Below are 288358 nucleotides of genomic sequence, written 5' to 3' on the forward strand. Positions count from 1 at the left end.
AGATAAACATAAATAAGCAGCCATGTCCTGCTTAGAGGCAAACCACACAGCCAGCCCACTCTTTGCCTTTTGATTTTCTTTTTGTGTTTATAATGAATAGCAGTATTACAAAACTTTTAAGTTCAGCATATGCAGATTTATTTATTTTTCTCCGAGACAGGGTTTCTCTGTGTAACAGCAGTGACTGTCCTGGAACTCACTTTGTAGACCAGGCTGGCCTTGAACTTGCAGAAATTTTCCTGCCTCTGCCTCCCGTGCGCTGCGATTAAAGGTATGTGCCACCACCACTTGCCAGAGTTAATTTCTTTAGTTCTTTTAAGAAATGCATCAGGCTAGAGAGATGACTCAGAGGTTAAGAGCACTGCCTGTTATTCCAGAGGTCCTGTAATGAGATCAGGTGCCCTATTCTGGCCTGCAGGCCTATATGCAGGCAGAACTGTATAATAAATAAATACATAAATAAATCTTTAAAAAAGAAAGAAATGCATCTTTGGGGCCCTACCCCTCACCACAGGTGTGGGAGAATTGGCTCTGCCCCTCACCTAAGCCGAGCAGTCCCAGTAGCTCAAACTAACAGCTCAGCTACCGTTCAGATCCATATCCTGGCACCTTGGGTTAGCCCGCCCAAACATCTCACTCATCTATGACCTACTCGTTGTAGGAGGTTCTGAAAAATGAACTTTGAAATCGCCATGATTCAGGGCAGCAGCAGGATACCTGAGAGGAGTTTCGGGGATGATGGTGTGCTGAAAACTAAAGGGGAATGAGATTGGGGTGCACCATATGAAATTCCCAAAGAATTAATAAAGAATTATTTAAAATGTTTTTTTTAAAAAAGAAAGAAAAGAAATTTATCTCTCAGTCAGTGGTGGTGGGGCACACTTTTAATCTCAGTACTCAGGGGGCAGAGGCAGGTGGATCTCTGAGTTTCAGGCCAGACAGTCTACAGAGCGAGTTCTGGAACAGCCAAGACTACAGAGAAAAACCCTGTCTAAAAAGAAAAAGAAAAAGACAAACGTAACTGCATTTCTCCCTAATATGCCACACACTAGAATAAACACACTCTGATGGAGTACGCTGTGGTGAAGGCACAGACTCCCAGTTCTATTTATCAAATGCTTCCAAAACATGCTTCTGACCTCATTGAGTTCATTCCTTACTGACCAGAGTTCAGTATCTCCCAGAAAGAACAAACCACATCACAGGCAAATGTGTCACCCTGCCTTGCAGCATCTCTAGTTGCATTTCCATTCCAAGAAAATGCTTTAGCCACCGTTAATGGCACAGGAACGCCATTGTGGAGGAAAGTCAATACTTCACAATGAAGCAAGCACCTGCCACCCCCTCACCCAGGAACCTCTGCCCTTTATGGAATATTCATGAAGCCTTTTTTTTTGTAATCTCTGCCTAAATTTTAAAAGAGACTCTAAAACACAAAGGCCTTTAACAGAAAGAACATGTCATAATGCAAACACAGGAATTCAGCAGGAGAAGGAGGCATTGGCATCTAAATAACGGTACTCTGTCCACAGTCAGACGCCACCTCACATTCCCCAGGCAATCAGAACGCTTTCTTCAGTTAGGTAGCTATGGCTGAGCATGTGACCCGAGGGAAAAAAGAGAGCAGGAGAAAACCAATTAGGCTTAAGGAAAATCCCACGAAACTCTATTTTGTTTTGTGTTTATGGAGGGAGTGAGGCCACCATTGAAAAATACTACTTACACAATTTACTTCCGACTTAGATACACGATGACCTGATATGGACAGAAGGAAAAGATAAGTAGAATCAAAACAGGTTATTTTAAAATTGCATCCTTATCTTTGAGATTAGTTTCTTTTTTCTGGAGTTGTGGGGTACTAGTCAATTCACATTTGTAGAGGTTTGAGCATGTATAAAAATGTATACTGAACATCATATACGATGAAAGCTGAAACGTGCTTGGTAATGACCTTTTTCTTTCAAATTTCATGAAATATCCTTATGTTGCCCATTGAATACTAATATTGGTCATTGAATACTAATATTGCTCATTGAATACTAATATTGGTCATTGGGAATTTCTGGCACATTTTACTAACAGGCTCAGAATTTCATTTTAACTATGTTGTTTCTGAAACCTTAGGAATGTTCTTTCTATATTAAACATGGAACAAACTTTTCTCAAGAATTTTTCCATTGCACTAAGCAACATTTCAGATTCTCCGGTCTCTTTGGGTCTAATTTCCAGTTCATCTTTATCCTTCTCATCATCTGCTTATAAGATCTTGCTGCATTTTTCTTCCCTACCCTTACCATTTCCCACTATTCAGAGTTCAGAGCAAGGCTAGTAAAATGGATCAGTGGGCATTTGCTTCTAAAGCCTGGCAGCTTGAGTTTGATCCCTGGAATTCATATAAAAGTAGAAGGAGAGCCCGGTGGTGGTGGTACATGCTTTTAATCCCAGCACTCAGGAGGCAGAGGTCGGTGGATCTCTGTGAGTTCGAAGCCAGCCTTGTCTACAAAGTGAGTTCTGGGACAGGCTCCAAAGCTACACAGAGAAACCCTGTCTTGCAACCCATTCCCCTCCCCTCAAATAAAAGTGAAAGGGGAAAAGCACCTTTACAAAGTTGTCCTCTCATCTCCACAAGCACACTGTGGCAGTACCCTGCTATAACGCACTCCCGTACTCACACACACACAACAACAACAGCCATTTTTAAAGTGAAAAAGAGGGCTGAAGAGATGGCTCTGCAGTTAAGAACACTTGCTGCTCTTCTAGAGGAACCCAGTTCTGTGTTCAGCACACACTCCAGGAGGCTTATAGCATTTGTAACTCTGAACCTCTGTGCTCTCTGAGCATCCACACTTGCACACACCGACATGCAGACACGCATAATTAAAAATAATAAAAATAGCCTGGTAGGGGTGGCGCATGTCTTTAATCCCAGCACCCAGAAGGCAGAGGCAGGAGGATCTCTGTGTGTTTGAGGCCAGCCTGATCTAAAGAGTGAGTTCCAGGAAAGACTCCAAAGCTATAGAGAAACCCTGTCTTAAAAAACAAACAAACAAAAACTTTTAAAACCAATTAGAAAACCCAGGCATAGTGGTGCACACCTTAAATCCTAACACTTGGAAGCAGAGCAGTTGGTTTTATGTGAGTTTAAGACCCAGCCTGGTCTATATAGCTGTCTCAGGACAGTCAGAGCTACATAAATGAAACTCTATCCTAAAGAAAAAGAAAAAAGGAAAAAAAAAAGGAGTAAAATTTCAGCACCGGCACCAAGAATTACCCTTCTATTATTTAGGATAAACTATTGGGTATGCCATTATGTTTTAACTATACTAGAGAAATGAATTAAGCTTCTGTAGCAGTTTATTGTTTATATATTGAGCATGCTCACTAATGTTCTGTGTTCCTTCTTCTTCTTCTCCTTCCTTCCTTCCTTCCTTCCTTCCTTCCTTCCTTCCTTCCTTCCTTCCTTCCTTCCTTCCTTCCTTCCTTCCTTCCTTGTTTTCTTGCTTTCTTTGGTTTTTTTGAGACAAGGTTTCTCTGTATAGCTTTGGAGCCTGTCCTGGAACTCACTCTGTAGAACAGGCTGGCCTTGAACTCACAGGGATCTGTCTGCCTCTGCTGGTGTTAAAGGAGTGCGCCACCACTGCCTGGCTGATCTTGTTTTATTATATATGGAATCGGGGGCTCTACAAGACTGAAAACACTAAAGTTTCCAAAATTACTCGTCAACATATTTTTCTTTTTTTATTTACTCTTCTCACATGCAATACATCCCTACCACAGCCTCCTTCCCTCCAACCCTCGCACCCCTCAATCTCTTCTCTCCCCCAAATTCACTGCTCCTCTATCTCCTTTCAGAGAAGAACAAGCCTCCCAGTGATAGCAACTGAACACAGCATAACAAGATGCAATAAGACTGGGCACAAACCCTCATATCAAGGTTTCAAGATGCAATCCAGTAGGAGGAAAAGGGTCCTGAGGGCAGACAAAAGAGTCGGAGATACCCCCACTCACACTGTTAGGAGTCCCACAAAAACATCAAGCTAAACCACCACAGTGTGTATGCAGAGGACCTAGGTCTCTGTGGGCCCTAAGAGTCCTGCTTATTTGATTCTGTGTGCTGTGTTCTCCTGGTGACCTTGATCCCTCTGGCTTCTACAATCCTTCCTCCCCTTCTTCTGATCTTCTGAGGGGTTCTCTGAGCTTGGCTTTATGTTTGGGTATAGATCTCTGATCTACTTCCATCAGCTGCCGGAGGAAGCCTCTCTGATTCTCTGACAACTATTGGGCTAGGCACAAATCTATGAGTATATAAGAATATTGTTAGGAATCATTTCATTGATTGATTGGCCAGTTGTGTGTTGGCTTCTATACTAGGTCTCTGAGACATCAAGCTTCTGGTCATCCAGGCAGTGAGGGGCGTGGGCTTCCTCTCACAGCTTGGGACTCAAGTTAGACAAGTCATTAGTTGGCTACTTCCACACGTTCTGAACCACCATTCCCCAGCACATCTTGCAGTCAGGACAGGTGTGGGTTGAAGGTTTTGTGGCTGGGTTGGTGTCCCATTCCCACTACTGGGAGTCTTGTTCTGTTCCACAACATCTTTATTTGTAAAATAACACTCATTAACAAAAAAAAAGAAAGAAAAAAAAGATAATGGTTTGTTTCATGTGTATGCCTGTATGCGTGTACGTGCCCCACATACATGTTTAGTGCCCTTAGAGGTCAGAAGACCATATCCGATCTAGAACTGGAGTTACAGATGGTTGTGAGACATCATTTGGGTGCTGGGAATGGAGCCTGGGTCTTCTCCAGGAGCAACAAGTGCTCTTAACCGCTGAGCCATTTCGCCAGCCTTATCATTTCCTAAACATTAATGGAGCAATTCTTCTTAGATCTGTACCAATAATCTGCAGTTTTATAAATCCACCCCCCCTCCCTCCCGGACTCGCTTTTTAACCCTTCTTCTGCTAAGTTCATTGACCAAGGTACCACTTGCAAGCCTTGAGCATCATTGCATCCATAGCAACCAGACTTGAGCTTCTTTGGTCACCATGGTGCCGGCTCGACCGGGCCGTGTGGTCGCTATGGTAACTGGAGGCGGATCGCCGGGTCCAAGTAGTCTGAGCGCATGCGCACAAGGCCAGTTTGCCGCTGCAAGCCTGAGCCCCTCACATTCCCCTCGACATGGCGCTGAGCCGGCGTCTGGGACTTCGGCTCTGCGCGAGGCTGCCCGACTTCTTTCTGCTGTTGCTCTTCAGGGGTGAGTTGATGCTTCTGTGCCCCTGGGAAGTGGGATCTGTGGCGATGGGAACTGAGCGGCCCGGGCCGCCGTGGAATAGCGGTTTCGGTGCCCGGGATTTCGGGTCCGGCCGAGGCACTGAGGGGTGGCCTCTGCGGGAGCGTGGCGGGCGCGGCTCAGCGGGCTGTCGGGTCGGGTCTCGGGCTGACCCGCGTGGATGCGGCTGGTCCTGGACAGGGACACGGCCCTCTAGATTCAAGAAGGACCATGGCAGCTGCCTGACGAGCTCGAAAACTTACTGGGAGAAAACACCCCATCGGCGGCGTGGTGCCCAGAAGTCGTGGACTAGGAGCGGTTTGGGAAGCTCCAGAGGCCTGTCTTCCTGGGTGCTGCTGGGGTCAACAAAGAAGCTGAACTGGGCAAGGCCGGCCATCCTTGCGCTGAGCTCCACAGGGATGAGCGCCTTTGTCGCAGAGTGGTGAAGGAGAGACCCTTACCCCCAAATAGCATCTGGGCCATCTTGATCCCGCCACACTGCTAAACTTGAAAGTTTTGTTCATTTTCTTTCCACTGAATTCCTGGGAGAGAGTATTTCCCTGGTCAGCTTAGCAGAAGCTCTTAAGTTTACTTTCTATAAATAACACAGGGCACTTTGAAACCGTTATCTCAGTCCTTAAAACAGTTCTGTGAAGTAGGTTTTTGAACCCATTTTCAGAGGCTACTTAATATAGCCTTTAAAAAAAAATCAAGACTGCATGCCAGACAAGTAGTGCCAAACTTACGGCTGCATAAAGCACCACTCCTTACTCACAGGTAACCCTACCCGTACCACTCACTCTTCAACCCTTGGATCATTTGTTTCTTGGGTTTGTTGCCGCCCATGATGTTTTCCAAAAAAAGTACAAATTAACACACCAAGGCACTGGCACTGTTGGGAGTGGGGGCGGGAGGTGGACAGACTTAGGAAAACAAAGCGTTTTTGTGTTTGGTGCTTATTCTCGTGGGGTGGTCAGAGTGGCTGTAGTAAAGAGAGGGAGTCTGGTTCAGGAGTGCTGGAAACAGGCCACTGTGATAAGGATGAGCATGTGCCCGGTGACCAGATAGTTTGCCTGAAAGTTCTTTCAGAACCAAGTGCGGGTGGGAGCTACAGATGACCAGAGGCTAGCCAGGAGACAGGAGTGTCAGGAATGTCCAGCTCCCACTGTGCTGGTCACACTGACAGTGTTCTATTCACAGCCTAGAACAGCTCCCTATTGTTGAGGAGGTTTGCTCACATGAAAGTCTGCAGTTTTCACTGGAGATACATTTGGCAGTTGACCTCAGGGATGGATTTCTACTTGGGGACTTGCTAGTAAAAGCGGAAAATGCGAAGGGTGTCATCTGCTCTTAGTCTCAGGTTTCACCCCGTCCTGTCTTGTGTAAAATCCGTTGGGTTTCTTGCTATCAAGAGATGGGATTCACTTGCATTGCCTAAGTACAATACGAATTTGTGATCTAGGATGGATGGCAAAGAGGAAGGCATAGGATGGCATTAGTCCTCTTGGAAAGCTGTGGCTTGCTTGTTCAAATGAAGGGTTTTCCATTATATGGCTTTCAGCTTACTGATACCCTAAAGCTGTACTCCTGGGGCTGGAGAGATGGCTCAGTGATTACCAAGGTGAATTCTGGCAGAGGACCCAAGTTCTGTTCACAGCACCCAGGTTGGGTGGCTCAAACAGCTTGCGACTCCAGCCCTGGGGATCTGACACACTCATGTGTGTCAGGACCAGGCACCTGTACTCATGCAATTCCTCCTTCACACATGAGTGAACAGAAAATAAATCTAAAACCTGCCATCTTCCCAGGTGAAAACTATCTTTTTAATGTTTAGCATAATGCTAGCCCCTGTCAGCTGTGACTCTTTGCCACGGTACTACGGAGGCTGAGGCTGAGGCAGGAGGATCACTGTGAGTTTTAAGCTATCCTGGGACGTACAGTAAGTTTCAAGTCATCCTGGGAAACAACAAATTACTAGTTCCAAACTGCATGTGATAGCATATTCCTGTAATCACAGTACTTAAGGGGCAGGGGCTGGGGGATCACTGTTCAGGTTCAGCCTGGGCTACAGGCCAAATTCAAGGCATGCCAGGGCTACACAGTGAGATTCTATTTCAAAAATTAAAAAAAAAAGCTTCCGACACAGCAGTAAATATTTATGTGATTATCCTTTGCTGGACTGTATTACGACAACCTAACACATACTAATTCATTTCATTTTGCTAACTTTAGAGTACGATACTGTTTTGTGTAAAACAGGAAAAACAGTAACACAAGCATGCAGAGGTGAGATGCTTGCGGCGGTACTTCAAACATCTTCAGGTTGGAAGTCTCTAGTCTGTGGTAATCCGGTCTTCGGTTACTTGTTTCTTCTATTTGACAGTGGAAATCTTATAATGGATGACTTAAGTAAAATTAACAAGTGTTCAAAGCCGTGCTATTTCTATCTAGAATATTCCTTTGTGGGCTTTATGACTGGTGTGATTCAGTTTGACAAATGTTATGGCTCATCTCCTTTTTGAGCGATTATGCGCAATTCAGTAACTTTCCAGAACTTTGTTGTTGTTGCTTTTTTTTTTTCCGACATAGGGTTTCTATGTGTCGTCTTGACTGACGCGAAATTCAATCTGTAGATCAGACTAGCCTCGAACTCATAAGAGATCCGCCTGTCTCTGCCTCTCGAGTGCTGGGATTAAAGGCGTGTGCCACCACCGTCTGGCTAACTTGCCAGAAGTTTTGATGTACCAGAGAGAGGCCTTCATTTAGAACTAGCATAACAGTTTGTAGTCTTGAAGACAGTTTGTGGGGTGGAATGCAGAGATTTCTAACCAAATATTCTAATTCTTTCACTTATTTGGACTCTTGAAGCATTAGAATGACCTACGTTCATTGGCTGATTGGGATTGAACTCAGGGCCCGGCAAGCACTTTGCTGCAGATGTAGGCTCAGCTCCTTTAAGATGTGTATTTTTTTCTTTTTTTTTCTCAGAGCTGAGGACCGACCCCAGGGCCTTGTGTTTGCTGGGCAAGCACTCTACCACTGAGCTAAATCCCTACCTCCCTTTATTGTGTTTTAAGTCCTTTTGATTACCTGATTGCTAGAATCATTGTCAGGGATGTAGGTGTACTTTAAGAAAAACAAAGGACACCTGGTCCCAAAACATGAACTACTTGGATCAGCTGCTCATCTCCGAATGATTAGTTTATGGCCATGCTACAGGCTGAGGGGACTGGATGGGTAGCTTCTAGAGATCTTAGCCGTTAAATAACGGCAGTGTTAAACTCTGAATCACAGAGGCCCGTCTCCTGGGCTCTGTGGACGGCGAGGGGTAGCTTTAAGTCAGTTTTCTGAAAGTGAGCAGATGCTCAGGCTTGCTTTCTGAGATGCTTATGTGTTGTAATAGAAGATGCTGTGGTTGTAGCGCACCCGGCTAGCAGCTGTTAGAGATGCAATATTAACAAATTCCTTCTTCATAAATCCTTTGAATTCTTCAGAGCACAAGTGGGGTGAAAGAAAAGAAAATATGTGTGAGTGTGAGTACAGTCGGCCGGGGGCATCCTAGTGATGGCAGAGTCTCTCTCTCTTGAGGTGTGTTTCCAATTAGGTCTCAGTGTGATGACATTAGGGATGAGTGCAAATTTGAAATCTTTACACGTGCCCATGAATTCTAGCACCATATGCAAATATCTCCACTGGCGTATGAAGAGATCTGGAAACCAAGTTGGGTAAGCACATTCTTTTACACTCAGGTTAGCAAGGACACTATGCACTGTATGGAACTAAAGCATCCATTGACTGCCTCTTTGCTGCTCGCCCTGGTGCACAGAAATCGTCCTGAGAAGCAGCCCTCTTTCTCATGCCCTGGGAAGCAGTGGTTCTTCATGTTGGGGTGCTTGGTTTTCCTGCCTCTCAATAGTATTTATCGTGTGCTCTGTATCGCATGTTCCCACAGCCACTGTGCGCAGCAGGATTGCAGGGCTGGGCTGCTTTAATCAAGCCACAGGGACGATTAAGGCTGTGTAAACTTCTTCCCTTTTGTCTTTTTCTTTTAAAAGTTTATTTTTCAAATAAATGTCTTACTTTATGTTGTCTTAGTTTCTTTTCAGTTGCTGTGAGAAAACACCGTGACCAAGGCAGGTGATAAAAAGAAGCATTTAATTTGGGATTCACCATTCTGGAGGGTTAGCGCTCATGACCATCCTGAGGGGGAGCATGGCAGCAGGCAGGTGGGCATGGCCCTGGAGCAGTAGCTGAGAACTTAATTTTAATCCCTAAGAAGGAGGGAGGAAAAAGAGAGAAGAAGTTGAGAACTAATCGCGAATAACATGGGCTTTTGAAATCTCAAAGCCAACACACTTCCTCCAACCAGGCCACCTTCTGATCCCGCCCAGTCAGACCAACTGGGAACCAAACATTCAAATACATGAGCCCTGGGGGCTATTCTCATTCAAACCGTCACACATATGTATGGGTGTTTGGCCTGCATGTTTGTTTGTGCACCGTGTGTGTGTAGTGCCTAAGGATGCCAGAAGAAGGCAACAGATTCCCCGAGACCGGAATTACAGATGTCTGTGAGCTGGAAGGTTGGTCTTGGGAATTGAACCCAGGTCTTTTGGAAGATAACCAGTGCTCCTAACCATTTAATCATCTCTCTAGTCCCCATAACTTTATTTATATGAATGTGCGCCTGTTTGCCTGTGTGCACATGACATGTATGCAGATGTCCAGGGAGGCCAGAAGAGGGTATCAGGTCCCCCAGAATTAGAATTAACAGGTGGTTGTGAGTCACTTTCTGTGGGTGCTGGGTTTAGAACCTGGGTCCTCTGCAAGAATAGCAAGTGTTTTTAACTGCTGAGTTTTCTTTGCAGCCTCTTTATGTCTCTTGTAGAGTATCCCAATACTTTGTTGGTTCACCTTGTTCCTACAATTATTGTTAAAATCAAATTCTACCAGACACATTGTTTGTTGTGTCTGGTAAGTTTAGCTTCCAGTAATCTTTCCTGTCTCTGAATAAACAAACATCTTAGTCTATAGCATCTCATTCCAACACACATTTTAAAACGTCTGTGTTGCCGGGCGGTGGTGGCGCACGCCTTTAATCCCAGCACTCGGGAGGCAGAGACAGGCGGATCTCTGTGAGTTCGAGGCCAGCCTGGTCTACAAGAGCTAGTTCCAGGACAGGAACCAAAAGCTACAGAGAAACCCTGTCTCGAAAAAATCCAAAAAAAAAAAAAAAATAAAAATAAAACGTCTGTGTTATGTCAGGTACTATTTATTCTCCATGGTAGGGGTACACAGGGAATAAGAAGCCCAGCTCGGGGAGAGCCAGCATGTCTTTATGCCCTCTCACACTGGGCTTTGGGTATTGGGTGTGAGTACACGGCATATTATTACTGATGTTAAAAAAGAAACTGACCCAGAACAGAGACGTCTCTAGTAAGTCTCGCCTGTCTGTCTTTGTCACTTGAAATCCAGTTAACATTTTTAACCACTTTGTGTGTCTAGGCATTTTTAGGATATCTTATTTTAGTTCAGTGGCTGCAGGAACGTCAGGGAAGCCTCAGTTTTTTTCTCTAGTAGTTGTCAAGGAAGGCAGTGGTATTTTCTGCCGTCTACTCTGCGTAGCTGCAAAGTTAGGAAGACAAATGTGGAGAGATGCTTATGGTGCACTTTAAAGGACACGGGCTGCGAGTACTACAGTTTGTGATTGCAGTTATGTAAAACACCGGGGGGGGGAAATGTTCAAAACATTGATGGGCTGCGTCTCCAAGTAGCGGAGCCCGGGGCTGGCTCTTCACTGCTCTTGTGCCTTTTTGTCTGAGGTTTCTGCTTTACTTTCAAAGTCTTCTTTAATGAGGGCTTTTTTTTTTGTATAATTATAAAAAAAATAGTATGTTTGTTTTGATAGCTCACGGCTCCAGTTCTGGAATTTTAGATTTGACATTAGTAAAGGGAAAATGTAATTTGTTTAAACACATGTAATTGTGTTTTTTTCTAGTTTCTTCTTGACAGCCAAATTGGATGAAGGAGGAATGTCCTTGAAGTTCAGTGGTTTGCATATGTATTCTTTGCGACATATTTGAAAGATTAATTGCCATTGGTTTGGGCAGAACAGCTGTGGCTTCAACAAATGGTTAAGGGGAACTGAAAGCCGCTCGGAGTACCTGCCCTGCCCCCCATTCATTAGGAACAAACAAAAGCACCCGGGGCATTGCTTGGGCTGCTGCTACCCTCTGATCGAGCACTGCTCTGTGCCAGGCGCTGATTCTCTTGGGCAATGGGAACGACGGCAGGTTGACTTCAGGGGAAGCAGACAGTTGTCCACTGGTGTGCCCCAGGGTGGACATCCCTGTTTTTAGCATTAGGTGCAGCTGTCTTGAGGCTCACCGAGTATGTAGCAAATCCTCAGACAGCTGCTTCTCTTTCTTTGGCCAAGGTTTTCACTAAAGCATCTCTATTGGGGTATTATTATGATTTTCCTTTTTGGGTCAGGACTTGTGTAGCTCAAGCTTGCTTGGAACTGTGTGTGTGTGTGTGTGTGTGTGCTCCCATAATGCCAGAGGTTGATGTCACGTAATTGCTTTTGATCTTATTTTTTGAGACAGTCTCTCACTGAGCCTGGACCTCTTCAGGCTCCACTAGGCAGGGTGGACAGCAAGCCCCAGGGCCTTCCCGTCACTACAGCTCCAGCACTGGGGTTGTGGCTCGTTGCTGCCCTGCCTGGGCCTTTATGTGGGTTCTGGGAAATCCACTCAGGTCCTCATGACTGTAGTGACTGATTGTTCTGCCTCAGCCTGTGGTATTCCAGGGTTATAGGAATGTGACACCACACTTGGCTTTCTTAGGGATAATTGTGATTTCCATGAGTGTAGATTTAGGTGAATGGAGATGTTGAAAGAGATGAGGTGGAGGACATAGTGTATACAGGGATGTGCTTGCGAGTTTGTAAACAGTGTCTGTTGAGACTGTGGGTTATGACAACAAATAAGTAATAACAGCTGTTGACTTGCTGTGTGCCAGGCATTGTATATCACAGGGCATCAGACTGCCGTGTGCCAGGCATTGTATATCACAGGGCGTCAGACTGCTGTGTGCCAGGCATTGTATATCACAGGGAGTTCAGACTACTCTGACATAATATCATAAACAGAGTGCCTTAAACCATAGACATTGTGTCTTGCTGTTGTGGAGTCTCGGATGTCTGAGATTAAGGTTGCTGGCAGGTCCAGGTCCTAGTGAGGCCGTCTTCCTGGCTTGTAGATGACATGGTGGAGGAGTGAGAGCTTTGGCGCCTCTTAGAGTGGCCACTATCCCTTGATGGGGTCCTACCCTCATGACCTCATCTAAGCCTAGTTACTGTTTTTTTCTTCGAGACATGGTTTTTCTGTGTAATAGCTCTAGCTATCCTGGAACTAGCTCTGTAGACCAGGCTGTTCTTAAAACTCAGAGATCCGCCTGCCTCTGCCTCTCGAATGTTGGGATTACAGGCATGTGCCACCACCTCTGGCTGCTTAGTTCCTTCTTAAAGCGTGTACCTAATATCATCTTATTAGCAATGAAGGCTTCAACATGAACTTCAGGGGGATTTAAACTTGATCTGTCTCAGCTGGTCTTAGCAGTTGTTTTTATCTGCAGGTACCGAATTTGTAGGTGTGGAATGTGAGGCCTGGCCCAAGGTCACAATAAATAAAAGAGCCAAATCCTAACTGAGGCAACTATAGTGCCTTTTCCAAGGCTCAGAGGCCAGTGCACAAGAGGAGGCAGAAAGAAAGGATGAAAACACCTGAAGAAGGGTTGGCAATGTGTGATACATAGCCATTGTGACTACCTGCACAGGATTGGACTTGTCAGCATTCTGTTACAGAGGGGGAAGAGCTCATGAGGCCCCACCTTTCGGAGGGCTAATAGTTGCTGGGTGGTGGGACTTAACAAAGCTTTTCTGTGGACCTATAAAAAAATAGAGAAGCCATTGTCCCTTGGAGATCATTGGCAATAGTTATAAAGCATCTAAACACAGCACCTGGTTAAGAACATTTGGCTTTACAGTATAGAAATTCATTTGTCAGGTAGATTCTCAACTTGTGGGTCTCGACCCCTTTGGGTGGGAATGACTCTTTCACAGGGGTTTCCTAGGGCCAACAGAAAACTCAGATATTAACATTATGATTCATAACAGTAGCAAAATTTTAGTTATAAAGTAGCAATGAAAATAATTTTATGGTTTGGGGGTCACCAGAATGTGAGGAACTGTATTAAAGGGTTGCAGCTCTAAGGAAGGTGGAGAACCACTGGCCTAGAAAGCATTGTTGGTAGTTTCAGTAATATGCTGCAGTATGGGCACCCTGGTTCTAGCCTAGCTTCTCTTTATATTCTAGACCCTCCTCTTAGCTGCAGGGAGGCTGTTCCAAGACCCCCAGTGGATTCCCAAGACTGGACAGAACAGAACCCTGTGTGTCCTGTGGTGCTTCTGGTCCACAGGATGACCTTGATGCCTTCCCCATAGTTACGTACTTACTGTGGACTGTGACTGAGATGCCTGCAGTCTGAGGACCGGGAAATACAATGTATTTCTTTTTCTGTCATGATTTCATAGTTAGAAGATCCATTCTTACCATATCTTAGCAGCTTCCAATGACTTCTTTTTCTTTGCTTATCAAGGCAAACATTTTCACCTTTTCACTCAAGAGTAGCATTGTCTGTGCCATGTCTGAATTGCCAGTGTTGGTTGGCATTTGGGGCCCTTAAGTAAAATCAGGGTTACGTGGCTACGGTGTGACATTGTGATGGTTGATCCAGTTGTCGTCAGATGCTCCTAAAGTGAACCGTCATATATGTGGTGTAGATGTGAAGGATGGGGGAGGTCCATGCCCTAGGAGGGATGGAGCAGGGTCACCTAAGATTTCACCTTACCACTCAGAGAGGCAGTTTCTCACTCGGAACTCCTGCTTTTGGGATTTCCATTTACCATTTCAGACTGCAGCTGACCCCAGGTAACTAAAACTGCTGCCAGGGGCTCCTGTGTCTCAAACTATACTGGCTTTAGTGTTGTTCTTGAAATAATCATTTACTGGATACATTATTTTAGATTGTCAGTCATTTTATCTTGGGAGAATAGAGGGAGGTTGAGGGAGAGTGTATGTGAACTCTCTGTGCCCTCTGTTTAAGATGTCTAAATTTTATCTGTTGTCTCCTCCATATTGCTTATCTTTCTTTTCCCTAGCTACATGAAAGGCCACCCCCCTTCCTTTCTTTTGGGGGGGCATTTTGAAATGTTGCTGCAGTGTGTCACTAAGGCGAATTTCCTTTTAGTTTTCTACTTACATTTTATAATTTGTGTATCTATGATTTTTTTCCCTATTGATTCTTAAGTATTTAAGTGTCATCTTTTGTTTACTTATTCTTTCCCTTAGGGGCTCTGCTTAAATGTATTCAGTTACTGTGCCCTCCACAACGGCTAGTTTTCCTCTCATATTTTTATATTCCTGCCGTGTAAGCTGTTCTGAGTTCCGCAACTCGCGACTTCTGCTTCCAGCCCTATCACATCTGTGTTGACCCATGCCTGGGGGCTTCCCCCTACTGATTATTTTGTTCATTTCTAAAATTTTGCTTGGTTTTTCTCGGGACTTTTTGTTTACATTTTTGAGTTTTGAAAAGCTTTAGACTGGACATAGTGATATGTGTCTATAATCAGTCTTGGCACTCAGGACACTCACACGGGAGGGACTTGAGTATGAGCCCAGTTTTGGCTGTAGATTGAGAGCCTGTCTCAATCAACACACAAAGTTTAACATTTATGCATAGCTATCTTATTTTCCATATCTGACATCCCAAATATCTAAAGGCATGTGAGACTATTTCTTGCTTCTTTTGGCTTTTGCATGAGGTTTGTTTCCATGCTTAAAAGAAGCATGGTTAATGTCTGAGAACTGAACCTAATTCAGGGGTGCTTTTTCTGAGAGCAGGGTTCCATTCAGTGGCTGCTGCCACCCTCCAGGGTGACTGTTCCCCCTCACATGATCCCTGGAATAATTTAAAATGTCAAGCTCTGCTTCCCTTTGTTCCCTTTGGCTTAAGGACACGGTGAACCCTGAAATGTTCAGATAGAGACGGTGCTCTCGGTGCCCCCATCCTGCTTTCTAGTTTAGCTCAAGCCATTTCTGTTTGTCCTTTTACTACCCCGTGCTGCCTGTGCGTCCAGGGGTGCAGCCAAGGCCTTGCTGTTGGGGTGCCCTGCATTTCTGCAAAGCTCTGTTTTGCTTGTTTTCTCTTTGGATTAACACAAGAGCTGCCCACCGTTCTTTTAATGCTTGTTTTGAAAGTAACACTTTTGTCATTCAAATGTCATCTGCTCTATTTCATACCCTTCCAGGATGGTGTGATGTCTCTGGGGAGAGAGAGTGCGCATAACACTGCTTCAAGGTTGAGGCTCTGGCGTTTTAGTCACGTGCCTAGTCCTGAGATTGTAATCTCTGACCATCTGTCATCCAAGAAACAGCAACATAGATGGGAGAATTATAATCATCCGGTGTCCGTCATTTTAATAACAGCTGGACAAATGTGACCTGGAGCTTCCAGCTGAAATCTGAGATTCTTGCTTGTACAGGATGAATGCTGGCTTTAAAGGACAGATGCCACCCACTGTACCCTGTTCATGTGCACTCTCTTCTTGGGTGATAGAAAGCGCACTGCATTATGGGTGTTGGACATCCTAGATTCTTTCCAGATGTTCATGTGATTCATATTTGCATCTTGGGGAAATAATAGTGGTTTTAATCCAGATAATTTGAAAGTAATTAAAATCACACCTCCTCTTTTACACTACCACCAAAATATGCATGGTTCTCTCCCTGTGGAATTAGATAATGACTTCGAATTTTGAATGTTAGATCCTAAGAAGTGACTTTCCAGGAATACAGCAAAGTTTTTAAGTGGCTAACTGAACCAGTACACATTTATTCTTTATTATTGCACTTGCTAGTTTTGAAAACTTCCAACAGAAAATTCTTCTTCCAAAAGTTTAGATGTGGCCCAGAGCCAGGTAAGTGTCAGTTGAAGGCCTGCTGTGAAAGTTTGGAAAAGCTCATGGTTGGAGCCATAGCATTTGTTTAAATTGCTCCCCAACCCCATTTAAACCTCTCTTCTTTAACAGACTAGTATCTCAAGAGTTCCTGCATTTATTTACCAAGAACCAAAAAGGCATAGATAATTGGTTGGGTTAGCATTTTTTGCTTTTTGTTTTTGTTTGTTTGTGTTTATTTGTTTTTTGAGACAAGTTTATTGTTTCTAGAAGACACAGACAGTCTCACAGCAAATTCCCTGCTCCTCTGGCTCTTACAGCCTTTACCCCTCCTCTTCTGAAATGTTCCCTAGGCCTTAGGTGTATCACTGGTACTGGATTTTCAACTCTGCTTCATGACTGTGTTTTGTGGTGGTCTCAGCTGTTGCAGATCCTTGATGAGGGTGAGAGCTAAGATTTGTCCCTAGGTGCCTCTGATGGTTTTTTATTTTGTTTTGTTTTTCGAGATGGGGGTTTCTCTGTGTATCCCTGGCTGTCCTGGAATTCCCTTTGTAGACCACATGCACACAGTGCCCATGGGAGCCAGAAGAGTGCATTGGATCCCCTGGGAATAAAACCCTGCTCCTATTGAAGGAAAGCCAGGGGTCTTAACCACTGAGCCATCTCTCCAGTCCCTAATTTTTGCCTTTATTAAAAACTGGCCAGGTGGTGGTGGTGTCACTTGCCTTTAATCCCAACACTTCGGAGGCAGAGGCAGGCGGATCTTTGTGAGTTTGAGGCCAGCCTGGTCTACAGAGTAAGTTCCAGGACAGCCAGGGCTACACAGAGGAACCCTCGAAAAACAAAAAAAAAAAAAGCGTAGACTAGAAAGTACAAATGGAAAATACCAAAGAGTTGAGCATAAACCCTACGACAATTAATTCTGTCTGGTGAATGGTGGCAAATAGACACTGGATTCCTGAGACGCATTCTCCTGCACTTGTCACTAGACTGGAATTCCCTGGTTGTCTTACAACCCACAGGGTTGAGAACCACTGTTTTGGGATGGATGGCAAGGGGTTCAGAGGTGGTAATGTACATCAGAGAAATACAGCACATTTGTCAAGTGCATTCATGAAGCTGGATATTCAGTTCTACCATTTAATAGTCAGGGTCTATAGCTTGTTCCGCAGTGCTGTAGGCCTCCGCTGCCTCCCACCACAGAGTCTTAGAGCATGGTACTCAGTGGGGATACTGACATGCATGCACAGCTGGAAATATCTGGGTCATTTTAAGTGGCCCTGGCGTGCAGTGAGCAGATACACGTATCAACACTGCAGCCCGTGAGCAGATTCCCCATCGGAAGTGGAAAGGCTCTGCCTTACAGCATCTCTCCACTCTAAAATTCAGTATCCCGCGTTTCTAAGTGAGCAGATAGGTAAGGATTTGCCTGTAGGTAAAAAAACAGCAGAAAAGGGGGAACCAACAAGTTGGGACAACAGTGGACCAGCAGCAAGGTCCCGACCTCCTGATCCTCAGCCCAGTTGCTAAGTAACAAGATTGTTATAAAACAACTTCTTGTACAGAAGTCCAATGCAAGAACATTGTATAGACAAAGGAAAATTAGTCTTGTCTAGCTAGGTCTACAACAAGGCAGATTCTAAGATTTGCTGTCCAGTATACGCCTCTAACTTAAGCAGCAAGCCACACTTCCAGACTCTAAAGACTTCAACTAAAGAGCTGAAATGAATACAAGAGAGAGATTGGAGAGGCCAGAACTTAATCAATCCCACATTGCTCTGGTTTAATGCTCCTGCATGCAGCTCATTGTATCTTTGGGTCTTGAACTTTGCTGGGTTGGGTGTTTCTTTTTCTCTACTTGCCCCTACTTTTTTTCTGGTTTACAAAAGAAAAAAGAATGTCCTTCACCTAAAACCTGTACAACACAGTAATCTCAAAAGGTGAAACCCAGGTTTCACTGAAAAATTCTAGGAACCAACTAGAATTCCCGCTATCAGCACATTAGAGTGTGGAGGCTGAGTTAGTCACGTGCCCCTTTCTGACCTGGATTCCTCTGTCATTTGTCTCTTCTAAGACCTGGTCTTGTTAGGCCAGCCTGGAACTCACATCCTCCTGCCTCAGTCTCCTGAGAACTGACTTGTACATATGCCGTATAGCTAGCATCATCCACTTAGGGTATTTATTTATTGAACCGGTTGTCTATTCTGAGTGTAAACTCAGCAAGTTACAGTGGTATCTCCTTTACTCCAAAACACGCTAGAATTTCCACTAAAATGTCTTGTGGTTCAGTGTTTTCTGGTTCAGGCAGGAAAATGTCCCCCAGGCATAAGAGGTCTAATCTTTTCTATAAATAATCAGAGAACCACTTTTGGGACTAATGATGTCCGAGAAATGTTTTTCTTCTTTACTCATGAATTTTAAAATTAGATTAATATTTTACAGAAGAATTTAGGACAACCAATTGTATCTTGAATAAAAATTTCCAACATAAGAATTTTTATTATTTTTTATAATTTGCAACCTCCCAAATCAACTCTTCTTAACTGGGAAAAATGCCTGTGGCTATTCTGATACCATTTTTATAAAAAGAAGTATAACAGGGAATAGGCAAAGTGAAGAAAAGAAATCTTAATTATAGCTAAAGTGTCTTTTGCAAAGCTGAGGGCACATTGGTAGATGGAATCCAGGGCCTTGGAAGGGCTTCCTCCAGAGGGGAGGGCAGGAAGCCTAGGGAGCTTCACATTGTCTTTAGATAACTAGGAGTTAAATGAATTGCAGCTTATGTATGTAGCCCACATATGTAGCTGCAGGAAAGGATAATCCCAGCACTCGGGAGGCAGAGGCAGGCGGATCTCTTGGAGTTCAAGGCCAGCCTGGTCTACGAGAGCTAGTTCCGGGACAGGCACCAAAGCTACAGAGAAACTTTGTCTTGAAAAAAAAAAAAGATAACAGTAAATCTCTAACATTTAGTGCTAAAAAGCAAACCTAACAGAGCACTTAAGGTTGTGCCAGGGGCTCTGCTGAATGTGTTCCACATGAACTATTAATGTGTTAAGTCATTTACTTTTGATTTTTCTTTTCTTTTCTTTCTTTCTTTCTTTCTTTCTTTCTTTCTTTCTTTCTTTCTTTCTTTCTTTTCTTTTTTTTGAGCTAGGACCTTGCAACGCAGCCCAGATGGGTCTAGTACTCACCATGTAGCCCAGGCTTGGATATGGGCCATCATCAACTGAATTTGTCCATCTTAACTCTAACACACTCATAGATTATTTTTGTTACTGTTAGGTACTTTGATGGGAGCTTTATACACCCAGTATTTTGTAAAATAACCCCACAGAGGTATGTGTTACTCCTGGCTTCTAGATAAGGAAACTAACTTATAGTACGCAGCAGAAGAGAGGTTCAAAGTCACATTCAGCTCCTGTTTGCTGTGATGAATAGGACTGTAGAAGGGAAAGAGATTGCCTCAGAAGCGGATGTTGTGAAGAGAGATGAAAAGGAACGGGTAGAAAGGTAGTGCCTTGCATGTGCACCAGGTCGGCTGGAGTAGCGGAACTAGAGGACAGGAATGCAGCGGTTACTCAGAAGACAGTGGGAGCTGTGGTGGCGCACACTTGGGAGGCAGAGGCAGGCAGATCTCTGTGAATTCGAGGCCAGCCTGGTCTACAGAGCAAGTTCCAAAGCTTCAGAGAAACAAAACAAAAACAAACAAAAAGAGAAGGTAGACTCCACAGAGCGTGACAGCATACTGCTAACCTCGGGATCTTCCAGCAGAGAACCAACACTTCAAGTTTTATTATCAGTTTCTCCAGATTACATAGCCATCCACTTAAAAATGAGGGAAAGCTGCAGTTCTCTAGAGCCCAGCTTCATCTCCCAGCTTCTCTTTGGAAAGAAGGGTACCAACCACACTGTCATCCAGAAAGCTAAACCCTTGGAGGTAAGGGGACTTACACTGGGCAAATCATGTGACCATGATTCTTCCATTACAAATAACAGAGAAAAGGGGATAAATAAGTCATAAGATTAAAAACTGGTAAAAAACAAAACAAAACAAAAACAAACAAAAAAAACCCCGGAGTAATAGCGTCCTGATGAGATCAGAAGCATGCTCCACAGAAGAGAATGTCTTGCCTTGGTACATAACCTAGTTCAACAACCCGTGACTGGGAAGATCACAGAACCTAGGGTAGAAGTCCAATAGGTTAATTTGTCAAATGTAACATTGTCAAGTTGGCTTTCAGTGTATGTGATTACACTCAGGCCTGGGTTTGTGCACAGGGCAGCAGTTGTTGGGGAGGTGCATGACTGTCCACATTCTGAGAGTAGGAAATCGAGTGCTCAGTCCTAAGTGGGATGTTGTTATCACATGCCATTCCCTGCTGCCACTGCCGCCGCCACCCCGAGTCTCGGGGAACACTGAGGAGAAGTAGAAAGGAATGGAAGAGCTAGAGGATGGGAGGGGACGGGAAATGCTTGACTCAGCTGTCACACACGTCAGCTCACAGTGCTCAGTTACCTGGGAAAGACGTATACAGAATCAGTCCAGCCAAAATGCCAGCATAATTGAAGTATTCCCTAGGAACCATCCCTTACTGAGGAGGTACCGGCAGGTGAGATGCTGAGAGAGGAGAATTGTTCTTGTACGAGTGTGTGGCCTCTGGCAGGTTTCCCATTCTCCAGTGCATGGTCCCAACCAACACGTGTCTGGGTAGCATCAACAGGACTTAGTGGCCTATCCAAAAGGAAGAAAGAAAAAGAGATACACAAGTTTTGAGGGGGTCTTGTTCGGGGAGGCTCAGAGGAAGCTGAGGATGAAATGGGAGTAGATATGATCATGTTTCACTGTATACATGTATGAAATTATTAAGAAATAATGATTATTTTTTAAATGGTATCTTCAAAACTGAGCTAATTTTCTTCCTCGAAGTCTCTTACGCCTTAAAAACGTGTGAGCTAAAAGGTGTTGTGCACAGGTAAGAATAGCAACCAAGTTTTAACAGATCTTATTTACTTCGCACATGGCAAACGTACTTGACAAGAGAAGCACCAAGAGTAAATTATGTGAGTTCACGAGAACCACACACCAGACAGACACCTCAGCAGCCCCAATTCTGAACTCACTCTGAGAAACTTGGCCTTAGTTTGCAAACAGCAGGTAAGACATTAGCCATGGGCCTTAACCTTGGCCTTAGTGGGGTCCAAACCTCTCATCCACTGCTAGGAAGCATCCTCTCAACATTAGTGTGGGGGTGGGGAGGGCTATGCTAATGGACGCCACAGGTGGAAGAGATGATGGAAGAGGAGTTCCAGCAACAAATTCATCCCTGTAGTTTATTTCTTCTGCTCTCTCCTGGGGCTGTGTTAGCACCAGGCTGTGCTGGGAAAATCACCAAATTAACCCCTCTGAAATGATACGCATATTGCTTTGATTTAATTTTTTTTAAAGATTTACTTTTTATTTATTTCTGAGCGTGTGCCAGGCCTGTAGGTACCACCCACAGAATCGAGAGGAAGGTGTCAGAGCCCCTGGAGCTGAAGCTGTGTGTCCTCATTAGCACCCTATGACGTTTCTGGGAACCCTTCAGTCCCAAGGGCCGAATTTATGTTACCAGGATGGGCAGCGGGCCATTTTACCTGCTGGTCCTACTTTTTCCATTGCAATTAATGTGAATGTTCATAAAAATAGTTTTGGAAGACATTTTAATTTCCTATGGAGTATCCAAAACACAAGCATGTGTTCCCTAGGGGTCTAAAACGCTGCTTCCAAATAAAAGTCATGGAAATAGTTGCTCTCATCATTTAAAGTCAGATGATCAGGGCTGGAAATGTGGCTCCATTGCTAAGAGCATTGGCTGCTCTGGCAGAGGAACAGGATTCAGTTCCCAGCACCCATCTGGCAGCGTACAACCATCTAGAACTCCAGTTCCAAGGGTCTGACATGCTCTTCTGGTCTTAGTAGCTACCAGGCACACGTGGAGTACACATACATAAATGCAGACAAGCACACACATACACAAGACATTTAAGTGGATAAATATAGCCAGACAGTTTATAGCCAAACCAAATACAGCAAAAAGAGAAAATGTCCTCTCTGATAGTGTAAGCACCTGGAGATTAGTAAGCACACCCGTGGGGCTGTCTGAGCGCTCCTGTCCTGACCACAAGATCTTGGTCTATCTCTCTCCCCCATTCCTTCCCTACTTCCTTCTCTTCCTTCTTTTCATGTAGATGTGCTTCCTGGTCTCCATGATCTTAGCTGAACTGCCATGCCACACGCCTCCATGGCATAGTGGACTGCAGGTTCTGAAAACATGAACTAAGCAAACTCTTTCCCCCTTTACAGTTTCAGCGCTGTCCCAGGAACAAACACTGATACACACAGAAATTAGGCCTAATTAAGAATGCCAACGCGCTGCAGGGCGGTGGTGATGCACACCTTTAATCCCAGCACTTGTGAGGCAGAGGCAGGAGGATCTCTGAATTTGAGGCCAGCCTGGTCTATGGAGAAAGTTCCAGGTTAGCCAGGGTTACACAGAGAAACCCTGTCTCTAATAAACAATCAAATAAAAATACAGGCAAAAGTCTACACAGAGTAATTCCTTAGTACATTTGATTTTTAATTCCAGACCTGATTTTTTTTTTTTATCATGTCCCGGGTCTTCAGTGTATAGAAATTCAGGATTCACTTGGATACATGCAAGGACGGTTGTAAAGGAGGTGGCAGAGCAATGAAAACAAGCTGTGTGGTGCCTGCCTGCTGTCACAGCTCTCAGAGATAGAGGAAGGAAGATCAGGAGTTCAGGGTCATCCTGGGCTACACAGAGCGTTTGAGGCCACGAGGTCCTTGGCGTGACTCCTATCAATCAAAAAGTTGAGCACAGCTGGTTCTCAGAAAGAAACAGTGTTAGTCAGGGGTGTTCAGAACCGTTCAGCAAACACTTCTTTAAGGTCAGGTCTCATCATCTGAACATTGATTCCAGGGTGCTTTCAAGCTCTTAGCTGAGGAATCTCTCGGCTGTGGGGCAGTCAAGAGTAGGATTTTTTTTCTCTGGCGGTGTATAACAGAGCCGTCTCTCTTTTGAAATCGCCTCAGCTACTTGCCGTGTTGAAGACCTCAAATGCTTTGCTTTGAAGATGCTTTTCTTCTGAAATCTGAGATTTCTGGATTTAGACATAATTGGATTGTTATATAATGGGATTCTAAAACTGAATTGACAACATGAAAGAGCTTTGTGTCCCGTGGTCAGTCTCCCAGAGTCAGGTCCTTAGGGTAAACTGACTCTGCACCCAGAAGCCATCACCTGTCAGCTCCTCAGGAGGGTGAGGAGTGTGGGAGTCCCTCCCTGCTCCCTGCTAGAAGGTTGACTGCAGTGAGTGCCCGAGTTCAGTGGTCCTGGCATGCACAAAGACGCTGTTTTACTCCAGACCTTCTGACCTCTGACTCTTCTATTCTTTCCTCTCTTCTGCTACAGATGTTGAGTCTTGGGAGGAGGAGATGTGATACAGTTGTCCTATTTGTGGCTGTCATTTTTTTTAATTTGATTTATTTTTATTTTATGTGCACTGGTATTTTGCTATGGGTGTCAGATCCCCTGGAATTTGAATTACAGACAGCTGTGAGCTGCCATGTGGATGCTGGGAATTGAACTCAGGTCTTCCGGAAGAGCAGGCAATGCTCTTAACCACTGAGCCATCTCTCCAGCCCCTGTCATTTTATTTTGCACTCTAATTGTGAGTTTCTATGTTAACCACTGTCCTTTATATCGAGACTGCTCTAATGTGGTCTGAGAGCTACACTAATGCGTGGGTACTATGCCATTTTATAAAGCATTTGAGAGGAGCTGGAGAGATGGCTAGTAGTAATATGGAGCGGCGAGGCTGTGTCCCCAATACCCCAGCCGCCGGCTTGGCTAGTTTATGCCCCGAAATAATTACACGGACATTGTATTCTTTTAAAGACTGCTTAACCCATCTCTATCTAGCCTCTTCTAGGCTAATTCTCACATATTAATTTAGCCCATTTCTAATCATCTGTGTAGCGCCCCTAGGTGCGCTTACCAGGAAGATTCTAGCCTAAGTCCATCCTGGGTCGGAGCTTCATAGCGTGCGTCTTCCCTGGAGCAGGTAGCATGGCGTCTCTGCTGAGGTGTCTGCTCCGGAGAGGAGAGCTGCGGAGTCTGACCTCACTTCCTCTTCCTCCCAGCGTTCTGTTCTGTTTACTCCACCCACCTAAGGGTGGGCCTATCCAATGGGCCTAGCAGTTTCTTTATTGCTTAGCCAATGAAATCAACAGATTGATATATGACACTCCCACATCACTTCCCCTTTTTCTGTTTAAACAAAAAAAAGGAAGGCTTTAACCTTAACATAGCAAAATTACATATAACAAAACAGTTATCAATTAAAAGTTACATCAGAAACATTTATACATATAACAAAATTGACCGTAAATCTCTATCAATAAAGCAAAATCTATACTAATGCAAATTATTCATGTCTATATCAGATCCCCCTTTAAATGTAAAAGAACATTTATAAACTATATTTGGGAACATGGGCGCAGTTTTTTCTCTCCAAACTGCTTCCTGCTGAATGGGGGCGTTGTTAATTAGGTCTTTCATGGTATAACCTGTGTGCTAGTTTCATCTCAGTTGGCAGTTGAGCGAAGCAATTTTCTGAAGATGTTCACAGCAACCCTTCAGGAGGACGTGGTCCATCATACCAAATCGGGATAAATGCAATCCACAAGGTCTGATCCTCTGTGAAAACAAAAGAAGACTCTCTCCAAAGCATCATATCCTTAGACCCAAATTCTGAAATCGTAATACCCTTATATCCATTCTGGTTTAGCTTGGCAGCCCATGTAATGAAATGTCTCTCTGTACTTAGCTCCTTCACAGTCAAAAATTTTAAAGAAAACACAATAATACAAAGAATCCAGACTCTCTGTGAATTTTTCATCTTTACGCGGCTTATTTTTACTCTATCACTTTACTTTATTCTGTCTCTTTAAAGACTTTACCTTTTTTTTTTTAAGCATTAACTTTATTCTCTATATTCTTTTTCTTCTCTCTCCCAAGCCTACGTACATTCATCCAACAGTGTGACTCGTTTAGCGGTCTGAATCTGTCCTACTGTGAATCTGCAATTTTTTACTATCCAGGAGCACTTTTGATTTGCACCTTTAAATCACTAGATGCTTAAGAATCTAAGCTGTGACATTCCTAGGTTAACTTTTTGCTTTTTGAGAGTACATCTTTGACCTGGAATAACCCTGTAGACCAGGCTGTCTTTGAACTCTCAGAGATCCGCCTGTCTCTGCCTCCCAGGCATTGGGATTAAAGGCGTACACTACTACACCTTGAACTCACAGAGATCTGTTTGTCTCTGCCTTCTAGGCACTGGGATTAAAGGCGTGTGCCACCACACCTTGAAGTCACAGAGGTTTACTTTAAGAATTTTAACTTTTAGTCTGACTATATTTTTAACACACAGTAAACCATTCAGAAATTTTCTCTGTCTTTGAATCTCTCTTTACTGTATATCTCTCTTTTTCTGACCACAAGAGCCTTTAATTTACCAAGCAATATCAGTAGGACTAAAGGCGTGGCTTTGCCAGCTAGATCCAGTCCATTCCTTAGCTTTCCAGCCTCATGGCGGAAATACAGGCTGCAGCCATGTTTATAGCATTTCAAGGTCCCTGCCAGCCAGCAAGCTACAACAGACGACACTCAAGTCCTCTCTCGGTAGCCGGCCCTCCTGCCTCAAACAGAGTTTGCCCTGGCAGGATGGCCCAGAAAGCCGGCATTTTTAAACAGCGCAGCTTTTTTCCTGCTACGGCTGAAAACCGAAAAGCATGCGTTCAGCTTTTCGTCAATACCGTTTAAGTGTTTCGTGGCAGGACCTCTTAATGAGCTGCAGGCTTTGCAGCTGAAGCTGAGTCAGGAAGCCTCTCTTAGATGAGGCAGCTTGCTTGCCTCTAGCAAGCAGAGCAGACCCAAGAAATTGCCATAAGAAACATGCTTTACTCTATTCTTTTCCAAGCTTTCTCAGGCTTTCTGTGGACTCAGTTAGCCACACGTCTGGGCGTCATTTGTAGTAATATGGAGCGGCGAGGCTGTGTCCCCAATACCCCAGCCGCCGGCTTGGCTAGTTTATGCCCCGAAATAATTACACGGACATTGTATTCTTTTAAAGACTGCTTAACCCATCTCTATCTAGCCTCTTCTAGGCTAATTCTCACATATTAATTTAGCCCATTTCTAATCATCTGTGTAGCGCCCCTAGGTGCGCTTACCGGGAAGATTCTAGCCTAAGTCCATCCTGGGTCGGAGCTTCATAGCGTGCGTCTTCCCTGGAGCAGGTAGCATGGCGTCTCTGCTGAGGTGTCTGCTCCGGAGAGGAGAGCTGCGGAGTCTGACCTCACTTCCTCTTCCTCCCAGCGTTCTGTTCTGTTTACTCCACCCACCTAAGGGTGGGCCTATCCAATGGGCCTAGCAGTTTCTTTATTGCTTAGCCAATGAAATCAACAGATTGATATATGACACTCCCACATCACTTCCCCTTTTTCTGTTTAAACAAAAAAAAGGAAGGCTTTAACCTTAACATAGCAAAATTACATATAACAAAACAGTTATCAATTAAAAGTTACATCAGAAACATTTATACATATAACAAAATTGACCGTAAATCTCTATCAATAAAGCAAAATCTATACTAATGCAAATTATTCATGTCTATATCAGATCCCCCTTTAAATGTAAAAGAACATTTATAAACTATATTTGGGAACATGGGCGCAGTTTTTTCTCTCCAAACTGCTTCCTGCTGAATGGGGGCGTTGTTAATTAGGTCTTTCATGGTATAACCTGTGTGCTAGTTTCATCTCAGTTGGCAGTTGAGCGAAGCAATTTTCTGAAGATGTTCACAGCAACCCTTCAGGAGGACGTGGTCCATCATACCAAATCGGGATAAATGCAATCCACAAGGTCTGATCCTCTGTGAAAACAAAAGAAGACTCTCTCCAAAGCATCATATCCTTAGACCCAAATTCTGAAATCGTAATACCCTTATATCCATTCTGGTTTAGCTTGGCAGCCCATGTAATGAAATGTCTCTCTGTACTTAGCTCCTTCACAGTCAAAAATTTTAAAGAAAACACAATAATACAAAGAATCCAGACTCTCTGTGAATTTTTCATCTTTACGCGGCTTATTTTTACTCTATCACTTTACTTTATTCTGTCTCTTTAAAGACTTTACCTTTTTTTTTTAAGCATTAACTTTATTCTCTATATTCTTTTTCTTCTCTCTCCCAAGCCTACGTACATTCATCCAACAGTGTGACTCGTTTAGCGGTCTGAATCTGTCCTACTGTGAATCTGCAATTTTTTACTATCCAGGAGCACTTTTGATTTGCACCTTTAAATCACTAGATGCTTAAGAATCTAAGCTGTGACATTCCTAGGTTAACTTTTTGCTTTTTGAGAGTACATCTTTGACCTGGAATAACCCTGTAGACCAGGCTGTCTTTGAACTCTCAGAGATCCGCCTGTCTCTGCCTCCCAGGCATTGGGATTAAAGGCGTACACTACTACACCTTGAACTCACAGAGATCTGTTTGTCTCTGCCTTCTAGGCACTGGGATTAAAGGCGTGTGCCACCACACCTTGAAGTCACAGAGGTTTACTTTAAGAATTTTAACTTTTAGTCTGACTATATTTTTAACACACAGTAAACCATTCAGAAATTTTCTCTGTCTTTGAATCTCTCTTTACTGTATATCTCTCTTTTTCTGACCACAAGAGCCTTTAATTTACCAAGCAATATCAGTAGGACTAAAGGCGTGGCTTTGCCAGCTAGATCCAGTCCATTCCTTAGCTTTCCAGCCTCATGGCGGAAATACAGGCTGCAGCCATGTTTATAGCATTTCAAGGTCCCTGCCAGCCAGCAAGCTACAACAGACGACACTCAAGTCCTCTCTCGGTAGCCGGCCCTCCTGCCTCAAACAGAGTTTGCCCTGGCAGGATGGCCCAGAAAGCCGGCATTTTTAAACAGCGCAGCTTTTTTCCTGCTACGGCTGAAAACCGAAAAGCATGCGTTCAGCTTTTCGTCAATACCGTTTAAGTGTTTCGTGGCAGGACCTCTTAATGAGCTGCAGGCTTTGCAGCTGAAGCTGAGTCAGGAAGCCTCTCTTAGATGAGGCAGCTTGCTTGCCTCTAGCAAGCAGAGCAGACCCAAGAAATTGCCATAAGAAACATGCTTTACTCTATTCTTTTCCAAGCTTTCTCAGGCTTTCTGTGGACTCAGTTAGCCACACGTCTGGGCGTCATTTGTAGTAATATGGAGCGGCGAGGCTGTGTCCCCAATACCCCAGCCGCCGGCTTGGCTAGTTTATGCCCCGAAATAATTACACGGACATTGTATTCTTTTAAAGACTGCTTAACCCATCTCTATCTAGCCTCTTCTAGGCTAATTCTCACATATTAATTTAGCCCATTTCTAATCATCTGTGTAGCGCCCCTAGGTGCGCTTACCGGGAAGATTCTAGCCTAAGTCCATCCTGGGTCGGAGCTTCATAGCGTGCGTCTTCCCTGGAGCAGGTAGCATGGCGTCTCTGCTGAGGTGTCTGCTCCGGAGAGGAGAGCTGCGGAGTCTGACCTCACTTCCTCTTCCTCCCAGCGTTCTGTTCTGTTTACTCCACCCACCTAAGGGTGGGCCTATCCAATGGGCCTAGCAGTTTCTTTATTGCTTAGCCAATGAAATCAACAGATTGATATATGACACTCCCACATCAATGGCTCAGTGGTTAAGAATACTGACTGCTTTCCTAGAGGACACAGGTTTGGTTTCCAGCACCTGCACAATGGCTCACAGCTATCCTATGGGATCCAGTGCTCCTGGCTTCTGCAGACACCAACCACACACTTGGTGTACCGATATAAATGTAGCCAAAACACTCATACACATCATACACATTAGATAGATAGATAGATAGATGATTGATAGATAGATAGATAGATAGATAGATAGATAGATAGATAGATAATAGATTGGACTTTGAGCGTCTCCAGGTTTTTTGCATGATGGGAGTTGCAGAACCAGTTTCCTAAGGACCAAGGGCAACCATCTGTGGTTGGTAGTCAGCATCTGAACTCTTATTTTGCAAAGCACTAATGACTTTATGAAATGCATTTCTTGGGTGCACTGGTGTTTTTGACCAGGATGACTAGGATTCAGGTTTATGTTGTCGGCATCAGGGCTAAGAGGTGGCTATGAAAGAGAGTGTTCACCTGCCACTTTGGAATAGTATTCTCTTTTTTTCATGTCTGGAAGGTCATCATTTTTATTTGGCATAGAAAATAGAAAATGTACGCCACTAAGACTTTTGCAGACATATGTATCATTTTTTTAAAAAAAGATTTATTTATTATTATGTATACAGTGCCTTCATATGACAGAAGAGGGTATCAGTTCTTATGAACCTCCTGTGTCCTTTCTGTGCCCCGTGGTTTGGTGCTAAGAGCAGGTAACCCATATGACAGAAACTTCTGCATCAGAATATCTATTTTAAAAAATTAAAATTCTGGGGCTGGAGAGATGGCTCAATGGTTAAGAGCACTGAATACTCTTTCAGAGGTCCTGAATTCAATTCCCAGCAACCACATGGTTGCTCCCAACCATCTGTAAAGAAATCTGGTGCCCTCTTCTGGCGGTGCAGGCATCATACATGCAGGCAGAACACTGTATGCATAATTAATAAGTCAATTTAAAAAATTAGCCCAGGTTTCCTTTAAAAAATTAAAATTACATTTTATTCATTTTGCATAAATGTGTGTATGTCGTAGCTTGTATATAAAGTTCCAGGACAACTTGGAAGAGTCGGTTCTTCTGTGTGCATGTGAGGACTGGATTTGACATAGTGGATTCACAAGGGCCGAGACTTGAGTCATCTCGCTGTCTTTATCTTCCCAGTCCAGGCAAGAGGTCCTCGGGTGAGGAAGGGAAGGCTTCCCTGCTCTCTGGTTGATTTTGTTATTAACAGATTCCCAATGTTGCTTTTTCATTCTCGGATGGCAGCCCCTTTAAGTCTCTTCATTCCTGATGTTCAAAACTCAGTTCAGTATTTACTCCAGGATGCTTTCCTTCAAGCAGAGAATGGTTTTTTGGGTGTTTCCAGCACCCTGCACTTCAGGCTGACAGCGTTGGTACATTGGCGTGTGCAGTAGGTCACTGATAAACATCTTGATTCATCTATCCTTTGGTAGACAGTGGCTAGATTTACTAATTAGACAAATAACTAACTCAATAAATCTTAACATATTTAGTTTGGCTTAATATTGTTAAACATTTGTTGGGTGCCCGTGTTCTTGGTACTTCCCAGAATGCTTTATAAATTACCCAAAAGGGCATGGGTGTCCTGGGGGTTGTTGAGAGTCACTGCCTTTGCAGGATGTTCTGCAGAAACCCTTAGTCCTCGAGGTTCATGCCTCACTGAGCTTGGGATGAGGGCTGACACCTTAAGATAGGAATGGCTCCATTTCCTTTTGCCGTCCTCCTCCTCAGTGGTTTGTACTGAGAGCAGTTTCTGAGAGGCAGAGCTGGCAGAGTGTAGCGACAGTTGTTAATGGCCGTGGTAGGTGCTCTGCACTACAGGGCCTCGGCTAATTGGATCGTCCCAGGTACTGGCCAGTCTGCATCATGCAGTCAGGAATAGAGCACATGAGTTCATTAAAACATTTTTAGATTGTTTTATGTGTATAAGTGTTTTTGTCTGCAAGTATGCATGTATAACACTTGTATTTCCAGTGCCCCCTGGAGGCCAGAACCGGGATGAACAGATAATTGTGAACCACCGTGTGGGTGCTGGGAATCAAGACTCCTCTGGAAGAGCAGCCAGCACTTTTAACTGCTGAGCCATCTCTCCAGCCACTGGCATTATTTTCTTAAAACCTTTTGTTGGATTTATTTTATTTTGTGTGTCTGAATGTATTGCCTACGTGCATATATGTACGTGCACCATGTGTGTTCCTGGTGCTTGAGGTCAGAAGAGGGCATTGGGTTCCCTAGAATTGGAATTATGGTTGGTTTCAAAACACCATGTGGGTGCTTGAAACTGAACCTTGCTCCTCTACAAGAGCAACAAGTGTTCTTAACCATTGAGCCATCTCTCCAGCCACGCTGGCTTCATTTTTGATCCCTGTGGAATCTTTTGGTAAACTTTTTTGGAGCATGTTGATACTAGTCAGCACCTTTCTGCAGAAGTGTTCCTTAAATCTTAGTGGCTGTTGCTGCTTGAAGGAGCAGGCTCATGTCTAGCTGTGGAGCTAGCTTTTGTTTAAGAACTGTGAAGAAGTCAAAACCGTTTTCTTTAACATTTGCTGGATTTCTGACTGGATAATCCTTATTTCAGGTTACTCGTTCTTTAATCAATCCCATAGATTATGGAAAATAGATTAGAATCAAGGTCTCTCTGTCAGGATGTTAGTTTGCCCTCCCTCCCCAGAAAGACAAGGTCTTGCTGTGCGTGGAGTCGGCCACAAAGCTGTACTTCCTCCATCTCGGCCTCCTAAGTGCTGAGATTACAGTTTTGCATCAGCATACCTGGCCTGTTTTTTTTTTTTTAAATTAAATGTAATCTTTTGTTGTTGTTTGTCTTTTTGAGAACAGCATTAATTTTTTTTCCTAATTATTTCACTGTGTAAAAACAAACTTTATGTAACACACAGGAAACATTTCCTTTCTCACTTAGTTTCCTTATAAATCTGGCTCAGATCCAGTCCTTGGGACTAGTCAGTATTTAGGGCAAGCCTGCTGCATACACAGGAATGAATGGCACTGGCTCTGCCTTCTAGAAGAAGAGCTACTCCTGTATTTTTCTTCTTTCTCTCCCTCCCTCCCTTTCTCTCGTTGTTCTCTCTTCTCTTCTTTCTTCCTCCTTTTCCCACCCCTTCTGTGGCAGTCTCTCTGTGTAGTTTTAACTGTCTTGGAACTCACAATGTAGATCAGGCTGGCCTTGAACTTACAGAGATCCTCCTGCTTCTGCCTCTGGAGGGCTGGCCTGCCAAGCCTGACTATGCATATCATCTCTACGTAGACACATAAGAAAAAGTAAGAACAGCCCCAAGGTATTGGAAATCTGTTTGGAAAGCTTTTTCTTAGTGAAACAAAAGTTGACGCCCCGTGGCCAATACCCCGTGGCCAATACCAGCAAAATTTAGAGAGTTCATGTGAGATATTTGGGATTTGCTAAATTAGCTTCAATTTTTGGGGCAAGAAAATTATTTTTTTATCTACCAAGGAGTTTTTTTCCTGCGTGTATGGTAAGAACTCTGATGTACAGGTGCCAGCCCAAGTCCACAAGTAAATGCCTCTTCTAGGTGGACAAGCTGTTTGCCTCTATGTTGGCTTTGTCAGCAACAAGATGGTTGAGGTGGTAGGGAGAACCCTTTGCTGCCGTGTACTCAGGACACTGTTGCCGTGCACAGAACTGTGCATTGAACTAATAGTGTTTTCTCTGTATCTTTCCTGGGAATTATTTAACATTATCGGAGCTCCCTGTCCATGCGATTTCCCTGCCATCTGGTGATGTTTAGCTTTCCACCTGCTGATGCTTTCAGGGACACTCAATAAACACTCTGTTCCTCGACTCTCCTCCTCGCTAATACCCATTGGTGTTTCGTCAGTAGAGCCAGAACTTAGGGAAAGTCCCTGTTTAAATGCATGCAGGTTGTGCAGCACAGGAGTGAGATGAGGTGTTGGGGAAAGCCCTAAGCATGTGGGTGTTGGAGTCAGAGTGGCAGGCTCAGATACAGGTGCCAGAGTAATAATAGTACATGATGTTGAAGTCTGTTTGCATTCCCTGAATTGTCTTCTGTTCCTCGCACTCTTCACTAACTAGAAGGGGATTTGAGGGTGCGCATATAAAGAATCTGGTTAGAGCCTTCTCTCTCTTTGTCCTGATCATCTCTGGTAGTAGTACTGGAGAAGACAGCATTTATTAGTCTCGGTTAACTATATTTGTGAGTTAAACTTCTGCCAGTTATTTGTGTACGTTAATTTCCTGATTTATGCCCTTTTACTTTTCTTTTTCCAGTAGAGATTTTTCAGTGTTTCCCCTAAATATATTTATAAATCATTGTGCTATTTTTTGCACTAGTGTCTATAAGATTATAATTCATTGATAAAAGTTAATCACATGATATGGAAAGTTGTTATTGAACTGGGCATTACAACCTGTGCCCCAAGTGAGGGCTGGCCATCATTCCTTGGTACATCAATTTAAAAAGCCAAAAAGTGGAGAACAGAATTGGATGATGGTGGCACAAGCCTTTAGTCCCAGCAATTGGGAAGCAGAGGCAGGTGGATATCTGTGAGTTAAAGGCCAACGTGGTCTACAAAGTGAGTTCTAAGATAGCCAGAGCTGTTATACAGAGAAATCCTGTCTTGAAAAAAAACCAAAATTAAAAAAAAGTTTGGGAACAGAAGAATATTTATTCAGTGTGGCCACATAGGAAGAGGGACTGTCTTAGTTGCTTTTCTAGCTGTAGAGAGACACCATGACTAAGGCAACTTATAAAAGAAAGCATTTAGTTGGGGGCTTGCTTGCAGTTTCATGATCATCATGGCAGGGAGCATGGTGCATGCAGACAGGCAGGCATGGTGCTGGAGCAGTAACTAAGAGCTCACATCTGATCCATAGGAACGTGGAAGAAAGAGAGCCAGACTGGGTCTGCCATGGGCTTTTGAAGACTCCAAAGCTCCCCCCGCCCAGTGACACACCTCCTCCAAGAAGGCCATACCTCCAACCCTTCCTAAAACAGTTATAGAAGGCCACACCTCTAATCCTTCCTAAAACAGTTACACCAACTAGGAACCAAACATTCCTGTGGGGGCCATTCTTATTAAAACCACCACAGGGACAAAAGGATCCAGCAAACTTTCCATGTGTGGCTTCAGGTCCTTAAGTGAGATCAATGTTTAAGTAGAGGGCGAAGGATGTGTCCATCTAAGCAGTCCTGGTCCAAGTGTGGTCCCTCCACCACTTGCCCATCGTTGTCTGGGCTTCAATCTTACACTGCAAGGTGGACTGTCATTTGTTAGAAAGGTGTGAAAACTGTTTTGGGGAGACAGGATCCCCCCTCTGGCTGGCACCTTTCCTTTCTCTCAGCATGAGGTTCTTGGGGAAATTTCTATTTCTTTGGGGGTCCTTTGCATCAATAGTCTGATAGTCAGATTAGAAGACACAGCGTCTCTTTAGAATTCCTTCATTTCTGCCGGAATTGTTAGAGTATCTTTATCAGAAGGCAGGTCAATGGATATAAAGATAGAAACGTGTTATTGTTTGTCGTCACGTGCATGTGGCAGCACAAGTGTGAAGGTATACTGTCACATTGTGGTGGCCAGAGGTTGACCTCCATTTTTTGGGAGACTTCCATTTTGATTGCTGAGACAGGGTTTCACTATATAGTCTTGGCTGGCCTGAACTCACTATGTAGACCAGGATGGCCGCAGACTGAGAGATCTACCGTCTCAGCCTCTGGAGGGCTAGATTTAAAGGCATGTACCCCTACACCTGGCTTTCCATCTTGGTTTTTTGAAACAGGTTCTTACTAGTGTCTGGGGTGTACCAATTTCACTAGGTAGACAGGTCAGGGAGCCTTGATGATCTCATATCCCCCTCCCCAGAGCTGATATTATAGATGTAAATCAGAATGCCTGGTTTGTTTAAATGGGTGCTGGGATTTGAACACAGGTCCTCATCCTTGCATGGCAAAGCACTTTGCTTATGGAACTATCTGACCAGCTTCCTTTTTTGTTTGTTTGAGAATGAGTCATAACTACTATGTAGCCCTGGCTGGCCTGGAACCTCTTATGTGGACCAGCTTGAAATTACACTGATCCTTGCACCTTGGTCTCTCCTGTGTGGGGATTACAGGCATGTGCTGCCATGGTTGACAGAAATACATTATTTAAAAATATCACTTTTATCTGTATGTGTGTGCATGTTGAGTTTCTCTGTGTCACATGCATGTAGGAGTCCACAGAGGCCAGAAGAGGGCATTGGATCCTCTGGAGCTGGAGTTAGAGATGTTTGTGAGCTGCCCTATGGGTTCTGGGAACCAAGCCCGGCTCCTTTGCAGAGCAGCCAGTGCTTCTCACTGCCGAGCCACTTTTCCAGCCCCAGAAATGTATTCTTATCACCTTAACTGTCTCATGAAAACTATTAGATAAATTCTTCAGATAAGGTTTTTTTTTCGTTTTTGAGGAACATGCACAGAAACAGATTCTATGGAACATTTTTATACTTCATGGGTTGATCCTACCCCATAGCTCCTTACCCCTATCCAGTCCTTGTGCCATTTCCCCCAGTAGTTCTCATTCTGCCTTTATTCCACATATATTATACTCCACACCTCTTTTTTAAAATAATTTTTTATTAAAATATAACTGCATTGTTTTCCTCCTTCCCTTTTCTGCCTCCAACCCCTCCTATTCCCCCAGTCCTCTCAAATTCATGGTTATTCATATGTGTGTGTGCATGCATGTGTTTATGTATATGCATTTATTTTTATGTATGTATGTATATAAATATTTAAATTCAACCTGCTGAGTCTATTTAGTGTTGCTAGTGTTTATAAGATTTCAGGGCTGTTCACTTGGTATTAAATAATCAGTTAGGGGCTCATCCCTGAAGATTTATTTGTGTGGGTCTTGACCAAAAGTCCTCAGAACTTCCTGAGGTTTAGCTTTCATAGTACCAGAAGGTGCAATGCAATCTGCCAAGGAAGGGAAGCAGTCAGCAGTCCTACCCAGCTGTGAACCACACTAATGACCAGCAAGGCAGGCTGTCCCTGAGGTGAAACAGTGATGCTTATATCTTGGCAGCAGCCAACAGTTCTCTAATTGGATTAAAGGCTTCCCTCCTTAACAAGAGGAAAATCATGCCTAGTACTGGAAACACAGGCAACTACCTGAAGCTAGTAAGTTTATACGTCTTATGGGAGAACCTACTACTGCCACCTTGCTAGACCAGCATAATTCTTAACTGTATGCTAAAACTTAACCTTATGCCCACAGGTGAGTGTAGCGCTCACCTTTCTTCAGAGAAACTTCTCTTTGCAGATGGAGCTCCTTAGAGAAAACTCAAACTGGTCAGCTGATTGTGGGGTGCCCACGCCCAGCAGGTACATCTGCAACTCAACTCCTGCACCTAAGGCTCAGGGACATTGGGAAGAGGGGACAGAAAGATTATAAGAGCCACAGGAACAAGAAGACTGTTGTTGAGATTTTTGTCTCTTAGAAATGAGAGGGAAGGTGCATTGATGACCCCTTAGTAATGTGAATGCCTGCCGGAAGAAGACCTGAACAATGACAGCACCAATATACATGCTAATGTGGAAGGGGAAATATCAAGGGGCCCCACCCCAGACAAAGAACTGCAGACAGCTCACCCCTCTTCGTTTCTTTTAAATCTCTCTCTCTCTCTCTCTCTCTCTCTCTCTCTCTCTCTCTCTCTCTCTCTCTCTTTCTCTCTCTCTCTCTGCCACTGTCTGCCTCTCTTTCTTTTTGAGACAGGATCTCACTATGTAGCCCTGGCTGTCCTGCTGTCCTGGAACTTTACCAGGCTAGAACTCAGAGATCCACCTGCCTCTGTCTCGTGTGCTGGAATTAAAGGCATGCACAGCACCACACTTGGTTTCCCTCTTTCTTAATACTCCTTCTCACTTCCCATCTCATAGTTCCTTCTCTAATTTCATGGCTTCTTCTCACACCCACTTCTACATAAATGCTTGTATAGAAAAATTAGAAGCTCATACTCATGTGTTTTGAGTTTGGGTCATTTCCCTTAATATAATCCTTCTCAGGTCTATTCATTTTCTTGAAAATTTCATTTCATTTTTCTTTTTGACTGAATAAAAGTCCATTGAATATATATACCACATTTTTTATTATCCAGTCACCTATTGATTGACATGTATGGTGAATATATTTTCTTAATGTTATGAACAGAGGAACAATAAGAATGAATGCCCTGTATCTTTGTGATAGGACATAGAAGCCTTTGGTACATGCCCAAACTAGTATAGTTGGGTCATGTGATAGTTCTATTATTATTTTTTGAAGAATTATGTGGGTGAGAGAATAGGTCTACTTTCACTCTTCTGAGGGTACATATCCAATTTTGCAAGCACTCTGTTGGATAGATTGCCTTTTGCCAGTGTATGATTAAAATTTTTAAAGTCTTTTGATTTTTTTTATGCATATGGTTATTTTGCCTTCATGTATGACTGTGCACCATGTGCAAACATGTGTGCCTGGTGCCCACAGGAACTGGAGTTAAAAATGGTTGTGAGCCATGTCTGTTCTAGGAAGTGAATCCAGGTCCTCTGGAAGATCAGCCAGTTCTCTTTACTGCGCTAAGCCTCCAAGCGTATGTTTTTGACAGTTTTGTTAAAATTAGGTTGCTGTAGCGGTGTAGGTTTATTTATAGGCTTGTATTTTGTTCTGATGTGTTTATCTAATTATTCTTTATCAATAAAATCTTGGGAGTCAAATATCATGGTAAGAATCTGAATGACCAGAGAAGTGGTGGAGAAGCCACCAGTGACCTCCTATCTCTTTGTCCCTCCATCCAAAAGACTGAGATCCTCCATTAGCCCTGTCCCACCACTTCCTGTGTTTGTGTGTCCTCAGTCTTCAAAAACCTCTATGGTTAATTTTGGTCAGCTAGTAGCTAGCTCCTCCCTCTAATTCAAAACAAACTTTATTGTCAGTCTTGGGAGGATCAGAATGCAATCTAAATATCACACAATATTGTTCCTTGGTCTTCATGTCTGTTTTTGTGGCCTACCATGCTACCTCTGTCCCTATAGTTCTGTAGTATAATTTGAGGTCAAGTGTTGTGATACTGTTCTTTATACTGAGGATTGTTTTGGCTTCCTGTGATCTTTTGTGTTTCCATATAAATTCTGGGATTTGTTTTTCTGGTTATGTGAGGAATCAGACACACTTCTGATAAAAGTACTTGAAGTTAATCCCTCTCCCCCACCTAAAAAAGTAGTTGTTATCCGTGCCCTAAAAAAAGGATCTTATGTTTTTATTCTGATGCAAACAAGTCTCTTGGCTCTCCTGGGAGGCCCATGTATCTTCTGGAGAGTGTTTGCTTTGTGCATGACGTACAGTGTTCTCTGTTGCTTTCCACCCACAGAGCTTCTCTTGGTGAGGAGGAGGTGTGATATAGGAAAATTATGAAGGTTTTTCAGACCTGCTTTAATTGATGGCCCAGATGGTGAGGAAAACCCTTTGGGGAGATAAAAATTAAATGAGTGATAGCAGATTTAAAAGTTCATAATTAGACATTCACGTTCATATTCTCTCTCCCCCTCCCCAACTATGTCCCCCCACCCCCCGGTGTGTGTGTGTGTGACTCTGTATGTGTGTGTTGTGTTTTAGACTGGGTCTCGTGCTGATGACGGTAACCTCTTACTGTATAGCTCTGGATGGCTTTGAACTCCTGACCCTTTTAATCCTGCCTCCACTTCCCACGTGGTGGGATTATAGACAGGGTGCTACCGTTTAGCTTGACTCACTTTCTGGTCAATACTTCTTACAAATGCCCAGACTTTTATTTATACACGAAGAATCCTATTTCCCAGATGATATAGTAAGTTCGTTGAGGTCAGTATTGAACTTGTACATTGTTGATATAAATCATCCTATAAAATCATCCTTCAGTATAGTAATAATGGCTAGCATAAGCCAAGTGCTCTCGGCACGCGGGGCACTGCACTCTGTATGTGTTATCTTATTTATTTGTTGGAGTACATTGTTGTCTGGTCAGAGATCGCAGCCTCCACGCGGCCTAGCAGCTTATCTCAATAGCTGGGTAGCATGGAGCTCCTTCCCCCAGTAAAGCTTCCTGCTCTCCACTTGGCCGTATCTGGAGGGCGTCCCTGGGCCTGGAGGACTGACCTTTTCTAGAAGCGGCCTCTAAACCAGCTGCCTGATTCATCTTCACCTTGACCCTTGGCACCGACCTCTGCTATGGGACCCTACCTCCTACCTCCACTGTACTAAGCCTTGTGATGGGAGCCTGCCATTTAATGCAAATTAGGTTTGTGTCCAGACTCTCCAGTCCTGTAGATTCCTTTTACTCTGGAATAAAATCAAGCTGATTCTCTGAAATCTGTCTTCTGGAGGGCTATCTCCGTTCATGCCCATCTGTCTCTTTCTGCTGTTCCATCTCTTTCCCCTCTTGACCTGCTGGCCTGAGTGGGAAAGAGGAGCCCCACAATTTTTTGTTGTCTGAGGAAAGGAAGCATTATAATCATTCAAGTCTTCCACATTAGGAGAGGTTAGGATCCAAGTCAGGACAGCTGGTAAGCAGAAGCCAAGCTCCACGATATCACACCACTTCCTTATCAAACACGTAGCTTTTAAGTAAATATCTTTTGAGCAAGACGGTGAATGAACTGAGCTTAACATTAATTTTCCAGAATCCCAGGGATGTTTGATGCCTCTGTACAATAAACTGTGCTCAGTGTGAGTGGTCAGCGTGCTGCTGTGCTTGGCGATGCTTGTAATTAAGGCCCATGATGCCCCTGACAGGCTGCAGTGTAAACACATTGCCGCTCCACACTTTTCCTTTAAAGTAGAACAGTCAAGAGCAGCTACCAGCATGCCTCAGTGTGGGCTTCACAAATACCGCTTCGTACAATGCTGAATTAATGTGGCCTCATCCTTTCAGTGCAAATTAAAATGTGGCTTTCATTTGGTTCTGTAGTAAGTGCCCTGCGCTGGGGAACACTGAGTATTCCATGGAGCATGGTTAAGTAGAATTCTTGACTGGCTAAGGGGAAGACCAGAGTGTTCGTTCAGCTATCGTGTCTTTGGTCAGGGTTCTGTTAGCTTGTGCTGAACTTGGCAGCTGCTCTGGAATCATGATGGCTGTGGCCACTCTCAGGAGACCCTCAAGAAGGCCTATTGACATTATTTTGTAGTTAGGGGAGGCTGGCTGCAGGGCTCACAAAATGCTCAAAAAACCTCCCTGAGGTTAGCCAAGAGGAAAACAGTTGGTACAGGGGAACTCTAGAGTAGTGTAGTCTGTGAGTGGGTGGGCGTTCTTAGGGGTATAGCTTTTATGCTATTTGTTCATGCAGAATTCTCCTGGTGGACTCTCAAGTCCTGAAGAGCTACCTTTGTGTCACCCATGAATGATCTCAACAGTCTGACTTGTGTGGGAGTATTTCTCTGACCCTCCCTCTATAGCGCAAATCGGTGCTCAGTGGTTTGCTGAGGTTCTAAAAGTGTTAAAATATTGGACAGTGTGTGTGTGTGTGTGTGTATGTGTGTGTGTCTGTGTGCATGTGTGTGTTTCTGTGTATGTATGTATATGTGTGTGTATGTGTGTGTGTGTGTGTGTGTGTATGATGGAGGGTTGTATACATGGGCATGAGCATAGTATCTGCAGAGGTCAGAGGAAGTGGAAATCCCATGGAACCTGGTTATGTGGGTGCTGGGAATTGAACTCTGATCCTCTGTGAGAGAATGTTGTGCTCTCAGTCACTGAGCCATCTCTTCATCCACTTGCTGATTTTTTTGTTTGTTTACCATTTCCCCATAAAATGATGAAATAACTTTATACTAAATGTTGAGAACATTGGGGTGTGACTCAAGAGGTCAGGAATTTAGGTTTGTCCCAGTTTGGATAAGCTGTTCCTTTTTCTGTGGAACCAGGCAGCATCCTGAGTAAACTAGAAAATAAGCGAGTTTCCTCATGCTTCTGTTGGGATACAGTGTTCTTTGGGTAAGATTTTCTGTTCGCTTCGGCAGCATTTCTCACTGGCTCAAGAAGAAGACTGATCATATTACTCTGCTGACTTTTTATTTCAGTTTTTATTGAGTACTTGCTACGTACCAGCAATTTTTATAAGTCGTTTATATGCGACACTTAATTATATCAATTACTTCATGAGCTAGGCCCTGCTTTCAGTATTTCACAAATAAGAAACAATAACACCCAAACAGTATGGTAAATTGCGGGACTCTTATCAGCCCAGACAGTACAGTTTCAGAACCACAGTGTCAGTTGCTGTTAGTGGAACATTTACTTCTCAAGATTCAACAGCAAAACAATTATGAGCCCCTATTATATGCTAATTTCTGTACTAGCTCTGATGGCTTAGAGGTGACCAGACAGAGTGCTCTCTTTCAAGTGCCCTTGGCTGGAGTGCTTTGCTAATGACCTTGTAAGTGGTTTATTCAGCAGCTCTGGGCCACTCCAGCTCCTGCCCGTTACACAGAAGGCAGCATATTAAGTTTTCTTTAGTACCAATCTGTTGCTGTGGTCCTTTCAGGAGACAGGGTTTTCATCCTCCGACCTTCCTTTCTCATGTTGAAGATGTCTGTTAACACCTTGTACTGTGTGCAGGCGGATTGTTGTAACTTTGTAGAACATGTGTTCTGCCTGCACATGACTGGAGGCCCTGTTAGGTTTCTCTCCTTCGCCTGCTGCACTCAGTGGCTACATGACCAGTTTCCTTGTCAGAAATTTGGGTGATCACAGCACCCATCTCTTAGGATAGTTGAGGGGAATATAAAAGTTGTTTAGGAAGCTGGGTGGTGGCACATACTTTAATCCCAGCACTTGGGAGGCAGAGGCAGGTGGATCTCCATGAGTTCGAGGCCAGCCTAGACAACAGAGTGAGTTCCAGGGCAGTCTCCAAAGCTACAGAGAGAAACCCTGACTTGGGGTGGGGAGGAGGAGAACAAAAGTTGTTTAGAATTGTTGTGGTTTGCACAGAACAAGCACTCCAGGGAATTCTATATGCGAATATGTAATTGATGTACACACATAAATATAGTAGCTTAGACTGTCTGATTTGAAGCAAGTTTCTATTCTGAGGCTGAACATGAAGCTTTTTTTGGGGGTGGGGCATTTGTGGTGGTTGTTTTTGGATTTTTTTTTGCTTTGCTGAGACATGGTCCTCCTGTGTTGCCCTGGTTGGCCAGGATCTCCCTATGTAGCCCAGGTTGACTTCAGAATTGTAGTGTCTTTCCTGCCTCAGCTTTACAGTGCTGGGCTTTGAGGCCTGTGTATCCGTGCTGATTTATACAGCTCATTTGAAATTGTTCTCCTGTGATGAGAATGTTGCCAGGAGATGGATTGCTTTCTCATAGAAGCTGTTTTCCCATTCTTCTCCTCCCCTCCCCTCCATTACTTTCTTTTGTGCTGCAGATCAAACTCAGGCCTCATGTATGCTAGGTTAATGCTACATCTCTGCCTGATTTTTAGAAACTGATTTTATTCACCCATTTCTTTTCCTTAGGATTGCCCAGAAGCATGATAAAAAGGAAAGTGTTTGACCTTTCATTGGTATCTTCTGTAGTTGACTTAAAAATAGGTATGTGTTGGATAGGAGGCCAACCTGGGGGGATACAGGAAGGATGTAAAGGGGACAAAGACATTTCTAGTCCCTAATTCTTTCCCAGGAGGACATGGTCATGTTCCTTCCGTACTTGTCTTCCAGTGACTGTTTTAATTGGTTTACAATCAGTGCTATCTTTTGGGTTTGGAGTTTGGTATAGTTGCTGTCTGATAAACTGTATTTTAAGTATCTAATTTAATAAACAACATATATGAAAGGCCTTGCAACCTCATTAAAAATAGTGACAATAGCCCCTGTCTCCTGATGTTTCCCAGTGGACATACCCCCGGTTAGCTGTCCCTATGGGTATTGTACCACCTGCAGTTGTCTCCTCAGGGACATATGCATCGCCCACGAGAGTCCCTTGTAATCCCAGTGCTGCCTTGTAATCCCACCCCTTCCTCACTGTGCCCTGTTCTGCTTTGGCACTGCACAAATACTTATTGTATGTATACTGGTTTGGATTTCCATAGTTTTTAAAAGGATTTTATTTCATTCCAGTTTTTAAATTATGTGTATATATGTGTCAGTGTCTGTGTATGGATTTGTGTCCATGAGTGCAGTGCTTACAGAAACCAGAAGAGGCCACCAGAGTTCCTGGAGCTAGAGTTACAGATGTCTGTGAGCCACCAGTGTGGGCACTGGGAATTGAACTCTAGTCCTCAGTAAGAACACTGTGTGCTCTTAACCACTGAGCCTTCTCTCCAGCCCTTGTTTTCTGCAATTTTACATAGCTGACTAAACCTGATGTGCTCTTGACCAGACTTTTTTCACCTACCATAATTATTTTGAGCTTCATCTGTGTGCCTCTGCGTTCACCCTTTCTTCTCGGTGCATAGCAGGATTGCGTGAAACAGTGGCAATTGTTTGCTCTTTAGATTGACGAGCATTTGCATCATTTCAGGTTCTTAGTGATACACACACACACACACACACACACACACACACACACACACACTTTGCTCTGGATATAATTTCCTTCTCTTTTGTATGTAAGAGTAGTATGGCTGGAAAAGTAGGAATATATTGCAGTTTTGCAGGACAGTTCTCCAAATTGCTTTATATTTTCACTGGTGAAATCAAATGTTTGATGCCTGTGTCAACAGTTGTGGTCAGTCTTTTTAGCTTTGGCCATTCTTGTCGGTGTCCAGTGGTGTCGTGCTGTGGCTTTCATTTACAGCTCAGTTGTTGAGCATCTTAGTCTTATTACCTGGGAGAAGTCTCACACTTCCTCATCACTGTTGCTTAGGAGTGAAGGCAGCCACAGATAATACACAAATGAAGAGTGCGTCTAGCTGGTTTGAATATTTTTCTTATTCACTGAGGAAAGAAAAATAAAAGTAAATTGCTTTATCTGTAAGAATATGAGTCAGTGGTCATGAGTTAGAAAAGATTTTCCTCTAATAGACTTGGTTGTATATATTCTTGTTCTATATTGGTGGAACTGACCTGAAGCTAAACTAACTTCTTTCTCCCTCTCCCTCCCCCCCTCTCTCTGTCTCTCTCTCTTTCTCTCTCCCTTCCTTCCCTTCTAATAAAGATCACTCTTAATTTTCCCCATCCTTTAACATTTCAGTTACACTGGATAACTTTATACCATGTTTCTTTTTCTTTTAACATGTTATGTTAAAAGAAAGCTGAAAGTCCTGCAGCTTGAATTTTTCTTGTTGCTATGACAATGGAATAAACTCTCATCCCTCTTTACAGTAGTCCGTGACTGGTTGAATTATCTTACCATGTTCATTCTGGGAGCCATGAAACGGCTATTCCATTCAAATTCTAAAGTAGGACCATGGTTCTCCACTGCCTTTGATTGCAACACGAAGGCTGTTTCCATACACCTCCTGAGGCTACCGAGACAGAGAGGGCCTGGAGAGTGTAAACAAAATTGAAGACCATTGTGGAATGTGTGCAGTTAAAATGGAAATATTAACTTTGAATTATTCTTTGTAGCACACAGAGCGCATATTTTTGTCTTGGAATTCTGATACCAGCACTTGTAATGAGATGCAAACAGTGTTTATAGGACTGGGCTCACACAGAGAGTGGCTTTGTGCCAAGGTCTCCACTCAGGGCAAATGTTAGGGCTGATGTATTTGCAGATGAGGTGTTTTACAGGATAAGAATGTGCCTTGACACATGTTGTGTATTTAGTCATAACTGCTTGTCATGCCTCAGCACCTCCAAGATGAGTCTCATGGAAAAAGATCAGAGAATTGTATGTGTCTAAGCTCTCGAGCCAAGAACAGTACTCGCTAGGTCTGATTAGGCTGCTTTTAGAAAGGTGACAGTGCTGGGTTTGTACGAACACAGTGACCAGCCAAGTCTCTCTACCAAGTGTGTTACGATTCCATTGCTATTTCAGAGCAAAGCTAAACTCATGGTAAGCAAAACAGGGATGCCGCCTAGCTCTCTTGGTTGTATACTTTTTGAATGATTAAGAAAAAAATAAATCAAAGCCGGGCGATGGTGGCGCACGCCTTTAATCCCAGCACTCGGGAGGCATAGGCAGGCGGATCTCTGTGAGTTCGAGACCAGCCTGGTCTACAGAGCTAGTTCCAGGACAGGCTCCAAAGCTACAGAGAAACCCTGTCTCGAAATCCCCCCCCCCCAAAAAAAAAAGAAAAGAAAAAACAAATCATTAACCAGTTAGACCAGGCTTAGAAAAAGATGTGATGCTGTTATTCTAGGTCACTCTTTCCCTTCCTCCTCTGTCCGCTCTGCCTTTCTCTCCATTCCTGCTCCTTTCCTGGATCTTCTTTGCTCTTCATCTCTCCTTCGTTCTTCCTGGAAGAGCCTGGGTGCAGATGGAGTGTGAAGGCCATCATGTTGCATGGCAGTTTGGAACTGAAGACTGTAGCCCGGCTGTCCCCTGTTCTATTGGTCTTTTCCCACAGCTTCTGTGCATACACTGCTTACTTCTCCTTCTACACATCTCAGACCTTCTTACAATGTGTAGAGCTACACGTTAGAGAAAGGAGAGGAGTGGGGCCACTTCTTCCAGGACAGTTATTTCTGACATGCTAAGTCTACCACAGGCATTGCTAGACAGAGTTTTACTATTTTCATATTAATCATGTTTTTCTTAAAAAAATCTTTGATGAAGCTGAGCAGTGGTGGTGTAAACTTTTAATCCCAACACTCAAGAGGTAGAGGCAGAGAGGCAGGTGGATCTCTGTGAGTTTGAGGCTAGCCTGGTCTACAGAACGAGTTCCAGGGGTTCACAGAGAAACCCTGTCTCTTTAAAAGAAAGAAAGGAAGGAAGGAAGAAATCAATCAGCCAGTCAACCAATATTTGATGGTGGGGCTGGAGAGATGGCTCAGCAATCAAGAATTCATCCTCCTCTTACAGAGGACCTGAGTTTGGCATTCAACATCCACATCAGGTGACTCACAGTCACCTGTAACTCTAGTGGCATCTTTTAGACTCTGAATGTATCCTGTATACCGTCCACCCCTCTCCATTCTGTGGTCCCTCCACCCTAACATAGGCACATAATTAAAAATAAATTTTTTTTTTCAAAAAACAAATCTTTGGTGACTTGAGATGGGAGACAGTGGAATCAAATAGAAGCAGCACCTCATCTAAAGGTTTCCTACTAACTTAACATGGAGGTGTCAGAAGCCGCTGCTCCGACTCGGCACTCTGAGTTTCCATTGAAGAATTCTTCTGAGCATAAGTACTGTGGAATCTCATACAGTGTTCTTTTTTAAGAAGTACCACAGCCAGAGCATTGGTATGGCAGCATTCTTCAGAGAACATATCTCAGGAGAAGAGGTATGCTAAGGGATTGTCTTGTGAGAATATGAAAGCTGACATATTCAGAATTTCTGATGTGGCCCTGCAGCCTGGTGACTCTGGAGAGACAGTGGTGCGTGCCACCAAGTCCAAAGACATTTTGCTGAAGAACTCCCTTTCCTATCGGGAGGACACTTTTTAATTCTATTTAGATCTGCAGCCGATTTTAGGATAAGATCTAATGATACCACAGAACCCAGAGTTCCACAGTTTAAATAGTAATGCTATACAAAAACACCCTCCAAGTTGACACATAAAATTAAATATCCAAGCCAGATTTATGGTTTATTTTTTAATCCCATCATGTTTGGCTTGGCCTTTTAAAATTTATTTATTTTTATTTATTATTTTTAAGACAGGGCATTGCTCTATAGCCCAAACTGACCTAAAACCCATTTTTGTCCTGCCCTGCGCTCCCATGTGCAGCACCAGCCAGGCTTATACTTTATCTCTCAGGGTCTGTTTGATTCTACTGACATTTAGCTTGGCCTTGATCACAGTGGGCGAGCACAGGCAGGAATTCATCCAGCTGTGCTGTGGCCAGCACCTGTTTTGAATGATTTATAGTCTGCTGTATGTAGGCGAATAGTTCTGGACAGTAGTGTTTTGTGTCCTTTCTCCCTCAATTCTTGTCCTTAAATTCCTTGAAAGTTGAAGAATAAGCTGTGAAATTGTTGAAAGGATGCTTTTTACTTAAAAAAATAACCCTAAAAAAATGAGAACAACAACAAGAAACCTTTTATATAAGGTGGATTTTGCTGAGCAAGTATAAGCAAGCATCCTGTTTTGGTCAGTAAACATGTAGTTAATGTTGACGGCAGAGCCTGTGCGACCGCTTTATATTTAGACTTGAGCCCCAGTGGGCCTGCAGTCCCACAGCGCTGTGCGCTTGAGTCCTGGTTAGGGCAAAGTTTCTTTTGAGCAGGAGACAAAGTGAACAGAATGTCAGAAGGCTAAATATAAATCCTTCGTGAGCTAGTCACACATAAACTAGTTTTTAGCCAACAACATACTGTAGATGGAAATATTTTTAAAAGAAAATTTTTTATCTTGGTTTATAGTACTGAATATAAATCCCAGTTAATGGAATTTACATGAAAAGCCAAGATTATTGATTTTTCTCTTTTGCTGGCCCTGTAGGTAAATAATAGCCGCTGTTAAAGATAGAACCCTTTTATCTCTTGTTATTGTAGCATTTTACTTGTGAGTCAGTCGATCTGGTCTACTGTTTATATGACTTTAACTTCAAAAAAGAAAAATAAAAAAAAGTGGACAAAAAGAGATGCATAGTTTCATTGGATTTTGAGCAGTGTTGAGTCTGGACCTTCGCTGCAGCTCCCGGGACACCCAGCCAGAGTCAGCCGCCCTCTGCTGCGCTGTGTGTGGGCTGAAGCTCAGTATCTCCCACTTCGCTTTAAGTCGACTTTTGTCATATCTTACATTGTTGGGTGGCTTTGCTTGAGGTCCTAGGAGTATTTTATAGCCAGCAACTCTCTGGGATGGTAAGAGGAAACATGGGCATCGCCATGCCGGGCAGCAGGCAGTTTCTGAGCGCAGCTGCGTGACTGCTCAAGGCTTTCCAGGTAGCACTGAGTGTAGTGGCTCCAGGCATGCTCCGTGAGACCTCAAGCTGTGTACATTCCAAGGAACCAGGGGCAGTTGGGCAATGGTTTTTTTAAAATCGCCTCGTAAAATCAACTATTTTAGTTAGCATAGCGGGTGTCACCATGATATTTTCATACGTGCAATGTCATTGTACCTTGCTCATATTTGCCCCTCCTCCTGCTTTCCCTCACCTCATCCCTTTCCATCCCCAATAGCCCTCCTGCTTCTGACATTTCCTCCTCTTATATATATATATATATATATATATATGAGAAAATATACACTATTTTCTTTTTCCTTTTACCCTGTTTTCTCTTCTCGCCTCTTTAGACTTCTTCCAATGTCGTGTGTGCACGCGCGTGCACACATGCGTTTGTGTAGCTGCATAAGAGAGAAAATGTGCTGTCTTTCTGAGTCTTGCTTAGACTTGATCAGAACTTTAAATGAGTAAAGAAGGGTCACCGTGTGTCTTGCCCCCCATTCTATCCCCAGACCCTGGCAGAATCTCTAAGTCTTCCAGCACCAAGGGAGGAAACTGCAGTTGTTGTCCACAGCTCTACGATTGTTCCAGATGAGGAAAGGGAAGGGGAAGCCAAGAACACGCAGCTTGAGGTGCTCTGGCAACGAGGAAGGGCGTTGTGAACGTCAGCGCACCCGCATTTCCTCCCTTCCCTTATCAGCGGTATCTTGTGGGCTCCCTGCGCTCCCCCTTGACTTAGTTCCATGTCTTCAGCAGGAGGAAGAGGTGTTGGGTTGAAGATGACAGTGCCAACTGCACATCATCCCAAAGCCTTTTTAAGGGCACTTCCCTGCAAAGTCATCTAAAAAAAGGTCTCAGTAAAACAATGGTCTATCAATTTAGACTTCAAGGTCTAATTTATGTTTTCCTTTTAGTATAAAATCTCTGTTTACATGTATCTGTTGCTGTCTATTTCCGAGTGGATTTTAACAGTATGTTTTCTACAAGAAAACATATGAAATAAATCAGGAAGTAGGAATGACAAGTCCAAAACTCCTGGCCTGTAGTCTTGACTGTCCTTGTTGTCACTAATGTCTCTAGGCTCTGTTCCCCTGCCTGGAAGTACGTGCTGTACCTTTAAACTCAAGGATACCAGGAGGTGGAGTCAGTATTGAGAACGTGTTGTTAGCTAGTCCCAGTGCTGCACAGATGTGCAGCTCATTAGAATCCCAGCAGCACTGTGTGCGTCCTTGCCCTGCTCCATCGCCTGTCAAAGTGTCTGCTCGTTCATTTCTTTACAGTAAGTTTCAGTCTGCAGCAGGATGGTAATTTCCCTTAGCAGAATAGTCACCTTATCTACAAGAAGCAAACCATCCTAGTTGGTGCCTGTCAAAATGCTGCTGTCTGTAAGTTTAGGTCTTATTCCTGCTCTGTCTGCTCTGCACACGGCTGACAGGCTCCTCATAGGTGGAATTTTAGACTCCATGGCTGGCAGATTTTCATGTGACATACCTTCCCCTGACTCTTTTCAAAAAAAAAAGCACAAATTCTGCTTGTGGGAATAATGTCCAGAAGGATGGAATGCTGGTGTTTTTTGGAGTTAGCTTCTTAACCAGAGGATATGAACACGAGGAAGTGACCCGAGGTCCGCTGACCTGCTCAGCTGCGTTTGCTCTGCTCAGACTTAAGGATGCCAACTTTTCTCTGGCTTGCTCTCATTGTGTTACCAGTTCCCTGTGTCTGGTGCATCTAGGATATCCTTGCCTCTGGACCATTGTAGCTTTTGGGAAATAAATAGATAGATTGTAGATAGGGGGTTTCCAGACGTTTATCATCCCTCCTTCACTCCTCTTTTTTGAGACAAGGTCTCATTCTGTAGCCCCAATTGGTCCCGAATTTTCCATGTATTATAGTCTTACCTCAAGTCCTTGATCCTCCAGCCTCACACCTCCTGGTGCTGAATCACAGGCCTGGTGCTTCATTGCTTTCTTTTTATTGAATTGTTTTAAGGTAATTTTTTATTTTTTGAAAATGTCACACATTTATACAAGGTATTTTGATTACATCCATATGTCACGGCCACCTTCCAACACCACACCCTGTTCCCCCCTACACTAGTTCTCTTGCAGCTTCATGTCCTCTTTTTGTTATTGTTGTTATTAATAACCGTGAGTCAAATTAGTGCTCTCCATATCCACACAAGGGTGTAGTCATCCCTTGGGACATGAGCAGCTGTATCCCCAAAGGAAGTTTGACTCTTTTTCTCTCAGGTGCCACCAACTGCCAACACTTCCTTTACTAAGAATGGGGCCTTGGGCCCTTCCTCGTCCAGATTGGAATGTTGACTGGCTTGATCTTGTACGGGTCTTGTGCCAGTAACCACAGCTGCTGTGACTCCGTGAATGCAAAGCCATGTCGTATCCAACGGTGAGCACTTCACATCTCTCTTCTCCAGCCGCTGGTGTTTATGGTCTTCCCACCCCAGTTTGTGAAGTTCCCTGAGCTTTGGATGGTGTGACGTTAATACAGATGATGCATGCATAGCTGAGCATTCATAATTCTTTGTACTTGGCACTTGGGCCAAGTACAAAGTCTATGCATTAACAACTGTCCACTGCAAGAAGAAGCTTCTCTGTCCAAGGTTGAGAGCAGTAGAAATCCATGGCCATGAACAAAAATCTATAGAAAGTAGTTTGACAACATGGTCATTTAGCAAAAGAACAGCTGTGGGATTTCCAAGTCATAAGCCTTTGACTAGGTGTATAGTATTAGCACGAAACACCTCCCGTGTAGCAGGTTACTCCCATAACAGTCATGCCATTGTCATACCAGTGGCCATATCTTACAGGAGGTCAGTATTGTAGCACACAGTGCCCAGCAACTTAGTCAAACTGTTCGTGTCTTTTCTCCTTAGCACCCTGCTTGGCACCTTCTGGTACAGTTTAAGCTAGTTTCCTGGTGAGTTTGAGTTGATAGTTTGAGTTGCTTTCTCTATATCCTGCATCCAGAGCTAGTGGTGTCTTTATCAAGTGTCTTACATCTAATTAGTGGACAGCTAAGAGCAATGGCAGTGGCTATGTTGATCTGAGTGTCTTTGAGGCCTCTATACCATTAACCATAGAGAGGCTTATATCAGGCCATAGTAGCAAGTCTGTGGGAGAATTTTCTTGATTAGTGATTGCTATGGGAGGGCCCAGCCCACTGTGGGACCCTGTGCAGGTGGTCCTGAGGCATATAAGAAGAACAGGCGAGCAAGCCATGAGGAAGAAGCCAGTAAACAGCATCCCTCCATGGCTTCTGCTTCAGTTTCTGCCTTGACTTCCCTCAATGACGATGTGTGAAAGGATTTGTAAGATGAAATAAACCCTTCCTTTCCCAAGTTGCTTTGGTCATAGGGTTTTATTATAGAAATGGTAAACCCAACCTAAGATACTAAGTGCCATTTAAAAATAAAATGTAGGCTAGAAGCCGGGCGGTGGTGGCACACGCCTTTAATCCCAGCACTTGGGAGGCAGAGGCAGGCAGATCTCTGTGAGTTTGAGGCCAGCCTGGTCTACAAGAGCTAGTTCCAAGACAGGAACCAAAAGCTACAGAGAAACCCTGTCTCGAAAAAAAAAATGTAGGCTAGAGAGGGAATCAGGTGCTTGTCTTGAAAGCATCGAGGATGCAAGTTAGCTCTCTAGAGTCATATACAGCTGATGGTTTCCACTTTCAAAACTCTTGCCTTATATTCTCTTAGATTATGAGAAATAGAGGTTTATGGTAGGCACACATATCTGTTGGCCTTTGTGAAAATCGACATTGTCAGCACTGTAGCCACCCCGGTGCCTAAAGAGCAGTCCTGGAGTTCATGCTGTTGTGTGCTCTGGTGTTTACACTACACTGATAAATCTCTCCATCTCATTATACTCTGCCTTTCTCTAGCTTCTTGTGACTCTCAGCGATCTACCTCACTTTCATACTTTAATTCATATTCATTATAAAAGGGACTGATTTAGTTGTGCAGGCTCTTAGAGTCACCTCAGGAGACTCTGTGGTCATCTTTAGGAGGTCTCAATCCCTCAAAACCAATTTTAGTTTGTCGTCTAAATCAGAGCAACCATACCAAAAGAACCATTAGTGGTGACTTCCATTAGAAGGAACTTGGGTGGGCTTGGCAGTGCATTACGTTACTCCCTACTCATGAGCCTTCAGATTGGAGGAGAAATAGTGTTATACTTGCAGTATTTTCTGCTGACCCTCAGAAAGGGCAGCTCGTGGTTACCCCAAACCAGGTTATCTTCAGGTGTCTTGGTTCTGCAGCCTTCCATAGAAGTAACAGCAGCTAAGGTATATTCTGATTCTGCTTTCCACCACCTTTTATTCAACCCTTCCAGACTTCTGCTAAAATGGGAGTGAATTCCCAGTAAATAAGGAAGCGAACACATATCAGAATCATTGTATAGGTCCAAGACTTGTAATTCTGCAGTCTAAACTCTTACCAGCTCATAGCACTGTCTTTAAGCCACAGAGTAAGCCAGTATCCTGAAGCATCAGTAAACATTTCTATGTCAAAACACTCTTGGGGAATGACAACTTTTCTTAGAGGCTAGCAGCTGAAGGACAGCATGTAGGTGGTTTATTATCTCCGCGAGATTGGTTGGAAAATGTTGAGACCATGGAGGCAGCGTATCTTCATTCCGTCAGATCTACAAACTCAGCTGCATGGAAACCACTGTACTGTTACCTCTCTCGCGTCACTGAAGTCTGGTGTGAACTTCTCCATGTACTAGATGCACTGGGCTAGATGAACATACAGTAAGGCAGACTCTGAGTTGGCTGATCACTGTGCCAAAGAGGGATGTGGCCATCCTGAAGCGGAGGCTTCAGGTCATGGTTTTTTTAACTGTGCTGTGCCATCAAGATTGCCTTTATAGGACTTGATACTTAGAGGAAAAGGAAAGGCAGGGAAGGAATGGTAGAGGCCCACAGTCTATGAGAGATGGCAAAGCATTGATAAATAAGTGCTTGGGAAGGCTTTAGCATTCTGAGGGCTTTGTCTGGGATGGAGAAGGAAAGCTGGCTTAAAGAGACTTCTCTTTCTCTTGGTTCCTCCAGAGGGCATACTGAAAGGAAAGCATCACTTCTGGTTGTCTCTAAGAGACTGGTTAGGATGTATTTTCCATCCCCTGTACGTTGTGGCAGACATCCACATCTACATGGAAGGAAAAGCTGTGGCCTCCACCCAGTGTTCCTTGCTGTGTTGGGGCTGTAGAGTATCTAATTTTACTTTTGCTTTCCCCTTCAGGCTGCTTGATAGAGGCAGTGGATCTCAAGTCCAGCAACCGAAACCCAGTGGTACATGAATTTGAAAGTAAGTACAAATAAACAGAGTGGAATGGGCCCCCTGGTGGACATTGTGTAGTTCTGCAGCCAATCCAATACCTGTTCCTCTATTATGATTATTTAGTTAAATTAATTTAATTTATTTATACATTTGTTTGTTTTAGACAGGATTTCACTGTTTAGCCCTGGCTGGCCTGGAACTCACAGAGACCTTTACCTGCCTCTGCCTTCCAAGTGCTAGGATTAAAAGTGTCCGCTATCATACCCAACCTATTATCATTTAAAAAGACATTTATTTTATTTGTGACTGTGTGTCTGTCTGTGCACATGTTGGGGGGAGGCTGCAGAGGCCAGAAGGGGGCCTTGGATCTCTAGGAGCTGGAGTTCCAGGTAGCTGTGTACTGGACATTGAACTGCTCTCTGCAAGAGCAGTAAGTGCTCTTAACCACTGGACCACCCCTCCAGCCCCTACTCCCCTACATGTTATGGTGAAGAATGCTCAGGATGGCTATTGTGTATGAGTAGATTAGTGTGTACTCCTCCGTTTATATTTGGTGCCATCTGTCTCCTGCCTATCACGGTGCCTGTACAACAAAGAAATCGCGTATCATAGATTCAGTGTCTTTAAAGGAAGCTGTATTCCCTATAGTGTAATCCTCACTAATTTTTACGGCAAAAAAAAACATCATCTCAGAATCTTGGGAAAATTAAGCTTATACTTTTCCTCCCACTGCTCACTAGGTGTGGAACTGTCTTGTATCATTACGGAATCACAGACAAATGACCCTAGGATTGAATGGAAGAAAATCCAAGGTGGTCAAACCTCATATGTGTATTTCAACAACAAGATTCAAGGTATGAACCCATCGTCCTCTGGGCTACTCACTTTGCTTTTGTCCACAGGCTTTGGAATTTATTCACAGCAGAGATTTGCCCAAGACTGCGAACCTGCACCCGTATTTAGGACTGTTTTGATTTTCTTGTGAAAATTTCAACTTTAGCATTGATATTTTGAGCCTCTCTGTACCTTTAAGATGCAGATTGAACAGTAGCAGCTCATTAGTAAAGGCATCTAATCTCTGCACAACCTACCTGTCTACCTGTCTGAGAAGTCACAGCGAACAGCTTCCTTAGCCTTGTTGTTATGGCCCATGGCAGATAAAGTGTGAGCAAGTGACAAAAGGGTCATCACAGAGCTGCACTGTCCGGTGTGGAGGGCCGGGGTCTCCCTCCATTGGCTGGCGGGACTAACATAAACTGCCATGGGATGTCGAGGAGGAGGAGGAGAATGAGGGCCAGGTATCTGGACAGTAGGCTGCAGAGTGCTGGGTAACGAGACAATGGTGGGAGATGTGGTGGCGGGAAAGGATGCTGCATATGGACACACAGAAGCCAGGAAGACCGTTGCCGATGAGAAGAGCTGCAGCCAGAGAGGGAAAAGAGGAAGACATGAGGTGTTCTGGCTGTCAGACAAACCAGGACAGTAGATAATACTCATCAAAGGTGCTAGGAGAAGCCACGTGCTCGTATGCTTTGAAGACTCAGGTGAAAAGAGATTGGAGATAACAAGACTGAGAACAGGACCGTAGTATATTAGGTTTCCTTTGCAGTCTGGTGGATGGGGTTGCTCACAGGGGCTGAGCTGAGCTACAGATGTGGCAAGGGTAGAATTGCTAGGACTTGGCAGTGCTGAAGGAGGTGGCGGTGGGGCAATGGGGAGCTTAAGTGTTACAGCTCTGAGAGGAAGGGGATTCTGGCAGTGAGGAGCCAGGGAATGCCATAAAGTCACACCGCACAACAAACTTCACATAAGAGATTTACTGGGAAAAGCACAGCGGGATTGTTAACTACCTTTGCTCTGAAGAGAAGTAGCAGAGAACTGGGCATTATGTAGGGTTTCTTGGTGGGTGGAGCTTTCCAGCGTGGCCTGGGATTGGGGGGATTTTGTGGACTGTCTGATCTTGGGACAAGCTCAGGGATTGGTGGGATTCTGTGTTCTGATGTTGGGCTTTTTTTCTGTAGGGTGGGGCCTGGCCACCTTCCTGCCTCAGGGGGCTGGAAAAGACCTGTTAAGGCACTTAGAGAAGTCTGGGAAACAGGCTTCTTGCACCTCTGATGGGCTTTATACAGAGGCAACACATAGTAGGATGTCATTTTTCTTCTCACACTGAGGGAAGAAATAAATAGGAGGTTCAGTGTGGGTCTGTTCAATTTTAGGGAAATCATAGTCTCTGTGATTTGAGTTTTACGTGTTATCAGGATTTAGATGCTCCTAGAAATAGTTTGTTGACTACAACTGTAGCTCAGTGGTGTAGTGTGTGCCCAGCATTCATAAACCCCGAATTCAATCTCTAGGATTGAAGGGCGGGGGGGGAGGCCAAAACCCAACAACATCCAAGGGCGGAATGTGTATCCCAGTAATAGTACCCTTTGAAGGTTCACAACTCCAGGGGATCTGATGCCTTCTTCTGGCCTCCAGAGGCCGTGCACGTGTGATGTAGACAAAACATCCATACATAAAGTATAAGTAAGTCTGAAAAACTCTAATCTTATTAAAAACATAAAAACCCAATGTATTCTGGGGGCTGGAGAGACGATTGAGTTGTTTTGAGTATGTACTGTTGCAGAGGACCTGAGCTTAGTGCTTAGCACCACTCAAGGCGGCCTTAGCTTCAGCTCCTGGGTATCCGACATCCTCTTCTGTACTCGGAAGACACTGCCCTCGTACCTGCACATACCCACACACATATACATACAATAACAAAGTAAATCTGAAAGAAGGAAAGAAAACTTCCTATTTCCCTAGAGCAAGGAGTGTGGGTGGGCAGAGTGATGGACCACTGATCAGCATGCACAAGGCCCTAAGCATCCCTTGCATCACAAACAATAGCAGCTTTCTTTCTATGGACTCTTAGTCATAGCAATGGCTACTACAATGAACATCTACCACAAAGAACCAGGTTGGAGGCAGGACTCATCTTATGCTTTGGTGTAGGACTGTGTCCAAAGCACAAGTTAGATCTGTCCCCCTTGAAGTTGTCATAGGCACATAGGTATGGAACCACCACCCTGTCCAATCCCAGAAACTTTCTGTAGCCAAGAAAGAAAGCCATGCCCGCGAACAGTCAGGACCCTTCCCTCACCCCTTAGCAGCCCTCTGTCTACTCTGTCTCTCTGCATCCCTTTTGGAGACTTCATATAAAGGGGACATTATCCTTTTGTTCTTGGCTTCTTTCACTTAGCATAGTACTTTCAGAACTCATCCACCTATAACGTGGATCAGAACTTGGTTCCCTTTGGTGGCTGAGTCAGTGTTCACTGTGTGGTTACTATGTTATTTTGTCCATTCGTCAGCAGATATGTGTGTAGTTGGCTACGTTCACATGTTGGCTGTCAGTATTCTGCACTCATGTACACCTGTGTACAGACATACATACATACAGATCATACGGTAGCTGCACGATGAGTTTTTGAAGAAACTATCAGACTGCTTTCCAAAGTGGTGTCTTTTTTTTTCTTTAAAGATTTTATTTTTGGTGTCTAAGTATTTTGTCTGCAAGCATATCTGTGTACGAGATCTGTGTGCTGGGTGCACAGAGGACAGAAGAGGGCATTGGCTCCCTTGGAACTAGAGTTGTGTGTGGATGGTTGTGAGCTACCATGTGGTTGCTGCGAACTAAACCTGGATCCTCTGCAAAAGTAACATGAATGTTCTTAGCCACCTAGCCATCTACCCAACCCTGGCTTCACCGTTTTACATTTTCACTAGCAATGTCAACCCCCACCCTACCCCTGGAGTCTTACCAACACTTGTGATCACCTGACCTTTGACCTTAATTGTCTTAGCGGATGCATGAAGATGTCTCTGTGAAGCTGCACCTTCATGTACCTTATTGGGCAGCTGTATATTTTCTTGGCAAAACAGCTAATCAACTGTTAGGTTCACTGGCAAAACTTGTATATTGTTATTGCATTGGAAATTTCTTTATTCCAGGGACTAGTCTGACGTGACGTGGAGAGTTTCTCCCATTCTGTAGATCGTCTGTTCACCTGCTTATGTCCTTTAAAGCACAAATGGTTTTTAACTTGAAGAAATCTAATATAACTCCATTTTTTGGTGCTTATGTCTTTGCTCTCATATTTAAGAAGCTATTATATAACTCGGGGTCATGAATATTATGCCTTCTGGAGAGATGGCTCAGTGGTTGAGAGTTCTGGCTTTTGCAGAGGACCTAGGTTTGATTCCTAGCACCCACATAGTGGCTGGCAACCATTTGTAACTTAGGCTCCAGGGCATTTGATTCTGATTTCTGTGAACACCAGGCACACACCTGGTGTGCAGGCATACATGCAGGCAAAAAATTCATACAGGAAAGTAAATAAATCTAAAAAAATATTCCTTTTTCTCCCTTAATACTGTTTTGGTTTTTGGGATAAAACTTTGCTGGCCTGGAGCTTGCTGTGTTGCCCAGGCTAGCCTCAGGTTCAAGTTCCTGTAAGTTTAGAGTCGCAAACAGATGTGCCATTAAGCCCAGCTCTCATTTAACATTTTTTCCCCTCAAGACAAGGTTTCCCTGTGTAGCCCTAGCTGTCCTGAAATTTGCTGTGGAGACCAGGCTGGCTTTAAACTCACAGAGATCTACCCGTCTCTGCCTCCTAAGTGCTCCACCACCTGGCATCTTACTAAATTCTTCTGTAGGTGTTTTTTGATTAGGAAGGGCAGCCTATGTTTAGCTTTCTTCTTTTGCATGTGGATAGCCACAACATCCTTTGTGGATTTTGATTTTTAATGTTTATTTGGTTCTCCTTTTAGTGGGAATTCTCTCTTGGAGATAATAAAGAAAAAACAAGGTTCCTGGCTTTATCTTAAATACCAGTTATTTTTTTTTATTTTTTTTATTTTTTTTTACTTTTTTTTTTTTTACCAGTTATTTTTGATGCTCATGTCGCATATGGGAAGAAGTTGGTGGCCCAGCGCTCACACACTTCTTTCATCTGGGGACAGGACAGAAAGCAGGCTGCAGTCTTTTTGCTCTGCCATCAAGTCCAGCCCCACAATATCTTCCAGTGCTTAGCAACTCGTGTCTTCTTTTTCACAGGGGACCTGGCAGGTCGTACAGATGTGTTTGGAAAATCTTCATTGAGGATCTGGAATGTGACACGGTCGGACTCAGCCATCTATCGCTGTGAGGTCGTTGCTGTACATGACCGAAAAGCCGTCGATGAGATTACCATTGAGTTAATTGTGCAAGGTGGGAACCCATCAATGTGAAGCACCTTACGAGTCCTTAGCTCTAGAATAAGAGAGCAGCTCATTTTTTGATTTCATTTTTCCAGAGCTGCATCCCTGGGCTATCTGCGGTTTGGAGAGGGGAGCTAGTGAGGCTGTCAGGAGGTGGTGGGAAGGGTTGGAAGTTGGAGACAGAGGCTGAGCACCTGGTGTGTTCCTTACCAGCCTAGGGCCCTGCCTTTGCATAATCTCCTTTTCAGTTTACTCCTGAAGGTGGAAGGACTGGAAACTGGGATTGGACACACGGGGTGGAATGAGCTCCAATAGCAGGCAGCCTGCAAATGGGCTGTGGTCTTTGGAGCTGGTTTACTACCCTGGGTTTTGTTATGAAGGGCTTCCACTGAAACTTAAACACCGACCTGTATTTTTACCTGCAGTGAAGCCTGTGACCCCTGTCTGCAGAGTACCGAAGGCTGTGCCCGTAGGCAAGATGGCGACACTGCAATGCCAGGAGAGCGAGGGCTATCCCCGGCCTCACTACAGCTGGTACCGCAATGATGTGCCACTGCCTACAGACTCCAGAGCCAACCCGAGGTTCCACAACTCCTCGTTCCGTGTGAACTCCGAGACGGGCACTCTGGTAAGAGCTCCTCGGAAGTGAGGACGCAGATGTGTTTGTTGCAGCCTTGGATGCTTTAAGGAAACCTGTACAGCTAGAAAAGTCGAAAGGGCAAGTAAACAAATGTGTGGGCAGTATTAGAATCCTAGTTTGATCAGTCGAACAGGCAAATCAGCATGTGAGGGAAATATGATTATTGGCAGATGCTTGATATTAAGCAATTATTAACAAAATTGTATTGTGATTATAATTCTTTAGTCCTTTATCATACACAGTAGTGTTTCTCAACTTGGGGGTTGAACGACCCTTTCACCGGGGTCACCTAAGACCACTGGAAAATACAGATATTTACATGAACATTTATAAATGTAACAAAATTACAGTTATAGAGTAGCAATGAAAACAGTTTTATGGTTGGAGGTCACCACAACAGGAGCAATGGGATTAAAAGGTCAAAGCATTAGGAAGGCTGAGAACCATTGATGTAGAGATAGATTCTTAGGGATAACACAGACCTGGAATTTACTTCAGAATAACCTACTGGTAGTGGGAGGCCACATGGGAGACAAAAAGAAAGAAAACAAAGGCTTGGTCAAGCAGCAGAGGACAAGCTGGCCTTGAGGCACTTCTCAGCAGGGGGTTGTCTTGGCTCCCGTACCCAGCAGCATGCAGTGATCAGGTGAATCGGGACAGGATATTTGGTACTGTCTAAGGAGAGTTATTAGGATTGCTTTGACTTCACAGTGAAAGTGAAGCTGGCTTCTCTGTATCCTGGAGAGAATTCCTTGTTGCAGGCTCTGAGGTGAGGATCACGTGCCAGGGAAGCCAGAGGAAGGCACAACAGATGAGCTGACTACTGTGTGGTCTCATCAGGCCTTTGCCAGCCTTGGCGTCTGTCTCTCTTTTGTCGTGTTGAGTGAAGTAATGCTTGTCATTTCTGAACAGGTTTTCAGTGCTGTCCACAAGGACGACTCTGGACAGTACTACTGCATTGCTTCCAATGACGCAGGCGCATCCAGGTGTGAGGGGCAGGACATGGAAGTCTGTGAGTCATTTGAGATCACACTGGAGTCTGGGGATTGAATAGGACATTTGGAGATGAATGCTAGATGTCAGGTTAGCTAATAATCATCCTGCCATGCGTCAGTTTTCCTCTGGCGCTGACAAGGGACTCGTCAGATCCAGTGGAGCCTGAGGATTGTGTGTATGAAAAAGCACAGGATCGAAATAAGTAAATCCTCAGACAAACTTCCGGGCAGCTTTGGGTGTTGGCGACACAGTCATGGAACTTTCACAGGGTACAATAAACTCTTTGGAAAATGATTGAGGTGTCAAAACCCAGTTGTTTGGGGAACCTGACAGGCTTCTAAGAATTTAGCCTGTCATAGTAGCTAGGTTTTCAGGAAAAGCACCATGCCTTTCCCTGTTCTGTGATGTCATCTCTTGGGAGTGGGCTAATGGGAGGAAGTGGATAGGCTGAGTTGAGCCACATGGGGAGCTTCTCAAATTCTCAGTTGTGGCCACCCCTAGGACAGTGGTTTCCATAGCCTGCTGGAGGACTGTTACACACAGGGCCCAGGGAGCATTTGCTGTTGTAGGAAGGTTTCCTGCATTCTTTGTGCATCTTTGTTTACATAAGAAATAAACTACTGGAGCCTCTGCCTGGAGGATGCAGGGATTCTAAGAGGGCCGAGGATAGGCGGCCAGTGAAGGGAAAGGGCAGGTTTGCACTTTTATGTCTAAGATTTGAAGCTTTCTTTTCCCCAAGTAACCCCAGGTAATCTACAGCAAAGGCAGGCCATGTAAATTAAGGTTACTTGCCTTAGGGCTCCTGGCTCTTAATTCTACAGAAATATAGCCATTTCTCCATGAGTAATATCTTAAAGCCTTTTCTACACTGGCAAACTTCTCAGTGGCTTTGAGTGACCATGTTTCACAATTGGGGATTACAGTAGCCTTTATCTTCTAAGCCAGAGAGATATTAAGAGTCACTTTCCTCTTTTGGATAAAGTAGGCATGAATGGACAGAGGGGTAAATGGGGTAGGGTGGCGGTAGGTGTTGGAAAGATGACCTAAGAAAGTCCAGGTCTTTTGAATGATCACACCATCTCTGCCCATAAACCCTTTCTGTAGATGATCTGAATATTGCTGGGATTATTGGGGGAGTCCTGGTTGTCCTTATTGTTCTTGCTCTGATCACGATGGGTATCTGCTGTGCATACAGACGTGGCTGCTTCATCAACAATAAACAAGATGGAGAAAGGTATGCCTGCCTTGTCTGAAGGTGAAGTTCAGGCTTGCATTAACAAATTGGCACACCACTGAATGGTCCTCTTCTGTTCACAGTTATAAGAGCCCAGGGAAGCATGATGGAGTTAACTACATTCGGACAAATGAAGAGGTAAGAGAGCAGAAAACCCATGCCAGGAGACCCAGCGATTTGCAAGGTACCTGGGAGTTATAGTGCACCCCCGAGCTCCTTGGCCATCATGGTAACTCCTTCCTTGTGGGTTTACAGTGCCAATGCGGTTTACTTTCCTCTGCTAGTGTTGCCCTGGTTTCCTCTTTGGGCGGCATGGTTAGCCTACGTTTGATTTGATCAGTGTCTCCTACACCACTCACCGAAGCCCCTGAACTGTTGGTTCTTTGTGCTGTCTTTCCAGGGTGACTTCAGACACAAATCGTCCTTTGTCATCTGAGACCCGATGGCTGGGAGAGCATTGCAAATACCTCTACTGGAGACTGGTCAAGGGTGCTGCGAGCCCAGGGCACCTGCAGAGCGCCATGCAGAAGCTTTTTGTTTTGGCCAAAGTCGACTCCTCCCTTGCTCTTTACCAAGCCACATGAATAAAGAAATCCTCCTGAAGATGGCATAGTAACTTAGATTGTTGCTAGCCTTTTCCCTTAGAGGGATTAGGATGATCTTCAAAGCTTTTCTGTTATCAGTTCTCTTGTGCAGGAAAACTTGGACTGTTTCTTGACCCCGGGTTGTTTAATAGCCAGGACGACACTGGCTATGAGAAGATGAGGGGCCGGGCTGCAGCAGCAGCTGTGTGAGCTCGCCTGTGATGGTGTCCCAGGAAGGTTTCAGGCAGTCAGTGCCTTGCTCTCTGGACCCTGACCCACCGTGTTGCCTCTGTTGATTGGCCAGTATTTTCATGTCCATCCTGGAGAATCTATTTGGATCAGCATTTTATAAAAACCCAAATCAGAAAGGTAAAATTGCTTGCTGGAAAGAGAGTTCTTATCCAGAGAACTCTTGTTCCCAAGAGCTGCCAGGATTTAGGAGAACCTGTCTTAAGCTAAGTCTGAAATGGTACTGAAGTCTGCTTTTCTATTGATCTTGCTTATTTTATAAAATTTTAACATTCTAAATTTTTGCTAAAGATGTATTTTGATTATTGAACATTTCTATATAAACTGTAAATATATTGCCACACAGTATTTCAAAACGTATTTTTTTAAGAGTTCAATTTAAGATTAGAAGGCTTGGGCTACTAGTGTTCAACTGGAAACTACCAGTAATAAAAGTCTTTTAAGGAATTCTCTTCGTTCATAAAACGTTTTAGCATTTTTCTTAAGAAAACCACTGTTGCTTAGGAAACCATTGAAGACTTTCAATCTAGTCATGTTTGTATCTTTCTGTATAAGGAAACCCTGGGAACTCCTGGGCTAGTTTTGAACGGCCTCTTCCTGAGATTTCCTATTCCCAGAGAGGTACAATGCAGACAAAGCTGGATGGTTCCTGGGGTTCGTTCACTGCTCATGGTCACTAACTTGTGTAGGATGGAACGTCCCTGACAGCCTGCACAGCCCTGGCCTCAGCTCTCTACCAGGATTCAGATGTTCACTGGTGGTATTCTGGGCTGTGCAGTGCGCTGGTCTTAGGTGGGAAGCCTAGGAAGGCTGGTGACCAGTGGCATCCCAGTCTTAGGGTGCGGGGACAGAGCTCAATCTGTTCTGGAGAGATCATAAGACAAAGGCAGTGTAGTTGTTTTTAAAATTCATTTTAATTATTTGTTTAGTTGATAAGTGCATCCAAGGCCAAAGGCAATTTGAAACCGAACCTGTCAACTCCAGTAATATTTAAAAAGATTCTACTGTTCTCTTTGTTGTGGTGAAAGTGGCCAACGCTGCAGGCTGTCTCCCCCAGGACAAGCCCTTGTGTCCAGCCCAGCTCTTTGAAGCCAGTCAGAAAGTACAGCCAAGGTACAGAGCCAGATGGGGAGCAAAGAGAAATACCCGACCAAAAGCAGTTTTCTAATTTTTATTTTAAATCTTTTATCTACCGGAGACACTACTCATTTTATGGAACATTAAAAACACCATTCAAAAGCCTTTATTCTTCAGGAACAGACGTCCTTCGTCTCAAACACTTTACCATGCTAGATCAGGATGTAAAGTGGTTTGAAGCCAGGGGCGTCTAAAGGAGTTCCTAATCCTACCTTGCACCCAGAGAGGTTTTTATGGAGGAGCTAGCCACTTTGTGATGTTAATATTTTTTTTATACTTCTACAGTCCCCCACCCCTTCCTTTTTTCACTGAATACTTGAAGCACACCGTTTTTTGTTTTTTTTTCTTATGTGGAAGGCTATATGCTAAGATACTGGCAGGAACAGTAGGGTGGTAATTCTGTGCCTGTCCAGCACACCCGGTTTCTCTTGCTCTGCATCCTGGATTATCTCATCCCTCCTCTACCCCTGCCCCTCTCTTGGTAGAGCAGGACAGCCGCAGCTCTGAAGGGGTGGGGTGGGAGAGTAATACACTGACCTTCCAGTGGCTGTCACAGCAATAGGGCAGCTCTGAAGGGGTGGGGTGGGAGAGTAATACACTGACCTTCCAGTGGCTGTCACAGCAATAGGGCAGCTCTGAAGGGGTGGGGTGGGAGAGTAATACACTGACCTTCCAGTGGCTGTCACAGCAATAGGGCAGCTCTGAAGGGGTGGGGTGGGAGAGTAATACACTGACCTTCCAGTGACTGTCACAGCAATAGGGCAGCTATGTTGCTCCCTCCTTTTCTCTTTAATGCCCTAAGCATTCTTTCACAGTGCCATGGGAACTAGTCTGACAAGGTAACACGTGAGCCTGGAAAGCAGTAGCCTGTGCCTGGACAGACGTGGCCTGAAGAAGCTCACTGACCCGTAAGATGTGAATGTGACTGAAGGAACCTGAAAGAGGCTGGTTTTTTGCTTGTTTGTTTTTGACTATTGATGTTGAAGTTGTTGTTCATAGACGTTACAGACTTATACTAACACAACTGCAATTTGGTTATTTGTTAAAACTTGCTCATTTATAAAAACTTAAAAAAAAAACCCATAAAATGAAACCACTTATTTCTTTGTGTTAGTTGATCCTGTATTCTTAGCATCTGGCTAGGCACATACTCTGCAAAGGCTCCACCACAATAAGAAAAGCCACATCGGTATCAGCCAAGTGTTCACTCAGGAGCAGCTATGACATGTATCCCACCAGCTGTCAGAGCTTCTTTACAGCGGAGAAGAGTAATTCTCCATTCCCGACTCTAGCTACCACATGCACACTACAAACGCCAGTTCCGGTGCTGGAGGCTTGCCTAGGCACACCTGCTCCTGGCTTATTGGGGGCAGGAAAAGGGTGGCACTAGCCAGGTATGGCAGAGCAGAGCGTGCCTGTGGTCCCTGCTACTCAGGAGGCTGAAACAAGGAAAGGACCAGACGAGTCCAGTTCAGCATGCTGAGCAACACAGTGAGACTCATGTTTCCAAAGAAGCAGAACACTGAATTCCATGTCTTGGGTTCCTGGAAGAGTACCAACACCAGAGACCCAGGTCCCTTGTCCCTTCGCGGTGTCACGTAGCAGTCCCACTGCCACTCTAAGGCCGGAAGCCGTTCTGTCATAAACAGGATTATACCCAATGTACTTATGGGATGTCTGTCGTTAGGGAGACAGAAAGTCTCTATCTGGGAACAAAGGCAGGTGGGCACATGACCCTAATGGGAAGGAGTTTATTCTATTTATATTTTAAGTATTTTTAAATCCTTAATGCAGTGTTAAGAAGACCACCAATAAAGCCCTGTCCCAAAAGCCAGAAAATTATATTAAATGCTAGGAGATTATATTTATATTTGACCTTTATTCCTTAATTTTAGAAAGACTGTACACCTCTTTTAATAAAATCTTCAATTATAAATAATAGAAAAATATTTCAATTCAGATTTTGCCATTAAGGAGAAATATCTGTCATAGTGAATTTGGAGAAGCTATAGACACTTGAGTTACACAGAGGAAAGCTGGTTTCTAAAATTGTGTTCCTTAAAAACCAGATTGTAACTTAACCACAGGTTTAACACTCAAACACATCACAATATTAAATAGCTTAATGTTATTGTAAAAAAAAAAAGTCTAGATATGCCATCTCTGTATATATTTACAAATCTCAACTGCAGTAAAATAAACAGAACTATGGAAGGTTGGTCAGCCAGCACAAGTTGAACAAAGTCATGTTGGCATCCTGGCATCCTACGAAAAGAACTGGCGGCACTGTATGGCAAGTCTCTGCGCATGTAGACCATGCCCACGCCATCCTTTTCCCTTCCACATGAGAAAGGCCAGTGTCCCGCAGGGTTCTGCCTTCAGTCACTGCTCACACACACTATTTCAGTTGGCTGTCTTCAGGGGGATCTTGCGGAGGGACCTCCTGCTGGATCTTGGGTTGCTGTTGTTTCTGGCTAGAGACTTTATGTTCCACTGTGGAGACTGTGGAGGCCTGAAGAAGAAAATGTACAGTCAATGAAAAGAAAAAAAACTCTACAAAAATGCCCACCCAAGAATACTTACGATTCAGATGAGGGAGGGTGACTTGATCGGGGGAGGGGGAGGGAAATGGGAGGCTGTTGCGGGGAGGAGGCAGAAATCCTTAATAAATAAATAAATTAAAAAAAAAAGAATACTTACGATTTATCAGGAAGTGATAAACATAAAATGTCATTTCCTTGCTCTTGAGCTTCCATTTTCTCTGAAAAGGAGTAAAAAACAAAGTAATATAGTTTTCCCAGAACTTCAGAGGCAGTGGATATCCTGATGAGATGAAACCCAGAACTTACCTTTGGTAAGAAACGGAGTTGCTGGTGTCCCTATGTAACTGACTCCCACTCCAAATGTGACGTCACTGATGGACCCTGGGAAAGGGGAAACTGTGTTAATAAAAATTGGGTACTACAGAGACATCAAGTGCAGGGAATTAAGTGCCTTAGCCAGTGAGGTCTCTGCTCTGGTTCTCATTCCTGACCTCTACCTCACACACAGGTGACGGCCACTCATCGAAAGCTTCCCTTTGCCTCAGGACTGCACCCAGACAGAGACACCCTCCGTCTCTACTGACTTCCTCTTTCCACCAGGGCCTTTCTAAGGTTACACTGTAGCCAGGCCTTCATTTGCACACACCTGTAGCTCCTCCCAGCTCACTCGTATTTTCCTTCAGTGACTGCCTGTATGGAGGGGACCCTCAATTCCCCTCCTGGTTCTCTCTCTCCATTTCCTATGTTCCTCACCTGTATCTCCTAAGGAGATGTCAAAGCACACTGCTTAAGCCCCATGGTGTTTCTTCCTTGTTCCTATATGTTGGAAGGATTGGTCCTCTAAAGCTTTAACTAGCCAGCACCACAGGCTATATCTCCACGTAGAATCAGTACCCACCTTGTCACTCTCTTCTTCCTTCTTCCTGTCTTGCCCTCCTTACTATCTCAGTTCGTCCCACCCTGTACTCTTAATCTTCCATGGTGTGTCCCTGTCGGCCTCCTCAGCCTCACTTAGAAACACACTTAGAAACACAGAGTAGCCTGGGATTGTGTTCTGTCTCTTTCACCAGCAGAAATTCAAGTCATTCACAGTCAGTTTATATGAGATGTAAAGTGTTTTAACACAGCATCTGCTACAAGGTAAGTGCCAAGGAAATAACTTATTAGCTATAATTCTCTATGTTACTAGAGTCACACTGACTTAAAGAACAGGTAAAGTTAGTGTCCTGGTTCGGTATCTTGAGGGGCTCTATCAGTTTGAGCTAGCCCAAGTCACCCTTATAAGCCCAGGAACTCCACAAACATGAATCTGCTTGTGTCCCCTGGGCATATGGATGACCATTCTTCACCAGGCCCAACTCTTCTGTCATCTCTACCTGCCCATGACACATTGCCCCATCCTGGAGTCCTATAGCTATAGCCTTGGTGCACTGCGGACCAGCCTAAGCTGCTAGAGACTCCATGAGGGAGTAGAGCCTGGGTCTACATGCTTCATTCCTATGGGCACAGGTGTGAGGCTTGCTCCAGAGCTTACATTTCCCACATTGTATCATCTCATAAGGAGCATACAATTCCACCTTCATGGGTGGAAACATGCTAACATCCACTGCAGTGCTGTACCACTGACAGCTACGCAGACTCTGCTAACTGGCAGAAAATCCCATCTTTTGTACTACCATCAAGCAGTATAGGGCTGCTTGTTTTGTTCCCTGGAAGATCTCTACCTGCAATGTCAAAGGAATCACGCGTGCATGCACCCCGCCCCCGCTCCTGCCTCACACACTGCCTATCCCAGCTGGATGCCTATAGGCACCCTGGGTAGTTCTCACAGCTCTAGTGCACTGCTCAGAATCAAAGGCAGAATGAGAACTCAGGACAACAATTCTATTCAGAATAGTAAAAACAGAACCTAGGAATGTCTAATGGGCTGGGTTGGGGGTGGGGGAAAAGGCACACCTCTACAAGGACAGTTATAAAATGCAGCAGAAGAAATATATATAAGATGAGAAAGAATTCTGTGTGGGATAAAGGGATGGCTGGATCAGCTATTAAAGGCTAGACTCATAACCAAGAAGATAGGACTTCCTATGTTTATGGATCACCAGAATTCACATCATGAAAAACGGATGTATAAAATAAATGCTGATCCAATGACTCTTTATCAAAATTCCATTGATGTTTGCAGAAATAGAAAAAAAATTCTAAAATTTACACAGAAGCACAAAAGACCCCCAAATAGCCCAAACAGAGATCAAGCAGAGAGAGAACAAGGCTGGTGTAGCACAGTACTGAGTTCACTCTGCCACTTACACTCAGGGCAGGGAGAGGGCTGTCACAATGACCTACACAGCTCCGGTCACTTGATTTTCAACAAAGGTGTCTTAAAATGAAGGAAAAAACCCACACTCTTCAACAAGTAAATGGAACAAGGAAAACAGGCTCTTCCTACAGAACTGCAAAATGAGATCTTTTCACACTTGGTAAAAATCATCTGGAAATGTGTCAAAGGTCTCAGTGTAAGACTTTCAAATTGCTAGAGGAAACACAGGGAAAATTTCAAGATACAATCATGGGGAATGACTTTCTAAATAGAATTCCAGAAACCCAACAAATGACAGCGAGACCTGAGAAATGGGATTGCATCAAATCAATCACAATGCTCTACACAGCCCAGGGAACAGCAGAGGGAAGAGACAACCTATGCACTGTGACGAAATCTTTGCTGGGACTCTGGTGAAGTTAATAGCTATAGTATAAGAATTAAAACAGTTTCCAAAGAACGAAATCCAATGGGTAAATGGGCACATTAACCCAAGTTCTCAAAGAGCAGGTGGCTAATAAATACATGAAAAAACTATCCTCAGGCATCAGGGAAATGTGAATCCTAACTGAAATGAGGCCAGATACCAAGCTCATCAGAATGGATGGCTACCATCAAAAAAAGTGCTGGGTAGGATCCCAGGCCAGGGTGGGAACGTATAAATCATCTGAAGGCAGCAGGGCTTCATGCTCTGAAAATTCTTCCAGGAAGGAGAGAACAGGGGCCTTCTTTAAGCATTCATTCTTTCCTGGCTCAGAATATAGATGTCCTGACCCACTGACATCCAAGTTTGATTTTCCATCACAGCTGAGTCCATACATGCAAATTAGAGCAACATGAATGTACCACGCCAGATTTCACTGCTAGGCAACACACATTGCCCGGAAACCAACTGAAGACTGACGCAGGGACTCACGGGTTACACAAACCTGAAATGAGGTCCATGTGCTGCTTCTACAGCATATGGTACCTAACCGCCAAAATAGAAGCACTTTGTTCCCCTGAGCAGAACACTGAACATAAAAACTTCGCTCTGTAAGAGGAGGACAATTTTGCATATCTAACGTCATACCTGCTGGTACCCAGCAAGTTAAAATTATGTCTTAATGTCAAAAACTGCCACAATCCAGTTGTTATCTAAGGAAAAGTAGGGCAGGAATTCTGATCATTTGTAGTAATCTCCCTTAAAAGGAGGTCCTGCATGACAATGACCTATCCCTCTTACAGATTTTAAGACACCAAAGCACCATGAGTTAACAGAATGCCAAGTCGCCAGAACCCAGCCTACCGGTATGCTGGGAAAGTCCGTGGGCTGCTGGCATGAGTGTCTCCTCATGCTGCACAGAAGGAGTGGAAGCTCTCTTCTTGTCTCACTGTATCAGGACCCAAACTGAGGGGGGGCACAGAGGTCACCATCTGGTGTGTTTGAGATCTCTGCAGTATCTACCCAGGGTAGTGGCTGGCCTCATACAGGCAGGAGTAAAACAGGTTCTAGCAAACAAGAATGAAGCTGAAGTGTAGGATGCCGTGTAGAGAGAGGTCTGAGGCCTCTCCATTTAGAATGAAGAGGCAAGGGAAGGGACGTTCTGGATGCGGACTTGGAGAGTGAGGCACTCCAGGCAGGCTCTCAGGAACTAGATAGAGTATGCATGTCAGACAGCAGTAGCTTGAACAACACCAACCTTCCCTCCTTTTTATATTTAAAAAATTTAAAATTTTATATACTAGTCCCAGTTTCTTGTCCCTCTCCGCCCCATGCCAATCTTAAAACGCGGAAATTGGAAATGACCTAAAATCTGGATTATTTTCAGTGTGACACAAAGTCAAAGTGGAAAATAACTGACCTCACATGACGCTGACAGTCAAAACACAGGCACACTAAATGTATTGTATAAAATTACTGCAGGCTATATGTTTGGGGTAAATAGGAGACATAAGTGAATTGTGTGTTTAAATCTGAGTCCTATTCCAAAGATATTTCATTAAATATATGCAAATATTCCAAAAATATTCTTGGAATTGGAAGTTTCACGCTATCTGAAATTGTAAACACTTGTGGTGCCAATCATTTAGGTAAGGGTCTGCTACCTGGAGTTTTTATTAGGTCTGGGAGAATAAGAAGCTAACTGTTCTGATTTAGGGCATTAGGAACACACACAATAGAGGTGAGGAGACACAGACTCTTGGTATAGGTGGAGTGTTAAGTGGCAGTCTTGGTGTATACCAGGGCACAACCCCAGCGCACACAAGATACATGCAGTACCAACTTCTGCCCATAGCCTACGGCAAACCAGACTGGCACCTCCCAGTGTACCCAGAGCAGCAGAGGGCTACCTCCATGTCACTTTTGGGATGTAACCTGACCAATCTGTCCCTCAGTTCACACAGGGCCCTCTCAGGTTGTTGTGAGGTTTAACTCAGTTAATGTGTGCACCGCTAGGATGAGTGCTTAATATTCAGTAAATTCTCCATCAAATAACAGCAATCACCATGAGACATGCAGTTTGGACAGTAATGCAGTGAGCCATCAGCCAAGTACAAGACTATCTTACAATGGAAGTTTTACCACTAGTGTTACTATGGCAACTGTAGGGAAGGCTCTCAATTAGTTACTCACGCTCTGGGGTGCTGATCGCCCGTTTAGTTACAGGTTTGCCAGCTTTACTGGATTCCTGTTCCATGCTTAAGGAAGTTGCTAAGATAGAACAGAAAAATCTATCAGTGCGAAATCCCAAAGCAGCATCATACAGAAAAATGAAAAAAAAAACAAAAATAAACAAGCTACGTGTGAAAAGTTAAAATTCCCAATGTTTTAAGTGACACACACACAAACAGGCCACAGAAATTAAGAAAGCAATGTAAAATAAATGTTAAAGCTTCAGGGCAGCGTCCACACTCAAAGCATTCAAGGAAGAAGAGAGTAAAACCATATTATTTTTATGTTTTTGACCGTTTGGCCAATAGTTTTATTTTAACATATTTATGTTTAAATTATTCATTACTGTTATTATTTTGGAGACAAATATCACTCTGTAGCCCAGGCTGGCCTGAAAATCATGACAGTCCTCCTGCTTCATCCTCCCAAGTGCTAGATTACAGATGCAGACTACCAAACCCAGTTGAAGGATTTTAAATATTTTGGCTTTTCCAATGGATATCTTTTCACATATAAGGCTCCTTATTAGGACGTTTTACTGTGCCATTTACATAACAGAAATCGAAAAGGATCAATTCTTTCAAGAATAGGGTAGTAAGAAGAGGCTCAGGACCTCTGGTGTAAGATGCTGTGCTGGAAAGCCAGCGCACAAGAGTGCTGAACCTCTCGTGGAAGCGTTTTCACTGGGTATCTTACAGGTGTGTAGATGAAGCAACACACAATAAGAACTCAGTCATAAATAAAACACATGTATTTTAGGAGAACAAAGGCTCTTTTAACACCCCATTTTCCAAATCCCTTAGCACAGCCTTAATCCTAAATCTCCAATTCATGCTATTTAAGGACAACAGGAAACATCTTCAGTTGGGCAGTGTGGCACACGCCTTTAATCCAGCATTTGGGAGGCAAGGACAAGCAAATATCTGGGAGTTTGAGGCCAGTCTGGATTATAGGTTAAATTCCAAGACAGAGAAACCCTGTTTCGGGGGTGAGGGGCCAGTACTGAGCAGCGGAGAAAAGAAAAAAAGATTTTAAAAGGACTGAGACATAGACTCGCATTTTTGAACTGCACACACACAATCTATCGGTGCCAACCTTAAGGCTTACCAGAGCTGTGGAACTTTTCTGGGCTTCCTGACTCTACATTGAAAGGCAATGCTCCTAAGCTGCGGCTGTGACTCCTGCTCTTCGCCTCGACGGCTTTCTTGACTGAGTTCAGGATTGCGATGGTACTCAGGGACATGGGCCTATGGAGACAAGATCCCAGGCACTGACTCCCAGCGCAGACCATCACGGAGGCAGCGCTCCCACCACTTCCTTTCTGACAGACTGCACCACCACCCTCTTTCCAGACTCTCGGGGAAGCATGTGGTGTGCGGTGTCAGCACAAACAGTGAAGAGACAGTTCTGGTTGAGGCCTGGTAGGAATGAAGATTTGGCTGTGAGAATACCGTGAGACTCAGGCTGCTGCTCCCTACCTGGCATTGGGCATCGTCTTCAGAGGCCCATTTTCGAATATGGGAGACAAAGTTGGGGTGAAGTTGGACCCAGGTACTGAAGGCTGGCTGTTGGCCAGAGACGCGTTACCATTTTCCTGGTCAGCAGCAGCAGGTAGGGCTTGTAAGTCAGGAGCACCCTATTCCAGGAGTGAACAAGAATACCATCATATGCTACGAGAAGGGCTCAGGGACTCCACTTCCACCCCAGACAAGGACAACTACAACTTTCCCTTTAAAACAGAACTCTGCAGACTGCCTCGCACAGATGCTGTGGCAGGGTTGTCTTTCTCTTTTAATAGAGCGTATCTGCTTGGACTTGTTAGAGAGGTATGTGAGCAACAGCTACACTGAGAAATGCCCTTGCACGTAAGAAGCTCTACAGGGCAGAGTCAACACAGAAGACATGGAAAGACAGAGGTGGAGATGGCTACAGAAACCACGGGTCATGTGTACTCTGCCAGTGAACCTGCTAGGAATTCACACATTCTAATGATTACCACAACTATGCAGGCAGGGTCCCCTGACAGGGCGCGGAGAAAGAGAACCCCTGAGCTGCTGGTTGGTGTATCTATCACATCAAACAAGCTGGCCAGCAGAGAAGACCCCCCAAAGCTCAGCGCCAACCCCCGATTACAGCTAGATTCTGAGGAATGCAAAGAAAAATGATGGCAAACAGCAGACTAGCGATGTGGTAAGTTTCAGGCGGCCTCTCGTACCTGCACAGCCTGTGCTCTGCCATCATCGTCTCCCATTCTGCTCGCATTAGCATGTTCTGTCAGAGCTTGTTCCTGGGCTAACTGTTCACTGTACTTCTTCATGTCATACTCAAGCTCAGCGGCCAGCTGTTTGTCAACTGCGAAGAAATCTTTGATTTCATCTCGGTAATCCTGCATCACCTCCTGAAACAGACCCAGGGCATCCTTTAGTACCTTCTTATTGGTGTGGTGCACACCTGCAATTCCAGCAGCAGGCCAGGTGAGACCAGAGGATGGAGAGTTCCAGGCAAGCTCAAGCTACATGGCAAACCTTCTCTCCACAGCAACAATAAACTATGAGCATCCCTATAACACCAACTAATACGTTACTCAGCACAATGGCATTTTCTGGGGAAACGGGGACCACGTAAGCAGGTGACCATGGTGTGTTATTAGCTAACAGTTGTGACCTCTTGGGAAGCTTTCTGTCTAGCTGCCATGTTCCTGACGGGAAAGGTGCCTGGGGAGGTCACAGACGTGCTGCAGCCTGGAAGCTGCTCATGTTGACATCAACTTGTGCCCAGGAGGGAGGGAAGGGGTATGTCACAACCACGAAAAGCAAATTCTCATGTTCTCCACCAAGTGAGCTTATCTTTCCCAGCTGATCTTCCCTAGGATGCAAAACTATCTGAAAAATTATGTTCAGTGTAATTTTGCTACAGCCCCATAAGGAGAGTTTTCCAATTTTTCAAAGAGATATTTCAAGTCAGAGGAAAACTTCCTGGTGTCAATCCTCCCACATGGGTCTGGGACTGAACTTGACAGTAAGCACCTTTGTCTACTGAGCCATCTTGCCATCCCAAGTTTGTTTGTTTGTTTTTTTAAATTAAGAATAACAAATATGAACAAAGGAAAAGTTGCTAAATTAAGGGAGAAAATGTTTCTTTCTTTCTTTTTTTTTGGGGGGGGTCAAAGGCCTGAGGCCATGCTTAGGTCTGTAGTGTAGATAAACACATTCCAGCTTTTCTTATGGTCCCTTGCTTTACAGACAGCCCAAGAACAGGAGTTGCCTCAAGGTAACACCCTATCCCTGTGTGTAACCCTGCCATAGGCCCATGACTTCCCGCCCACGAAAGCAAACACCCAATATTAAATGTGATGACCAATTTCCAGTTCATCCTTACAGGATGGAATAGGATAATGTCTTGTGCTTGGCTTTTGTTGAGAAAATCTTTAGATTGGGACTTATTGCCAAGGAAGGATCTATAGGTTCAGAACATGAAGATATTCTTTAAAGACTCAGCTGCCTGAGAAACAGAAGGAACAGCCTCAGTGGTGCCTCCGGCCGGACTCTTCAGTGCCTCAGTGGCCTCAGTAGTCACAGGCCAGCCAACATTTCTACCCAGAGTAGGTTTCATAGCATTCTGAGTGCTTCTCATCCACCATCTAGACTAAGCAGTGAACCTGGGGCAGAGGCAGGAGGAAAGCCCTCAGGGACGCTCCTCTTTACCCTGAGGTAGTTCATGAGTTCCCGCAAAGCAGGGATCTTGTTTTTCTCCAGCACAGTCTTCAGGGAGGTGATAATTGGAATAATATTCTCTATGAAATTCCTCTTTTGGACCTGCAGGAACACAAACAAAAGCATGTGTTAGATGCATACACGTCTGAAAATTAACTTCTCCTTGATCCACTTCTTTAAGTACACCAAAGCTAGCAGACTAGAGAGGGCTGTCTGCCATTTGACCAGGATACTGGGAATGAAGAGGGCGCATGTACAGCTTGTTCTCAGACTGCCAGCGCCGTAGCAATGCAGGTGTGTATAGCAGAATGCATATTCACCCCACTTCCCACTTCCATGTTCTAAATGAGAACAAGGAGAAAGAAACATGATGAGGAACTTGACAGAAAGTTCCAATCTCCACACAACCCTGATGGGCCCTTGGCCCTGACTCTACCACGCACCCTTCCTTTTGAAGGACAATCTGTTTAAGCTGACTACCAAAAAGACATATTATAATCTTACATGTAAAAAGACAATGATCTCTGGCTGAGTTGGCATTAAGATGACCAGTTGTTTGTTTGTGTTTGTGTGTGTGCACACACGCGCGCACACACCTTTTTATATGCATATGTAAGTGTCTGAGGAAGGAAGATCAAGAGTTTCAGACCAACCTGAGCTATACAGTAAGATCTTTTAAACAAACAGTATGTGATTTAAATAATCAGTAACCAACATACCAAGCAGTAAATCTTAGAATTAAAAACAACTCATTATATTGCCCTACACATGTAGATTTCTCTTTCTGACGCTAAAATGTACTCTTGTCTTTTCATTTAAAGCTAACAGTGTTTCCTGCTTATATACCACTGTGAAGCTTTGGGTCAGGGTCCCAAATTTGATAACAAGGAATACTCAAGCTAAGAACCATGCATCTGAACATACAGTAAGTGTAGGAACTGCCTTTAAATGTGGTCTAAATGCACCTAACAAGTATTGCCAAGCACAGTCTCTGTCCTAGACACGCGCTAACCTCTGGAGACACAGAAATAACATCAAGACTTCCGCACACTGCTTCCAAATCAGTATGTGGTGAGACAAATGCCAGGAGATGGCAAGTTGCAGGGAACTAGGGAACTGAGGTAGAGGAAGGATACCCAGGGAAGATGAGCAGGCAAGAATGTGTATAGGCTGATTCTTTATGATGATGCTTGAGCTGTGTAAGGACTGGGATGGACCAACAGTAGTTGTGTGCAGCCAGTGTCAAAGGCATAGAACAGAACACATCTCAGGTCCTGAGAAAGGGAAGGAATAAAGTGAGGGCAGACAGTTTTCCACATCTTTGAGAATAATCCAGATTTTATACAGAAGGTGACAGAATAACACCAAGGTAGCTTAACATCTGATGCATTTACTGATTTTTTTAAAAAAAGGAAATATTTATTTTGTGTATGTATGTGTGCCTGAGTTCATGTGTGTGTAGCACACACACACAGAAGCCCACAGAAATCAGAACCTGAGTTAAGGCCATTGTGAGTTACCAGCAAGTGCAGGGAATGAGCAGCAAGTACTTCTAACTGACGAGCCCTCTTTCCAACCCCCACGCTTACAATTTTAAGAGAAAAGTTCCACGAGCATTCACGAAGTGCTAAGTGTTCAATAGCACAGATCGTCTACAACCCACCCCGCCCTCAGAAGTTCCTTGCTGTATCAACAGTCATTTTCAATATATTTTTGCAGAGAATAATTATGCATAAGAAAGACTGTTTCGGCAGCAGAGCGGTACATGTCCTGCAAAGAGAAAAACCAGAGACAGGAAGGGTGCTGACAGCAAAAGGCACAGGCTTAAAGAAACAACACTGGACAAGCAAAAGAGACAGGCATGCAAGTAAAACAAACAAGATCTTCTGGAAAATTGGATGTAATATAAATCTTTGGGGATCAAAAGACTTCAGGGGTCAGGTGGGAAATACAAACTAGACATCAACCTAGGTACAAGACCATGGAGCCTGCTGAGGGCTGTGGCAACCCTGCCTTCCCGGTCACTGAATTTCTAATTTGACAATCTTGGTCAATCTAAACATATTCTTGACATGCTGAACTCCTGTTCTGCCTTTGGATATAGCAGATTCTCTAAAAAGGAACCTGTGGTATATAATTGTTCCATTCTCTACAAAAGACTGGGGGAAGAAACCAAGCAAGGAGAAATGATTAATTTAGTTCTGACAGTAAATCTGAGACACCATGGCACACACAGACAGGCAAGTAGGCACACATTCAGACCTACGGAAGGAGCAGTAGCTAGAGGTAGAGACTTCAGAATCACAACCACCCAGAAAGCCACCAATAAGAACGGCTCCAGGACTCAGGTACACAACCCACACTGGAGCAGCCGAGTGGGCACACACCTGTGAGATGATCTTCATCTGGGCTTCCTGCATGACCACATTTGCCAAAGCCATGTCATCTTCCTCCAGGAGGTCCTTGCATGCCTGAGCTCTCATTGCCAACAGCTTGATCTCCTTTGAGCTGAGGATGTCAAAGGTATCCGAGAGCAACTCGCTGGCCTCCATGTCCAGGGGCAAGATGCCATCAGTGAAACATGCTGAAGAGAGCACGGGGGACCAGTTTCAGAGAAACCCTTAGCCCAGAGGGGAAAGGGAATTCATAGAACTAGGGCAAGTCTGGGCTGACTGGTGCTGGGGAGTGGGAGGGGGTCCTGTGAGACAGAACTGATGCTAAGGAGGACAAAGAAGACGTGTCTTCCATACTGCTGTGCTAGCAGCATTCTAAGAACACACCAGACATACCCAAAATATTAAGGCAGATTTTGGAAGTGACATTGAATCGCTGCTCATCTGTGAAGTGCTCAAGAAGAAACTTGTAGATTCTCATTCGCTTCTCCTTGTTTGTCTTTCCCTTTAGCAAAAACAGCCTCTTCCCTCTGTGGCAGAACAGAGCAGTCATTACTGCAGTGCATAGGTACAGGTGACCAAGATTAAATACAGCACCCTCAAGGCTATGTGACACAGACACTGTAAGGTTCCAGTGTCATCACAGACATTATCCTTAGGAGGCCATCATTATGGTAAATTTTCTTTTGTCATTGTGCCAACGAAACTAATGACCAATGCGGCAGACATCAGGTCAGTGTCAGAGTCAACCTCTGCATGATACAGCCACCACCAGAGCTCCTGCCAGGACACGCAGGCATGAGCGCCTCAGCTTCTCACTCACCTCTCTGACTGGGAAAACTTGTTGTACTGCCCATGTTTCTCATAGCTGTTGAAGTGGAATATACACTCAATGAAGTGCTGGAAAAACATGGTGGGGTTCCTCTTCAGCAACAGGTGAGCAAGGCAAAACTCCCCAAGGCTGCAAAAGAGAGACGAAAGGAGACCCACTTAGTACTCACTATCACTCTACAGATAGACGAAGAACTTGGCCAAACAAAAAAGCCCAGAATCTGAAACACATCCAACAAACAGCCTCATCGGCTCCAAGAGAGCCAGGAATGCTGCTTGTTTTGTCCATCCTGCTCAATAGTTCATTTCAAAGTTAAGGGCTGCATAAATGCTTTCTCTATCAGATTTTATTTATTGCTAAGATTTATTACTTTTAATTATGTATATTACAGTGTGTGTAGGGTATGTGTATGTCCATATGTTGCAGGCGCCCAGTTTGTGAAGGCCAGAAAAGGGTTTCGAATCCTCTGGAGCTGGAGTTTCAGGTTGTGAGGCAGCTGATGAGGACCAGAACTGTGGCCTCTGCAAGAGCCGTACTCTTAATGGCTGAACCATCTCTCCACTCTGCTGTATCAGCTTTTACTTCAAATCTCAAAGCAAGAGGCAATACCCAGCTATTCTTCTAATACAAAAAACAACCAACTTTCCTAAAACTCCTTTAGGCAGAGGCCTCAGTCCTCATGCCTAACGTAATGACAACGATTACCTGGAAATGAACATGTTTCCTTCAGACAGCATCTTCAAGTTGTTGGCCACGATAATGAGCAAAACCCCATTTTAACACCTCAAACTATTCATAAGAATGGTGAGAATAAGAGCTTCCACATTTGCTAGGAAGGCAAGTAGTCTCCAGAGAGTGAATGACTGCCACCGGGCTTTGGAATCACCAAGAAGTCCAGGGCACCCACAGCTCCAAACTTGGAAGCCTTTCGGCATACCTGTATACAATGCTACTCATTTCACAAATACCACTTAGACCACACCAAAACAAAATACAAACTTCTAGTGTTTCCCAAATGTAGCCCACCTGACTCTCTCTATGTTATCACCACAGCGAGTGAGCAAACACCAAGACTTGCCAAGGGGCCAACCCGGGTGAGGTGAGGTTTGCTAAGATTCACTTCATCAAGAACCAAGCTTTCATTTCACTGTATATAGCTCAGTCATGACTCCCACCTACCCAGGAGCACCAGCCAGCTCCCTCCTGGAGAGCAGAGACAAGGATGATTGCCATGTTTGGCTTTGGAAAGCATCAGGACTTTGCTGGAGATTGACTTCTCCTAGTGTATTTCTCAGGCTGAGAAGCAAGCTAGTTTAAATTGTGCATATCAATTGAAATTCAGAACAGGGAGTTCAGAAACCATGATGTTAAAGAGTGTAGTCTTTAAAAGTTCTGCAGAGGACAACCATGCACTGCCTAGGAAATAAGGGATCAGGATAACCTTTATTATTAATTTTTTTTAAATTGTGCCAAGTACAACATATTTCTTTTCAAACAATATATTTTGATCAGTTATTCCCCTCTCCCAGTTCCTCCAGATCCTCCTTACATCCTGGCCAACCAAAAATCAAACTTCAAGTTACTTCTCCCGCCCCTCTAAAAAACAGTAAGACAGTAAGTACAACAATAATGAAGAGAAAGCCAGACCCAAAAAGAGGAACATGGGATGTACTCACTCATATTTGGTTTCTAGCCATAAATAAAGAACATTGAGCCTATAATTCGTGATCCTAGATAAGCTAAATAAGGAGAACCCAAAGAAAAACATATAGGAGCCGGGCGGTGGTGGCGCACGCCTTTAATCCCAGCACTCGGGAGGCAGAGGCAGGCGGATCTCTGTGAGTTCGAGACCAGCCTGGTCTACAAGAGCTAGTTCCAGGACAGGCTCCAAAACCACAGAGAAACCCTGTCTCGAAAAAACAAAAAAACAACAAAAAAAAAGAAAAACATATAGGCATCCTCCTGAATATTAACCTTCATCAGGCGATGAAAGGAGACAGAGACAGAGACCCCCATTGGAGCACCGGACTGAAATCTCAAGGTCCAAATCAGGAGGAGAAGGAGAGAGAACATGAGCAAGGAACTCAGGACCGCGAGGGGTGCACCCACACACTGAGACAATGGGGATGTTCTATTGGGAATTCACCAAGGCCAGCTGGCCTGGGTCTGAAAAAGCATGGGATAAAACCGGACTCGCTGAACATAGCGGACAATGAGGACTACTGAGAACTCAAGAACAATGGCAATGGGTTTTTGATCCTACTGCACGTACTGGATTTGTGGGAGTCTATGCAGTTTGGATGCTCACCTTACTAGACCTGGATGGAGGTGGGTGGTCCTTGGACTTCCTACAGGGCAGGGAACCCTGATTGCTCTTTGGGCTGACGAGGGAGGGGGACTTGATCGGAGGAGGGGGAGAGAGATGGGAGGTGGTGGCGGGGAGGAGGCAGAAATCTTTAATAAATAAATTAAAAAACAAAACAAAACATAGAATTTCTTTTCTATAGGCCAACTATTCCTGACCATGGGCTGCCCTGGAGTGCAGCTGATACACCCAGTGACACCCCACTGGAGAAAACAGTTTCCCTCTCCCAGCAGGTGTCAATTGCCAAGAGACAATGGTTAGGCCTGGGACTTTGTGTCCACTTCCCCTTCTCAGTGCTCGGATTCTGACAGACTTGAAGCTAGGCAGTTCTTGTGCACGTGGTTAGTGTCTGTGAGTTCAGATGTGTATTAGTCCTGTGACTGTGTCCTTGACGTCATCCACGACCTCTGGCTCCTGCAATCTCTCTCCCTCCTCTTCCACATAGTGCCCTGAGCCTTGAGGGGACCGGGATGCGATGACGCTATCTCAATTAGCACTGAGTATTCCAAACTCTCTAACTCTCTGCACATGTCTAGTTGTGGGCCTCTGTGTTAATCACCATCTACTTGCCCTCTGATGAGGGCATTGTGAGGCCTAATCAATCCATGGGTATAGCACTACGTACAGTCACCTTATTCCTGTCTTGCTTTAGCAGAATAACAGCATTAGGTTTTCCGTTAAGCTCATTACCTAACTAGTCTCAGGTTCTTGGCTACCTTAGCAGTGTCAGGTATGGGGTCCATCTCATGCAGTGGGCCTTAAATATAGTTGGTTTGTTTGTTTGTTTGTTTTTAAAGTGGATAGCTACTCCCAAAACATTTGTGCCATTACCGCACCAGGATATCCTGCAGGCAGGTTGCTGTAGGTTGTAGAGTTCATAGCTGAATAATACTGATCACTTCTCTCCTCTGGTACATGCAAAGTCCTTCCAGTACCATGAATGTGGGCCGGCAGAAGTGAAGCTTCTAGTTTGGTACCAGCTGGATTCTTCCATGCTCAGTGCCAATGCTAAGTGTCCTCACCAGTAGGGTCTTACCATTAAAATGTGAAGAGCAACCAACAGCCTTGGCAATAGTTTGTGATGCTTGAGGAAGCTCAAAGGATCCCTTTAAGCCAATGACTCAACAAGATATAATCCATTCCTGGAACTGGAGGTTTTACTATGCACAAGGTATCTAGTTTGGGCATTGTCTCCCCCATAAGGTGGTGACTCCATTTCCTTTCCTATATAAATATATTTTAGGAAGCTTCTACAATAGTAGGTTTCCATATAGCTTTTCAAAAGGCCTTTAGTGTTAGCTGTCCCCCCTCACATTCCTTCCTTTATCCCTACTCGCTCATGCCCCTCCCCACTTAATCTTGCTATTCTAATTTGCAAGAGTCAGAACTCACAGATAACTTCAAGGCAACAATAAGACTGACACACACTCTCTCCATAATACTACACTCTATTCCCCCATTCTCTGGAAATGCCCTCATCCCCACTCCCTTGCCATCCTAACCTCTGTGCCTCTTCAGGTGGTAGCAAACATACTGAAAGCTCAAAAGTTAACAACTGTATGTAAGAGGTAACATGCTATATTTGTCTTTCTGGGTTCGAGTTACCTCACTCAGGATGATTGCTTCTAGCACCCACTTACCTGTCAAATTCATAATTTTATTTTTCTCAAGAGCTGAATAATATTCCATTGTGAAAATGTACCAGTTTCATTACTGAGTCATCACTTGATGGACATCTAGGGTGTTTCCAATTTCTGGCTATTAGAAACAGAGCAGCAATGAACATGGGTGAGTAAGTATCTCCATAGCCTTTTAGGTATATGTCTAAGGAAGGTCTTGCTGGATCCTGAAGTAAGACAATTCTCAGTTTCCCGAGGAACCTCCATATTGATTTTCATAGTGGTTACACCAGTTGGCACTCCCATCAGCAATGAGTAAGTATCCCCCCCTCCCCATCCTCAATAGCATGAGCTGTCATTTGATCTTGGCCATTCTGACTGGGGAAAGATGAAATCGTAAAGCAATTCTAACTTGCATTTCTCTGATGGCTAAGAATTTCGAACAGTTCTTCAAGTGTTTCTCCGCCCATTTGTGTTTTATCTTTTGATAACTTTCTTGATTTATTTGTACTCCATTTTAAACGTGAGATTTTTGGAGATGTTCAATTTCTTTGGTTCTTTGTATATTCTAGACACTAACTGTCAAATGTATAATTTGTAAAGACTTCCTCCCATTCTTTAGGCTGTCATTTTGCTTGAATGATGTATCCTTTCCCATGAGAAAGCTTTTCAGCTTCAAAGGGTCACATTTATTGTTAGTCTTAATGCTTATGTCCTGTTCAGAAAGTCCTTTCCTGTGTCAATGAGTTCAAGTCCATTACCCACTTTTTCATCTATCAGATTTGGGGCATTTGGTTTTGTGTTGAGACCTTGATGCATTCGGAGTTGACTTTTTTTGTGCAAGGTTAGACACACATGATCTACTTCATTCTTCTATATGAAGCCATGCAGGTTCAATGGCACCATATGTTGATTATAGTCTTTTCCAGTTTGTATTTCTGGCTTCTTGATAAAAAAATCAGGTATTTAACTAAGTGTGTGGAATTTTGTCTTCAATTCAGTTCCACTGACTGATGTGTTTGTTTTTAAGCCAACACCACATTCTCTTCATTCATTCATTCATTCATTCATTCATTCATTCATTCCTATAGCTCTGTGATACAATTTGAAATCTGGAATGGAGATACCACCACAGTTCTTTCATTATTCAAGGTTGAGCCTGTCCTAGGTTTCTTGTGTTTCCATATGATGGTGAAGGTTTTTTTGTTTGTTTTGTTTTAATTTCTCTGAAGACTTGTGTTGGAATTTTGAAGGGGATTTCATTGAATCTGTAGACTGATTTTAGTAAGATGGCCATTTTCACATTAATATTACTGATTCATCAAAGCACGTGAGACCCTTCCACCTTCTGATGTCTTCTCCAATTTTTTTCTTCAATGTCTTATAAAGTTTTTTTAAAGATTTATTATGTATACAGTGTTCTGTCTGCATATATGTCACCAGATCTCATTATAGATGGTTGTGAGCCACCATGTGGTTGCTGGGAATTGAACTCAGGACCTCTGGAAGAGCAGGCAGTGCTTTTAACCTCTGAGCCATCTCTCCAGCCCCCTCTGATAAAGTTTTGATTATGCAAGTTTTTAACTTGTTTGGTTGAGGCTATTATAAAAGATACTACTTCCTTGCTTTCTTTTTCAGTCTGTTTATCATTCGTAAATAGGGCGGCTACTGATTCTTGTATGTTAATTTTATATCCTAATACTTCGTGGAAGGTGTTTATCAGCTGTAGATGTTTCCCAGGGGAGCCTGAGGACTTTTATGTAAAAAATCATATCTGTAAGTAAGGATACTTTGACTTCTTCCTTTCCTATTTGTATCCCTTGATCTCCTACAGCTGTTTTATTGCTCTAGCTAAGATCTCCAATACTATATTGAATAGGAATGGAGAGAACAGACAACCTCTTCTATTGTTCCTGACTTTACTGGAAATGTTCAGTTTCTCTCTGTTTAGGATGATGCTGGCTGTTGCTTGCTATAAACTGTCTTGATTATGTTAGTTCCCTAGTATTCCTAGTCTCTCCTGGAGTTTTATCATGAAGGGATATTGGACTTTATCAAGGTTTTTTTCTTTAGCAAATGAGATCATCATATGGATTTGTCTTTCAGACTGTTTATGTGGTGGGTTATGTTGATTGACATATATTTTGAACCCTGCATCTCTGGGTTGAAGCCAACTTGATCATGGTAAATTGTTTTTACATCTTCTTGAATTTGGTTTGCAAGTATTTTATTGATACTTTATGCATCTATGTTCATAAGAGATACACACACACATACATACACAAGTATCAGGGTAATAGTAACTAAAATTAGGCAGTGTTCTTTCAGTTTCTATTTTGTAGAGTAAATTGAGGAGTACTGGCATTAGTTGTTCTTTGATGGTCTGGTGAATTCTGAACGGAATCCAGCTGGCCCTGGGCTTATTTTTGTTGGGGGATTTTTAAATTACTGCTATATCACTAGGGCTCATGGGTTTATTATTTCATCTTGATTTAGACCATACATATCAAGAAACCGATTCATTTCTTTTAGATTTTCCAGTGTGGTGGAAAGGTTGTTAAAATATGTCCTTGTTCTCTGGCTTTCTTCGGTGTCTGCTGTCATACTTTCCGGTTCATTTCTAATTTTACTCATGTGGATCTCTTACCGCCATCTTTTAGTTAATTTGGCTAAGGGTATATCAGTCTTGCTATTTTCTCAAAGAACCAACTCTCCATTTCACTGATTTTGTTGCTGCTATATTTTGTTTCTATTTTATTGATTCTGCCCTGAAACTCAGGACTGTGTTTAATCATTTCTCCCCATTCACTTGTTTTTGGGTATTTCTTTTTTCTTTCTTTCTTTGTTCCCCTAGAGTTTTCAGGTTTGTTGTCAAGTTAGTAAATCTCTCCAGTTTTATGCAGGCACTTAGTGCTATGCACTTGCCTTTTAGAACTGCCTCCATTATGTGCCATAGGTTTGGGTGTATTGTGTTCTCATTTTCACTCAGTTCCAAAGGTTTATAATTTCCTTCCTGATTTCTTGGTCCAATTTTCAGTATCCTTCAGTTTGTATATTTTCTGCTATTTCTGTTGTTGATGTCAAGTTTTGATCCTTGGTGGTCAGAGAGGAGTGGGGTGTTATTCCACTTTTCTATCTGTTGAGACAGACTTGCTCTGTATCCTAATGTGTGGTCAATTTTGGAGAAAGTTGCGTGAGCTGCTGAAAAAGAAGCCTATTTTTTAGTATTTCGGTGAAATGCTTTGTAAATATCTGCCAGGTCACTTTGACTTATGATGTTGTGTAACTCCAGTGTTACTCTTCCCTTTAGTTTTTATCTGGATGACCTATTTCTTGAAGAGAATGGGTATTAAAGTCATCCATGATCACTGTGTTAAGGTCAATATGTAATTTTCATTGTAGTAGTAGTGTTTCTTTTATGAGCTTGGGTGCTCTTACATGTGGTATACAGATGTTTAGAATTGCAATATTCTCTTGGTGGATTTTTCTTTTGATGACCTATGTAGTATCCTTCCCTATCTCTTCTAATTAGTTTTAATTGAAGTCTATTTAGTCAGATATTAAAATAGCCATACTAGTTTGCTTCTTGGTTCCATTTACTTGAAATAATCTTTTCCATTTTTTTTACCCTGAGGCGATGTTTGTTTTTGATGATGAGGTGTGCTTTTTAGATGCAGCAGAAAGATGGATCCATCCTGTTTGTCTGTGCCTTTTTATCTGGGGAACTGAGACCACTACCAGAGTTGCCGATGAACAGTGTTTACTGATTTCTGTTCATTGTTGTTGCAGCATGGGTTTCCCCACCCCCCTTCTGATTTACTGTTCTGGGATTATTTATTTGTTGATTGATTGTGTCCTCTGGGGTGTACCTCTCTTCAGACTGAAGTTTTCCTTCTAGTGCCTTCTGTAGACTGGACTGGTGGACATAAACTTCTTAATTTTTTTTTCTTATTGTGGAATGTTTTCTTTCCCTGTTTGTTGTGACTAGTGGTTTTCAGAGTACTGCAGTCTGGACTGGAGTCTGGGGTCTCTTGGTTTGTGGAATAGCCACCCAGGCCCTTCGGGCCATTAGAGTTTCCATTGAAAAGCCAGGTGTTATTCTAATATGACCATCTTTATATATGTGACTTGGCCTTTCCCCTTGAACTTACATAATTTCTTGTTCTATACATTTAGTGTTTTATCATGTGTTGGGGAGAATTTCTTTTCTGGTACAATCTATTCGGCATTCTGTATGCTTCTTGTACCTGGACAGGCACCTCCTTCTTTAGGCTGGAGAAATTTCGTTTTTAATTTTGTTAAAAATATTTTCTGTGCCTTTGATTTGAGTTTCTTCAACTGCCTCTATCCCCAGTATTCACAGATTTTGTCTTTTTGTAACTTCCTGGACTTCCTGGATGTTTTGTACCTGGATTTTTTTTTTTCCAGATATAACATTTTCTTTGACTGACCTATCAATTTCTTCTACCTTGTCTTTAAGACCTGAGATTCTCTCTTTCATGTCTTTTAATCTGTTGGTGAGGCTTACCTCTGAAGCTTTTGTTTGACATCCTGAGGTTTTCATTTCCAGTTCTGTTTCACTTTGGGTTTTCTTTAGTGATTCTATTTCTTTGTTAAATTCTATTTCCACGACTTGAATTGTTTTCACTATTTCATTCAACTGTATGTGTTTTCATGGTATTCACTGAGGCAGTTATTCAGATCCTCTTTATTGCTTTTCTCAGGGCTTACTGCAACAGGGCTGCTGGCTTCTGGAGGAGGCACACTGTCTTGTTCATGTTTATGCTTCTGCGCTGGGATCTAGGCATCTGGAGACAGACTGAAGTGTTTGCTGTGTAGACATCTGGTCTTGTCTTTGTAGGGTGTGGGCGGGTGTTTTATTCTTTGGTTGCTGTTGCCTACTCTGTGTCCTAGCTAAGGGGGGTGGCTGTGGGGTCCCTGGTAGAGTGCTTCTACAGGTTGGTGGGCATCACAAAAGAGTGGAGATGGGTTAGAAGCTAAGGCTATAGAGGGATCCTGGTTCTGTCTAGGATGATTTTCAAATACAGAAACAAACACAATTTTATATAATAAAAGAAGCTCCTGAGGAAATTTCATTTTAGACCTACTTGTTTTACTTATGAGTTCCCAATAGGACAGGGTCTCAAGTAGGCCAGGTTCACCATGGTCTTGCCACACTGTTGAACTCCTAATCTTATTTTACCTCCTGAGTGCCAGGATTATAAATCTAAGCCACCATGTCCGGCATGGCTGCATATATTCTTTACATACTGCATTGTTTAGAAATCTACATTTGAAAGGCAAAGTTGACAACATCAGAGTGAGTTCTTTCAGAACAAAAGTTACTGTGGTAAACTATCTGTGACCAGAATGGGATAAATCCTTAAATAAACAATGAATCTCCAAAGGAAATAAAGACTAGGAATTTGTGGTCTGCTCTATGGTCAATCCACTATAGCACAGTAGTTCTCATATTTACCCACTCCTCCTTAGACCTGAACTCACCAGGAGAGAGGGGCTGCTTTAACCTGATCCCAGGACAGATTTAGGCTAGAAACGCACATCGCAGAGGTAACTGATGATGAACCCTAGTCTGTACCTGACTAGAAGCTATGCACATATATTTCACTGCCACATAAACCCTCGCAGGACTGCATGTTCAGCAATGAAAGCTGCCATTGAGATTTTCATTAGGAGAAGCTGAAATCATGTCATAGTTAATGCATAGCATCCAATCCCGATGCTGCATCTACAGGGCTTTATTAGAGCACCAAGTTTCAGCCTTGGTATACAGGAAAAAAGGATCTAACTTTCTTGTTGGTCTAATGAAAAGTTAAAAAAAATTTAAATGTAGACTCAAGGAAGGTGAAGGCAAGGACTGGGAGAGGAGGCAACTGGTTATAGCAACAGATACACCACTCTACTGTCTACCTGTTTTTTGATAGTAGAGCAGGGCAGCCTCTACTATCTGTCTATTTTCTGCTAGCTTGGAATCTTATTTTTTTTCTCCATCTCAAATCACGACGCAGTGTCTTCTTGTTCATATAGTCATCCGCACCTGCCATTTTCCAGCCGTCTTTATCCACAGTTCCCCCACATTCCATGTCCCCACTCTGTAGCCTTGCTATGGGCTGTGTCACTGCACTGAATCAAAGAGCTTTTTCTGTACGCCCCTTCCTCCTTCCAGCTGTTTGGACTCCCTACCCCGGTTCATTTGTTCTGCAACTTCACCGAGCTCTCTGCACAGTGAAATTTCTTTTTCACCCAATCCAAGTCACATTTGTTTTTCCTCTCTTTTCTTTCTCAGTGGTACTTTGTTTGAATTTATTTTTGCAGCAATTGGCTGCTTATTACTTGGGTATCGCCCTGTGACTATGGGATGACAAGGATGCCACCTAGTGGTGAGAGAAGAGAATATACCATATAATTTTGGATCCCCAAAATAATGGTTTTATATGACCCTGTTAAAGAAGTGCGAGGATGTAGCTCAGTGGTAGAACATTCACATAACATATACAAGGCCCTGGACTCAAAGTCCATTTTCTATTTTCCTTCCTCACGCCAAAATCTTCAGGAAATCCAACTGGACCAAAAATACATTCAATAGGCCCTGCCTCTGTAACTTCTGACTCGGCAGAAACATATGGAGAAACGAATCCACTTCCTATCAGCCAATAGGCTGCTGGCACTGACCTAGCAGCAACATATGGAGAAACGAATCCACTTCCTATCAGCCAATAGGCTGCTGGCACTGGCCTAGCAGAAACATATGGAGAAACGAATCCACTTCCTATCAGCCAATAGGCTGCTGGCACTGGCCTAGCAGAAACATATGGAGAAACGAATCCACTTCCTATCAGCCAATAGGCTGCTGGCACTGGCCTAGCTGAAACATATGGAGAAATGAATCCACTTCCTATCAGCCAATAGGCTGCTGGCTCTGGCCTAGCTGTGTAGTTATCAACTTTTCTGAAAAAAGAAACTCCTGTCCACATTTGGATGACGGTTTGAATAAATCCAGAAAGTAGAGATAAAACCAGAAGATTTAGGGTTGGTGAGATGGCCAGCAGGTAAGAGGGCAACCTGATGACCTGAGGCTGATCACTGGAGCTGACTCGTGCAGACTGTGTGACCTCCACAAGCGTGCCGTGGCATATACATGCCCAAACACAGACACGTATAATAAGTAAATAAATAAGATGTAATAAAAATATTTTAGTGACAGATTTAAAGACAGAATATCAAAATGTCAAATGCTGACCGTCTTACCACAGTGTACAGCAGCATCTCTTTATCTCCCAGACTTCCTTCTTAGGATCTGGATTTACACCTTCTATGTAAATGGTATGCACTGACTAATGCTCTTCTTTATTCTTTTCAACTTATTTTTAACCAATAAACATACATTGTACATATTTATGGGGTACCATGTGATATTTTAAAATGTGTATACTGTGAAATGTTTAAATTGGGTTAAATTCATCTATTGCTTCTTTTTTTTTCTTTTTTGGTTTTTCTTGACAGGGTTTCTCTGTGTAACAGCTCTGGCTATTCTGGAACTCTCTTTATAGATCAGGCTGACCTCGAACTCACAGATCTGCCTGCCTCTGCCTCTCAAGTGCTGGGACTAAAGGTGTGTATCACCCCTGCCCTGCATCTATTGCTTCTTTTAAACATGCTTATATAGGAGCTGATAAAAATGAGAAAAAAGATGGAAATACACTTAAACAGATACCACTGTGTCTCAGGTTCATTACCTGAAAGCATTCCGAGCACTTTTGCCAGCCCTGGTGTGACTATGCTCCTGCTGGTCACAAGGGTCCAGTCCGGGTGAGACTATGGGCCTGCTGGTCACAAGGGTCCAGGCCTGGTGTAACTATGCAACTGCTGGTCACAAGGGTCCAGGCCTGGTGTAACTATGCAACTGCTGGTAACAAGGGCCCTTAGGGAACACACTGAGATCAGGTAGGAGTGGCACAGTCATCTCATCCCTTTCGCAACTATAAAAGAAGAAGCTGGTGGCTCCGTCTTTTTTGCTTCTGGATCTAGACAACAGTAATTAGAAGGTTAACCTTCTGCTATTTTGTTATGTGAAATGTTCCCCCTTTGAAAATTAAACCCAAAGAACTCAACAGAAATTCTTCTAATGAGAGCAGACTAAATTATTGGTGACCAAATTTAGAAGCAGAGCGAGCCACTACCACAAGCTATTTATAGTTCATGAACTCCGGAAAGACCTTCTACGACCGTGGTGGCTTTTGTTGTAGCATTCAGCATCTTGTTTTCCAAATGAAGATTTGCTTTAAAAATAATTATTCATACAACACAATCTGGAGCAACAACTCCTATCAGAGCATTTCCAAAGCCCTTGAAAATAAGTCTTTACAAAATAAAAAAATACAAGGTTAAAGATTAAGGAATGGCAAAGCCACACTCTTCCTTCCAATTCTCAAGAAACCAAACACCATTTCCAAGGCACCTTTGCAATCTGTACAGTGCATTGTACACTGTGCTTTTACTCTTAATTCCTAGACTCTCTTCCGTACAGAAGAGATAAAGCTGGATCTCTTTGTCAAAATAAACCTTTCTTTTGGTCTAGAAACCACTACAGAGTCAGTAGCCAAGGCCTTCGCTACCACACAGTTTAATGACAAGGCGGAGTGTTCTTTACCACTCCTTAGTGAAAGCAGGCAATGTCAGCACGTGGTGGAGTCAGCTGAGATTAGTTACCAGTATGCTCAGTTCCCGTTTGTTTTGCTTTTAAAGCATGCACATATAAGGTCTGTGCTATCATCTAGTACTTTAAGGTTTTCCGGTAATTATTAAAAGCCTACTAAGTCCCAAACAACTGCTGACCACCCTGAAAAGACAGTGCACACCAGAAATTCGGGAAATTGTCGAGCGGTCTGACATGCGAAGGCAAGGTTACCTGGCAATGTCCGGTTGTGGATCCACCAGAGTGCTGACGAATCGAAAGAAGAGACAGCCCTTCCATTTCACATATTCTTCCTGCACAAGGATAAAGAGAGTGTATTTCACATGAATTTTAATATGTAAACATCAGACACAGCAAGGTGCAGACATTTGCTGACTTTTCTTTAGGCTGGCTACTGGTCCATCGGGGACCTGGGACCTGAAATTAGTTTGATAATGTTTACTACCTAACGTCTTTGAAAGCACATAGCATTTGTTCATTCAAAGAGATATAGAGGAGTATTTGGTCAAAAACATACCAAACCTATGGTGTGAGGAAAATAACACAAAGAACATAGTTTTAATGGGCAAATTCACTGGTGCCTCTGTAAGGTATATAATGCATGAGAAGAAAAGCTTATGACTGTATAGAAAAGATGTAAAACTTAGTGAATACCTCGTTTTTAAAAATTAAATATTCCCTTCTCATTACAGGCTAATACCAAATGCTCTATTCAGCACTACAGCTCAAGATATTTGATAGACTGGAAACAGTGCACTGGACTTTTGTAGCAATGCTGTAAGACAGTGCATCCCAAATAAGATCTACATTCTAAAGCAAGAGCCATCATGACTGAAACACATGGACTTGGCTGGAGCCGCCTACCCCCAAGCACTTCTCTCTGTAGGTCTACAGACAGAATGGCCCTGCTTCACAGGATTGCTGTACAAATATGCCAGTAGCACTAAACACTATAAGATATTCTAAACCAGAAATGAGAATAATTGTCTTTGATTCTACGACAAAGCAAGCATATCACTGTTAACTGAATATTCCCTAAGCTAGCATGGTAAGCAGAAAAGGGCAGCTCGACTCCTACACATACCTGTAAGAGGTTGGTAAGCAAGATCAGTGTCTGCTTTCGGATAAATGGATCTGAATCCTTGAGACAAATGGAAATATTGGGAATATAATTGTCCACCATGACAGTGTACCGGATACAAAGATCACACATTACAATGATGACATTGTTGCGGACGGGCACATCCTCACACACTTCAAGTTCTCGCACAAGGGCTGGGATGCTTTTCTTTGCAAGGTCTTCATGCTGTAAACACAGTTTACCTATGGCAGGAAAGAGTCCACACTATGGGTTACAGAGTAAACAGATGCCCCAAATCACAAACAACAACAAACTCACAGACAAATATTAGAAGGTTTAAAAATAGCATTTAGAAAAATAAACTCCAACACAAGTTTCTTGAGATACATGATTTTCCTTCTGCAAAAATCGTCTTCTACTTAAAGTCACTCTTTGAATTTTATAGTTACCCACTTATTCACAAAATTATCAGTAAAACCTAACACATTTTAATTTTGATTATACACATGCTCTAAAAAAAACTTTACTGAATTAAAAATACAGACTAGATAACAGGAAAGAATGTTGTCTGATTTATTTGATTTTTTTTATTCATAGTTAGAAGGAGGCTGCTAAATTATTTTCCCTGGTGTGTTGCTTTGTGGCCTGGGGAATGTTTTGTTCCTACTTGTAATTCCTAGCTATTTTTAAAGTAACCAATACCACAAAAACAAAAAGCCCCAAACCAAACCACAGCCATGACAAATATCTACTATAAAATACACAATCACTTTTAAAGACAGAGTATTTTAATGACAGCCACAGGTCAGTGTTTTCATGATGAGCTATTTGAGCTGATGGAGAAATGAGCTTGCAGCTCATCTGTCAGTTCTGGAAAACATTAAACAAGCCATCTTGCTATATAAACTGGACTTCAAACTTTCCCCTCCTGAGACCCAGTGTAGTACCTACAGCACAGTTCTTTGCATTTGTGCACGCATGTGTATCCATAAGTCCCAGAGAAGACCAGAAGACAGCCTTGAGTGTTCTCAGGCACCATCTTTCTTTCCCTCGAGATGGGGCTTTTCACTGGCCTGGAGTTTGCCAAGCAGGCTAGGCAGGTGGCCGGGGAGCACCAGGGATCTGCTGGTCTCTGCATGCTCAGGACTGGGATTAGGGGCATGGACCAGGGGATTTAGCTTTCTTAATTATTTTTTATTCTAATGTATTTTAGGTCAATGAGTATTTTGCCTGCATGTATATCACTCATGTGCCTGGTGCCTGCAGAGGCCAAAAGAGGGCATCAGATCTCCTAGAACTGGAGTTACTAGCAGTTGTGAGCTGTGGGTACTGAGAATTGAACCTGGGTTCTCTGGAAAAGTGCTCATAACTACGGAGCCAACTCTCCAGCCCCCTGGCCTTTTTAAAATGTGGCTTCTGGGGATCACAATCAGGCCCTTGTGTTTATGAGCACTTTATAAACTGAGCCATCTCTTCAGCCTCTGAAATACACTTCTTGATAGGTTTCACGAGCTATGCTGTGATTATTCAAAAAACAAAACAAAGCAAAACAAAAGCTCTATAGAAACAGAAAGAGGTATAATAGTAATTAATTACCATAATCCTACAAAAAACTCCATGTGTATTATAATGGTTTATATGTAAAACGTCCCATTTAGGTCATGTGATTCAACACTTGGTTCCCAGTTGATAACACTGTTTTTGTGAGGTTAGGTTAGAAGGCTGGAGGCATAGGTCAGTGCGGGAGGGATTTTGAGGATGCTATCTCAGCCTGGCTTCTGAGGAACCTCACTTCCTGTCCTCTGCGTTGAAATGACCAGCCAGTGCTACCTTGCTTTCACTCTGTAAGATGCACGCACTAGAGTTCCCCTCTGTCAGCTATTTCATCACAGCAATGAGTGACAGCCTCCAGGGCTCTCATTGAGTGCTGTTATATCTGCAGTGCGGGTCCCTCACTTTTATGACTCTTAAAGTCATAAAAGCTGGAGTAGGCGCAGCCTCAACAGGGCATAGCACATTACTGTGGTTAAGCTGATTTGAGACAAAAGCTACACAGACTACGGTCACATTTCCACCATGGCACCCTTACCTAAAGTGATGATGGCATGTGCTCTAATCACGGAAGGCATGGCAGAGCTGACCTGGAAAGGCAGCTGACCGTCTAGGACATCTGCGGTCTCTTGAGATGATGGTACTGTGGGGAAGGGAGAGGAAACGATTATTATTGAGACAGTTAATGAGGCTCAGGACAGAATGGTGCAGGGGTGACTTCAAAGGCCTTACAGTGATCCACATGAGAAGAAGAAGCCAGAATAGACTGGATTAGAAGGAAGATTCGTTTCTCCACTATAGCTGGACATAACTGGCCTATATCTCCTATGGTAAAAATACATTTCACCTGCAAAAAGAATTGATATTGCAGTAAAAGCAAGGCAAAAAGAACATAAACTCTAGCTTAGTAACATGGGAAACGAGCATCATTTTGTTTCACAAATTACAAAAAGATCACTACTTTTTCAGAAAATATACATGACTATTAATAAAATTTGGTTGCTACTTAATAAAATTCATTCCAAATTAGAATGACCATATCATTTTATCATCTAAATCTAGACATTTCTGTGAATAATTGGAACTTCTATTAATAATTATGTTGTGATAGAAGGTGTCATCCCATCATATTAACATATACAGCAAGTGTTTAAAGAATATGAAGATGCCATGTGAAAGCTATGGGTTTCATAGTAATTTTGCTGAGTATTCTACAGTTAGTGGGTAATTCTTTCTTTCTTTTCTTTTCTTTTTTGGGGGGGGGGATTTGAGTTTCTCTGTGTAATAGCATTGGCTGTTCTGGAACTAGCTTTGTAGACCAGGCTGACCTCAAATTCACAGAGATCCACCTGTCTCTGCCTCCTGAGTGTTGGGATTAAAGGCATGCACAACCATGTTTGGTGTGGGTATTTATTTATTCCTACAACAGCCTGGTGAATACCTCATGAAACCAGTTGTTTAATTCTCCTAGAAGTGAAATCCAGACCAATAGTGTACATAAACAGTCTGGGGGTCTAGCTCAGTGGTAGAAATCACTGGCCTAGCATGCTCAAGGTCCTGTGTTTGAATCCTAGCACTTCAAACTAAATTTGTTTTTAGATGTATGTAAGCTCACTCTATACTGTAAAACGTAATTCCAATCTGTCCTCCAGATTAGTGTTTCCTGCTTAGAACACACACAAAGTCCTACTTCCTCATAGCCAGCTACCACTATTTATGTTTTCTAGTGACATCCTGTTTTAATAAATAATATCGTCTTTCTTTACCCGGAAGATAAATGAGCATTATTGAAGTCAAATGTCAGGTGACAGCTTGTTTTAGAGCTAGAAACAGCCGTACCTGCATCATGCCTACAATCTTAGTTACTGGGGACGGGGTGTGGTGGCAAGGTCACTTGGGTCCAGAAGTTTAAGGTCAGCCCAAGCAACATAGCAAGATCTTGTCTCAACTAAACAAAACCAATTACTTGGCTGGGTGGTGGTGGCACACTTGGGAAGCAGAGGCAGGCAGATGCCTGTGAGTTTGAGGCCAGCCTGGTCTACAGAGCGAGTTTCAGGACAGCTCCAAAGCTACACAGAGAAACCTTGTCTTGAAGAAAAAAAATCCAAACAACTCCTTAACCTAATAGTACATGCAATTGAGTTTTTAAAAAAACTTGAACAAAGATACAGTGTTTTGTTTTGTAATATTGGTGTGGGTCGTGACTGACACTTGATAAAATCCAAGTCCTCCAAAGTCCACAGACAGCTTCCAGAGTCCCACAATGCTAATGCCTATCACTGAATGTGCACGCATGGAGCTGCTGGCAAAGCGGTCTTCCCTTTCAGCTCTAGCCCTGGTCTAGAATCACTAACTACAAGAGCTGAGCTGGCAGAGCAGGAGCTGAATACAGAGAGGAGGTGCTCCTCTCGTTTAAACAGAGGAGAGAACCAACCAGATTTGATTACATGACAATCCATCCTGAAGGGCATCAAAACTATGGCTTCTTTTCTCTGTCAGACAATGTCAGATGCCAGATCAGAATCACTGTTAACAGATGTGCTAACTGCATTATGTGTCCTGACTCACAGGGGTCTCATAAGCTGACACTATTTTTACAGTAGGGAGTGTTCATCAAAATAACTGGCTCAGCAAAGAGCATCTGTATCCTGGGTGGTCAAATTTCCCCTTTTATTTTACATATTACCAAAGCTCAGCTGTATTCCCACAGGGCTATGTTCTAATGTTTAAATAGCCCAGAAGACATGTTAGAATTATTTTAAAAGTCAAAAGGCCAAACAGGCGCTGGAGATATGTCAGCAGTTAAGCGCACTTGCTGCTCTTGCAGAGGACCTGAGTTTGGTCCCTAGCAGCTCATAAATGCCTGTGACTCCAGCACCATAGCATCTAATAATGTCTTCTGGTTTCCAGTGTCTGCATGTACATGCATGTACCTTCCTTCCCCAAGCACACATACACAAACATACACGTAATGCAAAAAACAAAAACAAAACCCCAAAAAGTAAGCTACAAAAGGCTTTTACCCAACAATAGCAACTGAAACTCACACTTCACAATCATCTTTGAAGAAACCCTGCTGTAGGAAGACTAAGAAAAAGCAGCCGCTTACCACCAGGTCTTCATTCATGTGCCCTGCCCCATCTTCCTTCAAAAGGACGTCAGAGAGGTGGTGCTCGCAGGTGGAGAGCACATCCCTGCACACCTGCTTCAGCAGTTCCTGCACAAGTCACAGGTTAGCTGTGAGGGGGCTCACATAGCTCAGATGACTCCCCAAGCCCAGTTCTCAGGACCTCCAGGCTCTTGGAAGGCATGGAAGACCCCAGTCACCACACCCACAACTTTCACCTTTTCCATTGCTTGTCCCACACCACAGCAATGCTTGCAGCAACCTAGTCATGGGAACCGGCTAGGGCAAATGTTGAAAGAGTATTGTGTCTATCATCTTTCCTTTTACATTTGCTCTAGAAGAGCAAAAGGCAGACATAAAATCTGGTTCTCACATCTATAAACCACCTTTAACAGCAGTGCCTTCTGACAGTAGAGGAAAAATGGCAATTCTACCACACACAGGTAGAGAAGTAGCTATTACAACTAGTGCTTCACTTTTAATCGACATAAAATAAGGACTGATGGTAGGTATGGTAATCCTAGCACTTGGGAGGGGGAGGTGGGAAGATCCTGAGTCCCAGTTTGGTGTAGGCAAATGGAGAGCTCCAAGCCAGTGTGGCTACACAGCTAGACACTCCAGATATCAGGGATCTGGAGAGATGGCTAAGCACTTAAAGAGTGCTTGATCCAGAATCATGAGGTCTTGACTTCAGATTTCAGCACATAGCAAGCCAGGCATCCCTAAAAATGCCTGTCCCAAAGAGGGCAGAGACAAGAGGATCATTGGGGCTTGCTGTTCTCCAGCCTAGCTGAAGGTTAAAGCCCAAGTTCAGGGGAAAGATCCTGCCCAAAAATGAATAGGTATGCAGGGATAGAAGAAGACACCCAACATCCTCTTCTGGTCCAAGATATAGATATAGACAGACAGACAGACACACACACAGCAGTTGTTACTCTTCTGTAATATTTTAGGTACAGGTTTTTAGTGTTTCTTATTGACTAAAGAAAGTTCCAGGGGGTCACTGCCACTCAAAACATATAACCACATTTCCGTGCCTAAGAGCATTCTCAAAATCCCAAATTCTAGTACTTCATTGGCTATTCCAAAATACTTAGGTGTAACTGTTTCCACAGAAGTTAAAATTAGGATACATCCTTCTATCTTAGGGAAACTATTGCAATGATATTACCTGTCACATGTATGTCAGGTGCGTTCAAAGACTATCTTAGGAGTCACCTGGTGCACGTGGTGCTAGAACAATATGGTGTCACATCAGCACTTGCCAAGTAGTAGAAAATCACAAACACACAAAAAAACAATCTGACTTAGTCTAGCAATTTTCAAAACTACAGTGTTTATTACTCTTTCTCTGTGTAGCCCTGGCTGTCCCTGAACTCAGAGATCCACCTTCCTTTGTCTCCTGAGAGCTGGGATTAAAGGTGTGCACCACCACCGCATCTCACCTATGACTCTTAATAGATTAGACAACCTAACCATCACTTGTTGGCCAAGAGAGAGCCTAAAATCAACAGGCCTTGATCCCTAGGAAGAGAGAACAGCTGACTTGTATAAACAGCCTAAGACAAGGACCTGGCTGAGCTGAAGTAACTACTCAGAACCACAGAGCCTGGGAAAACAGTCACTGCCAGACAGTTTGGGGATCCTTGCTACACAACACCTAATGTTCAGTTTTGGCACAACTTCTTGTGAGCACCTTCAGAAGGTTTTCTTCAGTTGACTGAAATTTGCTCCTTTATAACTTCCAAACACTTGTATATATTGGGCATCTGAGTACACTAAACAAATTTAATTGTTTCATGTTAAAGTCTTCACACATCTGAATTCTGCTAGGCAGCTTGTCTCACACAGCTTCTTACATGCTACACCATTTGCTTCACAAACCCCTCATCTAAATGTCTTCCGTATAAAGTCCATTTGTCAAGTTGTTTCTAAAATGGTGTCTCTGAAACTGAGTTACAGAAAACGGCTAGGACTTAAGTTTAGCTAGGACAAAAGGGAGGACATGACCAATGCCCTCTTATTCTAGACACTTTCCCCACTGATATAGTCCAAGTTCTTATCAAGAGTGTAATGACATCCACAGAAGTTCTACTCTTACCAAGCTTACAGATACCAAACATGTTCAAGATCGCCATCTAAGTGTTCAGCACTGCTGAGAGAGGCACTGACTGTCTACTCTGATCGTTTCTTGTTCTCAATAAAATACAGAGCACTTATTTACAGAGGACGAGGACAAGTGTATTTATAGTGACTCAAGTACCCTAGCAGGCCAGAAAAAACTCGAGGTCTTATTCTACTGCTGACTGCCACGGGAGATGCTGGCCAAATAAATAAATAAATAAATAAATAAAAATAAAATAAAAAAAAAAGCCGTTTTCCTACTGAAGGGAGCAGGAAAAAGCAGTTTGGCCTGAGTACTGTCATTTTGACTTCAGACTCTATTTTACCTATTGGATGAAGCACAGTTTAAGCTCCCAAGCCCAAGAGAAGCCGAGAACTTTCCAATGGCTCACCCACCTCCTCCTTAGACAATAGAAGCAGTCTGTTATGTTCCTTAATTCTTTAAAACATATACTGCTCCTAACAACAGAAAGAACAAATGAATTTGGTAGGCTGGGCTGAAAAGCTCCCATTTTGTGTCAGCTGACAATGATGGAACACACAAGGAAAGTCCCTTGTTTCTTGCTTGGTGAAAACTGTAAGTGTAACTCGGCAGCAAATGCTTGTGATTTTTGTGCCTCTGAACCCTGCTTCTGCCCCTGCTGCGGAGCTGTCCTGAGAAACGAGGCTCCCAAGTCCTTGTCCTGCAGCCCTGATCGATCAGTGACTTGCTTCTGGGGTGATTTATTAAAATCTTTGGAACCAGTAAGTGTTGTCTCTCTCCTTCCTGTACTGGGTGTAACACTACCACAATTCAAGTTCTTGTAGCTGTTTGTTTCTAAATCCAATGTATTCTCCCAGGCTATAATAACAATGTAACTAAACAGTCTGATGACCTTGGACAGTCACAAGAAGAGCCCACAGCAGAGATGACTTTTTCTAGCACGCCAGGAAGCTAGAAACTGACCTTCCCTCCAATCCCAGTTCTGCCATCAGCAGGGTGTGCACCACTGATCCTTAAAACCTGCCACCAATTTTCCCAGGATTTTACACCAAACAACACAGCACCAGCTATACCATGTTTTCTTACTGTTCAATACTATTTAACTGTGCAAATCTGATGGCCTCCTAACACACATCACACTCACTCAAAGACACACAATATAATAGGTAAACGAAAAATTAAAAAAACTAAAAAAAGAGTACACTTCAAGATGAAAGCAGGAGACAATAATAAAATGATTTATTAGAAATATTAAAATGGGGGGGCTGGAAAGATGGTTCAGTGGTTGGCAGTACTGGCTACTTTTACAGAGGATCTGGGTTCAATTCCCAACACCCATATGACAGCTTGCAACTGTCTGTGGCTCTTGTTCTGGGAAAACTGACACCCTCATACAGACATACATGCAGGCAAAACACCAATGTACATAAAATAAAAAAAAAAGAAATACTGATACGGCCAGTGAGATGCCTCAGTTGTGAGATGGTGCGGTGGGTGAAGACCCCCGCGGACAGAACTGACTCCTAAGGTGTCTTCTGACCTCCACACATTTGCTATCATAGTCACAGTAAATACATAAAACTCAAAAACAATCCTGATATGAGAATTTCCCAGCAGTTGTTAAAGTAATGCTTTACATAAAGTAGTCATTTAGATTTTTGACTATTCATATAAAATTACTAGAATTAATAAAATATTTATAAAAAATTACCAGTTGACTAGGCAACTTTGGAGACACAATACCAGCAGGAAACCCTTGAGTGACATAATAGCACAGGCATTCCAAAGGAATATGATACAGCAAAGGATCAAACACCATCTGCTGTGCGTGGAACTCTACAATTAGGTAAAAGACAATGCTGCAGATGCTCTTGGGATATTCAGGCTAGCACTTACTAAAAGATAGCCTTGCAGAATTGTCACCAGGGAGATAAATATCACTCAGGAGGCACACACGACTAAAAGATACTTGCTTGTGGAACCAATGGCTATCTAAGAGAGTGTGTCTTCAGCCGTCAACCCTTAAAGACAGCAGCTGGACATACGGTGCTGAATGGTGGCAAAAGCTACCTCCCATGCCCTCTATTCACAGACAACACTTCTCAGACTTCAGACAGAGCAGCACGTTCGAGCCAGAGATGGAAGCACAGGAGGGTGTGAGCCAGAGATGGAAGCACAGGAGGGTGTGTGGCCATACCTGCTCTTCTAGCACTGTCTTTGCAGACGCTCGGCAGAGCCCTTGCAAAGTGTCAACAGACGAACTGATGAGCTCCAGAGACCACTGAAATCCATTCAGCTTGCCTTTGATAATACCTAAAAATTGAAAAACCTGAAATTTAACTGCTTATAAAATACACAGAATTACATACATAAAAAGCTGCAGTAAACAGCAAGGTCTCAAGACAATCTCCATTAGACTCACCAGCTATTTTGTCCCGGGTGCTCCTGGGAAGGTGCTTTGCAATATGCCCAATGACACATAGCATATAACCTAAGGTGTTTGGATTTGGAGACTGTTCACTAGAGAAAAGGGGAAGGTGCCAAATTAAATAGCATGCTGCCAAAACCACCACTACCACCCTCGCCCCCACTTATTCTGGATTATTGATATTAAAAGTCAAGTCGTTAAATGGCTTAACTATGAAGTCTGGAAACATTAAGGTGCTTAATGAACTCTGACAAAGATAAACTGCTTAACTGTGATTCTTATTTTTCAACTTGTTCTTAAGCCAGAATTTAAAGCAATAGCTATTATAGCAGGCCATTTCCTGAAGACATGAGCTTTGTTTCCAGCCAATCGGTGTCTGCTAGTGACTACTTTATAAGCATGCAAACCTGCTGAGTTTTTCCCATGACTCCATTATTTTGGTGTAGTCCAGTTTGGGTGATGAGCAAGTGATCTTGGAGAGCAACATCCATGCTGGTGCTGAGTGCTCGGTGTCAGTGTGGGATATCACACTGTTTATAAAAGTGGATGAGAATTTATCTTTCTTGGACCAAATACGAAAAGCCTTATTTAAATAGCGGCTAGAAAAAGAGAGAGAGAAAGAAAAGGAGAAATGTAACTATAAATACAGCAAAGTGTTCCGACCAAGCTCTCACTGGAAGGGATCAACTTCTGCAGTTCCAGGATTTCTCTGGCACATAAAACATCCACTCAGTGAGCCCAGCCTTTTGCATATCTGATATCAAATGAGGTGTCTTAATTTTCCCTTCAGAATAAGTTGTCCTTATCTCCCCCCTCACAAAATACTATTTACAACAAAGGAGAAAATTGCAAAATCATTCCCTCCAAAATTTCCACACAAATAGCTTACTATAACAGGCAAGTCCATATTGATAGGAACAAAGCAACAAAAATAGATACACTGTTCTTTATTTAATGTGATACTGGAGAGAAAGGACATCATAGCATTTAAACATGGCATAGCAAATGAGCTAGAACTTGCTATACCTTAGTGATACGTGAACAAAATTTAAAACGCTTCCAATGTACAATATCCATGTTACTGTTTTTTGTGTGTTATGTGGTAGGTCCATGTTCTTGAGGTTGGTGCTGAGTGTCCTTCTCAATCACTCTTCAGCTTATCTTTTGAGTCAGGGTCTCTCACTGAACCTGGAACTCACTGTTCAACTACACAAGCTGGCCAGCAAACCTCAAGGATCCTCTCGGCTGCCTTCCCAGTGCTGGCATTGTGGCCATGTGCCTCCACACTCATTTTTTTTTTTAAATGGAGAACGGGTCCTGGGAATTGAAAATTTGTGGGGTAAGTGCACTACCAACTGATGCTTTCCCTGCACAGTGCCCTTCACTCTTGTTTTAAATCACTTTTATTTTCTTTCCATAGCATGGAAGGAGATGCTATGACCCATGAGACAATGCCACAGTATACATTTGAAAGAAGACAAAAACATGGCTCCCAGAGCTGGAGGGGTGACATGTGCAAGACACTGGATCTGATCTCCTGCCAAAAAAAAAGGATGAAGGGAAAGGATGGAGGGAGGGAACCAGGAAGAGAAGAAATAATAACAAAATGTGATTATATCCTTCCTCTGTGCCCTTGTAACACACTTCCTACAAAAACGGACTTTGCTCTGTGAAATTTCCATCAGATTAAGAGCAACCTAAAGAGAGTGAGATGTCAAGTCCTGCAACTTTTGAGCACTGAGAGCAGGGCATTGAAAATAAAGTAGTCAAAATGTTTGTTAACTCAACTCACTGGACCTCCTCTTCTACGTCCTTCTACTCTCCACCCCAACACTTGTTAAGCAGCTCTGAGACGCTTCCTTCCTCCAACTCCATTACCTCCACCTTATTCTATCCTTGTTACCTATGACTTAAGTCACTTTTATACAGGTGGTATGGGAGGTCCTTCTGTCTATGTGTTGCTTTTATTGGTTAATGAATAAAGAAATTGCTTTGGGCCTATAGCAGAGCTATAGGGGAACAGAGCTAGGCAGGGAAAACTAAACGGAATGCTGGGAAGAAGAAGGCGGAGTCAGAGAGACGCTATGGAGCTGCAGCCTGAGTCAGACATGCCAAAACTTTGCTGGTAAGCCACTGCAATATGGCGATACACAGATTAACAGAAATGGGTTAAATTAATGTAAGAGTTAGCCAATAAGAAACTAGAGCTAATGGGCCAAGCAGTGATTTTATTAATACAGTTTCTGTGTGGTTATTTCAGGTCTAAGCTTGCTGGGCAGCTGGGAACCCAACACACACGTTTGTGTTTTCAACCTATAGCTTGATCCCCGTAGTCTTCAAATATAAATCTATTCTCTGTAGGTCCTAAAATGTAAATGCCTATCTTCTCCCTTTATAGGAGTTCATCAGCAACTTCCTCCTTGCTATTCTGCTTTTAATGTAAGGCCAAGCTTCTTGGCATGCTGCATTATATAGCTCCCATTTACTTTGTGTCCCAGGCCCCCTACAGTCACACCAGCCATCAGTGTACTGAGGTGCTAGTGCAGTACACACAACCTCATGCACCCAGGGCTGTTTTCTCCCCTGGCTGTGCTTCTGTTCCTTGCTTGCTTTCAAGAGCCAGGTTGGGGAGCCAGAGAGATGGCCCCATGGCGAATAACCCATATGGCTCTTGCAGAGGAACAGAGTTTGGGTCCCAGCAGCCAGGTTGAGTGGCTTACTGCCAACTGTGACCCCAGCTTGCTCCCTGCTGGCTTCTGTAGACACTTGCACTCAAGTGCACATACCCTAGAAAAATATACAGATACACATATAATTTTAAAAAAATAAACCTTAAGTATAAAGTCAATTCAAAGGTCAGGTATCTTAAAAAGCACTTGTTCTCTGTTGACTAAAGATCTTAACATAAATCTTGTATATTACTGTTTATAAAACTCTTGATTCCATCAGCCTTATTGTTCTTAGTAGTGCTTTCTGGGGGTGTGTATATAGGTATGTATGAGCATGGGTGTGCATGTCTGTGGGTGATGTGCCCAGAGCATGTGTAAGCACATACATATATGTGTGGACGTCAGAGGTGACTTCCCCCAACACTACCCATCTGACTTGTTTTGATTTATATGTTAAGAATGCACACGTTTGTGTGTGTACTTGTGGGTATGTGTCTATGGAGGCCACAGGTCTATGTCAGGAGTCTTCTTCCATTTTATTTATTTAAAACAGGGTCGCTTACTAAGGCTGGAGTTTATCAATTTGGTTGTAGTACTATCTGGCCAGCAAGCTGGAATTCTGTCTCTGCCTCTCTCAGAGCTGGGATTACCAAGCCTAGCCTTTTATGTGTGTGCTGTGGATCCAAACTCAAGGCCAGAATCCTGACTCTGTATTTTACCACTGAGCCATCTCTCCAGCTTCCTCCACCTTTCCTGCACTGAACCTGGAGTTCACTGAGCACCCAGGCTTCCTAGCCAACGAGCTCCAGGGCTCCAGCTACATCTCCTCGCTCTGTCCCCAGCACCGCATTAACAGTTTGCTGCTATGAGGGCTGGGGATTCACACTCACACCCTCATATTTGTGTTGACAGTGACACCACTCAGCCAGCCATCTCCCAGGCCCTCTAATAATACGCTTTGCTTTTCAGACTGACTCTCCAGATCAGTGGCTCTCTTATATTTTCAGTGCAAGACTTCTTCAAATTTACTTACCCACTTACTTATATATATATACATTTTTAGTGGGCCTTGTGTATACTAGGGAAGTACTCCTACCACTGAGCTACACCCTATGCAGAGATCCTTTAAATCCTTTAAAATTAGTCATCATCCCCAAAGAACTTTTGTGTATGTAGGATGGATGGAGAGGCACGTGTGCATCGCACAAACACACATACACATCACTACCACCACGTTAGAAGTTTAAATGTTTACTAGTTAAAAATTAATAATACGTTAGACCTGGACCTGGTAGTACAAGCTTGGAATCCTAGTTAGTCAGAAGGACGAGACAGGAGGATTGCAGATTCATCGACATCCTGGGCTATAGAATTAGATGAAGGCCAGCTTGTGCAATTTAGCAAGATGCTATCTCAAGACAAAGAGCAAATAAGAAAGGCTGAGGACACAGCTAAGTGGCAGAGCATTTGTCTAGCATACATAAAGTCATCTAGGATACTTCAATCCCTATTGCGGAAAAAAAAAAACAAAGCAACAAAAAACTAGAACCACCAAACCCATTTATATCAGTATAAGTAATAGTATTCTTTTCACAAACAGCTCTTCCCAAACAAAGTAAATGGGGCGAGTCACTGCTGCATCCCTTTGTAAACCTCATGAGTCTGGCTCAAATAGAAATGGGGTTCTTGTATCTGCTTCTGTGTGCAATCTGTTCCAGTATCGTCATATTGCTTCTGGAACTTCAACCCTATAATTATGAAAGAATAAAAATGAAAATGCCAAGAAACCTCTTAATGTTGTGACTAAAAGCTCTACCACTGCCCTAGCCCTTGTCTTCACAGCAGCCCACATGACCGCACACTTTAGGCCTCCTTTCTACATTCCTCCTCACTTTGGGGTAAACCCGATGGCTGCCTTATTAGGGGAAGAGGGAAGAGAAAGCCCCAGCACTCACTTATCCCTCCCTCCTTTATAAAGTTCAGTTCTTCCTGTAACCTTCCGCAGGCGTCTTCACTAAATATCCCTCCTCTTTCACTCACCCTCACTAGTCATCCGCCTTTAACCTCTGACCTCTACATAAACCTAGATTCAGATCGGTCTGCTCTATCTGAGCATGAGAACAATACTTAGAGGATGCTGTGAAGCTAAACAAGCATAGGGTAAGCCTCAATTTCAGACATAAACATGCCCACACACTTAGGAAATGCAGCAACTCAGGCCAGTTGTGATGGCCACTTTTAGTTATCAATTTGGCTACACCTAGAGTTAACTCAAACCCGAGCAGCTGGGCACCTGAGGGCCTGAATCATCTGAAGTGGGGAGACCCCCTTCCAATCTGTATCTTGGAAGCGAGGCAGGAAGACCCACCGTTAATGTGGGCCACACCCTCTGCTGGCCAGCCACATAAAGGCCACGGAAAAAGGACGACTGCTCTCTTTGACTTCTGCTCTAACTTTCGCTAGCAAGCCCGTTTCGTTCAATGGAATTAGGGTCTACTTTTTTGGGATCCCAGCATATACCGAGGACCAGCTGAGACATCCATTATTCTGGCTAGTATTATGTCAACTTGATACAGGTTAGAGTTATCTGAAAGAGGAAACTGCAATCGAAAAAAAAAAAGCCTCTATAACAGCCAGCTGTAAGGCACTTTCTTAATTAGTGATTAGTGGGGGAGGTGCCCAGCCCATTGTGGGTGGTGCTATCCTTGGGCTGGTGGTCCTTGGGTTTAAAAGAAAGCAGGCTGAGCAAGCCATAGGGAGCAAGCCAGTAAGCAGCACTCTTCCATGGCTTCTGCATCAGCTCCTGCCACCTGCCCTGCTTGAGTTCCTGCCCTCACTGCTTTTGATGATGGACTGTTATACATAACTGTGGGCGAAATAAACCTTCTCATCTCCGAATTATTTTTTGTCAAGGCGTTTCATCACAGCAGTAGTAACCCTAACAATTCAGCCTCGTGGATGGAACAACTACTGGATTTTTGGACCTTCCATTGGTAGACAACCATTGCTGGACCAGCTAGACCACAACCTGTTAGTTATTTTAATAAATCCCCTCTGTGTGTATTAGTATTCAGGCATATGTACTGCCTTGCTCTTAGGATCCTGACAGGATGTCCTCAGCTGCAGTCACTAAGAGCATCTCCCATGCACATTTGCTATATTTCCTTTTAAAATGTGGGTCTGCCCACCTCCTGTCTGTTTCTTGACTGCCATTTTTGTCCCCAGGGACCAGTCTCTGCATCCCTCTGTCCCCTTCTCTTTCCTCTTCCAATAAACCTCCTATGTGAGCCTTGCATGGCGTGACTTCTCTTCCTGGTGTCATTTTTAAAATTACAACTGTGTGTGTGTGTGTATGTGTATACCTACATATATATATTCTCTAAGTCTTTTACTCTAGGGAACCCTAACACATTGGGGGACAATACAAGGAAGACTGCCAGAGATAAGTAAAGGAAAATCTAAGGACAAATAAGATCAAACAAGGTGGATATCTCATAGAGAGAACCTGCTGTCCGCAGAGGTACCTGTATGCAGGACAGATTGTGTGGGGAGCAGAGTGGGACTGTCAAGACCCAGCATGCACATGGTGGAAAACTTAAGAGACAAAGATGAAGCAACCATCGAGGGATACAATAAGCGGGCATTTTCTGATGCTTTCTGAAAAGGTCAAGCATGTAGAAAGGTCAGGAGTGGACTGCAAGCAGACCAGACAGAAGAGACCCTGCCTGGGTAGGCTGGGATGCCAGACAGGAAGGGAGGACACAGCTCTGGGATAAAAAACAACAAGCTTTCCTTTTGCTTGAAATATACATTGCTGGGTTGTGTTCTAAGCAGGTTTTGACAATTTATGCACTCCCCAAGCACGCAAAACTGCCACTTTCTCAAATTCTCAGGAACACTTGGTTACAGTAGGGACTGTCAAGCCTCACATTTTAACCAACTGAAACTTGTGTTATTTTTAACTCTGTTGACTGTTAGAGAAGTTTAATATCAGATTCAGTATCTCTTGTCTATTGTTCATCTCCACTTCAACTTTTGTGAATTGCTTTTCACCTCATCTGTTTTTTGTTAGAACTCATCTCCTGGGAAAGAATCATTAGTAAATACTGGTGGACCATCCCTCGTCTGGGTTACAGTTTTCAATCTGTCCTTTGTATGTTTTCTATGGTGTCATCTTAGTCTGGCTTCTGAGTTACTACAGCAACACCTGGGGATGTGTAATTGAGAACAGACTCTGTTTTCCCAGTTCTGAAAGCTCAGAAGTCTAAGGTTAAGGCTGCAGGTTTCGTGTATGCTGAGGGTGTTCTCTGCTCCACGGTAGTTAGTGCCTTACATGCTGCATCCTCCATGGAAAGCAAGGGTGCTCACACAGCACAAATGCACAAAGGTGGAACGAGATAGCCCAGTCCTGAAAGAGGCACAGCCCTGGCTGCCCAGCCCTTCTTACAGGACCCCACCTCATGATACTCATATATGTCAGTTCATCTCAACGCGAGCTTTAAAAGAAAAACATGCAGCCACAGCAGCTGCTGGCAATCATTTTAACACAGAATCACCCTGCAGCTCCTTAGGCTCAGGGTTGAAAAGAAGATGCAATGGTTTCCCTTTAGAAACCCTTAGAAGTGTGTAAAAGGCTGATCTGTGCCCCTCTAAAATCTCTATCTTCAAGGCCCAACACCTGTAATCTCAGAATGTGAGTGCGTTTGCAGCTCGTGCCTATAAAAGAACTGATAAAATTCAGAGGAGGCCACTAGCACACACCTTAGTCAAATGTGACAGGTGTCTTTACAAAATGAGACTGGACCATTACAGATTCCAGAAAAGACTCTGGGAGCATAGCAAGATAGGGCTCTCTGCAGGCCTAGGAGAAAGCAGAGCTGCAAGAACCTTTCCCGGGACTCAGCAGTCTCCAGAACTGAGAGAAATAAATATCTACTGTTTAGGCCACCCGGACTGTGTTATGCTGTCGCACAACACCTAGCAAACACTAGAGACCACCTCCACTAAAACTTTACATTTAACATTTCTGAAAAAAAAAATCTAGGACTGTACTCCCCCCTTTTTTTAAATAAAATCAATTTTTTAAAATAAAATTCAATTGCTGTAATGAAACACCATGACCAAAACGCAAGTTGGGGAGGAAAGGGTTTATTTGGTTTACACTTCCATATTGCTGTTCATCATCAAAGGGAATCGGGACAGGAACTGAAATGGCAGGAACCTGGAGGGGGTGCTGTTTATTGTCTTGCTCAGTCCTCTAATAGAACCCAGGACGACCACTACCAGCGTAGAGACAGCACCACCCAGAATAGACTGGACCCTCGCCTATCAATCCACTAATTAGGACAATGCCTTACAGCTGGATCTCATGGAGACATTTTCTCAATTAAGGTTTCCTCTTTCAGATAACTCTAGTTTGTGTCCAGCTGACTAAAGCTGCTGGCACAGTAGTGATAGTCTCTCACTGTGGTGACACATACAGAGAAGCCTGTGACACCTATTTAATGCATCTAGGCTGGGTGCTGATGTGGCAGGCTGAAGGCTGAGTCTGAGCAATAGCAGCCTCCTTTTTGGCAGTTATTTTTATTCATTTTGAAATCAGATAGCTGTGTGTTTAAAAACATAAAGAAATGGGACTGAAATGAAGCTATAAATACTCATAACCACAAGTATTTGTACTTGAAAAACAGGCATTCAAAGGGTAGTCACGTCCTATCAAGTTTTAGAGAATGGATATCACAGGATGTTTAGGGGATATCATGTTGATATACATTATAAATAGGAAAACATGAACTACCAATGAGCTCAATGTTTAGTTAAGTTAAAAAGTAACTAAATTTTAAAAGTCATCTTGAGAAGGAGTCTATTATTTCAAATCGAGCAACCCTGGACACCTAAGACTCGGGGATAACTATCTAGAATCACCTATGAGGAAATTAGACTAAGGTTAACATCTGAGAATGTCTGTGAGGAATCATCTAGATTGCATTCACTGACGGTCATTCAGTGGGGACAGAGCTCTGCACAGACCTCTGCTGCTCTCTGCTACTTTACTGTGGACACAATGTGAGCAGCCCCCTCAAGCTCCTGTTGCCGTGACTTCGCCATCTTGGCAGACCATAACACGGGACAGGAAGCCGAGACAAACCCTTTCCTCCTACAGTCACGTTTGTCTGGGTATTTTATCACAGCAACAGGAGAAGAAACTAAGGCCGAAACAAGAGTGAGAAAGCAGTAAGTAGGCTGTGCTGCTGAGTGAGCCTCTCCCCAAAGGATCATCAACAAAAGCGTAGGTGGGACCGAGAAAGCGCTGACCACATGAATGAATTTTTAGCGGTAAAGTTTTAATACCAAAGGGATGAAGAAAGATATCAAGTAACCCATTATCTGCTCTTGAAAATGAGGAAACTCAGGTCCAGAAAGAAGTTCTCTGCAAAGGCTATAGGGCAGAAGTTTAAGGCAATCGATTACTTTCTGTTGCATAACTACATGGAAAAGTCTGTCTCTTGTGTGACAAGCAGATGTAAAGAAAAGAAAAAAGCAGTCCTATCATCTAAATACAAACCAATCATAAGATCACTGTAGTCAAGGTACCACCGCAGATCCTAACTCCTCAGTATAATGTCCACCATTCTCAATGTTATCAAACAGAAACAAAAGCACAGAGCTGTCTAACCCACTAGCTCATTAAAACGTATAAGGTTTAGCTTTTATGAATGAAAATGTAGGCTGGGTGTGGAGGACATTAATCTCAGTACTTGGGAGTCTGAGGACAGTCTGGTTTATAGAGGGAGTTACAGAACCTGTCTCGAAAAAAACCAGAAAACCAAACCAAACAAAAAACAAGAAAAGCTGTAGCCCCCTAACAGCAGGCAGTGGGATGTTGATGCTCCAGTGCCACCCTGTGTTCTGCACTGAACAGAGCCAGTCTGAAACTGGAAAGGAGTCGGGAGGGAGCACAGTGCTCCCGGCACCACCAAAACACTTACCACAGAAGTGCTGAGATCTGACAAGGAACAAGAAAAAAGGGTCTTCACATACATACACTAAGAATCTAGACGACTGATCTTTAGATGTCAACGGAAAAATTATTATTAAAACACCATATGAGGGCCAGAAAGATAACTCAGGTAGTTAAAAGGACTTGCCACACAATGGCTCAAAAAGCATACACAACTCTATAGTTTCTAGTTCCAGGGAATCCAATGCCACCTCTGGCTCCTCAAGTACTGACCGTCTGTCTCTCTGTCTCTCTCTCTGTCTCTCCCTCCCTCCCCTCTCTCACACACACACACCTTTTATACACATAAAATAAACTCTTTAAAACACAGTACAACAAAGAGCAGCACATGGCCTTCTATGAGAAACTGAATGATACAGTTAACGTACCTGAGGCCCTGGCTTTCCGTAGTAAGGAGAGCAAGTAGTGCCCAAGCAAGCACTTGGCTTCTGTCCTCACTGTGAAATTTCTTGTGATGCTTAAGATTCTGCAACAGAAGCTGGTCCAGGCATTCCAAGGCCTTTTCTTGCACCGTGCTTTCACAGTCCATCACCACTGGGATGACTCCCATCAACCAGGCTTTCTGGACTGGCACACAAGTAGGCTGGGCCTAAGGTTGAAAACATTGTAGCAGAAGATCTAACACAGGTCTAGGTACAAGCCAATGAAGTTGCAAACAACATTTCAGCAGACACACTAAATATAATCACATCTACAGGGGTAGGGCTACACTTTAATGTTAGAGGGCATTTTTTTGTGTGCTCAAAGTCCTGGGTATAATACTTGACACTACACCCAAGCAAACAAATAAGTAATTGTACTTAACTGCAAATAAAACATAAAGAAAAAGAAATCAACATTCAGATATCCTGAGAATCCGCAACCTCCCCCTTATGATAAATCAATACATATTAAATTTAAACTAATAAATTAAAGCCATTATTTTATTATTAGTGATCAATATTATTTTGGTTATTCAAGAACAACAAATATTTACTCCAAGGACAATGTGCTGGCAGAAAAAGCCAAAATATGTACTGCTGGGGATGGAAAGCTGGCTCCGCAGTTAACTGCACTTGTTGCTCTTCTAGAGGACCTGAGCTGGATTCCCAGCCGCAGGCCAGGCAGCTCACAACTGTCTGTGCCTGCTCAGTTCTCCATGGGCACTACAAGCCCATACTCACATGGATGCATACACACACACACACTTAAGCAGTAAAAACAAATCCTAAAAGTATGTGTTCTTTAATGCCTTCTCTGATAAAAAATAATAATCCTTTAAAAATTCTTCAATAGTCAATTGAGAGAAATAAATTATATACCATATTAATGAATATGCTCTTCTGGTAATATCTACATATCTTTTTTTTTTCTCCCTGACACAGGGTTTCTCTGTGTAGCCCTGGCTATTCTGGAACTTGTTCTGTAGACCAGGCTGGTCTCGAACTCAAGATTAGCATGCCTGCTTCTGCCTCCAGAGTGCTGGGATTAAAGGCATGCATGCATCACCACCTCCTGGCTACAAATCTTAATTGACAAAAAGTTAATCTAGACCTGAATTTAATCAACCAATATGACTTTGAAGTTTCTGTTTCTGGGGCTCAAGAGATGGTATAGGTGATTAGAGCGAGCAACGTCCCTCAGGCTCAGGCATTTGAACACTTCCCCTCCAGTTGCTGGAGCTGCGTGGAGAGGTTACAGTGGGGAGGGTACAGTCTTGCTGGAGAACATATGTCACTGGTCAGGGTAGGCTTTCAGACTTGAGGGTTTACAGTCTTGCCCCACTGATGTGGGATGCCCCTCTGTATGCTGTGAATACCTTTTATTACCATTAGTTAATAAAGAAGCTGATTTGGTTAATAGCCAGGGAGAATACAGCCTGGCAGGAAATCCAAACAGAGATTCAGAGAGAAAAGGGGCAGTTGCTGGGGAAGCAAGATGTGAGGTATTAAGCCACAAGCCTCTTGGTAAAATGTAGAATAATAGAAATGGATTAATTTAAGTTGCAAGAGTTAGTTAATAATAAGCCTGAGTTAATAGGTCAAACAGTTTGCAATTAATATTAAGCCTCAGCCTGGTTATTTGGGAACTGGCACATGGGAGAGAAACCTCCAGTTACACCCCACTTCCAGTTTGTTCTTCGTTAAGATGTGCTCTCTCAGCTTCCTGATCGTCACAATTCCAGCTACTTGTTGCTGTGCCTCCCTGCCACAGTGGACTCTTGCCCTCTGGAACCATAAGCAAAAAGAAGCTCTCTCTTCCTTAAGTTGCTTTAGCTATGGAGTTTTATCACAGCAATAAAAAGTAATAGAGATGGATCAGTGGTTAAGAGCACTGGCTGCTCTTCCAGAGGACTGGTGTTCAATTCCTAGCACTCATCTGGTCTCACAATGTACTGTGGGCCTCTGACCCCTGTGGGCACCTGCACACACATTTACATACACTGACACAGACATGAGAACACACACATAAATAAAAATTAGAATCAATTTAAAAAATTTTAGTTTCTTTTTCTAGTAGAGATTTAAGATAAAATCAGGAAGTGACACAACATTGTTTAGCATGAGTTCTTAGTTCAATTAAAAAAGAAAGTCATCTGCCAAAGACACTTGTTATTCCCCGGTGGTTGGTATTTAGTTCTCAGGTGGGCACAGCTGAATTTCTAAAATGTTATTTAACATTTAGCAACAGGTAATTATTATGTAGAGTTACTTCTGCCCACTTTTGTTGTTGGCGACTAAACTCAGGCACTTTATATATACAAAGTACATGCTCTAGCCCTAAGGCTCCAACTTCAAATCAATCTCTCTCTCTCTCTCTCTCTCTCTCTCTCTCTCTCTCTCTTCTATCTATCTATCTATCTCTATCTGTCTATCTATCATCTATCTATCTATCTATCAATCAATCAATCATCAAAATATACTTTAGACAAAGATGTTCTCGACTTCACAGTACTCCTCCTGCCTTTTTTATGAATGTTAATTGTAAGTGTGAACCATTAAAGCCAGCTCACGGCTGCTTTTGATGCAAGGCACTAAGCATTTATACTCAGCATGATACTTCTCACCATAACAAGTTCTGTAAGGGACTGTAAGGCTTGCTTCCGCACAGATAAGGCAGGGTCTCGACAATGCTCTTGCAGGATGAACAGGTCCTCCTCCATGAGCGAGATGTCACAGTGTTTCAGAATATTCACTAACACCTGGAAGGTACAGCATGAGTGGTGGCTATGGGACACACAGAGAAAAAGTAAACACAGGCAAAGAAACACTTCAAGTTTGTAGTTTTTAATATTTTAGAGATTATGGCTCAACCCAATTTCCCTATAGCAGTCTACCTTTTGAAAGGACTCTCTTGGGCAGTGGTGGCACATGCGTTTAATACCTGCACTTAGGAGGCAGAGGCAGGTGGATTTCTGATTTTGAGGCTAGCCTAACCTACAGAGCAAGTTCCAGTACAGCCAGGGTTACACAGAGAAACCCTATCCTGAAAAAAACAAAACAACTAAAAACACCCAAAACCAACCAAATAAAAAAGCTGAAAACCAAAATCAACAAACAAACAAAACAAAACAAAAAAAAAAGGAAGGAAGAAAGTAAGGACTCTCTCTAGAGAAAACTGAACATTACAGCTTTACAACCAATTTCACAAACTTACTGAGATTCATCTACGGTCTCTTAGTTCAAAGAAATACACATAAAAAGCTGGGCTTTTTTTATATTGTTGTGTAGCCCTGCTCTGAGCTGAAACTCACTATGTAGATCAGACTGGCCAAAAAACTTGCTTCAGTTCAGATCCCTGCCTCTGCCTCCTGAGAGCTGGCATTATAGGTAAGTATACACACTCCACAACAGCTGTATGTCTTCAAAAGCCACCAAGTAAATTTGAAAGCTTAAAAATCAGCAAATTCTTGTAGTTCTTCTATAGTTTATAAATGGCAGAACCAAGGTAAAGTATGAAAAGTGAGTTAAGCAATACGCAATGAGTATGGTATTCCGAGTTTTTGGGTGTAAAGTGTGTTTAAGGAGGAAAGCCCACCTGGAGTGCAGACTTCCTGACGTTGATCTTTTCGTCCTTGGTCCTTTTTCTCAGCATTTCCATGAAGCATCTCTCTGTTGATGACACCAGAGAATACAGTCTTGAGAAAAGAGCAGGCATGCCTAAGGTGTCACAACACAAGTAGACAGGATTGGCTAGAGACTCACTAGTTATTCTAAATTTTAAGAAAGGAGACTATCAAAAAGTCTTGAAAAAGAAAATCTGAATAATTAGGCATTCACTGTAAAAAGCATTAACTTAAGAATATCTAGGAATTTGATATTAAATCCTGGCTCCTACCACTAAATGAATTTTTAAAAATTCATTTTAATTCTTATTTATGTAATAATACATAAATATTGTGTGTGTAGGGGGTGCTTGTGGAGGTCAGAAGATGGCATCAGAACCCTGGGAACCAGAATCAAAATCAGCTGCAGGTCATCCGAGGGGTGCTGGGAACTGAACTGGGGATGACCTCCTGAAGAGCAGCACCGTGTGAATTACTGGGCCGTGGCTCCAACAGACCTCTTCAACTCTGAATGAATTGCTTACTACTTCTGTTTTGCTTGGTAAGACTCATCAAAACCCAGAGACATTGTAAATATCAGATGAGGTAATATGTGTCAACGTTCAATTTTCTACTAGAAAGGCTCTGGAATTACCAAGCACTTAAATGAGTTTAGATTATGTCTTTGGTATAAATTATAAACCTAAACAGAATGTTTTCAGAACACTCAATAATTCATTAAAGAGGTGAGAGGAGCTGGGAAGAGGCCTCTGTGGGCACAGAGACTTGTCATGCAAACCTGACAACCTCGTTGAAGTCCCTAAAGCCCATGTAAAGGAAGGAGAGAAATATCTCTCCCAAGTTGACCTTTGACCTCCACATGTGCACCACGCTGTGGCCTATCTACTCCATTACACACAGATACACAATTACAATAAAGTTTTTAAATAAATGAAATAAAAGACATGCACTATACATAACTTGTTTAAAAGCAGCTATTCTTTCTACAATATAAGAATGGCGCTGTTTCACCTGTGTGTACACTCTGACACTTGGCCTGTCACGTGTTATAACCACACATTATGGGAGCTCTGGGAAATGTCAATTTACTCTTGTGAGAAGATCAAGGTATGGAGAATAAATGATACCTTGATAATAATATGAACATGGTTTCATATCAAAGACTTATGGAAGGGGCTTAGCAACCCCTCAGAGGTCCCCAAGTCAAAGATGGAAACTGCTTAGAGATATAAGGCGGCATCTCAAGAATAGGGCATGAGAACAGAGAAAATTCAATGAAGCCCAAGTAACATTTTGAAAGTACCCACAAAATTAGCAAGCTTAGCAAGTTTTAGCTAGACTGACAAAGACAATAGTATTCATATTGCTAAAATGAGCTGTTCAACATTATGATATTCCTATCAGTTTTACAGATAGAAAAAAGGAGCACAAAGGGATACAGGAACAATGTTATGCTAACGAATTGGTGACATGAACAAGTGTTTAGAAGACTGACGTTTAAAGATGAGTTAACAAAAGAAAGAAAACAATGACATCTCTAAACAAACTCAGCGTCATAAAAGAATCTCACACCATATACACAAAGGCCAAAGACCTGATGGTTTTAGTAGGAATTCCACCAAATGACACAAAAATGAGTGCAAATCGTTCACCAATGATCAAAAGGTAGAAGAGAAAAAAATACTCCCCCCATAATACCACACTATTATAACTGACAGCAAAACCACAGACACCTCAACAGAATAGTACTTTTAAGACTACAGTCCCAAAATTTTCAGCAAAATACTAGCAAGTTGAACTGAACAAGATTTAAAAAAGATTGTATTATGTCTGCTGTTTATCTCAGGAATTCAATATTGATTCTAATGTGAAATATCAATGAGTAAAAATACCATAGCTTCAGAAGAAAGAGGAAAACTACAGTCACCTTAATATATAAAGAAAAACATTTGCAATATTGAGGATAAAAACATTCAGCAAATTTGGAACAAAAGGAAACTTCCTCTCAAAGACATTGGCTATCCTGCAAAAGCCCACAGCTGATCTCATACTCAAGTGAATACCAAAGCTCTGCCCAATAAAAGACAAATAACAAGTCAAGACTTTCCATCTCTAGTCAACATTGTACTAGAGCCGGGCGGTGGTGGCGCACGCCTTTAATCCCAGCACTCGGGAGGCAGAGGCAGGCGGATCTCTGTGAGTTCGAGACCAGCCTGGTCTACAGAGCTAGTTCCAGGACAGGCTCCAAAGCCACAGAGAAACCCTGTCTCGAAAAACCAAAAAAAAAAAAAAAATCCAAAAAAAAACCATTGTACTAGAGAGTCAAGCTATAGCAATTAGGTGAGAAAAATAAATAACAAGAATCTGGGTGGAAAGGAACAAGTAAATTATTTCTATTTGTAGGAGATTTAGCCTTCTATACAGAAAATCCCAAGAATCCCACAAATAAAGCAAAACAAGCAAAAATTATTGGAATGAGTTTAGGAAATGTCTTAGTATCTTAGGGTGTCTACTGCTGGGATGAGACACCATGACCACAGCAACTCTTAGAAAGAAAAACATTTAATTGGGTGGGACATGGTGCTGGAGAGGAGCTGAGGGTTCTACATCTTGATGCTGTAGGCAGTAAAGTGGTCTAAAACTCTACGCGTGGCTTGAGCATAAATGAGACCTCAAAGCCCATCCCTACCATGGCACATTTCCTCTAACAAGGCTATACCCACTCCAACAAAGCCACACCTCCTACTACTACCATTCCCTATGAGCATATGGGGGCCAATTACATTCAAACCACCACAGTCACTATTCCATAGCTGTTAAAGAGACGCCATGACCAAAATGACTCTTATAAGAGAATTGGGGGCTTGCTCACAGCTTCAGAGGTTAGTCTATTATCATCATGGCAGGAAACATGGTAGCTTTCTGGCAGGCACTACAGCTATAGAATATTACTTTTTTTTATAGAATGTTACATTTTTTTATGCCCTGGAATATTTGTTTAAAATGTAAAGATGGTGGGGGGAGTAATTTAAGTTAAGGAAAGCTGGCAAGAAACAAGCCAAGCTAAGGCTGAGCATTTATAAGTAAGAATAAGTCTACATGAGTGATTTATTTGGAAGCTAGGTGTTGGGCCCGCAAAAGAGCAAAGAGTCAGAGTAATAAACACAACCAACAACATTCTGGCATTCCAGCGTGGGGCTAGAGTAAAAGGAAACAACTACAACTATGTAAATCTATGTCCCCACTGATTACTTTGCACTGCGTTCTCTCTCCCATGATCTACACTATACATCAGTAAATCTCATTTTCTTACTAAGCGGTTATTGACTTTTAAGAGTTTGACCCAATTAATAACTCAAGAAGGTTGAGAGGAAATAGATTTTCCACGAAAGATTTGTTTGACTCATCCCAGTGACAGACTAAAAACTGAGCCCAGCTGGGCATTGGTTCTTGGGTGCCCCCTTGAAAGTCCACATTTAACGTGGGCGATAAACAGGTGAGGGGCTGCAGCAGCTTCCCATCACTGGGGATACAGTGTTCTAAAGGCTTCTATCCGGGTGAAGCGGGGTTTCTCATTTCTGTTGTGGTTGCATACCAGGCTAGCTGGGCCATGGGACTCTGGGCGAGTCTCCTGTGTCCATCTTGAACTTTGTTTTAGGAATGTTGGGGTTACACATACACACACTGCACGTAGCTTTTTTAAAAATATGGGTTCTGGGGACTGAACTTGGGTAGTGTTTTTACCTGCTAAGCAACATCCCAGCTCTCTATTATTTTTTGATGCTGGGACTTTTCCTTCTGATCCTTATCATTTATCCACTCTATACCTTCCTCCTTTTCTTTAAAAACATACTTATGAACTTCACTTTCTAACTTTCCCCTACTTGCTCCCTTTCCACACTTTGAATAGTCGAGATTTTGTTTTGCTTTTCATTTCCCATTTCTTCTCCCTTTCCTGTTCACTCATTTTTCAAAACTTACTTGTTTATGGCTGGAAAGATGGTTAAGAACACTCGCTGCTCTTTCAGGAACGCTGTTTCAATTTTCAGTATCTATATGATGGTTCACAACTGTCTAAAATAAAATATTCTGGTTTGGGGCACCAGTGAGATAGCCTAACAGGTAGACACTTGCTTGACAGCCTAAGTACAATCCAACGAACACACATGGTGGAAGAGAGAACTGACTTCTTGTGACCTTCATTATACACCCATCGTGACAAGCATGCCTAAACACATACACACACTAATCCAATAAATACTCCTATTCCACTATTCCTGTTGTTAGAATTTGGGGTATGAAATATGGGTATGGAAAGTGGTACTTGGCTTCTACTTTATACTTATTGTTATTACTATTACTTTGACTATATTATATAAAATGCTCTGCCTCTGAGCTCCTTTCCCAGTTAGGGAAAGAAAACATCCAGCTCTGTAGCCAAGTTGCTCTTGCTTGAAGGTCAGTGGACACTTTAACTCAAGGACTATGGGAGAGAAAAGCTCAAGTTGATGATACACGTGGACATTGCTGGAGAGAAGGAGCTGCCAGTTATCCACTCCTACAGCAAAAGTAGAGAGAAGCAAGAACACTGTACACCACATTTAAAAGGGGCTATTGCATAGACTGCTCCCATACCCATACATTATTAACAAGAAAGACTAAAGGAGTAATTAGAGAGGAAGTACCCAGTGGACTTGGCTGTTTACAACACATCTGTCTCATCTGTAAGACTCCAGTCCTGGGAGATGCACAACAAAGAAAGCAGAACTCTCAAGCTGTGATGTAACTATGCCAACCTCTATAGATATCCATCAAGTCCATCAGAGAAGTAACAGGGAAACCACACTACAACTCCAACTGGAAATATATGTAATAGCAAAATAATGCAAGGGTAGCCTCAGCTAGTTAGGATTTCTATTGTTGTGATATAACAATATGACAAATAACTTTGGGTGGAAAGAGCTCATTTCAGCTTGCAAGTCTTAGGTCATACTCCATTACTGAGAATAATAAGAGCAAAAACCCAAGGCAGGAATCTGAAGCTGAGGTCATATAGCAGTGGGTTTCAACCTGCAGTCTTGACTCCCTTTGTGGGAGGGTCACATATCAGGTATCCTGCATGTCAGATATTTAAGCTATGATTCATAACAGTAGCAAAATTAAGGTTAGGAAGTAGTAATGAAATAATTTTATGGTTGGGGGTTACCAAAACATGAGGAACTGTGTGAACAGTTGCAGCATTAGGAGGGTGGAGAACCACTGCCATAGAGGAATTCTGTTTGCTAGCTTGTTCCTCATGGCTTGCTCAGGACCACAGACCAGGGGTGGCACAGGCCACAGTGAGCAGGTCCCTCCCACACCAAAAATCAATCAAGAAAATGCCTTACAAATTTACCCACAGGCTAGTCTGGTGGGGGGTATTTTCTCAGTTGAGGGTTCCCTCTTCCCAAATGATGCTAACTTGGGTCAAGGCGACATAAAACTAGCCTGTCCTAGTGTGCTCTTTAGAGAGGTTATCACAGAGAAGAGGAAGGCGTGTCCATCTCCAAAATGCATAAATCTCAACACAGAAATACAAGTAATATTAAAAACAAAGCAATATGACATTTCTAAAAGGTCATAATTCTTTAGCAACTGACTCCAAAGATACTGTAGAAAATGAGATGGTAGGTAAAGAATTCAAAAGAGTAATTTTTAAAAGAATTAAGAAATATAAAAAACTGAACAGTTTAACAATAATAATAAAGTTTATAAAATAAGAAATTTAATAAAGAGAGAAATTTTGAAAAAACAAATTTTGGTAATGAAAAACTTACTAAGTGAAATAAAAGCTGAGCAGAAAGCCTTACCAACTGACTGGATCAAGCAAAAACAAAAGTATTTCAAGGCTTGAAAACAAGGTGGATGAATGAAAACTCCCAGGAAATAATAAAGACTAAAAAGAATTATGAACAGAATATGAATAAAATCTGGGATGGGATTAAAATAACAAATTAATGTTAAGTATAGAAGGTAGCATGGAGATATAGATTAAAGGCAAAAAATAAAACCCAAACCAAAAAGAACCCTACTCAATGAAATAGGAAATTTCCCAAATCTGGGGAAAAATAGAATATTGATTTAAAAAAGAAAGCATTTGCACCTAAGCCAACATAACTAGGTAAAAATTTAAGAGTACAGAACAAGAAAGAATATGAAACCCACAAGGGAAGTGCCATTCTCCCTTATGTAGTCAGTTCCAACCAGAGGAAAAAGCAAAACAAACACAATCCTGGCAGATCAGATCCTTACAACCAGAATAGGCAGCTTCAGAATCAAGAGACAGAGGAAGTACTTTGAAGATAACCAGACTAAGGGACTTTATGGCTTCTAAGCCAACATGACAGAAGATGAAGAAATCCCCACACAGAAGATGAACAGCTTCAAGAGCACGGGTGAAAGATTGCACAGAAGAGTACTAAACAAGTATTAGAAAAAAATAAAACAATAGGACAATTACAAACAAAATGATTACTGTGGACCTTCCCACAATAACCTTGAATGTAGTCTTAATTCTTTAATTAAAACACACAGGCTGCACATGACAGCGGTGGTGCACACCTTTAATCTCAGCACGCCTTAAATCTCAGCAGAGGCGGGTGGATCTCTGTGAGTTCAAGGCCAGTCTAGTCTACAGAGGATTCCAGAAAAGCCAGGAGTACACAAAGAAAACTTGTATTGAAAAACCAAAACCAAAACAAAACAAAATGCAAAAAACAAAAACCCTTCACAAGCTGGCTGGCTTAAAAACAACACCTGTTTTCTACCTGTAAGAAACATTCCTTGGGGGCTGGAGACGAGGCTCAGAGGTTAAGACACTGGCTGCTCTTCAAAGGTCCTGAGTTCAGTTTCCAGCAACCACATGATGGCTCACAACTATCCATAATGAGATCTGGTGCCCTCTCCTGGCATGCAGGAATAGATGTAAGTAGAACACTGTTTACATAATAAATAAATTTAAAAAAATATTCCTTGGTCCTTGGTGCCACCAGGGCCATATTGATTTGGGTGGCCTGTGCTGCCACTGGGCCCATGATGATGTCCAGGCCAGAGCTGCTGCTGTGGCCCATGTCTGGGTCTATGTTCCTGCTGCAGCTAGGGTCTGTGATGATGTCCATGGCCTGAGTTGTCACAGAAGGTCATAGGAACCATGCTGGTGGGAAAGCTGACTCTGTCCCTTGCCTGAGGGGGTGGGAAGGGGGCAGTGCCAGTGGCCCAGATTGAGTAGCTCACGTACCACCTAGAGCCACATGCTGAGCCTTCGGTTGACCCATGTTAACATCTACCCCATCTATGACCTGCTGGAGCGTTTGAAGGGAATGGTCCTGCAGAATGATAACCGCAGGATCTCCATAACTCAGGGCAACAGCAGGATATCCAAGAGGAGTTTCAGTGAGGGTCCAGGGATGATGGTGTCACAGAGGCCTTGTCCCAGACCAAGGACTCGCTGCAATGAACATTCTGTGGATGGTGCTGATAGGACAAAAGGGTGTACTGTGTGACACACGGTAGCACCCAATGCCACTAGCATGAATGAAGCGGTGTTGGTAAGACGGAGGAGCAAGGTGGTTTTTTTGGTTGTTGTTGTTTTTATTGTTTTTTGGGGGGGGTATTTTGGGGGAATGCTGCAGGGGTAAGGGGTCGATATGGAGGGACCAGGAGGTGAGTGGGATTGGGGTACAGAAATTCCCAAAGAATCAATAAAGAATTGTTGGGAAAAAAAGGAATATTCCTTGTCTGCAAATAAAAAAAGGGAAAAAGGTAAAAAAAATAAAGTAAAAGAATTAAAAAATGATATTCTAAACAAATGAAACCTGGAAGCAAGCAGACGCAGCAATATTGATATCATATAGGGCAGACTTTGAGTCATAATTAGTCAGAAGAGATTTGGTAAAATAAAATACACACACACACACACACACACATACACACATATATAAAAGTCAGGCTGCGGTGGCACATGTCTTTAATCCCAGCACTTGGGAGGCAGAGGCAGGTGGCTCTCTGAGTTTGAGGCCAGTCTGGTCTACAGAGCAAGTTTTAGGACAGCCAGGGCTACAGAGAAACCTGTCTCAAAATAAACAAACAAGTAAATAAATAAATAAAAATGTATAAAAAGATATGACCATGAACAATATATACAAAAGCCAGTAAATAATGAATAAATAAAAATATATCAAAAGATGCAGGCATGAACAAATATATAGCAAAAGCCAGCGTATTCAATTTCATAAAAGCAAACACTTCTGACATAAAGACACAGATAGACTCTGACAGGGAAATAGTAGGTGACTTTAACACCCCCCAACTTTACACAACCGGTATGGTGGTGTACTCCTGTGACCCCAGCACTCAGAAGGTGGAGAATTCAGGAGCATGCCATCCTTGGCTATAAGAGACTCTGTCTCAAAAATATAAACAAAACAACCAATTCTGGCAAGGGTGCAAGTGAAATGCAGTCCTAATACACTATCAGGGGAAGTGACTTTATTGTCTGAGTACAGTGGTACCTGCCTTTAATACAGCACTCGGGAGGCAAAAGCAGGTAAGGCTGAGGGATTCAAAGTAAGACCCTGTCTCAAATATATACCCAGTAATAAGCAGTTCTTCATAAAATAAAAACAGAATTGTCACATGACTCAGCCATATCACAGGTATGCGTGTTTTTCACTGATAGAAATCTAGCTCAGCATACAACAGATATACCTCATGCTTATTGTGGCGTTTTTCACAACACTGGAGTCACAGACTGACCTCAGTGCCTACGAAGATGGAGACTGATACACAGGTAGAGTTCTATTCAACACAGATGAATACAATGACGCCACCTGCTGAGAACGCATGAAGCCAGAGATTATGTCAAGCGAAATTAGTAGACTTGGAAGTGCAAAATCACAGATGTTCTCTCTCACGTGTGAGACCAAATGGGGCATATTTGGAAGAGGCAACAAGAGGGAGTGGAAAGAACAAGCGTGGGTACCTCCAGACTGGATTCTTTCACCATTGTTGCCAGTATTGCTCTGCATCGAGGGCCAACCTATTAAAAGAAAAGATTATGGTAAACGTCTGTTATATTTTCTATAGCATAAGCACGATATGCTACTCAAGTGATGAAATGGCTGAAACAAACCTCATTTGAGGAAGGAGAGACCAACACTAGATTAGGACAGGCGAGTATGGAAGCAGGGTCATTCTAACAGCGCAGTTTTTTTAAAAGAGCCCATTCGGTGTTTGAAAACTACTGATGATTACCTGTTGATTGTTTCAATAAAGAGCCAGAGTGACTCTGTATCCCTGAGACTAGACGACCTGAAAGTAAGCAGACAGACAAAAGAGTATAAATCCCACAGAAACAGACAGGGCCAGAGTCAGAGCCAGAGCAGACGCGCTCGGAACAGCTGACAGCTTTTTTTATTGTTGTTTCAGAAAGGAGGTTCAAATAGATCAGGCTTCCCTTCTTAAAAAGGGATTTCAAGTTGGAGATATGCTCATGTTTTAGAACACATGCTTAGCTGTGTGAGGTCCTAGGATTGATCCTACACACAATAATTAAACAACAAATGATGAATGATCCACTTGTAGTTCATTTTTCGATTTTTTTTTTCTTGGTCATCCATAGTGGGTCCTGACCCATGGCCTCATATATACTGGTCAAGTGAACACTGAGTTACGGCTCTAGCCTCCCCCCTACTCACTGTTAATGAAGATCTCCAATACACTCTCTGACGTGCTGCTAGAGGTCAGCTCCAGACAATGTGCAAAGCTGGACAGCGCCTTGCTGCGGACAGTGGGTGCCTTGTCTAAGCAACGATCAAATATAATTTCTTGCACAAAGAATTTGTGCTTTAGAAACTTCTGATGCTCCAATGACACAGTGTCATCCGCCTCTCTTTCAGGTAGCTCTAAGAGAGCTAAAGCAACATCAAGAGTGAAAACCCGGTGTGGAATCTGCCAAGGTAGAATCAGAGGAATCCATCAGCAGTAGTAAGAACCAAAGCAAAGATCTCGTTGGCATTCAGACCTAGCTGTCACCTGGTGCTCAGAGCCAGGACCCAAGCTTTTATACAACCCATCTCCTACCTTAGAACTCCGTGAATATTTGTAAAGCCAGGCAACGAATGTAGCATATGACTCAGAGGGAAGTTTATTAAGCAACTGGACCAGGGACTGTGCTGCGTAGGTCCGATACTCTGCTTTATCTACCACCTGGAACACAAAAGGAAGCTGACTGACCATCATGCTGCAGCTGTAAATTAGCAAGTGGGATCAACTTCAAAGATTATTATCTTTAAAGACTGGATAAATGATGATCAAATTTTATGTTTTGTACCCCACTGAAAAATAAACTAAAAACCCCTGGAGAAAAACACAATTTCAGAGACTATGAACCTCTACAGTAGTTACGGTTCAAATGAAAAATCATTTGCTTAAACAGTACCATAAATTTATGAAATACCTGTAAAATTTTGAGAATGAAGCTAGTGAGACGGCTCAGTAATTAAGAGTGCTCTTGTAAAGGATCTGGGTTCGGTTCTCAGCACCCACATAGGGACTCCTAATTGTCTGTAACTACAGTTCCAGGAGACCCAGCACTCTCTTCTGGACTCCATGAGCACCAGGCAGAGATAGGTGCACATGTATACATGTAGGCAAAACATGTAAACACATAAAATACTTTTAAGAATTGAACACTATTAATAACTGATATTAGTTTGTCTTTTAGATAGTAAATATTTTACTTGTGTTTGAAAGTTCTTATCCTTTATAGAGAAATACACTGAAATACTATGAATAAAAGAATATGATGGAATTTGCCTCAGAAGAAAAAAAATAGTGTGCTTGTATGTCCAGGATATACAAACAAAAGAAAACTGATAAATTATGGGAATGTGCTGAGCCACACCATTCTCCCTGTTCCTGTACATGTCTATCATTTCCCAAAATAAAAATTTGATATTTTAAAAGAACATTTTGTTAGCTGGGTATGGTGGTGCTTGCCTTTCATCTCTGCACTCAAGAGGCTAAGAGCGAGAGGGTGGCAATTCAAGCCTACCTTCGGCAAGTAGAAAGACCCTGCCTGAGCACACCCACAAAAAACCAAGGAAAACCCATACTGTTTAAAAGAGAATCTATTAAAAAGCTACCTTTGGTGAGGCTCAAGAACAAATACACAGGCGCTTATCGTTGCATGTGTAATACTTACATACTGTAATTACTAGAGCACACAGTACCTTGGCACAGATATGCTGCAATAAAGTACCAAGGACTGGGAATACGCTTTCTTGTAGTTCATCCACAAGTGAGCTATTTCAAATAAAAACACAAACCAGTTACAATGTATCTATGATGACAACCTAACAGTCACTTCTTAAGTCTGTGCTCAAAAACCAATATTTGAATATTTTAGAACCTCAAATATTAAAGCCAACCTACCCTTTGGGCTCTGCAACATCGCTCACAGGTAAAGGCATTTGGCACACAAGTCTGGCAAGCAGTTTGATCCCCAGAACCCATTTAAACATTTATTGCAGAATATTAGTTTAAGGTATGTTACATTTGTTTATGCTATGGAACATTTGTTTAATGATATAAAGATGTGTTGCTTTTGTTTATGCTTTATTTGTTTAACTCTGTGAAGCTGTGATTCTTGGCTTTTATAAAACACCTGATGGAATAATAAAGAGCTGAACGGCCAATAGCAAGGCAGGGGAAAGGATAGACGGGGCCGGCAGGCAGAGAGTAGAACTAGAAGGAGAAATCTGGAAGGGAAGGAAAGAGAAAATAAAGAGAGAGAGAACGCTACAGGAGCCAGCCACCCAGCCAGCTCCGGGGTAAGAGTGAAAGTAAGCTATACAGAAGTAAGAAAAGGAGAAACCCAGAGGCAAAAGGTAGACACGATAATTTAAGTTAAGAAAAGCTGGCAAGAAACAAGCCAAGCTAAGGCTGGGCCTTCATAAGTAACAATAAGTCACCATGTGTAATGTATTTGGGAGCTCGGTGGCGGGCCTCCTCAAAAAGCTAAAGGAGTAAAAAAAGTAAAACAACTATCAATGTGTCAACGTGAGGTTAGATTTAAAAAAAAAAAATCCAACAACAAACATTTAAAGGTTTTAAGGTAGACTCCACAAAGTTGATTTCTGACTCCCACATGTGCCTGTGGCATGGGCAGGAGTGCGTGTCAGCACACACACACACAGACACACACACACAAAAAACCGTAAAAACAAACTATTTCTTTTTGACTTTTTCAGTAAAATATACATTGCAACAGATTAGAAAAACATGCTTCTTATGCAGTTCCCTAAAGAGTTATCGCTGAGAAGTTCAGTCATTTAGAGGACAAAATTCAATCTTCATGGGCTCTTCTACTTATAGTAATTTTCACAGTAAGATGTAAAATACGTCACGTAGGATAAATACATCACTAGGACTCAGTGTTGGCTTGTGTCAGTTCAGTGAGGGCTACTATCAATGCATTCTCCTGACTTACTCTTGGTTTGTACTATTACATAAACATTCTCTGGCAATATGATAAACTCTACTTATTTACTTTTGTTTTTTTCTGAGACAAGGGTTCTCTCTATGTAACCCTGGTTATCCTGGAACTCACTTTGTAGACTAGGATGGCCTTGAACTCAGAGATCCGACTTCCTTTGCCTCCCTGGTATGGGGATTAAAGGCATATGCCATAAATTCTTATGGAAAAAACGTTGTTTCTATGTAACATATCCTAGATATTTGATGTGTTAAAAATTCTTTTCCATAAAGCTAGTCAGTGAGTTGGCTCAGTGGGAAAAGGCACCTGCCAATAAAGATTAATGCGCTGAATTCAATCACTAGGACCCACATGGGGGAAGGAGAGAACAGATACTTCCAAGCTGTCCTCTGGTGTCCTTATGTGTGCTAAGGTACACACACGCACGCGCGCGCACACACACACACACACACACACACACACACACAAGGAACAAGAAGAAAAGACTATCCTAGCCAGACAGAGGTGGTTCCCACCTGCAAACCAGCACTCAAGAGGCTGTGGCAGGAGGATTCTCACCAGGCCCAGGCCAGGCTGGTCTACAGAGTGAGTTTTAGTCTAGCTGAGATAACAGTGAGAGCCTGAGTCAAATCATCAAACCAAACAAACCAACCCTATCAAGAGACAAGGTAATACCACCCAGTGCCAACATCTCCCACCAAACCACAGGAAGCAAGCCCGCAGCATGAGCATGCTGACCTGCACACATTCACTTTACACTGCATGCCAATACTCAGGGATGGAGGAGTCACAAATGGAAGACACAGCAAAGGGACCTTTCCCAATAAAGCCAGGAGAGGGCTTTTAAGAGGAGCTAAGCAATTCATGACAAAAAAAAAAAAAAAAAAAAAACAAAAACAAAAACCAAAAAAACCACAAAACCCATTCAAAGCAATTTACTTACTTTCATCTTTCAGCAAGTACTTTCTGTTGTAGAGGATGGAATAGAAAAGTGAGAACAGAGAAAAATGTGCAAGAAACAGAAGTGCAAGTAGAGAGAAACAGTGGAAGAGGAGGCAGACTTTCTGTTTTGGAGAGGAAAATACCTAAGCAGACAATGACAGAAAAGGGGCAGCCATCCTCCCAGCTGACTGCACAATGGATGGAGTCTGGCCCAGGAATGATAGATTGACTCTGTCCTTAACAATGCCCTAATACAGAAGTTGTCAGATGGGAACAGGCACAGCAAACAGACTGGCTACAATGTGCTTAATTTTGACTATCTGAACCACCACTGGGTCTGACACCCTATGCCACAAGCGTCAGACAGATACTTTGGCTAGTGCAGGGCCCAGACTATCAAGGAAGAGTGACAAAAACCAGAAATTCAAGATGCATGCACATTACCTGATAAATTGGACCGCCTGGTTTCTAGAGTTAATGGCTTGTGAAGTTATTGCAAGGGGGCCACAACGGGACCTTTCTCCTACTGCTAACATCAATATTACGTTTAGGATTTGACGGAAAATAGAACCAATAACCTAGAAGAGAAAATAAGAATTGATTTAAAGTATGACAAAGAATCCAGTGGCATTAAAGCTTTTGCTTTTGAAAACTAAGGATGTTATACAAAAACCATTTGCTTCATCTTGGAAACTTAGTAATAATTTATGGAGCTACCAAATATTTTTGATAGCTACTGGGTAATGAAAGTTAGAGAGCAAGCAGAAATAGTGACATTTTATTACAGAAACAGTATCAAGTCCTGAAATAATACAGTAAGTCAAAATGGTATCCCAGGCAGCTGCCCCTTACCACAGAGCATACTGTTAAGACACTTCCCCAGTGATGTCTAAAAATGTGGCCATTAACAATCCTGTAGCAGTTTTCCTGCAGAGGCATAACTACAACACAACCAATTTATCAGCCCACATTAAAGGTGGGCAGGCATGCAGCTTGCCTATAATGTTAGCATTCAAGTGGACACAAGGGAGCCCCAGGACAAGCTGCTAGCTCAATTAACCACAATACAGATGAATAAGAATGAGATGAACAAAAACTAAAAAGTAAAACATTTATAATACACTATAATAAAAAGATATGTGTTCTCACCCTGAAAATATGACCAGTGGTCACTTCTTTTAGCAATACACAATTTCAGCTAGCCAAAGACAAATGGATTATCAAACATCTCTGCATTATGTGGTCTGTCTACTTTCAATTCAACTAGGAAATCAGAATACACTTCTCCCCTACCTTATTTCCTTCTCCATGGGTTGGGGAGCACAGCAAATACAATCCATAATAGGCCAGCTCTGATATGTATTTTACTCCAGTAAGGTTCCTAAAGAAAAGGGAAAAGCCTGAGCTAATGGATTTGATTATAATAGGAATATTCAACTGCCCATTAAGCCTTCTCCATTCGTTTATTTTATTTTTGGATGCAGTATCCCTGTGTTGCCCAGGCTGCCCCTGAACTCCTTAACTCCAAGTACTGAAGGGCCTCAGCCTTCTAAGCAGCTAGCATACTTGTATGCAACATCAGCATTTTCATAAGCCAAATTTAAATGAATAAATCCTGCTTATATACTAGTTAGAGTAAAATAGCACTTTAGTTCTGAAAAAAAATCTCTACATTGTCATGTTTCAAGATTAAGGACTCACCTGGCTTGTGAAAGAAGAAATTTATGAGGAATTGGCTCAAAACTAGTTAATGCAACAAACACCTGGAAGACAAGTACCCAAGAAAGGTGTGAGTTTCTTCTACTCAGTAAATACAAGCTATTACTACATTTTTTTGTAGTTAGCCACAAATCTTGGGGATTTTCACTTACCTCTATACAAGTTTGTATACACTGTGGCTTTTCTTTAAGGGAAAACTTGGAAAGAAGCCTTAAAAAATTCTTTAGAAGATTAAATATGGCATTCCGTATTTGACAAAGGTCCTGGGCAGAAAAATAAATTTCCTCTTCCTCCTCCTCTTCCTCGCCTGAAAAGTCATCCTCCTGGACCATGGAAAATATACAAGTGACTGTGATGTTGTCTCACGTGCCTGTCCCATGGTTTCCATTAGCCCAAATGAAGTCAGTACCAGTCATAGCTGGGCTCACCAGATGATCTGACTTTGACCTGGTCCTTGTGTTGGTCTAGGTATCAAAGGCCACAGTGATTGCACTAGACTGCATACTATAGTTCCTTTAACTTTGTGTGTGTGCGCACATGTGCTGACAGTCCTGTAGTGTGTGTGTGTGTGTGCGTGCATGTGCCGACAGTCCTGTAGTGTGTGTGTGTGTGTGTGTATGTGCGTGCATGTGCCGACAGTCCTGTAGTGTGTGTGTGTGTGTGTGTGTGCCGACAGTCCTGTAGTGTGTGTGTGTGTGTATGTGCGTGCATGTGCCGACAGTCCTGTAGTGTGTGTGTGTGTGTGTGTGTGTATGTGCGTGCATGTGCCGACAGTCCTGTAGTGTGTGTGTGTGTGTGTGTGTGTATGTGCGTGCATGTGCCGACAGTCCTGTAGTGTGTGTGTGTGTGTATGTGCGTGCATGTGCCGACAGTCCTGTAGTGTGTGTGTGTGTGTGTGTGTGTATGTGCGTGCATGTGCCGACAGTCCTGTAGTGTGTGTGTGTGTGTGTGTGTATGTGCGTGCATGTGCCGACAGTCCTGTAGTGTGTGTGTGTGTGTGTGTGTGTATGTGTGTGAATGTGCCGACAGTCCTGTAGTGTGTGTGTGTGTGTGTGTGTGTATGTGCGTGCATGTGCCGACAGTCCTGTAGTGTGTGTGTGTGTGTGTGTGTGTGTGTATGTGCGTGCATGTGCCGACAGTCCTGTAGTGTGTGTGTGTGTGTGTATGTGCGTGCATGTGCCGACAGTCCTGTAGTGTGTGTGTGTGTGTGTGTGTGTGTATGTGCGTGCATGTGCCGACAGTCCTGTAGTGTGTGTGTGTGTGTGTGTGTGTGCGTGCATGTGCCGACAGTCCTGTAGTGTGTGTGTGTGTGTGTATGTGTGTATGTGCCGACAGTCCTGTAGTGTGTGTGTGTGTGTGTGTGTGTATGTGCGTGCATGTGCCGACAGTCCTGTAGTGTGTGTGTGTGTGTGTATGTGCGTGCATGTGCCGACAGTCCTGTAGTGTGTGTGTGTGTGTGTGTATGTGCGTGCATGTGCCGACAGTCCTGTAGTGTGTGTGTGTGTGTGTGTGTGTATGTGCGTGCATGTGCCGACAGTCCTGTAGTGTGTGTGTGTGTGTGTGTGTGTATGTGCGTGCATGTGCCGACAGTCCTGTAGTGTGTGTGTGTGTGTGTGTGTGTATGTGCGTGCATGTGCCGACAGTCCTGTAGTGTGTGTGTGTGTGTGTGTGTATGTGCGTGCATGTGCCGACAGTCCTGTAGTGTGTGTGTGTGTATGTGCGTGCATGTGCCGACAGTCCTGTAGTGTGTGTGTGTGTGTGTGTGTGTGTGTGTGTGTATGTGCGTGCATGTGCCGACAGTCCTGTAGTGTGTGTGTGTGTATGTGCGTGCATGTGCTGACAGTCCTGTAGAGTGTGTGTGTGTGTGTGTGTGTATGTCTGTACATGTGCCGATAGTCCTGTAGCCCTGGCAATCTTGAAACTCACTATGTAGACAAAGCTAGTCTGTGTATCACCGTGCACAGCTTGGAAATGTCACTTTATCCCACCTGCTTACCTGATTATCTTCTTTCCTAGGCAGTTTTCCTCTTTTTCTGCCCCTCCTATGAATATCCTTAGAACTCCGGAAGTGTTCCTTTTTTCTTTTTTGACTCAAGTTAGATTCTTGAGGCCAGCTCTTCTTTAGAATCTGAATACACTTGTCAAACATCACAGGGTGGAATACTTGATTGACTACACTGCCTAGTCATCAGGAACATAGAATGTGCATGTTAGGTTTTGTTTTTTGTTTTGTTTTAAAGATAGGGCCTCGCTAACTTGAAATTCATAAACCTCCTGTTTCATCCTTTGGAGTGCTGAGATTACAGGCATGCAACTCACTCCAACAGTGTAAGCTAGTTAGGTTTAATTGTCTTAATGTATATTAGGCGAGGGAGATGGCTTAATGTAAAAACACATGCTCTGTAAGGATCCCCAGAATTTACATAAAAGTTGGGCAGGCATGATAGCCTGCCTGTAATTCCCCACACATGAAGACAGGGATCCCTAGGACAAGTTGCTAGCCAGCTGAACTGACCAAAATTGATAAGGAACCGTGAGCTCTGGGATCAGAGATAGCCTGTCTTAATAGAGTGGGGATCTATGAGGAAAGTCATATGACACTAACTTCAGGCTTCATACACATGTGTACACATTTATCATAAGCATCCAAACACACACACACATGCACACACACATACACACAATATGCATTAACAACAGATGCAAAGTTTAAGAAGCAAGAGATGGCCTTTCCATCTGACCCTGAGGAACTGGTGAGGCATCAGAAAAATGTGTCATTTTCAACTTCAGTCCTAGAACAGGGTAAAAAGTATATAATAACTGCTCTGCTGTATGGGTTAGGAACTAAGTGAAAAGTCTGTACATGTTCAATACAGAGCCAATCATCACAGGCTTAAGAATATACACAGTATCATCAACATAACATTTTCAAGTATTTTTTCCATTCAATTGGTTGCATATAAACGTGGAACCTATAAACACTGAGGGCCAGATGTATACATACCTGGTATTTCTAGTAGCAAAAAATAGAGGCCAGCAGCATGAAGGCCATATTCTCGATATCGTACATTGGCATCTTTTTTATGTGCTTCCTGGACGAAGTGACAGAATAACGCCACCAGTGTATTAGTGGAAATTTTATTCTCAATGAAGAAGGTCCAGATGCTCTGGGAGGAAAGTGCAAATCACAAAAGTCAGTAATTAGATGAACTGGAAAAAGCCTACTGTTATTTACAAGGACCTAGCCTCTCAACAGAGACATGAGGAGTGCAGCTGCACTTCAGTGCCTGCTTAGCATGCTCAAGTCTTGGGCTGGATCCTTAGCAACATGCACGTGCATGCGCGTACGTGCGCGCGCGCGCACACACACACACACACACACACACACAGTCTAACTACTAAGTATAAGTGTCTGCCTTTTCCAAAGAGAGAGAAACAAAAAACTAAGGTGTTCTGGTCTGATTTTGAAACAGCACCACGAGTCTGTGTATTAAGTATTTGTTCCCAGCTGCTGGTGCCATACTGTAAGGCTGTGGAAGCTTTAGGGTAGGGATTGGCAGGCAGAAGTAGGTCCCTGTAGCAGGCTTTTGAAGATTACAGCCCAGGCACAGTTTGCGACCATCTCTGCTTCAGAGTCCATAATGATGAAAGACATACTGTAGGCTTGTTTTCTGTTGCTGTGTAAACATAGTAACCAAAATCAACTGTGGGGAGGGGAGTTTATTTTGTTTATACTTCCAGGTCATAATCCATCACTGAGGGAAATTAGGGCTGGAACAAGAGTAGAAACTGAGGCAGAAGTCTTGGAGGAATGTTGCTTACTGGCTAGCTCTCTGCCCTCTGCTCAGCTAGCTTCTTATACAGCTACCCTACATAGTTATGGTATCAGCCACAGGGACTGAGCCCTCCTATATAAACTAAAATCATGAAAATACTCCACAGACAAGCCCACAGCATTGGTTCCTTCCCAAGTCCATTGCATGTATGCACAACCACATAGGCCTTAAGCATCTTTTAAAAAAACAAAGGCTAACAAAATAACAAAATTCAGGAAATCAGACTGCATTTCTGCCTTCCTTCAAAAGACTGGGCAAAAAGCAGGGCATGTAGCACATGCCTTTAACCTCAGCATTCTCAAGGCAGAGGCAGGTGAACCTCTAAGTATGAGGCCAGCCTGGTCTACATAGTGAGTTCCAGGATAGCCAGACTAAATGGTGAGATCCTGCCTCAAAATTAAACAACCAGAGTCAGTAACAAAAAAGATAGGGTAAGGGATAGGCAAAGCTGCAGAGAAGCCATGCTACACAGCACAAACTACTTTACAGACAAACTGGACATGGAGGCATGTCTAGAATCTCAGTACTTGGGAGGCTGAAGCAGAAGATGGAATTTGAGGCCAGCCTGGAGGGCACAGCAAGTCCCTGCCAGAGCAGAAGAAAAAGGGGGAGGAAAAATCTTTTGTTTGTTCCTTCCTGGACAGTTATATTCTACTCCAAATGCACTGGGCACCTCCACGGACTGCACTATCTAGTCACCAGAACTCTGCTAGTGGCATCACCTGTGCAGAGGCGATCCCATGGCTGCTATTTAGTCTGCGGCCTTCACACCCATTACTGACCACTCCCCTGTGGCCTTACTCAAGAGCTCCCCATTCCTACTATGTCCTCCTCTTGCCCTACCTAGTATGAGCTTTTTCACGTCTACTCACACCCTGATCCGGAACATTTTGCTCTTACCTTCTGGCTCTGTGATCTGCACTCCTAACTACCAGTCATGCCTTTCCAGGATCTTCAAACATAATCTCACCGTGGTTAAAGTCCTCTTCGTAGTAGTGGCGTTCTGGGGTTCACAAGCAGTACTGGGAACTGAGCCTAAGGCCTCATGCACACTGGGTGAGCAGCCCTTCTTTCTTATCTCATATATAACTTGGAAGTTTATTCTATCTAAAAATTTTTTTCCTGTTTTGAGCTTTCCTTACCAATTTCCACAGCTAAACTACAGACCATACCATTTCCACAGCTAAACTACAGACCACACCATTAGCACTCAGTATATACTACCCCAGCAGTTTCTCAGGGAATCTCATGGTGCAGTTTTTCACACTGAGTCTGCCTATGGGGAAGAACATTTGTTCTAAACAGATCTACTCATGCCGTAAGTAAATAAATGCATGCTACTTAAAATAGAACCTCATACATAATCATGCCTTATTAAGTTTACCACATTCTGCAGGTGAAGCCCATTTATGCTGGCTAGTTTTATATTATCTTGACATAAGCTAGAGTTACTTGGGAAGAGGGAACTTGAACTGAATACCTGTCCCCACTAGACTGGCCTGCAGGCAAGCTTATCCAGCATTTTCTTGACTGATGATTGATGTTGGGGGGGGCAGTTTGCTGTGGGCCGTGCCATCCCTCGACTGCTAGTCCTGGTGCTGTAAGGTAGGCTGAGCAAACCATGGAGCAAGTCAGTAAGCAGCACTCCTCTGTGGCTTCTGCTCCAGGATCCAGCCCTGTTTCCTCAGTGATAGACTGTTATTCCAAAGTGTAAGATGAAATAAACCCTTCCCCCACAAATTGCTTTGGGCATGGCGCTTTATCAAACCAAAAGAGATCTAATTAGGATACCATTAAAAATTTCCTGTAATCTGTTCTCAGTTTAACTTACTGTCCTATGTCCACATGATTAGAAATTCCGAATGCCATCCATAGCACACGGTCATAATTCTAAACATTCCTTACATATTCCTACTATATCTCCACCCTAACCCTCTCTTCTAAAGTACTCAATGGAATGCTTAGCATTACTCTAAAGGGATGTTTAATTAGATGATTTATTCTTGAGCAGTCCTATCTGGCCTGGAACTGCAACTCACAGAGATCCACCTGCCTCTGCCTCCTAAACTGATATCAGAGTGGTGCATTATCACATACAGCCTATATTAAGGCTTTTAATTCTGTTTCTTAGCCCTTTGGGTTTCTCTTTTTCTCCCTTAAAACACTTTGTTAAATTACATTTATGTGGTTTGTGTGTGTTTGTGTGTATGTGAACACTTATGACCAGATCACACAGCACAGGTATGAGGGTCAGAGGGCAATTACAGGAGGAAGTTCTTTCATTCAATCACATGGGTCCTGAGAATCAAACTCAGGTTGTTAGGAATGATAGCAAGCACCTGTCTTTACCTGCTGAACACTGAGCATCCAGCTCTCTTACTGGCCCTTCTGGTGTTTGAGACATGATCTTCTCTATAACCTTAAATTTACAGCAACAATCAATCCCCTGTCTCATCCTCCCAAGTACAGGGATTACAGGTGTGTGCCACTATGACAGCTTATTTATTTTTATTTTTATTTATTTTTTTAAGACAGGGTCTCACTATATAGCTCAGGATTTCCTGGAACTCCCTATATAGACCAGGATAGCCTCAAACTCACAGAGATCTGCCTGCCTCTGTTTCCTGAGTGCTAGGACTAAAGGTATGTACCAACATACTTGGCTGACCTTTTAAAAAAAAGTTAATGATCTCAACATCAACAAGCACACGGAGGCTGGAGAGATGCCTTAGTAGGCATAGCACTTGGCTCACAAAAGCATGAGATGCCCGAGCTGGGACTCTCAGATAGCAGCGACAGGCAGATTCTTGAAGATGACTGGCCAGCTAGCCTAGACTACTCAGCAAACTTCCAAGTTAGTGAGAGACTACTAACTAACTCAAAGGAAAATGTGGAAGGCATCTAAGAAGCAGGACGAAGCTGCACTCTGAGGCAGAACAATGTTCAGGCTGCGTGTAAACCACCAACTACTTACTGCTTCAATACAAGCTTCCTTGAACTGTTGTTTCACTCTCGTGGCCTATTCACTTGGTTTCACCTATAAACTGCTATTGTGAAAAGGTGGTCATGTCTTGAAAACAAAAATCACAACTAGAGCCTCAAACCTTTTGGAGCAAAGCTACTAGGACAGTCTGATGAACAAAGTACAATTTTCACAATATTCTGACCCAAGAAAACTATTTTTAATTTAAACTATAATGACTCTCATCCACTGCAACACATAAAAGTGGGTCGCTTGATTGACTTCTTATCTTTTTACCTCTAGAGATCCGTTTTCTTCAGCAGCAAAGGGGAAAAGACTCCCATAGAGCGATGTGAATGCGTCTATTCCATTCTCTAGGATCTCTGCTACTATGTTGGGATCCAAAGGCTCAGTCTCCGTGAAGTCCAGTTCCCACACTGAGTTCACCCATTCTTAGGAGAAAATGGAGTAAAATTAGTAAATGCTCTCAAACAAGTAAAAAACAATCACCTTTAGATGTCATGTATATTCTAAAAAAGTCACTATTCACATATATGACCACAGTCATACAAGTGTCATATGTAATAAAAGGAAAGCCATTATTATTAAGGAAACCTTTTGTAAATTAAGCATGGTGGTCAGGAGTAATCCAGGCACTGAGGCAAGGGATTACCACAAATTCAAAACCTACCCAGAGCCACATGGTGAGTTCTAGAAGACACAGAAATGCTCAGGAAGTCCCTGTCTCAAAAATCCAAAGGACCAGGTGTGATGACAAACATCTTTAATCCCAGCACTCAGAATACAGAGGCAGGAGGATCTCTGTGAGTTAGAGGCCAGCCTGGTCTACAAAGCAAGTTCTAGGACAGCCAGGGCTACACAGAGAAAGCCTGTCTCAAAAAAGTAAAATGGTTTACAACCATCTCTATCTGCAGTCCCAGAGGATATGACACCCTCTTCTGTAGGCACCAGGCATGCATATGGTACATAGACATATATGCAAGCAAAATATTCATTTACATAAGATAAAAGTAAATCTAGAAGAAAACATGTTTTAGATGTAACAGCTTCAGGAAATTGTTCTTGAACAAACTTAAGTGATCAAGTTTTCTTGTGAGCGCCACTGAGAAGACACAAGCATCACAGAGCACATCAGCCTCTTCTCTGTGAAAATCTCATAAGCACGGTAATAAACCCAAATAAAACATACACCATTTCACTGTGCTCTTGGACAATAAAGTCTTGTGTCGAAGTAGAGAAACCACTTCCCAAAATGTCTAGAAGATACACGCTGGGCTTCTACAAAAATACTCAGTGACTCCCAGGCACGAAATGAGAAGAATGTGTGTCTAAGAGACAGCAACGCAGCCTTCCCAGGACATTCCTCAACACACTTTTCTACCTAAATTCAACTCATTTTTCTAAGCAGCTATTCCTCCGCCCCATCTAAAATTTGGTCCAGTTAAGTATGTGACTATTTCTATCTCAAATTATTAGTCAGGAATATCTTTAAATTAATATTCTTTATAAGTTCATCACTTGGGAGGACACTTAGAAGGAACTTGGACAGAGCATGAATATAAAGACAGAACTAGAGATGAGGTATCACACTACGCTCAGCAATTTGGAAGTCTCCTCAGAGTACAATCTGTCCATCATCTTCTATACACTGGAAGTTTCAGTAGCCCAAGTCCTCTGCACAGCACTCCTTCCAAAGGCACACAAACTGTCTGAAAGAAGACACAATGGGGCTGGAAAAGCAGTTCAGTCAGTGGTAAAGGGACAGCCACAAACAAGACTGGGTCCAATGCCCAGAAAACTGAAGACTGGCCAGAGCTCTCTGAACGTGCAGCAATGTTTCAGTGCTCATCATAGGAGGTAGCTCAATACTGTCACTAGCATCAACTCAAATCTGCAAGGCAATGACTGGCCCTCGTTTCAGAATCTTAGGAGTATCAGTATGACTTAAGTCATATCACTTCTAGTATTCTTGAGTCTCTACTTCATCTCTAAGATGTAATAACACCTACCAATTACACAAAAAGTGTTTTGTTGGTAATGGTAGCAGTTTTTAGGGGTTTTTGTTGTTGTTGTTGTGTTTTGAAACAGGGTTTCTCTGTGAAATCCTGGCTGTTCTAGAATTTATTCTGTAGACCAGATAGGCCTCAATTTCAGAGATTGACTGTTGTAATAGGAGCGGCGGGGCTGCATCCCCGGCACCCTGGCCGCCTGGCTGGCTTATGCCCAGAAATAATTACACGGAAACTGTATTCTTTTAAACACTGCTTGGCCCATTAGTTCCAGCCTCTTATTGGCTAGCTCTTACATATTAATCTAACCCATTTCTAATAATCTGTGTAGCCCACGAGGTGGCTTACCAGGGAAGATCTTAACCTGCATCTTTCTGGAGTGGGAGAATCATGGCGACTCACTGACTCAGCTTCTTTCTCCCAGCATTCTGTTCTGTTTACTCTGCCTACCTAATTTTATGTCCTATTAAAGGTCCAAGGCAGTTTCTTTATTTAACCAATGAAACAACAGATAGAAAGATGACCCTCCTCCATCAATTGACCTGCCCCTGACTCCTATGTTCTAAGCCTAACAGAAGTGTTCTACTGGAAGCATTTAAAATATTAAACAGGTGAAGTACCCCCTCAAAAGGTGGGTAGTGGTGAATATGAGCAATATACATGATATACATGTAGGAAAAGGTCTTAATAAAATTCAACCTTTTGTAAACAAACATAAATTGATAAAAAAATAAAAACTAAAAGGGTTGGAGAGATGACTCAGTAGTTAAGAGTACTGGCTGCTCATCTAGAGGACCCAGCAACCACACAGCGGCTCACAATTCTCTGTGAATCCAGTTTTAGGGGACCCAACACCTTCTGTTAGCCTCTGTGGGAAATAGGCATGAATGTGGTGCACAAACACACACACACGCGGCAAAATAGCTGTACACATAAAACTAAAGATTAAAAAAGAAAAGGACTCTGGTGTCAAGTTCCCTAGCTCCCATAAATGACTCTGCTCCTATTTAATTTTAGATTGCCATCAAATCATTTCATTTCCCATCTAATTCAAATCACTCCTCATCTAATTTTTTAGCTGCAAAAAGGAGATAACTCCTGCTTTGCTGACTTAAGACTAAAGAGGAAAAATACCCCTCGACACACAAAGAAAGTCTACTGAATTTTGAGTCATATAGGAAAATGCTAGTATGCTAACTTGACCACGGAGTCACAGCTAACCTTTTCATTACTGTCACTACACCATTTTTGGGAAAGACAATGTGCATAAAAGACCAAACCATGTACTAGCTACAAACAAAACTCTCTATAAAACAACTATACTTTTTAATAATGCACGAGTCAACATAGTAATAGATAATGTGTGTACAACACTGAAGAGTAAACAGGAAATATAACTGGTAGTGAGGGGAGAGATGGAGGGAGGATGGCTTCTCTCTCTCTCTCTCTTTTTTTTTTTTTTTAGTTTTTCGAGACAGGGTTTCTCTATGGTTTTGGAGCCTGTCCTGGCACTAGCTCTTGTAGACCAGGCTGGCCTAGAACTCACAGAGATCTGCCTGCTTCTGCCTCCCAAGTGCTGGGATTAAAGGCGTGCGCCACCACCACCCGGCCGGCGAGGATGGCTTCTCAACTGGACATGAACACAGGAGGGCACAAGGGAAATAAATGCAGAAAGACAGAGGATATGGTAACAAGGCACGGGGCAAAGGAAACAGGTGTTTGGACTCTGAGTTGACAGAGTCAGAATCAGCATTAGTATTTGTTCATCAGGTACTACACACCAGGCAGTAAGTTCCTCTGTACAAAAGCCCTGTTTGATAGTATAAACTACATTTGGCAGATGAGGAAACTGGGGTTTATAGGGCTAAACAATTTGTCCATTGGTAGCTAAAACAACAAACAACAACAACAACAAACCAAAGAATCTTTGATGCCAAATGCTGACAGAGGTTTCTGTCCTGACCAGGCCCGCAGCCATTCAGTCCCAAAGTAACACACAGAGGTCTATATTAATTACAAACTGATTGGCTGATTAGCTCAGGCTTCTTATTAACTCTTATATCTTACATCTTAGCCCATAATTCTTGTCTGTGTTAGTCATGTGGCTTAGTACTCTTTATCAGTGAGGCATTCTCATCTTGCTTCATCTGTGTCTGGGTGACGACTGCAGACTGAGCCTTTCCTCTCACAGAATTCTCCTGTTCTGGTAGCCCCGCCTATACTTCCTGCCTGGCTACTGACCAATCAGCATTTTAGTAAATCAATACAAATGAGAAAACTTTACAGGGTACAAGAGCATTGTCCCACAGCAGCCAAAGGTAACATGTGCTAGAAAAGCAGACAGAAGAGAAGAGAGGAAGTTCTGTGGCAAGAGGGCCAGCCCTGGGCCAAGGGGGAGAAGAGTCCTACTCTCATTTGCTCTCCACTGCAGCCTGCTTCCTGGCCTGACAGCCTCACGGGCAGCATCTCTCCTTCTGTCATGCATGGCTACTGAAAGGGTTCCAAGTCACAAGCTACTCCACTCCCTGCATACTCACTGTGAGGGGAATATGGACACAGTGTATGATCTGGAAGAGGTAATTACCCACACTGTGAACAAGATCAAAACTTTTTCACTCAGACCACTGGGAAGAGAAGCGTGAGCAGCAGTGCTGCGGGTGGGCCAGGCTGCCAGGAGGAGAAGTGTGAGCAGCAGAAGCCAGGACGACAGCAGTGGCCTCCAGAAGTTATCTGAGCCTCAGCCTCAACAAGACCAGAAAGAATGACCATCTGAGCCTTGGGCCCATAGGCACTCAAAGGAATGATCACCATAGGCTCTCCTCTGCCTACACCTGAAGGAGCGATCAGTGGAGGCATAGCTCTCAACTACACTAATTGGAGGAAAAGGGACAGGCCCCAAAACACAGGCTCCACATATTCCGATTGGAGGAAGAGATGGGTAGACAACATTCAACAACATAAAGAGTAATTCAGCATGACCAAATATTAGTGCTATATCACTAAGACCTGAACATTGCAACACAGATAAAGCAGAAGAAAATGACCTAAAAATATCTTAAGATGATTGAGACCCTTAAAGAGGAAAGGAAAAGATCTTGACCAACTCTACATCTGACAAAGGACTGATCTCCAAAATATACAAAAAACTAGACCTCAAAAGAACAAACAATCCACTAAAAAATGGGGTACAGACTCAAACAAAGAACTCTTAACAGATGAATCTCAAATGGATGAAAGACACCTAAGGAAATGCTCAACATCCTTAATCAGAGAAATGCAAATCAAAACAATTCTGAAATATACCCTCTTAAACCTGTCAAAATGGCCAAGATCAAAAACATTGATGACAACTTATGCTGGAGAGGATGTGGGGTAAGGGGAATACTCCCCCATTGCTGGTGGGAATGCAAACTTGTACAGCCACTTTGGAAATCAGTATGGCTATTTCTCAGATAATTAGGAATCAATCTAACTCAAGATCCAGTAATACCATTCTTGGGCATATACCCAAAGGATGCTCAGTCATACCACAAGGACACGTGCTCAACTATGTTCATAGCAGCATTGTCGGTAATAGCCAGAACCTGTAAATAACCGAGATACCCCTCAACTGAAGAACAGATAAGGAAAATGTGGTATATTTACACAATGGAACAATAAAAAATATTGACATCTTGAAATTTGTAGGCAAACGGAACTAGAAAAAGCCATACTGAGTGAGGAAAGCCATACTGAGTGAGATAACCCAGACCCAGAAAGACAAATATAATGTATTCACTCATAAATGCCTTTTATGTTGTTGTTGTTTTTTTTTTCCCGAGACAGGATTTCTCTGTAGCTTTGGAGCCTGTCCTGGAACTAGATCTTGTAGACCAGGCTGGCCTCGACTTGCAGAGATCCGCCTGCCTCTGCCTCCCGAGTGCTGGGATTAAAGGCGTATGCCACCACCACCCAGCTCATAAATGCCTTTTAGGCATAAAGCAAAAAATACAGTCTGCAACCCCAGAGAACGTAGACAACAAAGAAGACTCTAAGAGAACTATACATAGATCTGTCTAGAAAGGAGAAAAAGATAAGATCTACTGAGTAAATTGGGAACATGTGGCACATGGGGGAGGGTGGAAGGAGGGTGTGGAAAATGTATAGCTCAATTAAAAACAAAGAAACCTTTTTCACATGCACTACTCTATCATTAATGCCTTCGGCAAACTGTGGGCTCAGCTCTTACAGCCTTGCAGAGGCCCAGAAGCAAGAATTTGGCTTCCTATCAATTTTTCCTCTACGAATTCTCACTTGACACAGACCTTACACTTGCTTTCCAGTGATCGCGATAGGCCACATCATCTGTCTTCCCCCCTTTCCAGTCCCTCCTGAGGGTTTCAGCTCCTTCCATATCTGATTTACATATCCCCAGTGTATATGCCAGGCTGTCACTAAGACATAACGTAGCCTTTGAGCCCATTCCCTAAGGTGGGATACCTTGCTCATCCTTCATGTAGCGGGGAGGGCTTGGTCCTGCCTCAACTTAATGTGCCAGGCTTTGTTGACTCCCCATGGGAGACCATACCCTTTTGGAGGAGCGGATGGGGGAAGGGATGGGGAGGAAGGGAACGAGCAGAGGGGAGATAGGGAGAACTGTGGTTGATATATAAAATGAATAAAAAACTTAAAATAAAAAAAATACCTACTATATAGCCTCTCCTGTCTCTACAAGATCATGCCTTACTTATGGGGTCAGCAAAGACACTGAAGTCCCATACCAGGCCTGCAGTCTGCAGTATCAACACCCCATGAACCTAATCACCCAAAGATCTGGGCATCCTACACTTCTCTGATGCTCACTTTCTTCACTAATTCCTTGTACTGTCATCTTCCAGTCCCTGATAGTTAGGGAAACTTGGGCCAGCGTAAGTCAAGAGTGCTCACCGGCTTGTATGAGCCAATCTATCAGGAACTACTTCCTTTGTATTACCTCAGGCTATGTAGCCTTTGTCTCAAGGAGGGAGAGCAATTTTATTTCTCAGAATCTAAGCTTTAGCACACTCAGATTGATGCCATCTACTCCATGTCCCACAGCCTCACGAGCCAGGCTGTGAGAGGCTTCTTCATTTCTTACCTATGTCATTCCCAGTTGAAGCAGTTTGGAGGAGAGTACTCCCTAATTATCAGGTACGTACGCTAGGCCATTATTAAGGCCTCCACTTTCATGCTGAATTATGGGTCACCCCAGCCTCGCTTCTTTGCACTAAAAATTAAACCAGAGGAGTACCTTTTCTCACGTCTCCCTTAGTCTCTCCTTGCTCTCTGATTTTCCCCACAGGCTCCCAGGTTTTAATGCTAGGAAGGGCTCTCTCTAGCACAGATTTAATTTGTACCCAGTTCATTATGTCCCACTGCCAGCTGAAGCAGCAAGCCAATACCTCCATCTCATCACCTTTCCCCACCGTTCCTGAGTCTGAAGCAAAGGTGGAGGGCAGCATCAAGTGTTCTTTTTCCACTGTAATTCCTCACGTATGCAGTTCTTTCTGGGCAGACAGTGCCGCTTCAACTGCAAGGACCAAAAAGCTGCTGCCTTAGCCAGCCTGTAATCCAGTTTCAAATATGCTTTTTTTTTTTCAGACACTGCAATATAGTCTCTAGTTCATTCTCCATTGTCAGGGCATCCCCCATCACTATAGCCTGCTTGTACGGTGAACTCTATCAAAAAGGTTTGCACTCATATCACACAGAGCAATGGTTCTCAACCTGTGAGTCCCAACCCTGTTGGGGGTGTGTGTGTGTCAAACGACCCTTTCACAGGGCTCACATACCAGATATCCTGCATATCAGATATTTACATTACAATTCATAACGGTAGCAACATTATAATTATTAAATAGCAACAAAATAACATTATGGCTGCGGGTCACCACAACAGAAGGAGCTGTATTAAAGGGTCGCAGCATTGGGGAGGCTGAGAACCACTACCACAGAGGAAGCCAGCCACTCTAGGATTGCTTTCAAGCATGCTTCTACATTCAGCATGGCCTCAGGTACCCATCTTATCACCAGATCGATAGGGCACTAACAACCAAAGAAAAGATTCCGACTAATGGTGAGCCAACTAATGGTGAGTTTGTTTACTGGAGTTACCGCCAGAAGCACAGGCGATGATCGGGCAGTCACCTGACTTAAAAGCCCCACCGTGGCCCAAGCAAACGCAACAGCACTGCATCGCTACCCCACCTCCTGCACATCCTAGCACACACTCTCTTGTTCAGGACTGCAAGCAACTGTGGTAGGGCTGGGAAGGGCAAAAGGGGAGTGGCTGGAACTTCCACTAGGAGGCTACAGATACCCTCTTCCCTTTCCACTGGAGACAATTATCCAGATCGCCTATGGATAATCACAACTACTCTGATGTCAAGATAGCAGAGGTCATGTCACGCCTGCAGAACAGACTTCCACAACTGCCCTGCCACGGTAGGTCAATGATCTGGTCATCTATTTAGGAAACCAATGGGAAGGACCAAAAGGTCTGACCCATGCAAACCAGTACCCGCCAAAAAGCGATAACACGGGGTGCAGAGGTGACAGTGAGAGCATCAGAAAGCAGTTAGGATTATCCTGCAATTGCCTTGGCTGGCTATGAGGACTCGGACCTGGACAGCCATCTTAGGGCTGGACAGTGGGCATGAAAACGGAACTCCCAAGTTTGTGATTTAGCTGGTGCAATTGGCTGGCTTTTGGAATCTCGACTTCATTTGGACAACTAACGAGGTCTGCATGTGAACCACCTAGTTGAACAATATGATCACAAATTTTAAGAAAACAAAATTAGTCTGAGTAAAGAGATTGGCTGTATAAAAACCTCCTGGAAATGGAAATAGTTATGTCCAGGAAGACTTGGCAGAATTAGGGTGACAGATGGAGAAAACAGAAGCATAGCATCAGGAGCGGCCTACTAGTAGCTTTTTAGGTTGCTGCTGTTTTGTTTTGTTCTTGCGACACTCCCTTTGTAGCCGATACCAATGGTCTTGAACTCCTGTCAATCCTCCAGCCTCGGCCTCCCGCACGCTAGAATGGTTTAGCTCTCTTTTAAACAGTTCCTCGTTTGGACTGAGATCCCACGTACGTCTGCCTGGCCACCACCCGGGCGTGACTGTCACAATCCTGGGACTCACGGTCACTGCAGAGACTCAGCCTCCCCTTCCCCCACCGCCACCCGGACCGGGCCGCGGGCTGAGACACCTCAGGCACTGCAAAGCACCCCAAGCCCTGAATGCAGGACTCGCGCTAGCGAGTCTGATCTCACCGAGGCTGAGATCCAGCGGACACCAAGGCTGCAGATTTCTCCCGAGGTCCTGGAGCGCCATCGCGACCATGGAAGTACCGGCTCGCATCTGCTCCCGCGCGCGCTCCGAGACGTTTCTGCGGACCAGTCACAGCGTTCCGGATTTACAATCGACCAATCGCCGCGCCGGGTCGAGTTCGTAACAGAAGCCAATGGTCTGGGCCGTCCACGGCGTGCGCAAAAATGGGTGGGGCGAGGACTGGAAGCCAAACACGGCGCGTGGAGACTTTCCCTTAGCGTTCCAGTGCAAGTTGGCAGTCAGAACACCACTAGCGTTTTTTGTTACCGTCTTGTCCTTCTTACACGGCAGGAAACCTAGAGGCCTGTGGAGATAGGGCACTTCCTGTAATAGCAGTCACCTTTGCCCCTGCCGAGTGACACTTGGCGTATGTGTCAATCGTACCTCACCCGTCAGACAGCACGCAAACGTTGTTCATATTCAAATGTGAAGAGTATCCCGGCGTTTATAGGGCTAAGAAATGAAGAAAATGCAACCAAAGGTATTACAAGGACGCACCTGCAGTGCTAGGACTTTACGGAAAATCTGGGCCCGAAGTGCTACTGGAAAGAAGCCAGGGCCGCCATCTTCATTAAGGGAGAGACCAGCCGCCCTTTGGCACTGCACATGCGCAGATGAGCGCACCTCCTGGTGGCCTGGGAGGCGGGGGAGGTAGGAGGGTGAGGAGGAGACGTGCGCCTGCGCGTGGCATCTCCTTCGCATCCGGGCCGGAGTTCTCCTGCCCCCTCCCCCGCCCGGCGCCGCCGTAGCACTTCGGTGCGTTGCACCGCAGGAGTCTAGGCAGTTCGGTGCGCGGCTGAGCGCAGGACCCCACCCGGTGGGCGACGGAAGGCGTGCTTGCGCCTGTGCTCCTGTGTTCGTGGGCCCTCGCCGCTGCACCGTCGGGAATTGGGGAGGTACGGTGCGTGGCCTCTGGGTGCATCGCTGCTTCGGGCGCCGCAGCCCGCAGCCGCCTGCCTTCCTCGGCCCTGCCCCTCCCCAGGGGCGCAGGCCGTCGGTGACCGCCCACCGCCCCTCTCAACCGTGCAGGGGGCTGCGGTGCGGCGTCCAGCGCGTTCCCGCAGCCGGCCCTCCGGCCTGCCTTCCCCGCAGGCAGCCCGCACCTTGGAGGGAGGGAGCAGTCTGTGCCGGCACCGGCGCGGTCAGGCGGGGAAATGAGCTTCTTCGGCTTCGGGCAGAGCGTGGAGGTGGAAATCTTGCTGAATGATGCGGAGAGTAGGAAGAGAGCAGAGCACAAGACAGAAGACGGGAAGAAGGAGAAATATTTCCTCTTCTACGATGGGGAGACCGTCTCGGGGAAGGTGAGCTTATCTCTGAAGAACCCCAACAAGCGACTAGAGCACCAGGGCATCAAGATCGAGTTCATTGGGCAGATCGGTGAGTCGTTTCCCTGGGATCTCCCCAAGCCCGCGACGTCAGTCCGCGTCTGGAGTCAGTCGGGTGTGGGACGGGCGGGGAGCAGAGGTTTTTCAGGGCCCAACTCCAGCGAGGCCTATGACAGGCTCTTGTCAACTGCAGACTGAAGCCTGGGGTTCACCCACGAGTCCCGCCCGTGGGCGACTCCCCCATGCATTCATTACCTTCTTCCAGGCCAAAAGTGACAGCGTGCTGCTGGGGGGGTGGGGTCAGCCAGCCTAGGAATGGTAGGGAGCCCCCTGCTGTACGGTTGGGTGCTCACCTGGCACCTGGTTACCCCCATTGTCTCCGCAGTATCCTCCCAGCTTTCCTTCTTGCACCCGGAATTTCATAGTGAGGTGCTTAGGCGGGATCCTGCAGGTGGGTTTGACAGCTACAGCTGTCAGATCCAATCCAAAATTAAGCGGCGACCCCACCCATCGACATATGTGTATGTATATGTAATATATATGTACTTATATAGATATGGTGTGGTAGACAGGGTGCATAAAGGCTGTTTGTCTCACCTCCACTTTGAACTACCTTTCATGTGTATGTTTTGAATACCTTCAGCCCGCCTCATTCTGAATGCATGTATTTCTCAGACTTCTTCATCAGAATGCTTGTTCTCAGTTGTCTGATTTTTCTCCTTAAAGTGAAAGAAGTGATATTTGCAAAGACTACCGTTAAATGATCAAAACTTTGCAGTGCTCAATAATCATCTTCAAACTATGGTTGATAATTTTACTAGAATTAGACAAGGGAAAGTAGTAACAAAAATTCTGGGGAGTCAGCTGAGTATGGTGGTACATGCCTTTAATAGCAGAACTTGGGAGGCAGAGACAGGTAGATCTCTGTGAGTTGACAGCAGTCTGGCCAACAGAGTGATTCCAGGCCAGCTACTGTTACGTAGTGAGTGAAACCCTGTCTCAAAACAAAACCCCACAAAGATTTGGGAGGCTGCCCATCATCGTGACTGGGTTGTCACCAGTTCTAAGTATTAGGAGCCTTTCGTGTTAGCAAATTGCTTGGGTATTTCTAAAATAAAATATTTTGTGTTATGAGGACATGAGTAGCTTATGTCCTGTAGATGGCGACCACCTGTCTGAAAAATCCCTACTCTGTTCTCCATACTGCACATATGGACACCCATTTCAGAGACTTCCTTGGGAAAGCGTGTTAGATTCACATGCTAAGAGTTTAGCCTAGCATCTGTTCTCCCTTTTACAGAGTCAGGGAGGCCTGGGAAAAGGAGTCCTGGTGGCCAGATTTTGTAACCCATTGTTTGGTCTTAAGCATCTGGTATTTAAAATCCCCCTAAAGACTGACTGATCATAAAGGACCCTGTTGGATTGTTTTAAAGCCAGGATGTGAAAGATCTATTTGTTGTGCCAGAAAAAAAGACTGGAGCGTGAATTTTACATGCATTGCCCTCCTGCTTTTGGCTAGGATGGGAGGACAGGTGCACTGTTGATTGACATCTGGAGCCTGATCATTGTTGTTGCGGGCTCTTATCTGTATCTTCAGCCTTTCCTGTACTAGAAACCAGTGGCATTCCCTACTTACCACTCATAAAGCCGTGAGGTATTGCTCTTGTTCCCATGCTGGATAAAATCACCTCTAGTAAAGAATCACAGGTTGGATTAGATAAACCCAAAGCATTTTATGTTAAACATAACATATGAAATAGTCAATACTTGCCTACTGAGAATTGGTATTTTAATTAGGAGTTTTTTAAAGTTACTACATTAGCTCTCTAATACCAGTATAAGCAGCAAGTATGCTTTAATCTTTGTCTGTACCATCACGCCCTGATTGTGAATAACTTAGCATGTCCCCTACTTCACATAGTATGAAATGAGCCATTCCAGAAGGAATGCATGGTGTCAAGAGCTCATTCTATTTCATTTAAATGCAAGGTAACCAAGGAAGCTGTTTGTTGTAATTGCCCAACCTGTGCTCTTGCCTAACTCCTTTCTTTCCAAGACTGTAACCTTACTGAATTTTCTTAAAACCTTTTATTGCTTCTTGGGATAATTTTCCCTAGGCCCTTGGCACTCTGACCTGATCAGGCCTCAGATTTGTCAGCTGTAAATTACAGTATAATAAAATCACCTGGTTATTATGATGTGATATTGGGGGACCGTGTCTCATGTCTCAGAGTGTTTCTTTATAAAGATAAGAGCAGCCAATGCAGCGATAGTTTCATTTTACAAACTGAGTTACAGCCTCTGATTCAGTCTCCCCTAGACCTTGTATAGTCTTCCCGGTTAGATTGCCGTAAGGACTTTTACAGAGTATATGTTTCAGCTCTTTGCCTTAAAGCTTTTGTGTGTGCCACGTGGGCTTTCACACAGGTAGCAGTGGGTGTGGTGTCTAAAGGGTATAGTTCATGTGCATTTCCGTTCATTATCCATGCGTACATGAGAGATGGTAGTAGGTTAAAGCGGAATGATAAGCAGTATGTTCATTGTTTGGACGAGGTCTATTTCTTGATCAAGGAGAAGACATCAGAGAAACCTTTCTAACCAGATGTGGTGGCATATACTTATAATCCCAGGACTCCAAAGGCTAAACCAGGAAGATCTCAGAGTTCAAGGCCATCTGGTTACATAGCAAGACCCTGTCTCAAAACAAAGCAATAAAGGAACAGCCTTTCTAAATATGTTTGGTATAAAAGTTTCTCTTCCCATGCCCCCCTCACCCCACTCTCTCTGTTTCTAAAATTAGTTTATATTAAAGATACACCAGCTTATTCAGAGGCACAACGTACTTTCCGTAGGCTTCCTATTTCTTTATTATCTTTGCGACGTGCCGAAAGATTCAAGGCATGGCATATTGTGTCATACATCTAAGACAGTTATTATGAGTGACTTCAGGGCAGCAGAGCGAGGAGAGTGGGTAACTTTGTTGAAGTTGTGGTTCTGTGGTTTTCTCCTTCATTGCATTCTTTGACTATGTATGAAGTAGGCGGAATGTCTGTCAGATCATAAGGTCAGGCTATATGGGTAATCGTAGCCACAGCCAAGAGAGTGCCTTAGCATCTCTGAGTTCTGTCCTTCTTCCTGACGAAGCAGGTTGCTTGTGGGTTGGGGTCTTGGAGGAGTTGGAGCTATTGTCCCTGTCGCACTCTATAACTGATTCTGGCAATCTCTTCTATATCCTTCTTACCATCTTCTGCAAGGGTGAGTAGGCAATTCTCACACTGCTGATCCCTTCAAAGCTTGTTTTTGTTTTTACCAACTCCTGGAAGTCTGTTTACTTTCTTCCTGGAGTTTGTCTCAGCCTGCCTTTCCAGATCCCATCTCTCGTTCCCTCCGTCCTCACTGATGATAGCTCCTTCAGATAGGCTCTCCTCGTCAGTCATGCCGCTGCACACCTGTCAGTCCGGCACTTGGAAGACAAAAGCAGGGAGAGCACGCGTTCCAGGCCATCCTGGGCTACATAGTGAGACCTTACCTTAAAAAAATGAAGTAAGCCGGGCGGAGGTGGCGCACGCCTTTAATCCCAGCACTTGGGAGGCAGAGGCAGGCGGATCTCTGTGAGTTCGAGGCCAGCCTGGTCTACAAGAGCTAGTTCCAGGACAGGAACCAAAAGCTACAGAGAAACCCTGTCTCGAAAAATCAAAAAAAAAAAATGAAGTAAGTGGGGACTGGAGAGGTGGCTCAGTGGTTAAGAGCACTGACTGCTCTTCCAGAGGTCCTGAGTTCAATTCGCAGTATCCGCATGTCAGCTCACAACCATCTTCTCCTTATATTCTAACATTTTTTTTTTTCTGAAAAGTATGTCCTACCAAAATTGTACTTTTCCTTCAAAGGCCTACCTAATCACTTCCTCTACTAAAAGCTACAGGAATACCTGTTTTTAAGTAGGTTGTGACTTTGTTATTTTATTTTGTTACTTCAGTTGTCTGACTTCTTGCCCCAGATGCCAGAGACTGTCTTAAGTCCATCATTAGTCCAGTGATTAATCTCTAGTCTCAATGGCTACCTCATAAAGTGCTCAGTAAATGTTTGCTAACTGGATAATACTGGTTCAGATCTAAGGACTTACAGAAACCGTTTTCTGGAATTTTTTTTTCATCCTCTGTAGAAGCCAGAAACAAACATAGGGCCACACCTATGCCAGGCAAGTGTCTCACAATCTGAGCTACATCCCTGACCCCTGGAAGGTCTAGATCAAGCAGCTGGGTCTCCTGCACATGCTCAAGAGCTAGCTAGCTAGGTGTTCCTCTCAGAGAACTTCAGTGGCATCTGACCATCATGCATCTAGTGGATCAGCATCTTCCTGAGGGATCTAGGCTGTGAAAACAGTAAGTCTGATGCCAGCTCACTTGGTTTTGCTTTTTTTTTTCATCATATTCCTATACATTGAAATGACCTCTCTCTGTTTGAGAAAAGAAGAGTTTGCCAGACCTGTGGCTCCCTGAATCCTATAGCAACTGCTCTGATGTGACAGTTTGACGATTGTTGCAAGAGAGTAATAAGTTCTTAGTTCTTCAATTAGTGCCATATGTTTTTGTTATCCTCAAGTTTCTCAGCTGCTTTGTTAGCCTCCAGATACCTAGCATGATTCTTCTCATGGCATGGTCTCTGCTGGAACGATGCCAATAAATGTGTGACTGGGGAAGTCTCTTTCCAGGTTAGACCGGTGGGATTAGCAAGATGCAGTAGTATACAAAGAGCACCGAGGGCACTGCTGCGTAGTTACAGAAGAAAAGACCGTTTTTCCTGCTGAAATCCTTTGGGAAATACTGGTAGAGGATGTTAGCCAGACTTGGGAACCTTGCAGGCTAATGGGGTTAAATGAGCCAAATATAATCAGAAGGTCAAACTTGTAGAGATGGGCAGACAGAAATATCCTTATACCCCAGAGCCAAATGCATACTTTTTATAAAGTTTTTAATGAGCTCATCAGTACCAATAAGCCTGTACTTTTAGAAACTCCAGAGACTTTTTTTTTTAACTCATTTATTCTTGAAATACCAAGTGAAAAAGCAGACTTACCAAGTTTTCAGCAGGGCTTAGATTTGCACAGAGCAGAGCTGCATATGAATAACCTTGAAGTGTAATTGTTCCTATGGGTCTGCCAGGGGCAGAAGCTATAGCAAGCAAGGATCGTCATCTCCTAGTCAGCAAAAGGGCTAGGAAATTCAGATGAGAGGAGGCTCTTGCTTTGTATCTCTCCCCAGTCCAACACGAAGCCTAGACTCCGTGTTGTGCTGGTCCAGCAGCAGATCCCAGGGTGACTCAAAGGCTTAGCCTATGATGTAAAGTTGGCTCAATTTCCCTCTACATTGGCTTCCTCCCTTTTTGGCCGTTGGTGGCAGATATTGCCACGAAAACATCCTGAGTGCAAAAATTAGTTCCTCCTTTTGATCAAAGAAGGAAACTAATGACAGAAGTTGCTTGGAAAAAAAGAGTGGGGTGAGGGGTTCAGTTTCTACTTCTAGCCTGAAGGGCTATTGTGTTTGGTTGGGATGGAAGAGGGGCTGTTTTTATAGTCTCTGTAAGACCTGGGCCTCTTGTTAGAACACTTGGATTTTCTGCCTCAATTTATTCAAGATGAAACCAACCTTTCTGGCAAATAACAGTGTAAAACAACTATTTCTGCCCCTTTGGCCACAGTGTTTGCAGAAGGGTTCCAAGTTGCTTATAAAATTTTAAATCAGAAAGACCATTCCAAGCTAGATGTGGTAGCTGGTGTACCTATAATCCTCGCACTAGGGAGGATGAATCAGGAGAATGACCATGAATTTAAGGCCAGCCTGTGATTTGTAGCAAGACCCGTCTTAACAAAATAAAACAACAGACGACCATCCTAGCCCTCCTCGGACCACTCTGTGCTTCCATGGCATTTCACGTAGGCACTGATACTGTGTCACGGGAAGAAAAGCACTGGGGAGAATGTGATGCCCTGCGGAAAAGGACTTGTACTCAGGTCCCCTGCTGGGCCAGGCAGTGCCCTTCTGCAGCGTTGCTAGGATCCTCAAATCCTGGCAGCTGGAGCCCACTCTGAACCCTCTCTGTTTTGTTTATTTCTCATGTTGGGCTGCGTGATCATTGCTTTTGTGTTTTTTTTCCGTTCTCTCTTTCCGCTTTCCTCTTGATGCTACAATTTTCCATTGAAAGTTCACGGATATTGGGGCCTTGTGCTTCTTATTTGAATTCATTGGCGCTGGAGCCAAATCCAGTGCTTGGGAACTGAGGTATAACGTTCCTAAGTTAGGGGTTCAGTTCTCACATGAGCCAGCACCATCTACCGGGTTAGGTCACAAGATTGAGTGGAGGATTCCCTATTGGTGAGGAGGGCAGCTCAGCCCTGCGCTGCAGGTTCTGCGTGTTCTTGCTTTCCTGGGGGCGTCGTTACGGAGTTGGTATCTCTCTCCCACATCATCTGGAACTGCCATCTCCCTTCCGTGGATTTGTAGACTATCACTCACTACCCATCAGGCCACCACTGCTGAGATCGCTTAGTATTGGGAAGAGGAAGTAGATTATTTGTAATAAAAGACTTAATGCCTTTATTATCTTTCTTATCTAGTACTCAAAGCAGAGGCCAGTGGATCTCTGTGACTTCAAGGCCTGCCTGGTCTCCATAGCAAGTTCCAGGACAGCCAGGGCTACATTGTCTCAAAAACCAAACCAAAATAAACAAAAAAAAATTGATCAAACTGTACCGAGGTAGGAAATAAGCCACATTTATTAGCCACAGGATACACTGTAAATTTGTATGAAAATAGCATTACTAGAATGGAATTCTCTGTACTATATCACTTTCATGAATTGGATAAATGCTTTTGGAGTTTTGTTTGCTTGTCTGTTTAGTTTTGGTTTGTTTCTTCTTCTTTTTTCTTTCTTTTCCTTTTAATGCTGGTGTCAAACCCACGGCCATCTCATGCATGCTAGATAAGTACTCAACCACTGTTAATACCCCCAGCTCAAGTTGGGTATATCATGCAACAGCCTGCTGTGCTTCCAAATGTCCCAGAGCTAAGGAAAAGCTGCCCATGGGATGAGCAGGGGAAGCCAGTAGAGTGTTGGGGGGAAATTTGCATTCAGGTTAAAATTAATAGCTGAGATTGTTTCTCTTTGTATGGAGATGGTTTTATCCCCTGGGCCAGGACTGAAGATTGCATTGGCACTGGAGAGGCAGGATTTCTGGTTTCTTGTTCTCAATAAAGTTTTGGTCCCATTCCAGGCTTCAGATCTTACGCTGTTGGAGCAAGAGCACGTATACTCACTGCTCGGAGTGATCTAGTCACTCCAGAGAGAGACAGATGATGCTCTAGAGATGCTGAGAACCAGGACCAGGCCATAGGGGCAGTAGACTCGTCTCTCAAACAGCTGTTCCATATTCCCAGTTTATCTCCCTCCTGTGGGTTGCAGCCTAGCACAGTGCTTGAAGTCAAGAATATTTGAGAGAAGCCAGGTGGTGGCGCATGCCTTTAATCCCAACACTTGGGAGGCAGAGGCAGGTGGGTCTCTGTGAGTTCAAGGCCAGCCTGGTCTACAAGAGCTAGTTCCAGGGCAGGCTCCAAAGCTACAGAGAAAAACAACAACAACAACAACAACAACAACAAAAAAGAATATTTGAGAGATGAGGCTTGAGCTAGCATTTGGTCATCATCACAGGCAGAGCTAAGAGCTGACATCTTGGGGCCAGGAAGCTAGAGCTATGGGTCTCATCTTAAAGCTCCTTCAGTCCAAAGGAGTAAAGAAGACCATGGATATCTCAAAACTTAATCCTTAAATTGCAAAATACAAAGTCATGAAATAATCATGGGTCTGGTGATAACATGAGCTTATCATGGTGAAACACCAGGTGGGTATGAGCGCATATCTATAGTCCCAGGATTTGGGAGACAGAAGGATTGCCATGAGTTTAAGGCTAGCCTGTGCTACCTGATGAATTCTGGATCAGGCTGAACTATAAAACAAGAGGCCTGACCTATCCATCTTGCAGGATTATCAAAGAAAGATATAATAAAGTAGCCATAAATTTCCTGCAAAAGTCAAGAATATTGGAAAGGTGCTCTCTCTCTCTCTCTTTTTATATCGAGTCTCTGAAAACTGCTCACCGAATCTATTCTAACCATCTCAGAATTCCCTTACCCTTTATAGGCGCATAGACCGTGGATTGCTAACAGAAGCAATGGCCTGGAGACCACATTGGCTTTTATTTGCTTTTTTAAGGTTTCTTTATTTTATGTATACGAGTGTTTTGCCTATGTGAGTGTCTGTGTGTGTGGGGGGGTGTGTACCATATTCATGCCTGGTGCCCATGGAGGTCAGAAGAAGGCACTGGATCCCCTGGAACTGGAGTTACATGTGGTTGTATGCTACCGTGTAGGTGTTGAGAATTGAATCCAACTCCTCTGCAAGAGCAACAAAGTGCTCTTAACTGCTCAGTTATCTCTCCATCACACTGGCCTTGTGTGTGTGTGTGTGTGTGTGTGAGTATCATAAATTCTTACTGTGTGACTTGGAAGAGTCAGCTAGGCATGGTGGTGCACACCTATTTTTCTAGCTATTTGAGACTGTGGTAGAAGAATTATTTATGCCCAAGAACTAGTGGCCAATCTAGGTAACATAGTAAGACTCTGTCTCAAACAAACAAACCAGAAAGGACATGTCTTTGGAAAGGCATGTGTCTGGGGAAATCAGTGAAGAGGCTGGGGTCAGGGAAGAAGAAGCCCTAAAACAAGGCCAAAAGTCTCAAAAGAGACTGATCCCTCCGACCTGTGATGCCCTCACTAGGTTCAGTGTTACGGGAGGTCCTCCCACTCCTCCAGCCTATCGCCGCTGAGATACCAGCCCCTTGGGGCGTGGTCTCTCTCCCTTTAAAAAAGCGGCCACTTTCCTCTCCTCTCTCTCTTCACTTCCTGCTCCGCCGGTGACTTGACTTCCTTCCTGGTTACGCAGAGGGCTGAAAGTGATCTGTAAGTTTTTCCCCTTTAAATAAATATCACCCTATTAATCATAATCCCAAATTGGCATTGTTTGTGACTTACGCCTTCATTTGGCGCCCAACGTTTGGTTTTAGAACCTCTCCCGGCTCGCAGCCGCGAGTTCGGCTTGGCGGCCGGAAGTTCGGCTTGGCGACCGCAAGTTCGGCTTGGCGGGCGCTTGTTCAGCTTGGCGGGAGCAGTTGCTTCCTCAGCCGCTGCCTGTGGATTTAAACTCCACAGGCCCGCGAAGTCTCTGCCCGCGTGATTTGCTCTTTTCTGAGTCGTTTTCAGATCTCCCTTGCAAGCACAGCTCTTAAGTGGCGCGAACCAGAGCACGTGGTTGCTGAAAGCTGCAACCCCTCAGGGTGACTCTGTCACGTGGAGGCATAAGCGGCTTCCAGGTTGCTCTTCCCTACCCCTGGATTCTGGTTTCTGGTTCCATCTCTGGAATTGATTTAATTACATTTACTTTGTTGAGCAACTTACATTTTCCAGTTTTTAACAAATACTAGGCGGACTCTGAAACAGGACCGTGTTTTCGTCGAGACTTGGCAACAGCGCCACCTGCTGGATAATAGGTAATATGGCAGTTCTCGTTTCCAACGCGAATTTTACTGTTCTGGTTACCAATACAATGGGTTATATCATGCAAGGTTTATATGACTATGGGGATAACTTAATTTACTGGTTACTAGGTTTCAGTATTTTTTTGAATATTCTATCATTTAGGAAGATCATGGCACTCCTAAGAACCATACAATCTTTACTAGAAACTCATGCAGGTCAGGAGATTCAGGATTCAAAAGAGACAATAATAAAGACAATAATAAGAAGACTTGAAATGATTGAAGAAATGATTGGAGCTGATGAACAGAGTAATAAGGCACAAGGACAGGATACAATGCCAACACCAGCTATTAGAACTGGATTATCCAAGGTTTTAGCGGCATACCCTATACTTAATTCTGACAAAGCGTCAACTTCTAAAGGCTCAAAGGGAGTCAGAGAAGCTAGATGGACGCCAATAGCAATGAATGATCTAAAAGAAATTAAGCAAGCTATTGTTAATTTTGGCTTGCACTCTGCATACGTAAAGGAAATGATAAGGACTTGGGCTTCTAATGCTAGAGCTACCCCCCATGATTTCCATCAGTTAGTGTCTGCAGTTTTAGATAATGGACCTTCCTTGATGTTTGGAATTTATTTCAGAGAAGAATCCAAACATATGGAACAGCAAGGAAGAGCAAAAGGTATTGAGGTTTCCCAAGATCAAATTCTTGGTGCAGGAGAATATGCTGATCCACAGGTCCAAGCTCTTTATGACGATGAAGTACTGTGTCTATGTCACCAAGCAGCTTTAAATGCTTTGAATAGGATACAAGATCCAGCAAAAAGGGTTGAATCATATACCAGAATTAGGCAGGGACAGAGAGAACCCTTTATTGACTTTTTGCAAAGATTAATTAAGGCTCTGGACATAGGGGTAACAGACCCAGAAGCTAGACGAATACTTCTTGAATCTCTAGCTTTTGAGAATGCAAACATAGAATGCAAAAAGATAATTGGGCCTTTAAAGTCTAGATCAGCACCTATGGATGAATGGATTCAGCATACGATGAATGTTGAGACGTTTAGCTATAACGATGAATCTTGGGTAGGAGAAGCGATTTCCACAGCAATGAGGAGACATCAAACTGCCAGGTGTTTTAATTGTGGTAAATTAGGACATCTGAAAAGGGATTGCAGGCACAGAATTTCTAGGAATATTATCTCCTCTGGGAATGACAAAGATAGGAGACCTAGGCCTTCAGGTATATGTAGGAGATGCGGTAAAGGCCGACATTGGTCCAATGAATGCAGGTCAACAACAGACAAACAAGGCAACCCGATACCGTCGGGAAACTCCTTGAGGGGCCTCTCGCAGGCCCCCAAGCCAACAGTGGCCCAGTCATTCCCAGTCACAGTGGAGAACGTGCCTCACCAAGAAAATTAAAAGCTCCAATTTCTGCTGTAAAAAGTAATACTGGTCTAAATGATGAAATCATTGTGGAGGATGAGTCAAAAAACCCAGTTGGACAGAGTAAACGTATATTTTGGCAGACTTCTATTAATGATCAAAGACCAAAGCTAAGAGTCTGTATAAATGGCACTTTTATTGAAGGCTTATTAGACACAGGTGCGGATGTAAGTATCATTACCCCAGAATCTTGGCATCCGAATTGGCCTCTTCAAGAGGTAGATGTTCAGTTCCTGGGAATTGGAACCCTATCTCGTGTAAAACAAAGCACAAGATGGGTTGAATGCATAGGGCCCGAAGGGCAAATAGGAAGACTAAGGCCATATATAGCCAATATTGCCATAAATTTATGGGGCCGTGACCTGCTACAGCAATGGAATACCCAGATTAACATTCCTGTAGTTCCAGGAACTCATAATTCTGGGAAGTATATGATGAGGTATTATGGAAAAAGGTCACTAGCCATTCAGGCTGTACAAGAACATACAGCAAATACCAAACCTTTAGAGGTACCAACAGCCCTACCTTTAAAATGGCTAACTGAGAAGCCAATATGGATCAAACAGTGGCCTCTAGCTGAAGATAAACTACAGGCATTGGAACAGCTGGTGCAGGAGCAACTAGATGCTCACCACATTGAAGAATCAACCAGCCCTTGGAATTCTCCTGTGTTTGTTGTAAAAAAGAAATCTGGTAAATGGAGAATGGTGACAGATCTAAGAGCTGTCAACAAAGTAATTCAACCTATGGGCTCACTACAATCTGGAATTCCTTTGCCTTCTCTGTTACCAAAAGGATGGCCTCTTATAGTTATTGATTTGAAAGATTGTTTTTTCACTATACCGTTACAAGAAAAGGATAGAGAAAAATTTGCCTTCACAGTGCCTACTTATAATAATTCTCAGCCCAATAGGAGATATCAATGGACTGTCCTCCCACAGGGTATGCTCAATAGTCCTACACTGTGCCAATATTTTGTAAGTAAGCCATTGGAAATAATTCGTAAACAATTCCCCAAGTCCATTATTTATCATTACATGGATGACATCTTGTTATCTGATTCAAATAAAGATACTTTAGAAAGGATGTTTGAAGAAGTAAAGAAAGTCTTGCCTAGGTGGGGATTACAAATTGCCCCTGAAAAGATTCAAAGAGGAAACTCTATTAATTACCTAGGTTACAGAATAGGGTTAGAGAAAATTAAAACGCAAAAGGCACAAATTAGGAGAGACCGCTTAAAGACTCTTAATGACTTCCAAAGATTGTTAGGAGACATTTCCAGTCTACGACCAGCTGTTGGGATAACACCTGATCTAATAGTTCATTTAAACAAAACCTTAGATGGTGATAAAGATTTGAATAGTCCAAGAGAACTGACAGCTGAAGCAGAAAAGGAACTGACAATGATTGAGGAAAAATTACAGGAGGCACATGTGGATAGGGTGAACCCAAATCTTAGCTGCATCCTAGTCATATTGCCTTCCAGAATTTCTCCTACAGGGATTCTAATGCAGAGGGAAGATATTATTTTAGAGTGGATATTTATACCTAATAAACCAAGTAAAAAATTAAAAACTTATGTGGAAAAAGTCTCTGAATTAATTATAAAAGGTAAGCTGAGACTTCGTCAACTAGCAGGTATAGACCCAGCAGAAATTATAGTGCCTTTTACTACTGAAGAAATAAAAAAGTTATGGGAAGACAATGAACCGTGGCAAAGAGCTTGTGCTAATTTTTTGGGAGAAATTAATAGCAACTATCCCAAAAGTGGTAGACTTAACCTCATAAAAAGAACTTCTTGGATTCTTCCTAGAATTGTACGTGATGCTCCAATAACTGGAGCCCGTACGTTCTATACTGATGCAAATAAATCAGGGAAAGCAGGTTACAAGTCAGATGAATTGAGTAAGGTGGAACAAAGCCCTTATAATTCTGTCCAGAAGGCAGAATTATATGCCATTCTTATGGTGCTAAGGGATTTTAAAGAACCTCTTAATATAGTTACAGATTCACAATATGCAGAAAGAGTTATCTTGCATATTGAAACCGCTGAATTTATACCAGATGGCACAGAGTTGACTTCATTGTTTATCCAGGTACAAGACATAATCAGGAACAGGCTTTGTCCGATGTACATAACACACATCCGTTCCCATACAGGTCTGCCTGGTCCTCTAGCCCAAGGCAATGCTGAGATTGATCAATTATTGATTGGAAGTGTGTTGCAGGCCTCAGAATTTCATAAGAAGCATCATGTCAATAGTAAAGGCCTAAAGAAAGAATTTTCCATTACTTGGCAACAAGCTAAGGACATTATAAAGAGATGTCCTACTTGTTCTTTCTATAATCAAACACCGTTGCCTGCAGGGAGTAACCCAAAGGGCACTAAGAGAAATGAAATCTGGCAGATGGATGTGTTCCACTTTATGGAATTTGGTAAATTAAAATATGTACACCACACCATAGACACGTATTCAGGTTTTCAATGGGCTACTGCCCTGAGCTCAGAAAAGGCTGATTCAGTAATCACACATTTATTGGAAGTTATGGCCATCATGGGTATACCTGCACAAATAAAGACAGACAATGGTCCAGCATATGTATCTAAGAAAATGAAACGCTTTTTTGATTATTATAATATAAAACACATTACAGGTATACCAAATAATCCTACAGGTCAGGCAGTTATAGAAAGATCAAATCGTACTATAAAGGATATGCTGAACAAACAGAAAGGGACCGAAAATACCCCCAGAAATAGATTACATAATGCTTTATTAACCTTGAATTTTCTTAACGCTAATGAGAAAGGAACGACAGCAGCAGAAAGACATTGGATAATGGAAAAGTCTGCTGAACTAAATCAACCGATTTATTTCAAAGATGTGCTGACCTCTCAGTGGAAGCCAGGAGATGTGCTACGTTGGGGAAGGGGTTTTGCTCTTGTTTCCACAGGAGAAGAAAAATTGTGGATACCATCAAAATTAATAAAGTTTCGATTTGAAGAGGAAAAACCTCTTGGAAAGGAGAAATGACAACTTATCTACAATGATGATATTCATACAGATGGTAAGAAAAACATATAGAATGGGGGCAGGGTTCTGTTCTTATCTCCACAGGAAAACACTCATCTTTGAAAAATTCAAGGGACCCTGGATGTTTGGATACTGACAGATGGAAAAGTACCTGCCCGATAGGAAATATCAAGAAAACTGAATGGGTTGTGTAAGTAATATTAAACCATATTTCTAAATTTGTAAAGCTGGTTTTGAAGTTGGACTCTGGCTCAGTCCCTCTCCAATTCCAAGCCTGTTAGTAAGAGAAAAACCCAGAGTTTCTGGAGTTTCTGTCTCATGTCAAGAGCCATGATGTGGGACAGAAAGAAATATGAGTTTAGAAAACATCTTTGCTTTTCTTCATATCTATCATACTTTTCATTGAATATATCTATCATGTCTTTCATTGAATATATATATATATATATATATATATATATATATATATATATATATATGTCTATATGATTAATGCTTAAGTTTTTCATAATGAACAATGAGTTTTTCCTGAAGTGACATTTGAAGTTTCCAGGAAGAAGATGGGGCCCCATAACAACAACTCCACCTGGTTGATATGACGTCATGATACTGATAGCGCTACAACAAGACCTGCTTTGGATACCAGCTGCACAAGACAGTTCCAACTTGGTTAGCTGAAATGGTGCACATCTTATACAACATTTTGGCCAGACCTGCACAAAATACTCAGAGACTATTGGCAATTTTAAAAGACATTGATCTTGAAATTTAACCATCATTTTACTTTCACAGGATCCCCCAGAAAGAACGTCGCCCCCATGACAGCTGGAAGTAATTCTAGAGGACGACGTCCCCTCTCCCAGTAAAGTTTGCCCTTGGGTTTAGGGACATCATTTAGGGGTTGATTATAATTAGTATACGATTGAGGGTTGGGGGAGGAATTTTATAAGCTCAGGGATCATTTTGAAAAAAAAAAAAAAAAAAAAAAAAAAAAAAAAAAAAAAAAAAAAAAAAGAGGGATGATGGAATAATAGATTTGTAATTGTGAGTTACTGTTTTTAGACAAATATATTGGTATAGATTCTTGTATATTGATACAAAGTTAAATTATATTGACTATTGTATGCATGCATGTTTCTACCTTGTTTAAAACATTTTTATGTATTGACATATATTGTATTGTATATATTTACCATATTGCTGTGTACATTTCTACCTCTGATTAAGATACTTATATAATGTTTGTGTATTGATATATATTTACCTACTGCAATGTATATTTGTACATTGTTTATATTTGGAGGTCATTGTCCTCATTTGTTTCACAGTTGTTTATTGTCTTAATCTTTAAGTTAGATAGATATTGAGAATTATATAGACTAATAGTCATCTAAGTTTGTCATTTATAATTAGACTAATCAGGTTCTTTAGATATATAGAGATTATACTCAGTATAGATAGTCTTCAACTTCTTCAAAGAGCTGTAGAAAATGGCCTTTAATCTAACTCAGAGTTTTGTGGTAGTGAGACACAATTGCTCCTGGCAACACCACTCTATTCCCGAGAGAATGTTGAGCACCAAAGACACTCCACCTGGAGCCTTTCCTTTTGGCAGAACTGGCCTTGGGGCAAAGAAATGCCCATACCTCAACCACTGACAAAGATACAGAGCATGCATCAATGGATAAAACAGGGCTGTCTTATCCTGCCAAGACAGGGTAAGATAGTTTTGAAAAGTTGCTTGCCTTTGAAAATGGTGTGTCAGTTATGTTAGGCCTTAGCCAAAGTTGGTTGCTTCAACGCTGCTAATGTGACTTTGGGTGATTGCCTAGGTAGCTAGTTGTCTCTGTGATTTGTTGCATGTTTTGGAAGTTGTTTTACTGGACTTCCTAATTAACCAGGTAACATTATTTCCCTTCTCAGATCTTCGATGGGGTTGAAGACTATATAGATGTAGTTACTTTTCTCTCATGACTTGGCCAAGTTATTTATTATACAAGACCTAAGCTAGTTAGAATAGGATATTTGTACTTATTGTATATAATTTCATAGTAGGTTTAGAACTCTCTTATTTAAACAAAAGGGGGAGGTGTTACGGGAGGTCCTCCCACTCCTCCAGCCTATCGCCGCTGAGATACCAGCCCCTTGGGGCGTGGTCTCTCTCCCTTTAAAAAAGCGGCCACTTTCCTCTCCTCTCTCTCTTCACTTCCTGCTCCGCCGGTGACTTGACTTCCTTCCTGGTTACGCAGAGGGCTGAAAGTGATCTGTAAGTTTTTCCCCTTTAAATAAATATCACCCTATTAATCATAATCCCAAATTGGCATTGTTTGTGACTTACGCCTTCAGTTCAGTGTAGTCAAGTTGGCTAGAGTAAGCTTTGTTCTCTTTCCAGAACTCTACTATGACCGTGGGAACCACCATGAGTTTGTGTCCCTGGTGAAGGACTTGGCTCGGCCGGGAGAGATCACCCAATCACAAGCCTTCGACTTTGAGTTTACTCACGTGGAAAAGCCGTATGAGTCCTACACAGGGCAGAACGTGAAGCTACGGTAAGTGGTCTCTGATGTTTTTGTTGTAGTCCTGAACCTGCCCCACCAGGACAGGGCCTGGGGCTTCTTGGCCGCTAAGAAGGAAGAGGACTGCAAGCACCAGGGTGCTAGTAAATGTCACCATTGCACATCCCGGAAGAAAGCCTTCTGATTGGACGGCCATGGCCATCTGTGACCTGAATGCTGTCACCACATTGGCAGCTTCACTGCTGTCACAGAGTCCCCTCCCGACCAGGGGCCTCAAAGAGTGCAGAAAAATGATTAGGAAGCAAAGGGATTTCAATATGGATTGCCCTTGTTTCTTAGGTAATTCATCTCATTGTAAGTTTATATAATTTCAACAATAGCCATTTAACAATCATTTCTTAAACTTCTGGAAAATTCAGTAATTGGCTTTCATATCGGAGGTGGCCCCAGATAGACACCTCAGCTTGGCTTCCGGAGGTGCTGACCCCTTCCCCATTCAGCTCTGCTGTACAACATCACATCATTTTGGACTCTGTAACTTAAAGCTTTGTCTTTCGAAAATGGATACTAGTTTAGGGTTCTAATTCTAGGTCTCTCCTCTCTATCTTTTGGAAGAGATAAGAAAACAATGCAGGAGCAGAACACAGTCTTTAAAAACTGGATACAAGCATTTGGCTTCGGGCACCGTATTGCCTAGCATCCCAGGGATCACAAAGAGATGAATGGCACAGACATGCCTGAGGATATTCTTACTACTACAGTCTGGGAAACTCTGAGGAAGGAGACTGATCCTGGGTCTCTGAGGTTAAAAAAAAAATCACAGCAGCTCTAGACTCTTAGATGCAAACCTTAGATTATGGGACATCACTGGGATAAAGCAGAATGTCCTGTCAATCCAGAGGATCAGATGATCCTAAGTCTTGATCCCGTCTCACAGGATCTGCTTGTTTCTATCCCCTACAGGCCGGGGCTTAGGATGGTGAGGATTACAGCTAGAACATCTCCCTCTCTTTCTCCTGGTTCCCTCCCTCCATCAGAACACTTGTTCATAGACTCTTGAAATATTTGCATCTAAATCCCTGCTAAAGACAGTGATTTGTCTTATCGCTCCGGAGAAAACACCAGTGAGGATTATCTTGCAATCACTTAGCTTGGCTATGGGAATTGTTAAAAAAAATAATTATTGATACAGGTTTTTTATATAGCCTAGACTGACCTTAAACTCTCAATCCTTCTGCCTCAACCTCCTGAGTGATGGAATTACACGTGTGTGCCACCATGCTTTGTAATTCCCACCCCATAGTCCAGTGGATTTGCCTTAGTGGTTTTTGTTTGTTTGGTTTTTGGTTTTTCAAGACAGGATTTCTCTGTAGCTTTTGCCTTAGTGTTTTTATGTCAAAAAGAAAGGTATTGAAAACAGCAGGGTGGCTCCTCAAAGATAAATGAATAGAGGGCTGAACACATAACTCTGTGTAAAGCAGCAAGGCACATACTTGAAGACTTTGCAAGGTACTGGGCTCAGTCCCCAGCAACACACATACAATTAAACAGAGTCACTGTGTGATCCAACAATTCCACTTCAGTTGTAGATCGGAATATTTGGACACAGAGTCTGGAACAGATAATCTAACACCTGTGACCACAGCAGTATTCACACGATTATAAAAAGAGAAAGCAGGCAGTCACACACATGCCTTTAATCCCACCATGAGAGGAAACCACAGGTGATCTCTGTGAGTTCTGGGCTGGCCAAGACTAAAAGTGAGGACCGCCCACCCCCATACAGTCAGTCAGGCATGGTGATGCTTGCATTTGAAAAACTGCAAAACAAAGGCAGATGAATCTTTGTGTTTGAGACCAGCCTGGTATACTTAGCAAGTTGTAGGTCACCCAGAGTTACATAGTGAAACCCTATCTCAAAAAACCCAACAACAGCAAAACTCTGCAGTAGCAGTGACATACGAGTGTGTCGGAAGTTTTCAGTCCTCTCTCTTTCCCCCCAGTTGTGAAGGGAAAGGTGATTTTTCTTTTTCGGAGTAGGGTGGGTTGCTAGTGAAGGAAGTCTGTTAAGGGCAGGGACGTATTTAGGCCCTAAATAAAAACAGTAAAAAGCAGAAAAGAATTATAAACCTTGACTTGAAAATCTTCATTAGAATAACACCATTCTTCCACAGATAGTGGAATGGATTTAAGATCTGAGCAATTAGAAAGGGTTAGTTAGGGACAAATGTCTTGTGCGGCTGTGATGGAAGTTACTGAGGGAAATATAAGGACTGCTTAGAAGCGGTCGGTGCCACAGAGCTGGTCGCCTGTAGCCTGTAGCTGATGTGGCCAGTATGTCTGTTAATTTTCTGGAATGTTTAATGGGTACTTGGGTTATCAGAGGATTACTCAGAAGAAATCATAGCTAAGGGTACTTTTCTTCTCTTGTGGGTGTTAGCGTTGTTTTACACCAGGAAACTGGGATTTTGCTGGACCGTGCCGAGTGGCTGTTAGACCCTTAGGGTCCACTTACGTATCTTCTTCTAGAACTGTGCCCTGCCATGCAGCTGCCGCCGCCAGTTAAGCTACTCATTTCGGTGCTGCTTTGCTGTATTATTACATGTTGGTTTGTTCTTGGGGTCTCTTTGTTCTCATAAAGCTGGATTGTAGTTTCTGAATTACCCTTTGCCAGTCTTGATTTTTCTGTTTGTTTGTTCATCTCCCTCCAGATTGTGAGCCCCTCTTGAGAGTGTATTGTCCTTATCCTCTGCCTAGCACAGGGTTGGCTAAGAAAGGCTGCGGAAATGAAGACTTGGTTTGATTTCTCCGTTTCCTATTCCTCACTTTTATTTATCAGATACTATTTAGTGGACAGACATATAAATATAAGTGTATAGGCCAGATATCTATGCTCAAATAGCCAGGAGGTAGGCAAGGAAACAAACCTTCCTCACAGATGGTAGATAGTGGTAGGGCCGTTGGTGTAGAAGGCAGAGAAATCACTTCTGCTAAGACAAGGTTCTTAATTCATTGTCATGAGCTCCCAAGAGGGTTTTAAAGGAAGGCTCTGCTCTTCCTCAGTGGTAACTGCAGAAGTCTGTGTATAGGTGTCTGGGTATACTTTTTCTGAGAAAAGGACCCATAAATTCTCAAAGGGATAGTAAGCCTCGGAGGGTTAAACATTACTGTAGGGTTCTCCCAGGGCTGTGTAGCATCTAGAGACTGGAAGTATTCACTTAGGATGGCTCCGTCTCTTAACAGCTATTTCCTCCGAGCAACCATCAGCCGCCGCCTCAATGATGTCGTCAAAGAGATGGACATTGTAGTTCACACCCTTAGCACGTACCCCGAGCTGAACTCATCCATCAAGATGGAAGTTGGGATCGAGGACTGCCTGCACATTGAATTTGAGTATAACAAATCCAAGTGAGTATCCTGAGCCCCAAGCTCATGTGGTAATCATTTATGGAGGTAAAGAGAGATCTTGTTGTGTACTGACTGACAGCCTCATGAGTCCACAGCTTCATGGTGACAAAGTGCAGGGGGAGACTATGAGAAGTAATACATTAGACATATGTGCTAGGCTAGTTATAGGTAGACAGGCCAGGAAATGGAATCTTTATTGTTCAGCATATTAAATTATTTAAGATCACATATTTAAACATTAAGGTGCCTTTCAAAGTCAAGCTTAGCTAGCTTTTAGGTTGTTTGTTTTGGATCCTAGGTAAAGCTGCTTCCTTCCATGCATGAGAATAATTGTAGAACACAATGCTACTATCATTTATTTCCTCCCTGCCTTAGAAATCAAAGTGAGGAAGCCGTGTACCGGCAATGGGCTGCTTCCTCCCTGAACCAAAATGAGTTACAGGGCAAATACCTGATGCTTTGGTTTTTTTTGTTTTGTTTTGTTTTTGGTTTCCCAAGACAGGGTTTCTCAGTCCCGGAATTCACACTGTAGACCAGGCTGGTCTCGCTCGAACTCACAGAGATCCAACTGCCTCTGCCTCTGCCTCTGCCTCCTGAGTGCTGGGGTTAATGGCATGCACCATCACCACCCGGCACCTGATGTGTTTTTCTGAAGGTCTTAAAATAACTACCTGGCTAGTGGGGAAGCTGCGTTTTCAACTGTTTACTCTGAGATCATCACAGTGTTTAATTGCTTACAAGCCACAGAACGGTCTGCAGTCCTGTATCTTTCTTTTGAATATAGTCTATTTCTGAAAGTATCTGGATCATCTACTCATGTCTTTGATTACCTTTTTTACTGTAGTCGCCTTCCCCCAGGCCCACTGCCAAGCAGAGACTAGGAATTGAGGAGAGACGATTTGCCTACAGAGGGCTTAGGAAGAGAGGCGAGGTAACTCAACTATGTAGACCGGGCTGGCCTCATACGAGTGATCCTATTTCTACTTCATAAGTGCTGAGATTACAGGCATGTGTCGCTGTGTCTGATGGGGCCGGTTTTTAAACTAGGAACATACTTGATTATGAGAACCAACTTACTTATTCCTCTGCTCCCTGAATTGGAACCTAGTGATGCCCTCTTAACCAATAAAATCACCACTGTAACCTGTTGGACAGGTGCTAGGAAGGAGCTTCTTCTTGCCTCCGCCCCCCCCAGTCTTCTTACTCAGTGTGGTCCTTTCCACTAACCCCCCTCCACCCCTTTGAAGGCAGCAACCACCAGGAGTGCTACCACAGAGCCTGAAGCGGGCACTAGTGTTTTAGAGTAGGTTACATGCAGGCAGGAATAGACTCCTAGTCTTCCCCTCTGCTTGTACAACAGATTGTACCATATAGGAACATGAAATATGATTCTTATGTGGTTGTGCCCCATGTGTAAGATTTCCTATAATATAGAAAACCTTAGCATCCATGCATGGTCCGTAAGTATCCTTGAGAAAGGCTGCAGGTGACCTGCTGCGTCTGCAGGTATGCAGGCTACCAACTCAATGTCTGCAGCTCTCCCAGTAGACTGTAAACAACAGTGTCAGAAACAGTGGGGAGGACTAAGTCTGGGAGCTAGCAATCGCCTGTCTGAACCTTCTCTCATCCAGAGCATGACCTAGTCTCTCTCTTCCAGCTTCTTTTTCCCCACCTGCCATGTAAGGAGACCCAACTCTAACATCTCTGCTAGGGATCACGTGCCATGAGTGTGAGCCTAGGTTTGGAGATTATAGCACACGTGATACAGGGAGGTATATACAGAGACTACCAGCACCATTGGCTGGCCCACAGAGAGAGACTTAAAGGAAGAAAGAGACAGTGTTAGTGTAGGGTGGTGGTGGTGCACACCTTTAATCTCTGCACTTAGGAGAAAGAGGCAGGCAGATCTCTGTGAGTTGGGGCGGCCATCCTAGTCTACAGAGTGAAACCCTGTCTTGAAAAACTAAAAAAAGAAAGGAGGGGGGGAGATAAAGAAAAGAAAGAAAGAGTGAGCCATGCAACGTTGCTAAATCCCTAGTAGCTCACGGAGTATCAGCCATGCAGCCTGGGCTGTCTAGCCTGGAGCAGATGGAACTATTCATTGGGAACCGTTAAGGCCCAGTTCCCTACTGACATTGTATGGAGAATAAAGTGGAAAGGCGAGAATTAATTCCTATGTTTTTGAGACTGGCCTAATACATTAGAAAAACATCCATTGTGGCGCACGCCTTTAATCCCAGCACTCGGGAGGCAGAGGCAGGCGGATCTCAGTGAGTTCGAGACCAGCCTGGTCTACAGAGCTAGTTCCAGGACAGGCTCCAAAGCCACAGAGAAACCCTGTCTCAAACCCCCCCCCCCAAAAAAAAACAAACCATACTAAAGGTATATCCTGTGGAAATGGAGTTGATAAACAAATATTAATGGTTGAAATAACATGTATCCTCCTTTGAGCAGGATGTAGAAGAGAGGAAGTCACACAGATTACACTAAAGAACATAGCAGGAAACTGTTCAAATAGCGAGGTTGAGCATAAACACCTCTCACTGACAGTATAACCCATGCTGGCACACGAAGGGGCTAGCTGCCGCACCCAACATCTGTCTCACTTCCTTTTTCTCTTCTTCAGATACCACTTGAAAGATGTCATTGTAGGGAAGATATACTTCCTGCTGGTGAGAATCAAAATCAAGCACATGGAGATAGACATCATCAAACGGGAAACGACAGGCACGGGTCCCAATGTGTACCATGAGAACGACACAATAGCGAAGTATGAGATCATGGACGGGGCTCCAGTCCGAGGTGAGCCTCCTAGCTCAGGGCCACTGCCACGATTTGCTTCCAAGCCACGTGCAGAATTTCAGAATTTGGGAGGGGTTCAAATGATGATACTATTGAAGTAAATTTTTTTTTTAAAGACAAGGTCTCACTGTGTAACCCAAGCTGGTCTGAAATTCATGGGAGTCCCCAGCACTGAAATAGGAAGGGGAGGACAAAGCTGAGCCTTTGGCTTCAGCCTCCTTCCCCAGCCTCAGCCACAACAGCCCCACATTGACCTTGTTTATATATTGATTATACTTAAGATTCTGTCTCAACTGGCCTGCTTGCACATGTGTGTTATCCCACACTTGGTAGGTGGAGGCAGGAGGATTAGGGTTCAAAGTTATCCAAAAAAAAAAAAGTTTGGAAACCACTTTAAAATACAGTATGAATATGTAATTCCGTTTCCCTCTTGACGTTCTGGCATGTTTTCTACAGAGAGAGATCCATCATGTGTTCTAGTCATTGTCACTGCTTAGTTCTAGCTACAGTAAGATGTTTCACTCCAGGAGTTCATTCGCCTGTCATGAAAGTGAACTACTGCATCGGTGACCCACAGTACAGGCTTCAGACAACACCGGAAACCAATGGACGTGGTCCTGCGCAGGCCCTAGGATGAGTGGGCTGAACATGGTCCTGCACAGGGCCTAGGATGAGTGGGCTGGACGTGGTCCTGCACAGGGCCTAGGATGAGTGGGCTGGACGTGGTCCTGCGCAGGGCCTAGGATGAGTGGGCTGGACGTGGTCCTGCACAGGGCCTAGGATGAGTGGGCTGGACGTGGTCCTGCACAGGGCCTAGGATGAGTGGGCTGGACGTGGTCCTGCACAGGGCCTAGGATGAGTGGGCTGGACGTGGTCCTGCGCAGGGCTCCTAGGATGAGTGGGCTGAACGTGGTCCTGCACAGGGCTCCTAGGATGAGTGGGCTGGACGTGGTCCTGTGCAGGGCCTAGGATGAGTGGGCTGAACGTGGTTCTACACAGGGCCTAGGATGAGTGGGCTGAACATGGTCCTGCACAGGGCTCCTAGGATGAGTGGGCTGAACATGGTCCTGCACAGGGCCTAGGATGAGTGGGCTGGACGTGGTCCTGCGCAGGGCTCCTAGGATGAGTGGGCTGAACATGGTCCTGCACAGGGCCTAGGATGAGTGGGCTGGACGTGGTTCTGTGCAGGGCCTAGGATGAGTGGGCTGGACGTGGTCTTGCGCAGGGCTCCTAGGATGAGTGGGCTGAACATGGTCCTGCACAGGACTCCTAGGATGAGTGGGCTGAACATGGTCCTGCACAGGGCCTAGGATGAGTGGGCTGAACATGGTCCTGCACAGGGCCTAGGATGAGTGGGCTGAACGTGGTCCTGCGCAGGGTCTAGGATGAGTGGGCTGGACGTGGTCCTGCACAGGGCCTAGGATGAGTGGGCTGAACATGGTCCTGCACAGGGCCTAGGATGAGTGGGCTGAACGTGGTCCTGCGCAGGGTCTAGGATGAGTGGGCTGAACGTGGTCCTGCACAGGGCCTAGGATGAGTGGGCTGGACGTGGTCCTGCGCAGGGCTCCTAGGATGAGTGGGCTGGACGTAGTCCTGCGCAGGGCCTAGGATGAGTGGGCTGGACATGGTCCTGCACAGGGCCTAGGATGAGTGGGCTGGACATGGTCCCGTGCAGGACCCCTAGGCCAGCCAGAACTATATAGAGACCATGTTTCAAGTAAATATGGGGGGAAACCCCCACCGATAAGGCACATTGCAGAAAGCAGTGGTACCTACTAGTTCCCCTGTGCTGTTCAGTCCCTCTTCCTCACTGCCTTCTGCAGTGGGAGGGTAATAGACTGTTCAGAAGCCGCAGACTGGACTGGATCTGCAAAATCACATTTGTTTCAGGAAACTGCTGGGAGCAAGGTGTAACATCTCTAAAGGCAGAGCCTTTGCTTAGTGTCCCTTGCCTTGCCCAGCAGGCACCTGACCTGCTGCAGGCAGAATGGCGTTAGGCTGTACAACAGCGCCTCCTGTGTCCCTTGCCCTCACTTTTGCCTCACCCCTTACAGGTGAGTCCATCCCCATCAGGCTCTTCCTGGCAGGATATGAGCTCACACCCACCATGCGGGACATAAACAAGAAGTTCTCTGTGCGCTATTACCTCAACTTGGTGCTGATAGATGAGGAGGAACGGCGCTACTTCAAGCAGCAGGTGGGTGCCTCCTCCAGGACCCTGGGTCCCTTTGGGCACAGAGCAGAGAGGCCACCATTCCCACAGAGGGCCGTCTTAACGTTTAAAGCAAAATGCTAAAAAAAAAAAAAAAAATAGTCAAGCCTCTATCACTTGTTATTTGACCAAGAGGTAGAAACATGGAATTGCAGGAGACCCAACTGATACCCGGGGTCTGCTTTCTCAGGCCTAACTCCCGCTTTCGTGGCTCCTGCCAGAGCACCAGTCTTAGGAGCCACCACTTTGGTGAGAGATGAGCCAAGGAGGTTATTCCTGGAGATCCCCTGGGACCAAGATGGGCACCCCTGAGAAAAGCATCCCTGAGCCTCTCTCAAATACCGTATTGACTTTCTTCCAACCCTGCAGGAGGTGGTGTTGTGGCGGAAGGGTGACATTGTACGGAAGAGCATGTCCCACCAGGCAGCCATTGCCTCACAGCGCTTCGAGGGCACAAGCTCCCTGGGTGAGGTGCGGACCCCTGGCCCACTGTCTGACAACAACAGCAGGCAGTAGGCCCCAGGGGCCAAGAAGCTGCCCGGCTTCCACTGCGGCACCCCCATCTACCAAACACCAGCGACTGGGGGAGGGGGAGGACGGTGTGAGGCTCCACTGACCATTTCTTGCAACCTTGAAAACAAATCATGTTTTTTACTTAAATTCTTTTCTCTGAAGAACCTAAGGGGCTTGGGTTGGGCAGCAGTGTCCCTGGGATTCTGCAGCCTAGGTAGGGATAGGGAGAGGAACCATTCTGGAATCTGGTCTCTCCCTTGGGAATGAGAGCTGTCTGTCAAGGCTATCTCAGGCTGTAAAGCAGAGTTGAGAGCACACATCCTTGGCTCCAGGTTCTCTGGGCTTCCTGAGACAGAAGCTGAGCGCGTCCCTGGCATTCACCCGCCAGCAGACCTCTGGGTAGTCATGTCTTACTCGCCCTTCGACGGTTCCTGAGGTAGTGGCAGAAGTTGTTGGGCCTGTCTCATCTAAGTTGAAGAAGACTCAAGATTGGGACGCTACCTCTCTGGGCATCTGGGATGTGGTGCTCTGAAGTTTCCGGTCACCTCTGGCTCCTCACTACTGGGACCAGACACGTTTCTTCTCCATTTTCTATAGCTTGTCAGGAACCACACAGGAGCAGAGCCTAAGGAAGGGTCTGAGCTGACTGTCCTCACTTGTGAGAAATCTGGGCCTAGAAAAGTTCTGAGACTGGTGTCACACATGGATGGCCAGGAGGCTGCACTAGGTCTCCTGGGGGAAACATTAGGCAAGACAACTGTCTGCCTTCACCACATGACTCCACGTGGCAACCCAAGGGCTGGGTTGTTCTAGGAAATTATTTTAAGTTACCACAAGCCCTAAGCAGAGGGTCTGTTTCCTTTAGTTTAGATCATTAGAAGAGGCTGAGATCCATTTGCCTCCCTGAACGTGATCTGTCGTTACTCCTTGTCCTCCACTTGATTTCTGGAATTGAGCTTGGATTCAGACACTTGCCTCCTCCACCCCAACCCCTCTCATCCCACTCTCTACACATTAAGGGAGGAAGGGCCTCTGCAGAAGACTGTCACAACTTCAGAATAATTCTGCTTGCCAAATTATGTCCTTATCTTTACCAGTTCACCGACTCAAGTTTAGGACCACTGTTTGGTTTTGGTTTTTGTAATTTAAAAACACAATAGGAAAACTCTGGTGGATTTTGTTACACTAGAGAAGAGGCAGTGCTTCCTCCTACTGTGTTAGGGCCTGCAAGTAGTAAAGAGGTTGATTGTCTTCTCTGCCTTTTCTGGGAATGACCAGGAATTATCTTCCATTGGCTGCCCTCCCCGCTACAGAAAGATCAAGTGGAACCGATGTTCAACAAGTACGGTATTTGCTGTGTTCTTGGTAATCTGGGAAGTAAAGGATTTGTTCCTATGTCATCTTTCAGTTACTGTAGAAAATGGGGTCTTGTCCTCAGAAGTCAGTGCAATCTTAGACTTTGACAGGGCAGGGCCAATGGGTCAAAGTTCAGATGAAAGGTGCTTGGGGTGACTGGGGGTAGCAGAGCTAAGTAAATTTTTCCCCGTGACAGACCCCAAATTTAGGTGTAACATACAGTCCCCATGGGAAGAGGTTCACCTGCCCAGCTGCCCTTGGGTATAAAAGCTGGGCCCTAGCGTATGAAGGAGGCAGGTTCTGTGCTCCTGCCTTTTTCAGGGTATGAGACTAGACTCTGCTGTGCCTCCTTCTAATAGCTAATTAAAAGTATCTGTCAATTTCTCTGCCTCCCAGCTGACAACACAAATCCATTTTCCAACTTTGCTAACATCTTAAGCCTTTCTTCTGAGAGAACTAGAAGGTAGAACGTGCTGTTTCTCTCAGGAGCTGTGCACAAGCCAGGTCTTGCTTTCTTTGACTGCTCCCATTTTCTTTTCTGCCAACTGTGAAAGTGTGGGGGAGGCTCCTATCCCCATCCCGTGAGGTTCCCAAACCTGGAGTGCATAGGTACTAAACCAAGCAGTGCAACTTGTAATTAAGAAACTGCAGTGTTTACATGTTTCTTAATGTGTTGTCTTTTCAATGGCTGTATTTTAAAAGAACATTTGTTTTAATGGTGTCTCTAATTAAAGGAAGCCCTGTGGCTTTGGAGGCATTGTGCCCATGATCCACCAGATTCTGTGCTCTGTTCCTTAACACCGTCTCATATCTGACATACTGGGAACGAAGCTTCATGACTTCGACACTTGCCTCCTTTTTCAGTGGATGGTAAACAATAATGAGCACCGTATTAACCACCCATTTCAGGCAAGCATGACTCAGTAAGTCCAGGTCTGGCCACTTAGCCCAAAGCATTTATATTTTCAACTTCAAGACTTAGGTTCGCTGAGTGTTCAAAGACCAAAGGACTCAGTCCTACACTGTGCTATTTGCTATATAACAACTACAGTGGTAGGGGCAGATGATAGTATAGGTGCTCACATCTTCCATTTGGCAAAAGGAACCAGGCTTGGATGTAAGGCGTCTACAGTGAAGGATTCCACCACACCCAACACAGATTTAGAAGGAAAAGCTTTCAGCCTTGTCACGAAATATCTTTTATTGGTAAACACGAACAAACCACCTGTGCACACGACCCCAGGTAGACACTGCAAGCTTTCCTCTTTTGCCTTATAGAATCTTGACTTTGTGGATCATTGGCTTGGTCATTCCATCAATAGAGTCTTCACTAACTTGGTTCTGTTTCCTCCAGGCTCAAAATAAAATCAAACTCTTCTACAAAAAAAAAAAAAAGAAAGAAAAAAGGGCAGGGCGGGTGGGGGAGGTGTTGTGTCTCCTCCTGTAGAAGAAGCTCATGAGGAGCCACAGTGCCTGGAGTAGGCAGTTGTCCACTCAGAAACTGGACTATCTCAGGGTACTGGGTCTACAGCAAGGAGCAGCTGAGCACATAGCCTTCCTCATGAGTGACACAGGTGAGGACTCTGGCCCAGAGATGTTGTGTTAAGGGCGGCGGGCTCTGTCCCGCCACCCGGCTAGCTTTACCCGAAATAATTACATGGAAACTGTATTCTTTTAAACACCGCTTGGCCCATTTCTATCTAGCCTCTTCTAGGCTAATTCTCGCACCTGGACTAGCCCACTTCTAATTATCTGCTGTAGCCCACGAGGTGGCTTATCAGGGAGATTCTAGCCTAAGTCCATCCTGGGTTGGACCTTCATCGCATGTGCCTCAGAGAGCAGAGCTATCCCAGCATCCGCCCAGGAGAGGGGAGCATGGCGTCTCTGAGCTCACTTCCTCTTCCTCCCAGCATTCTGTTCTGTTTACTCCACCCACCTATGTTCTAAGCTATGAGCCCAAGCAGTTTGTTTATTACTTAGCCAATGAAATCAACAGATTGATATATGACACTCCCACATCACAGAGACCTTTAATACTGTCTCCACGTTTAGGTCTTACCTTGGGTCACAGGCTGAACTGACAGTCTCTGGCGAGTGAAGAGAGTCATGCTTTTTAAGGGGCCACCGGAAGCTTTGTGGGCATGGTGATGGGCTTTCAGCTCCTCCAGGGGGATGAAACGCTTCATCATTCGAACGAATTGTACATCCACCTATTGGACAGCATTGAGGGGCAGAAACATGTTTAGCCAGACTGGATCTCACCGTGTTGCCTAGTCTGTCCTTGACTTCCTCGGCTGAATCAATTCCAGCCTCAGCTGACTGAGTGGCTAAGAATACAGGCGTTTGCTTCTGTGTCCACCCAGAATTTCTGCTGTTTGCAGGAGGTGCCTGGTGTTAGTGTTCTACTCTAATATCCCAATTCAACAAAACTTCATCTAAGTGAGAAGCTGGGCTGTGCTCCTTGACCTAACAGTACCCATATTTTCCCACCTTTGTCCATTCTCCCCCTGTGAAACAGGAAGTATAGTTATTACCATCGACCATTTAGGGTTCTCCTCTTTGCTGGATGGGTCATAATGGGGATTATTTTTTTCAAACTGTGTGTGGTCTGGGTAAGCCTCCTTTACGATCTGAAAGCAAATCCAAAATCGCCAATCATTAACTTCCTGTTCAAGTTTTAATATGCATCTCACTTTGACTTCTTACCCTTCCTTCACATTCTGACCCATCTCCCTTGCTATAGAGACAGTTGGTATGCAGACTTCTGGAAATAAAAGATAGCCTATGCAAGCATAGTTAGAAACGAAATCCTATTTTTACAAAGTCTCACAAGCATGTTCTAAAACTAAATGCTTAAAGTTACTTGGAAACACATAGTGTTATCCTGAAACTCTTAGCAAAGAGGAGTTACCTGATAGAACCTCAGATAGTGAGAAGTATTAGCAGGGCCTAAAACAAAGTCCTTCCTATTCAGGTGATGGTCAGGGCAGTTTTCCTATTTTCTGTGACAGGAAGTGTGTGTGTTTGAGGGGGCATACTTTAGTTACTACCTATTCAAACTGTAAGGCTTTACACGAGTAAGTCCCTGGAGGAATCCCGGCTAAAATGTGTGCACCTAACCTTCATAAGTCCCACGATGCCTGGCTGTTTACAGTTGCTATGGTAGAAGAAGGCTTCTTCCTCCAACTTCATGGCCCTGAGGAAGTTCCGAGCCTATGTCAGAGGAAAAGAAACAAGAATTACCCTCCTACAGCTGGAAAGAAATCAAGTCTGTTTTTATTCGATGTTTTTTCCTGTCTTGCGCTTCTCTCAGATTCGTAAGAAAATCTGTTCCTTTGTTCAGAGTCCTGGCCTTAGTCCAGGACACTAGCCAGAAGCAAGCCACTTGAGCAGACTGCATGCTGTCATGGTGATTATGATATTTCTGAAGGCATTTTCAGAATAGCGTTCAGAAAAAAGCAGTGTTGGTTCCGACCTTGCTGCTGAAGAACATAGTGGAGGAGGCAGACATCCATCCTAGTCTGGGCTTCAGGGTTCCTGCCCCTTGTCTCCGTACCTGATAGTTGCGAACACCATCCCAGCAAGCTGTCTGCTTGGGCTGTGCTTTGAGATCCTCAATGCCGAACTAGGCAAGAGAAAATAAAGTCATTCACTACTTAGTCACTGGTCAGTTGATAAGCTCTATGGAAACAAAGTTCTCTCTTTAATCCTGAAAAGTGCTATCTACGGGCTATAAAGAAGCTATGCGAATTACCAGGAATTAGTTCCAGGGTGCCACTGATGTTGAATGAATATAAATTAAGCCTTGGGTTTTACATTGTGATCTTTGCTAATTAAGACGATTAGCTGAGAGGGTAATCAGGGTACTAAAACAGTCTGCTGTGTTTCACTTATTAAAGTATCATCATTCTCTAATATTTCTGCTTTCCTCAGGCTAGTATTAAAATCGGCTTATATTCTTTCCTTGATTAGATGGCAACACTTGTCAGGGAGACTTCCAGGAGCACAGCAAGTAGTAAGAGAAAAATACATCTAGTGCCAGGTGTGGTGGCACACACCTGTAATCCCAGCACTCCTAAAACTGGGGCAAGGAGGATCTTAGATTCAAGGGCAACGTGGGCCTCAAAAGTTAGGAGGCCAGCCTGGACTACATAGTAAGATCATCTTAAAACACATAACACAATTAAACTCAAGACTGGCACTGGCAAGCTAAACCGTATGTCTGATTTTATAAATAAAGTTTCACCTGAACATAACCACATCTTTCGTGTATTGTCTCTGACCACTTTCTTTGTTAACGAGACAGAGCAGCAACACGGGCCTCTCTGGCTCATTTTCCGAAAAAGTCTGCCAACCCTTACTTAGATGGAAACCCAGAAAGCAGATACAGGTTGGGCATGCTTGATGTTAACATTGAAATCAAAAATACTCTGGAATGTTCTAACATTTAGAAATGTTTCTATTTTATTAAATAGCAATTTGGCCTTTTATGAGAGGTAGGTTAGGGATATTCAAATTGTAAAATCTAGAACACTCCTGGTCCCAGGAGTTTTGGATAAGAGCTATCTGACCTTAAGCTAATGATAATAAATGCTACAAATTCTACTTTTACCTCCCTGTAGACTTCAGAGAGGACAAGCTGACGTCTGAATCGTATGGTAAACGTGTTCATCCTTGTTAAGTGTGTCTGGGTCTGAGGTGTGGCGTATGTGTGGTCAGGACACAGCTTTCAGGGGTTGCTTCTCTCCCTGCACTGGTTCCAGACCATCGGGCTTGTTCAGCAAGTGCTCTTACCCACTGCCCCATCTCGCCAACATGATTGAACATGCACAATCTCACCTTCACATCAACACCTTTCTCTAGCCGGCTTTCTGGCTCTGACTTCATCAGCCAGTAGTTGCTGGAATTCTTGCCACCATTTTTAGAGGTTGAAGTCTTCTGAGGGCTGGGACTCTCTAGCTTAGCGGATGTATCTCCCGAGCTTTCAGTCTTAGTACGCTTTTCTGATGGCTCCTTCTTGTCTGCAATAGAAGCAAAGGAAAATGCTTGTCACTCTGCTGGGAGGCAATGTTCTATTGTGGAAAAAGGCAAAAACAAAAGACTTACTACTTGGTGTCACACCTGGACTTAAAACTTAGACTATAAGCACTAACTATAGCACCACAGTCCTGTATAGAAGTAACGTCACCTTCTCTTTAAAATCTGGCTCCGAGATGACATCCTCTTGACTCTTAACCAGTGAAACCATCAACTCATATCAACTGCAACTACCAGTGCTGGGCCCACACAAGATTGGCCCTGTCAACTGTCATTCACAAATGGGGGAGGAGCTCATAAGGCCCTATCCTTTATTGCTAAAATTATTGGCTAATAGGTTCTGGGAGAGGGGGAGTCGCTGTTTTGAATTACGTAGCCACCGCTGAGCTCACCAGCTTCTACTAGATAGGTCCAAACCCATGGCTTCATAAATGACCCTGGTTAAGCTCAGTGGGCCACAAACCAAAATGATTAGACAGGAGTGTAAGGTTTGTAGGCAAGCACTAGCGTAGGATACAGGTTTAAGTACAGTGGAGAGGTAGGAGAGGGTGGGGTAAAAGTGGTCTAAGGGCTAGATTGATGGCTGTGTTTTAGATTCCATAAAACTCCAGCCAGAGCCGGAGTTTTAATGCCTTTAATGCCAGCACTTGGGAGGCAGAGGCAGGCGGATCTGTGTGAGTTCGAGACCAGCCTGGTCTACAAGAGCTAGTTCTAGGACAGGCTCCAAAGCTACAGAGAAACCCTGTCTCAAAAAACCAACCCCCGCAAAAAAAAAAAAAACCAACCAAAAACACCTTAAAATTCGGGTTCAATTCCCATCATCCACATGGCTCACAACTGTAACTTCAGTCCCAAGAGGATCTAACACCCTTTCTAGCCTCTGTAGATGAGTGTGGCGCATAGACATACATATACTCTGAAAATAAAGCATTGCAAACTTAAAAGCTGCTGGGCAGTAGTGGCACACACCTTAAATCCCTGCACTTGGGAGGCAGAGGCAGAAGTAGGTGGATCTCTGAATTTGAGAAGAATGAGTTCCAGAACAGCCTGGCTACACAGAGAAGCCCTGTCCCAGAAAACAAACAAAAAATATTTTTTTTACTTTTACAAAATGGTCCATTTACATTCTGTACATTTGTGAAATTGTCAAAGAAATGTAATCAATAAAAAAGAATACCCCCTTACAGAATACCTTCTAGATTACTCAATGAAGTAATTACTCCCATGGGGTTAAGGTTAAAGAATACCAGCAATAATCAGTAAGTGTGTTCCGCCCTGACTCTGTGCCTTTAATCTGACTATACTTTCCAATGAGGAAATGAAGCACTTACTTGAAACTGTTTTCAGTGATTACTTGATAATACAAAGGAAAGACTTAGGAAGTATCTCATTATTATAAATGCATGATCCCATACTTCTCTCCTGCTGTATACATGCCTGATTCTCATTAATTTAGTTTTATGATATGGTATCTGTTTCACAAAATGCTAAACCATTAACAAAGTTACTTTTCTGGTGTTTAAGTTGTGTATTTTAACTACAACTGAAAATAAATCCCATCAGATGCCCTTATATTCTGCAAAAAAAAAAAAAAGATGTCAAGAGAAGTTTATTCAGAACCATGTAGACATGGTAAAAACTAGATCTTTTTCTTCCTGTAGTGGGGACCGAACCCAGGACTTTACCCACGCTAGTCCAGCAACCTATCACTAAGCTACATCCCACCCCACCACCTTTTTTTTTTTATTTTAATGAGAGACTGTGTCTCACTAAATTTCCTAGCCTGGCCTTCAGTTCACTCTGTAGTCTGGATGAGCCATGAATGAACAAATCTCCCTCCTAATTAGCTTGGATTATAGCTCTTTAGCATCAGCCCTGGTTTCCCCACCTCAATTGCGCTTCAAATATGCAAGGTGTGCTGTGCCACTGAGCTACATCTCCAGCCCCGAAACTGGGCTTTTACTCCACGAGTGAAAGAAAATGTGCTTGGGACACAGCAGTCACTCAGCATGCCAGGCCACAACCCTAAGTTGATACAGCCTCGGAGGTGTTCTGTCCACCTGAGCCATGTGCTGTAGATCACAATCCAGCCGGGTAGAGCGAAGCCCTGAGTCGAGTCACGACTGTCACTTGAGTATGTGTGAACCTACAGTTAACTTACTCTGTTACCTCAGAATTTAGTTTGCTACTGCATCTATCTTCGTTAAATATCATTACGGATGATGCTCTGAACTTAGTTATCTTAGCAACAGTTTCCCAGCTCTCCTTAAGAACAGCCATACTATTAGATTAGTGCCTGCTCCAGACGTCATCAGAGAGGCTTCCTCTGGAGGCAGATGAAAGTGGATACAGAAACCCACAGCCAGACGTTATGCAGAGTCTAAATTGGAGGTCTCCAGAGGGTCCCTCCCCCTTGGAACTCTGAGAACCGCAAGGAAGAGATGGAGGAAAGATTGTAGGAGTCAGAGGGGATGGAGCATGCCAGGAGATCATGGCCTACTGAATCAGCTAAGCAGGGTTCACCTGGGCCCACAGGCTGAAGCAGCAAGCATGGGGAGCCCGCAGGGGTCTGCACCAGGTCTCTGTATATATGCTGTGGCTGTTACCTTGGTATTTTTGTGGGATTCCAAACTGTGGGAGCAGGTGTGTCTTTGACTCTTGCCATGTCTTGGGACAAAGTCCTGTTGCAGTGCCTAGTCCAGCTTCTGTGTGAGGGTTTTTGCCTTGATTACTGTACCTTGTTTTTTCGTGTTTGGTTGTTGTCTCTTGGAGGCCTGCTCTTTTCTGAAGGGAGACAGAGGGGGAGTGGATGGGGTTAGGGACAGGGAGCTTGGAGGAGCAGAGGAAGTGGCAACTGTGGTTGGGATGTATTGTATGAAAGAATCTATTTTCAATTTAAAAAAAAAAAGCACAGGCATTCTGTGTGTGGTTAAATAACCACAATGTGTTGTGATCGACCTGCAACCTGTCATTCTTAGTAGAGGTTCATTCTACCTTCCACTGCTTAATTTCTGCTTTTTAAAAAAAAAAAAAAACTTTATTTTTTTAAGATTTATTATGTATACAATGTTCTGTCTGCATGTATGCTGCAGGCCAGAAGAGGGCACCAGATCTCATTACAGATGGTCCTGAGCAGCCACCCTTTGATTGCTGAGAACTGAACTTAGGACCTCTAGGGAGAGTGGCCTGTCCTCTTAACCGCTGAGCCATCCTCCAGCCCCTCAATTTCTGCTTTTTATCCATAGTATACATTCACTTTTGGGAATGAAAGGACATGTATTCTTAGTTCTAGGATTTTGCTAGTGGAAAGCCCTCACATTCTTGTAAGGCTGGGCTCAAAATCTGCTTCCTTCTCGAGGCCTTCCCTCTGATCCCGCCCCTTCCAGACCTCCAGCAGCCTGTCTTTTGTTCATACATGTTTGCACTTGCCCCTGGAAAAGGTACTGCACCTTCACTGCTTTCGCCTGATACTCAATGGCCTTTTTCTATTGAATTCTAGCTGACACAGAAAGCAAAAATTGTAGATACTCAACAGGCACCAACTGCCATACAGTGTTTCCAGACATGTCTACGTTGTTTAATACTCAATCAGTTTGAATATACTTCCCGAAGCATCTATTTGTCTATTTTGATGTAGAATCTCAGAACTCTGAAGCTCAGGCTGGCCTCCAGTCTGCAGCAGCCCTGCTACCTTAACTGCCCAGGTGTTGGGACTGCAGGTAGGAATATCACAAATGGTTTTTTTTTCTTTGTTTGTTCTAGAGATGGGGACCCATGCTGTAGCCCAGACTGGCCTAGAACACAGTTGTCTTGATGACAGGCATGAGCTGTCTCGGGGGCTGGTTGTTTGTGGCAAAAGCATTTAAAGTTCTTTGCTCCTGCTTTCCTGCACTGTGCAGTGTGCAGTCCTCAACAGCAGAAAATACAGCCAGCTGCTGGCTGCAGCAACCTAAGCTTAACTCACGACCTGGGATTCGTACAGCACACAAGAGGATTCTGAGGCCAGCGAGAATGATGCCAAGTTGGAGCTTAAAAGATTTTAAGTTGGGCATGTTGGCTAATGTCTGTAATCTCTGAATTTTAGAGCCTGAAGCAGGAGCCTTGCGGCAAGTTCAAGGCCAGACTAGGCTAGAGAGGTCTGTCTCAAAACAGGAAAGGGGTTTGACATAAAATTAAGCAAGGCATTAAGAGACAGATGCTAGAGCATCAGGAAAGGCATTTACTGCCAAGCCAGATGATCTGACTTCTAGCCCCTAAGGCCCATCGACAAGAGAACCAACTTCCAGGCACCAGCACTTGGGCCAGGGCACACATACACAGAATCTGAAAAGCCAGCAGAGACACAAGCTAAGGTAAGGACCTCGGAAAAGCTCTGGAGCAGACAGGGCTTGTCAGCTGCGCTAAGTGTCTCAGCAATAACCATGGATAAGATTCGGGTAGTCTCTGAAATACATTGTCCAAATTTAAGATCTGTTTTGGATAATTTATCAAATCTACAATGAAAGCACTTGGGGGTAGGGGCAAAAGGATCAGGAATTCAGGTCATCCTCAATTATTTAGCAATCCCAAATTAACAGGTTGATAAGATAAAAACCTAGGAAAAGCAAATTGTGTGTTGGGGGGTAGGGGATGAAGGGTGGAGTGGGGTCTCCTGTAGGTGGCCTCAAACTCTATGTAGTCAGGACTATCTGGAACTGATTGAGATTTTAGCTTTTTTTACATTCCATACGAAACCACACACAGCTTCCTCTGTCTGGCTTATTTCATCAGAAGAATAATCTAAGGGCTGCTAAGGTGGCTTAGGTGGCAAGGGCATTTTTTTTTTTTAAATCAAAGCCTGACAACTTGAGTTCTATCCCTGCTATTCACAAGGTGGAAAGGGGAAACTGATTCCTGCACGTTAATCTCTGAAGACATTGTGTGTGCCTAGATAAAAAAAGTTGATAAATCTAATTTCAAAAATATAGTCTGTTTCCACCCTTAGTGGAAAAGCTATCTATCTCTACACACACAATCTCTCTCTCCCCCCCCCTCTCTCTCTCTCTCTCTCTCTCTCTCTCTCTCTCTCTCTCTCTCTCTCACACACACACACACACACACACACACACACACACTTTTGGAGATAGGGTCCTGCTTGTGTAGAGCTGGCGTGGTACTCACTACTATGTAACCAGGCTGGTCTAAGGCAATCCTCCTGCCTCAACCTCCCACATGCGTGGGTCACCACAGAACAATACGTGTATGTATTGCAAATATCTGCAAATATCTTTAGTGCTTTTTTGTTTGTTTGTTTGTTTGTTTTTTGAATGGACGAACAAGAGGTAAAGACTTCAAGTGGAAGTTTGGCAAAAAGAATAGAGATGACAGTAAGTAACAACCTTTAAAGTTTCCCTCCAAAGTCAGGAAGTGGAAAAATGAACAATGCACGCCCTACAGAAACGTTCTTCCCCCGCTGCCTTCGGCAGCTTAGGTGCGGCTCACCTGGGCCAGCAGCCCCAGTTAGCCTCTTCCGGGTTCTCGGCATGCTGTCTCTGCAGGAGGCTGAAGATAACCGGACGTGCAAGAAGCAACTCTTGTCTTCCACAGCCTGCACGGTGCAAGATGGAAGCAAGGAAGCCTAAAAGGCCTGAGACTTGTGAATAAAAATCATATTAAGCCATTATAACCCGCCCCTTCGTTATCTGCGCCCTTTCCATCTCGCATCTGCCCCTGAACACTCCTTAGTCCCTTATTCGGTTTTTTTCCTCCATCACTCTCTCAACACACCAGCCAGACCTTTGAAGAAGCTCTGCCAGGCGGATCTTCAGAACGCCTTGAGGAGACTAGCGCGCCCTCGCGTACCGTGTGGAAGGTACAACGCTTTGGCACCGCCCCGAGGTTCTCTGGGAACTGTAGTCCCAGCACCCCAGCAGTCCTCCTGGAGCTCAAGCTTCAAGAGCTTGATGGACTATAACTCCCAGGGTGCCACGGGGAGGGTCACGAGCTGCAAGTTCTGGCCTGGGCAAGCTGGTCCAGGGATTCAGACTGAGAACAGCTGTGACGATGTTACGGTGTGGCTCCCGGCGCCTTGGCTGTCTACGCTTTGCATTCCGGTCCCTGGCTCAGACCAATCACCGGAGCGTCACCCTCTGCATCGATCGTAAGGCTCGCCTGGGCGAAGGGAGAACGGGACTTGGTGGGCATCTGTACGTGCCCAGGTTTCTGGCTGCTTGCTGGTTCTGGGCTTTGTCTTGACACATACATCCGACCCCTTCTGTCCAGTCCTCAGGTCCCTTGACGGACTCCTTTCTTTCTTAGACCCTGCCCTGTCCTGGGCCCGCTTCCCTCTCCCCATACCAGTCCGGTTCCCCTAACCTGCTTCCTTCCATAACCCAGGATCTGCTCTCAGCACCAGCTCCGCGTGGTCTCTGCCACCCGCTCTTAATCCAGTCCAGTGCCTCGCACCCCCCAGCCCCAGCCCATACATAAAGGAAATTGTTACTTAGGGTGGTTGAAATAGTATCAAGAGATTCTCAAGGTAGCAAGAACCTAAGAATATGGGTGCTGGTCGAGAAAGCTCTCTTCACGTACGTGAATTTCATAATTTATAATCTGTGAGTAGAAAACACTTACACTGTAGAAACTGCTGCAGGAAAAAGAAAGATTACCACATTGAGAAACCCTATCAGAGATTACAAACTGATTGTTTAGGAACCTGGCAGAAAACTTGAATGTAACAGCGTGTGGTTGCCACCCACGCTGATCATGGAATACACAGCCAGTTTTCAGGTTATGTCAGTCACTTAAAATAACAAACAAAAACCCAAAACCACCTTTTTCTTCTGAAGCAATTTTAAAAATGATTTTTATTTACTTAAAATAAGTATCCATTGTTTATGGCAGCATGGCCTTGACGATTGAGAAAAAAATCTATAAAGTACACTAAGGCATAGAAGACTGTTTTCTCTAGAAGATCAGAATCGCTTTTAAAGGCACTGCCCTACTTAGGCAATAATCAAAGTCTCCCTGTTTGACCAAAGCTAGTAAGAGTTTGTCCCAGAAACAAACTAACAAAATGTGAGTTTTCCCGGTAGTTGGTGGTTTGACTTGAGCAACTTAGATTCTTTCACTCCTTTTAAAGAAGGTGCTAGAGTTAGGGACCTAGCTCCGGCAGTTTGCTTTTTAGAGTCAGGGTGTCACAATGCAGCCCAGGCTGTTCTTGAATTTGCCACGTGGAATTCATGATCCTCTGTGACCTCACCAGTGCTGGGTCTATAAACATGGCATTATGTTGGCTTTAATTTGCTATTTATTTACCACCACCTCTATTTTTTTCTCTAAGCAATGTTTTCCTACTGTTGATCATTTCTAAAGTCAACTGTATTTGTTATATAAGAAGAATATGTAGTTACATATTGTATTTACTTATATATAACTTATTTAGAACTACTCTTTAGTTAGAATGAAATTCTAAATTTCTAAGTCTTGGGTTACCTGAACTTGGCTTATTTTAGGAAGTAGCTCTTTATTCTGTCATATGATAAAGAGTTATTAGTATATATTAAAGCAGGATATAGTGGCTCATATCTGTAATCTCAGTACATCAGAAGCATAGGTGGAGGATTATCTCGAGTTTGAGGCAACCTCTGTAGCTTGGGCTACAGTTAGACCCTGTCTGAAAAACTAGAACCAAACAAAACAAGTAACAACAGACTCTATATTGAGCTGTTGCTAGAAGTAAAATTCTGCAGCTCTTCTTTATACCTTAATGTCTTTAAATTATTACCATTTAAGTGTGCATGTGTGTGTGCGTGTGTGTGTGCGTGTGTGTGTGAATGGACCCTATTCATTTTTATAGCACCAGTATTGCTACACAATCCATGCTCTGATATTTGTTGGGTGCAAGGGTATTGGTACTGTTGTTCAAACTTAGGGATTTGCTGGGGCTGGCAAGTACCTACCACGGAAGTATTCCTCTGGTCCCATTTTGTTGTTCGTTGTTTAGTGAGTTTACTGCAACAGGTTTTTTTTCCTCCTAGTACCATGAGTTGGATCCAGGTACTAGGAGAAAAAAAAAACATGCTAGGCAAGTCGTTGGCACTCAGGTGTATTCTTCCTCCTTCTGCAGATAAGCGTTAAACTATGATCTATAGCAGCATTGTACAAGAAAGCATGAAAAAAAATGGCCTGTCAACCTCCCCATAAGGAAACCGTGATTTTTTTTTCTTTTTTTTAATCCCATGCCATATTCCCTAGGGTGATACCCTCAGGTTTCTGCTCTGGGTCTCTTAGGGAAGCATTCTCTAGAATCCTGATAACTATTCTGGAACTCTCTATGTAGGTCCCGTGGGCCTCAGACTCTCAGAGAGGCACCTGAGTGTGGGATTAAAGGTGTGAACCACCATGCTTGACTTACCTTTTTACTAAGAGTGATGCCCACATCTTCCCCAGAGGAACAGACTTTGCCGCCAACACTAATGAGCTATTTCAAAGACTGGGCATAGCTAGCAGGCTATGAATAGAGTAATTCATTGTCAGATTTGCTTGGACTTTTTCTTTAAGTCTACATCTATACCACCCCAGATGTCCCCATCTTAGGTATTCGTCAGTATCATAATGGCCAAAGTTTTTTAGATGAAAGGCCATACCTTAAAACATAACTACAGAGTAGCTGCGTGTCCTCCCCGCCTCCCCCGAGCCATCACCACACCCTCGCCTTTTACTGGGTCTCTAAGTGTAGGCATGTACTCACTCCTTCCTGTAGTTTCCACGCCTGAGTCAGTTGTTCTCACAGTAGAGAGCAGTGTAGGCCTGCCTGATCCGCTCCAGGTTGCTGGGTCTGCCACCCTGCTCTGGTTCCTGGAATTTGTTCTGTCCTCGTTTCAAGTCTTAAAAGGTATCTGCTTCATCTTAGAGACTAGCGAGTTGGTAGACAATTCTGCTTTCCAACTCAGTCCTACCTTCCTTACAGAATGTGGTCTTTGGGGATGAATGTAAAAGTCAAATTCTGTGTTTCACCGCTAGGGGGCCGAGTTACTTATATCAGTGTCTCTCCGTTTCCTCTGAAGAGATGCCTTTACAGTGGAGCCTATGTAAGTTTTATGAGTTCCTAGAAAATTTCCCCATCCTCACTTTCCCAATTTATTCTCCTAAGATCCTTTTATCTCAGTCAAAGAAATAAAGCAGTTACCCAAAGTCATGTCACTAGTGGCTAGGACAGGAACCTTCCTGTCTTAAAGAGTTCAACTTCTCTGTTGGGGATTTAACTGTGTAGAAAGCTTTATTTAAAAAAAAAAAATCAGTGTTATCCATGAGTTGTATGGCCATATATTCCATTGCTTTCTGAGCAGGAAAGCACGCCAAAGTACACAGATTATGATTTCTCAATTTGATGTTGTAAGATGAGTGCATTGGTACAAACAGTGGCTGCTGCCAGATACACAGAGATTGGGTGGAGACTTTTTTAAGGTATTTATGCAGAAAAGCTGGGGCAGCCCATCAGAAAACATGCTATTTGAGGGCTTTTGTGTTTTTTTTTTTTTTTAGTGATGCTGAGCTTGAAAAGGGACATCAATGAGGCAACCCTTTGCTTTGAATTGTCTCCCCAGCTCTTCATTTAAAGAAAGAGTAGATTCATGAGGAAGAGGAGATAAACAATTTTGAAAAGGCAGTTGACCCACCTGAATGAAAGGAAGAATGGTGGGTCAGCAGGCTGACTTTGCGGGGGTAATAGCACCTGCCACTGAGTCCCAAAAGTTGTCCTGACCTGTACATGCACCTGCACACATACACATTCACACACTGAATACAGGAATACAATCACACTTTGTGCAGGGGCCATGCTAATCTTCTCTGTATTGTTCCAATTTTAGTATACGTGCTGCCTAAGCGAGCACTACAATCACACTTTAAAAGGAGTCCCAGTGGTGTTTCATGAGTTAGTATTTGTATGCCTCCTGCTCTCTTACACTTTGATTCTTTTTGCATCTGGTTATTCCGCACTGCTTTCCCTGAGGCCTCTACCTATTTGGGGCTATACCTTTATCTTCCTAACTGGTGGAGGAAGAGATCTCTGAGAATTACCCTTAGGATAATGTGGGTATGTTTAAGTGCTGGAATTATCCCTTATCCACCCGGGAAACTAGTCATGATGCTAGCACCGGGGTCCTGGATGCAGGATGATCACAAGCCTGAGGCCAGTTTAGACTAGAACAGGACACCCTATCTCAAAAACAGAAACAATAAAACGCATAATAAATAGCACCGTTCTCTTACTGTTAGAGGATATGCCTAGGAAATCCTATAGTAGATCTGTCTTCCGCTTTGAGGCATTCCTTGTCAGCAAAGCTCTTCTCCCACTTTTATACTAGAATTGATTATGTCTGGTCCTGTTCACAGCTTCCGTGGGACTAAATGAAGAACAGAAAGGATTTCAGAAAGTGGCCTTTGACTTCGCTGCTCGGGAAATGGCTCCCAATATGGCGGAGTGGGATCAGAAGGTAGGAGTCTTCTTGAGGGTAGATGTTCAGCAAATGCCTTCTGCAGTGACTTATCTCTCCCTCTTTGTCGTCCTAACTGCTCCTGTCCTCCACTCACCAACCCTTACTGCAAGTGTGAAGACTGATGGTAGCTGTGCTTGAGCTTGATGGCAACTTGATACAAGCTGGGGTCATCAGAGAGGAGGAGTCTCTGTTGTGAAAATGCCTCCATAAGATCTGGCTGTAGCCAAACCTATGTGGTGTTTTCTTTTTTACATTTTTTTATTGGCAATTATTGAGCTCTACATTTTTCTCTGCTCCCCTCCCTGCCTCTCCCGTCCCCCTTCAATCATCCCCAAGGTCCCCATGCTCCCAATTTACTCAGGAGATCTTGTCTTTTTCTACTTTCTACTTCTCATGTAGATTAGATCTATGTGAGTCTCTCTTAGTGTCCACATTGTTGCCTAAGTTCTCTGGGATTGTGGTTTGTAGGCTGGTTTTCTTTGCTTTATGTTTAAAAACCATCTATGAGTGAGTACATTGTGAGTGATAATTGTCTTTCTGTGTCTGGGTTGCCTCACTCAAAATAATGTTTTCTAGTTCCATCCATTTTCCTGCAAAATTCAAGCTGTCGTTATTTGTTTCTGCTGTGTAGTACTCCATTGTGTAAATGTACCACATTTTCCTATTCATTCTTTGGTCGAGGGGCATTTAGGTTGTTTCCAGGTTCTGGCTATGACAAACAAAGCTGCTACGAACATAGTTGAGCACAACCTACCTCAAGACCCAGCAATACCACTTTTGGATATATAACCAAAGAATGCTCAATCGTACTACAGGGACATGTGCTCAGGTATGTTGATAGAGCTTTGTTTGTCATAGCCAGAACCTGGAAACAACCTAAATGCCCCTCGACCGAAGAATGGATAAGGAAAATGTGGAGTACTACACAGCAGAAAAAATGACATCTTGAAATATATGAACAAATGGATGGATCTAGAAAACATGCTATTGAGTGAGTTAATCCAGACCCGGAAAGGCAAATATGTGCTCACTCATAAGTGGCTTTTAGACATAAAGAAAAATCAGCCTACAGTTCACAATCCCAGAGAACCTAGGCAACAATGAGGACCCTAAGAGAGACACATGAATCTAATCTACATGGGAAGTAGAAAAAGACAAGCTCTCCTGAGTAAATTGGGATCATGGGGACCATGAGGGAGGGTAGAAGGGGAGCTAGGAAGAAAGGAGGGGAGTGGAGAAAAATATATAGCTCAATAAAAAAAATGAAAAAAAGAAAGCAGGCGAAGCAAGCCATGGGAAGCAAGCCAATAAGTAGCACCCCTCCGTTGTCTCTATCTGGTTCCTGCCACCTGCCCTGCTTGAGTTCCTGCCCTCACTGCTTTGGATGATGAGCTGTTGTGTGGAAGTATGAGTGAAATAAACCCTCTCCTTCCCAAGTTGCTTTTGATCATTGTGTCTTATCACAGCAATACTAACGCTGACTAGAACAGTAGAGACTTTCCCTAGAAGTCATCCCAGACATTATGTAGATGTCCCTTGTCATTCTTAATTTATTAAAGATTTAGACACATATAATATCAAAAGAGTTTTATTGAAACATATTTGGAGAACATGTTAACTGAGACCACTATAAAATAACAAGGGTAGCCGGGCGATGGTGGCGCGCGCCTTTAATCCCAGCACTCGGGAGGCAGAGGCAGGCGGATCTCTGTGAGTTCGAGACCAGCCTGGTCTACAGAGCTAGTTCCAGGACAGGCTCCAAAGCCACAGAGAAACCCTGTCTCGAAGAAAAAAAAAAAAAACAAAAAAAAAAAATAACAAGAGTATTTGAAGTTAAGAGAATTCCTATAATCTACCAGATGCAAACATCCTCATCCCTCTATTGTCCCCTCTAAAAGAAAATCTGTCTCAGGACCAGTCCCTTACTGCCTTGCTCTCTTTTCTGTAGGAGCTGTTCCCTGTGGATATGATGCGGAAGGCAGCACAACTGGGTTTTGGGGGGGTCTACGTACAAACAGACGTGGGTGGGTCTGGACTGTCTCGCCTCGATGCCTCTGTCATCTTTGAAGCATTGGCCACAGGCTGCACCAGCACCACTGCCTATATCAGCATCCACAAGTGAGTATCCATACCCAAAACATGGTGGAGGGCTATACTCACACGGGCTGGTACAAAAACCTGAGACTCAGGAGAAAAAGATGAATCGTGTTGGGTTGATTGTATTTGAGAAACTGAACTGTTACCGGTACACAGTAGGTCTGCAGCTGGCTGCTGGATTTGATTCTGTTGTCTTCTATATGAGAGCTTAGGGGATCAGTCCTGTTGACCTCCCAAGTCCCAGTTTTGGTACCAGCAGACTTCTCCAAACCTCCAGTAATTTGAGAAATAGTAGGAAGTACATTGATCTCTGGTTTTTAGGACTCATTAATCTGAGAAACATCTGGGCCTCAGGTATAAGTATTCCAGTAATGATTTTAAACCAGCCCGTTCCTTTCAAGTTGAGTCTTCTCACTTGTCTCTTTTCCTTTCCCACACTCTCCTGCTTTCATTCTGCTTGGTCGCCCTTTGTTTCTTTCCCCACCCCACCCTTCTCCGCCGGATTCTCTTTTCTGTCTGTGTTTCTGTCGATGCCTTTTCTTGTCAGCATGTGTGCCTGGATGATTGATAGCTTTGGAAACGAGGAACAGAGGCACAAATTCTGCCCACCGCTCTGTACCATGGAGAAGTTTGCTTCCTACTGCCTCACTGAGCCAGGTGCGTTCATCCTCCCTGCAAGTGACACCTAGCAGAGAGGAGCAGAGCCTGTGTGTTCAGTGAGCAACTCCGGCTGTTAGAACGTAGTCCTGCTTATCAAGCATTTGCCTGTGGAGTAGTATAGGTCCCTGGGGCCTGTAGGCCAGACTTCCTCCTGGCTTCACACCACTGCTAACTGGTTTGGTAGAGAGACAGTGTACAAGCAGTTTTTACCCAGTGTGGATGATTCTGTGGCCATGGGATGTTAAGCTAGTGCATGATGACCTATCTGAAGAAGATTTCTAGGATGTGGAACTGTGCTCAGCTGCTTTGATGTCGCTGACTGGCATCTTTGTTTGTTCCCCTTTGGTCCCTACTTCAGGAAGTGGGAGTGATGCTGCATCTATTCTAACCTCAGCCAAACGACAAGGAGATCATTACATCCTCAATGGTTCCAAGGTAAGAGCATGCGTTCCCAGGGCAACCAGGGGCTGTTCCTGCATACCCCTTGATAGCCTTCAGATCCTTTGAGTCTGAGTTAGCATTCCCACACGCGATTACATGCTGGGGAGAGACTCTCACTCTTTATCTTTTCCGATCCGATTCTACACAATGGCACGGATTTTTGTCATTTATATTCTTACAAACCAAAGCCCCGGTTCTGTAGGCTCTGCCAAAGCCATTTACCTTTTATCCCCTTCTGTGCATTATGCCTTTGTTCTGTCATCAGGCATGTGCCAGCGGTTTTCCCAGATGTCAGGTGCAGAACTCATGCATTCGCTGATCCCCATACACCCCCTCTCCACCCACAGGCCTTTATCAGTGGGGGTGGTGAGTCAGACATCTATGTGGTCATGTGCCGGACTGGAGGATCAGGCCCTAAAGGCATCTCCTGCATCGTCGTTGAGAAGGGAACCCCTGGCCTTAGCTTTGGCAAGAAGGAGAAGAAGGTGAGTGGCTACTCAATTGTAAGCAATCCAAACTATGAGTCTCTCTGTCTGTTAGACCAACTCCTGTCCTCTTTCATGGAACGGTTGTAGCTAAAGAAACACACACCTGGGAAAAGACAAACTTTGCCATCTAGTTTCATACGCTGCTACTACTGTTTAGATTCTCTCTCTCTTTTTTCTGTGTCCACTTTTGTTCTGTATTTTTTTTCTCTTTTTCTGTGCTGTATGTTTATGTACATGTGTTGGAAGGGCATTGATGTTGGATGTCTTCCTCAATTGTTCTCCACCTTATTTTTTTGCTCAGGGTCTCCTTTAATTAAATTTAATTATCTTACTCTTCTTCTTTGGCACAGTCTTACTGTATAGCCCTGGCTGTTCTGTCTGTGAGGACAAGGCTGGTCTCAGACTCAACGAGGTCTACCTCCCTTTGCCTTCATGCCTGACCAGGCAGCATCTCCTAATGAACCTGGAACTTACCTCTTTAGTGAGACTGGCTGCCCAGTAAACTCTAGGGATCCAGCTGTCACCACCTTCCGAGCTATACCCGGCTTCCCTTGTGGGTACTGAGGATTGAACTTAGATTCCCATATGCGCAGCAAGCACCTCACCAATTGAGCTATCTCCGCAGTCCTTGTCCTGTATTTCATACTCAGCTTCCATCACTCTATGTTATCCCAAAAAGAGATAAGTTACAAGAGGACTGATGCTCGTTAGAAGTCTCAGGACACTTTTCTTCTCTAAGCAAAAATAAAATACTCATTGACAGCGAGAGGCTGTAGGTGTTTCAGCCATGTAAGAACTTGTTTCCATAAGTGCATTGAAAAATAAGATATTCCTAGGACTAAGAAATCCCATGTGCAGGAAACTTGTGGTAATCTAATTGCCAATAAGATAGAGCTCACTGAGTTTTTCTTTAGGACAGATGATCAAAAGTTGTTGTCCTTGGATTAGGACTTTTGGAGATAAGGCAGATCATGAAGTGACAACTAAACACTCCATGTATCTGCACAGGGCTTCCAGATCTTCCTTCACGATGCTGTGGGCTCTTAACAACTGCCACGAGATTAGATAAAGGTTTTAGCGCCTCCGCTCTTCACAGAGTAACAGGTTATTATATGCCTACAGTGTTCAAGGCTATGTTATCTCTTGGAAGGATACGGAATCTTTTCTAACGAGTCTTTTTCTGTTCTACCAGTCAGCTCTCCATTAATGACATGGAGACTTATTATTAATTATGAAAGCTTGGCTTATAGCTTAGGCTTGTTTCTAACTAGCCCTTATAACTTATATTAACCTGTTTCTATTAATCTGTGTTCTATCACATGGTGTCATCTCTCTTCCATCTTGCACAACCTGTTTCTTCTTCATGTCTCCAGGCATCCCGAAGTGTCTGTATTCTTTCTCTTCTTTTCTCACCCTGGAAATCCTGCCTGTACTTCCTGCCTAGCTTTTGACTGTTCAGCCTTTTATTACACCAGTAACAGCAATACATCTTCACATAGTATCCAAATATCCCACAATGATCCTTAGTCATTCCTAGCCCTGTTTGGACTTATCTGTATGGGATCTCTACAGCTTGGCATGGTGGTGCACACATGATTCCATCATTCGGAAGTCTGGGCCAGGAAGATTGCAAGTACTAGGCCAGCCCAGGCTACATGTGATACACACACCCCAAAATTGTAACAACAAACATAGTTACCTATTTTCAGAAGCAAAAAAGCATTTTGGTGTGTATGGGTGGGGTTGCAGTGAGCAAGATAGGGGCTGGAGTCTTTTAGTTAGCATTTACTTAATATTGACGAGAGCTTTTAACCTTCTATGTATTAACTTTATAGGAGGATAATTATATTACTTTACCTTGGATTTAGTTATTAAGAGGCTTTATATGGAAGAATGAGTTTGTCACTTGACTTCTTCATGACCTTTGTTTCCTACATAAAAGTATAAAGCTGAAAGTTTGTAGGTCCTCTTAGCAAAGTCCTGTTCCAATGTTTCATGTGTAAATAAAAAGGCTGCACTGCTTCACCCCGTTAGCTCCTCGTGAAGGTACCCAGAAACCCAAAGGACCCTCAGGCTCAGCAAGGCAGCTCACGAGCACCGTCAACTATACACAATGCCCGAGCTCCCTCCTTCCTGGAAAATACAGCTTTTACATCATTTCCTGACATAAAAACATGTAGCCAGGCATGGTGGTGCCTGCCTTCACACCAAGCACTGGGGACAGGGGCAGGAGGAACAGGAGTTCAAGGCACTACATAGCAAGTTTGAGGTCAGTCTGGGCTCCATGAGATCCAGTCTCAGAGAACCAAAACTGAACAAATTGGACCGGAATTTGTCCTCTTTTAAGCTCCTGTAGTCTCTACCCAAAGTCTGAAACGGGTTAATTTAAGTTAGAAGAGCAAGGTTGAGTATTCAGCCCATTACCACTCTGTGTGATGGCTCCCTCTGTCTTTCATCTCCTCAAACTGAATACAGACATCTGAGAGGAAGAATGCATGTGAACATTTTAACCTTAAGAAAGTCTTGTCACTAAAGAAGCAAACTATGAATAGCTGCTGCTGCCTCACACCTGTGAGATCTTTAGTGTAAGAAGGATGCATCTTCATGGCTCAGGGGGGGAAAATGCCTGCCACACAAGCAAGAAGTCCTCAGCTTACATCCCCAGTACCCAAGTAAGAAACCAGATGTTGCTGCACACACATCTGCAACGGTGTATGTGGAAATGGAGGAATGAACACAGGTAGATTCCCATAGCTCATGGGCCAGGCAGTCTAGCCAACCCATTTTGAGTCAGTCTCCCAGAGACCCAGTCTCAGGGAGAAACAGAGGAATGTGAGAGGACACTCTGGATGGGGAATGGCCCCATGGGCCTACATCTGAGTCCTGGTCAGCAGTCGGCAGAACTGGATTAGAGGATGTGGCCTTGTGGGAGGTGTATCACTGGAGGTTGGCTCTAAGGTCCTAAAAGTCATTCCTAGTTAGCGCTCTCTCTGCCTCATACCTTTGGACCAGAATGTAAATTCATGACTGTCATAGACTCTAACTCCTCTGGAACTGTGAGCCCCACATTAGATGTTTTTTTTAAAGTTGTCTTGGTCATGGTGACACCTCACAGCAAAAGAAAAAAACCATGACAACCACCGGACCGCAGACATGAAAACAGAGAAAGTAAGATATGCAGAAGGGAAGAAAAGTAAAAAGCCCCAAGGCAAAGGTAAATAAAAAGAAACAGGTTAAGCTAAAAGAGCTAGCCAGGACTGAGCCTGTGTAAGGATGAGCATTCAAAACTAATAATAAGTCTCCATGTCATGACTTGGGAGGTGTCTGGTGGAATCTGCGACAGAGGCTGCATTTCAAGTGTTCTCAAGTTTTTCTGGGCTTACATTTGACATATCCAGAGATGTTCTAGTAAGACATTTTTCTTGGAGAAACAAAACAAAAAACTTGTATTTGTGGCATTTGCTAATTCAATGGCTGTTTTCAGACCACCACAAGTAAGATCATAGAATGCCAAGTCAGAAAAAGGAGCGTAATTGGCTGACGCACGTTGACCGTACATTACCGAGTCTCTCTGCAGCTAAACGTTAGATCAGGGCTCTCTAGTACACTGCATGTCCTTTATCTTATCTGCTTACAGCACTAGACCTTTGAAAGGGGAAGTGTGCTTATTGTTCACAGCCTTTAAAAGTAAACTTTTCGTGCTTGCCTTGTGTGCTCACATATACTAAAAGTAAACTTTTCCAAAAAAAAATCTCTTTTAGAAGTTGTACTCATAGAGACAGTAAAACTGAGGATGGATCTGGGCCTTATCCATCAGGAAGTGAGAAGTGTTTGTAGATAGATTATGCAAAGTCGATTTGTGTAATACATTGCACTGTGTTAGCCAGGCATGGTGACTCACACCTAACAATCCAGGGCCTTGGAACCTGAGGTAGGATGAACATACTACAGGTCAGCCTGGACTACAGAGTAAAAAAAAGACCATGTTAAAAAAATAAACAAAACACCGCTTTTCTGAATATAAGCATCTTTCTAAGTGTTGATAAATCTTCACATCTGAACTTTTTTTCTCTATTTGGTGTTCTTATGGGCTTAAGTGCCAGGGTGCTGGCATCCATTACAGGCTTCTGTCCACAGGGAAGTCATCCCTGCTTGGGGAATCGTTGGGCAGCCACCCAGACCCTGATTTTTGCCAGGTGGGGTGGAACTCACAGCCAACCCGAGCAGTGATCTTTGAAGACTGCGCTGTCCCTGTGGCCAACAGAATTGGGAGCGAGGGTCAGGGCTTTCTCATCGCCATGAAAGGACTGAACGGCGGAAGGATCAATGTTGGTGAGGCCAGAAAGGAGTTGGGGAAGGAAGGCAAGGGCTGAGGCTAGCACTGTTGTTCAGGCTCAGATGATGTCCTTACTCCTCCCCTCCAGCATCCTGCTCTCTTGGGGCGGCTCATGCGTCAATTATCCTTACCCAAGAGCACCTCAAGGTCCGGAAGCAGTTTGGAGCGCCACTAGCCAGAAACCAGGTAAGACAGCTAGGTTTGGCATTTGTACTCTGTTGAGACCTTCCCTTGGGCCCCCATTCTTGGCGGGATTGGGTGGGACTGATATCCCATGAAGAACTTTACAATGTCTTAATCAGAATGTATGTTGTACATTTACCTGTGCCTTTTTTCAAGAGGCAGTAATACCAAGGTAAACAATGCAGGCGTCTCTAGAAGTGGCGAGAGACTTTGATGTGCTTGGAAAAGGCTCCTAATTTGAGATATCTATGCTTATGTGTGTGTGGGGGGGGGTGTATGGATGTGTGCCTGCATGCAGTTGTATGTATGTCATAGTGTGGATGTAGAGGTCACGGGATAAGTTTCAGGTGTTGGTTCTCTCCTGCCACCCACGGGATCATCTTGGTAGAACTCAGATTGTTTTATCTATGAATGTGTATTGCTGAGCCAGCTTGCCAGCTCAAGCTGTTTTATCAGTGGTTCTAGATTAGATCCCAGATGACCTGTTTAAATCCATGTGGCCTTTTTGGTTCATCCTCTGTTGTGGCTGCAGTACCTGCAATTCCAGTTAGCAGACATGGCCACCAGGCTGGTTGCCTCTCGGGTGATGATCCGCATGGCAGCAATGGCTTTGCAGGAGGAACGGGAAGACGCAGTGGTCCTGTGCTCCATGGCCAAGCTCTTTGCTACAGAGGAATGCTTTACTGTAAGTGACAAGTCTCCTGGCCTTTCTGACAGAAGACAGGAAGAGCTGCTCTGCTTAGGGACTTTGAGAGGAATGCGTCAGCTATAGAACCCTAACCTCCTGAGGCACTGAAGGAATCACTTTGGGGCTTAAGGATACAAATGAAATTTGTGAACGACCTGCAGTCGAGCTCTCCCTGCTGCCCTTGTGGCCTTCTCCATGACATTAACACGTCAGTAAGACTCTGCTTTCGGGTATGTTCTTGGTAAGGCACAGAGCTGTTTCCACGCTGAGACTGTATTGTCACTAGGGGGCACCTGGACTTCCTATAATAAGTCATGGGGGCTGTAGACAGCTTTGCCTCCAGAACAGCCTGAAGAAGAAAGGCAGATGTTTGTGCCTTGTTTGACTGGTTCAGTAGGAGGATGGCCTTCGTGTCTGACTATTGCGAATCTGGAGCTCCTCTTGGGCCCCGTTCATTCTCTCGTCCATGTATAGCAGACTGCCAGACTAAGGTTTGGAGTGGGGAGGGGAGCCAAGTACTCCACAGGCTTCCTGAGACCAAAGACATCTATTCCCTGTCTCCCAGCAGATCTGCAACCGGGCTGTGCAGATGCATGGGGGCTACGGCTACCTGAAGGATTATGCTGTTCAACAGTATATGCGGGACTCCAGGGTCCACCAAATCCTAGAAGGTAAAACTTTGCAGAGTTGTTCTCCTGCTACGCTTTCCCCAACCTGTCTCAGTACTTCTGAGCTGGGATCCTGCCAGGCCCTCTGTCTTTTTCTCAATTCTTCCTTTCCTCAGCCCTCCTCTGAAATTGGTCTGCTGCTACATCAGAAAACACTCTAAGCTGGGAGCCAGGAGATTCTGCTTTATGCTCATCACTTCTTTTGTAGATTTCAGAGAAGGTTCAACCCCAGCTAGTATATGAGCAGTCTTGGAAAGTGCACTGGTGATTATTTTGTCCTGTTGTAAGACTGACCTCAGGGATCCTGAACCCCCAAACAGTAGTTTGGCAGCCACATTATCTAAATGTTATCCATGTCAGTATTGCTAGTGGTGTTTAGTAAAGTTACCAGCATGTGGATTTTATCTTCAGACATTGGTTGGGCAACTGTGAGAGCTATCAGTCAGACACAGAGTGTGCCTTCCACTCAGTATCAATGCATGTGCCCGGAAGTAGCATCGCTCTGTCCCGGCTAGTGTAGGCAGCCAGAGCTGTTACAGGATTGCAGACACGTGGGATGGAAGCTTCTCTTGTGTTTCTTGGTGAAACAGTGTAGGGGTACTTTATTGGGGTCACAGAAGTCTGTAAGGATTTGCTTCCCTGCCTTCAAAGGGTTCATGTCTTAGCTGAGTGGTCACTATAATCTTTTTCTGGAGGACTTACAAGTAGGCTGCTGGGTCCCACCATCAGAGTTTCTGCTTCACTGGGCCAAATGAATGCTGGGGTCACTGATGTGGAAACAGACTGGGCCCCACTGTCCCTGTCTGAGTTCTGATCCTACAGGACTGCTTCTATCCGAACTGGAACTCTGACCTTGATTTGCCTTAGGCCTTTACAATGAAATTAAACTTCCAGAGTTGTTTTTTTGAGGGAAAATGTTATCCTTTTGTGAGGAAATTTAGATTTAGCTTTCTTTGAGATTGTGTGATTATTGGTTTTGCAAGGGCTTTACTTTGTATTTTGTTTATACTGAAGGCCACTATCAAAAATAAAGTGAGCTGTTAATTCCCTCCTTCAAGGTAAATGTTTTATCTTATGCTTTAGTTTTCTGGTTACAAAAGATATGTGTACTGCTGAGCCTATAAAATATACAAAAAGTAAAAGAAAAAATGACTCCTGTTTCTACATCTAGGAGATATTTATAATTTTGTTGTTAAATTCTTTGAACTTTTTTCTATCCTTTTGCAAGTATGACTAAATTTTAAAAATTAGAGTCATACTATTTTTCTTTACTTGTTTAATACAGTCATTTTTGTCATAAGGAGAGATGTTTAAAAATGTCAATATTATCCCACTGAGCCAGCAAGATGGCTCATTGGTAATGGTACCCACTGTCAAACCTGAAGTCCTGAATTTGATCCCCAGGACCCACATGGTGAAAGGAGCAAAGCAGTCCTGCACACTGTCGTCTGACCTTCACGTACACACCATGGCATGGCACACCCACACACATACACACACTTGCACACACAATAAATACATGTAATTAAAAGAAATCACTGGGTATGCTGTTGTACACCTGTAATTCTAACACTGGTGAGGGCAGGAAGGTCAGGAGTTGAAGGTCATCCTCAACTATACATCTGGTTCAAGGACAGCCTGCGCTACATTAGACCCAGTCTCAAACCAACAGCAAGTGTAAATACTGTTTCTTACACTGTCATTGTTTGGTAATTACAAAAGAAGCAACGGTTACAGTTTAAATCCATGGCTACCCTCTTCCTACTGAATCCTTCATTGTTCCTCTTGCAGGTAGCAATGAAGTAATGAGGATACTGATCTCTCGAAGCCTGCTTCAGGACTAGCTCCCAAACTGGAGACTCTAGCGTGGAGTTCATGCGCAGCCACAGTCAGTGTTGAGTGAGTGCTCATACAGGCTGTTCAATTGCTAACGGATCCTGCCGTACATCGAAGGGGCCGTGCTCGTCTGTTAGAGGACCTGAACGCTCAGCAGCAATGCTGGCTCTGAGATGGGAACAGGGTTCTCAGTAGAGCTGGAAGGGCCCTGAGGAGCCATACCAGAAGATCTGCCACCCTGCTTTCCTCGTTCTGGAAAGAAGCAGTCAGCACTGTGGCTTGGATCCACATGATGTACGTTTTATTAATTCTTGACCTAGGGTCTGGCTACTTCAATGAAGTGTTTCCTGATTACAGAGGCAGTGTGGGAGGCAAGGGCAGCGGACAGCCTGTTTCTTTCTGTTCTCTGTTCTGCACCGATGGTGTCTCAGGACATCAATCCTGAACTCGGATCATGATGAAGTGAATTATCTGGGAACCTACTGCTAAGCTATGAGTTGGGGTGTACCTTTGCTCCTGCTACCACATAATAAATGTCAAGGGCTAAGGTTATTTGGAACATTTGGATTTTTATATGGGCTTTTATTTCCTCTTTTTGGGCTGCTTATCTTTTTAAATACTTTTATTAACATTTGGTAAATAAAATCTACCTCTTTGCTCTGCCCTTCAACTATAAATTAAACTATACTTGATCCAGTATATATTTGATTCAGTATTCCATTGGATTTGGGGATAATTATATTAATTCAGTATTTAATTGGATTTTGGAATAATTAGGAATCTCTCCTAAGGCAGTTTGTCTTTTAAAAAGTACATCTTTTAATTAGTAATTTTGCAAACAGCATTGTTCATCATATATGGAAGTCTTAAGTATTATTCAATGATGAGGACTTTGGGGAAAACCCTGCTACATTACTTAATCCATCTTTTGATGTTTAGAAAAGAAAAATGTCCAATATATAGTGTTAACCACAAGTCACTGATTATAGAAAAAGATGTATGCCTATAGCTATAATAGACATTTGCTTCTCTGAAGGCTTACTCTGTCTGAACTTGTCTTGTACATGGGGAGCAAGGTGTGATTCAAAGTTGAAAATGAGATTCTGCTGTCCACAGTTGGACTTAACAGGAGCTGGATGTTATGCCTGGGCCGAGTATCTGTACAGATGGAATAGCCTGGGAAGAAGGCAGAAAGAGGTTCACAGAGAAGGTAAAAATATAGATTAAGCTTCTACGAAGATGGCTAATGTTTAAAGGGAGGCTACTCTACAGAAGCGGCCAGGAGAGGGCGTATAAGACTTGTGTGGGCGGTGTTGTATTTGTGTTCATTGTGATTGGGATTGGCATGAAACAGAAAATATGTTAAGTGCGGATAGAAAGATGGATAAAGATGGGTAGGGGTTTATTTACTCATTTGTGTGTAGGTATGTGTATAATGTTCATGTGTATGATGTTCATGATGTATATGATGTTCACATACACTTTGTGTGTGTGAAGCAGCAACTTTTAGGAATCCATTTCCTTCCACCATGGGACTCCAAGAATCAAACAGATCATCAGGCTTGTACAGAAAGCACTTTTACCCACTGAACGATTTCCCTGGCTCCAAATTAATCCATCCTTAAGAGTATTCAAAATTGTCACAGTGTGAGAGTCTCTTAGCCCATGCTTGGAAACAGGGAAGTGCAGGAAAAGCCATTGTAGAAGTCTGAGAATGTCCACTGTGGAACCTTGTTATTCTAGAGACCTTGCTATTAACCAGTCTGTTTGCTGGCGTTGCTGAAGTTCCTGTTCCTCCTCAAAGCAATGACAATGCTATCCATATTGATGCCTTTGAAATTACGCTCACTGAAAAGTACATTCCATGGAACTGCAGTTAAAAATACTTGCTGCTCTTCCAGGGGACCCAAGTTTGATTCCCAGTACCCACATCAGGCATCTAACAACTGCCTGTAACTACAGCTTCAATAACTCTGGCCTCTATAGGCACCTAGACTCATGTGTACACCCTCACACAGCCACACGTGACATACACATAGTTAAAAGTAATAAAAAAAATAACAAATATACAAACTAAGTGGGATGGTTCATTCCTGTAATCCCAGCACTCAGAAGGTCAAAGCAGGAGGATTGCTATGAGTTCCAGGGCAGCCTGGGCTACATACAGAATGAGTGACCCTATTGTGAGCTGGCAATGTAGCTCACTTAACTAGTGTGTGGGAGCTCCTAGAGTTCTACCTCTAGCACTGAAATAAAGTTCTTCCTGTCATCTTCAGATATTACCAAGAGATTCCATATTCCTAATGACCTGGCAAGCATGGCCAATGAACTTTTAACTAATTCCCATTATTATTTTGCATTATAAGTAAAAACAAAAATACCATAGCAATATTCACTGTTATTTGAGAGACACCTGTGGTACGTCCAGATATATGGTAAGACATTTTTGTTTGGGGTGAAGGAAAATAACACCGCTGAAGGAATTGAGATGATGCTGTGGGCTGAAATGTGTTCCCCCCAAAAATAGTTCTGGACATCTTGGCATGTAATTAATTTGGCAGATATAATTAGTAAATATGAGGTGATAAGATCTATTGTAGGATGGACCTATGAAACAGTATAACAACTAAGAGTCATGTGGAGTCTCAGGCCCAAGGACATCGCTGAAGGTAGATGACCAATCATTGCCACCTGTCACAGGAAGCCAGAACAGGCGCATGGAATAGATTGTTCCTCACAGCTCTAGAAATAAACAGAAAGTAAACTTGTGACATTCTGATCTAGAACTCTTGAGAAAATGTTTTCTGGCTAAGCATCCCACCCCCGGCCTGTGATATTTTGTTGTGGTCCCTGAACTGAATCTTGTGATCGACCTCACTGAAATCTTGTGCGGCAGTGTGGTGGTGTGCTTCCACAAAGAGCAGAGTGGCCGAGGCCATAGCTCAGGGGTACGGTACCTGCCTAGTATGCCATTTGTTCCACAACATCAAAAAGAATACATTCCAGTATGTCTCCGGAAGCACGATTAATAAAAATTTAAGCAAAGAAAAGCAGCCTACAAACCACAATCCCAGAGAACTTAGACAACAAAGAGGACCCTAAGAGGGACTTATAGATATAATCTACATGGAAAGTAGAAAAAAAGACAAGATCGCCTGAGTAAATTGGGAGCATGGGGACCTGGCAGGGAGGGTTGAAGGGGGGAGGGGGAGGCAGGGAGGGGAGCAGAGAAAACTGAGAGCTCAATAAAAATCAATTTAAAAAATTGGGGAAAAAAAACACCTCAGGGTCAGAAATTGGGGTTCAACCTGAAGATCCAAAAAGCAAAGCAACCAGCCATCGACTCTTCTCTCTATCTCAGTCTGAAATGATGATCCTGCCTCCAGGAATCTCAGATCTGAGACTGTGTCTGAGAACTGTCTCCCCCGCCCCCCACCACCCCGTTTTATATTCCTCTCCAGGGCTGGGATTAAAGGTGTGCACCACTGGGATTTAAGGCGTGCACTGCCCGGTTTCTATGGCAACTAGTGTGACTACTGGGATTAAAGGTGTGTGTTACCATTACCTGGTCTATAAGGCTGACCAGTGGGACTGTTTTACTCTCAGATCTTCAGGCAGGCTTTATTTATTAAAATACAGTTGAAACGCCACTACAGTTTCCCAATACTAACAATAAGAAACTGGGGAGTAAAGACTTAAAATAGCGCAGTGGTGTCCTCAAACATTTACATTTAAATACAAATGTAAAGATATACAGGGCCTCTCCACTGAAGATTTTTAATATTGCTGTGAAAAATTGAAAAGTTGTGGAAAAAATCTCATTGTTTACATTAAGGTTTGCCGTTTAGTTCATCTACATAATCAGCTGAAGTCAGTGCAGATTGTGTGTGGTGAATGAAAATAGAATATGACAAATTTATTTTAAAAGTATGGAAATACAAAGGGTCTCGATATGTCCATTGTTGAATATTTACTACTGAGTATTTGATTTGATATTGAATACATAAGTAAAAGAGTTAAGGTGAAGATCTTTCTTTAAAAGATTTATTTACATCTTTTCTGCATGGATGGTTTGCCTACATGAATGTATGTGTACCATATGACTGCCTAGTGCCTGTGGAAGCCATAAGAAGGTGTTATTTCCCTGGAACTGGAGCTACCCGCTGGGTGCTGGAAACTGAGAGGCAAGTACTCCTAACCACTGAGCAATCTCTCCAGTCCCCAAAGTTGAAGATCTTATTTTTTATGACTTATTCTAAAATTACAGCAGTCATTCAAGTGTGGAGGCACATGCCTTTAATCTCATCACTTTGGGAGGCAGAGACAGTTGGATCTCCGAGTTTGAGACTAGCTGGACCACAGAGCAAGTTCTAGAACAGCCAGAGCTACACAGAAAAACCCTGTCTCAGGTAAAAAAAAAAAAAAAAAAAAAAAAGTTACAATAGAGTCTTGGTATATAAAGGTGCTTGCCACCAAGCCTGGTAACTTGAGCTTGTTCCTCAGGACCCATGTGGGATGAAGAGAACCAATTCCTACAAATCTCTTCTGTGTGTTTTATGGCACGCACGCACACACACACATACAGAGAAATTTATGGTGAGAAATAAAAATAACTCAATAGGTAAATGGATTTTGGGGTTTTCTTTTTTGTTTCTTTTTTTAAAAGAACATAAACTTTTTTCATTATACATACAAATCCAAGTTCCCACTCCCTCCCCTTCTCCCATTCCCTCCACATACCCTTCCACCCCACCCCCATCTAATCCTCAGAGAGGGTAAGGTACATTGCTTTGCAGAAGGTCCCAGGCCCTCCCTATTATATCTAGGCTGAGCAAGGTATCATCCAAAGAGAATAGGATCCCAAAAAGCCAGTACATGCAGTAGGGACAAATCCTGGTGCCACTGCCAGTGGCCCCCAAGTCTGCCCCAGCCATGCAACTGTCAACCACATTCAGAGGGACTAGCTTGGTCCTATGTTTGTTCCTTCCCAGTTCCGCTGGAGTTGGTGAGCTCCCATTAGCTGCTCAGGTAGACTGTTTCAGTGGGTGGTTTTCAGGTTTTCTACAGTGGTGCTAGACGAACTTCACCTCTATCAAGGTAGGATGGGTCTTTTGCCTCACACCGTACACCAAATGGTGTCTCACGAAGCCTCTGTATTTAAAAGTTCAAACCAAAGACCTTTGACTGCAGCCCATCCCAGAATTCCAACCCATGCAAATTTCATGCTGACCCTCCCATCTATGCGTGAAGGCAGAGACCCTTGTATCAGCTTCTTGATACAGCCCACTTGATTTGACCAGCCCTATGTGAAGTCAGAGACCCACAACTCCATCCTTCAACCCATTCCTAGCCACCTGTGGGTTAACTAGCCAAACCAGGATGACCTCAGATTACAGCATTCAAAATTTTCTCTAGGATTGAACCTCAACCAACATAGCCAAGACAGGCTTAGTTCGGGTAACACCAAACCAAGCATTCAGCATAGGACTATAAGACTATAAGGTACGAACCCACCTACATAACCTCTTTCAGACCTCGAGGCCAGAACCAGTAACCATCTAAGAAACAGTTCCAGAATAGTCCTCAGAATGAGAGAAGACAAAGTGAATGTCCATCACAGGACCTCTCAGCTGTAAGACAACCTAGGAGCCAAGGTAGGAATGCAAGACACCACAGAGGGAACACAGCAGCGAGGGCTTCTATTCTGGAGTACTGTCTAGTTTTGCAATTGTAAGTTTACCCTAAGGCAGTGGTTCTAAACCTTTCTAATGCTGTGACCCTTTAATACACTTCCTCATGCTGTGGTGACCCCAAAACCTAAAAATATTTTTGTTGCTACTTCATAACGTTAATGTTGCTACCATTATGAATTGTAGCGTAAATATATGTGACCCATGTGAAAGGGTGGATCAACCCCTTTACAAAGGAGGCACGACCCACAGGTTGAGAACCGCTGCTCTAAAGTTGGGGTCTGGGAATAGAACTTGATATTCTGAATACCAGCCTAACAGAAAGGTCAGTTTGCCGTAGCATAACCTAGCTCTTGCAGAAAACTGTAAGCACTTTCATGAAAGGAAAAGAACAAAAACCAAGGGCCAAGCTACTGATGTGTAAGTCCAAACAGCAACAAGAAAGACAACTTGTTCCTTCAAAAGAGATCAATCCCAAACTGGAAAAGATGGAAATGATCCAGACAAATAATTTCATAAAGTGACTGAAAAGGTATGCAAACAAATGAAGAACAGAAATAAACAGCTGGTGCGAATACGGAAGGCAGTACAGAATAGTGAAAGAAAAATGAAATGCTGAAGATGAAAATTTCAGTAAATAATGCAATAAAAAGCACTAGTGATAGATTAGAGTATGAGAAGGGTGGAATTCAGGAGTTTAAGACAAAGTGGAAAAATTGGATTTTTTAAAAAGGCACTTAAAAAAGTATGAGTGGAATTTGTAAAATCTTTGGTATATCATGAGAAAGCCAAATCTAGAAATATGGGCATAGAAGTACAAGAACTCTATTCCAAAGGCACAGAAAATATTTTCAATGCAATCCTTAAAGAAAATTCTGCAAATCTAGGATAAGAGGGACCCGTCCAGCTACAAGCAATTTACAGTGTACCAAATAGACAGGACCACAGTAAAACCTCTTCACACCTATTGTAGCTTAAACACTAGATAGACTGAATGAAGGTGTATAAAAGCTACAAAAGAAAATTGGCAAGATTCATGCAAAGGTAGGCTCATTAAAATAATTGCTCTACAGAAACTCAAGGCCCACATCTCTGAGCCCAAACTAACACACCCAGCAAATGACCATGTGTGAGGAAGAAAAAAAAATCCCATGATAAGGGCAGACTGAAAAAGTTTATAGCCACCAAACCAGCTCTACGATGGATACTGGAAGGAATTAAAAACAACAACAACAACAAAAAGTATCCAAGAACAGTAACACAAAAACAAATCAAAAACACATCTTTCAATACTATTTTGCATTTTATTGGTCTGAGTTTTCAAATCAGAAGACATACATACTAGCAGTTTAAATGAGAAAATAAGATAACCGAGGAAATTCAGAAAATCATAATGACATACCTTTAAAACCCCACCCTACAAAATTGGAAAATCTGAAAGAAATTATTGAGTTTCTTGATGCACATGACCAAACTCAACCAATGTGAGATAAACAATTTAAAAATTAAATTTAAATTCAAAACTCCCAGTCCCTATGAATTCTCTGCAAATTTCTATTAAACTTTCAAAGAAGAAATAAGATAAATGCTTCTCAAAATATTCTGTAAAATAGAAAAGGAATGGATGATTCCATATTTATTTTCCAAAATCAGCATTACATGGATAGCTAAAGATACCAGATAAAGATTACAAAAAAGAAAACTAATCTCCCAATGAACATAAATACAAACAAAAAACTTAATACTTGCAAATCAACTCAAGAGTACATCAAAAAGATCATCACCTTGATTAAATTGGCTTCATTCCTTAGATACAGGGAAGATACAACATACATAAATCAATAAATGTAATTTAATATGCAGATGTACTCAAAGATAAAAAGCGTATACTTATCACAATAGATGCAGAAAAGTTCTTGACATCCAATATTTGGGTTGGGTGGTGGTGCAGGCTTTTAATCACAGCCCTAGAGAGTCACAAGCAGGTACATTTTTGTGAATTTGAGGCCAGGCTGGTCTACATATTAAGTTCCAAGCCAGCCAGGGAGTACAGAAGTTATAAGCATAACTAAAGGTTTTCTACACAGTCACTTGGGAAATAAAGCCAACAATTCACAAATAGGGCCTATGAACTTTGAAAGGCTTCCATACAACAAAGGAAGCTACTAATCAAGTGAAATGGAAGCCTACAGGAGAAAATTGCTGCCATTAAGACACCCAAAATGCTGGATGGAGTGGGGAGGGCCTTGGACTTCCCACAGGGCAGGGTACCCTGCCTTCTATTAGGATTGGAGAGGGAGGGGGAGGGAACGAGAGAGTGGGAGGGAAATGGGAGGAGGTGGAAGTTTTTAATAAATAAACAAATAATTAATTAATTTAAAAAAGACACCCAAAATGGTGTATGTGCAATAGAAACAGAAGGAACATTGCCAAACTTTTTATGAGGCTACAATTATCCTGATACACGACCACACAAAGTCATTACTAAGAAAGAGAATTACAGACCAATCTCACGCATGGACACAGATGTAAAAATACTCAACAAAATACCGGCAAACTGAATCCAAGAACACATCAGAAAAATCATCCATCATGATCAAGTGGGCTTCATCCCAGAGATGCAGAGATGGTTCAGCATATGAAAATCTGTCAGTGTATTCCACCATATAAACAAACTGGAAAAAACTCCACATGATCATCTCATTAGATACTGAAAGGGTCTTCAACAAAATACAACATCCCTTCATTATAAATATCTTAGAGAGAGCTGGGATACAAGGAACATAGCTAAATATAATAAAGGAATTAATTATACTGCAAGCCAAGAGACAACATCAAACTAAATGAAGAGAAACTCACAGCGATTCTACTAAACTCAGGAACAAGACAAGGTTGTCCACTCTCTATATCTATTCAATATAGTTCTTCAGGTACTAGCTAGAGCAATAAGACACCAAAAGAAGATTAAGGGAATACAAATCAGAAAGAAGTCAAACTCTATTTGCTGATGATAGGATACCAAGACCAGCTGGATGATGTGATCAAACCAGACTCCCTGAATGTGGCTGACAAGGAGGGCTGACTGAGAAGCCAAGGACAATGGCACTGGGTTTTGATCCTACTGCATGTAATGACTTTGTGGGAGCCTAGTCTCTTTGGATGCTCACCTTCCTAGTCCTGGATGGAGCCAGGAGGACATTGGACCTCCCACAGGGCAGGGAACCCTGACTGCTCTTTGGACTGGAGAGGGAGGGAAAGGGGAATGGGGGAGTGGGAGGGAAATGGGAGGAGGGGAGGAGGTGGAGATTTTTAGTTAAATAATAAAAATAAATAAATAAATATAGTTTACATAAGTGATCCCAAAAATTCTACCAAGGATTCTACCAAGGAGCTTCTACAACTCAGAAACACTTTCAGTAATGTAGCAGGGTACAAGATTAACTAAAAAAAAAAATCAGTAGCCCTCTTTCATAGAGATGATAAATGGACTGAGAAAAAAAAAACAGAGAAACATCACCCTTCGCAATAACCACAAATAACATAAAATATGTTGGAGTAACTTTAACAAAACAAGTGGAAGACATGTTTGACAAGAACTTTAAATCTTTGAAGAAATTGAAGACAACACCAGAAAATGGACAGATCACCCATGCTCTTGGGTAGGTAGGAGTAACATAGTAAAATGGCAATCTAACCAGAAGCAATCTACAGATTTAATGCAATGCCCAGCAAAAATCCCTCATAAACCTCGAAAGAGTAATACTCAACCTCATATGGAAAAGCAAAAAACCCCAGAATAGCCAAAATAATCCTGTACAGTAAAGGAACTCCTGGAGGCATCACAATACCTGACTTCAAACTTTACCACAGAGCTACAGTACTGAAAACATCCTGGTACTGGCATAAAAACAGACAGGCAAACCAATGGAACTGAATTGAAGACACAGATATCAATCCACACACCTACAAGCACCTGATTTTTGACAAAGAGACAAAAAATATAAAATGGGAAAAAGAAAGCATAGTCAGCAAATATGCTGGCATAACTGGATATCAGCATGTAGAAGAATGAAAATAGATCCATATCTATTGCCATGCATGAAACTCAAGTCCAAATTAATCAAAGATCTCAGCATAAAACCAAGCACACTGAACCTCACTGAAGAGAAAGTGGGAAGTACACTTGAATGTCTTTGGCACAGGAGACTATTTTCTCAATATAACCCCAGTAGCACAGACACTGAGAGAAATAATTAATACATGGGACCTTCTGAAGCTGAGAAACTTCTGTAAAGCAAAGAATACAGTCAACAAGACAAAGCAGCAGCCTACAAAATGGGAAAACATCTTCACCAACCTCACATCAGACAGAGGTCTGATCTCCAAAATATACAAAGAACTCAAGAAATTAACCATCAAAAGAACAATAATCCAATAAAAACTGGGGTACAAATCTGAACAGAGAACTCTCAACAAATGAATCTAAAATGGTTGAAAGACACCTAAGGAAATGCTCAACATTCTTAGCCATCAGAGAAAAGCAAATCAAAACAACTCTGAGATTCCATCTTACACCTGTAAGAATGGCCAAGTTCAAAAACACTGATGACAACTTATGCTGGAGAGGATGTGGGGGAAAGGGAACACTCCTGCATTGCTGGGGGAGTGCAAACTGATACAGTTACTTGAAGGCGTAAGTCACAAACAATGCCACACCAGTTTGGAATTATGATGAATAGGGTGGTATTTATTTAAAGGGCAAAAAACTTACAGATAACCATCCCAGACAACAGCCCTCTGCGCAATCAGGAAGGAGTCTAGTTGCCGGAAATGGAGCAGGAAGCAAAGAGAACGAGCAGGGAAGTAGCCGCTTTTTTAAAGGGAGAGAGACCACGCCCCAATGGGCTGGTATCTCAGCGGCTATAGGGTGGAGGAGCAGAAGGACCTCCCGCAACACCTCCCCCTTTTGTTTAAGTAAGAGAGTTCTAACCCTACTATGAAATTATATACAATAAATACAAATATCCTATTCTAACTAGCTTAGGTCTTGTATAATAAATAACTTGGCCAAGTCATGAGAGAAAAGTAACTACATTTATATAGTTTTCAACCCCATCGAAGATCTGAGAAGGGAAATAATGTTACCTGGGTAATTAGGAAGTTCAGTAAAACAACTTCCAAAACATGCAACAAATCACAGAGACAACTAGCTACCTGGGCAATCACCCAAAGTCACGTTTGCAGTGTTGAAGCAACCAACTTTGGCTAAGGCCTAACATAACTGACACACCATTTTCAAAGGCAAGCAACTTTTCAAAACTATTTTACCCTGTCTTGGCAGGATATGACAGTCCTGTTTTATCCATTGATGCATGCTCTGTATCTCTGTCAGTGGTTGAGGTATGGGCATTTCTTTGCCCAAAGGCCAGTTCTGCCAAAAAGAAAGGCTCCAGGTAGAGTATCTTTGGTGCTCAACATTCTCTCGGGAATAGAGCGGTGTTGCCAGGAGCAATTGTGTCTCACTATCACGAAACTCTGAGTTAGATTAAAGGCCATTTTCTACAGCTCTGTGAAGAGGTTGAAGATTATCTATCTATACTGAGTATAATCTCTATATATCTAAAGAACCTGATTAGTCTAATTATAAATGACAAACTTAGATGATTATTAATCTATATAATTCTCAATATCTATCTAACTTAAAGACTAAGACAATAAACAACTGTGTAACAAATGAGGATAATGACCTCCAAATATAAACACTGTACAAATATACATTGCAATATGGTAAATATAGATCAATACACAAACATTATATAAGTATCTTAATCAGAGGTAGAAATGTACACTGCAATATGGTAAATATATACAATATATATATCAATACAATATATGTCAATACATAAAAAATTTTAACAGAGGTAGAAACATGCATGCATACAATAGTCAATATAATTTAACTTTGTATCAATATACAAGAATCGATACCAATATATTTGTCTAAAAACAGTAAGTCACAATTACAAATCTATTATCCCATCATCCTTCTTTTTTTTTTCAAAATGATCCCTGAGCTTATAAAATTCCTCCCCCAACCCTCAACCATATACTAATTATAATCAACCCCTAAATGATGTCCCTAAACCCAAGGGCAAACTTTACTGGGAGAGGGGACGTCGTCCTCTAGAATTACTTCCAGCTGTCATGGGGCAAAGTTCTTTCTGGGGGATCCTGTGAAAGTAAAATGATGGTTAAATTTCAAGATCAATGTCTTTTAAAATTGCAAATAGCCTCTGAGTATTTTATGGAGGTCTGGCCAGAATGTTGTACAAGATGTGCACCATTTCAGCTAACCAAGTTGGGATCATCTTGTACAGCTGGTACCCAAAACAGGTCTTGTATTAGCGCTATCAGTATCATGATGTCATATCAACCAGGTAGAGTTGTTGTTGTGGGGCCCCATCTTCTTCCTGGAAACTTCAAATGTCACTTCAGGAAAAACTCATTGTTCATTGTGAAAAACTTAAACATTAATCATATAGACATATATAGACATGCATATATATATATATATATATATTCAATGAAAGGTATGATAGATATATTCAATGAAAAGTATGATAGATATGAAGAAAAGCAAAGATGTTTTCTAAACTCATATTTCTTTCTGTCCCATATCATGGCTCTTGATATGAGACAGAAACTCCAGAAACTCTGGGTTTTTCTCTTACTAACAGGCTTGGAATTGGAGAGGGACTGAGCCAGAGTCCAACTTCAAAACCAGTTCTATAAATTTAGAAATATGGTTTAATATATTTTACTTACACAACCTATTCAGTTTTCTTGATATTTCCTATTGGGCAGGTATTTTTCCATCTGTCAGTATCCAAACATCCAGGGTCCCTTGAATTTTTCAAAGATGAGTGTTTTCCTGTGGAGATAAGAACAGAACCCTGCCCCCATTCTATATGTTTTTCTTACCACCTGTATGAATATCATCATTGTGGATAGTTGTCATTTCTCCTTTCCAAGAGGTTTCTCCTCTTCAAATCTAAACTTTATTAATTTTGATGGTATCCACAATTTTTCTTCTCCTGTGGAAACAAGAGCAAAACACCTTCCCCAGCTTAGCACATCTCCTGGCTTCCACTGAGAGGTCAGCACATCTTTGAAATAAATCGGTTGATTTAGTTCAGCAGACTTTTCCATTATCCAATGTCTCTCTGCTGCTGTCGTTCCTTTCTCATTAGCGTTAAGAAAATTCAACGTTAATAGAGCATTATGTAATCTATTTCTGGGGGTATTTTCGGTCCCTTTCTGTTTTTTTCAGCATATCCTTTATAGTACGATTTGATCTTTCTATAACTGCCTGACCTGTAGAATTATTTGGTATATCTGTAACGTGTTTTATATTATAATAATCAAAAAAGCATTTCATTTTCTTAGATACATATGCTGAACCATTATCTGTCTTTATTTGTGCAGGTATACCCCTGATGGCCATAACTTCCAATAAATGTGTGATTACTGAATCAGCCTTTTCTGAGCTCAGGGCAGTAGTAGCCCTTTGAAAACCTGAGTACGTGTCTATGGTGTGGGGTACATATTTTAATTTACCAAATTCCATAAAGTGGAACACATCCATCTGCCAGATTTCGTTTCTTTTAGTACCCTTTGGGTTACTCCATGCAGGCAATGGTGTTTGATTATAGAAAGAACAAGTAGGACACCTCTTTATAATGTCCTTAGTTTGTTGCCAAGTAATGGAAAATTCTTTCTTTAGGCCTTTACTGATAGAGGAAGGTCATTGGTTAAGTAATAAAAAAAAACTGCTTGGCCTCATAGGTTAAAACATAGGTGGGAGGAGTAAACAGAACAAAATGCTGGGAGGAAGAGGAAGTGAGCTTAGACTCAACAGCTCTCCTCTCGGGGGCAGACGCTTCTGAGAGATGCCATGCTCCTCTCTCCAGGGCAGACGCACACGATGAAGCAAGCCGCCAGGTCAGACATGCTGAATCATTCCTGGTAAGACCGGTGCTACACAGAGATGGGTTGATCGGGATATCAGAATTAGCCAGTAAGGGCTAAAGCTAATGGGCCAAGCAGTGTTTAAAAGAATACAGTGGCTGTGTAATTATTTCGGGGTATAAGCTAGCCAGGCGTCTGGGGTGCTGGGGATGCAGCCCCGCCGCTCCTACTACTACACTTTACTATTGACATGATGCTTTTTATGAAATTCTGAGGCCTGCAACATGCTTCCAATTAATAATTGATCAATCTCAGTGTTGCCTTGGGCTAGAGGACCAGGCAGACCTGTATGGGACCGGATGTGTGTTATGTACATTGACAAAGCCTGTTCCTGATTATATCTTGTACCTGGATAAACAATGAAGTCAACTCTGTATCATCTGGTATAAATTCAGCGGTTTCAATATCCAAGATAACTCTTTCTGCATATTGTGAATCTGTAACTATATTAAGAGGTTCTTTAAAATCCATTAGCACCATAAGAATGGCATATAATTCTGCCTTCTGAACAGAATTATAAGGGCTTTGTTCCACCTTACTCAATTCATCTGTAACCTGCTTTCCCTGATTTATTTGCATCAGTATAGAACGTACGGGCTCCAGTTATTGAAGCATCACGTACAATTCTAGGAAGAATCCAAGAAGTTCTTTTTATGAGGTTAAGTCTACCACTTTGGGGATAGTTGCTATTAATTTCTCCCAAAAAATTAGCACAAGCTCTTTGCCACGGTTCATTGTCTTCCCATAACTTTTTTATTTCTTCAGTAGTAAAAGGCACTATAATTTCTGCTGGGTCTATACCTGCTAGTTGATGAAGTCTCAGCTTCTTACCTTTTATAATTAATTCAGAGACTTTTTCCACATAAGTTTTTAATTTTTTACTTGGTTTATTAGGTATAAATATCCACTCTAAAATAATATCTTCCCTCTGCATTAGAATCCCTGTAGGAGAAATTCTGGAAGGCAATATGACTAGGATGCAGCTAAGATTTGGGTTCACCCTATCCACATGTGCCTCCTGTAATTTTTCCTCAATCATTTTCAGTTCTTTTTCTGCTTCAGCTGTCAGTTTTCTTGGACTATTCAAATCTTTATCACCATCTAAGGTTTTGTTTAAATGAACTATTAGATCAGGTGTTATCCCAACAGCTGGTCGTAGACTGGAAATGTCTCCTAACAATCTTTGGAACTCATTAAGAGTCTTTAACCGATCTTTCCTAATTTGTGCCTTTTGCGTTTTAATTTTCTCTAATCCTATTCTGTAAACTAGGTAATTAATAGAATTTCCTCTTTGAATCTTTTCAGGGGCAATTTGTAATCCCCACCTAGGCAAGACTTTCTTTACTTCTTCAAACATCCTTTCTAAAGTATCTTTATTTGAATCAGATAACAAGATGTCATCCATGTAATGATAAATTATGAACTTGGGGAATTGTTTACGAATTATTTCCAATGGCTTACTTACAAAATAGTGGCACAATGTAGGACTATTGAGCATACCCTGTGGGAGGATAGTCCATTGATATCTCCTATTAGGCTGAGAATTATTATAAGTAGGCACTATGAAGGCAAATTTTTCTCTATCCTTTTCTTGTATCGGTATAGAGAAAAAACAATCTTTCAAATCAATAACTATAAGAGGCCATCCTTTTGGTAACAGAGGAGGCAAAGGAATTCTATATTGTAGTGGGCCCACAGGTTGAATTACCTTGTTGACAGCCCTTAAATCTGTCACCATTCTCCATTTACCAGATTTCTTTTTTACAACAAACACAGGAGAATTCCAAGGGCTGGTTGATTCTTCAATATGGTGAACATCTAGTTGCTCTTGCACCAGCTGTTCCAATGCCTGTAGTTTATCTTCAGCTAGAGGTTACTATTTGATCCATATTGGCTTCTCAGTTAGGCATTTGAAAGGTAGGGCTGTTGGTACCTCTAAAGGTTTGGTACTTGCTATATGTTCTTGTACAGCCTGGATGGCTGGTGACCTTTTTCCATAAAACCTCATCATATCCTTCCCAGAATTATGAGTTCCTGGAACTACAGGAATATTAATCTGGATATTCCATTGCTGTAGCAGGTCATGGCCCCATAAATTTATTGCAATATTGGCTATATATGGCCTTAGTCTTCTTATTTGCCCTTCAGGCCCTATGCATTCAACCCATCTTGTGCTTTGTTTTACACGAGATAGGGTTCCAATTCCCAGGAACTGAACATCTACCTCTTGAAGAGGCCAATTCGGATGCCAAGATTCTGGAGTAATGATACTTACATCCGCACCTGTGTATAAAGTGCCATTTATACAGACTCTTAGCTTTGGTCTTTGATCGTTAATAGAAGTCTGCCAAAAATATACGTTTACTCTGTGCTACTGGGTTTTTTGACTCATCCTCCATGCACAATTCATCATTTAGACCAGTATTACTTTTTACAGCAGAAATTGGAGCTTTTAATTTTCTTGGTGGGGCACGTTCTCCATTGTGACTGGGAATGACTGGGCCACTGTTGGCTTGGGGGCCTGCAAGAGGCCCCTCAAGGAGTTTCCTGATGGTATTGGGTTGCCTTGTCTGTCTGTTGTTGACCTGCATTCATTGGACCAATGTCGGCCTTTACCGCATCTCCTACATATACCTGAAGGCCGAGGTCTCCTATTTTTGTCGTTCCCAGAGGAGATATTATTCCTAGAAATTCTGTGCCTGCAATCCCTTTTCAGATGTCCTAATTTACCACAATTAAAACACCTGGCAGTTTGATGTCTCCTCATTGCTTTGAAAATCGCTTCTCCTACCCAAGATTCATCATTATAGCTAAATGTCTCAACATTCATCGTATGCTGAATCCATTCATCCATAGGTGCTGATCTAGACTTTAAAGGCCCAATTATCTTTTTGCATTCTATGTTTGCATTCTCAAAAGCTAGAGATTCAAGAAGTTTTCACCTAGCTTCTGGATCTGTTACCCCTATGTCCAGAGCCTTAATTAATCTTTGCAAAAAGTCAATAAAGGGTTCTCTCTGTCCTTGCCTAATTCTGGTATATGATTCAACCCTTTTTGCTGGATCTTGTATCCTATTCCAAGCATTTAAAGCTGCTGGGTGACATAGACACAGTACTTCATCGTCATAAAGAGCTTGGACCTGTGGATCAGCATATTCTCCTGCACCAAGAATTTGATCTTGGGAAACCTCAATACCTTTTGCTCTTCCTTGCTGTTCCATATGTTTGGATTCTTCTCTGAAATAAATTCCAAACATCAAGGAAGGTCCATTATCTAAAACTGCAGACACTAACTGATGGAAATCATGGGGGTAGCTCTAGTATTAGAAGCCCAAGTCCTTATCATTTCCTTTACATATGCAGAGTGCAAGCCAAAATTAACAATAGCTTGCTTAATTTCTTTTAGATCATTCATTGCTATTGGCGTCCATCTAGCTTCTCTGACTCCCTTTGAGCCTTTAGAAGTTGACATTTTGTTAGAATTAAGTATAGGGTATGCCGCTAAAACCCTGGGTAAGCCAGTTCTAATAGCTGCTGTTGGCATTGTATCCTGTCCTTGTGCCTTCTTACTCTGTCCACCAGCCCCAATAATTTCTTCAATCATTTCAATCTTTTTATTATTGTCTCTTTTGAATCCTGAATCTCCTGACCTGCATGAGTTTCTAGTAAAGATTGTATGGTTCTTAGGAGTGCCATATTCTTCCTTAATGATAGAATATGCAAAAGAATAACTGAAACCTAGTAACCAGTAAATTAAGTTATCCCCATAGTCATATAAACCTTGCATGATATAACCCATTGTATTGGTAACCAGAACAGTAAAATTCGTGTCGGAAACGAAAACTGCCATATTACTTAATATCCAGCAGGTGGCGCTGTTGCCAAGTCACGACACAAACGGGGTCCTGTTTCAGTGTCCACCTAGCATTTGTTAAAAACTGGGAAATGCAAGTTGCTCAACAAAGTAAATGTAATTAAATCAATTCCGTACACGGAACCATAAACCCAGAATCCAGGGGTAGAGAAGAGTAACCCGGAAGCCATGTATACCTCCACGTGACAGAGTCACCCTGAGGGGTTGCAGCTTCCTGCAACAGGCAACCGCGTGCTCTGGTTCGCGCCACTTAAGAGCTGTATTTGCAAGGGAGATTTAAAAACGACTCAGAAAAGAGCAAACCATGCAGGCAGAGACTACACGAACCTGTGGAGTTTAAATCCACACGGGGAGGCAGACAATAGGGTGCGTGGGGACTTGAAGTCAATCTGAGGTGTCTAAAGGGAAAATGTAAAGAACTGCAGCAAGAAAAGACACTGCGTGATAATTTATATTAAACTGCTGGTTCCACACACAAAGCATAGGCAGCGGCTGAGGAAGGGAGGGGCTCGCGCCAAGCCGAGCAGGGGAAGGATAGGTCCTAAAACCAACCATTGGGCGCCAGGTGAAGGCGTAAGTCACAATGTCACACCAGTTTGGAATTATGATGAATAGGGTGGTATTTATTTAAAGGGGAAAAAACTTACAGATAACCGTCCCAGACAACAGCCCTCTGCGCAATCAGAAAGGAGTCTAGTCGCTGGAAACGGAGCAGGAAGTGAAGAGAACGAGAAGGGAAGTAGCCGCTTTTTTAAAGGGAGAGAGACCATGCCCCAATGGCTGGTATCTCAGCGGCTATAGGCTGGAGGAGCAGAACGACCTCCCGCAACAGTTACTTTGGAAGTCAGTATGGCAATTTCTCAGAAAAATTTGAAACAACCCATCTCAAGACCCAACAATACCACTTTTGGGTATATACCTAACAGATGCTCAATAGCAGAAGTTGTCATTCATACAGTCACCTGATTTTTATTGTTTTTATTGAGCTATCAATTTTTTCTGCTCCCCCCTTCCTCCTCACTCCCTTCTACTCATGATCCCCACACTCCCAATTACTCAGGAGATCTTGTCTTTTTCTACTTCCCACGTAGATTAGATCTATACATGTCCCTCTTAGGGTGCTCTTTGTTGTCTGGATTGTGAATTGTAGGCTGGTTTTTCTTTGCTTTATGTTTAAAAACCATTTCTGAGTGAGTACATATTATATTTGTCTTTCAGAGTCTGGGTTACCTCACTCAATATGTTTTCTAGATCCATCCATTTGCCCACAAATTGAGATGTCACTATTTTTTTTTTTACTGTGTATTACCCCATTGTGTGAATGTACCACATCTTTATCCATTCTTCGGTCGAGGGGCATTTAGGTTGTTTCTAGGTTCTGACGATGACAAATAATGCTGCTATGAACATAGTTGAGCATATGTCCCTGTGGTATGACTGAATATCCTTTGGGTGGATACCCAGAAGTGGCAGATCTGGGTCTTGAGGTAGATTTGTCCTAATTTTCTGAGAAATTGCCATACTCATTTCCAAAGCAGCTATACCATCTTGCACTCCCACCAGCAATGGAGGAGTGTTCCCTTTACCCCACATCCTCTCCAGCATAAGCTGTCATCAGTGTTTTTGATCTTGGCTATTCTTACAGGTGTAAGATGGAATCTCAGAGTTGTTTTGATTTGCACTTCTCTGATGGCTAAGGATGTTGAGCATTTCCTTAAGCACCTTCCACTTGTTTGCTTAGAGTTACTCCAAGATATTTTTTTGTTTTGTGGCTATTATAAAGGGTCATGTTATCTGATTTCTTTCTCAGCCCATTTATCATCTGTGTACAGGAGGGCTACAATTTTTTTTTGAGTTTATCTTGTGTCCTGCTACATTACTGAAGGTGTTTATGAGTTGTAGAAGTTCCTTGGTAAAATTTTTGGGTTCACTTATGTATCAACTATAGTATCATCAGCAAATAGTGAGAATTTGACTTCTTCTATTCTTATTTACATTCCCTTGATCTCCTTTTGTTGTCTTATTGCTCTAGCTAGAATTTCAAGTACTATATTGAATAGATATGGAGAGAATGGTCTATCTTTTCTTGTTCCTTATTTCAGTGTGATCACCTTGAGTTTCTCTCCATTTAGTTTGATGTTGGCTGTTGGCTTGCTATATATTGCCTTTATTATGTTTAGATATGATGCTATTATCCCTGGTATCTCTAAAACCTTGATCATGAAGGGATGTTGTATTTTTGTCAAAGGCTTTTTCAGCATCTAGTGAGATGATCAATTTTTTTAGTTTGTTTATATGGTGAATTACATTGACAGATTTTCAGATTTGCATGTGTTGAGCCATCCCTGCATCTCTGGGATGAAGCCTATTTGTTCATGATGGATGATTTTTCTGATGTGTTCTTGGATTTGGTTTGCCAGCATTTTATTGAGTATTTTTGCATCAATGTTCATTAATGAGATTGGTCTGTAATTCTCTTTCTAAGTAATTCCTTTGTCTGGTTTGGGTATCAGGGTAATTTTAGCCTTGTAAAAAGAGTTTGGCAATGTTCCTTCTCTTTCTATTGTGTGGAATAATTTAAAGGGTATTGGTATTAGTTTTTCTTTAAAAATCTTGTAGAATTCTGCTCTGTAACCATCTGGTTTAGGGTGGCTTTTTTTGGTTGGGAGACATTTGATGACTATTTCTATTTCTTTAGCAGTTATAGGTATATTTAATTTGTTTATCTGGTCTTGATTTAATTTTGGTGTGTGATATTAATCTAGAAATTTGTCCCTTTTCCTTAAAGTTTTCCAATTGTTTGGGATACAGGTTTTCAAAGTCCTCCTTTTCATTTCTGATTTTGTTAATTTGGATATTCTTTCTCTGCCTTTTGGTTATTTTGAGCCAAGGTTTGTTTATTTTGCTGTTTTTCTGAAGAACCAGCTCTTTGTCTCATTGATTCTTTGTATTGTTTTCTTTGTTTCTATTTTGTTGGTTTTTAGATCTCAATTTGATTATAGTTCTCCTGGGTGAGTTTGTTTCTTTTTGTTCTTGAGTTTTCTGTTAACTCTCTAGTGTGGGATTTTTTTCTCAGCTTCTTTATGCAGGCTTTTAGTGCTATGAACTTTCTGCTTTACATGCTTTCATTGTGTCCCCTAAATTTGGGTATGTTGTGTGGTCAGTATCCAATGGTAATAAAACTTATTCACAACATACAGAGAGACACCCCACATAACCTCATTGCCAGAAAAATCTTGTTTTCTTCTCACTTTGCCCCTGACATTTTAGTTAATGTTAATATGCAACTCAGATCGTGTTGTTCCTTGGATCAAAACACCCCAATGTCTTCCCAGCCCTGAGCAAAGATTAAAGCCCTTCCTTTGATTTCCCAGATGCCACATGATTTAGGCTGATTCATCAGCCTTTAGTTTCCTAAGTTTCTCATGCCTCTAAGGTTTTCTCCAACTCATTAAAGTGTTCCTGCTGCAGGGCCTTTGTTCTTGCAGTCCTGTCCAAGGTGTCTTTATATTGCACATTAAAACGACTCACTTTTTACTCCTTAAGTTTCTTGCATGTCATCCTCTTGTGAGAGACCCTTCTTTGCCCCACCCCCACGTAAAATGCTCTTATTTTGACATCATTTTTCACTCCCCTTCCCATCTCAACTCTGTCCCACACTTTCTGCTCTGTCTTTCCCTAAAGTACCCATTACCTGGTAACACAGTATAAATATTACTGTTGTTCCTCACTGCTGTGTTTCGCTGTGCTAGACTGTAAACTCCACAATCACAGACTTGTCAGCTTTCCCCCATGCTGTTGCATTATCTATGTCTAGAGCACAGTTTAGAATAGTAGGCTTGTTAAATATTTTGCTAAGAGTAACAAGCACCAATGCTATTTTGATGATACATGAATGAATTTATGACTTGGAAACTGTGTCTGGCAAGCAGTAGGTTGTCATTAGTAGGAGATCTAGCATACAAAGAGCAATGGGATAAAATAATTCAGAAACAAATAGAGTTAGTAATTTAGTATATTAGTATATGATAAATAATTTTTTTCAAAATTAGGAAAGAATTAAATTTTAGAGTAATCTGCTAGTTATTTGTAGATAAAAAGTAAAATTAACCCACTTTGACAACTTGTATGTCAATTCACTCTTTACAGATCAAAGATTCAAATGAAAAGCTCTACAAATATTAGAAGAAAATGGGCAACAAAGAATTAGGTATCTGGAGAACTCCTGATATAATAAATAACTAGCCTACAAAAGAATCTAAAACAATTATTACCATGTAAATACTAACGATAGCAATTTAAGCAGCAGCAGCAGCAAATCAATGGATATAGAATACAGACATAATGACTAACTGGAGAAAAGAGGGAAAGTCAAGGGGGAAATGGCGATACTGAAAATAATTTTAAAAAAACTAAGTAGAAAATACAAATGCATAATAATAATGTGTATAATCACTTCAATGCAGCTTACGTTTTAGCAGTGTAGGAAGGCGCCTGACTTAAAAAAGGTTGTTGTCATGGGTGAGGATACACCAAGGATAGCACCAGGCAACAGAGGGAGACCATCCCCCCCAAGACAGGCTCTTTGTGTATCTTGTCCTCGTCTGTGTGAGTCCAGACTGTGACAGGAGAGCATGGGGCCATTGTTGCCCACCTCAGTTAGGTTAATAAAAAGGTGGAATTACCAGTAAAAGTGGAAGTAGAGAACATAAATGTTATGGGTGACGCCAAGTAGGGGAGAATTTATGGGAAAATCATGAGCTAAAACCTTAGTGGTAAATGGGTGATCCTGCACACGCCTTTAATCCCAGTACTTGGGAAGCAGAGGCAGGCAGATCTCTGTGAGTTTGAGGCTATCCTGGTCTACATAGCGAGTTCCAGGACAGCCTGAGCTGCACAGTGAAACCCTGCCCGAGGGTAGGGGGAGAATCATAGTGTAAATGAAGAAGGTGACAGAAAAGGTAAACTCCATTAGCTGACTGGATTTCCCAGGAGAGTCTATGCTGACACACTCCAGGGAAAGCACAGGGGAAAGACAGTGGTCTGCAAAGCACGAGTAGAGAAGAGATTTCTTCTTTAATAAGTGCAAGTCTTCAGTAAAGGAAATCAATTTGTGTGTGTGGGGGAGGATCATTAATCTCAGTGCTTCATCCAGCGTCAGACTGCAACTGTTTAGTGGCAAAAACCAAAGGAAAGTGTAACACGAGCCACAGTTAGCGTGCAAGGAGAAGACCTGGAAAATACAGTCTGACCCAGGAGAAGTCAGTAATGGGAGCACTGGCCAACTCTGGGGGAAGTTAGCCTGATGGTGGCTTGGGCCCACAGGGTGCCCTGCTCTTTTGCAGGTAAAGAGGCGTTTTCACTTCCTTTGCAGCTGGAAGAAGGATAAACTGTGCTGACAGAATATGAAACAGAATGTCCCTTCACCCACGAGGTCCTACACCCACAGGCTGAGAGAAGGGAAAGACCACAAGTGTCTGGGCACCTGGGCTCAGCCTGCCCCACGTGGGGACAGGAAGCTGCAGACTGCAGTGGTCAGGAGAGGCTCGCGGTGCGGTGCTGTGGCTGCTGGCTGACAGTGACTGCTTTCGAGAAGAGACCAGTCCAGTAAGGTACCGGTATCTCCTAGAGGCCCTTGATGCATGGCTGGTGTCCAAGGGAGGGCGTGTATGGCAAGCACTTGGCATGTGCCGGTCAGGACACCTGGTACTGGCTTGTGGTCATCGGTGCGGGCAGAGCCACCATGGCAGTATAGGGCCTGACCTAGACAAGGCTATGCGATAGTGCCAGGCTCTGGGAACATTACTTGGTGCCAGTGGCCTCTGGAACAGCTAAGGGCAAAGCCTGGTTTTCCCCAGATGCATATTCTCTGGGCTGTCCTCTGAGACTCAACGGAGCCCAGGCCTCTCTGCACCGTGGACTCTGGCAACCCCCTCCTTTAAAGGCTGCCTGCCTCTGCTGGGGGTTTCCGCAGAGACTGGCTGAGGACTCCCATTGGGGCTCTCCTTCAGGTTCCCTTGAAGTTTTGCTTCATGCCTGCTCTTCTCCCTGGAAAGCTTGCCAGAGCGTCCTCTATGCTTTCCCAGCTACCAAAGCTGCCCTGTGTCCGGACAGCACTTCCTCACTGTCTTTGCTTCATTTAATTTTTGGTTGTTTTTAAATTTTCCTGTGACTTCCCAAAATTTTACCCATTCCCAGCTCTGCCCAGATGTAAATGTTTTTACTAATGCTAGCAATATAGCATTTGTGCAGAAATGCTGATGGTAGTGGTGGTGGTGGTGATTTCAATATGGAGGAGTAATTACTACAGGCTGAGAAGACGTGTGTGTGTGTGTGTGTGTGTGTGTGTGTGTGTGTGTGTGTGTGTGTGTGTAAAAGGAGGTTGCATTTGGAGTATCATTTTTCATCGATTCAATAAAAGATATATAATAAGTTCATGTTAATTAAACTATGTTTAAAGTATAAAGCAAAGTGAAACATCAACCATTTTAATTAGAAAAGTTTGTAGAGCCAGGCACCACCATGGGCTCAGATGTCACCCACACCCTGGAAACAGCGGCATGCAGACTCTGCCGAATGAGTTCTGTCCAGCCTGAACTCATGATGTTTTGATGCATTTGTTCAAAATGATCACCAAAAAAACATCAACAGCTCCTAAAAACAATAAGATTTTATTCTGGCAACCCAACAGTTCTGGCAATCTGGGTTGATCTCCAACAGTAACAAACAAATGAAAGATGGAGTTGGAGACAAAGAATTGATCTGCCCTGTGAAGAAATTCCTCCTCTGCTATGCAGGGCAGCACTGGCGTCCATTTCTCAGCAGCTGGACAGTTGTGGAAGGTCTCGGGGTTATGCTCCATTGTAGTAAAAACAGTACTTGACTGGACCTTAACCAGCATCAAATGTATATGGTGCCTGAGAACCCAGCTACGTAGCCTTCTTTTGAGTTCTTCTTCCAGCCAGCAGCCTTGGCTTCAAGACGCTGTCCAGATTCCAGCTGATACAAAAGCCCAGGAACAAATTTTGCCTTTGCATTAGACCACCCTCTCCCTTCTTCAAGGAAGGCCTCCTTTAGCCCCTAGCTGCTTCTCTTCTCAACCCCTATTTCTCACCTCCCTATTCTGTCCCATTTAGCATGCGGACCTTCCTGGGGAGACCTGAGTGTATTCTGTGTCTGTTTTCTGCCTTATCCATGATGGCTCCGTCCAACCTTAGCCAGTTACCCAGGTATGTATATTCAAAACAATGAAGAGGTCTCATGTAAGGTATACCTAGAGTCCCCAAGGGAAAATTTTCAAAAACTCTGTGTGTGCGGATGTGCACACAAGCATATGATGGATATGTGCATGTTTGTGTGCATGTGACATGGTGCCTGTGTGGAGGTCAGAGGACATCTTCAGATGTCAGTCTTTGATTTCCACCTTGTTGGAGACAGGGGCTCCCTTGTTGTCTACCGCTTCTATGGATTCTCCTCTTTCTGCCTCCCATTCCCATATAAAGGTGCTGGGATTAGATACATGCACTATTACGTTGGACATGCGTGGCCTTTACCTGGATGCTGGGAATTTGTAAGCACTTTCCACATTGAGCCACATCCGTAGCTCCTTTCTCTTCCCTTTCCTCCCTCCCTCTCCTTGCTTTCCTCTCCTCTCTGCTCTTTCTTTGGAAACAGAGCGGGCTTTATATCCCAGACTGACTTTGAACTCCAGCTTTTCTGGGCCTTTTGGCTCAGCAACCTGTGCACTAGATCTGAACACCTTCTTGTCCTTGCAGGCTTAATCAAACTCACCTGACCCCCTTGTTGCTGCGGATTCGAAAGGTAGGTCTGAAAGTTGAGGGATCACAATTCACACTGGAAGGTTCCCCATTCCGGATCCTATCTGGCACTATGGACTACTTCCGGATACCTAGGCGGAACTGGAGACTCAGCTTGAGGAAGATGAAAGCTTGTGGCTTCAACACCCTTACCACGTGAGTTGCTGCTTCTGTTTCTTTTTTTATTTTTACATTTCAACTAAAGTTCTCCCTCACATTCCTCCTTCTGCCCCTCCCTCACCTCCTCTCGCTAGCCCACTCCCTATCCATTCCTCCCATAGGTAAAGGCCCCCATGGTGAACTGACACAGTTTGCCACATATAGTTGGGGTAGGACCAATTCTCTTCCCTCTGTATTAAGTCTGAGCATGGCATCCCACCACAGGTAATGGGCTCTCACACGCTAGCTCATGCACCAGGGAGAGATCCTGTTCCTCCTGTCAGGGGCCCCTCAGATAGCCCAAGCTTCACAACTGACTCCCGCATATGGAGGGCCTATTGCAGTCCCATGGAGGCTCCACAGCTGTTCGGTCAGAGTTCATGAATTGCAACAAGCTTGGTTCAGCTGTCTCTGTAGGTTTCTCCATCATCACCCTGATGTCCCTTGTGCATGTATTTCCTCTTCTCTCTTTGACTGGGTTCCCAGAGTTCGTCCTGATGCTTGGTTGTGGATCTCTGCATCTGGTTTCATCAGTTACTGGAAGAAGGCTCTCGCTTCTCTGGGGCTGTGGTTTGTAGTCTGGGTATCTTCTGCTTTGCTTTATATCTAATACCCTCTTATGAATGAGTAGATACCATGTTTATCTTTCTGGTTGGTCCTGGGTTAGGATGGCTTTTTCTAGTTCTGTCTATCCATTTGCCTGCAAATTTCATGATGCCATTGTTTTTCACAGCTGTGTAATACTGTGTAAATGTATCACATTTTCTTTAACCATTCTTCAGTTGAGGGGCATCTAGGTTGTTTCCAGATTCTGACTATTATGAATAATGCTGCTGTGAATATTGTTGAGCAAGCATCCTTGTGATATCATTGAATATCCTTTGAGTATATGCTCAAAAGGTGAAGACCTTTCCCCATTTTGTAGGCTGTTACTTTGTCTTGTTTACCATGTCCTTTGCCTTACTGAAGTTTTTCAGTTACAGGAGGTCCCATTTATTGATTGTTGCTCTCAGTGTCTGTGCTACTGGTGTTGTATTTAGGAAGTAGTTCCCTGTGCCAATGCATTCAAGTGTGCTTCCTACTGTCTCTTCTATCATGTTCAATGTAACTGGTTTTATGTTGAGGTCCTTGATCAACTTATATTTGTGTATGTGTGTGTGTATGTGTGTGTGTGTGTGTGTGGTTTTTCAAGACAAGATTTCTTTGTAGCTTTGGAGTCTGCCCTGACTAGCTCTTGTAGACCAGGCTGGCCTCAAACTCACAGAGATCTGCCTGCCTCTGCCTCCTGAGTGCTGGGATTAAAGGCATGTGCCACCACTGCCTGGCGCCAGCACCTTTTGTTAAAGATGTTTTCCTTTTTTCATTTTACCTTTTTGGCTTCTTGATCAAAAATCAAGTGGTCATATTTGCACGAATGTCAGGGTCTTCAATTCACTTTTGTTGATCCACGTGTCTGTTTTTATGTCAAAACCAAGCTGTTTTTTTTTCTTGATATAGCTCTATAGTAGAGTTTGAGGTCAGGGATGATGATACCTCCAGAAGTTCCTTTATTGTACAAGATTGTTTTAGCTGTTTGGGTTTTTCTGTTTTCTCATATATGAAGTTGAGTAATGTTCTTTTAAGGTCTGTGAAGAATTGTGTTGGGATTTTGATGGGGATTGCATTGAATTTGTAGATTGCTTTTTGCCAAGATCGCCATTTTTTATTATGTTCATCCTACCTATTCAAGAGCGTGGGAGATCTATCCATTTTTTGATGTCTTCTTCAGTTTCTTTCTTCAGAGATTTAATGTTCTTGCCATATAGATCTTCCACTTGTTTGGTTAAAGTTACTTCATGATATTTTATGCTATTTCTGGCTATTGTGAAGAGTGATATTTCTCTGATTTCTTTCTCAGCCCATTTTATCATCAATATAAAGGAGGGCTACTGATTTTTTTTAAGTTAATCTTGTATCCTGCTGCTTTACTGAAGGTGTTTATGAGTTGTAGAAATTCCTTGGTATAATTTTTGGGGTTGCTTATATAAAATACCATATCATTAGTAAATAATGAGAGTTTGACTTCTTTTCCGATTTGTGTCCCCTTGATCTCCTTTAGTTGTCTTATTGCTCTAGCAATAGACATGTGTATATGAGGGTTACTGATTTTGTTTTTTTTTTTGAGTTAATCTTATGTCCTGCCACATTACTGAAGGTGTTTATCAGTTTTAGGAGTTCTTGGGTATATTTTTTGGGGTCATTTATGTATACTATCATATCATCTGTGAGAAGTGGTAGTTTGAATTCCTTTCTGATTTGTATCCCCTTGGTCTCCTTTTGTTATTGTTTTAGCTAGTACTTCGAATACAATATTGCATAGATATGGAGAGAATGGACAGCCTTGTTTTCTTCCTGATTTTAGTGGGATTACTTTGAGTTTCTCTCCATTTATTTTGATGTTGGCTGTCAGCTTGCTGTAAATTGCTTTATTATATTTAGGTATGTTTCTTGTATCTTTGATCTCGCTAAAACCTTTATCATGAAAAGGTGTGGGATTTTGTCAACGGGCTTTCCAGCATCTTATGAGATGATCACGTGGGTTTTTTTCTTTAAGTTTGTTTATATGGTGGATTACATTGACAGATTTCCGCATGTTTAACCAACCTTACATCTCTGGGATGAAGTCTATTTGGTCTTTGTGTGTGTGTTCTTGAATTCAGTTTGCCAGTATTTTATTGAGTATTTTTGAATCAGTGTTCATGAGGGAGACTGGTTTGTAGTTTTCTGTTGCATCTTTGTGTGGTTTAGGTATCAGGGTGATTGTAACCTGGTAGAAGGAGTTTGGCAATGTCCCTCTCTCTCTCTATTGTGTGAAACAATTTAAAGAGTATTGGTATTAGCTCTTCTTGCTTCTGGTTCTTACTTAATTTTTTTCAACTGAATCCTAGCTGAAACTGAACAGTCATTTAAAAATTATTACTAAGAAGGATATTTGTTAGCCAAGTTATTAGTCAGGGTTTTCTAAAGGGAAAGGACAAGGATCTGATAATTGTTCAGTCCATGAAACTGGGTGCCTTAGCAGGCCCAATCTGGTACTGGAGTCCCACGGAAGTTCTGAAGAGTTGTTGCTCTTCAGTCTGCATTGGAATCCCATAGAAGCTGGTTCTAATACCAGCAAAGATAAACTTGCCAGCGATAGGGCAAGAAGGCAAAAATCAAATGCTTCCTTCTTCCATGTCATCTTTTGTGGGCCGTCCTGATTTTAGGGTTGGTCTTTTGTCCTTAGATGACGCATCTTTTCCCACCTCAAATGATCCAATTAAGAGAATCCCTCAGAAGCATGTCCAGTTGCTTGAGTTTTGGTTAATTCTGTACTTAAACAACTTTAGTGGTTAAAAAAAAAGCCCTTATAGGGAGTGGCACTATTAGGAGGTGCAGTCTTGTTGGAGGAAGTGTGTCACTGTGGAGGCCGGCTTTGAGGTCTCATATATGCTCAAGCCACACCCAGTGTCTAAGATCACTTCCTATTGCCTATCCAAGATATAAAACTCTCAGCTGCCTCCATAGCACCATGTCTATCTGCCTGCATGCTTCCCACCATGGTGATAATGGACTAAATCTCTGAACTGTAAGCCAGTCCCAATTAAATGTCTTCCTTTATAAGAGTTGTGGTCATGGTGTCTCTTCACAGCAATAGAAACCATAACGGAGATAACAACCAAAATTAGTCATCATATGAAGCTTTTGGAATAGGCCTAGAATCTCAATTTTTAGGAGATAGAGGCAGGAGGATTATTTAAGGCCAGCTCCAGAATCATAGAAAACTGAAGCTAGCCTAGGTTACATAAGATTTGTCAACAAAACAAAACAAAGCAATATAAACAAAAATAACCAACTGACCAACCAACACCCCAAAAACCACCACTAAAATAACAACTAACCAGAAAAATGTGCAGTATTTTTGGAAGTCTTGAGTACCTATTTGCTACCGTGACACAGACTTGAATGATTTTTGACTCCATGTCAAGCAGAGAGCATGCTGGAGGTGGATTTCTTTCACACTGGCTAAGATTCAGTAAAATGGTCTCCTTGGAGCTTTGTTGAGAACAGAATCCTCTGGGCACCTGTCAAATGGTCACTGTCTGCCTCCACAGAAGGAGCAGAAGGAAATGCTCCTCAGATCTCTACAGTGAGGATTTATACTCCAGGAGGTAAACATCATGAAAATGTGGGGACTGCACCCCACAAGCCTTTCCCTATTGTAGCATTTTTAAACCACCAGGATTATCTGCACTGAATCTCGGTTTATGAGGTGAAGTTTGAGTTTTCCTTTTTTTTTTCAAGAATTATTTATTAGGTATACGACATTCTGCCTCCATGTATGCCTGCATGCCAGAAGAGGGCGCCAGATATCATTACAGATGGTTGTGAGCCACCATGTGGTTGCTGGGAATTGAACTCAGGACCCCTAGAAGAGCAGCCAGTGCTCCCAACCACCGAGCCATATCTCCAGCCCAAGTTTGAGTTTTCTTAAGCAATGTGGGCTCCAGCAAAGGCTTCTCTTTGTGAGGACCAGCTCCTGCTAGGCTGTGCTCTCAGAATCCTCTGTGGTAGTCAGGTTTCTCCTGGGAAGCACAATCAGCAGGTGTCTTAGGTTTCTATGGCTGTGATGAAACACCATGACCAAAAAGCAAGTTGGGGACGAAAGGGTTTATTAGGCTTACACTACAGCATTGCTGTTCATTACTCAAGGAAGTCAGGATAGGAAGTCGAAGAGGGCAGGATTCTGGAAACAAGAGCTGATGCAGAGGCCATGGAGGGGAGCTGTTTACTGGCTTGTTACTGTTTGAGAGATTCAGTCCATTAACATCATGTCAGGGAGCATGGCCATGTGCAGGCTGACATGGTGCTGGAGCTGAGAGTACTACATCTTGCAGGCAACAGGAAGTCAACTGACTGTTCCACTCAGGAAAACCTGAGAAAAAGACCTCACAGCCCATTCCCACAGTGACAAACTTCGTCCAACAAAACCACACCTTCCAATAGTGATATTTCCTTTGGGGACAATTTTCTTTCAAACCACCATGGCAGGTAAAGGGTAGTTAGAATGAATTGCTCACAAAGTTGTGGGGGATGGGAACTCTTCATGGCTGCAGTTAGGAGGATGGAAACTCTGGACAGAAGAGAGTGAAATTGCTTTGGGGTCTCGAGGCTTAAGAGCAAGATGTCTGATGGTGAAGGCTCCAGTTCAAAAGCAGGCAGAGTCTAAACCCAAAAACAAGGGCTGAGAGCAGCAATACACACCTGTGAGCCTAACACGTAGGAGGTCAATCAGGAGGATCACAAGCTGGAGGTCATCTGGGATACATAGTGAGATCCTGCCACAGAACAAAACTCAAGAACAAAACCGAAAGATTGGAGACTCACACACATGACTACATATACTGCTTTTTTTCATTGACAAAACTAAATGGAATTCCAAGAATAATCACACTACAATGTTTTTTATCATATATACATATTTATATGACATAATGTAAAAAATATAATCTTGTGTATATATCTTTTATATATTTCTTATATTGTGTATTTATCTTGTGTGTATGTATACATATATAAAATATATATTCAGGATATTATTACATATGTATTTACATAAAATGCATATATATATGAAATATTGTAGATAAAAAGAAATGGAACGCATATGACAAAAAGATGTTAAAGTAACCCACAGAACAGCATGAAAAGTTGGGATCTGCACTAAACAGACCTGCAGAGGTCAGAAGGGGACTCCAGGAACTGAGGTTATGGGTGGATGAGGATGCTGGGAGTCAAACCTGGGTTCTCTGCAAGAGCAACAAGTACTTAACGGCTTAGCCATCTCTCAAGCTCCTGTTTTAGACAATTGGGGTAGATTCTATATATAGCTTTTTCTTTAAAAAAAAATCAAACTTGAAAAATTTTTGACTGTTTTTTCAACTACTTTTTGCTCCTCCCCATGCTACAGAGCTCCAAAAACCTATATATTAAATTTCTTGACTAAATCTCACATTCAATTAATTCAGTCTTCCTTTTTATTCTATTATTGTTGTTTTTGATGGTTACTTTTATTATATCTTCTTCTTGTTGTTCTTGTTCTTGTTTTCCTCCTCTTTCTCCTCCTCCCCCTCTTCTTTTTGTTTTTTTGAGACAGAATTTCCCTGTGTAGCCCTGGCTGTCCTGGAGCTTGCTCTGTTGACCAGTCTAACCTTGATCTCAGAGATGAGTCTCTTCTGCCTTGCGAGTACTAGGATTAAAGGCATGTGCCATCATGCCTGACTCTTCCATTAGATTTTAAAAACCCCTGACGTTTTTATTCTAGGTGTCTACTCTTCTGTTTGTTTCAGCTTGGATATTTCATTTCTTTGTCTTTATTGTACTCAGAACATCTTCCATTTCTCCTCCCCCCCCCCTCTCTCTCTCTCTCTCTCTCTCACACACACACACACACACACACACACACACACTCCACTGAACTAGGTGCACAGCCCTTTTTACTTATTATTTTGAGACAGGGTCTTGCTAAATTGCTGAAGCTACCCTTGAACTCCCTACCAGAATTAGTCATTGAACTGTGCATCCCTGTGCTCCATCACCCATTAACTGGAAGTAAGGACATGACATGTGTCACCAGGTCTGGTATTTCTTTTTTCTTTCTTTGTTTTTGACAGATTCTCACTATGTAACCTCAAACTTGTGAGTCTCATCTTTTAACCCCCAAAGTGATGGTATTATAGGCATGTACCACCACACCCAACAGTTTTTGTTTGTTTTTAAGGTTGTTTTTTCAACACTGGGCTTGCTATATAGGCAACTGGCCTTTAACTTGTGATCCTCCTGCTTCAGGATCCTCAGTGCTTGGAATTCAGGTGCCACACTGGAGGCTTCAGTGTGGAAACATTCAGCTTTCTCCAAGTGAAAGACGCTTGCTTCTAGGTTAAAAGTGGAGCAGTCGGTATTGAAGAAGCGCATGATAGGGGAGCTTCTTATGTTTCTCTTTTTCCACACGACAGACATGTTTGATGGGGGAGCTTCTTATGTTTCTCTTTTTCCACATGACAGGCATGTTCCTTGGAACCTCCACGAGCCATCAGTGGGCCAATTTCAGTTCACTGAAAACTTGGACCTCATGTATGTGTTTATACTTTAATTACTTGATTCTGAGATTCAGATAAGGATGTGCCTGGGGAACTGGGTGAAGCAATGGATTATAGCTCTGCTTTTTGGTGGCTGTTGTGTTGTTGTTGTTTTGAAGCAGGGTCTCACCATATAACTCCAGCTCGCCTGGAATTCTCTATGTAACACCCCAGGCTGATCACACATTCACAGAGGACTGCTTGCCTCTGCTTCCTTACTTCTAGAATTAAAAGTGTGTGTCATCAACCCTTGGCCTATAATTCTGTTTTATATATAATTCTGTTTTAAGATCTATTAACTTTTTACCTCATTTGAAGCCTGTTTCAGCCATTAGTCTATGGCTTACATAGGCCATAGCATGTTGTTATAGTATGGTCTGGACCTTGTTTTAGCCAGCATTTTACAAAGTGTATCATGAAGAACCTGCCCTATTAGTTGTAATGGCAGATTTCTGAGCTATAGTTTATAGCTTCCATGACCTGATAGAAGTAGAATAATTTTTTTAATTAAAAAAATATTGACTTCTGGAGTATTATTTTGGGGAAGCTCAAGAGAGCAAGGCAACTACGTATTGAGACTGTTACAGACCCGGCTAGGGTCAAGTCAGGAAAGACAGAGGTGATGACTAAATTGAGTCAAGTTTAGAAGTTGCTCAGAAGTAAATGGGAAGGGACTGTGTGCAGCATAGGCAAAGTCATAGGCGTGAAAAAGCAGTGCATGTCACTCAAGGTGATGTTAGATGCTGTAACATGTAAGCCTCACATCCCTGTAAAAGTAAAAGTCTGTTTTCATTTAAATGGGATCTTCCTTAGTGTCATATATTTCTCTTCCAATAAATAATAAAGGGAGGAATTCAGAGTATTTTTGTCTTAAATCTTCAACACTTTTGTCTGGGTCACAGTCCCTTTGAGTACAAAGCCCACAAGAGGAAAAAGAAAACAAAAGGAGAGAAGAAAGGGAGGAAAAAAGGAAGGAGAGAAGGAAGGAAGGAAGGAAGGAAGGAAGGAAGGAAGGAAGGAAGGAAGGAAGGAAGGAAAAGAGTTGCTGTGCAAAGTTAATACTTTGAGGGAAATGTCACTGTGACTGTTTTCTTTCCAGAACTTTTGTCACCATGGCTTCAGACGAGGGGCTCTGGGTCATTCTGTGTCCAGGTCCCTACATTGGCAGTGACCTGGACCTTGGAGGCTTGCCCAGGTGTGTTGTGGTCTGAGGGTTCCTGGGTGGGAAACACATTCGCAGGGCTTTATTTCTGGACTCATTTAGAAAACCTACACCATTTTGTTTCCTGATGGCAGGTACTTATGGGTATGTTTTTGAGTCTAGCTGTTTTCTCTTAGTTAACACTTTTAAAGTTTATGCATGTGGTAGCAGGACCATTTATCTGTGCTGTTTCCCTTTTTCTAGGTGAGTATATTCCGGGATGGTCAGGTTCTCCATCCCTCACACACACAAAGCAAGAACTTCCAAACAGTATCATTCTAGAATACAGGCTGATAATTTTTTCCTAAAAAAGCTGAGATGCAAGGATTTTCACAAATTTGGGGCCATCCTGGGCTGCATAATGATGTAGGCTTCTAGGAGAGTCAGTGCTACATAGTACGATTTTGATTCAAAATCCTAATGGCAAATATTTTAGGTTTTCCAAGCCACATGCAGCCTCTGTAATTAGCCTGAAAACTGAAGGATAATATGTGAACAACTGGGTTCAATTGTGCTGACAAAACTATTTAATAATCAGAGAGCAGGTCAGACTTGGCTTTTGGGCTGTACTTTATTGAGATGTCTTGAATCACATTCCACTACCCCCAGATCTTTGGGGCATGGGGATGTTTCTCATTGGCAGAGACTGCTCTTTCTTGAAGCTGGACCACATTCCCACATCTCACTGTCTCTATGGCCTTGCAAATAGGGGCCCTGTGTTAGATCTCCTTTGCTGTAGTGTTTCCTATCACCGGTTCCCATCCTGAGTCTGAATCCCACCTTTTCAATCACAGCTGGTTACTCAAGGATCCCAGAATGAAGCTGCGGACAACTTACAAGGGATTCACCAGAGCGATGAATGAGTATTTCGATCATCTGGTTCCCAAGATAGCAATGTTCCAGGTAAAATCCAGTCCTCATCTCTGCTGGTAAGGGAAGTGATTGCCAGCTTGATTTCCTGGCTAGTTGCTGCTTGTTGCTTGCTGCTTTTTGTGCTCTGAGAAGCTCATGTATGAGGGTCTCCTTTCTATGGGTTCCTTTCATTGGTCAAATAAAGAAACTGCCTCGGCTTTTTGATAGGGCAGAATTTAGATAGGTGGAGTAGACCAAACAGAATGCTGGGAGAAAGAAGCAGAGTCAGACAGATGCCATGGCTCTCCTCTTCAAGATGGATGCTGGTTAGACTTATGCTGGTAAGCCACAGTCACGTGGCAATACACATTAATGGAGATGGGTTAAACTAATATGTGAGAGTTAGCTAATAAGAGGCTAGATATCATGGGCTAGGCAGTGTTTAAATGAATATAATTTGTGTGTTGTTATTTCGGGGTATAAGCTAGCCAGCCAGCCGGGAGCTGGGTGGCAGGAAGCAGCCCGCCACTCCTCATTACAACAAGAAGCAGGGAGCATATGCTGATACTGTGTATGTTTGCAGCCAGGATTTCCAGGTTCTGTGTAAGGAAGCTTCTGCCTTTAGACTCTAATTGGGCATGATGGCACATGCTGTATTTCCTTCCTTTGACAGTTGAAGTGACAATATCCAGCCTGTCTCAAAGCATGGACAGGATTTGGATTTAATTACTCCCCTTTTGCCTTCCCACACCAGCTGCTCAACTTTGATCTATCTATCTATCTATCTATCTATCTATCATCTATCTACTGTATGAGATGGAACTCAGATCATCAGGTTTTGTGGTAAGTTCTTTTGCCTTAAGAGGCATTTTGCCTTCCCAGTTTGACTTTTTCAATATTTACTTTTACCTTATCTATAATCATACACACACACACACACACACACACACACACACACACACACACACAAATGTACCATGTCTTACTTGGTCCATAAGGAATCTGAAAAGAGTGTTGGATTCCCTAGAACTGGAATTACAAAGAGTCGTGAGCTACCATGCGTTTCTGGGAAATGAACCCCAGTCCTCCAGAAGAGCATCAAGTGTTCTTACTTATTGAGCCATCTCTCCTGCCTCTCTTTGCCACCCTGAGTTTGACTTTGAATTTGAGTCTTAGATCTTTTCCTGATCTAACAATTTTGTTGTAATAGGAGCGGCAGGGCTGTGTCCCCATCACCCTGGCCGCCTGCTAGCTTATGCCCCGAAATAACAACACACAAATTGTATTCTTTTAAACACTGCTTGGCCCATTATATCTAGCCTCTTCTCAGCTAACTCTCGCACCTGGACTAGCCCATTTCTAATAAAGTGTGTAGCACCGAGGTGTGCTTACCGGGAAGATTCTAGACCACGTCCGTGCTTGATTGTGTCTGCCTCAGAGAGCAGAGCTATCGCCTCTGCCCGGGAGAGGGGAGTAATGTTTTCTTGCATTATTAGGCAGTGGTAATGGGTTCACAGATCCTGGTCAGCCATGCTCTCCCAAGGAAAATAATGTGTCCTCTAGTGATTTGTGGTTTTCAGCTGTGGTCCTCAGTGTTTAGTGCCTTTATACCAAACAATATTTTCTTATCTTTTTTTATAAAAAGGTTTTATTTATTTTCACATGTCTGTGCACCACATGTGTGCATTGCCCAAGGAGGCCCTTGGGACTGAGTTGCAGAGAGTTGTGAGCCACAGTGCAGGTGTTGGGAGTTGAACCCAGGTCCCCATGAACAGTAGCCAGTACTCTTAGCCTCTGGTCCCTCTCTCCAGCCCCAAAACAATATTTTCAATTTAGGTTGACTTCAGTTGAGACAGAACTGCACATTAGGCTGAAGAATGTCTATTCCATGTAGAAAATGAGTAGAGAGTGATAAATTTTAATTACTTTGGTCTCAGTTAGGATTTCTGTGGCTGTGAAGAGATAACATGAGCACAGCAACTCTTAGAATGGAAAAGTTTAATCAGGACTGGCTTACAGTTGAGAGGTTTAGTTCATTATCATCATGGCAGGAAGCCTGGCAGCAGGAAGGCAGATATGGTACTGGAGAGGTAGCTGAGAGTTCTGCATCTTGATCTGCAGGCATCAGGAAGTGACAGTGACACACTGGCCAGGCTTGAGCTTCTGAGACCTCAATGCCCACTCTCCTAGTGACACACCTCTTGTAAAAAAGCCACACCTACTCCGTCAAGGCCATACCTCCTAATAGTGCCACTCCCTATGGACCTATGGGGGCCATTTTCATTCAAGCCATCACAACATCTATTAGATATCAACTTTTCACTAGGAAATCAGTACTTACCAAACTTATTTTATCCTCACAGTAAATATTTTAGATTAGTATATATTAAATGGAGGCAATGCCAAAACATGCATTTGTTTAGATGAATGCTTCACATGGTTGAACTTTTTGGGGGAATAGACTATCATTGCTCCAGAAAGATATTAAAACTCATGAGTGACCAACTACACAAGCCAGTGCACATTTGAGAGATAAGCAAGATGGCCTTTTTCAGAGACATGGTGTCCATAGGCACATGTAGCTGCTTAAATCAATGTAAACAAAGTACAATTAGAACTTAAGTTTCCAGGGCACACACTTCTCCTTCACTGTACCAATAACTACAAGCAGCTGGTTGCTATTATATGGACAGTATATACAAACAGATCCTCAGGATACGGTAGTAACTCAATTGGTAGAGTGCCTGCCTTCCACAAGAGCCCTGAGTTCAATCCTCAGCTTCAATAAACCAGTGTGGTTTTCCAAGTTTGCAGTTCCAGAAGTTAGGGGGTAGAGGAAATAGGGCCAGAAGATTGTCTTCCTGGTCATAAGGAGTTTGAGAGCAATTTTTGATACAAGAGACCCTGCCTCAAAAATTAAAAAACAAGCTGTGTATGGTGGTGTCCATGTTTAATCTCAACACTTAGGGGACAGAGTCAGGCAGATCTCTGTGAGCTCAAGGACAAACCATCTACATAGGGAATTCCAGGCCAGTCAGGGGTCCATCGTGAGAACCTGTTTCCAGAACAGAACTGAACACAGGACATTTTCATCCCTGCAGCCGTTTGTGCTCACCCTTCCTAATTTAGGATATTGCAGCCTTGAAACTTCTACCTGTAATCCCTAAGTGAGTTCTACCTCTTCCAGGGATGAGTTTTCTCCAAGCGATGTTGGGAGGTCTTGGAAACGCCCCCTGTAGCCTCATGGGTCAGTACTCCCATACTACTGAGCAATCCTCTCTAGAATGTTTCAATCAAACTTATCACATTCCAGCTCTTCTGCCTCAGGTCATTCTGGGTCCTGATAGCTTCTGGATCTATCTTCTTTTACGTTCTGTTCTTCATGAGAGAGATAAAGAGCCTAAGACAAAAGAGAAGAAGCTGCTTTTGGAAGTCTTTCCATGTTTGTCAGCTAAGAGTATGCCCTTTAGAAAATTAAAGCACACCTTTAATCTTGGTGTTTGTTTTACTTCCCTGCTAAATAACTTAGGGATGATGCTTGCTTGCTTAGGATAGATGCTTGCTCACTATCTTCCCATTTCAACTCTGGCTGTCTTGAGCATCTCCTCAGTCATTATGGTCAGATTTGGGTGTGCAAACACTTCCGACAAAGGAGTACAGAATCCTGGACGCTCCCATGTCGCTAATATTGGCATGGAGTTGAATTCCTTAGAGTGTCTTTCTCCCCACATGTGAGATACCTTCTGGTTAGCCTACATGTTCCTGAAGGAAGTTTGAGGAAATAGTTTAAGTTTGGCTACGAAAGTGAAAAGGACAAGATGGAGTCAATAGAGGGGCTGGTTGTCCACGCAAGTTAATCTTCATGTAGGACTTAACGCATCTTAAATGAAGATGACGGTGCCAAAGGCAGTGCCCCCTAAATGCGAAGCTCTTGGGCGACGGGGAGGGTGACTCTGGAAGTTTGAGCCCTCACAATGAACACATTAAAGTATGCAGAAATGGTGGTTATTCAGGGGATACTTTTAAAGGAACCTTTTTGGAAGCATTTGACTTCTCACATAGAGGCACTGATGGTGAATGAAAGAAATGACCGACACTGAGGAGTTGGGTGTGCTGTTATTGCATGTGTGCCTAGGATTCAGAAAATCCAGTCTTATTTAATCCCATCAATACCTCACTCTTCTATTCTTCCCTCCTTGACCCTCAGTATACAAAAGGAGGCCCTATCATTGCTGTGCAAATTGAGAATGAATATGGCTCCTACAATATGGATAAGAAGTATATGGCACATGTCAAAACGGTAAGTGCTCTGCTTCTGTGGTTTGTTATATTGTGGCGCAAACACATCCCAGATGCCTGTAGCTTGCCTGGAACTGTGAACTGTGCGGATGGATAGGGTCCAGTTTTATGTTTGATCTTTGGTTATATTCTAGTCAATGGCCTGGCAATAACACGGATGTCTCTGACAGAAGGCAGAGACCCACACTAGGACAGCTTCACTCTGTATGACTCTCAACTTCCTTCTGAGTGACATTTAACATGTGCTTTTCCATTCTTTACTTTCAGATGTAACTATTTCTTAGGATACTAATAAACAGCACATAATATACACAGCCAGATTCGCTGTTGCGCTGGGAGTGGTGAAGGTCAGAGGGTCGGCAGTTCAAGATCACCCTCGGCTACATAGTGAGTTGGAGGTCAGCCTGTGTGACGTGAGACCCTGTCTCAAAACACCACTGTCTGACTTTCCTTTTCTGTAGCTGTGGTAAAATGTTCTGACAAAAGCAACTTTCGGAAGTAAGAACTTATTTTGGGGTTCAAGGGCCAGTCCTTCTAGTTGGGGAAGTGAAAGCAGCTGGACCTCAGAACTATTATGCCTGCGTTTTGGAACCCCAAATAAATTCATGAAGCCAGTTTCCAATCTAAATACAAATGGACGTTATTTAGGAAGCTTAAACTTGGATCAAAAACCTCCAGCACAGTGATGCTTCAGTGGGTAAGGAGTGAGCGAGGCCTCGAGCCTGAGGAAAAAGAGCCTTTAAAGGGGAAGCTCCAGAATTAAGGTGCATACATGTTTTAGGGTCTTGCGATTGGTTAGGGGGCTAAGATGATTTCTGAAACCATTGGCCAGTTTTTGTGCACGAAAACCCTAACAAAGAAACAATAATTACTGACAAGGTATCTGCGAGGGCAGGAGGTCTTCAGAGACATTTGATCTTTGTTAAATGTTTCTGGTCCTGCTCCTTAGCTCCTTAATTGGCTATTTCTAGGGTATCCATTTAAATTAATATGCTATTGCAGCATATTCCTGGAGTTGAGGTCAGCTCCCAGTCACTATATGGCTTAACATGATGATGCCCCTTTATAAAAAAGAGTCTGCAAGGTCAGATCCTTACACACACACACACACACACACACACACACACACACGCGCGCGCGCGCTTTGACTGGTTCCTGAGAATTTCAGTCATGGAACTCTATAGTTTCCCTGGTCTCTTGGAGGAGGGACTGATATTGGGTCCATATTACCATCAGTTGGATGGCCCCAATTTTTCTTTTATAAACTGGACCAATTTGTTTAAAATGTAAGGCCCAAATGTGAGTAACAAAACTAGAATAAGGCCAGGCCTTCTCTAACTTTGGCCATGGATTCTTTCATTATCCCTGAATAGTCAACATAGAAGCAACATTCTTTACCTAGTGCTGCATACAGTCTCCCTATGTAAGAGAGTTTTCCTTTGACTTAGTTTCTCAACCAGGGATCACAGGATAATATATTCTTTTACTATAACTGCTTCTGGCTGACTTTGGGACATTGTCGTCAGGGGCTAAGAAGGCAAAGAGGGAATTCAGGCAATGGGGTTTATCGGAAGCATCTGGTCCACAGACTCTGTTGAAAATACAGTGAGCATTCACATTGGCTGCACTGGTCCACATCAATTTTCAGCAAGTCCGGGGCTCACAAGTCATTCAGAGCAGGTTGTAGTCAGCAACTGATGCTTGGATGTTTCTGCCAGGCAAGTGGAAACCTGTTGAGACAAGTTCAAACTAGGAACATAGGTTAAAATTTATGTACTTAAAGGAAAACAATACATTTGAAACTTTCAGGTCCCTATCATATAAAAAGAAGATAAAAGGTATTTGTAAAACAGCAGGAGTAGACTCATTCCTTTGTGTCCTAGGAAAAACTATAGATTTGGGTTAGAAACAAGTACGTTTCTCTTCTGCCCAAAAAGCCAGGTATGGATTGGACAGAGATATCTTGGGCCTGATGAGAAACATCTTTAAGTTGATATTTAGATAGCAGCCAGATAAATCTAAAATCTTGAGCTTGTAACCCAAACAGTAAGTAGTTATTGCTCTACCAGCTTATCAGAACTATACCATAGAAGGAGAAAGAAATCTGAAATAATTTTCATATCTTAATCATCTATGTATACTGCTATAACCTGTATTTACATATCCTCAGACTCTCTATATAAAATGAGCTAACAAGTTGGGAATAACCTTGTGGAAGGATCTGGTTGTCTGATGCTGCCGATCTGACAAAGTTATAGCTAGCTTAGCCACCAATACTATCAGAGCTCCCAGGAGGATAAATAATTATACCTGAGAACAGACCAAGCAGCTTTAGAATCCATTAAAAATTGCAGAAACCAGGCTATATACTCAAGTCTACATAGCTTTGGAAGCAGAAGTATCAGAACAGCAGTTTTTACCAGGCCCATAAGGTGAGAGGTTCCTGTGGAAGAGGGACATGGAAAAGACTGACCTTATTTTGTCTAGGCAAAAGCGGTGCAATCAACTCTCCAGTGTCCTGCTGTTTGCCCACAGTCTGGTGTGGGTTCTGGCAGCAGATGGTGCATTGAAGCATCCTGCCTAGTGGTCAGCATCATCATAATCTAGATCAAAACATCATAATGTGCCATAATCTTCTCTGGAGACTATTGGTCACTGCCAGGATCTAGGAGTCTCTGTTTGATATAATAAACTTTTTAATTATCATTTTAAATGCCACATTCCTCAGATCTCTGAGGGCTGCTTAGGTATGTCTGATTAGACAAACTTTGTTTCTAGTTACTTGTTTTAAGCTTGACTTTGAAATCATATACAGGGAACTAAATAGGGCTTATCCCTGTAATTAATTATTTCAGTGCTTTGAGGATGACTGATTATTAACTTGTATTCCCTAACAGTCTACAGTAATTTAGGAGCTTTCATAAGACTTGGGTTTTACATTATTTTCCTGTCAGGTTTTGCCTTTAAATTAATGATTTTGAATGGAAACTAATAAAGAAAACTAAATTAGCCATTCCAAGGGTAAAAATAGAACAAGTTTGTATTCAGCTGTTAATGCTGTCACTTGGGAAGGCAAGAAAAGGTGACAAGGAAAAGGTCTCATGGCAAAATGGGAACAGGAAGGACCTTAGGGGCTAGCATTGCCCTTGACAAGTTCTAAGGCACTGTAGTCATATATTAATGGCAGGGCCATAAGTTCCTTTTAGTATATATGACTCATTTTATCCAAATAGCTTAAGTTTAACAAAGTTAGCAAAGACAATGAGGCTAGACATACATTTTTAAGCCTGATTTGACCTTGAGTAAGGAGAGAGACATTTTCTAAGTCATTGGTTTTTAACCTTTTTTTTCCTTTTTGATGCTTTGACCTTTTAATATAGTTTCCCATGTTGTGGTCACCCCCATTACAATTTTTTTCTCATTGTTATTTTCCTTTTTTTTTTTTTTGGTTTTTCGAGACAGGGTTTCTCTGTGGTTTTGGATCCTGTCCTGGAACTAGCTCTTGTAGACCAGGCTGGTCTCAAACTCACAGAGATCCGCCTGCCTCTGCCTCCCGAGTGCTGGGATTAAAGGCATGCACCACCACCGCCCGGCTTCTCATTGTTATTTTCAAACATCTGAAATGCAGGTGGTCCTAGGCTACCCCTGTATAACCCCCAAAAGATTGAGACCCATGGACTTAAAACCTGCTCCAATCTCTCTGTCAGACAACTTAGATCATTGTCTTGCTGCATCACAAGAAATGAGTATCCCAGTTTTTGGTTGATATTTGCTGCTTATGGCTCTGACCCTAATTTTTATTGTAAGTCCAAATCACCAGCTCCTGTGGTGTAATGGTTAATGCTCTGGACTCTGAATCCAGCGACTGGAGTTTGTACCTCAGCAGGACCTGTTCCTTGAGGAAGAGACTTGGTCAGTCATCCTCATCAACTCAGACAGTGAAACCCAATATAAGCAGGCTGCCCATATGCAGGGGGCATATTTCACTTCACTTTAAGTTCATACATTAACAATATAAAATATTTTATAAGCACAAATGTTCCAGAATCTGCTCCATTTCATTGTATAGTGTTTCTGATGACTATCACCAGGCACTGGCATTTTTTAAACTATTAGGTTTTATCCTTGCAACTGGACTTTCCTTGGGCCTCTAGCCTTGCCATACATTTGTAAACTTCAGCTGCTCACTATGATCTCTTCCTGTCTTTCCACCTGGATGTCTCTTAAATTACAAAATTACCTGGCAGAACAAGGTACATTCTTGAGGTGTAACTTTAACATTTAAAAGCATATATATATATATATATATATATATATATATATATATATATGTGTGTGTGTGTGTGTGTGTGTGTGTGTGTGTGTGTGTGTGTATACACACACAACACCTTGTTTTCAGGAAAGGAAATTATCTTATAAATTACTATATATATATATATATATATATCTTAAATACCCATTGTTGTCTCCTAGGTAGGCCCTTTCCATGTGGTCACCTTAATCAAGATGGTGGTGAAATCATATAACATCTATCTTTCTTAATTTTTGCAAAATGGCAATGAGCCATGTGGTTGACTAAAAATGATGGCAATCCAAAATTCAAAACGAAATTCTGCCTTATGGTTTCTTTAAAATTACCCACACATAGATTACATTTTACCAATTTCCAGTGTTACTAGTTAATTTTTAAACTAGTTTCATTTTAATTTTAACAGATTTTTAACTATATTTAACAAAACAAACCCATAAATTTCAAAGCAGTTGAATGTTTATGTAAACCAAGTCCAAATTTTGGCTGTTCTGCTTGGTTTTCTTCTCCTTGTCACAGTGTCAGACTGAAGAGTGGCACAGAGGAAATTTTAACTAAGTATGCCTGGGTCTAGTGAAGGACGACCACAATCCAGCTCTAGAGCCAGCTTTTAAAAAAAGAACAGCATTAAACAGTTTCAACATTACCTTTATCAAAAAACATCTGAATTCTTACTAATACAAATCCAGTGTCCAGAGCTCAGAGATAAGTTTTGGGTCATGCCTATAAATTTGGCCACAGCAGTGTTGGCTAGCTGCTGTTGGTGCAAAGACAGCAAAATATCCCAACCATTTCTGTCTTGTGCCATGCTTGCAACAAAACTTACAAGTACATCAGAAACATAAACAAAACAAGCATCAAAAAATAGATATAACCTATTAACAAGAAAACCAGAATATTTTTAAGCATCATTAGCTTAATATGGTCAAAATTTTAATGTATTTTATGTTTTCTTTTTAAATTTAGTATTTGCAGGTGTGAGGTACCATAGCAAAGATAGTTTATATTCCTTGAACTCTTACAACTCCCCACATGCCCTCAGTCCATTGCTCCAACCTCTCAAACATCTCCACACCAAACTTCTCTTTCCCCTTCCCTCTGCTCATCACTTCAGTTTCTTGCCTTCTTTCCTGCCCATCAGTCAACGTAAAAACCTCCATTAGAAGCTTTCCTGTGGTTTCCCTCAGTAGCTTAGCACCCAGAGGCAGTAACTCTCTGCTGTGAATCACGCAGTGCAGCAGCTCCATCTGTCCTTCTAATGCAGGACCCTCAGCTGCTCAGTTCTTGCCCCAAGTGTCCCCCATAGCCATGGCTCCTCTTGCACTGAACTTGCTCACTGAGTATTTTCACCATCCCATTTTCTCAGATCAGCCGCTGACTCCTTTCCTTACTGGGACCCCAGGTCCTTACATTTTATCTCTGTCTAGGTTCTCCAACTAAATCTTTAGGAAACACTTTATCCAACTGTGTAGATGTGATTTAAAATAAAAGGCCAATGGGAATAAATGCAGCCCATTTTCTACAGAAGAATCCGTTTCTGTTTGTGTGTCAAGCCTACTGGGTTTGTCTGTACGGTCACCCACCAACAAGCCACATTACTCACTGGAGTGGACTGAAACAATGAACCTTCATCAAACCTATGGGAATCAGAGAACAGGCACAGAGTGCCAAGTGACACCCTGGTTCCTCTCACTTGAGTGACTTTTCTGCCTTTTTAGTTTTTGAAATTGACTTATAGAAACCAATAATTTTATGATACCAACAAAAGACTCAGAAGTGAATTCTATTAATTCTTTGGCTTTCAAGATATCGTAGTCCAAAAGCTCAAAAAAGGCACACATTTGACTTGTCTTAGAACCTGTAGCCACCACCTCAGTATTTTGCCCCTCCATTACATAAGTCCCTTCATCTCTTCTCTGTCTTGATTGAGAGTATCCCTGAAGTATTTGAAGTCAAATTAGGAATATTTAAGGGTCATGCAGGTGAAAGGGCCACCATGGGTGGAGTAATCACAATTTATGTGCCACTGACTGAAGAAACTACTGACAGAAGAGTATCCTGTGGATTTGGCTCATGAGGTATGGTGATTTGGTGACAGCATGGACAGAAGCATTCAATTTCTGCTCTGTGGCTTGGAGCAAGCCCTGGAGGTCCTTTGGGGAAAGCACTGCATTGGGTGATGCAATTGCCCCTCTGCCTCTTCTCTGGGGTTTGGAATTTGACTGCTGTTGAGGAGTGTGACAGAGGCAGGATTCACATTTTTGTTTTAACTTTTTAACATAAAGTGGTTGCATGGGGAATGAAGCCTTCCTCTCCATGTCTCAACTGAACGGTGATATTTCCATGGCTATAGTTCTTTTTTTTTTCCATCCCTAGGAAGAAGCAAACTCATGGGCCTAGGGCAACCCATTTATTTCTCTTACTGACTTTCTCCCCAGGCTTTGGTGTCAAGAGGGATCAGTGAGCTGCTCATGACTGCAGACGATGGCCTGAATCTGAGAAAAGGCCACTTGAAAAACGGTATGGTATTGTCTGCATTTGTTTCTACACTGGCCAAGTTGAAAAAGCACAGGTCTTTCTATGGCTCATCCTTCCATTTCCTGGTGGTAAGAACGTGTGGTCAAAACTGAGTTAGGACGTAGGGCCCAACCTTGGTGCACAGCACCTGTTATGACCAGAGCGTTACTCCTCCCTTTCAAATGTTGAGTGGCCTAGCACAGAGAACTGCTGAGACACAAGTAAGTTGTCTCCAGCTTTGACAAGTGTCCCTGATTGAACCACACAGAATAAAGGGGTTTCAGAGCAGTGGTACTGCCAGGAACCCAGCCCTGGCCATTCTCGGAACAAACGAGTCCAGAGAATAAAAGCAAGGTTGGGAGTCGAGTGGGAGGGAGTAATAGTCAGGGGTAGAGCACTTGCTTAGCATGTGTACATGGGATCAACATGCTAAGAGGAAAGAATGGATGCATAGGGACCAAGACTATGAAAAGCAATAAAGCAATTCTTGAATTCTTCCCTCTAAGCGATTTTGTCAACTCCATTCTCTTCAAATGCTCTTGTCCCTAGTTTTTTTTGTTGTTGTTGCTTTTTTTTTGTTTGTTTGTTTTCTTTTGTGGCCCTTTCTGTTGTACTTCAAAGGTTACAATGGTGTTCTGATCTAGAAGTCAAGCATGAAAGAGATCCTGGATTAGATTCCCACAACCAAAAATGTCAAATTTTAGAGTCTCAATTGCTTCATTTGCTTTCCATGTATTAATTTGTGTCATGAGGTGTATTTTAACCACTTTTTAACATTCAAGACCATCACCATAAGTTCTAAGCGAAGGGCAATGTGTAAATCCATTCGTATGTGCTTCTGTGGCTATCAGTGTGACATCTTATCATTATCGCTAGCTCTGGATACAACAGCATTGAAGTGAGAATTTGGGATGCAGATGTCCAAGAGATGTGGTCCGGATTCTGTAGCATGGTTCTGGGAGAATCTCCACTGTGTGGTCACGGCAGGATCTCATGTGTGTTCTTTCCACCCACAGTGCTGGCCACTGTCCACATGAAGAATATAAAGAAAGAAACATATGAAGAACTCCAATCCATTCAAGTAAAGGCCTTTCAGACATGACAGCCACTTTGCTTCTTACCCTACCCAGGACTTCTTGGCTCACTTATTGAGGAAAACCTTAGTAGTAATTAGTTTAGTTAAAATCTGAGTCTGCGGTGTTCTTAACTATCTATTTCAGATGGTTTTAGGTTCAAGCTGTATAAATCAAGAACACTTGGTCCACAGGCCATAGTGTTTGAGTGCTGTAGTCCTAACTCTTGTTCACTCTGGTTTTGAGGACATTGCTTTCTGCCATAGTTGAAAGCCCAGCACTTGTCATGATCCCTTCACCTATGCAGCCCCCTGTAATTGAACATTGAGATCCTTCCTCCGTGTCTGCTGTTTCTTACCAGACCTCTACTCAGGTCACCCAGGAGAATAAAAAGATTCTATTTTTAGAAATTTCTGAATTCTACTTTTAGGATGTCTTGAAAGCAAAATATTAAAATATCAGTTGATACCCTTCCCACCCCCGAAGCTTGGCAAAAATGAAGTCAGTGAAGTCACATGAGGAGACCATGTGGCTGGGAGGATCACATGGGGATGGGAGAGTAGGACTCTGCGCTCCTGGGGGCAGCAGGCTGCCTTCAGTTAAAGTGCTGAAGCCCTGGTCATCACAGCTCCTTTGCAGGTTGTTCAGGGCTGCAGAATTGGGGAAGAGCTTCCGAAACTGATGTGTTTCTTTTCCTTCAGGGCAGAAGCCCCATACTGATGATGGTGTATACAACAGACTCTTCTGACACATGGGGAAAACCCCGCCAGTTTGGAGATCCACAGAGTGAGTCCTCCTTATGACTTTACAGGGGCACTGGTCTGGTTCTTTGTTTTGTTTCTTTTTGTTGTTTGTTAATATACTTGAAGTTTAGGGACAAGGTTCTCAGATGTTGTATCACTTAACATCAACTTACCTAAGTAGATACCATCTAGACATCAGCAGACATATGCTCACATGGAGTGGCCATCGACTGAGCATCTCTGTGGTCATTGGCAAAGGAAGTTAAGTTTCTGTAGTTTTTTATTTTATATACATTTCACTATGCTATAAAAGTAATGAGAATGAGTTCTTCTGGGAGGGGGAAATACGATGAAGGTGTGCTGGGAATAGATGCAGGAAGTGGTATAATCCCTACTGGGCTGATTTTGACTCATCACTCTCTTACTCTCCCTGGAGAACGGACAATGGCCATTTAAGTGGAGTTGAAGGTAAATGTGACTGGTGCCATCATTTCAGACTTGTCACTAAGAAGTTGACAAGTGCTTTAGAAATAGATTAGACATAGGAATGGCCCTAAAAAGTTATGAGCAACACTTTATATACTAGAAAGTTTATGTTTGTATGCTAGAAAGAAAGATTCCCTCAAATATGAATCCTAGAAAAAAGTAATAAGTGATTTTGGATCATGAAAACAAACACTGTCATCTACTCTAACCAGGCCTGGCTCATCTGATATGATTTTCTGCGCACAGGCTCTAGCAGATCTTGAGGATTTCAGGTCTAGGTAGCTTGAACATCCACTACAAACTGAATTCTTCCATCCTAATCCCACCCCTGCTTTCTCCTTTCGTCCCACCTTTCTGCAGTGCTGATGAAGGATGTGCGGGAGATGTTTATCCTTGGGTTCTCCTTCAACTTCTACATGTTCCATGGGGGCACCAACTTCGGTTTAATAGGTGGAGCTAGCTCTTCCGATGGTTATCTACCTGTAGTAACCAGCTATGGCAAGTACTTGGTTCCCAGAATTATCTCTAATCTGGGCTGCTTCCTTGTTGAATCTGAAACATGCCAGGTTAGGCCCCTAAGGGAAGTTTCTTCCTCTGTCTTGAGTTTCTGTATGCTGGAGACTGAACATTTAGTATTTGTGACCACACTAGATCTTGGGGTCTTGGCTTTTTGTAACTTTGTGAGCAGTCAGAAGAGTAGCTTAGTCCAGCCTATCTGTTGTGTAGAACCTTGCTTCACCTGTTGTTTTGGATCCCCTAAGAGTACCAGAATATCCACAAATGTATCTTTCTTAGCCTCTATCTAATTAGGGTTTCTGTTGTTGTGAAGAGACACCATGACAGTAACTCTTATAAAGATAAACATTTAATGGGGTGGGGGGTCTCAGGCCCACAGATTGGTGCAGTTTGCCTCTGGGGTAACACCTGCATACCCATCATAGCTTAGCAGATGCCTTTTAGTTTGGACTAACATATACGGAGTTCACTTATATACCCAGAGTTTTCCTCTGTGGAGTTGCTGAATTATGAATCTTTTTGCTCTGAGCTAAGGATTTTTTTTCTCTTCATAAGGAAAGAAGCTAATCCTAAGATTTTCTTGGGGAAAATGACACATTTCTCTTTGTTCTTTAGATTACTGTGCACTGTTGTCAGAGGGTGGTGGATACACGCCTGAGTATCGTGTGTTTCAAGAGCTTTTTCACTCAATTACAGGTACCCAGCAGCAGCTTCAGTCTGAATGGTAACTTAGATTTCTCCAGTGAACTGCCTTGGGAGGAGGGTGGCGGATGTGTGAAGACCTTTTGGGGAGAAACTCAGTTTGATCCAGTTTATCATCAGCACTGGAAATCTACAAGAAACAGGGTCTGCTCTCTTGTGCTCAGCATGAGACCACTTTGCTTGATCTTAGCTCTGCCCACCATCCTCTAAAACTTTCAAAAGGTAGAGGTTCCCGGTCCTCTCCCTCTGAGCTATTCAGCAAGCATGTCTGGGTTGAAGTGGGGAAGAAAGGGTAGAACCTGAGAGCAAGTGTATTTGTAACTGGTGTTTAGGAGATTCTAATGAACAGTTAATTTAGGATTTTTCAGTCTACCAGCTTGGTCAACATACTCCTTTTTTTCTAATACAATAAGGGTTCTTCTTTGGATGTTTAAGCATACCAGAGGACCCTCACTCCTTAGTACATGCCTTACTTCCTCCTGGAGTTAGGATATAAGAGCGCGAGGTTGGGTCCTTCATTTGTGAAGGCTGTGGGACAGCAGGGTACCTGATGTCTCTGAATGGTGTTGGAGTAGGTCCTACGATGGCCAGCCATGTGCTTTTCATTGCAGATGTTTCCACGGTCATTCAACCAACATCTGTACGGATGACTGCATACATGTCATTGACACTTTTATATTTCCTCACCCTGTGGGAAGTCCTGCCCTATCTGGACCAGGTGATTGTTTCTTGGATATTGACACACAGCATCACTTTAGAGGAAAAAAAAGATAGGAGATAAAGGGTTAATTCAAAGATAAAGAAGTAGATGACCAAGGAACCAAAGTGATTTTTAAGAGTGTTAGTTCCTTTCAAGTTTTGCCATTCAGAATAGGAAACACATTATAAGAACTCAGATTAGAAGTTTATAAGTGAAGAAATGCTTTAAACTTGTGTAATACTGGAACGCCCTTTCATGACCCAGCTGCCTGTCTTTTTTTCTTCCTTTCTCTCTCTCTCTCTCTCTCTCTCTCTCTCTCTCTCTCTTAAAGTTTCATTTATGGGCGAGTGTTTTGCCTGCATGTTTGTAAGTGGACCACACCTGTGTCTGTAGAGGTCTCGGATCCCCTGGACCTGTAGTTAGAGACTATTGTGAGTGACTGCATGGGTGCTGGGAACTGAATCCACGTCGTTGGCAAGAGCAGTGCCCTGTTCTCATCACTCAGCCCTCTCTCCAGCCCTATCCCCTGCTTGATTAAGGTGTTAGAATAAACTCAACCTAGGGCAATGACTTTTAATCTTTTGTTTTCATAGAGGGAGGTTTTCTCTAAACTTATTGTTCAGTTTAATGTATAAACCATAAACTAGGTTAGTCAGGGTGTTAGTTCTGGGCGCTGAGCTTTCCTCCCCTGAAAGCAGCAGCCATCCCTTCTCTATGACGCTGTCACTTCTAACTAGGGTTCCGGGGAGCACAGATTGAAAACTGCTCTAAGGAAACACTGCATGCTCATCCCTATAAAACTCACCAAATGTCAATCTTGGTACGGTATTATCAGGATGTTAGGCTAGACAGCTTCCAGTCTAATGAGTAAGAAGAATGAATGAAGAACCGACAGGAGGGATATTGGTCATAGGTGGAGGAACTGAGCTTCATCATCAGGGCTATGGAGATACAGGCCTTGTGCTGGGCAGTCCCAGGATTCCATGGACATCCAGTCAGTGCAGCATTATGGCTGAAAGACTGAACAGGAGTAAATGACATGGCAGCGGGGTGATGTGGGAAGCAGAGAAACTGAGGCACTCTGGGATCCACTTGCAAAGACAGGGAGGACTGCATGTTTGGAGAGCTGTGGTTAGGACTGCAAAGGAACATTTTGTGTGGACAGTGTCACAACAGAAGCCAGGTGTCACAGAAGGAGCTGAGTACAGACTTCTGACAGCATGTTGGGTTTACGTGTTGGTGCAAACTAGTCTCCGTACTCTATCAACTAAGCACCATATCTTCTATTTTCTTTTTTACCTATTTATGTTTTTGAGATAGGGTCTTGCTAGGTAGACCAGGCTGACCCTCTGCCTCCTTCGTGCTAGGATGACATTTATGTGCACCAGCATGCCACTGTTTTTCTTTTGTGTGTTTCTTTTGTTAGTTCCTCCATAGGTAGCACTGTGGTACGTTTCGTGCATCATAGCCCCAGGACAGTGAAGGTGGTTTCACTGCTTGTTGGTGTGGTTAGGCGCTGCTATAGCACTTGCTCATTTTCAACGTTCTTAGCCTGATTCCTAACCAGCGGCTTTAGGCAACAATTGATCTTATTGCATTGAAATTTACCATGCTGCCAATATTTGCCATACATCAACAGAGAGTCCATTGCCTAAAATTTCCTTAAAAATCTCTTGATTTAGGGAATTATAACCATCACCGCTTTTACTGTGATTATGTTACTGTAGTGATTCTTTCTTTCTTTCTTTCTTTCTTTCTTTCTTTCTTTCTTTCTTTCTTTCTGTCCCCCTCTTTTTAGATGAATGTTGAGTTTTGGTAGCAAACTGACATAAGCTTTAAAATAATCCTGTAGGGCTAGTGGGATGGCTTGGTGGTAAAGAGCACTCGTTATCCTTCCATAGGACCCAATGAACTACAATATCTGTTACTCCAGTTCCAGGGGAACCAACACCATCTTCAGGGCTCCATGGGGACTGCATGCACATAGTGCACAGATACACAGCCAGGCAAACCCCATACATGTAAAATAATAACAAAATTATTTTATGAAGGGTAGATAGGAAAGACAGAGGTACAGGTGAAATGAGATAAACCATGTTGACAAAGAAAGCCAACATTTCATCAAACGCCTTAGAAATGCTTTAATTCTATAATTCCTTTCTAATAACTTCAGTTGTAGACAACTTCTTTCATCAGCTTTGTATCTGTAAGTATGGTTTGTACAGAAAACAGGCAAGTTCAAGTATTTTATTTAATCAGAAAAATGAAATAATGTGACTTCCAAAGGTGCAGTGGGATGTTTTGCTGCTGGGGTTCTTTGTATGGTTATATATGTGCACAGTTTGGCATGTCTGTATGCCACCATAGTCTCACTGATGCTCACAGTGGCCCATTGTAGTCGATCAGGACCCTTCTTGGCTTCTGTGTCTTCTTGACAGGACACCCAGAGCTGTTAGCATCTTTGTTGTTTGTTCCCCTGGGGGATCTAGGCTGTGAGCCTCCTCAGACTGGGACTCATCTGTTTCTCCAAGGGGTTCTTAGGGCTTTTTTTGTTCTTGTGTGTAGTACAGATAAGTGTGTGCATGTGTGCCTGCGTGTGTGTTTCACATATGTGAAAATGCATGTGGGGGTCCAGAGTTGATGTCATGTGCTTTTCTTGATCATTCTGCACTTTTTCATTTTTATTATTCATATTTTGTTGTTTGTTTTTGTTTTATCGAGACAGGGTTTTTTGTGTAGCTCTGGCTGTCCTGGAACTAGCTCTGCAGACCAACAAGGCTGGCTTAAATTTGTTTATTTGCTTATTTATTTTTTATGTTGAGGCAGAATCTCTTCACCGAACTTGCAACTTATCAGTTCTGGCTAGTCCTTCTGGTGACTTGCCACAGAAATCCCCTGTTTCTGTTCCCCATCCACTGGTATTACAGGCATATGCCACAATGCCTGTGCTTCTCTTGGTTACAACTCTTCATCTAAATTATAAGAATAACTCCCTGGCTGCCATGCATGGTGAAATGTGAGATTGATTGAGAAATCAACAAAGATAATCTGTATGTTATATATAAGATTGATTATTATGGTATATTCCTTTTCAGTACTCCTTTTTGCAAAGCTGTTGGGGTCATCCCTCTGGAGAAGCGGGCTATGGGTGGCAACTTCTGAGATTCTTGTCTCTAGCCTGAACCTTTGTTTGTTGCTTCTGTCTCTGTCTTAGCCAGCAAAGTCTGTCAAGCCACTCTCCATGGAGCAGCTGCCTGTGAACCAAGGGTATGGCCAGTCCTTTGGGTACACGCTTTATGAGACCACGATTGGCAATGGAGGCCTCCTCACTACAAAGGGTCATATTCAAGACCGAGGGCAGGTAGGGAATCTGTGCTTCCTAATGGCACTTTCCTGTAAATATCACCCTGTGGTACTGAGGTGAATGTCTAATTGGTGGTCAACTCATTTGTCCTTCAGAAAATTATCTCTGTTGCTTGTCATCTGTCCTTCAGTGAAGTCTTCTAGACATAGACATACTTAGGTATATACTTTTATAGGAGACAATAGTGTTCTTAAGTCCCGGAGGTACTTATGTAGTCCCTATTCTTACCATGTATTAACCCCCAATATTTATGAGACGTTGGCGCTTGTCATTTAAGTCTTAAAGCACCAAGCTGTGATGTATTCCAAGTAGAAAATCCTCAGGAATCATGAAAGCCTTTCAAAGCAGGTGCAGCTGGGAAGGAACAGTGCAGCTGCTGAAGGTTCCATCCCACTCCAAGCTAAGAGCTGGTCTTGGTATTCTGACAGTTCCCTGCTCTTCGTCTTTTCCACATCACCTTTTCCCGAAGCTTCCAGTTGGGTATTCCTAGTCCACAGTTAGAAATGCTCAGTGAAAGTATGATGTGCAAACAATTCCAGATGGGACTGGGGGGATGATTCAGAGGGAACAGTGTTCACTGCAAAATATGAAGACCTGGGCTCAGACTCCCAGCACCTATTTAGAAAGTCAGGCATGATTCCATATGACTATGAGCCCAGCTCAGGGGAGTGGAGACAGGAAGATCCTAGGAGTTCAATGGTCAGTCAGTCAGTCTAGCTGAAACACGAGCTCCAAGTTCAATGAAGAGACCCTCCCGGTCTTAAAATAAGGTAGGAGTGATTGGTGATACCCAGTGTTAACCACTTTCCTCCACAGGCACATGCATGGGCATGTGGACCCACCATACATGAATACACACACATGCACACACACACATAAACACACACACATTTCAGAGTTTTTTAAATTTTAAAAATAGATTATTTCATCAATTCTTTGAAAATTTTATACAATGTATTTGATAGCTTTACCCCCTCACCTCCCACTAACTCCTCCCAGGTACACCCCTTCCTCCTTCCAACTTTGTGTCTTCTTCTTCCTCTTTTTCCTTCCCATTCTCTTCAACCCCTTCTTGTCTGTGTCCTTCTCCTTTTCACCTTTCTCTTCCTTCTTTTTCTGTTTAATAACTCACAAAGTCTAACTGCGCTGCTTGTGAGTATCGGACTATGGTTGATCTACTGGAATCACACCCTTAAAGGAAAGAGACTCTCCCTTTCCCAGAAGCTATCAACTGTCAATGGCCCCTCACTTACCATTGGGGATTACTGAGCTCCTCCCATCCCCATGTTAGAATATAGTCAGGCTGGGTCTTCTTTAGGTCTTTCGTAGGCAACCACAACTACTGTGAGTTCACGGCAGCAGTCCTGACATGTGCAGAAGACAATGTCTTGGTCCAGCCCCCCGACATCTGGCCCATACAATCTTATCCTCCACTTTCTCAAGGAGATCCCTGAGATTTGGGTGGGGAGTGATAGAGATCCCACTTGTGGCTGTGCAGTCCTCAAGTACTTGTTCTCTACTCTTTGGTCAGGAAGTTTCTGCTTAACCACTGCCCATGAGGAAACTGCAGAAAGAAACTTCTCTGATGAGGACCGGAAGCTACTGTAGTCTCTGAGTAGTGTGATGGTTTAGAATTTGTGTCCATTTAGGAGAATAATAGTTCTCCTCTGGGACCTGGGAGCTCCTCGACCATAGCTTATTCGGATGTATGAGACCACGTATATGTTTTCTCCTAGAGCGGGACTTAAATCCCATCAGAAGGCCATTGTTTATCCCCATAACATTCACGCCATTATTGTACCTTGTGCGTATGTTGACACATGATCATTATGGTAGCTCATAGTGGTCAAAGACGGGTCAGTCTGTGGATAACACTTTCCCCCAGGAGCCCACATAAAAATTTCTGGTACTATGAAGATCTCTCTCTTCTATCTATCTATCTATCTATCTATCTATCTATCTATCTATCTATCTATATCGATGTACATACACACACACACATATATATGTTATTTTTTTATTTTTTCATATATATGTTATTAAGACAAGGTTTCTCTGTGTAATGGTGTGAGCTGTCCTGAAGTTAGCGCCATAGACTGGTTTGAACTCAGAGATCTGCTTTCCTCTGTCTACTGAGTGCTAGGATTGAAGGCATAGGCTACCACTGATGGACCATGAATATATTTAGCTTCTGAAGTCTATGAAAATCTAAACCCCGAAAATCTCCCAAATCTAAAATGTTTATGCCTCAAGCATTTAAATAGTACTCATCCTATACTTCTGGTTTTTGTTTGTGTGTTTTTCACATTGAGCTTAAACTATGTAGCCCTGGCTGGCCTGAAATTGTTAGAGATCTATCTGACTCTGATTCCCATGCATGGAGATTAGATTTGACAATATACTGCTTTCAGATTCTATACTGCTATATGTAAGATTTCTCCTTACACTTTCATCTTGTATCTTTATGACTCCAGCCTTCTCCCTCTCCCCTTCACCTTCTTTCGTTTTCACTCTCTCTCTCTCTCTTTCTTCCTTCCTGCCTTTCATTCCTTCTTTTTCTTCCTTTTTTTTGATGCAGAGACATCTTTTTTATACGTAGGTAGACGTTCATCTGTACTTACTATATGTTCCATTGGCTTTTCCCAGGGTGTATGCACTGTTCTCCTAAGTCAGCCCTGTGCTCGTTTGTGGCAGCGCAGCTTCCCACACATAATCTCTGTCCAGAAGTTCCTTTGTCACCGTGTCTTTGTTCCATATTTATCCTGGCCCCTGGGAGGTGCAGCAGTTCTTGGCCATTGCTTTCTCACGTAGGCCTCTGCTGCTTTAGTTGGTGTCTTCTCTGAAAATACAAAGTTGGTCTTGTTTCAGACGCTTCCATCACTTTCTACCTTCCTCTCCTACTTGTCATCCCTCAGAGTGCCACGACTCTTCTGCATAGGACAAACATTCTGTCTTACACAACTTTGCTTGCTGCCCACCTCCAGCTGACTTAATGAGCCAGCCTTCTCCATGTCTGAAAAGCAGCCCAGCTATGGCCTGTTCTTCTCTCTCATGTCCTCCACACAAGTCTGCTCATAGCACTGTGACTGTTCTTGGAGGGTGTTGTGATCATTTCTTTGTGCTCTTCCACCCTGTGTTCAAGGAAGACAATTCAACAGTAGGCTTTTAAAAGTTTCATCAAATATGTAACTTCTGTAATTAGACTCTGGTAACCTTACAATCAGAATACTTCTGTTTTCTGACTTAAGAATTTTTATTGTTACAGTTTACTAGCCAAATTACATTTGAAAAAACTGATTTAGATTAATTAATCTAGGAAGTAAATTATTCTTATGTTGTCTTGCCTGACTAAGGTTCTCTGGTGGTTTATCTGGTGTTTAATAAATATAGTAGTTCTATTAGTTTGTTTTACTGCAAATGCCATAATCACCATGAGCCAAAACATCAATGGGAAGGAAAGATTTATTTGTCTGGGAAGTTACAATCCATCATCATGGGAAGCCTTTCCAGGACCTCAAGGCAAGACCCAGGAGACTAGAGCTGGCTTGCTGCCTGTACCTCACCCAGCCTGCTTTCTTACACAATCCAGAACCACTGGCTCTAGGTGGCACCACCCACACTGGCTGAGCTCTTCCACACAAATCATTCATTAATAAGATTGTCCATAGGCTTGTTGACAGGCCAGTCTATCTGAGACTTTTCTCAATTGATGTTCCTGCTTCTCAGGTGACAGTAGTTGGTCAAGTAGACAAAAATCTCCCAGCAGAGTGGGTAATAGGGAAAATGGATTCATGCAGGGCACCCCTAAAATCAGTTAGAATGTGACAGCTGGTCTCAAGACTGAAATTGAGAGTATCTTGCAGAGTTGAGCCCCTGGAAGGGTTGAACACGTGGGGTTAAAGAAGACAAACACAGAACAGTATCAGTCTCTCGGTTCCATTTCCTCCCTTGCTAACATTTCCTTGTAATGATTATCCATTCCTATCTCCCTTCTCCTCTAGTTTCCTACGGGTCTTTTAAACATCTCCCCCTCCTTATCTACACTTGATCCAGGTTCCAGCTTTCATTGAGAGCTCTGGCCCAGGCTGCACTTTCTGTATCTTCTCATTCCACTACTTAAACTATCACCTGTTCTTAGTGACCCTGTGAGTCTATGGATCTCTGGGAGACATGGAATTCATTCTGCCACTTGCTTAGTTTATTGCATTTTCAGGACTGAGTTCCTTCCTTTCTTTATGAGGCACTAACAGTCGTCTCTTCCTTCTTTTCCAGGTGTTTTTGGATAACAAATTTATAGGAGTCCTGGATCATTTCAAGAGCGAGCTGCTTCTTGTGAAAAATGTATTTAACACAGTTCATGAATGAGCCATTCCAGTTCCAGCTAGGCCTGGGACCAAGAGTTAGGGCTTATTATAGATTATTCTCACTCCTCTGCCCATGGTCTGCTCCATGAAGAGGAACCCAGCAATCCCAGGAAGGGTTGTATCCTTCTTAGAGGTCTTGGTGAATGTTCTTTGAGAAAACACCACACTCCCCCCACTTGAATATTCATTGTCTAGAGCAGGATGGCTTGGTCACCATCCAAGTGAGTCCTTGTTTAAATGTTCAGGTGACTTTTTCAGGGAAGGAAGAGGAAAAGCAATGGTACAGGGGCTTGACTCTCCCATAGTTGGAGACCTACAAGGTCCCATGGCCTGTGATCTATCAGTTACCTGCTCATGACCTGTCCCAGCTCCAGGGAGGCCTAGATATCTAAGGGAGGGCCAAGTGAAGTTTACTCTGGTCTCTCTTGAATAGCCTTCCAAGAAAACCCAGATCCTGAGGATCCTGGTGGAGAACCTAGGCCGACTCTCTTCTGGGTTGGATATCAACAAAGAGAGAAAAGGTGGGTCCTAGAAGAGGACGGCTAAGGTAGTGGAGCATCAGAAGCTATTGCTCCTCTGCAGGACAATGGAAGTTGGGAACAGGTTTGTGTTTGCAAAAGAGCATATGTTTTTGGTTGCAAGACACCTCTGTACAGAAACTGTGATACTTTTGTGTTCTTTGGTTGCCAAGCTAGAGACATAACACTGCCACCCACTTAGTGAGAGTTTTGAAAGTGGTGCCAGTAGAAAAAGCTATGGTGATGTGCCAGGTTAGGGCTCCTCTCTAGGGATACCAAGTCTTCACTGTCAGGAATCCAAGGCTTGTGTTTATCCTTCTGCTTGGGTCCAGTCCTGAGCAGAGTCACACCACACACGATTTTTCCCATAAGTGCTTTGAGTAACCTGAGTATTAAGCTAGCCAGAAGTCCTGTGCTGATCAGATCTGCAGTGCTTGTCGTGATTTTGTGCTGTTAATACGGACTATGAAGCCCTTTCTAGGTATGTACACTTAAGAGGATAATATCTGCATAGGGCTTGGGCTTAGGTAACATAATGGTAGAATATTTGCCTAGCACGCCTGAACCCTTTGAGTCCAGGTGGTTTAATCCTCAGCACCACCACGAGAAAGGGGGAAATCTATGGGGTTTATAGAAACCTTCCAGCCAGATGAGGCCAAGAGAGCAACTTCCTTCAGGGAGAACCCTAACTTCAGCCTGTGCATATCTTTGCCCTGCTCAACTCCTTCACACCCACCTCCATTCCTGTTCCACAGGTCTAACTGGAGACATCTATCTGGACAAGACTCCTCTGAGACAATTTAGAATATACAGCCTGGAAATGAAATCCATGTTCATATATAGGTAGGAGACTTAACTTCAGCTGATGGAAAGTGGCCAGGGTGGAGTTATAAGTCAGGGATAGAGCATTTTACCCAGCATGTGTGGCCCTGAGTTCAGTCACTGAACTGTAGATGAAGAAAATAAAATAAAACATACCTCAAATTGGTGAATGTGGAGAGCTGGAGGGATGCTCAGAGGTCTGCAGATGAAGCCTTTGATTTCGAGAGAGAAAAATTAAACCTGATGCAGAGTACTAATGAGATGATGCAAAGCTTCATAGATGCCTGGGAGAAGAGGAGTGATTGTCCCTTTTTCTGCTAGTTAATTCCTACTGTATCATGAATGCCAAGGACATAGCAGTTCCCACAGTGGGCGTGGGATGCCAGGCTTCATAGAAGAGGGCACAGGTGGCACATCAGAGCAAACGTATAACGTCTCACTGGCTCTTGGACCCCCATAGAAGACTTCCAAAGTTTCCTGACTCCTGGAAAGTAGTTACAAGCCATGTTCAGGGCCCGGCCTTTTTCCTCAGTCACTTGAGAGCTGGAGATCCTCCCCAGGACACCTTCATAAAAATAAAGGTTGGTGCCACTTTTCTCCTGCTATTGTGCCCCAGCCCCGGCACTAAAGAACCTCAGAAAAGCTCCCCAGTACATGAACCTTGTGGTGCAACAGGGAACCAAGGTCCCCCAAGTCACAGCAAGTCATAGACATTCAAAAGGTGAAGTCATTGAGGACCCTTAGGCTAGGACAAGGACAGTGAAGAGATACAGCAGAAGCCTGAGCAGAGAGTGTCAGTGAGACTGGCTGGTGCAAGCTCTGTAGCAGGGATTGAGTGAGTGTGACCCAGTAGCTCTCACATATAACCCCAGATGTAGATACCCCTACCACTGACATGAGCTCACCATCCAAGACATGCCATCCAGGGCATGTTGGCAACCATTCCTGCTATTATACAGTTTGATCTATGTTTTTAAAGCCTGATGTGTTTTGGTGATAATTAGATTGTAAGATATCCCTTCTGATGCCATGGGCCAGCCATGCGGAGATGAGATGGAAATTAGAATCTTCCTATAGGCTGATGCTGAGCCACCTCCAAGGCAGGGCTGTGGCACAAGCTCGTATGTTGCATACCCTCCCACGTACTACTCTGCTTGTTTATCTTGGTCCATGCTAAGGTTTAGTGTGCCATTGGGATGGAGGTCTATTCGTTTTCTATTTTTACATGTAGAAGTTAGAATCTGAAACCTTCCTATCTTGTTCAGGGCTGGATAAAGGGTGTCATATTCGTCAACGGACAAACCCTAGGACGATACTGGAATATTGGTCCCCAGGAAACCCTCTATGTCCCTGCTGCCTGGCTCCATCCTGGAATTAATGAGGTGATTTCTCTCAATGTCCCCTGCTTCCTAGTTCCCTTTCTTTGAATGCTGTTCTGCTTCAGAAGGAGAGCTGGAATCTTCTGGCTGATTTGCTTACTTCTTTGTACAGATCGTGATGTTCGAGGAGTTGAAAGGTGGCCTAAAGATCCGCTTCTCAAGAGAGGCTAAACTCGGTATGACACTCTATGTCATTTCAGCACCTGCCCCTCTTTAGCTCTTGTGCCATAGATGGATTTTCTATTATGCTGTCACTGTCCCACTCACCCCTCCCATTTTAAGATGACTTAACCTAGCCGGGCGATGGTGGCGCATGCCTTTAATCCCAGCACTCGGGAGGCAGAGGCAGGCGGATCTCTGTGAGTTCGAGACCAGCCTGGTCTACAGAGCTAGTTCCAGGACAGGCTCCAAAGCCACAGAGAAACTCTGTCTCGAAAAACCAAAAAAAAAAAAAAAAAAAAAAAAAGAGAGATGACTTAACCTGCCTGTTCCTCCATCAGCCTCATCCTGACTCTCTAGGTCTCTCTTTCTGACAGTCCCTCCTTGTTGTCAGGATTCCAGTTTCATTTTGATGCCATATTAGCGCCTTTCACTTCTGTCCCTATGGCTCTTTCTCAGGCTGCTATGTTAGCTATCTCCCTGGTATCCTTTTCTAGTGCCCTTTAACCAGTTTTCAAGGCAAGGCATGTATGGAGCAATTATATTGCAACCATGTTGCAGTGTCCCTAGAAGGCAGTTGTCTCTTGGGTACCCAGGTTCCCTTGAACCCTTTTTGGTAGCAAGAGACAGCTATCCATGTGTCCTCTGACACCCACCCTCCCCCAGGGCTAGCAATCAAGCTTGAGACTTTGTGTATGTTATGCAAATGCTTTCCTAAGCACTCAGGGGCCAGCCCTAGACATTCTTATGTAGAATCATTGTCTTACTTTAGTGGATTCTTTAAACCTCCTGAGCAAGCTTTCTTGTCCCCACAGGTCAATGTTCTACCCTCTTGTGATGGGAGTGTTGTACACAGTAGGCTAATGAGATTTTCTTTTTCAGGATTTTGAGTGTCAACTATTGTGAAATAATCCAGAGGACAGACAGCTGAATCCCATCCACCGTGGTGGTGGGCGTATCCCATGAGTCCTGACACATAGGTGGGTCTCTGCATCCACCCTGGCTTCTCTTTCTACCCCATGCCAGGCTCAGTTCTACCATCCGTCTTCTCCTTTGACAGCAAACCTAACTTTTGACTTGTTAATCCATTTGTGCTGATGTTTACACAAAATGGGCTTTCCGTGTCCACATCCTTTGTCATGTTTCTTTATAAATTTTCTTTGACCGGCAAATAAAATTTTGGGAAAAACAAAGCAAGAAGATGTTCAGAATATTTGATATTGCTAAGGTAACTCTGGGAATATTTTCAAGAGATCAAATGAAATAGAAACTACAGGAAATGACAGAGAGGTATAATATATGGTTTTTGTAAAATCCAGCAATGATGTTTTTTTAAATTTATTTTCCTAGTGGTCATGCCATACTATCATTTTTTGTATCCACATAAAACTCTTCTTTCTTTGGAGGCTGTGTCAGTCAAAGGCACTTATTCATCCAACCTTTGGCATCTGACTTACAGTCCCTGTTGATTATCTGATATTCATTTTGTCCTCCTAGGGTATTTTCCACTCTTCTGAGCTGAATCCAAGGGCACTGAGAATTGTCCAAGTTCCTGGGTTAACCAACTTTGAGGCCGAGCTCAGACTGTAGAGGGAAGACCCATTTTAAAATAACTGCTACAAATTTTAGTGTAGTGTGAACAGACCCTGAGTTAGGTTACAGACTAGGGAGAACTTGAGAGAGGGTCCCCTGAGAAATGAATTGCTATGGTGCCAAGGAATATCGAGGAGGCCTATAGAGAAATGCCAATTAGACCTCAGTGGCTCAGTGGACTGTAGCCCTGGGGGAGGCCACTTGTTTGTTCCCAGCTGCCCAGAATCCAAATAATCACACAAAAATTTGTATTAATTTCAATACTGTTTGGCTAACAGCTTAAGCATATTTTCTGGCTAACTCTTGTATCTTAAAGTAACCGATTTCTATTGATTTGCATATTGCCATCTGGCTGTGGCCTACTAGCAAGGTTCCAGCGGTGCCAGTGGCATTTATCTACTGAAGGTAGCTACATGGCTTCTCCCTGATTCTGTATATACATATATATCTCCTCCAGTCTGGCTATATTCTGTTAACTCATTGGTCAAAAGCAGCTCTTTATTCCAATAAAAGCAACACATATACAGGAGGCCTTCCTATACCACTGTAGCTGAGTTAGGCTGACTGCCAGGGAAGACCAGGTTGTGCTAGCCCAGGAGTTAACATCATGTGGTAGCTCATGCCTGTAATACCAGGCCATCCAAGGTTTATAGTAAGAAACCGTGCCTCAATGTCTTTTCTTGTTGCTCTGACAAATGCAACTTTATAAAGAAAGGGTTTGTCTTGGCATTTGTTAGGATGGAGATGTCCAAGTGTCAGGAACTGGAAGTTGCTGCCACAATGTATCCACAGTCGAGAATCAGAGTGTAATGAGTGCATGCTAGTGCTCAGACTCCTTTCTCCCAGCATGCAGTTCAGAATGCTGGGCTCCACAGTTAAGATGGGTCTTCCTGCATCAAGTAGCAGCAGCATCAAGAAAATCCTCCTAAGGCATGCCTAGAGAATCATCTCCCAAGTGACTGTAGAATGTCTTAAGCTGATAACTAACACTATTGTATCTTGTATATAATATGTATTACCTGGCCTGCCTGAGGGACTGCAGGACTAGGAATCCACATCTGGCTCCTTGTCCAGAACGTTTCCTAGGTTTCTCAGGCCCTGTGTTTGGACATTGAAGCCTCTGCATTGGATGCCATATGTAATGAGTCTTTTTCTGTCTCACCAGCCAGCTCCGAAATGATGACATAGAGATTTCTTATTAATTATGAAAGCTCAGCCTATAGCTTAGACTTATTCCTAACCAGTTCTTAAATGTTAAATTAATTCATTTCTATTAATCTACGTTCTATCACATGGCATTACTTCTCTTCCATCTTTCACCTCCTGTATTCTCTCCATGTCCCTGGCTTTTCCTGCTTACCTAGATTCGTCCTCCTCTTTCTTTCTCTCCCGAAATGCCATGTATATCCCCTGCTGATTTCTCACCCCCTCCTTTCCTCCATTATTGCCCATTATTGTCTATTATTGAGTGCTCAATTCTCACCTCTACACCTGCAGTGTAATATTCACTTCACGGGGTCCTGCATGTTTTCTCCTGTACCACTGGCAACACATCATGCGTTATTCATTGTGCATCCTAAGCCCCACATTGAGCACAATCTGTCAAAACCCAGTCTTGAGAAATTAATACGTTCCAAGATAGGAGAGTGAGGATTAGAATTATGAAGCAAAAGGAGCAGAGATATAAGTGAAGTAAGTGACAGAAACACAGAACAAAATCAGGAGGGACACTCAGTGAACACTGATTCCACCTCGTTTATTTTCTACACACTTACATCACTCCAAAAGGAAAGGGAGAATGCGCAGACTTCATTAACATGGTATAAGGAATAGACTTGAACTGTCCAACCTTTGGTCCAGGTTGAGCAGATCCATCTATATACCCAAAATACTAATTAACCATACCTTAGGTCAGAATTTCTCATGTAACCACATCTGTTGCCAATATCACTGAGAGAGCAAAACTGAGTTCAAACTCTCTGACCTCTAGTCAAGGTTGAGTAGGCTCACATCTGTGGGTTCCCACATACTACTTTACATATATCAGAGTCTTAAAATGTTACATTTATCAGTTATAATTAAGAACATTCCTGTAGTTGGAGAGATGGCTAAGCAATTAAAATCACTGGGCACTATTCCAGAGGACCTATATTGAATTCCCAGCATCCACACAGTGGGTAACAACCAACTGTAACTCCAGTTCTAGGAGATCCAATGCCCTCTTCTGGCTTCTATAGGCACTACACACATGTGGTAAACAGACATATAAGGCAGGCAAGACACCCAAACATATAAAAATAAACACATAAGTAATAATAATAATATAATCTTTTCTAAAAGTTAGTTTTTTTAAGTATTATATTTTTTAATTAAAAAATTTATTTTTCATTTTAAATACCAACCTTAGTTCCCCCTCCCTTCACTTCTCCTGCTTCTCACCCCACTTTCTTCCTTCCTACACCCTATCTGCTCCTCAGAAAGGGTAAGACTGTCCTTGGGAAGTCAACAAGGCTGGCATATCAAGGTGAGGCAAGACCAAGCCCCTCCCCCTTGTATCAAGGCTTAGTAAGGTATCCCACCATAGGGAATAGGTTCCATTAAGCCAGTTCATGCTCCTGGGATATGTCCTGGTACCAGGGCCTCCTTCCAAAACATATTAAGTAGCATAACTGTAACCCACATTCAGAGGGTCTCGTTTGGTCCCATTCAGGTTTCCCAGCTGTCAGTCCAGAGTCCCCGAGCTCCCAGTAGCTCAGGTCATCTATCTCTGTGGTTTTTCCTATCATGCATTTGACACCCCTCTTGTTGATATGATCCCTCTTCCCTCTTTAACTGAACTCCAGGAGCTTAGCCCAGTGCTTGACTGCGGGTCACTGCATCTGTTTCCATCAGTAACTGGATATAGATTCTATGATGGCAATTAGGGTAGTCACTAATCTGACTAAAGGGAAGACCTGTTCAGACCTCCTCTCCACTATTGCTAGGAGTCTTAGCTGGGGTCATTCTTATGGATTTGTGAGAATTTCTCTAGCACCAGGTTTCTCCCTAGCCCCATAATGGCTCCCTCTATCAAGATATCTCTTTCATTGTTCTCACCCTCCCCCACCTTGGCCTTCTTGGTTCCTCATGTTCCCATTCTTACCTTCTACCCCCTCCCAGTGTACCCAGGGTATATTAATTATTTTCCCTTTCTGGGGCCCTCCATGTGTGTTCCTCTTAGGCTCCTCTTTTGACCTAGCTTTTCTAGAGTTGTGGATTGTAGCCTGGTTTTCCTTTGCCTTACAGCTAATATCCACAAATGAGTGAATACACACCACGTTTCTTCCTGGGTCTGGGGGATTACTTCACTCAGAATGGTTCTTTCTAGTTTCATCTATCAGCTTGCAAATTTCAAGATGTCAGTATTTTTTTGTTTTTCCACTAAGTAATACTCCATTGTATAAATGTACCACATTTTCTTTATCCATTCTTTGGTTGATGGGCATATAGTTTGTTTTCAGGTTCTGGCTATTATAAATAATGCTCTTATGAACATAATTGAGAAAATGTCCTTATGGTATGATTGAGCATCCTCTGGGTATATGCCCAAGAGTGATATTGCTGGGTCTTGAGGTAGGTTCATTCCCAATTTTTTGAGAAACTGCCACACTGATTTCTAAATTGACTGTACAAGTTTGCACTCCTACCGGCAATGAAACAGTGTTTCCCTTACTCCACATCCTCTCCAGCATAAGCTGTCCTCAGTATTTTTAACTTAGTCATTTTGATAGGTGTAAGATGGTATCTCAGAGTCATTTTGATTTTCATTTCCCTGATAGCTAAGGATGTTGAGCAATTCCTCATGAGTTTCTTCCGTTGAGAATTGTGTTTAGATCTTTACCCTATTTTTTATTTGAATTGTTTGGTATTTTGGTATAGTTTCTTGAAATCTTTATAGGTTTTGCAGATCAGCCATTTGCCAGATGTAGGGTTGGTGAAGATTTTTCACATTTTGTAGGCTATTGCTTTGTCTTATTGATCATATCCGTTGCCTTACAGAAGCTTCTAAGTTTCAGGAGGTCCCATTTATCAGAGTCTGTGCTACTGTGTTATATTTAGGAAGTGGTCTCCTGTGCCCATGAATTCAGGGCTTCTTCTTATTTTCTCTTCTGTCAGGTTAGTGTAACTGGATTTATGTTGAGGTTTTTGATCCATTTGGACTTGAGTTTTGTGCATGGGGATAGATTTGGATCTATTTGCATTTTTCTACATGTTGACTTCCAGTCATGCCAGCACCATTTGTTAAAGATGCTTTCTTTTTTCAATTGCACAATTTTGGATTCTTTGTCAAAAATCAGGTGTTTATAGGTGTATGGATTAGTATCAGGGTCTTCAATTCAATTCCATTTCTCCATGTGTCTGTTTTTATGGCAATACCAAGTTGTTTTTATAAGGCAGAAGATTTTTACAATCTAAAAAGAAAAACAAGAATGTAAGATCTTTAAAAGAAAGAAAATTCTTGGAAAAGAAATATGTAAAAATCAAACTAATAAAAAGTACATTTAATGTACACAATTTAGAGCTATTTTGATTAACATAAAGAATTTGTATGTCCTTCCTTTTATATTTGTTACCATTGACTATAAAAATATAATTTTTTTTTCAGAATCTTTTTTGGAAGAAAATATTTATCAGTATCACTTTAGCTAATATAACATTTTGAAGCTTAATAAAATTTTATCTTATATTTCAATGAATGACGTTTAAAATAAACAGGTAGCATTTAAAGTGGCCTGGAGTTATGGCTCAGTGGTTGAGAGCTCCTGTTACTCTTCCAGAGATCACAGGTTCGATCCCCAGTACCCTTTCTCTGGTCCTTTTTGTCTTCTTTCAGATCCCAGTTGTTAACATCAAGAAGGCAGAGGGCAGCCACAGAGTGTATGGAGTCTGAGGTCCCATCTGTAGCTTATGAAGCTTTCTATGGGTATCAGGAACAAATGGACAGACAGAAGGATGCCCCATAGAACATGTCCTTCCTGAAATGAGAGTCCCAGATTGGTAGATTTTCTGGTGTCAGTTAGCATATTGTGAATCAAGAGGTCTTTTCTTTTCTTTGATTAAGCTTCCTTTTATCTTCCTCTAGCTCCTCTGTTTCCCTGGGGCACAGTGAGTACTTGGACTTTGAAGTCCTGAGCATAAGACATTCAGAACATTCCCCTTGATTCCTACAAAATAGAATCACTGTGGGATGGTGCTGTGGAACTTCAATTTGTAACAAATTGATTAACTTAAAACTTAGAATAAAAAAAAACTTAGAATAATGAAAAGGTGAATAAATCAAACATCTTTACCTGTGTTTCAGATACAGAGTCCTGTAGTTTCAATGCACTATATTAGAATAAGACCAAAAGGAAATCTTTAGGTGAAAAACAAAACATGAAAACCCATTTGTATAAAGCATATTTTCAGTAAAATAAATAAGTAAATAAATGGTTGTCTTAGTTAGGGTTTCTATTACTAAGACACTATGACCAAAATCAATATGGGAAGGAAAGGGTTTACTTTGCCTTTACTTCCAAAGCTTGCTCCATTATCAAGGGAAATCAGGGCAGAAACTCAAGGCAAGGAATCTGGTGGCAGGAACTGAAGCAGAAGCCATGGAAGAAGGCTGCTCACTGCTTGCTCACCCTGCTGTCTTATGCCATGCAGAACCATGAACACAGGAGTGACAGCATTCCCAGTAGGCCTGGCCCTCCCACGTCAATCATTAATCAATAAACTACTCTACAGGCTTGCCAACAAGCAGTCCAATAAAGACATTTTCTCAACCGAGGTTCCTCTTCCCATATAACTTTATGTCAAGTTGGGAAAAAAACCAAAAAAACTAGTAAGGATAAAGATAAAAGAAAATAAATGCATGGTTGAAAGGGACATTATTTTTTTTAATTTATTTATTTATTAAGGATTTCTGCCTCCTCCCCGCAACCGCTTCCCATTTCCCTCCCCCTCCCCCGATCAAGTCCCCCTCCCTCATCTGCTCGAAGAGCAATCAGGGTTCCCTGACCTGTGGGAAGCCCAAGGACTGCCCACCTCTATCCAGGTCTCCTAAGGTGAGCATCCAAACTGCCTAGGCTCCCACAAAGCCAGTACGTGCAGTAGGATCAAAAAACCCACTGCGATTGTTCTTTAAATGAAAAGTTTGTCCTAATTTAAAGAATTGTTCCCAAGTAGAAATTTTAAAATTGAAAACAAAAAAAAAAAAGAAATCTTGGGTTATTCTTGTGTGCACCAGCCCAGCAGGAGGACTTGTTTCCTGCCTCTAGAGGAGAGAGATTGAATAGCTTCTGCCAGACAGTTAACAGCCTTGCCTGCCCCTCCCCCCTACAAGGTGTTGTAACTGAGTAGGGAGCCCAGGTTTTCTCAATGAAAGTAGGTGCCTGGTTGTGACCTCTCAGAGATGGAGGTGAATATTCTCCCAGCAAGCACCACGTGCTATGTGATCCTCCAAAGTGGCCAATTCCAGTGGTTGCTGTCTGGGATTCTTTAAGGACACTTGGAAGGGCAAGGCAAGGGCTTGCATGCATTTGGAACCTTTCCCAGCCCAGGTCTCAGTGTGTTTTGAGAGAGTGTGAATTGGTCCTTTAGTCAAATGTCTGCTAGAGAAGGAGGCTGGTGGAAACAAGGTAGCATCGCTGTCTTTAAAGCTGACTCTGAGACACTAATGGCCCTTGGGGATGTGTGCACATAAAACATGCTCAATATCCCGATTCAGAGACAAAAAATAATGTCATGTCGGAGGATGATGTTGCTGGTTTATGAGAGAAGAGGGGCAAAGAGTTCCAGAAAGACGATTGTAAAGGAAGACGTCCCAGAGACCCCTGTGATGGACTGCTGCATGGTCTCTGAGCAGCTTCCAGGTTGCCAAGAAGGATGTATGAACTCACATATTACAGTGCAAAGGAAACTTGGGAGTCTTTTAGCTGCTACTAAAATGGTGGTCCACTAGAGGCCCTCTCAAACTAAGAGGTTGTCAATCACTGTTCATACTTGAGATCAGAAGACAAAGGGGTGCTTTGTATGTCCACTGTGCAGGAAACAGTGTCATGAAAATTCTTACTTTAATTCCTACCAAAGGACTCACACTGGCGAGAAATCTTTTGGCTGCAAAAGACTCAGTCCTAAACAAATCTTAATAAACACATGGGAATCCAGACAGAAAACCTGGCTCCTGTTTTCACTGTGGGAAAACTTGTTTCAGAATTCTCATGGAAGTCACCATGAAGTAATTCACATAAGGGAGAAGATACTTAAGTTTCTACAATATGAGAACAGCCTCTCAAAAAGTGGGGGAGGGGGTAACATTAACATATGTGTTTCATTTCCAGACTCATGATGCTGAGAGATCATAAATTTTGGATGAGGGTGGGCAGTGTTATGCCCAAATCAGCAAAAATCCCCCAAAAGCCAACAAGGAAACAGAGTCCCGTATGAAAAAGCAAAGAGCCTTTATTTTATGCAAGTTTGCAAACTTGGTCTCTCTGCATGTCCAATGTATTAGAATAAACAGAGGGCTCCGATCTCATTTAGAGTTGGGTTTTCATAGCAGTAAAGGTGGGGGTGAGGGGTTTCTGAGGTTCAGGACCCCTGATTAGCTGACATTTGTCTAGGGATGTCATGGTGAGTGTGTGCTGGCAGGTGATCCTGTCTACAGCGGTTGGAACGTTAGACATTTCCTTTTGATGGTCTATTCTTGGGTGGTGCTCAGGTAATTTTAGTTTATGGTCCTTCCTGCAACCAGGTATTGCTTCAGGGTAAACTACTGAGACTCAGGCCTCTATTAAACTTACCAATGGCTGAGTCCTACACTGGCAGGTGATAATAGTTGGAAGTAATTAAATATTTAAATATCACATTCCCCAGATCTCTGAGCAGTTGAGGGATGTTGAGGTATAACTACAGTATAGAAACTGTCTGGAAGGTTGGGTCTGAGCTTGACTGTACTGACTCTTAACAGGTAAGATTTACACTCGTAAAAAGGCAGAAAGAAAAAAAACTGCTTGCAATATAAGGTTAATGGCAGAATTCACAATAGTAGAGAACAGTTTAATATATTTTAAATGAGGGTTGGATTAAATATAAGGTATTTTTGTGAGAGAATTAAAAGTACATACCAGTTTAAAACATAAGACTCATTGTTTTTGTAGTCTGAAATGAGATGTAATGAACAATTTTAACATTAAGCTTAGGTGTATTTAAGTTACATGTATGATTATACGCAGAGAGAGTGAATAGGAATTGGGCAAAGTGGATGCTCTTGATGGGCCCTACCAAAGGCATGCCACTGTGCAAAATACATGTAACAGAGCCAACAAGAGGAATTTAGTGAAAAAAAACATAAGTAAACCAGGGGACAAGACAGGGCATGTTTCAGTAAAGATGGGAGAATGTGGTCACCTGAACTGGCTCTCAGTTAAGATAGCGGTAAGGTCACCCATGTAATAAAGTTAACACTGGGGAATCAGGCAGGTAATACCTCAGAAAAGGTGGCAGAAGTTGGTCACCTGTCCTGGCTCTCAGCCAAGATGGTGGCGAAGTCACCTGAGCCCAGTCAAAATGGCAGCAGCCACATGTTATATGAAAAAGCCACAATTTTTGAGCTGTAAGGATTTTAAGCTTAATAAGAGAGACCTAGAGGTATGATCTGCCCTGTTGCTGATCCACCATGCCACACCACAAGTCGTAGAGGGGAGCAAAAGGCCGGAACTGAAAAAGCTGCACTATGCCATGGCTGGAATTGAAAAAGCCAGGGGATGGATATGGATGGTTGCTATACACAGCTAAAATCATGAAAACTCACAAAACACCACTAGGCACGCAGCGAAACATCTCTCGACTGTGGTCGGGGTGTAAATCAGTGCAAACACCACAGGGACCCATGGCTGAGCGTCCTCTGACCCCAGGTGGGGTGCTATGGCCTGGCTGGATCTGGTCATTGTGACTCAGAAACCAGAGAGGCCAGAGGCCGTTCTGAGCGGCCTTTTACAGTGAGGGAAAAAAAGACATGGAAAAAAAGAAAGAAGAATCTGTCAGATACACCGCACAGAATGTACAGTGCTAGAGCAGGCTGACTAACCCCAGGTTAGTCCAAACACAATTTTAGTTAAGGGAAGCAACCATAGCAGAATGCGACCCGGGAGACTCACTGATCAGCAAGGGAGGCAGTGGTGGGAGTAGGAAAAAAACCCTGGTTCAGGATCCTGACAGAGGAGTTTGGGGCAGGAGTGCCTATCTGAGTCATGGCACCAAAAGTCATGGACTTGCAGCAGGTCCCCAGCAGCTTGCTGCAGGGTCCCGGTGGTGGCAGGTCCACAAACCAAGGTGGCTGGTCCCCAGCCATGTGGTGGCGGGCTGGTCCCCAGAGAGTCTGGCGAGCGGTGTGAGCAGGCGGTGGGTCTGAGGCACATAGACAGGCACATCATACAGAATAGAATTGGATATTTATTACTTGGGTTATGGAGTGGAAGGAACAGGGAAGAATAGGGGAGAGAGGGGGGAATGGGAAGAGAGACAGAAAAAGGGGGGAAGTGGAGAAGTGGGGAGAGAAGCGAGAACTGCCTCTCCTAGAGAGGGGATGGGGGAGAGAGCCAAAGATGGTGAGGGAGGAAGAGAGGCTGCAGGGAGTGGGCATGGCTTGTCTCTTAAAGAACCAGAATATTACAAGCTTTACCGAGTCTTTGACCAATTGTTATATAGGATATGTAAGTTTGTATTTTGAGACAGTAACCTTGGGACTGTTTTGTGGTTTTTGCCTTTATAAACCCCTTACAATAGTAGATGGGGTTCTTTTCCATCCTTCTGCTGTGTCAGACTGTGAGGCCGAGGACCCATGCTAGCCCATACTTAATAAATGAAACCTTGCTTTTGCATTCTGAAGTGAGGCTCTGTGGTGGTCTTCTGGTGGGGTCCTAAGACTCAGGTACAACAGTGGTTACCTCATTTTTGCATATTTGCTAAAACTACTATTCTTGACATTCATAATTTAAAACATCTAATTTAATACATAGGAGAATGTATATAAATATGGATTTGGAAAGGACAGTTTTTCAAGATTCTAGATCAATATTTTAAAGATTAAAAATCATAGCCCAGTCTAAGTAATACAGAGTCACAAGAGTTTAGTTTAGAATTTGGGAGTGAGGGAAGAAAAGGGGTAATTTTAAAATGATTTGTCATTCACTCAGAGGCTCCCAGTGTTCAGTTTGATTTGATTACTGGGCACTAGAAGGGACCACCAAATACACAGCAAACCCCCCCTTGAAGAATTTTATTAACAGAACAAGGGGAGGAAAAGAGGGTAGTGCACAGGCCTGTCTGCAAGCAATGTGGTGAGAAAGAGGGTGGATTGGGCATATCCTATTTCTAAAGGCCATCTAGAGCATGTGCCTAGGAGCTCATGTAGCTACAACACGCATAGATTACATGACCATGCTGTGTAGATTACATGGGGAATAAGACTTTAGTGTTCCTAGGCAGTTTACCTGAACCATGATGGTGAACATACAGCCGCACAACCAGGAAGTGCTAACACCTGGGGTGACTAAGCATTCTGCCTGAATGTTGATAGCTGGTGGTTGTGGTGGTGGTGGGGCTCTGGATGTGATGGAAATAACAACATTGTTTATTATAAAAATTGGGGGGGGGGGCTAAGGGTACTAGGTGGGTGAGAATGGGGGCATTGGGTCTCTCAAAGTTGCTTTAATATGACTTGGTAGCATCCTCCTGCAACCTCGACGGAACTCTGAAATACAGCTTCCTCTAATATTGAGGGACTTAAGAGGTGAGTGAACAGCCACACAGCGGGATTCACTAGGTCCTCCCCAGTGGGACAAAACCCCAGGCCCTTCCTTCAACTGCACGGCCAGCCAGCAGGGAGTTTCCTGTGGCTAGGCTCCTGCAAAACCCAAACCCGTCCACTGGACCCCCAAGCTACTAGCCACACCCCACCTAAAAGCTGAGAGCTTTCTATAATACTGAGGGGACCAAGAGCTTGCTACAACACTGAGGGAATTAAAAGAGAACACCAAGAGAGCAAACCAGGAGAGAAGACATAGGGAGCAGGCTTATTGAGACCTCAGAGGCTTTCTGAGACAAATATTGACAGTACAGAGGAGACCGAGAAAAACTCCCAGATACTCAGACAGCCACTGCAAGGATTAGACCAATGCAAAAACACTGCAGGTCTCATTTGAAGGAAGAGATGGGTGGGTGCCAAAACAAGAATTCCTCCAATATCCTAAAAAGCAACATGGTAACACCAGAACCCAGCCGTCACACACCAGGAAGACTTGATCATCCTAACCAGAAGAAGCAGAAGAAAACGACTTTAAAAGTAACTTTATGAAAATGATGGAGACCTTTAAAGAGGAAATGAAAAACTCCCTTAAAGATATCAAGGAGAAGACAAACAAAAATTGGAAGAAATTAATAAATCCCTCAAAGAAATCCAAGAAAACCAAGAAAAAAAAAAACAATCAAACAGGTGAAGGAAACAGTTCAAGACTTGAAGACTCAAATAGAGGTAATAAAGAAAACACAAATAGAAGGAATTCTGGTTATGGAAAATCTGGGTAAATGAACAGGAACTACAGAGACAAGTTTAACCAACAGAATACAAGAGATAGAATAAAGAATCTCAGATGCTGAAAAATAAAATAGAGGAAATAGACTCACTGGTCACATTAAATCCAACAAATTCTTAACACAAAACATCCAGGAAATCTGGGATATCATGAAAAGACCAAACCTAAGAAAAATAGGGGTAGAAGAGGGAGAAGAATCAAATGGATTTAACAGACATCTATAGAATATTCCACCCAACCACAAAAGAATATACCTTTTTCTCAGCACCTCATTGAACCTTCTTGAGAATTGATCACATACTTCGTAACAAAGCAAACCCCCACAGATACAAAAAAATTGGAGTAACCCCCTAAGTCTTATCAGATCACCATGGATTAAAGTTAGAATTTAACAACAATACTACTCTCAGAAAGCCTACAAACTCATGGAAATTGAACAGCTAACTACTGAACCCACCACTGGGTCAAGAAAAAAATAAAGAAATTAAAGACTTCCTTGAATTCAACAAAAATGAAGGCACAACATATTCAAACCCATGGGACACTATGAAAGCAGTGATAAGAGGAAAGTTCATAGCACTAAGTGCCCACATAAAGAAAATGGAGAAAGCTCACATTAGTGACTTAACAGCACACCTGTAAGCTCTAGAACAAAAAGAAGCAGACTCACCCAGGAGGGGTAGAAGACAGGAAAAAATAAAATTGAGGGCTGAAATCAACAAAATAGAAACAAAGAAAACAATACAAAGAATCAATGACACAAAGAGCTGGTTCTTTGAGAAGATCAACAAGATTGACAAGCCCTTATCCAAACTAATCAAAAGGCAGAGAGAGAACTTCTAAATTAACAAAATCAGAAATGAAAAACGGGACATAGCAACAGACACTGAAGAAATACAGAGAATCATTAGGTCATACTACAAAAACCTATACTCCACAAAAATGGAAAATGTGAATAAAATGGACAATTTTTAGATAGATAACATATACCAAAATTAAGTCAAGACCAGGTGAGCAATTTAAATAGACCTATAAGCCGTGAGGAGATAGAAGCTTTCATCAAAAACCTCCCAACCAAAAAGAGCCCAGTCAGATGGTTTTAGTGCAGAATTATACCAGAACTTTCAAGAAGAGCTAATACCTATACTCCTCAAAGTGTGCCACATAATAGAAACAGAAGAAGCATTGCCAAACTCTTTTTATGAGGCTACAGTTACCCTGATACCAAAACCACACAACCAAGGAAGAGAATTACAGACCAATCTCACTTATGAATACGGAAGCAAGAATTCTCAATAAAATACCGGCAAATCGAATCCAAGAGCACATAAAAAATCATCCATCATGATCAAATAGGTTTTATCCCAGAGATGCAGGGCTGGTTCAACATATAAAAATCTATCAATATGATCCATCACATAAATAAACTGAAAGAAAAAAACCATATGATCATTTCATTAGTTACTGAAAAAGCATTTGACAAAATTCAACACCCTTTTTTATAAAGGTCTTAGAGAGATTAGGGATACAAGAACCATATCTAAATATAATAAAAAGCAATATACAGCAAGCTGGCAGCTAACATCAAATTAAATGGAGAGAAACTTAAAGACATTCCACTAAAATCAGGAACAAGACAAGGCTGTCCACTCTCTCCATATCTCTTCAACATAGTTCTTGAAGTTTTAGCAATAGCAATAAGACAACAGAAGGAGATCAAGGGGAGAGCTGAGTGGTGGTGGTGCATGCCTTTAATCCCAGCACTCAGAAGGCTGAGGCAGGTGGATCTCTGTGAGTTTGAGGCCAGCCTGGTGTACAAGAGCTAGTTCCAGGACAGGCTCCAAAGCTACAAAGAAACCCTGTCTTGAAAAACCATAAAAAAGACCACATAAGGAGATCAAGGGGATTCAAATTGGAAAGAAGTCAGACTTTCGCTATTTGCAGATGATATGATAGTGTACATAACTGACCCCAAAAGCTCTTCCAGAGAACTCCTACAGTTTATAAATAACTTCATTGATGTGTCAGGATATAAGATCAACTAAAAAAAAATCAGTAACCCTCCTAAACACAAAGGATAAAGAAGCTGAGAGGAAAATCAGAGAAACACCACCTTTCACAATAGCCACAAATAACATAAAATATCTTGGGGTAATACTAACCAAAGAAGTGAAAAATCTTTTTGACAGGAACTTTAAATATTTGAAGAAAGAAACTGAAGAAGATACCAGAAAATGGAAAGATCTACCATGCTCTTGGATAGGAAGGATCAACATAGTAAAAATGGCAATCCTACCAAAAGCAATCTATAGATTCAATGCAATCCCCATCAAAATCCCAACACAATTCTTCACAGACTTTGAAAGAACAATGATCAACTTCCTATGGAAAAACAAAAAACAATCCTGTAAAATAAAGGATCTTCTGTAGACATTACCATCCCTGACATGAAGCTTTATTACAGAGCTACAGTAATCAAAACAACTTGATATTGGCATAAAAATAGAAACATTGACCAATGGAATCGAATTGAAGACCCACATATTAATCCACACACCTATGAACACCTGATTTTTGACAAAGAAGCTAAAATTATACAATGGAAAAAGAAAGCATCTTCAAAAAATGGTGCTGGCATAACTGGATGTCAACATGTGGAAGAATAAAAATAGACCCATATCTATCACCATGCATAAAACTCAAGTCCAAATGGATTAAAGACTCATTATAAATCCAACCACACTGAACCTGATAGAGGAGAAAGTGGGAAGTAGTCTTCAATGCATGGGCACAGGAGACCACTTCCTAAATATAACCCCAGTATCACAGACACTGAGAGCAACAATAAATAAATGGGACCTCCTGAAACTGAGAAGCTTCTTTAAAGCAAAGGACACGGTCAATAAGACAAAAAGGCAGCCTACTAAATGGGAAAAGATCTTCACCAACCCCACATCAGACAAATGATTGATCTCCAAAATATATAAAGACCTCAAGAAATTAGACATTAAAGTTCTAAATAACCAAATGAAAAATGGTGTACTGAACTAAACAGAATTCTCAACAGAAGAATTTCAAATGTTAAAAGATACATAAGGATTTGTCCAACTTCCTTAGCTATCAGGGAAATGCAAATCCAAACAGCTCTGAGATACCATCTTATACTTGTCAGAATGGCTAAGATCAAAAACACTAATGATAGCTCATGCTGGAGAGGATGTGGTGTAAGAGGAACACTCCTCCATTGCTGGTGGGAATGCAAACTCATGCAACCACTTTGGAATCAGTGTGGCAGTTTCTCAGATAACTGGGAATCAACCTACCTCAGGATCCAGCAATACCACTCTTGGAAATATACCCAAAAGATACTCAACCATACTACAAAAGCATTTGTTCAACTATGTCCATAGCAGCATTATTTGCAATAGCAAGAACCTGGAAACAACCTAGATGCCCCTCAACTGAAGAATGGAGAAAGAAAGTGTGGCACATCTACACATTAGAGTAATACTCAGTGGTAAAAAGCAATGGCATCTTGAATTTTGCAAATGGATGAAATTAGAAAACACTATCCTGAGTAATGTAACCCAGACCCCAAAAGATGAATATGGTATGTACTCATTCAACATAACATAAACATAACATAAACAAAGCCATAGTTCATGATCCTATAGAAGCTAAGTAATAAGGTGAACCCAAAGAAAAACATACATAGACCCACCTGGAAATTAGAAACAGACAAGATCACCTGACAAAACTGGAAGCATTGAGGGCAGGGGGAGAAAGGAGGATAGAAGGGAAAGAGGAGGGGAGAAGGGGGGAGTTGAGGAGAACTTGAGGGAATGGGATAGTCGAGATGGAGGAAGGACAGAGATGAGAGCAAGGAATGATATATCTTGATTGAGGGAGCCATTATAGGGTTAGCAGAAACCTTGCTCTAGAGAAATTCCCAGGAATCCACAAGGATGACCCCGCCTAAGACCCTAAGCAATAGAGGAGGGGGGTTCCATTTTGACTTGCCCTGTTAGTCAGATTGATGATTATTTTAAATATCACCATAGAACCTTTGTCCAACAACAGATGGAAACAGAGGCAGAGAGCCACATCGGAGCATTGGACTGTGCTCCCAAGGTCCAGTTGAAGAGTGGAAGGAATGAGAATATGAGCAAAAGGTCAAGACCATTATAAGTTCATCCACTGAAACAGTTTACCTGAGCTAATGGGAGCTCACCAATGCCAGTCGGACTGGGAAGGAACAAGCATAGGACAAACTAGTCCCTCTGAATGTGGTTGACAGTTGCATGGCTGGGGCAGACTGAGGGACCACTGGCAGTGGCAATGGGATTTATCTCTACTGCATGTACTGGCTTTTTGGGATCCTATTCTCTTTGGATGTATACTTTGCTCAGCCTAGATGTAGTAGGGAGGGCCTTGGACCTTCCACAAAACAATGTGCCTTACCCTCTCTTAGGATTAGATGGGGGTGTGGTGGGAGTATGTGTGGAGGGAATGGAAGAAGGGGAAGGAGTGGGAACTTAGATTGGTACTTTTTAAAAAAAAACGAATAATATATATATATATATATATATACATATATATACACATACATACATACACACATACACACACATACACACACACACACACACACACACACACACATATATATATGTAGGTGTCAGTGATGTCTGGGGGCTTGTCCTGAGGCGGCTGTTTCCTTCCCGTTGTTGAGCTCTGTGGAAACGTCTGGCTGACAGCCTAGACCTGAGATGTTGGCAAGGTAGAAGATGAAGTTTAGAAATCTTTCTTTAGATCCTGGCAATGGAGGGAGGAGGGTCTCAAATGGGTGGGGGTGTTTCCCAGGTCACAAGATGTAGGAAGGGGGCCCCAAGACCAAAGAAAAGTTGAATAATACTTATCTTGAGTGAATCTGATCTTCTCAGGTGGGTCCAATTTGGATTCCTAGAGCTTAAAGAATTTTTAAGTTTGTAAAACAGATGTTTTAGACATATTAAGAAGTAACCAAAGGGAATTTAAAATTCTGAGCTTGTGGTTAGTGTTTAGTATTTTTGCTAGATTTGCGTTAATAGCTTATCAGAATTTTCTTGGTTAGTGTTAAGGTCCTGGACAGTCACATAGCAAGAAAGAGTGAAAGAGGAAGAGGGGGAGAGGGAGAGGGGAAGGGAGAAGGAGGGGGAGGGGGAGAGGGAGAGGGAGAGAGAAAGAAAGAGAATATTATTAGTTAAACCTTTTAATTTTCACCTGAAATAAACCTTAAGGCAGCTGTTTGTTTTTTTTTTCTTTAAACACCATGGTATCACCTTAACATCCAGGAGACACTGGTGACTGATTTCTGAGGGTAGTCAATAATAAACCTGTTTATTAAAACTTGTTTTGTGACTATCTCTTTTGAGTCTGGGGGTGTGAATGTCTCTGGAGTTTCTTACCACCTGAGCATCTCTGATAGTCTTTGCACCTCCGGCTCAGTGGCTAATGTGATCCCTGTAACAACAGGTGAGTAGTCAATTAGAAATTTGAATTTGTCATTGGAGACATATTGGAGAGAGACACTGGCAAAGCAGACAGGAGAAGAGGCAGAGGCATCAGGAACGAAAACATATAGGGTTCCCGATGCAGGAGAGTTGAGTACAGTTTTGGAGTGAGACTTCATCTTTTTGGAATTAGAGTTGGTCTCAGTGTCCTCTGGAACCTAAGGGAACAGGTCCCTGTTTGAGTCACTGTGTATGAGGAGAGATTATAGTGAGGTGGGGGAGTAAAGGGTTTGAGACAGGTATACAATGAGGGAGGCCCTCCAGCTTAGCAACTGTGGGAGTTACAAGAATTAACTTAAAGGGGCCCTGCCATTTAGGGGAAAGGGGTGAGGGGAGTTAGTCTGGAGGAGAGAGAAGTACCTGATCCCTGATACTGATTGGAGATGGTCGGGGTTGGCACATGGTTGAGGTAGGGAGTGGTCAGTAAAGTTCCATAGGAGGGAACAGAGGTTATACAATAATGGGGTAAGCAGGTGATCAGGGAGGGGTGAGGGTTCAGATGAGAGACTTGGAATCAGAACCATCCATGAGTTCAAAGGGAGAGATGGAAATTTGTTATTAGGGAAGGGCCTGGAGCCTGAAAAGAGCCAGAGGCAAAAGCTTTACCCAGTCAAGGTGAAGTTCCTGTGATATTTTAACAAGAATATTTTTTTTAGGAGTGGTTAGGTTGCTCTACCTTCCCTGATGGCTGAGAATGGTATGGGATATGAAAATGCCAGGGAATGTTGAAAGCCTTAGATAGAGTTTGAGAGATCTGAAAGGTGAACTCAGAACCATTGTCTGACTGAAGAGAGGTTGGAATTCCCAACTGGGGAATAATTTCCCAGAGAAGGACTTCAGAAACTGTCTGAGTCCTCTTTTTAGTAGGTGAAAATGCTTCTACCCACCCAGACAGTATATCTACTAAGACCAGGATATATTTAACCCAACTGACTGTGGGTGTGTGAATAAAATCAAGCTGCCAGTCAGTTCCTGGAAGGGAGCTCCTGGCCTGGGGGATAGGAAATGGGAAGCTATGTACTTAGGTTCTGACTTTTGACAGATTTTACGAGGTAGTGATAGTTTTTAAGAACTGTAAGTCTTCAGGGGTGCATTGGAGGTGAGCCTTGACCAAGTGAGAGAAAGCCTGACTATTAGGATGAAGGAGCTGATGTAGGTCGGACAGAATGTGATGGGTGTCAGGGGGTGACTGAGGATGTGGGTTGTTCTGTATGGACTCTCTGAGGTGGATAAGGTGAGTCTGGGCTTTGGAGGGCTGCTGTCCTGGCTACCTGGTCAGCTTGTTTTTTTTTTCCCTTAGAGATAATGGAGCTGTCTGATGAGACCGGCAATGAATCATTCCTATAGCTTTGGGTAGATGGGAAGCCTTCAACATGGCTATACTGTGGTCTGAGTCAGTTATAGATCCTCCTTTTGTTGTAAGAAGCCCACGCTCTTTCCAGATAGCAATGTGGGACAGGAGGATATGAAAGGCATATTTGAAGTATGTGTAAACAATTAGGGATTGTCCCTGTGCCAACTGGAAGGCACAGATGAGAGCTATCAATTCAGTCTATTGGTTAATAGTGTGGGTTGGGAGTGCCTGTGCCTCCACCACCCTAGTATTTGACACTATGGCATAGCCTGCTTTACAGGTCCCCTCCTGTAAAAAGGAGCTGCCATCTGTGTACCAGGTATAGGTGGCCTGAGGCAATGCCTGTATGTGTGAGGGGTGGGGCAGTAGTTCCTCTAAAGTTTCCATGCAGGAATGAGATGGAGTATAGTCAGCATTAGGTTGAGGAAGAAGATTTGAGATATTGAGGAGTGGGTAAGATTGAAAAATAAGTGTGGCATCTTCCACTAGGGCCACTTGGAGAGAAAAATCTTGGAAGGTGGTAGAGTTTGTAAACCCTTATACGTTAGGAGATGGAACAGGTCGTGATGTGAGAAGATAGTGACAGGTGACCCGAAGATTAGGTTCTTTGATCCGTGAATAAGCTGCTGAAGCTTGTATGCAGGGTGCCCATCCCTGAGTGGTCAGATCTAGTTTCTTTGACATGTGTGTTATAGGTGCAAAGGAAGGGCCCAGCTGATGTCCTAGAACCCCAAGGGCGTATCCCTCCTTCTCTGTTACGTAGAGGGAGAAAGGAGGAGTTGGATCTGGAAGATGAAAGCTGGAGCCTGGAGAAGAGCCTGTTAGAATCTCGGAAAGGGCTGAGTAACGGGATGGGGAAGCAGCTCCTGCAGGAGCTGAGAGCTGCCTCATATAGGGGTGAGCAAGGAGAGAAAGGGGGATCCTGGAACACAGGAAGCCAGATATCACTAGGAATAATAAAATCTCCTCTTTAGTAGAAGGGACTGCAAGAGACTCGGTTAGTTTTTATCTGTCTAAGGTAATAGCTTTTTAGGTTGGGATAATAGTTAATCCCAAGTAAATGGCCTGAGAGGTAGACAGTTGGATCTTGGAAGGTGAGACTCTTTTTGTACAGGAAATTTAAAAGAGCGGAGGTATTAGTTTGGCTAATTTTTAAAGATGGACTGCAAAGTAAAATATCATCTACATACTGTGTGAGTTTAGATTTGAGGAGAGATAATGAGAGTAGATCAGAAGCTAGAGTTTGGCCAAATATATGTGGGCTGTCCCAGAATCCCTGGGGTAGGACAGTCCAGGTGAGCTGTGTGGAGAAGTGAATGTCAGGGTCAGTCCAGGTGAAGGCAAAGATATTTTGAGACTGAGAGCAGAGAGGGATAGAGAAAAGGCATCTTTGAGATCCAGAACTGAGAAGTGGGAGGTTCCTGGAGGGATAGTGGAAAGAAGTGTGTAGGGGTTAGGCACTACAGGATAGAGAGGGACTACTGCAGAATTTATGAGCAGGAGGTCTTGAATGAGGCTGTAGATTTCATTAGATTCCTTAACTGCAAGTATAGGGGTGTTGAAAGGAGAAGAGGTGGGATGAAATAGCTCTTTTCTTAGGAGGTAGGAGATGATAGGCTTAAGTCTCCTAAGACTCTGGAGTGAGAGTGGGTACCGAGCTTGGATAATGTACCTGGTAGGATTCTGCCATTGAATGACAGTGGGGGAAAGGTGTCTAGCAACAGAAGGGTTTTGAATATCCTGGACTTGGGGGTCCACCTGAGAGGCTGGCAAAGGAAATGGCACATTGGAGCTGGTCGGGGGAGGTTAGAAGAGGAGGAGAGGAGATGCTGGTGAGCCTGAGGTCAAGCAAATTGGGGGAGCAAACAAAATAGAAGCTCCACTTTAGCCTAAAAAAAAATCTCTTCCCATAAGAGGTACAGGGCAGGCTGGCATGACCAAAAATCAATGAGTGAGACGAATACCCATGAAACCACAACTGAGTGGTGGGGTCTGATGAGGTAGGTAACCCAACAATAGGGAAACGAGGAGAGATGTGTCCCCAAAACTCCATCAGTACTGAGTATGTGGCTCCCGTGTCCAAGAGAAAGGAGATGGACTGCTCTGAGACGGTGATGTCTACCTGTGGCTCCCTGGTAGAGATGGTATTCATGTCAGAGGAGCACGGGCATCCCCAATTTTCCAGGGCCAGGCCTGGAAGGTCGGTCAGAGGGTGGTATGTGTCTGATGTCTCTATGCCACGAGGTGCATGGGGACAATTGATCGCCCAATGCCGTGCTCCCGATGACACTTTGGACACATTCTGGGGGGACTGAGGTTTGGATTAGGACACACCGGGGCCCAATGCCCATTGTCTCCACATTTAAAACAAGGGCCTGGTGGTCTCTGAGCCCCGGGGGTTGGGGGGCTAGGGAGCACAGGCAGTCCCTGAGCTAGTTGAATGGCCTTGTCCAGAATTTGGTATGTTTGTTTATGGACTTTATCATCTCTTCCATGGTACACCTTAAAAGTCAACGCTAAGACTTATGCCTGTCGGGTCTTTGAGGGCTCTCCAGATGCTTAAGCTTAGCCCTAAGGTCAGGGAAGCTCTGGGAAAATAAATGGGTTATAAGGAGCTGTTTGCTCTCTGGGCTCTCGGGATCTAGGTTAGTGGACTGCAAGAGTCTTTGTGAGGTATGCTAGGAACTGAGATGGATTTTCCTGTTTGTCTTGAACGATACCCCGGAGTTTAACATAATTCACTGGCTTTAGGACAACCTTATGGAGACCTGCCAGGAGACAAGCTGTAAACTGATCTCTACCTAGAATGTCACCTGTGGTGTTGTAATCCCAGCATGGGTCTTGATTTGGGACCACCTCTGCCCTGGGGGGATGGGCTGCATCAGTCTAGTGAATTTTGTCTGCATGTATTCTAGCCTGCTCCCAAACTTGCTCACATGCCTCAGGAAGTAGATTATTAGTTAGGATCATATGTTTATTATGAAAGGTGAGACTATAAGATTGGGCAATATATTACAATTTTATATTGAGTTAGAATTAGTCATGTAGGAGCTTAATTTTTATTCTACCTAAGAGAGTTCTGATAGTGAGAAAGGAACATGTACCTTGACCAGTCTGTCCACTCCGGCTACCTCTCGAAAAGGAAAAATGTGGCCATATGGGTGGGGTTCCTTAGCAGCATGAGAGCGCATGAGAGCAGGGGTGAAAGTGGGTGCCAGAGTCGGGTGCTTGCAGTGGCACGATACCCGAGAGGAAAGGAACGAGAGAGACTGAAGGAACAGTTGCTGAAGAGAGGGGAAGGGCCGGGGAAGTAGGAGTAACTGTCTGCTGAAGTTGGAAAGGTGTGGCTTCGTTAGCAGGGTCCAGAGCAGAAGTAGGGTGCTCCTCTGGCTTAGATGGCATAGCTAGGAACATGGGAGTGGGAGAACAGGAGGCAAGGACAGAAGGCTTAGACCTGAGATAGAAGAAAGGCTTGGAAATATGGAAACTCTTTCCATTTGCCTGTTACCTGGCAGAAGTTAGAAAGTTCCTGTAAAATATTGGGGTCCAAGGAGCCGTCACTTTAGGTTGTTATGTGAGGGGTATTTAGGCCATTTCTTAGTGCAAAGGCAGATAAACTCACGAGTCTTTAGATAGGGTATTAATCTTAGAGGTTTGAGGGTTTTTAAAAGACATCCCAGAGGAGAGGTCGGGCTTGTATTATTCGATGGCTTATTTCCCATGGCTGAGGTAGAGAAAGATAAATGAGATCCAATGGCTTTATTAATCACACGTGTCCCTGAGATAAAGCAAGGATCAAGTGAGTGGGTTCAAGTCTCTCCAAGTTCTGTTGGAGCAGGGAGCTGAGGCTGGAGCTGAGAAGCCCAAGCGACAACAGTCTGAGCAACCATAAATGAGGGACAAAGTCCGAGACAAGGAATGAGGCCTCAGTCCTCAGCTGTGGAGAATTGCCAGAGATGTTTGTCTGCAAAGGGGGCCATTTGTAGCCTTGAAGGCCATGGCTGAGTGTACCCCCATTCCCAGGAGCAGCAGAAGGGTGCTGGATGATCAGCTCCTAACTGATCAACTCCTAAGGGTTCTAGAAAACGTTTACACCAACTGGGAGGGGAAAACTCACCAACTGAAGTAGCCGGTGTTGTGCACAGCAATCCAGCCGCCTGGCAGGTGGAATATGGGCAGTTGTGGATGAACCCAGTTCAGGGGCCCGGCCCCGGCGGGTGGTGGGGAGAATGGCAGGCAAGAAAGCCTGTCAAGTCTCAGCACCGGTGATATTACCGGGCGTGAGAACAGACCACAAAATATACAATGAAACTTCAACTTCAACAATTTTGTTGACAGAACAAGCAGAGGGAAAAGAGGGTAGTGTACAGGCCTGTCTGCAATCAATGTGGGGAGAGAGAGGGTGGGTCGGGCATGTTCCATTTCTAAAGGACCTGTGCATAGGAGCTCAACGTAGCTACAAAACGCGTAGATTATGTGACCATGCCGCGTAGATTACATAGGGCATAAGGGTCCAGGGGGCAGTTTGCTTAAATGCTGATGGTGCATGGGCAGCCATAGGACCTGGAAATGCTGAAGCCTGGAGTTCCTAAGCATTCTGCCTGAATGCTGACAGGGTGGGGGTGGGGGAGCACCTTTGGATGTGATGGAAACAGCAAACCAGCTGTGTAGATGTGTTAATGTAAACTGTTTCCTCCTGTCATAAAAATAATTTGGAACAGATCTCTTTTAGAATACATATAATATTATTAATAAGTTTTCATAAACTATCAATATATAGATTTCTTTCTTCCTGATTTTTTTAACTAAGGATAGGATCATTTAGCGTTAAAATTTTAACTAGCATTTGAAATCTATGTGCAGAAAATATGAAGGAATTTAAGAGAAATTTATAAGAAAAATAATAAAAGACAAAAAACCTATTTTACTAACATTTTTGCTAAGTTAAGAGGCATTTTTGTAAAAAGTATTTTAAAATATAAATTCATCTAGAGGATTTAATACACTAGGATAGAACCTAATTGTCTGTATTAAGGCAACAAATTTTTATCAAAATATTGTTCTGTTCTTAGTAAAATAAGTGAAAAGAGTGGGTTTAGAGGAAAGGAATTTATATTTCGTTAAGATAATTTCTTTTATTTCCTGGTGATTTGCTCAGGCTTTGACTATCAGGAAATAGTTTTAATAAAGTCAAGGTTTACACAAATCTCTCGGTTTGTTTAAAGCCTTTCACACAGCAACTCTATAAACAATTGCTATTTTAAGGTGGTTTTAGTCATGTAATTTCTAATGTGTCTGAGACTAGAAATATAGAGAGCTGTGCGTCTCAGCTTTATCTAAATAGTCTTCAAATTTTTCAGAATTCACTTTTTGATGACTTTTTATTGACTCTTTTGTGGATTTCACATCATACATCTCAATTCCACTCATTTCCCCATCCCTTTAAATCTGACCTTTGCCCCTGAAACCTCCCCCAAAATATAAAACAAAATAAAATAAGAAAGAAAAGTCAAATCTCATCGTGGAAGCTGTGATGTGACAGTGAGTCCCACAATACACCCGTTAGTCCATACTTCTTTACGTGCAAGTGTTCATCGTAATGAGTAACACTGGTTTGGTTCGAGGCCTCTGGTTTCTGCTGTACTATTGACATTGGGCCCTCACAGGGTCCTCTTGGATATCCTGTCGTCCTGTGTCATGGAGATCCTGCAACGTTGGGACTGTGCTCCAGCAGATCATAGACGGGGTGGATGTTAGGATGGGTCAACTCATAGCCTTGGTTGTGGGTCTGGATTGCTGCTGGGTTGGTCATCCCACAGCAGACTCTCCCTCATCCTCAACACCTGGGTGGGCTCTCCAACACCACCCAGGCTAGCTTACCCTATTCAGTAAACAGAAAAGGGCGCTGTGGGGGTCTTCTTTCCCTCCCCACCTGTTGGTCACCAGATTGAGAGGGGAAAGAGGAAGAAGGGGAGGCAGAAAGCTCCACACATGAGCACAGAGGGAGGCTCCCAGAGACAGACTTCGGTCAATCAGCTCAGCCCTGTTCCAGAGTATAAGGAATACATAGGATTGGACAGCCTGGGGACAACCCTAATTCACATTAGTTGGCCTGCTCCTATCACAAACCTTAGTAGGAGGCAGTAGGGTCCTAAAGCAGAGCTCCTAGCACAAGTCTTCTTAGCAGAGATCTATGCCAAGGGTCAAGGTAAAGATGAATGAGGTGTCTGGATTAGAGACTGCTTCTAGATAAAAGTCAGTGCTTCCAGGCCTGGGGACATCTCCCAGATAAAAACAGGCAGAGAGCAGGAAGCTTTACTGGGGGAAGGAGCTCCATACTACCCA

The 288358-nt window shown here is 43.0% G+C and overlaps 6 protein-coding genes and 1 non-coding gene across 12 annotated transcripts; 4 read left to right on the forward strand and 3 right to left on the reverse strand.

The window, feature by feature from the left end:
- Positions 1-5111: 5111 nt before the first annotated feature.
- Jam3 (junctional adhesion molecule 3) lies at positions 5112-62188 on the forward strand. Its single transcript, XM_075966479.1, has 9 exons — positions 5112-5257; positions 53368-53433; positions 54147-54260; positions 58505-58657; positions 59073-59275; positions 60200-60299; positions 61388-61517; positions 61601-61655; positions 61918-62188. The coding sequence occupies exons 1-9, from the start codon at positions 5182-5184 to the stop codon at positions 61951-61953; spliced, it is 933 nt and encodes a 310-aa protein (XP_075822594.1). The 5' UTR covers positions 5112-5181; the 3' UTR covers positions 61954-62188.
- Positions 62189-64150: 1962 nt separating this feature from the next.
- Positions 64151-146383, reverse strand: Ncapd3 (non-SMC condensin II complex subunit D3). Of its 3 annotated transcripts, XM_075966475.1 has the most exons (35): positions 145992-146383; positions 136965-137119; positions 132874-133036; positions 131866-132050; positions 130022-130192; positions 129852-129913; positions 129444-129531; positions 128595-128728; positions 125944-126016; positions 124793-124918; positions 124408-124660; positions 123965-124021; positions 123693-123749; positions 114646-114719; positions 113675-113809; positions 110997-111217; positions 101346-101537; positions 100933-101030; positions 100708-100823; positions 96386-96493; positions 94009-94123; positions 93815-93919; positions 91729-91967; positions 90858-90937; positions 77936-78073; positions 77509-77642; positions 77107-77303; positions 74711-74821; positions 73222-73404; positions 72485-72642; positions 72114-72253; positions 70968-71045; positions 66337-66411; positions 66188-66248; positions 64151-65999 (listed from the first exon to the last, which is right to left on the reverse strand). In XM_075966475.1, the coding sequence occupies exons 1-35, from the start codon at positions 146077-146079 to the stop codon at positions 65891-65893; spliced, it is 4479 nt and encodes a 1492-aa protein (XP_075822590.1). In that variant the 5' UTR covers positions 146080-146383; the 3' UTR covers positions 64151-65890. The 3 variants fall into 3 exon arrangements, with proteins under 3 accessions (XP_075822590.1, XP_075822592.1, XP_075822593.1); XM_075966477.1 differs by lacking the exon at positions 136965-137119 and having other exon boundaries at positions 145992-146271; XM_075966478.1 differs by lacking the exons at positions 123693-123749; positions 123965-124021; positions 124408-124660; ... (8 more) ...; positions 136965-137119; positions 145992-146383 and adding an exon at positions 123467-123485.
- Positions 146384-146714: 331 nt separating this feature from the next.
- Vps26b (VPS26 retromer complex component B) lies at positions 146715-175029 on the forward strand. The gene is made up of 6 exons (XM_075966490.1): positions 146715-147426; positions 163839-163995; positions 167206-167370; positions 169997-170172; positions 172227-172369; positions 172754-175029. Exons 1-6 carry the CDS (start codon positions 147204-147206, stop codon positions 172898-172900), a joined length of 1011 nt encoding a protein of 336 aa, XP_075822605.1. The 5' UTR covers positions 146715-147203; the 3' UTR covers positions 172901-175029.
- Positions 175030-175428: 399 nt separating this feature from the next.
- On the reverse strand, positions 175429-185155 carry Thyn1 (thymocyte nuclear protein 1). 3 transcript variants are annotated; one of them, XM_075966491.1, is made up of 8 exons: positions 185066-185155; positions 184772-184907; positions 179093-179274; positions 177810-177878; positions 177374-177466; positions 176788-176883; positions 176313-176463; positions 175429-175630 (listed from the first exon to the last, which is right to left on the reverse strand). In XM_075966491.1, exons 2-8 carry the CDS (start codon positions 184812-184814, stop codon positions 175584-175586), a joined length of 681 nt encoding a protein of 226 aa, XP_075822606.1. In that variant the 5' UTR covers positions 184815-184907; positions 185066-185155; the 3' UTR covers positions 175429-175583. The 3 variants fall into 3 exon arrangements, with proteins under 3 accessions (XP_075822606.1, XP_075822608.1, XP_075822607.1); XM_075966493.1 differs by having other exon boundaries at positions 184772-184877; positions 185066-185135; XM_075966492.1 differs by having other exon boundaries at positions 185057-185076.
- Positions 185156-185251: 96 nt separating this feature from the next.
- Positions 185252-201727, forward strand: Acad8 (acyl-CoA dehydrogenase family member 8). 2 transcript variants are annotated; one of them, XM_075966489.1, is made up of 12 exons: positions 185252-185429; positions 188816-188968; positions 189668-189768; positions 191720-191889; positions 192416-192525; positions 192887-192963; positions 193317-193454; positions 197654-197789; positions 197882-197979; positions 198509-198661; positions 199233-199335; positions 201124-201727. In XM_075966489.1, exons 3-12 carry the CDS (start codon positions 189736-189738, stop codon positions 201174-201176), a joined length of 1071 nt encoding a protein of 356 aa, XP_075822604.1. In that variant the 5' UTR covers positions 185252-185429; positions 188816-188968; positions 189668-189735; the 3' UTR covers positions 201177-201727. The 2 variants fall into 2 exon arrangements, with proteins under 2 accessions (XP_075822604.1, XP_075822603.1); XM_075966488.1 differs by lacking the exon at positions 188816-188968 and having other exon boundaries at positions 185264-185429.
- Positions 189056-189165, reverse strand: LOC142847393 (U6 spliceosomal RNA). The gene has a single exon (XR_012910160.1). It is a non-coding gene; the product is annotated as a U6 spliceosomal RNA (small nuclear RNA).
- Positions 201728-225896: 24169 nt separating the features above from the next.
- Positions 225897-261954, forward strand: LOC142846813 (beta-galactosidase-1-like protein 2). Its single transcript, XM_075967607.1, has 19 exons — positions 225897-225988; positions 226535-226732; positions 233819-233887; positions 234992-235087; positions 235888-235996; positions 240153-240245; positions 246992-247073; positions 248087-248151; positions 248845-248929; positions 249733-249870; positions 250504-250584; positions 251202-251308; positions 254505-254651; positions 258927-258995; positions 259452-259539; positions 260292-260379; positions 260819-260939; positions 261624-261740; positions 261850-261954. The coding sequence occupies exons 1-19, from the start codon at positions 225897-225899 to the stop codon at positions 261952-261954; spliced, it is 1950 nt and encodes a 649-aa protein (XP_075823722.1).
- Positions 261955-288358: the final 26404 nt, after the last annotated feature.

The sequence above is a fragment of the Microtus pennsylvanicus genome, chromosome 3 (genome assembly GCF_037038515.1).
Source record: "Microtus pennsylvanicus isolate mMicPen1 chromosome 3, mMicPen1.hap1, whole genome shotgun sequence".
In the NCBI taxonomy this organism is placed as follows: domain Eukaryota; kingdom Metazoa; phylum Chordata; class Mammalia; order Rodentia; family Cricetidae; genus Microtus; species Microtus pennsylvanicus.

What these genes read in the sequence shown, in the direction of transcription:
- Jam3 (XM_075966479.1), top strand. Translation starts at nt 5,182, where the DNA reads ATGGCGCTGAGCCGGCGTCTGGGACTTCGGCTCTGCGCGAGGCTGCCC. An exon ending in AGTGGTACATGAATTTGAAA is followed by an intron (nt 53,434 to 54,146) that starts GTAAGTACAAAT and finishes ACTGCTCACTAG; the next exon opens with GTGTGGAACTGTCTTGTATC. An exon ending in TTTCAACAACAAGATTCAAG is followed by an intron (nt 54,261 to 58,504) that starts GTATGAACCCAT and finishes TCTTTTTCACAG; the next exon opens with GGGACCTGGCAGGTCGTACA.
- Ncapd3 (XM_075966475.1), bottom strand. Translation starts at nt 146,079, where the DNA reads ATGCGAGCCGGTACTTCCATGGTCGCGATGGCGCTCCAGGACCTCGGG. An exon ending in TTTCTTCTTTCACAAGCCAG is followed by an intron (nt 129,532 to 129,851) that starts GTGAGTCCTTAA and finishes CCTTTTCTTTAG; the next exon opens with GAACCTTACTGGAGTAAAAT. An exon ending in AGACAGTGCTAGAAGAGCAG is followed by an intron (nt 96,494 to 100,707) that starts GTATGGCCACAC and finishes TGACTTGTGCAG; the next exon opens with GAACTGCTGAAGCAGGTGTG.
- Vps26b (XM_075966490.1), top strand. Translation starts at nt 147,204, where the DNA reads ATGAGCTTCTTCGGCTTCGGGCAGAGCGTGGAGGTGGAAATCTTGCTG. An exon ending in TTTGAGTATAACAAATCCAA is followed by an intron (nt 167,371 to 169,996) that starts GTGAGTATCCTG and finishes TCTCTTCTTCAG; the next exon opens with ATACCACTTGAAAGATGTCA. An exon ending in GGCGCTACTTCAAGCAGCAG is followed by an intron (nt 172,370 to 172,753) that starts GTGGGTGCCTCC and finishes CCAACCCTGCAG; the next exon opens with GAGGTGGTGTTGTGGCGGAA.
- Thyn1 (XM_075966491.1), bottom strand. Translation starts at nt 184,814, where the DNA reads ATGCCGAGAACCCGGAAGAGGCTAACTGGGGCTGCTGGCCCAG. An exon ending in ATGGTGTTCGCAACTATCAG is followed by an intron (nt 177,467 to 177,809) that starts GTACGGAGACAA and finishes CCTCTGACATAG; the next exon opens with GCTCGGAACTTCCTCAGGGC. An exon ending in AGAACCCTAAATGGTCGATG is followed by an intron (nt 176,464 to 176,787) that starts GTAATAACTATA and finishes GCTGTCCAATAG; the next exon opens with GTGGATGTACAATTCGTTCG.
- Acad8 (XM_075966488.1), top strand. Translation starts at nt 185,333, where the DNA reads ATGTTACGGTGTGGCTCCCGGCGCCTTGGCTGTCTACGCTTTGCATTC. An exon ending in ACATCCTCAATGGTTCCAAG is followed by an intron (nt 192,964 to 193,316) that starts GTAAGAGCATGC and finishes CTCCACCCACAG; the next exon opens with GCCTTTATCAGTGGGGGTGG. An exon ending in CGGCGGAAGGATCAATGTTG is followed by an intron (nt 197,790 to 197,881) that starts GTGAGGCCAGAA and finishes CCTCCCCTCCAG; the next exon opens with CATCCTGCTCTCTTGGGGCG.
- LOC142846813 (XM_075967607.1), top strand. Translation starts at nt 225,897, where the DNA reads ATGCGGACCTTCCTGGGGAGACCTGAGTGTATTCTGTGTCTGTTTTCT. An exon ending in AAAAGGCCACTTGAAAAACG is followed by an intron (nt 247,074 to 248,086) that starts GTATGGTATTGT and finishes TTCCACCCACAG; the next exon opens with TGCTGGCCACTGTCCACATG. An exon ending in AGCTGCTTCTTGTGAAAAAT is followed by an intron (nt 258,996 to 259,451) that starts GTATTTAACACA and finishes TCTCTTGAATAG; the next exon opens with CCTTCCAAGAAAACCCAGAT.